Consider the following 243,793-nt stretch of genomic DNA (forward strand, 5'->3'; position numbering starts at 1 on the left):
TGCACCCAGCCAATTCTTGCATTCTTTATAGGTCTCTTTACTTTTTACTAGACAATCCTCATTACGTCAACCTTCTGTTATAGTTAATAGTTTTTCATACAAAACTTTCCGGGTTCGAATTACTGTGTGCTTTCTATCTCTTGTTTGGACCCTGGTTGATACAATAGTTTGGGTTTGTTTTCAAGTATTTAACACTAAACATTGGGCAAGTAAGGCTCTGATTTTTTTTTAAGAGATAGTGTCTTCCTCTGTCACACAGGCTGAATAGAAGTGGTATGATCACAGCTCACTACAGCCTTGAACTCCTGGGCTCAAGCGATCCTCCCACCTCAGCCTCCCAAGCAGCTGGGATTACAGGCATTTGTCACTATACCCAGCTAGATTTAAAGCACAGCCTGCAATTCCACATCCAAGCACACACCCAACAGAAATGCATGCATATGTTCACCAAGACTTGTACAAGGTTGTTCATTTCAGCACTGTTTTTAGTAGCCAAAAACTGGAAATTACAGTAACAGTAAAAAATGAATGAATAAACTGTTTAGTCGCATCACACAATATTACACAGCAATGATAATAAATGAACATGAGTTAATCTCACAAGCATAATGTTAAGCAAAAGAAGCCAGCACTAAAGAATATACCTTGTATTATTTTAAAACAGATTGTATGATTGTATAATTTGCTCAAGAACAGGCAAAACTAATCTATGGTGTTAAGAGTCAGATGTAGCCTTGGGGAGGTGGGAAATGACTGGAAGTGAGGTAGGAGACTTGTTTTCTAGTCACAACTGTGTTGACCAAAGTAGGATCTGGTCCACACAGGATAATGTGAAGAAACTGGCCAAAATCAGCAGATGGCAATGACAGTAATCCCCAGCTTCCCTCATTGCTCATTAGCATGGGACACTCCCACCAGCACCATGACAGTTTACAAATACCATGGCAACAACCTGGGAGTTACCACACCTTTCCATGGCAACAATCTGGAAGTTACTGCCCCTTTCCAAGAAAGTTTTACCCATACTTTCAATTTGCCTTAAACTACTCCTTAATTCGCATATAATTAAAAGTGGGTATAAATACAGTTGTCAAGAGCCCATACATTGCTGACTCTGGGTGCATTGCCTATGAGTTACCTCTATGCCACAAAGAGCAGTGCCATTCAACAAAAGATTCCTGCCTAACACCACTGGCTCACCTTTGAATATTTTCCTGGCCAAAGCCAAGAACCCTCCCAGGCTAAGCCCCAATTTGGAGGCTGCCTGTCCTGAATCAGAAGGGGGTAAAAGGAGGTTTCTGATTCTGAGAGGCTGGTAATGTTCTGTTTCATAATCTGGGTGCTGGCTTCATGGATATGTTCAGTTTGTGAAATTTGTTGAGCTGCTTATTAATATGTGCACTTCATATATATATATATATATATATACACATATGTATATACATATATCAATAAAAAGTTAAGGAAACATGTGGACAGATATGCATATATACTTTATAGCCCCAAAACTATTTCTCCAAGTTTTATTCTAGAGAAATGCTGACCAACATGTCCAGGGGTACCTCAGTGCAAGTCCTCTGAGAAGTAAGTGACAAGATAAAACTGGACATGCAAATGATTTATTGGGAGAAATGTCTATGAAGAATAAAGGGAAAAGGAGTGGAAGAAAGCAGGAAGACACTTCAGGCTATGATAAAGACCTGATATCTATGAGAGAGGGAAGGAAAGATTAAGTAGGAAGTGCTTCAGAGCAGAGAACAATTCTGAGAAAATTTAAGCCAGGTCGATGGGCAGTAGTCCAGCCAAAGTTGCCCTGGAATCACATATTGGGCCCAGTTACAGTACCACTGCCACGCTGTCACTGGCTGGGAGTAGCATGGCAGAAATGTGGCCTGGCTGTAATGGATCCAGAGGTGTGGCAGCTGGAACATCAATCAGCTCTGTTCCCACAGCAGGGTCTCTCCAAGAGCAATGGCCATCCTTGGAGGCATGCACTAAGAATTTTCTTTGCCAGTGAGAACACATGAACACAGGAAGGGAATATCACACACACCGTGGCCTGTCAGGGGGTTGGGGACAAGGGGAGGGAGAACATTAGGACAAATACCTAATGCATGCAGGGCTTGAAAATTGGAAGACGGGTTGATGGGTGCAACAAACCACCATGGCACATGTATACCTATGCAACGAACCTGCACGTTCTGCACATGTATCCCAGAACTTAGTAAACTGAAAAAAAAGAAAAAAAAAGTTCTTTGCAACATTGGTTGTACCAGCAAAGTAGTAAACAACCTCAATGGTCAGGTGGTAAAGAGGTAACAAAATAACTACATATCCACATTGTAGAATATTAAAAAGCAGTTAAAAGGAACCAGCTACATCTATATGTGCTAACCTGAACAGATATCCAAGCCTGGTTTAATTACAAAAAGCATTATTCCTTTTGATGACACATGAAAGAATTATATCTGATAAACCTTCTATTGTTTTATTTCTCCTCTTTTGTTGTGTTTTTAAATTGTTTACATTTTAAGCAAGTTTACACACACGACATTATTCTTTAGCTGTCTTTGGCAAACCCATGAATTGATGTGCTAATTGATTTGTCATCATTACCTTTCCATTTTTCTCTTCTCAGGCACTGTTTGACTGAGGCCTTTGAAAATATATTTCAATAGAAGTTTCTATCTTTCAGGGGAAAAGAATCAGCCATTGACGTCAATGGCCCCTCAGAGCTTTGTTCTTTTTTCTTTTTTTTTTTTTTTTTTTTGAGAGAGAATCTCGCTCTGTCACCCAGGCTGGAGCACAGTGGCACAATCTACCTCCCTGGTTCCAGCATCCTTAGTAGCTGGGATTCTAGGCACCTGCCACCATGTCAGCTAATTTTTATATTTTTAGTAGAAATGGGGTTTCACCACATTGACCAGGCTGGTCTTGAACTTGAACTCCTGACCTCAAGTGATTTGCCCACCTTTGCCTCCCAAAGTGCTGTGATTACAGGCATGAGCCTAGCCCACAGCTTTGTTCTTAGTCTATAGCCTGGCTTCCACCTCTGAAATCTTATGCTTTCCTTCTGTCCATTTTTTGGGGGAGACAAGATATTCATATTATTTGGGGGTCTTTGAACCCCAAACTAATGTACTTTGTCTACAAAAAAATTATGCTATGTCTTGGTGAGTTCACCCTGATTTTTTAGGTCAGTAGGTAGATTGGTTGGTTCTCCAGTAACTCGGAAGAAGCTGCTCTGGGTCGCTCCCTTCCTCCATCTGATGGTCTTTACTACATGCTCCCTCTCCCCTAACCATGGCCAGTTGTACACACATCCCAGGTGGCTTCCTGGTATAAGTGGCCAAGAACTAGAGTCATTTTAACTTAGAATGAATCATGGATAATAACACAAGTCCTGGCATCAGACCTCCCAGGCTTTACATCTCAGCTCCGTTGTTTACTAGCTGAATGACTTAAGCCAAGTTAGCTAAGCAGCCTTCACCTGAAAATGGGACCAGTAATAGCAATTATCTCCAAAGGGTATTTTGGGGGATTAAATGAGAAAAATCCATATAAACTGCTTAGAGCTCAGCTGATCAACTAGCCTCAGAACCAATCTTTAACAGTACAGGACATAAAACACTTATATTTTCAGAAGCAGCACCCTGGTGGGAGACAAGAACGTGCTTTGCATTTCTTTAAAGCAAAAAGTTTATGATCAGTCTCCTAACTCAGCAACAGGCACTGGGAACAGTTCCAGACACCTGCAAAGTGACCAAATTCTAGTTCTTAGATTTGTAGAGACCTGGACGAAGTTAAGAGAACCGTGACTCAGCAGAGTGGCTCTCACTCTGCCAAGTCAGAATGTCGCTATTACCAAATCCCAACAGGAAACAAAATCCAGGGTTCCTCAAGTTCAGTGAATTTCAAGTAATTAGAATTGAGAGCAAAAGATTGGGCTTTTAACACAACATGTTTATAACATTTGTCACTGAAGTAGGTCAGCTGCTTATGGGGACCACAAATAGTTCTGTCACTTCCCGATTTCCATATCTCACATTTTTTAAAGTTTCTTTTTTGAGATCAAAACAATAAAAACAGAGAGATCAGAAGATGATATATGACAAGATGTTAAGCAACTATGAATGACCTTTTAATACATGCGCTCGCTTAGTCATGGCTTTCAGATGGCCAGCCTTTCAAGTTGGAATTACAAATAATTCCCTCCATCAGCAAGTTGCAAACAACCCACTTATCAAAAATTGTCAAATAAATCTGTCACTCAATAAGGGTTACAAGGCATTTGTAAAAGTGGCAGAATTCCCAAAGCAACAAGCCCCCCAGCACCCTTGACTGTCTCTTCGGAGGGGAAAAAGCAAACGATTGAACAGTTGCCAGAGACTCAGGCAGCCAAGGGGTCGACAGAAGCCAAGAAGGCCAGCTGCAGGCTGCAGGCTGAGCACTTGGCCAGCGCACACAGACGCCGTTCATTCTCAGGGCCCACCTGTCAGCCAGGCTGTGCAGGTGTTAGCTGAACAGTGCTTTTGCCTCTCTGGCCCTTCCATGATTCCTAAAGAGAAAGGACTGTGAAAGAAGGACGAGAACACCCATCTGGAATCATAGACTTTCTGAACTTTTAACCCAGAAGAATCCTTAAAGATCCATCTACCTTACCTCCCCCACCTTCCTTCATTTCAGAATAAAATGGTGACCTGCAAAGATCACAAGATTTGCCTGGTATTACCAAAGGTAGAAGTCAGAATTTTTTCTGGACCTCTCAACCCCAGCCACTTACTGAGCACTGTAGGAGACAGTCAAGCAAGGGAGGAGATACAATCTGTCTTCAAAGATGTCCTCACATGGTTCAATGTGAAGGGCCTGGCATACAATGCATGCTCAAAAAATGATAGTGCCTACCCTTCCCTTGCGTAAGCAAATTGAATTCTAGCTGGTAAAGTATCACTTAACAACTGCAATGTCAAATAAATTTGAAATAGACTGTTAACCCACATTTTTACCCCCCAAAAAATTTCATTGAAATAAACTATCAAATCTTTAGATCCACTTACAGAACTTTTTCTTCAAAATTCCAGTGATTGCCAAAAGACAAAATTTTCTAACTCTGATTCCCCAAAATGAATATTAACACGAGCAGTCTGACCAAAAGTGTTTCAGAGTAGGTGCTTGCCACTTGAAATGGTCTTCCAGAAAGTTCTTGCCTGAAATATATTTTTAAGCCCTCCTTTTTCCTGGTCCTTCAGGTATATTTTGTCTTTCTCTTCCTGTTGAGTTCTCATATGATCACATGTTGTGTTCATTTTCTCTCCCACTCCCTCGCCTAGCAGGAGGATTTATTGGGTGTCCATTGAAAACATGGGCTTAAGAATCAAACTCCCAGATCTATATTTCCAGTTGGGGGACTTGAGTGAGTTGTTTAAGGTCTTAATTTCTTCATCTCTAAAATGGCAAGAGTGATAGAGCTATTCCTAGGCTCTGTTAACTTGTGTGATGATTAAATTAAAACAATGCCACTGAGGTATTCAGGAATTTACTATGTGTTGGGAAGTATACTAGACCCCAAAGATGCAGTAATGATGAGTGATCAAGGCCCCTGTTAGAGCCTAGCACAAGAGAATGGCAAGCCCTAAGCCCTAAACAAATAATCACATAAACAAATACAAAGGCAATTCATGTCCACAGGAGGCAAAAGGACTGAAAAGGAAGAAGATGCCAATGGGATTTTCAGAACATGTGCTTTAAAGCAGAGGGAGCAAAAGAACCACACCTCCTTCCCCGGAGGCTTTATCTGGGACAAGTCCTGAGCTGGTAAGACCCCAACTGAAGATGGACTGTATCAGCATCCCTAGGATCTGTTCTTATCCCAACTCTTCCCAGGAAACTGGGCAAGGGTTCCCTAAAAGTAGAAAAGGAGTCCACACTTATTCCCAAAACACATGAAGGAGCCATCCTATGTCCTCAACTCCTCACATGGACACAAAGGGAGTCTGCTGCTCACCTGAATGACATCAACAAGCTCATCCCACACCCCTTTTCCTACCTTGAGGAGAAGTAAGTGGGATAATGACACAGATCAGGAGAATGAAGAAGATGGGGGCGATTGGGTCACCTGGGGGTCTAAAAGGCCATTGCTCTTGGGAAGGTGGCCCAGAGTTATGAGAACCTGTGTAAGTGCTTCAAAGAGCAGCCTCACCAGGAAGGCCTGCAGGAAAAGCAAACACTGCAGCAAAGTTTTTTGTTGTTGTTATTGCTGCTGTTTTTATAAATCTCTGAACTATTCTACTTTGTTGTTAAAAATGACTAAATTAAGCTTTTAAAAGTAAAATACACCCAAATGAAAGAGAACTGTTATTCAACTCCTGGGGAAGAGAGGGGGTGCTTATTTTGAGCAGAGCATCTTTCCATGCCTATTTCTGCTTCTAATTTCTCTGCTTCAGGACCAGGAAATGTGTCCATCCCTTGGACAGCCCTGTTCAAGAGAATTCCCTGGCAACCCGCTCTCAGGAGCTGACTTTGGAAGTCACCCAATCCTCCGCAGCTGCTCTCCGAGGCCCACAGGCATGGAGTGAGGAAAGGTCAGGCAAAGTGGGACTGCTTGTGGCCTTGCCTTACTTTGGCATCACTCCGGGTCCAGGGAATGTCCACAGGAGCAAATTCCACGAGCCCAGATTCCAGAACAAGTGTGTTTTCACAATGATTCCTGTCAACTCCCTTTTAAACTGACAGAATGCATGTTTCTGATGGCCAGAGTCCAATGCTGAACAGAGTGAGTGAGTGAGTGAGTATAAGAAAGAGAGAGACAGCAAGAGGAAGAGAGAAAGAAAGAGAGAGAGAAAGACAGAAAGAGAGAGGCAGCCTGAAAGAATCCTGGTACCAGGTTACTGCTTTTTTAATAAATGTAGGGCTGACTACCTGACAAGGGAGCAAGTCAGAAAAGACAGGAAGGATAGCCAAGAAAGCAAATGCCACAGAAAGCTGAAGCCTTCTTTCTGCCACACCAGAGGCACTGGCTCCAGGGAAGTGAAGTGTGGCCGTCTTAACACTGACAGAAAGACCTTGTAACACTTCTCGTTGTCACATTTGTTCTTTCACGACACTCTGTGTTGGATTCAGCAACTCCCATCTAACAAATAAGGATGTCTCCTGAGTCAGTGACAGCTCCCTCAAGCCAGATCTAAATCTTCTAATGTCATGCCTGTGCAATCCACTAGACCACCCTCATTCTAGGACATAAACGTCTTACCTGATGTGCTTTCACAAACCGAAATGTGGCTCCAGTTTCAGCCCTGACATGTAAAGAGTTTAGAATACATCATTTCCTCCCTTATAAGTCAAAGCTGGACAAAGTAAAAATCAACGCTTTTCTTGGACACATCAGAATACAGGTCAGAGAAAACATCAAAATATGAAGAGAAGAGACTGATGTATCCAGAGAAATACAGATCTCTAGAAACTAAAATCTTAGAAACTAAGATCTATTTACCTGAAGCAGAAGTCACTGGAGGCAGAAACTAAGAGGAACATTTAAATGGTAATTTGGATGAACTGCTGAAGACAGTGTGGACTAGCACAAGGAGAGAGAAACTTCTGGGGCTGCATCCATGATAGGCCTCACACTTTCATGAACTTACCCTCCAGGAACCCTACCATGTTCTCCTTTTGAGAACCTGAGAAAGATCTTTTTGTGGCCCTGGTTAGGGGTGGGGGAAAGAGACCCTGAGTAATGGCTCTGAGTGATGGTGAAATATACTCAGAGGCTTCTGCATAACAAGCACCTACTCTCCAGGAACAAAGGACTTTGCCAGAGCCTCGTCCCATTAGGCCAGGTGCATTGGCGCATGCCTGTAATACTTTGGGAGGCTGAGCTGGGCAGATCACTTCAGGTCAGGAATTCGAGACCAGACTGGCCAACATGGTGAAACCCCAGCTCTACTAAAAATGCAAGAAACCCCAGCTCTACTAAAAATACAGGCATGCATTGGTGCCTGAATAAAATTCCTCCCACTCTGGCCCTCTAACTCCTGTATCACCTAAGGGGGGAAAAACATGGTCAAAGGGGCCAGGGCTCCAGGAACATAAACTGGTAATGCTGCAGCCATGGGGTAGGTAGGTGGAGGAACTATACCACGGGGGGAGAGATGGAAACACCCACAAAGGTCACAGCCCATAGACACAGACCCACTAAAAGAGACTTAATCACAACATTATAGAAAATTTTACTTCCCCACAACCTACCACCACAAGGTTCCAGTATAAAAAGAGTGGATGACAGAGAAAAGAGTTTAAGACACATACTCTCTCCGAATAAACAGAGAAGCTCCAAAGCCAAGAGGAGAGACAAAAACAGACACCAGAAGAACGTGAAGCCTCTTGTACCTCTAGTTAACAACAAACATTAAGCACAGTCCAGTTGCTACCCAGATTGACATCAAAATCTCACACCAGAGATGATTTACTTCAGTTCTTATTACCAAACACGACATATTCAGCTTTCAACAAAAAAAAATTACAATGTGTGCAAAGCAAGGAAAAACACAAAAGAAACACAAGGAAATACTCTTTGTCTAAAGAGACAAAGCCATCACGAGAACGACACTCAGATAAAACACAGATGTTGGGATGATCAGATAAAGAATTTTAAATAACTATGATTACTATGTTAAGGACTCTAGTGGAAAAAAGCAAACAACATGCAAGATGGATAATGTAAGCAAAAAGATGGAAACTCTTAAGAAAAAGTCAAAAGGAAGTGCTAAAAATCAAAAACACACTGATCAAAATGCCTTTGATAATAAAATCAGTAGACTCACAGAGCCAAAGAAAAAATTAGTGAACATGAAGACACGTCAATATAAATTTCTCAAGCTGAATTTAATGCAAAGAGAAAAAATAATATATTTCTTTTTGAGATGGAGTCTCACTTTGTCACCCAGGCTAGAGGGCAGTGACGTGATCTCAGCTCACTGCCACTCCCACCTCCAGGATTCAAGTAATTCTCCTGTCTCAGCCTCCCAAATAGCTGGGACTATAGGCATTTACCACCATGCCCATCTAATTTTTGCATTTTTAGTAGAGCTGGGGTTTCACCACGTTGGCCAGTCTGGTCTCGAACTCCTGACCTGAAGTGATCTGCCCAGCTCAGCCTCCCAAAGTGATGGTATTACAGCATGTGCCAATGCACCTGGCCTAAAAATTTATAGTGCTAATGCCTACATCAACAAGCCAGAAAGATTTCAAATTAACAACCTAACATCATATCTGGTGGAACTAGAAAAATAACAAATCATCCCCAAAATCAGCAGAAGATAAGAAATAACCAAAATCACAGGAGAACTAAGAGACCCAAAATCCATACAAAAGATCAATGAAACCAAAACTTGGCTCTTTGAAAGAATAAACAAGATGGATAGATAGATAGCTAGATTAAAAAAGAAAAAGAGAAGATCCAAACAAGCACAATCAGAAATGACAAAGGGGACATTACAACCAATTCCACAGAAATACAAAAGATCCTCAGAGACTATTAGGAACGCATTTATGCACACAAATTAGAAAATATGGAGTAAGTGGATAAATCCCTAGAAACACAACCTCCCAGGATTTCGATCAGGAGAAATCTTGATCTTTCAATCAGGAAGAAAACGAAAACCTGAAGAGCGCAATAATGAGTTCCAAAACTCAATTAGTAATAAAAAGTCTCCCAACCAAAAATAGCCCTGGACCAGATGGATTCACAGTCAAATTCTACCAGATGTACGAAGATAAACTGGTACCAATCCTACCGAAATTATTCCAAAAAAATCAAAAAGAAAGGACTCCTCTACAGCTCATTCTACAAAGTCAGCATAATCCTGATAGCAAAATCTGGCAGAGACACAATGAAAAAAGAAAACCTCAGGTGAATATCCCTGATGAACATAGACACAAAAATCCTCAACAAAATACTAGCAAACTGAATCCAGCAACACATCAGAAAGTTAATTCACCATCATCAAGTATGCTTTCTTCTTGGGATACAAGATGGGTTCAACATACACAAATCAATAAATGTGATTCACTACATAAACAGAATTAAAAACAAAAACTATATGATCATCTCAATAGATGCAGAAAAAGCTTTCAATAAAAGCCAACATCCCTTCACGACAAAAACCATCAACAAACTAGACATCATAGGAACATACCTCAAAACAGTAAGAGCCATCTATGAAAAACCCACAGTCAACATCATACTGAATGAGCAAAAGCTGAAACTATTTCGCTTGAGAACTGGAACAAGTCAAGGATGCCCACCCTCACCATACCTATTCAACATAGTACTAGAAGTCCTAGCCAGAGCGATCAAGCAGAAGAAAGAAATAAAAGGCATCTAAACAGGAAAAGAAGATGTTAAACTCTCTTTACTGACAATATGATTGTATACCTAGAAAACCCTAAAGACTCTGCCAAAAGGCCCCCAGAACTGATAAGTGACTTCAGTAAAGTTTCAGGATACAAAATACACGCATAAAAATCAGTAGCATTTCTATACACCAACAACATTCTAGGTGAGTGCCAAATCAAGAATACAATTCCATTCACAATAGCCACCAAAATATGAAACACCTAGGAATACAACCAAGGAGGTGAAACATCTCTATGAGGGGAACTACCAAACACTACTAAAAAAAAAAAAAAAATCACAGATGACACAAAAAAATGGAAAAATGTTCCATGCTCATGGATTGGAAGAATCAATATTGTTAAAATGACCATACTGCCTAAAGCAATTTACACTTTTAATGCTATTTGTAACTTTTAATGCTATTTGTATCAAACTACCAACATCATTTTTCACTGAATTAGAAAAAGCCATTCTAAAATGTATATGGAACCAAAAAACAACCCAAATAGCCAAAGCAATTCTAAGCAAAAAGAACAAAGCCAGAGGCATCACATTACCTGACTTCAAACTACACTATAAGGCTACTGATATGGTTTGGCTGTGTCACTACCAAAATCCCACATCAAATTGTAATCCCAGTTCCCATGTGTCCAGGGAGGGACCTGATGGGAGGTGATTGGATCATGGGGGTGGTTCCCCCAGGCTATTCTCATGATAGTGAGTGAGTTCTCATGAGATCTGATGGTTTTACAAGTGTTTGACAGTTCCTCCTTCACACACTCTCTCCTCTTTCCTGACACCTTGTGAAGAAGGTATTTGCCTCTCCTTCACCTTCTGCCATGATTATAAGTTTCCTGAGGCCTCTCCAGCCATGTAGAATGGTGAGTCAATTAAGCCTCCTTTGTTTATAAATTATCCAGTCTTGGGTAATTTAAAGCAGTGTGAAAATGGACTAATACAGCTACAGTAACCAAAACAACATGGTACTGGGAAACAGACACACAGACCAATCAAACAAAATAGAGAACCCAGAAATAGAGCTGCACAGTTACAACCACAAGATCTTCAATGAACTGGACAAAAATAAGCAATGGGGAACTGACTCCTTATTCAGTAAATTGTGCTGGGAAAACTGGCTAGCCATATGCAGAAGAATAAAACTGGACCTCTACCTATCACCACACAGAAAAATTAACTCAAGATAAATTAAAGATTTAAATGTAAGACCTAAAACTATAAAAAATCCTAGAAGAAAATCTAGGAAATACCCTTCTCAATATTGGCCTTGGGAAATAACGTATGGCTAAGTCCTCAAAAGCAATAGCAACAAAAACAAAAATTGGTAATTGGGACCTAATTAAACAAAAGAGCTTCCACACAGCAAGAGAAATTATCAAGGCATTAAACAGATAATCTACAAAATGGGAGAAAATATTCACAAATAATGCATCCAACAAAGGTCTAATATCAAGAATTTAAATCAATAAGCAAAAAACTCCATTAAAAAGTGGTCAAATGACATGAGCAGACACTTCTCAAAAGGAGACATACAAGCAGCCAATAAACATGAAAAAAATGCTCATCAGCACAAATTGTCAGAAAAATGCAAATCGAAACCACAGTGAGATACCAACTCATACCAGTCAGAATGGCTGTTGCTAAAAAGTCAAAAAATAACAGATGTTGGTGAGGCTGTGGAGAAAAGGGAACACTCATACACCATTGGTAGGAATATAAATTATTCCAGCCATTGTGGAAAGCAGTTTGGAGATTCCTCAAAGAACTTAAAACAGAACTACCATTTGACCCAGCAATACCATTACTGGATATATATTCAAAAGAAAACAAATCATTCTACCAAAAACACATGCACTTGCATGTTCATTGCAGCAGTATTCAGAATAGCAAAGACATGGAATCAACCCTGGGGCCCATCAACAGTGGACTAAAGAAAGAAAATGTGGCATATGTACACCATGGAGTACTATGCAGTCATAAAAAAAAGAACAAATGAATGTCCTTTGCAGCCACATGGATGCAGCTGGAGTCCATTATCCTAAGTGAACTATGCAGAAACAGAAAACAAAATACTACATAATCTCACTTACGTGGGCTTAACATAAGCGGGAGCTAAACATTGGGTATACATGAACATAAAGTTGGTAACAATAGACATTGAAAATTACAGAGTGGGGAGAAAGAAAGGGGGGCAAGGGTTGAAAACCACCTATTGGATACTATGCTCACTGGGTGATGGGTTCAGTCATATCCCAAATTTCAGCTTAACACAATATACCTTTGTAACAAACCTGCACATGTACCCCAATTCTAAATTAAAGGTTGAAACAGAAAAAAAAAATATATAACACCCTCTATGTCCCATCTCAGTTTGTCTTCATTATGAAAGTGGATTATACAAACTGGATCATCCTTGTCATACCCGACTAAATCAGAGTTGAGTGGCTAGGGGAAAAAAGCATTTGGGGGATATAGCACCTGCACCAAGAATTAAATTTTCTACAAGGCCAGCTGCTCAAACAGTCTGCTGCAACCCTAAGATCAGTTTTACCTAGTAGCTGCTAAAACAATCTGCCATGACTCTCAGACTGCTACTCACTGCTGTGGTTTAGATATTTGTCCCCTCCAAACCTCATGTTGAAACTTGATCCCCAATGCCAGAGGTGGAACCTAATGAGAAGTGTTCAGGCCAGGAGGGCAGATCCCTCATTAATAGATTAACGCCCTTCCTGGGCTTGAGAGGGTGAGTTCTCATACTATCAGACCCCTTGAGAGCTGGTTGCTAAAAAGAGCCTGGCCCCTCCCCCTCTCTCTTGCTTCCTCTCTCACCATTTGATCTCTACACACAGCAGCTCCCTTTTACCTTTTGCCATGAGTGGATGCAGCCTGAGGCCTCACCAAAAGTCAAGCAGATGCAAGTGTCATGCTTCTTGTACAGATTATAGAACGATGAGCCAAATAAGCCTCTTTTCTTCATAAATTACTCAGCCTTTGGTATTCCTTCATAGCAATACTAAATGAACTCAGACACTCACCAATCAGAGCTTGCCAGCTCCCAAAAGCTTCTGTAGTGCCAAAGAGTTTTCTTCCAAAACAATATGTAACATTTCCCTTTATAATAAAACTCCCAATGAGCTCTTGGTTCTTCAGACATACTGAAGGCCACCTAGTCTGTGTGTATGCCCCAAACTGGAATTCTTCATTTCCAAAATAAAATGTTAGCAATCTGTCTCTATTTTTTATTTTGACTTTCAAATCATAAATATCACGTATTGTCTCATTTGAATAAGTTATCTGTAATCCCTATTTAGATTTTTTTAAAGAATGAAAGGCAGAGTGGGCATAATTTCCAGAAAATGACATGGAACAATATTATGCCTGATTATTTAGTTTTCCAGGTTTTTCCTACAGCATATTACCTAAAGTTATTACAGACAGTTTAAAATACTAAAAGGGAAATATACATTTTATCCAAGTATTTTTCAAGGGAATGCTTAGTTGAAACCCTTCTTTGTAAGATCAATTTTCAGAAAGGAAATAAAAAGTTATACAATAAGATTAGAAACTACAACTTTGAATTGCATAGGAAAGATTGGGAATAACATAGGAGAGTTTATAAGCAGCAACTTTTTAAAAAGAATTTTGTTCTAATTTCACACTAGTCATTGATTTTTATGTATGTTATTCTAAAAGATCCATTACATAGAATAAAAAGGTAATATATGGTCTTTGTAGGTTTTATAGATGTGTTTTTTTCAAGAAATTTGTTTCCTACTTTGATAAGTTTATAAATAGGAAGTGATGGGTTACAGTGAGCTTCCTCATTGTAGGAGAAAGATGTAGAATTGATAAAGCATGATAGGAAAAGGCGTATTTTAATTAAAAAGAGGGAAGATTAAAATTAACACATCAAATGTTAAGCTGATCTAAGACACTTCTAAATACAAACAAAATGTCTCTTTACTCTGAGAAAAAATTCAAAAATAAGTAATCAAATAAGCTCTCTTGAAAGACTGCTCAAGAATACTCGGTAAAACTGTCTCTCTGCAGGGAGTGGGGGCTCATGTCTGTAATCCCAGCACCTTGGGAGGCCGAAGTGGGTGGATCACCTGAGGACAGGAGTTAGAGACCAGCCTGGCTGACATGGCAAAACCCCATTGCTACTAAAAATACAAAAAAAAATTAGCTGGGCATGGTGGCACACGCCTGTAATCCCAACTACTTGGGAGGCTGAGGCAGGAGAATCACTTGAACCCGGGAAGTGGAGGTTGCAGTGAGCTGAGATCATGCCACTGCACTCCAGCGTGGGCAACAAGAGTGAAACTCTGTCTCAGGAGGAAAAAAAAAAAAAACAACACCTGTGTCTCTCCACTTCTAATGCAGGATTGAGCATTAAGATGGCACTTGGTCTGATAAAAATATTTTTTTGTCTGTCTCTTCATGTGGTCTTAAGTTTATTTATGCTATTGTGAAAAAGTAGGTTCTTTCTATAATTTAATTTTCTTCCAAGGAAACAATGTAATCAAAGTCACACCTTTGTGTAATGAAGTACACTAAGCTTGAACATAAAGCCTCTGCATTTCATTTCTCCCTACTTCTAGGCTTTGGAAATGATTTAGAATCATCCCACTGTGGTCTCTGTTACACAGCAGCAACTGCAGTTCGCTTTATAGACCTTCATTATAGACTGGCAAAGTTCTCTCCCGGGGTTTCGCAAATTTAGGCCAGAATTTTAAAACCTAAAATCTACTTGTGTTTGATACTCTTCCCTGCCATATCATCAACCCATACAGGCTGTGTCAGGGTAGGCTAATGGCCATAACAGCTCCTAAATAGCAGCGCCTTAATGTAATACAAGTTTATCTCATTCATATAAAATCCCAAACAAGTATTCTTCTTCATTAGGCATCTCCTCCAAACAGTGGGGGCGGGGTGGGCAGAGGGGTCAGGCTCCTTCACTCTCCGCCACCTCCAACACCTGGGCCCTAAAGTCCTCTGTGATGGTTCATTACACCACAGCCTGCAAGCCCCGCTCAACCCAGCTCCTGGCCACTCACCACCTCTGTAGTGAATTCTTATAATTTTTGGTTGCCTCCGTATCCACTGTAAATATAAGTTGAACTTTCTCATACAAGGAGCAGGGTTGTCACTCTTGACACAGTCTCCAGTTCTCTTCCCACTTTCTCAGTGCAGTTGATCCAGATATCTGCCTTATGCATCCACCTCCTGGTGATCTCCTCCCTGGGGGACAGCGGGTTACCAGCCACTTGACTCTCCCGAAGACCCCACAGCACGTGCAGATGACCACAGTGACCGCCTCTCAGCTGCAGGGTGACCCCACCTAAATCACGCCTGCTTGCTCGAAACCCACCAATTAGAATTCCCCATGGGAAACCTGCCTGCGTAATGCCCTGCATCCCAACAAAGGCTTCAGCCCTCAGATTCCTCTCGCTCACCCGCTCCCCACCCTCTGGTTGAGGGTGTGGTTCCCGGCTGCCTCCCCTTCCCACTGGCCTGGAGAGGCCTGCTGCCCTCCTCTCTGGCATCTGTAAGTAGTAAAAACGTCTTCTGTTAGAGCATTATGTTGTGCTGTGCTGCCCGTGGCTCACACGACCGGCACACCCAAACAGAATTCTCCTCCCAGTTACAGCTCTCCGAGAGAGCGGCGTCCTGGTGGAAATAAACTGGACACATGTCCGACAACAGCCACAAGGTACTGCCAGGATAAGCAAGGTAGGAGGGACACCTGGTCATGACTGGGCACGGAGGTACCACGCCATCCACTACGATGAAGTATCCTGTGAAAGGCACACGTTAAACATCCACGACCACCTCCCCAGGATCCCTGTCAGGGCAGGGCTAGAGAGACCTCCTCCAAGTTAGAAAGAAATCACAACCACCACAGACCACTGAGCTGCCTGCCCCAAAGCTACCAGGCATCACCTCTGCCAGGCAGCTCCCTCTTCCCAGACATCTTCCCATTGCATGGGCCCCTTCTTCCACCCAACTCTCACCCATTCTTCTAGATGCAATTCATGCTACCTCTGCAGGAGACCTTCCTTATTCCTTATTCATTATCCCCAGGCCCAGACGGGGACTCTGCACTTTCCACATTGTATAGGAAGGATCTTGTTCTGGGCCAGAGTACCTCAGCAAACCCTGAGTTCCACATAGTAACAGCTATCCCCAACCGGCTAATGTGTCAAAGATTATCCAAGCTGCTTTACACTCATGAATTTGTTTAATCTTGACAACATTCCTGTCGTGTATCCTCAGTCCCATTTTACAGATGAGGAAACTGAGGTGAGGAAGGAGAAGTAACTTGATTAGGGACCTTCAGCTGGCAACAACAGGCAAGATTCAAATTCAAGTCTACCCAGAGTTTGTTGTCCTCTATGCCACAGCACGTCTTGGTTTTGTTTCTTTTTCAAAAAGCCCTGATTCTGTTAAGATATCAGAGATACCTGGAAAAAAACTCCACTCTAAAAATGCACTATTCTGACATTGGGTAAAAATTAAGGAAATCTGGCCAGATGTGGTCACTCACATCTGTAATCCTAACACTTTGGGAGGCAGAGCTGGGCAGATCACTTGAGGCTAGGAGTTAAATATGGTGAAACCCCATCTCTACTAAAAATACAAAAATTAGCTGGGCTTGCTGGCGCATGCCTGTAATTGCAGCTACTTGGGAGACTAAGACAGGAGAATCACTTGAACCCAGGAGGCAGAGGTTGCAGTGAGCTGAGATCATGCCACTGCACTCCAGCCTAGGTGACAGAGCAAGACTCTGTTTCGAGAAAAAAAAAATTAATGAAATCCAAATAAAGTATAAACTTTAGTCAATAGTAGTATATCAATACTGGTCCATTCATTGTCACAAATGTACCATAGTAATGTAAGACATTAACATAAGTGGAAACTAAGTGTGAAGTATACAAGATCTCTGTATACTATCTTGGCAACTTTTCTGTTAACCTGAAACTATTAAATATTCTGAAATTAAAAGCTTATTTTTAGAAAAACTGTTCCAGGCCAAGTTGGTAAAGACAGAATTTCCACAAAGAAGAATTTTATTTGCTTTAAGACTTCAATTACTATTAAATAATTTTAATTAAGACTTTCAGTAGATTAAATAAAAATGAAAATTTCTAGATCTAAGTCTTGTCAATCATTCGCATTCTGTATCCAAATGCTCTTGGTTTCTGCTCCTGGCATCAATTTGCTCACAGAAAGTTTTTTAAAGGAGCAAACAGACAGGGATATGGTGCAGTAGTTTTAAAATACGTCCATAGCTTCTTTGATACTACTTCCTTTAAGAGGTGGAGGAAGCCATGTTGTGAGGACACTCAAGCCACCCTGAGGTCTGTGTAATGAGGAACGAAGGCCTCCTGCCAAACACCAATATGGACTAGAAGCCTCCTGCCTACGCCATGTGAGTGCGCCAACTTGGAAGTAGATTCTTCAGCCCTGGTCCAGCCTTTCAACGATGGCACCCCCAGCTGACATCGTGACTGGAACATCATGAGAGACCCAGAACCAGAGCCAGCCAGCAAAGCCAGTCCATAATACCTGACCCACAGAAACTGTAAGATGATAAATGTTTACTGAGCTGCTATGTTGGAGCAGTTTGTCATGCAGCAATAGGAAACTCCTTAATTCACCTCTCCCCTACCTCCACCACACGTGGAACTCTTCTTCTCTGATCTTTAGTCTCAATACAGGGGACTTCTAACTGTTTTGTGCCACTGACTTCTTTGTCAATGCATGGGTTTCCTATGGCTGCTATAACAAATGATCACAAATTCAATGGCTTAGAATAACACAGATTTATTATCTTGTGGTTCTGGAGGCCAGAAGTCCAAACAAGTCTTGTAGGGCCAAAATCAAGGTATCAGCAGGTGTTTCCTTGCCTTTTCCAGCTTCCAGAGGCTGCCACACTCCCTGGCTTATGGCCGCCTTCTGTCTTCAAAGCCAGCAATCATGTTATTCCCATCTGTTTCCATCACCACATCTTCTTCTCTGACTCTGACCCCAACTCTCCTGCCTCCCTCTTTCACTTATAAAGACCCTTGTGGTGACATTGGTCACACTTTGATGCTCCAGGATTAATCTCTCCATCTTCAGGTCAGCTAATTAGCCACCTTAGTTCTATCTGCAACCCAAATTCCTCCTTGCCACATAACATTAACATTTCACAGTTTCTTGGGATTAGGACAGGGATCTTTGGGTAGCCATTATTCTGCCTACAGTCAGTTTGGTGAAGCCTGTGGACCCTTTTTCAGGATAACGCTTTCAAGTGCATAAAATCACAGACATATGACTACAAAGGAAACTAAGTCCACTGAATAGTTACTAAAATACTTTAATACAGTTATTAAAATACTTTAAAAACAAATGTGTGATACAGTAATACATGTGCATCTTTTTAAACATACTAAAAGATCTATAATTGAACTGGTAACTACCTTAATTTCAAAGTGGAGATGAATGTAAAGATTCAAGATTGTCTGCAATAAAAATGTTCAAGATTGTCTGCAATAAAAAGAACAAAGCTGGAGGCATCACGCTACCCAACTTCAAATTATACTACACGGCTACAGTAACCAAAGCACCATGATACTAGTACAAAAACAGACACGTAGACCAATGGAACAGAATAGAGGACCCAGAAATAAGGCTGCACACCTACAACTGTCTGACCTTTGACAACCCTGACAAAAACAAGCAATGGGGATAGGACTCCCTATTTAATAAATGGTGCCGCAACTGGCTAGCCATATGCAGAAAACTGAAACTGGACCCCTTCCTTATACCATATACAAAAATTAAGTCAAGATGCATTAATGACTTAGATGTAAAACCAAAAAGTATAAAAACCCTGGAAGATGACCAAGGCAATACCATTCAGGACATAGGAATGGGCAGAGATTTCATGATGAAGACACCAAAAGCTATTGCAACAAAGCAAAAATTGACAAATGGGATCTAATTAAACTAAAGAATTTCTGCACATCAAAGGAAACTATCAACAGAGTAAACAGATAGCCTACAGAATGGGACAAAATTTTTGCAAACAATGCATCTGATAAAGGTCTGATATCCAGCATCTATAAAGAGCTTAAACTTACAAAAAGAAAGAATGGCTATTACTAAAAAGTCAAAAAATAACAGATGCTGGTGAGGTTGTGGAGAAAAAGGAACTAAAAGTTAGTGGGAGTGTAAATTTGTTCAACCATTGTGGAAGACAGTGTGGGGATTTCTCCAAGACCTAAAAACAGAGATACCATCTGACCCAGCAATCCCATTACTGGGTATATATTCAAAGGAATATAAATCATTCTATTATAAAGACACATGCACACGTATGTTTACTGCAGCACAATTCACAATAGCAAAGACATGGAATCAACCTAAATGCCCATCAGTGACAAACTGGATAAAGAAAACGTGGTACATATATACCACGGAATACTATGCAGCCATAAAAGCAAATGAGATCATGTCCCTTGCAGGAACATGGGTGAAGGTAGAGGCCATTACCCTTCACAAACTAATGCAGGAACAGAAAACCAAATACCGTATGTTCTCACTTATAAATGGGAGTTAAATGATGAGAACACATGGACACATAGAGGGGAACAACACACACTGGGGCCTGTGGAGGGTGGAAGGAGAGAGAATCAGGAAAAATAACTACTGGATACTAGGCTTAATACCTGGGCGACAAAATAATCTGTACAACAAACCCCCATGGTACAAGTTTACCTATATAATGAACCTGCACATGTACCCCTGAACTTAAAATAAAATTTTTTTAGAAGATTGTTTACAATTATGCAATATAAAAATCTGAGATTTCTATTGGCAGCATAGTCCCAGGTACTACTGTTACTGTGTTTGTTGCCTGCATTTACAATCAAAGGAAATACTAATTTTCTGTTAGAGGCTAGTGATTTTTCCCCAGGTGAATTCACACTGAGTTTGGCTTAAGAACTTAAGTAAAACCCTGTAATCAAGGCACTTAATTTTTAAAACATAACAGCCAGGTGTGGTGGCTCACACCTGTAATCCCAGCATTTTGGGAGGCCAATGTGGATGGATCTCTTGAGCCCAGGAGTTCGAGACCAGCCTAGGCAACATAGGGAAACCCTGTCTCAAAAGAAAGAAAAGAAAAGAGCCAGGCGTGGTAGCATATGCCTGGAGCCCAGCTACTTGGGAGGCCAAGACAGGAGGATTGCTTGAGCCCAAGACGTTAAGGCTACAGTAAGTTGAGATGGCACCACTGCACTCCAGCCTGGGCCACAGAACGAGACTCTGTCTCCAATAAATAAATAACTTATACTCCAGCAAGTTAAAATGAAAGGGCACTATCCTTCTCAGATCCATAGAAACTCCCCTTTTTCAACTCAATTCAAACGTTACTAAGCACCTACTGTGTACAGACACCTTTGTATGCTCAAAAGGGGCAAGAAAAAAAACAAAAGTAATGGGAAGTCGGTGACAACATAAAGCAAGGATTCTAAGAATTTATATAGGAAAATTTGTCCTCCAACTTAAAAATGGACATATTTATGTTCTAAATCTAATGAAATTAAACCAAGGTGGAAGATGAGGGTTATAGATTTACAAACGTGACGACAGCGACATCTAGTGGGAACCATTGATAAAGCACCTCTAGTGTTTTACTGCAAAGAACCACGCACAGCCAGCCACGTTCATGAAATATTTACTACACCTATTGTAAATTAATATCGAGTCAGGCCCTGGCCGGCAGCCCATCCGTGTTCTTTTCTCCTCGGGCTGCATCCCACATCATGAGTGGCCTCATGCACACGCACCTCAGCCAAGCCCCAGATAGAAAGAAGGTAAAGGAAATGATTCTGGCTCTTTTCTTTAACGCAGACTAATTGGAGATTCCGTGCCAAGGTAAAAAGTCATGCAGGTATTAAATGACCAAACCTAGGCAAGGGATATTTTTCCATCAGAACAAAGAAAAACATGTGTACTGAAGTAGGCTATGATATTGGAGACCTAGGGTAGGCTCATTCAGTTCCACAAACTGCTTCCACGTTCTCTTTCTCTCGGATTATTCATTTTTCCTTCCTTCACCAGATCCAGAGTGCTTTACAGGTAATGTAAGAGCAGTGAGCGAAAGGGGGAGAGGGGAAAGGAGCAGGGATCGTGTTTGAAGGAAAGTGAGGCCCCCTCGGCCACCCATCAGACCCAAAAGTACACACATTTGTGTCCTACTCCTAAGGGCAGGTTGAAATCTGGGTGGTCAGAGTCAAATGACTGGAGAAGATCCCATGCAGTTCCTGGAAACATGCTCAGGGTCATTTGCACAGGGAATTCCTGAGTCCCAGGTATCCAAAGTGAGGTTTAGAAGAGCAGAGGTAGACTCCAGGTGAACACTGTCCTCTGCCTGATGGTCTCCCTAGTCAGTGGCACAGATGTGGCCAGAAGAAGGCCATGGAAAGGGGCCTCTACATTGTGGGTTCTTGCCAAAATCTAAGGGTAGCACTGCTCTTATCTATCCTGCCTTTTTGCACATTTCCTGGTTGGGACCATTTTTATGAGCAGCCAACTGTTTAAACATGTACGTAGTGTGTGTGGAATAATGAGAGAGACAGACAAACCACACGTCTTTCTAAAAGCCCTGTCAGCCAACGTGTCTTAGACTTCATTATGCACAGCAATCCCCTGGGACCTTCTTGGAATGCAGATTCTGGCTCACTGGGTCTGGGGATGGGGCACCAAAACCTTCATTTCTAACAGATCCCAGGTGATGCTGCTCAGGGACCAGTCGCAAGGCTTCAGTAGACATAATTTTTGTCTGCTCAGCATCCCTTTTTTTTTTCTTTCTTTTTTTGAGAACTCAGTCCTCTCCTATTCTACAGAAAGTCCACTCAGTCTATGTGGTTCATTTGAGGCTGGTTCCATCTCCGCAAGAGCGGGCAAGTGCTCAGGCCAGGCTGTGAGAAGCCTTCCCAGGACACTGCAGAACCAATCATTGTCTCCAGCTGTGCGGTTTTACTGGGCTGGAGCTGCTGTAGGTCATCCTTTCCACCAGGTGGGGCCAGCCTGAGAATGACGCCATCACAGAGGAGAAGAGAACCAAAGATGGCAAGAAAGAGGCAGGTCTGGGGTGAATCCCTGGATCCAGCCATGCCTCCAGACTTCCCAGCTGTGGCCAATAAACTCCCTTTCTTCCTGAGCTAGTTTGAAATGGGTCTCTTCACTTGCAATGAACATTCTTCCTGCTTTCACTCTTGATCTAATGAAAGATGAGGATGGCTTCTCCAAGTGGAGAAGCTCCCTGCCCCCATTCTAAGGTCCACCATTCCCAGGAGCCTCCCCAAGCCCTCGCATCAGCAGTGAGCCCTCTGCACTGAAGCTGGTCCCTCTTGCTTAGTCCCCTTGTTTGGAACTTTTCATTTACACCAATAACAAATCGTAACCCCACTTACATAGCATTTTCCAGTTTCAAAACCTTTTTCAAATATATAGTCCAGACAAAAGCTAAGCTGCCTGGGTTTAAATTTCATCTTTGCCCCTTCTAATTTTTTTAATGTTTGTGGCTACATAGGAGGTCCGTATATTTATGGGGTACATGAGATGCTTTAATAAAGGCATGCAATGTATAATAATTACATCATAGACAATGGAGTATCTGTCCCAAGCACTTATCTTCTCTATTACAAATAATCCAATTATACTCTTTTATTTTTAAACTTACAATTAAATTATTGGCTATAGCCAGCCTGACACTTCTTAGCTGTACAATGTTGAGCCAGTTATTTGGCTTCTGTGCCTGCACTGCCTCATCTGTAAAATGGGGATAACTGTGGCTCCTGACTCATGGGGCTGCCATAATGTTAGGTTAGTTAATATGTGTTACAATCTTAGAACAGTTACCAGCTCATGGTAAGATCTATACAAGTGCCACTGTTACTATACCTATCATTATGGTTATTATTTTATCCCCAAAACAAGCCCTCAATATCAGCATTATTATTATCCTCATTCCTATTTTGTAGATGAGCAGACTAAAAATGATTGTGTGACAAACTCATATAGTGAACAATATCACTGAGATAATTTCAAGTCATCTGAGTCTATATCCCTATCAACAATCTTCCCCAAGCTGTAATATGTAGACTCTTATTATGCTATCTTGTGTTATTTTATTGCTATACTAATTTAAATGTGTATGCCCTCTTGTTAGCTAACTTACAGTCTTAACACTAGGAACTCTGATAAACACGTCTTTAACTTGGAACCAACCCAAATGCCCATGAATGATAGACTGGATAAATATGGCACATATACACCATGGAATACTATGCAGCCATAAAAAAAGAGTTCCTGTCCTTTTCAGGGACATGGATGAAGCTGGAAGCCGTCATTCTCAACAAATTAACATAGGAACAGCAAACCAAACATCACATGTTCTCACTCGTAAGTGGGAGGTGAACAATGAGAACACATGAACACAGGGAGGGGAACATCACACACCGGGGCGTCGGAGGCTGGGGGCAAAGGGAGGGAGAGCATTAAGACAAATACCTAATGCATGTGGGGCTCAAAGCCTAGATGATGGATTGATGGGTGCAGCAAACCACCATGGCACATGTATACCTGTGTAACAAACCTGCACATTCTGTACATGTATCCCAGAACTTAAAGTAAAACTTTTTAAAAATCTGTAAAATTCCTTAGCAAGTACCATAACACTAGAGAGTAAGCAGATACCCAATGACTGATAATATTTAATAGGATAGAAATGTGTACATTAATCCTTTACATAGAGCAGTTTACAAAACAATATAAACATGACACTCCATTATTGTCAAAAATACTTTTCTATGTATGTTTGTCTACATGTAGACAGGAAAAAATAACTGAAAGAATTTATATCAAAATATTAGCAAGGTTATCATTTCTGATTAGGGAGAAATGGATAACTTGTTTCTGCATGTCAGGGACTTTAATTAAGAGGCTTCCAAAGACTCAACAACTGGAAAGTGTGGGGTGTGAGGTTGCTTTGACCTCCACCCTCCCCACTGCTACCTGAGGGCTGTCTGAGTCCCAGCAATCACATTACCTGGGAAGACTGAGGGAATCTTCTTGAAGCTACAGTCTGTATTTGTTCATATCCTCCACACATGCCCACCTGCCCCAGTGTCTCTCAGTTGGGTTCTAAACTGCTGGACTGAACGTCTCACCTTCCAGACATGTCATAAAACTGCCTTTCATTTCCCTCTGGTGTCTTCTCAATAAAGGATGGTTGGAAGGCCATAGAAACAACTTGGGGCTCTTTTGGGAGCTCTCCCAAAAAGTGGGTAGAAGAATCCGTGTGGTCCCCTGAGGAGAGGGGAATGGGTTTCCACGCAGGGCTCTCTCATTGGGTATTCTTCATCTTCCACCACCAACACACCAGTTTTTTTGTTTTGAGACGGGGTCTCACTCTGTCTCACAGGCTAGAAAGCAATGGTGCCATCACAGCTCACTGCTTGCCCTCCCCAGACCAAGCAATCCTCCTGCTTCAGCCTCCCAGATAGCTGGGACTATAGGTGTGCACCACTGTGTTAGGCTAATTTATTTTTTTGTAGAGGTGGAGGTCTCACTATATCACTTAGGCTGGTCTCGAACTCCTGGGCTCAAGTGATCCTCCCACCACAGCCTCCCAAAGTGCTGGGATTACAGGCATAAGCCACCACACCCAGCCAACATGCATCTTATAATACAAGAAATACATTTGTAAAGCAAATATTTATTTAATACTTGCTTTAAAACGTTGCCAGGCAAGTTGTAGGTGCTCATTTGTGGATAGTTAGAAAATATACTCCGAATTGTTTGTCTCCATCCTGCCAAGCTTGGAGGTGTTGAGAATATTCTTTTCCTAGTATTTGTTTCTTACATACTAGTATTTCTTATATCCTTTCCTGGTATTTGTACATATTTCTTTGGGAGTCCTTAAAATTCAATCAGTTCTAAATTACCAATTCTGGATCCTTCAGTCCACACATCCTCTGTTTCCTGGGATGATTTCCTACCTCTGCTATGGCTGGCATAGAAGAGCTGCAAGAATTTGTAAATATAGTGCTTTTGGTCTTCTTTTTTTTTTTTCTTTTCTTTTCATTTTTGAGACCAAGTCTCGCTCTGCCACCCAGGCTGAAGTACAGTTGCACAAACTCAGCTCACTGCAGCCTCCACCTCTGGCTTGAATTTTCTCAGGAGTGAGAAGTCTCCCGGGAGAATTGAAGCGATTCTCCTGCCTCAACCTCCTGAGTGGCTGCGACTACAGGCACTCTCCACTATGCCCACTAATTTTTGTATTTTTTTAGTAGAGTCGGGGTTTCACCATGTTGGCCAGGCTGGTCTCGAACTCCTGACTTCAAGTAATCCTCCTGCCTCGGCCTCCCAAAGTGCTGGGATTACAGGCATGAGCCACTGCACCTGGTCCTTAACTTCTTTTTAAAAATGATTTTCCGTAAACATTTCAATGAGTCAAAACTCAGAAAATGACAGAGTGATTTTGACCCCTCTTGATCATTTAGCAAACATTTGTTTTGTGCCTAGTGGGTAACAGGACTCTGGGGATAAAGTGATGAATTGAAACATATACTCTTCATGCCCTCCAGGATTTTAGAATCTAATGGACATAAATCCCACTCACCTCTGGAAGTGATGTTCTTTTTCTCCGATCCAGTTATCTTTATATGCTAAGTGCTTTGTACATTTTCCAAAATCAAAGCTTTCAAGTACACCAAATAGAGAGGGATTTCAGGAAAAAGCACATTAGGAGAGAGGGAGAAGAAGCCTCGCTTTTTATCTTCCTAATTATTGGTCTAATGTCTGCTTTCACACATGCACTGCAAAGTTCATGAGGGCAATTTGTCATTTTATCCCCACCCAGTTTTATCCATCACTTTTATCTCCAGCACCTAGAAAAGTGTTTGGCACTTAGAAGACACTCAGCAAATATTGATTCATTGAACAAATTAGTGAATGAGCCTAGGAATACTGCTAGGCAGGCCGTAGGTGTTCATTTGTGGATAGTTAGGTAGATGAACAGGTAATAGAACAGATAAGTGGATAAGCGCAGAGACGGGTGAATTGTGAATGGGAGAGTAGAAGGGTAAATAGGTCAATGGGTGGGTGAATGGGTAGGTGAGTAGATGGATGGTTGGGTTGATATGTGTGGAGGAGGTGATTTTAAAAGTGGAAAGACAGCATAGTGATCTGGATCCTTGTGATAATGTTCATTTTGTAAAGAAATGTTAATTTTCTCCAGTGAAAGAAATCAGAGACTCACGACCAGGGTTTGGACGTATTCATGGCATAGTCCCTGGCACACAGGAGGTATGGAATAAATGCTTTCTGAATGAATGGTGAATGAGAGCAAATGAATAAATGAATGAAGAATTAGCTGGATCATGAGACTTCTTTCTCTGTGTTTCTTCTTTAATCCATTTTCTTAACTATGAATAAGATTGAGGAGGAGAGAAGGCAATAATTAAGGTAGTTGTGTCCTCAATAGCAGATTAGCAGAGAAACCACCAACCAGCTGCACCCTCATGATTATTGCAGTGCTTTCCACAATAGCTAAAATGTGGAATCAACCTGGGTATCTAACAACTGATGAATGGGTTTTTTTTTTTTTTTTTTTTAGGCGGAGTCTTGCTGTCTCCCAGGCTGGAGTCCAGTGACCGGATCTCCGCTCACTGCAAGCTCCGCCTCCCGGGTTCCCGCCATTCTCCTGCCTCAGCCTCCCGAGTAGCTGGGACTACAGGCACCGCCACCACGCCCGGCTAGTTTTTTGTATTTTTTAGTAGAGACGGGGTTTCACCGTGTTAGCCAGGATGGTCTCGATCTCCTGACCTCGTGATCCGCCTGTCTCGGTCTCCCAAAGAATGGGTTTTTTAAAACGTGGTATGTATATACAATGGAGTACTATTCGGTCACAAAAAAAGAATGAAATCCTCTCATTCACAGCAACATGGATAGAACTGGAGGATATACTGTTAAGTGGAAATAAGCCAGGCACAGAACAGAGGATACTAGAGGCTGGGAAGGGGAAGGAAAGGATAGGGAGAGATTTGTTAGAGAATACAAAATTGCAGCTAGTTATTAGATGGATGCAAAAGTAATTGTGGGTTTTGTTATTAAAAGTAATGGCAAAATGAGCAATTACTTTTACACCACCTAACAGATGGAATAAGTGTTAGTGTTATATAGCACTGTAGAATGGTCTTCAGCGACATTTTTAAAAACAAAAAAAGTAACTATAACAAGAATATATTCTATAATTTCAAATAGCTATAAGACAGATATTGAATGTTCCCAATACAAAGATATGATGTGTTTGTGATTATGGATATGCTAATTACGCTGATCTGATCACTATATATTATACGTATCAAAACATCGCTATGTATCTTATAAATATGTACAATTATTGTATGTCAACTTAAAAATTAAAACTTTTTAAATAAAAAGAATCCACCAATTGCCAGATCACACACACACACCCCCCACTGTCATAAACCCCGACTGCAGCCTGCCCAGGCTCCCTTCACCAGGATGGACGCGCCCTTCCCTTCCACTTTATATGCTTCTGTGTCCTTTCTGAGCTGCGTCTTTTCAGAGCTGCATCCTTTCTCCAACAAGACCCCTTGACAGATGGACACCACCTCCCCCAAAAGGCTGTAACTTTCCTCTCTCCTGGAGGTGGCACACAACCACTGACTGACTGATGCAGGGGTCCAGAAGGCCAGCCCATTCATCTCAAGGAGAGATTGCTTCACAAGCCCAACCTAGACTTTACAGGAGTCACACCCTGGCTTGGTTCCTTCCCCTGCCTGTCCTGCTCTCCTTGCCCACTCTCCCTTGAGAGCCATCAATAAACCATGTGCTTTTGGATCCCTGTCTCAAGCCCTGCCTCTAGAGAGCCTGACCTAAGTTAGTCTCTAACCCCGTTATCATGACCTGCGTGATGTTTTCCAGACATAAAGTTCATGGCTTTGCTGCTTTCCTTATGCTCTAATCAGGGACCCCATTTCTCTCTCCTGTGACAGCAACATCATCAACTGTTCCAAGGCAGGATGTTTTCAGGAGGGGTGTAACAAAATGATATAGCAAAGGTTGCTGCCTGGGCGTTAAAAGTAGAAAACCACATCCAGATGGCCCAAGCCAGTAGCTGGGGATACAAACCTCACCATGTCTTTCCCACCTAGCAGAATAGACTCCCCGCTTTCCTACCACTTCCATTAAATGGACCATTCAGACATTTGCCTGTGAATTTCAAGTGAGCCACGTCCTGTTCCCTAATATATATTGTTCATTGCTGTGTGTGCTCACTCACTCTCTCTTTCTCTATCTCTTTCTGCCTGACTCTTTCTCTTCATTTCTGCCTCTCATGACCCGAGGATGGAGGGCCATCAGGGCCAATAAGTAATAAATCTTCGGATTTATTTCCTATCATGATGGTGTACTGAATTTGCATCTTCCATCTGAATCGGGCTACTCCAGGCCGGGTTTTTCCTGGGATGCCAGGGAGAATACGAGGGCAGGCTCCCAGGCCACAGCAATCGTCAATCAGGCAGAAACTGGACACAGGTGAGCAAGAGCTGCAAGGACACCTGCCAGTATAAACAACTTTCTCACGTGAAACACACCCTGGTCACAGTCAAGACAACTAAGCATTAGGTTATCAGCCATGGAAAAGAAGTATCCAGCGCACAGCACGTGTAGACACCCATGCTCAGCTCCCCTCCATTTCCTGGCAGGGCTGCTAGCTGCTCTGGTATTGGAACCCCAATTTAGCTGGGGGCTGTCAAAATAAAGGGTCCATGCTACCTCATATCCAGCACCACAGTTATGTTGGCCTATCTCTTGGAAAAGTCAGTGTGAGGGATGTGGAGGGGGCAGGGCGTTCTGAAGCCCTTACTGGGCACATTCATATAGGCGAGTACTTTCTCTGTGCTTTTCAGCAGTTGTGGCAAAGCACATCAGCACCACCTCAGGGTTACTGTGTGGTAGACCACCCAAACACAGACCCTGAGGCAAGAATTCAAAGCGTATTTGGGAGGTGACTCATCCCAGGGTGTATTAGTTCATTTTCATACTGCTGTAAAGAACTGCCCAAGGCTGGGTAATTTATAAAGGAAAGAGGCTTAATTGACTCATGGTTCAACATGGCCAGGGAAGCCTCAGCAAACTTACCATCACCGCAGAAGACGAAGGGGAAAGCAAGGCACCTTCTTCACGACACAGCAGGAAAGTTGCTGAGTGAAGGTAAAAAGGCTCCTTATAAAACCACCAGATCTCGTGAGAACTCACTCACTATCACGAGAACAGCAGCGAGGAAAACACCCCCATGATTCAATTACCTCCCACCTGGTCTCTCCCACACACGTGGGGATTGTGAGGATTACAATTCAAGAGGAGATTGGGCTAGGGACTCAAAGCCTAACCATATAACAGGGAGCACCTGAAGCAGGTGGGGAACTGAGATAGGGAAAGGAGTAAGCCAGTCACAGGTGTGTTCACGAGCAGATTATTGCAGTGGACCATTGGAGTCCAGTCTCTAGGAAACTCTGGGGAACTGTGAAGAATTAATCTCAAAGTTATTCCCCCTGTGGACAAGGATGCTAGGTATTGATTCACCAACTGCTGTAACTCATTGGCTAAGGGCTGCTCCTGGGAGTGTTAATTTCCCCAGTATTTTGGCCTGCTCTGCCTTTAAGCCAAGAAATTTCCTAGCTAGAGACCCCCTTCAGACAGAGAGCTGCAAATATTCACCATTGACAGCTGTGGGCATGAGGGAATGGGGGTGGCCATGCGAACGTGGTCTGCAGCACTGGCCCACGTATCCCTGCAGGTGCCACACCACACTATAGTCTTCATTCAGACACCTTAGTTGGTGACACAGGTGCAGGAAGAGAGGGATCCAGGAGTCAGGATGAGGAGTCGGGGAGGGAAAGCTCCTCGTTATAGAGCAGGCCTGAGTCAGGGCAGTTGAAAAGGAGGCAGAAAGGGCTTCAAAGGCACAGAACAACCACTCATCCACTGGCACTTCCAGTCCTATGGGACTTGGACCAAAGAGTACCCCATGGAGCAGAAAGAGCCTGTTATTTCCCAATCATCATTCCAGGTCGTGAGGCTCCAGCAGCACACGTGGATTGGTGGGTTGGTGCTGGGGCATCTCCTGTTCTTGCTGCCTTCACCTATGCTCCCTAATCCTGGCCACAGCCTCTCTTTACCCTATGGAGAACCACTCACTCCTGCAAATATGATCCCATGCGTGAGAACAAGCTGGGCCCCTCAGATGTCTGCTCCTTGGAATTTGAACCTGGAGCAGAGAGATACTCTTTGTCTCCAGAGATGCTGTAACAAAGACCACAGACTGGGTGGCTCCAAACGACAGAAACTTCGGGAGGCTGGAACTGCAAGATGGAGTTGTCAGCAGGGCCCTGCTCCCTCTGAAACCTGTAGGGGAAAATTCTTCTCTTAGCGACTGAATGTTTGCTATCATGTGTTGAAATATAATCCCTAATGGGATAGTATTTGGAAATGAGAGGTAATGTGGGCAGATCCTTTATGAATGGGATCAGTACCCTTATAAAAAGAATCCAGGCTGGGTGTGGTGGCTCACACCTGTAATCCCAGGTATTTGAGAGGCCAAGGCAGGTGGATCACCTGGGGTCAGGAGTTCAAGACCAGCCTAGCCAACATGGTGAAACCCCATCTCTACTAAAAATACAAAAATTAGCCAAGCATGGTAGTGCATGCCTGTGGTCTCAGTTACTCAGGAGGCTGAGGCAGGAGAATCACTTGAACCCGGGAGGCGGAGATTGCAGTAAGTTGAGATTGCGACCCTGCACTCCAGCCTGAGCAACAGAGGGAGACTCCATCTCAAAAAAAAAGAATCCAGAGACCTAACTCACTGCCTTTCCACCGTGTGAAAATGCAGCAAAAAGGCAGTGTCTGCAATCTGGAAGAGGGCCCTCACCAGAACCCAGCCCTGCTGGCACCCTGATCTTGGACTTCCCAGTCTCCAGAAATGTGAGAAATAAATTTCTGTTGTTTATAAGCCATCCAGTTTATGATACTTTTTACACCAGCCCAAGCTACCTAAAACACCTTCCTCCATCTTGTAGCTTCTGATGTTTGCAGCCAGTCCCTGGAGTTACTTGAGTTACAGAGGTATCACCCCAGTCTCTGCCTCTGTCACCACATGGCCAGCTTTGCCCTATGTGTCTCAATCTCTTCTCCTCTCATAAGGATGCCAGTCATATTGGATTGGGGTTCACCTTACTCCAGTATGACCTCATCTTAACCTAATTATATCTGCACAGACCCTATTTCCAAATAAGGTCTTATTCACAGGTACTGAGGGTTAAGATTTCAACATATCTTTTTGTGGGACAAAATTCAACCAATAACAGACATGAATCCTGAAACCATATGGGCCCCTTCATCCCAAAAGAGGTGCCTGGAGGGGACTCCCTTGATTTTCAGCTTGCCTTGGTTCCTGTGCTTTTCAAAGTCTACTTGGAAGGTTTTCCTTGATTATGTGAGCTATATCTCCGTATCCTTATCATAAGCTCCTTTTCATTTTGTTTTTTTACCCTCTTAAGACAGAGTTGGCCACATAAACCTACCAAAAAAAAAAAAACAAACTCCCCCAGGGCTTCATATGCACCTTATAGTTTGAAAAGCCTTGAACTATGGTACCTGAAAATGTTTTGTAAGCTGTAAAGCAATAAACACATACATTATCAATACTTTATTTTCAATTGTTTGCTATGTCTTCCTGCCCAATTTCACTTACATGTCAAAAACAGTATCCCAAGGGCCTGGTAGAGCACTTGGCACAGTCCAAATATTTAATACAAGGCAGTGTCTGCTAACAATATATACTGATCTTAGAGGAGGAGCTCTGACCCGTGGCTGGAGAGAATATTAATAGGTACAATCTTTTCAGCAAGAAATGTGGCAATTATACCAAAACTTCTTAAATACTCATAATCTTTAACCAAGTAATTCCACTCCTAAGAATTTGTTTTAGGGAAGTAATTAAGCACATGCACGAAGATTTAGCACAGCCTTATATTGGAGGAAAAAATGGAGATAATTCAAAAAAATAGGCTCAATGGAAGTAAGATAAATCATTTATATCCAAACAAGACAAAGCTCCACATTACATTAGGTATTATGGAAATATATTTATCACCAGTACACTGACCAAGGAACACTCCTGCAGTGTTATTAAAAAAAAAAAAAAAAAAAAAAAAAAAAAGCTATTTTGCTCACCCTTCTGCCTTTTGAGACAGGAGAAGAGGTATTTATTTTCCTCTCCTTGGATGAAAACCAGGGTAGCTTTCATGAGACATCTGGGCTCTCTTAGATCATGAAAAGTGCTCCAGACACTGCTGGTCATTAAAAAAAAGAAAGAAAAAAGAAAAAAATCTCAGTTTGGTAATGGTTAGTCCAGTTCAATGTAATCATTAAAATGTCAATCTTTACTCACAGTTAAAATTTCTTCTTCCTCCAGCTGTTGTTGCCATAGCCTCTCTGCAGTGCTAGTTCCTAAAGGATGGGTAGGAATTCTACAAGAGGAAAGGAAGGGGGAGGGCAGTCCAGATGGAAGGAACAGTCCAAACCAAGGGCACACCATCCTTGGTGATGCTGAGAAGAAGGGATGCCCTCACAACAGCAACACCGTTTCAGAAGCTGCCGGAAACTCAACCTATTAAAACTAAATAGGATTGGAAATATGCAAAAGAGACTGTGTGTGTGTAAACCATCTTGTGAGCCATTGAGGGCAATGGTTTGGAGGTTAAATGGGGGCAAATTCAAATCCTAACTTTGCCATTTAGTAACTGGGTGCCCTTGGGCAATTTCCTTAAACTCCCTAAGCTTCAGTTTCCTCATCTGTAAGATGAGGAAAGCCTCTTAGGTTATGAGGATTAAATGAGATAATGTATGCAAAGAACTAGGCACTATACCTGGGACATAGAGAGTACTTACAAGTGGTAATTGCTGAAGGCTGCCTGGGTGAGCCAGAAAACTCTAGGTTTGAGCTCATCCCCCTCTGCCCCCCACCCCCACCTCCACCCCTACACCCACCCCCTAAAGATCAGGAATTGGAAGTAACTGTGCCATCTGCAATTTCTACTACGCAGTTGAGGTGGCCCCATGCCAGGAACCATCCCCTTCCCAGAACCATGATGACAGGGAGGTGGCCTTGGGAGCCACAGGGCAAGACTCAGGCCCAAACTGGGCTCAGAAGGAAAAACAGACACTTCCTTCAAGTAAGCGCTTAGAAAAGATGAAGACTTTCAGAGACCAGTGGGAACTGGAGTCCACAGAGCCCTTCCAGGAAGCTCTGACTTTTCTAAAGTAAAATTGGGATCGTCCTGAGATGCTGGAGATTGGAAAAGCAAGACCCAATAATGACAAATTATGTTTCTCACCAGCCCACTGGGGGGAGGGGAGAAGGGCTGGGAGAGGGAGTGGATATCAAATATTTTTGAAAAATTATTCATTCTAAACAGTCCCACACCCCTCTCCTTCCCATCCAGCCTCCCATTCCCCGGAGGCAACTATTTCTAATTCTTTTCGCTCTTTCTTCTGGGTGTTAAATCTGTATCTCCATAAAGTCCGTCCTCGTTACTCAAAATTTCATATTTGTGAATTTACCTACTAGGTAAAATTTATTTGTCGCTCCAAAATCAGTACTCACTGTGCTTTTGTAGTTGGTAGCAAAAACACTGAGTCACCTCTAATGTTGTGCCCAGCGGAGGTGGAGCAAGGCAACATTCTGTCTTCTTGTTCCTGCTCTCATATAGAGATGTCCGGAGGATGGAGACTGTGGGCAGCATATTGCGAGAAGCTGCAGCACGGGAGCCACTAGGGCAGGGTTTGAATCTCAAATCTGGCATCTATTAGCGGGGTGGCCTCAAACCAGTCACTTAACATTTCTAAACTTGGAAAAAAATGTTTTAATAAAACCTAGCTGAGATCCCATTTTTGTTTATGTTGGGGGGGGGGCTGGTGAATATTTATTTTATTCTATGGGCTATAATCCATTACTACCATTAAATATTTTGCTGCTCCCATTGTCCCAGACTGGCCCTTAGGAGCTCCTTTCAGGTGCCTCCTGTGTCCTTCTGACATGCCCCTGTGGGTTTTCAAGGGCGTCTTCATTGACTGGCATCACAAGATGTTCCAGACTCATCTTGTGCTTTTCCATCCCACCTCCAGAATCAACCATCTCCTCAAGGCAGAGCAATCTTCCTGTGGTGAAAGGCTGAGTATCGAAGAGCAAACCAAAACCACAAGCAAATCCTTCAAGCCTCTGCTTGTATCACACCTGCTCATTGGCCAAAGCAAAAGACATGGCCAAGACCAAAATCAAGGTGCAGGGAAGTGCACTCCACTCCAATGGGAGGAACTACAGAGTCCCATGGGGAAAGGTATGAATGTGTAATTCCAGTTTAGACGGCATGTCAAAGTGGGGAACAACATTCCAATCTCTCACTTTCCCCTTACTTCTTGGCCTTTATTTAAAGCATACTGAACTATTTGCTGGGCTACGAAAAGTATAAACCTGAGTTGCCCTCAAAGCAACCATGCTAGCAGTTGTATCCATATTCTAAACCCAGTAGTCAGGTAGAAATATAGACAGCAGCAGACACCCATAATAATTATAGTAATGTATTAATATAAATCACAATAGCATTTTGAAGGCATCCTACACATACACAGGCTCTTTCATTTACTCTCATAATATTGCTATTATAGTAAGGGTTTTATTCATTTGCCTTCAATAGCTACTTGTGCCAGCTTTGGTTTGAATAAAGTGGTAGTTTGTTTTCTCAGCCCAAATTATGGGCTCTCCGTCAACTTGGACCTCCAGCTGCAGCAGACGGCCTCTCCTGGCAAAGCAGTTTCTCTCCTTACCTCTCTTGTCAGCTGGTGGACTCTGGTCTGGGTATAGCTGCTCTATCAAGACTGCTGAAAGAGCAAGAAGTCATCAACGTAAACCAACATTCTGAATGCTCCCCACTATTTCCCCTCTTATCACAGCCTCACCCAGCTTGCAGTGTGCATCTTCAAGTATTGTATATAGTAGTTGAAGCAAAATTTTGTAGTTGAAGCAAAATTTTGCCACTGCATAACAAGAGTCACCAGCTTTCCAGCCTGTAATGTCTGTCCCCTCCTTGCTCAAAGCCCTGTCTGCTGCACTTAGTCAATTCTACTTTTAGTGTTGTTCCTTGCAGCATCCCACTTCCGGTACCACATTCTTTGTCAGTAAGAGCTCTTAGGCACAAATAACAGAATCCACTATGGCTAGCTTAAACAGAAAAATAATTAGGCAAGTCATCACCATCATCACAGATGACAGGGTCTTGCTCCGTCATAGTGGGCATAACCTGACAGGCCAGCAGGAGAAAGGGGCTTGGAGCTAAGCACCAAGAACAGAGTCTGAAATGATGCCATAGGACTAACACAAGAAGGGAATCACCATTGAAGAATCTGAACTTGAATTTACTGCACCTGCTACTGCCACCCACTAGCACTGACATCACTTCTGCCTTGGGACTTTAATCTTGCAGCCTCCAGAAAACCATCGCCACTGCCACTACCACCACCACAGTCATTCCTGACACCACTCACATCAGAAAAGATGGAAGCTCCAAGTACATCCTGTCTCTGCACCTCACTCACTCCCAAATTAAAGTCATGCCTGAGTGTATCTGAATGACACAGCCTAGGTCATAGGCCTGAGCCCTCGCTGCAAGCAAGGTTGGGAATTTGAGTTCTGACTTCTAGACTGGGATTAAAACATAAAGATTTCCACAAATATTAAGGAGGCCATTCCAGGGATGATGGGCAGCCATGAGTATGACTAATATTTGCTACAATCATCAAGATACTTTCAAGTTAGAAAAGCAAAATGCAGAACAATATGTATAGACTACTATCACTTGCATAAGAAGCAGAAATTGTCTACATGCACAGACTATCTCTGGAAGGTTTCAGGGGAAACAGGTAACTATTATCTCCAGGGAAGGGAACTCAGTAATCAAGGATGGGAGGAAGATTTAATTATCACTGTATACTCCCTTGTACCCTTTGATTAAGAAGGATGCAATGTAAGGAAGAACAGGGGATGGAGGAGAAGAGGGAAGGAAGGAGAGAGACGCTGTGTTTCTTGCTTCTCTCATTCTCACAGGTGGGCTCCAGCATGGCCCCCAGCAAAGCCATTTTTACTCATCTTTGCTGTTTCTCATTCAGCCCTGTAAGTACATTGAGACACACCCTTTTCACCCTGGCAAGGAGAAAACTTTAGAACTTGCCTGGGCATAGAAAGTGCTCATTATCCATCCAGCTGGGGAGGAGGGTATAGCAATAATAGGCACATTCTGCTTCTTTGCACTGAGCAAAATGTGTTCTCTGCACATGTGAACACAGCTGCCATTTTGTATGTGCCAAGGACTCAATGCAAATAAAAATATATTTTAGGTGTCTGTTGCCATTTCTAAGTCATCAGACATCTAGCAGGTTTATAAGTTGAAAAATTAATAGAGAACTTTATATTGGGTAAATGTTTATCAAAACCATCAATCAGGAAAAAAATTCCACTTCTTTTCTCCTTGAAGCAGCTTTCTTATTCCACCTAAATTAACTCTACAGAATTTTTAGTGAAAAGGTGCTAGAGGAAAAAATCACTTGTGCTTAACAAGTTAAAGTAGCCGAGACTTTCAAAGTCCTCTACTCATTGATTTCCCTTTTGTGTTCAGTGAATATGGAATATGGCCACATCTCTCATTCAGTCTAATCTACCCATATCCCAGACATGATGTGACTTACATTTTTTTGTTTAAACTGAGACAGGGTCTTGCTCTGTTACCCAGGTTAGAGTGCAGTGGTGCAATCATGGCTTACTGCAGCCTTGATCTCCCAGGCTCAAGCGATCCTCCCACCTCAGCCTCCAAAGTAGCTAGGATCACAGGCATACACCACCACACCCAGCTAATTACTATTATTTTTTAAATTTTTTTTCTTCAACTTTTATTTTAAGTTCAGGGGTAGGTGTGCAGGATGTGCAGGTTTGTTACATAGTAAACATGTACCATGGTGTTTGCTGCACAGATCATTGCATTATTATTATTATTATTATTATTATTATTATTATTATTATTATTATTGGTGGTGGTGGTGGTGGAGATGTGCATCTCCTTATGCTGCCCGACCTGGTCTTTTTTTTTTTTTTTTTTCTGAAATAATTTTTTTGTTTTATTTATTTATTTATTTTTATTATACTTTAAGTTCTAGGGTACATGTGCATAACGTGCAGGTTTGTTACATATGTATACTTGTGCCATGTTGGTGTGCTGCACCCATCAACTCATCAGCACCCATCAATTCATCATTTATATCAGGTATAACTCCCAATGCAATCCCTTCCCTCTCCCCACTCCCCATGATACGCCCCGATGTGTGATGTTCCCATTCCCGAGTCCAAGTGATCTCACTGTTCAGTTCCCACCTATGAGTGAGAACATGCGGTGTTTGGTTTTCTGTTCTTGTGATAGTTTGCTAAGAATGATGGTTTCCAGCTGCATCCATGTCCCTACAAAGGACGCAAATTCATCCTTTTTTATGGCTGCATAATATTCCATGGTGTATATGTGCCACATTTTCTTAATCCAGTCTGTCACAGATGGACATTTGGGTTGATTCCAAGTCTTTGCTATTGTGAATAGTGCCGCAATAAACATACGTGTGCATGTGTCTTTATAGCAGCATGATTTATAATCCTTTGGGTATATACCCAGTAGTGGGATGGCTGGGTCATATGGTACATCTAGTTCTAGATCCTTGAGGAATTGCCATACTGCTTTCCATAATGGTTGAACTAGTTTACAATCCCACCAACAGTGTAAAAGTGTTCCTATTTCTCCACATCCTCTCTAGCACCTGTTGTTTCCTGACTTTTTAATGATTGCCATTCTAACTGGTGTGAGATGGTATCTCATTGTGGTTTTGATTTGCATTTCTCTGATGGCCACTGATGATGAGCATTTTTTCATGTGTCTGTTGGCTGTATGAATATCTTCTTTTGAGAAATGTCTGTTCATATCCTTTGCCCACTTTTTGATGGGGTTGTTTGTTTTTTTCTTGTAAATTTGTTTGAGTTCTTTGTAGATTCTGGATATTAGCCCTTTGTCAGATGAGTAGATTGCAAAAATGTTCTCCCATTCTGTAGGTTGCCTGTTCACTCTGATGGTAGTTTCTTTTGCTGTGCGGAAGCTCTTTAGTTTAATGAGATCCCATTTGTCAATTTTGGCTTTTGCTGCCGTTGCTTTTGGTGTTTTAGACATGAAGTCCTTGCCCATGCCTATGTCCTGAATGGTACTACCTAGGTTTTCTTCTAGGGTTTTTATGGTATTAGGTCTAACATTTAAGTCTCTAATCCATCTTGAATTAATTTTCATATAAGGAGTAAGGAAAGGATCCAGTTTCAGCTTTCTACTTATGACTAGCCAATTTTCCCAGCACCATTTATTAAATAGGGAATCCTTTCCCCAGTTCTTGTTCCTCTCAGGTTTGTCAAAGATCAGATGGCTGTAGATGTGTGGTATTATTTCTGAGGACTCTGTTCTGTTCCATTGGTCTATATCTCTGTTTTGGTACCAGTACCATGCTGTTTTGGTTACTGTAGCCTTGTAGTATAGTTTGAAGTAGGCAGCGTGAGGCCTCCAGCTTTGTTCTTTTGACTTAGGATTGTCTTGGCAATGTGGGCTCTTTTTTGGTTCCATATGAACTGTAAAGCAGTTTTTTCCAATTCTGTGAAGAAAGTCATTGGTAGCTTGATGGGGATGGCATTGAATCTATAAATAACCTTGGGCAGTATGGCCATTTTCACGATATTGATTTTTCCTATCCATGAGCATGGTATGTTCTTCCATTTGTTTGTGTCCTCTTTTATTTCACTGAGCAGTGGTTTGTAGTTCTCCTTGAAGGGTCCTTTACATCCCTTGTAAGTTGGATTCCTAGGTATTTTATTCTCTTTGAAGCAATTGTGAATGGAAGTTCATTCTTGATTTGGCTCTCTGTCTCTTACTGGTGTATAAGAATGCTTGTGATTTCTGCACATTAATTTTCTATCCTGAGACTTTGCTGAAGTTGCTTATCAGCTTAAGGAGATTTGGGGCTGAGACAATGGGGTTTTCTAAATATACAATCACGTCATCTGCAAACAGGGCCAATTTGACTTCTTCTTTTCCTAACTGGATACCCTTTATTTCTTTCTCTTGCCTGATTGTCCTAGCCAGAACTTCCAACACTATGTTGAATAGGAGTGGTGAGAGAGGGCATCCCTGTCTTGTGCCAGTTTTCAAAGGGAATTTTTCCAGTTTTTGCCCATTCAGTACAATATTGGCTGTGGGTTTGTCATAAATAGCTCTTATTATTTTGAGGTACGTTCCATCAATACCGAATTTATTGAGCGTTTTTAGCATGAAGGGCTGTTGAATTTTGTCCAAAGCCTTTTCTGCATCTATTGAGATAATCATGTGGTTCTTGTCTTTGGTTCTGTTTATATGCTGGATTACGTTTATTGATTTGCGTATGTTGAACCAGCCTTGCATCCCAGGGATGAAGCCCACTTGATCATGGTGGATAAGCTTTTTGATGTGCTGCTGAATCCAGTTCGCTGGTATTTTATTGAGGATTTTTGCATCGATGTTCATCAGGGATATTGGTCTAAAATTTTCTTTTTTTGTTGTGTCTCTGCCAGGCTTTGGTATCAGGATGATGTTGGCCTCATAAAATGAGTTAGGGAGGATTCCCTCTTTTTCTATTGATTGGAATAGTTTCAGAAGGAATGGTACCAGCTCCTCCTTGTACCTCTGGTAGAATTCAGCTGTGAATCCATCTGGTCCTGGACTTTTTTTGGTTGGTAGGCTATTAATTATTGCCTCAATTTCAGAGCCTGCTATTGGTCTATTCAGGGATTCAACTTCTTCCTGCTTTAGTCTTGGGAGAGTGTAAGTGTCCAGGAAATTATCCATTTCTTCTAGATTTTCTAGCTGATTTGCGTAGAGGTGTTTATAGCATTCTCTGATGGTAGTTTGTATTTCTGTGGGGTCGGTGGTGATATCCCCTTTATCATTTTTTATTGCATCTATTTGATTCTTCTCTCTTTTCTTCTTTATTAATCTTGCTAGCAGTCTGTCAATTTTGTTGATTTTTTCAAAAAACCAACTCCTGGATTCATTGATTTTTTGCAGGGTTTTTTGTGTCTCTATCTCCTTCAGTTCTGCCCTGATCTTAGTTATTTCTTGCCTTCTGCTAGCTTTTGAATGTGTTTGCTCTTGCTTCTCCAGTTCTTTTAATTGTGATGTTAGAGTGTCAATTTTAGATCTTTCCAGCTTTCTCTTGTGGGCATTTAGTGCTATAAATTTCCCTCTACACTCTGCTTTAAATGTGTCCCAGAGATTCTGGTATGTTGTATCTTTGTTCTCATTGGTTTCAAAGAACATCTTTATTTCTGCCTTCATTTCGTTATGTACCCAGTAGTCATTCAGGAGCAGGTTGTTCAGTTTCCATGTAGTTGAGCGGTTTTGATTGAGTTTCTTAGTCCTGAGTTCTAGTTTGATTGCACTGTGGTCTGAGAGACAGTTTGTTATAATTTCTGTTCTTTTACATTTGCTGAGGAGTGCTTTACTTCCAATTATGTGGTCAATTTTGGAATAAGTGCGATGTAGTGCTGAGAAGAATGTATATTCTGTTGATTTGGGGTGGAGAGTTCTATAGATGTCTATTAGGTCCACTTGGTGCAGAGATGAGTTCAATTCCTGGATATCCTTGTTAACTTTCTGTCTCGTTGATCTGTCTAATGTTGACAGTGAAGTCTCCCATTATTATTGTATGGGAGTCTAAGTCTCTTTGTAAGTCTCTAAGGACTTGCTTTATGAATTTGGGTGCTCCTGTATTGGGTGCATATATATTTAGGATAGTTAGCTCTTCCTGTTGAATTGATCCCTTTACCATTATGTAATGGCCTTCTTTGTCTCTTTTGATTTTTGATGGTTTAAAGTCTATTTTATCAGAGACTAGTATTGAAACCCCTGCTTTTTTTTTGTTCTCCATTTGCTTGGTAGATCTTCCTCCATCCCTTTATTTTGAGCCTATGTATGTCTCTGCATGTGAGATGGGTCTCCTGAATACAGCAGACTGATGGGTCTTGACTCTTTATCCAGTTTGCCAGTCTGTGTCTTTTAATTGGAGCATTTAGTCCATTTACATTTAAGGTTAATATTGTTATGTGTGAACTTGATCCTGCCATTATGATAATAACTGGTTATTTTGCTCGTTAGTTGATGCAGTTTCTTCCTAGCCTCAATGGTCTTTACATTTTGGCATGTTTTTGCAATGGCTGGTACCGGTTGTTCCTTTCCATGTTTAGGGCTTCCTTCAGGGTCTCTTGTAAGGCAGGCCTGGTGGTGACAAAATCTCTAAGCATTTGCTTATCTGTAAAGGATTTTATTTCTCCTTCATTTATGAAACTTAGTTTGGCTGGATATGAAATTCTGGGTTTAAAATTCTTTTCTTTAAGAATGTTGAATATTGGCCCCCACTGTCTTCTGGCGTGTAGAGTTTCTGCCGAGAGGTCTGCTGTTAGTCTGATGGGCTTCCCTTTGTGGGTAACCCGACCTTTCTCTCTGGCTGCCCTTAAGATTTTTTCCTTCATTTCAACTTTGGTGAATCTGGCAATTATGTGTCTTGGAGTTGCTCTTCTCGAGGAGTATCTTTGTGGTGTTCTCTGTATTTCCTGAATTTGAATGTTGGCCTGCCCTACTAGGTTGGGGAAGTTCTCCTGGATGATATCCTGAAGAGTGTTTTCCAACTTGGTTCCATTTTCCCCTCACTTTCAGGCACCCCAGTCAGACGTAGATTTGGTCTTTTTACATAATCCCATACTTCTTGCAGGCTTTGTTCATTTCTTTTTCTTCTTTTATCTTTTGGTTTCTCTTCTCGCTTCATTTCATTCATTTGATCCTCAATCGCTGATACTCTTTCCTCCAGTTGATCGAGTCGGTTACTGAAGCTTGTGGATTTGTCACGTATTTCTTGTGTCATGGTTTTCATCTCTGTCAGTTCGTTTATGACCTTCTCTGCATTAATTATTCTAGCTATCAATTCTTCCACTCTTTTTTCAAGATTTTTAGTTTCTTTGTGCTGGGTACGTAATTCCTCCTTTAGCTCTGAGAAGTTTGATGGACTGAAGCCTTCTCTCATCTCGTCAAAGTCATTCTCTGACCAGCTTTGATCCTTTGCTGGCGATGGGCTGCGCTCCTTTGCAGGGAGAGATGCGCTCTTATTTCTTGAATTTCCAGCTTTTCTGCCCTGCTTTTTCCCCACCTTTGTGGTTTTATCTGCTTCTGGTCTTTGATGATGGTGACGTACTGATGGGGTTTTGGTATAGGTGTTCTTCCTGTTTGATAGTTTTCCTTCTAATAGTCAGGACCCTCAGCTGTAGGTCTGTTGGAGATTGCTTGAGGTCCACTCCAGACCCTGTTTGCCTGGGTATCAGCAGCAGAGTTTACAGAAGATGGAATATTGCTGAACAGCGAGTGTACCTGTCTGATTCTTACTTTGGAAGCTTCCTCTCAGGGGTGTACTCCACCCTGTGAGGTGTGGGGTGTCAGACTGTCCCTAGTGGGGGATATCTCCCAGTTAGGCTACCCAGGGGTCAGGGACCCACTTGAGCAGGCAGTCTGTCCGTTCTCAGATCTCAACCTCCGTGTTGGGAGATCCACTGCTCTCTTCAAAGCTGTCAGACAGAGTCGTTTGCGTCTGCACAGGTATCTGCTGCTTTTTTGTTGTTGTTGTTTAGCTGTGCCCTGTCCCCAGAGGTGGATACTACAGAGACAGGCAGGTTTCCTTGAGCTGTTGTGAGCTCCACCCAGTTCGAGCTTCCCAGCGGCTTTGTTTACCTACTCCAGCCTCAGCAATGGCGGGCGCCCCTCCCCCAGCCTCGCTGCTGCCTTGTGGTTAGATTGCAGACTGCTGTGCTAGCAATGAGGGAGGCTCCGTGGGCATGGGACCCTCCTGGCCAGGTGTGGGTATAATCTCCTGGTGTGCCCGTTTGCTTAAAGCGCAGTATTGGAGTGGGAGTTACCCAATTTCCCAGGTGTTGTGTGTCTCAGTTCCCCTGGCTAGGAAAAGGGATTCCCTTCCCCCTTGCGCTTCCCAGGTGAGGCGATGCCTCGCCCTGCTTCAGCTCTCGCTGGTCGGGCTGCAGCAGCTGACCAGCACCGATTGTCCGGCACTCCCTAGTGAGATGACCCCAATACCTCGGTTGAAAATGCAGAAATCACCAGTCTTCTGTGTCGCTCGCGCTGGGAGTTGGAGACTGGAGCTGTTCCTATTCGGCCATCTTGACCTGGTCTTAAACTCCTGGGCTCAAGCAATCCTCCTGTCTTGGCCTCCTAGGTGTTGGGATTACGGGCCTGAACCACCACACCCAGTTGATTTACCTTTTTGAAGGTACTAGTTCAAAGGTGAGTTTATCAGTGTATGGGTAATTGATAACAGGTCTCTTTTTTTTCAATATTTGCACCTTGAATGTATAAGATTTCAAAGTCAAGAGATAGAGCTTCTCTTTGTCTTCCAACCTTTTGCTTCCTGAAGCACAACTATCTGCTAACTAAAAAATATATATATTAATGCCTTAAAACAGTTCTCTAGAAACTTCAGGTTATTATGAGCAACTATGAAGCTCTTATCCAGTGTTTCAAATTCCATCGCAAATATCATCTCCTTTCTGAAGCCCTTTTTCATATTTCCTACCACTCCAAACACCTGGCAGAAGTAGACACCTTCTTCACTATTCGTCAGCATCCCTACCATTCAAAGATAAAGTGTGTGCCCAGTTAATCTGAGTATTTTCAACATATATTATGGTGTCTAGTTCACAGTAATACAGTGACTAGTGAATAAATAATCCATTGGTGATTAATATGCATGAATGAATTAAACAACAGACTCAGTGAACGCTTGTTTTTTAAGGGGGCAAAGGGTGTGCATTTTTTTAATGTATATGTATAAAATTTTGAAGTTCGGAATACACTTTTTAACCCACTTCTAACCCAGGATCTTAGGGGATGGGTTGGACCTGTGTCGCACCAACGACAGTAACCGTGTAATAAGTAAAACATAAAATTAAATTAAAAGCCTAGGATAGCCGGGCGTGGTGGCTCACGCCTGCAATCCCAACATTTAAGAGGCTAAGATGGGAGAATGGCTTGAGCCCAAGAGTTCAAGAGCAGCCTGGGCAACAAAGTGAGACTCTGTCTCCCCAAAAGATAAATTTAAAAATTAGCCAGGCATGGTGGTGCACACCTATAGTCCCAGCTTGGGAGGCTGAGGCAAGAGAATCACTTGAGCCTGAGACATCAAAGCTGCAGTGTACCATGATAGTGCCACTGCACTCTGACCTGGGGGAGAGCAAGACCCTTTCTCAAAAAAAAAAAAGCCTAGGACACATAATACGGATGAAACTCACAAACATGATGTTGAACACAGGAAGCCAGACACGAAATAATGCACATGGTCTGATTCCATTTATATAAAGTACGAAGACCAGCAAAACCTCTCTAAGGAGTTAGAAGATAGGATAATGGTTATCCTGGGCCTGGGGTAGCGGGATGGGCTGGCAGTGGTGATCAAAACTGAAAGGAATAACTAAAAGGGGTCACTAAGGGGCTTCCGAGGACTGGCGATGTCCTGTTTCTTCAACTGGGCACTCTTTATACACTACTGTCTTTATATACTCTGTATACAGGTGTGTTCAGTTTACGAAAACTCATCAGCTATACATTCATGATTTGTGCTCTTATCTATATATAATGTGTATATGTATGGGTGTGTGTATATATAATACACATTTATATATACACAAGTCACTACATATAATTAAAAGTTTAAAAATTAACCTAGGCCAAGAAGAAAGCTTAAAACCATTTGAATTCTTTAGCACAATGCAGATATTTTCAACTGAAAAGAGAAAAGCCCATATTGGTACAAATAGATAGAGCCATAATTCAAGGTCACACATAAAATCTTGACCACAGGCTGGGCGAGCTGGCTCACACCTGTAATCTCAACACTTTAGGAGGCCGAGGCAGGTGGATCACGAGGTCAAGAGATCAAGACCATCCTGGCCAACATGATGAAACCTCGTCTCTACTAAAAATACAAAAATTGTAGTCCCAACTACTTGGGAGACTGAGGCAGGAGAATCACTTGAACCCAGGAGGCGGAGTTTGCAGCAGTGAGCTGAGATCACGCCACTGAGCTCCAGCCTGGGGACAGAGCAAGACTCCACCTCAAAACAACAATATATGTGTGTGTGTGTGTGTGTGTGTGTGTGTGTGTGTGTGTGTGTGTGTGTGTTGACCACAGTCTAAGTTCTAATGGGCCATGAGCAGGGTTTCCAGAGAGCAAACATTAAATGCTTTCTACCCAGGATGAGAGCAGATTTGCTCATGGTGTTAAGAGGTAGGGAAGTGGGACCAGATGACACTTCCCACCGTCGACAAACTCTACCAAATGAAGACTTTCTGTTTCAAGTTTTTAATGATTTTAATTATAATATCCTATATTTGCCAACAGTGTTCAACTAACCTTTTTAAATGTACTTTCAAACCATAATAATTCCTGAATATGGTAATGTTTAAGCAAAAACAGAGATTCAACTTTTACATTTTATAACTTCTTTATTAAAATTTAAGTCTTCACAAGTCTTTTAATGCAGATCGCTAAAGCTTGTATTATATTGCGTGAAATTCCTCCGTGGGATGGCAGGCATTCTATCTCTCTACCTATTTCACAGATGAGGAAACTGACATTTCCTTGTCTGTTTTATTCACCACAGGATTCTCGGAGCCCAGGCCCATCCGGAGGCCTGTAGAGCAGTAAGCACTCAACAAATGTGCATTAAATGAACAAAGGAAGCTTGGGGAGGTTGTGTAAACTGCCCAGGTCACCCACCCTTCCTGGGTGGCCCCAGCCCTCTTTGAAAGTAAATCCAACAACAGGAAGGCGACTGGCGGGACCGGTGGTGATCCTGAGGTGAGCCACACCAGGTGTGGCCCAGACTTCCGCATGCAGCCTGCCCTTGGGTCTCTCTTCCGCATGCAGTCTTCCCTGGTCAGGAGCCTCAGCCTTCTGGAGACTGACATCACCCTCTTACTCAGAGACGAATCTTTTTGTTGTTGCCACCACCTCGCAGACCACAGGTGCTCCGGGGCTCTTTCTAAGGGAGACAAGCTGTTCTAGCCGGGAGGCTGGAGTCTCCCGGGCCTGGACGCACCCTGGGGTGTGAGGGATGGGTATGCCTGAAAGGAGGGGAAGTGGCGCGGCTTTAATCATCTGGGCTAGTCCCCGGCGGGCCTGGGGGAACAGGGAAACTGGAGGCTGCCTTAAAGGGGCAGGATGAGACATCATAAGAGGAGCTGGAGATAGTGAGCGTGCGCCCCGGGTTCTCCCGCCTTCTAACCGCAGAGCAGCCCTTCGGCCACCCTTTGCCCTTAAAAATCTGCAGACTGCGCCTCCTCTCCGCGGGAGCTAGACCTAGCAGGCCCGGGCTGGGCGTGCCCTCGCCTGCCCCGCCGCGCGCTGCCCTCAGCCGGGCCGCTGGGGGCCGTGCAGTGCACCCGGCGCGCGACGCCAGGCTGGGGGCCCGCACCGAGCCTCCGCGGGAGGTCCCGAGGCAGCTTTGCCTGCGCGCCCTGGCTCCAGCCCTCACCTGCCTCAGCCTTAGCTGAGCAGCCGCCGCCACCGGGTGCCCCCCGCTCCCCACTTCACCAGCGCCCGCTCCTCGGCTCGACCCGGGGTAGTTTGTAGGGACGCAGCTCTCCACGTGCGCGACTGCAAGGCTGGACGCTGCAGGTTCCTGGAAAGGAGGTGGGTGCTCCGGGGCTAGGGCTGGGGAGCTGGAGGTTGGGAGGCTTTGATGGGCACCAGTGGCTCCTGAGCCCCCTTACCCCCTTTCTTTCTGCAGCCTCTTGTACTCAAATGGCTATTGATTGAAAATAATTTCGTCTGGATGTGACCACCTTCTCCGGCCCTATGCATCTGGCCGCAAAATAAACTTTCAGTTCAGCCGCAGGTGCTGCCTTAATGGGAGTAAGGGGCATGCTTATCCACCCAACATCCGCCCCAGGATCCTGCAGAGCTGGCAAAAGACAGGTTCAGTGGCCTTCGAACACCAAGCACCTTCAGATCTTCCAGGGGAAGGGTCGGGGACTGTTTCCCCCTTCATCTTTCCTCCTTCCTGCTCTCCATCCCTCCATCCCTCCTTCCCTGCTTTCCTTTCTTTGATTTTCGGTGAAGGGCTGTTGAGTTTCACTCTGCCGGTAGCTTTGCTTCTTGTTTTGGTCTCCTTAGATGCGTTTTCCCGGCTGAAGTTTGCTGCTATCCTTAACAAGTAACAGCTTGCTGCAGACTAGACATTCACTCAAAAATGAAGGCGCAGAAAGATAGGAAAGGAATGCAGGAAAACCTGCTTGGCTAATTTTAGCCTGCATTTTGTTGTAAGGGGAATCAGCATCTATTGCCTAAATGAGTAGTGTTTTGATCACCCAGGTTAGGAAAAGAAAAGACCTTATATGGGATTGCCCCGTAAGGAATCACCTTTAAAAGTTATTTTCTTTATATACAAAACATTTTAAATAACTAGACCTCATAATCATAGTATCTGAGAAATTGTAAGGATCTTAAAGTCGAACAGTTCAATGCCAAGTTATGAGTCTGACGATGAAAGGGTCTCTTTTTGTCTCCTCACTGCGCAAGATTTGTGTTGATAGAAATGCTTAGTAAAGGCTACTGAGAATTTAGTTCATGTAGTTTGAGGAGTTTTCTTTCATTTTGGCATGCAACATTATCAAAATGGTTTCCCAGTGTGGTGGATAAGAGTTTGAAATAGAAAGACCTGGATTTCTATCTGGGCTCCAGCATCTAACTTGCTTTGTGACCTCAGGCAGGTTGCTTCATCTCTCTGAAGCTGAGTTTCCTCATTTCTAAATGAGATTGCTCGGAGGATGAAAAAGGGATAACAGAAGACAGGAGTTAACACAGAGCACATCATACAGGTAATAAATGATACCTGAAGTTGATGGTGACAGAAGCAAGCAGTTAGGCCTAATGCAGTCACTGAATGGCACTCCTCATGCAGAGGGTTCTGTGTGTATCTCTGTACACGGGGAGGAGACTCATTGCATCGTTGCATGCTTCTGACTATAAAAACATAAGGAGCAGCCGGGCATGGTGGCTCGTGCCTGTAATCCCAGCACTTTGGGAGGCCAAGGCCGGTGGATCACAAGGTCAGCAGTTCAAGACCAGTCTGGCCAGCATGGCGAAACCCCGTCTCAACTAAAAATACAAAAATTAGCTGGGCATCGTGGCACACACCTGTAATCCCCACTACTTGGGAGGCTGAGACAGAGAATTGCTCGAACCCGGGAGGCAGAGGTTGCAGTGGGCCAAAATCGTGCCACCGTACTCCAGCCTAGGTGACAGAGCAAGACTCCATCTCGAAAACAAAAACAAAATAAAGCAAAACAAAAACATAAGGAGCTACTTCTGAACTCTTAAATTTGATCCTCACCCATAAAATCTGTCCTAATCTGTTCAGATTTGCAGTATTCGATTTATCTATGTAGCGTATTTTGAGATTATCTTATGCTTACAAATGAGTTGTTTCAAATGAACACGCAGAACAGATATGACATTGGTTGTTTATTATTAAAAGTAATGTTCCTCGGATATTACCATCATCCCTGGTTTAATATTGTTCTAAATAGGTTGAAGGGAGGAACTGAGTATAGCCACAGACCAGCAACATCTGGAGTCTGTTAAGAAATGTTGGCCGGGCGCGGTGGCTCAAGTCTGTAATCCCAGCACTTTGGGAGGCCGAGATGGGCGGATCACGGGGTCAGGAGATCGAGACCATCCTGGCTAATATGGTGAAACCCCGTCTCTACTAAAAAATACAAAAAACTAGCCGGGCGAGGTGGCGGGCGCCTGTAGTCCCAGCTACTCTGGAGGCTGAGGCGGGAGAATGGCGTAAACCCGGGAGGCGGAGCTTGCAGTGAGCTGAGATCTGGCCACTGCACTCCAGCTTGGGCGACAGAGCGAGACTCTGTCTCAAAAAAAAAAAAAAAAAAAAAGAAATGTGTGGCCCGTCCCTCGACCTGCTGAATAGAATCTGCATTTTAATAGGATCCCTGGGGGATCCTATTAAATGAGATAAACGGAGATACACCCTCAGAGGAGCCCTTTCTTAGGAGTTTGAGTACATTGATGTTTCTCAAAAATAGGCTTTATGAAAACATGAATTTCTCATAAGCTGGATTTACATAGTAAAGTGAAAAAGACTCATTATCATTTAAATAATTTTTACTTTAAATGTTTAAAACGGCCAGGAGCAGTAGCATTATTTCTGTTTAAAAATAAGAGAGAACTGACATCTCAAGTTTTATTTCAGTTCTGCCAATTTTGGATTCCAGTGTTCCTGTTACCCCCTGAAACATTTCAGTTGTAAACATTCTTTCCTGCTGGCTTCTCCAATGAGGGGAAAACTATGGGTTTGAAGTTCACACCTCCATCTGCACTTTGAAGAGAGAGCTTTTTATATCTGTTACTTCTGTTTTTAAATCTTTTGCCAAAGACGTATCCAAATACGGCCGGGCGCGGTGGCTCATGCCTGTAATCCCAGCACTTTGGGAGGCAAAAGGCGGACGGATCATGAGATCATCCTGGCTAACACAGTGAAACCCCGTCTCTGCTAAAAATACAAAAAAAATTAGCCTGGCTTGGTGGCGGGCGCCTGTAGCCCCAGCTACTCGGGAGGCTGAGGCAGGAGAATGACGTGAATCCGGGAGGCGAAGCTTGCAGTGAGCCAAGATCATGCCACTGCACTCCAGCCTAGGTGACAGAGCGAGACTCCATCTCAAAAAAAAAAAAGATGTATCCAAATACTCAATTGGTGCATTTAGATAATCAATTTTTACATGATATAGAACAATACATAAATCAAATACATGGCAATAATTATTAATGACCTGTGTCTATATGCATTTAAGGTAAAACTATATATTATAATAATGAATGAAATAGGAATTATTTTGCTTTTTTTATTTTTTGAGCTTTATTATGAGAAGATATAAATTTTTGTAGGAGGAATATAATAATATACATGTATTAAAGATATTAAAGATAAGAGGCTTTAATGACATCCTTTTTAAACATCAACTTTATTGAAGTATAATTTGCATACAACAAAACATGTTGAACTATAGTATATAAAATCTGCGCATTTTATTACATGCAAATTATACCTTAATAAAATTGATTTTTTAAAAGGTAACAGAAGATTGCCTATTGCCAGAATAGTTGAGAGAAGGTCAAAAGAAGTCAACAGAGAGAAAATGAAGATTGAAGCATTGAGTGGACAAAGAAAATACATAGCCAAGTAGTCTTGGAGGAGTGGGTGAGTGGAAAAATCAAGTATATAAATTTAGATGGTTTGAGACCATTTTTATAAAACTTTTTATCTTTAAAGTTGAGATGCTGAATTTAATATCTGGAGCACCAGGAACCTTGCAGAGTGTTTTGAAGAGGAGGTTACAATGAAAAAACAAAACAAAAAAGAAATTTGGCTCTGCGAGTCTACTGACACGTCCCGTTTCCTTCCCATATTCCAATCTATGTCTGTCTTTGTGTTCAACAGACACCAGCATTTGCCACAATGCTGTCATCCACTGACTTTACATCTGCTTCCTGGGAGCTTGTGGTCCGCGTTGACCATCCCAATGAAGAGCAGCAGAAAGACATCACACTGAGAGTATCTGGAGACCTTCATGTCGGGGGAGTGATGCTCAAGTTAGTAGAACAGATCAGTAAGTTACTCTTGCTTTATGATTTCTCTGTATTTGAAACCCTGTCTGTTGCATCACCACTAATGGCTGGTCTAGGTTTTTCTGATCATTTGTCTTATAACGGCCTGGAGAGCAATCCCCCACCCCTCATCCCAGAGGAGAGAAAGAAATAGCCCAGGCCGGGTGCCGTGGCTCACACCTATAATCCCAGCACTTTGGGAGGCCGAGGTGGGAGGATCACCTGAGGTCAGGAGTTCAAGAACAGGCTGGCCAACATGGCAAAACCCCATCTCTACTAAAAATACAAAAATTAGCCGGGCGTGGTGGTGGATGCATGTAATCCCAGCTACTTGGAAGCCTGAGGCAGGACAATCGCTTGAACCCAGGAGGCAGAGGTTGCAGTGGGCCAAGATCGCGCCACTGCACTCCAGCTTGGGTGACAGAGCAAGACTCAGTCTCGGGGGGAAAAAAAACCTGAGTCTTTGGTGGCAAGCTAAAGTTCCCGGTAGCTATAATGCTGGACTTCAACAGGGATGGGACCCAATCCACTGGTGACATCTAATGTGACTTTAGGTAGCTTGGCATTAGACTACTGTGTTAATTCTCTGTAAATACTTGATAGCTTAGTGATGAATTGGTGCTGAGGAGTCTTTTAACACTTATCCACCATTTACTATGCTCCCTGTTTAAACAAAGAAAGAAATCTTCAGGGTCACACTCTTCACATCAGGAGTCAATATTGTCAACCTAGAATTTAATAACATTCTATTTTCTTTGTGCTTCTTTTACCTTCTATTTAAGGCCTTAGATGCTGACTTTTCATTTGCTCTAGCGAGATAGTTTTTTGTTGTTTGTTTTTTTCAGTAAGTCCTTATTGACATATAATGTACATACAGAAAAATTCACTTATCATAAACAAGACTTCACTTATTATAAACAGTTAAATGGATTTTACAAAGTCTGGTAACCACTCAGATCAAGAAATAGAACATCACCTGTTCCCCACCCAAGCCCCATACCCTGACCCCTCCCAGTCACTACCACCAAGGATAACCACTCTCCTGACTTCTAACACCACAGGAATCATTGCTTGATTTTGAACTTCAGACAAATGAGATTATAAAGGATATACTCTTACACATCAACTTTCTTTTACTCAACATTATGTCTGTGAGATTTATCCATAGTGTTGCATATTGTTTTGGTTCATTTTCATTGCCATATAATAGTTCATGGTATGGATATGCCACAATTATTTATCCATTTACCTCTTAATGGACATTTGGGTTGTTTCCATTTTCATGCACTTACAGACAGAGCTGCTATAACACCTGTCTTTCAGTAATTATTTCTGTTGGGTGGTATAGCTCAGAGAAAAAAATGCTGATTAATAAGGCTTTCCAAAATAGTTGTGCCAATTTATGCTTCTACTAACAGCATTAAGAGGAGCGTTTTCTAGCTGGGAGCGGTGGTTCATGCCTGTAATCCCAGCACTTTGGGAGGCCAAGGTGGGTGGATCACCTGAGGTCAGGAGTTCAAGACCAGCCTGGTCAACATGGTAAAACCCCATCGCTACTAAAAATACAAAAATTTCCTGTAATCCCAGCACTTTGGGAGGCCAAGACGGGTGGATCACGAGGTCAGGAGTTCGAGACCAGCCTGACCAACATGGTGAAACCCCATCTCTACAAAAAATACAAAAATTAGCTGGGCGTGGTGGTGCATGCCTGTAATCCCAGCTACTCAGGAGGCTGAGGCAGGAGAATCGCTTGAACCCGGGAGGCAGAGGTTGCAGTGAGCTGAGATTATACCACTACAGTCCAGCCTGGGTGACAGAGTGAGACTCCATCTCAAAAAAAAATTAGCCTGACACAGTGGCACGTGCCTGTAATCCCAGCTACTTGGGAGGCTGAGGCAGGAGAATCACTTGAACCCAGGAGGCGGAGGTTGCTGTGGGCCGAGATCATGCCACTGCACTCCAGCCTGGGCAACAGAGGGAGACTCCATCTCAAAAAAGAAAAAAAAAAAAAAAAGAGAGTTTCTAATTTAAAAAGAGAAAGAAAAAAACATTTAAAGAAAAATAAGAAAACAAAGATACTGGTAGCTCTTCATTTTGCAAAATAAAAGACTAAAAATTGACTCCAATATTGATGAAGGGGAAAGATTCTATTTTAATGCCAACGTTAAAGGAGGGGAAAGATTGACATTAATGCTAACATTGAGCGGGAGAAAATATTTTAACTCTGACTTCAATTTAGACACTTTGGATATGGCGGTACTGAGAACCAGCTGGACATTACTGAGAAGAATGAAATGTCAGTTGTACAGTACTTCTGTGTGGACTCTGATTGGAGGCTATTGCTACTCCCTTGTGACACAGTGGTATAAGGATACATTTCTATAACAGAAATAATCTTGATTAAACAAAGTCAGATGTTTTCAGCCTTCTCAGAAAGGGCCATGGCACAGAGAGATTTTAGCGAAGAGAACTTTAGCATTCATTGTGAACACATGTTTATGTTTCTTTTCCTCCACAGTATCTAAATGTAAATGATGGTAAGGTTTAGTCCGTATTTTTCTTTTCTTTTTTTTTTTTTTTTTGAGACACAGTGACAGAGTTTTGCTCTTGTTACCCAGGCTATAGTGCAATGGTGTGACCTCAGCTCACTGCAACTTCTGCCTCCTGGGTTCAAGTGATTCTCCTGCCTCAGCCTCTGGAGTAGCTGGGATTACAGGCACCCACCACCACACCTGGCTAAGTTTTGTATTTTTAGTAGAGACAGGGTTTTGCCATGTTGGCCAGGCTGGTGTCAAACTCCTGACCTCAGGTGATTGCCTGCATCAGCCTCCCAAAGTGCTGAGATTACAGGTGTGAGCCACAGCACCCAGCCCTATCATTTTTTTTTCTTTTTTAATTATTTTATCTTTAAATTTTTTATTTGATTTGATTTTTTAAGTGTTTTTTATTTTACTTCAAGTTCTGGGATACATGTGCAGAACATACAGGTTTGTTACATAGGTATACGCATGTCATGATGGTTTGCTGTCCCATCAACCCTCTCATCTACATTAGGTATTTCTCTTAATGCTATCCCAGTCCCTATGTTGTCCCTAGAGACTTTGGAAAGAAGCCAAAAGTTGTTGAGCCTTGAATTGTAAAAGGCCATGGGGAACTGAAGATCAGTTATTGGTTTCCATTTTCGCACACAGTGAAATTGACTCTGCAACTCCAGAACCCTCCAAGCTGGGCTCTCTCTCATTTTACTATGTTTTCATTTTTGCAGACATATCCCAAGACTGGTCAGACTTTGCTCTTTGGTGGGAACAGAAGCATTGCTGGCTTCTGAAAACCCACTGGACCCTGGACAAATATGGGGTCCAGGCAGATGCAAAGCTTCTCTTCACCCCTCAGCATAAAATGCTGCGCCTTCGCCTGCCGAATTTGAAGATGGTGAGGTTGCGAGTCAGCTTCTCAGCTGTGGTTTTTAAAGCTGTCAGTGATATCTGCAAAACCCTGAGTAAGTACCCAGGAAGGGCCCCTGTGCTGGTATGGTAGATGAAATAGGGTGAGGGCAGAAACCATTTCCTGAGCATTTCTGCATTCCTCACTCCAGTCACAATGCCTGGCACACAACAACTGTTGAGTGAACAAATGAATGGAAACTTTCATTACAGAATGTAAGTTGCAATCTTTTCCCTGTAGACTCTTGCAAAGGAAGACAGGAAAATTATGTGTGCATTCTGCCTACTTTAAGCAATTGGCTAGACAACATTCACCTATTAGGAAGCACATGCTTAAGCCCTTCTGGGTATTGGAGCCATTTAAGTGGAATTAAGCCAAGTAGAACATTATTGACATAAATCAGGTGCATCTCCACAAAGCTTAAAACTATTCCAAAAGAGATTTGTAAATAGACAAGATAAACCATTAAGATTGCCCTCCCCATTTATTGATCCAAGCTATACTCAAACATTATTGTATAGTATTTAAGATTAAAAAGAATTGTATTAAATACTTAATCACCATAGAGTTATATGTCTTTATTGTTTCTGAGATAATGGTGTTCCAAAGTCTTTATTGCTTAAGACCTGGTTTAAGTAAATAACTCTGTCCACAAAAATCACTTACAAAGTGATTAAGCAGAAAAGTATACTTAATTGTGAACTTAAACCTAATTATTTACAGATTTGGTATCCTATAATTTAACAGTCATAAAGACAACACTACCCAAACCAATTTTTCTTTATAAAACTCCATAAAGGGAGGGAAACACACCATAAAGGTATTCTCATTTTATAATTTTTGAAAGTATTATAGGCGTATTCATTGGTTCCAAAATCAAAAATCAACATTTGAACCCAGAATAGATAATATATAGTGATATATAGTGAGTAATCTATTTTTCCCATTAAACTGTAAACTATTCACTCATTCAGCAAATATTTATTGAGCACCTACTGTGTCCCAGGCATTGTGGTGAGAGCTAGGGATATAGTAGCAATACAGAGCTAAAATCCCTGCCACCTGGAGCTTGCATTTTAGCAGGCAGAGACAGACACTAACCAATAAATGTACATGTAACAAATTTTAACATATAAATGTAACAAGTTAAAAAAGAATATAAGAGGTTAAAAGGGGATGGATAGTACCCCAGAAAAAGAGAAAAAGCATCAGCAGGATTGGGAATGCCACGGTTGGGCAGTGGGGGCTGGTATGGTAGATGAAATAGGGTGAGGGCAGAAACCATTTCCTGAGCATTTCTGCATTCCTCACTCCAGTCACAATGCCTGGCACACAACAACTGTTGAGTGAACAAATGAATGGAAACTTTCATTACAGAATGTAAGTTGCAATCTTTTCCCTGGTGTGCAAATGGCAAGCATGAGGACACCTTGTGTTTTTGGTAATATTCTAATGAGGATTTGAAAACAGGCCGGGCGCGGTGGCTCAAGCCTGTAATCCCAGCACTTTGGGAGGCCAAGATGGGCGGATCACGAGGTCAGGAGATCGAGACCATCCTGGCTAACACCGTGAAACCCCATCTCTACTAAAAAATACAAAAAACTAGCCAGGCGAGGTGGCGGGCGCCTGTAGTCCCAGCTACTCGGGAGGCTGAGGCAGGAGAATGGCGTAAACCCAGGAGGCGGAGCTTGCAGTGAGCTGAGATCCGGCCACTGCACTCCAGCCTGGGTGACAGAGCAAGACTCCGTCTCAAAAAAAAAAAAGAAAAAAGAAAAAGAAAACAAAGTAAATGATTAAATAAAATGGTATATTCCACACATCACAGTGGACTGGAAGCACACATCACAGCTGAAACCAAAAATGTAAAGTTTTCAAATAAACAGAAGCAATCAGATGTTCTCTTTTCCTGATTATCTCTTTGTAATAAAGGTTCAACTTGGCATTTCTAATCATTGCATTTTATATCTTATCAATTGAAGTGAAATCAAATGCAGCATTTTAGTGGTTTTTCCCTTGAAGAACAGAAAAGATACAAATCTTGACCTTGAAGATAAGGTGTTTCTGTTTCATTGTTTTGCTTTTAGTGCTCACAGTGAAATTTTTTATTCATGACCGGGTTTGTGTATAAATTATGCATTTGGAATGGTCACAGGTGTGTTGCAACCTGACAGTCCTTGGCTGCTGGGGAGAGTCAAGTTAAACTGCTAGGCTCAGTCTCAGCACTGAGCAGTATATGAATGAAACGATGACAGAACTTAATGGAATCAGTGCACTTACCTTCAACAAAGCTGCTCAGAGACTAAAAGTCCAAATTAATTGGCTTTTACTTGGAATGATAGCCACTAGTGCAGTTAAAGGTTATCAGCAATTCAGATCAGCAATTATAAATATATTTGATTAATGGGGGAAATGGAGATTATCATAGTTTCAGTTCCCAGAAGCAGACCCTGAGATAAGGATTCAAGTACAAATAGTTTATTTGGGAGGTGATGACAGGAAATACTGTTGGGGACAGGGAAGTAAGACTGAAAAGAGAAGAATGTCACCAATCAGGTTATACTGCAGCAGCTGGCGACCTCTGGGAGACAGTGTAGACACAGCCTCAGGGTAAGGATGTTTATGCAGCACCCTGGACAGTCACTGAAGGCCGCTCTTGGGGAGCATTAATTCCCTGAATGTGTAGGCTGTTGCAGTGCAGACCCTGGCAAGCCATCAGAGCAAAGCCTCTGGCAGAAAGACACATGGTCTAGATTCCACCAGAACCCAGGTGTGCTGAAATGGTGAGGACCAAGAAGAAATGGGCAGGGCATGAGGGCATCGCCACAGGGATGAAATGAGCTGATGGGCAGTGTGTAAAAGAAAGACTTTCAAGATCTGTGGTCTATAAATAAAAAAGGAAGCAGGACCCTTGTTGGTTGTTTAAAAAACTGGAAAAAGGAAAGGGAGAGGGAGCAACAAAGGCAAGTCTATTAGTTCGTTTTCATGCTGCTGATAAAGACATACCTGAGACTGGGCAATTTACAAAAGAAAGAGGTGTAATGGACTTACAGTTCCACATGGCTGGGGAGGCCTCACAATCATGGTGGAAGGCAAGGAGGAGTAAGTCACGTCTTACATGGACAACAGCAAGCAAAGAGAGCTTGTGCAGGGAAACTCCTTATAAAACCATCAGATCTCGTGAGACTTATTCACTATCACGAGAACAGCACAGGAAAGACCTGCCCCCATGATTCAATTACCTCCCACTGGGCCCCTCCCACAACACGTAGGAATTCAAGATGAGATTTGGGTGAAGACACATCCAAACCATATCAGGAAGAAAGGGGAGAGGGAGGTAAAGTTGGTGGTAAATAGGTAACAAGAATACCATAATGCTAACTAATAATGACTGAAGCTGGGGAGCACATGAAGGGGACATTATACCATTCCTTTTGTTTTAGATACATTTGAAATATTTTTATAATAATTTTTCTAACTAGAAATTTCACTAGACTGAATCTTCCTCCACTATTTTCTCCCCCCACCTACTTTGGAGGTCTCTTCTATTTCTTCAAAAGGGATGCAGTTTAGTCCCATTCACTTTTCAGAAATTTCCTTAGAAATGATTTCAAATGCACAAAATGACTCTGAGTCTTAGAAGGATTTTTCTTTTTACTTTTTCTTTTTCTTCATTTAAAAAAAATATTTCTAGATATTAGAAGATCAGAAGAGCTTTCCTTGTTAAAGCCTTCTGGTGACTATTTTAAGAAGAAGAAGAAAAAAGACAAAAATAATAAGGAACCCATAATTGAAGATGTTCTAAACCTGGAGAGTTCTCCAACAGCTTCAGGTTCATCAGGTAAGATTTGTGACAGGTGTTTTGTTGTTTGAACATACAGTAAAACTCAAAAGAGAAATACCCTTCTCCTCCCACGCCCACCAAACAAAGGAGAAATAAAATTGCAGAACTGATGTGATGAGGAAAGGCTATCTAGTCAAGTTTAGAATTGACAGAAATGTGTTTCAGACTTTTTTTCAAGCATGTTTACTCATTATTTGAATTGTATATCTGATATTGCCAATGAATGCAAAATTTTAGTACCACTGACCGTAAATTTGGGATAAAAGAGTGATATTTAGAAAAAAGGTAAGTGGCTGGTCACAGTGCCTCATGCCTGTAATCCCAGCACTTAGGGAGGCTGAGGTGGGTTGATCACTTGAGCTCGGAAGTTTGAGACGAGCCTGGGCAACATGGTGAGACCCCATCTCTATTAAAAATACAAAAAATAAATAAATAAATAACCTGGGCATGGTGGTACATGCTCATGGTCCTAGCTACTCAGAAGGCTGAGATGGGAGGATTGCTTGAGCCCTGAGGGTGGAAGTTGCAGTTAGTCAAGATTGTGCCACTGCACTCAGCCTGGGTGACAGAGCAAGACCCTGTCCCAAAAAAAGAAAATAAAAGAAAAAAGTTAAATCACTTAAATACACTTCTCTCTTCATGATTCTATCATTGTGTGACTCTTTCCTGAATTCAATTTTTTTATGGGGCATGCAAGAGGAGGGCAGGTGAAAATTCTGGAGAAGAAACATCCTTTTCTTTTTATATCAAAACAATGAAATCTCTAGCTTGCTTGCAAGATTGAGGGCTTTCTTTCTTCGTTTTTTTTAGAGTCTTGCTCTGTTACCCAAGCTGGAGTGCAGTGGCACAATCTCGGCTCACTGCGGCCTCTGCCTCCTGGGCTCAAGGGATTCCTGTGCCTCAGCCTCCTGAGTAGCTGGAATTACAGGTGTGCACCACCACACTTGAATAATTTTTGTGTTTCTAGTAGAGACGGGATTTTGCCATGTTGGCCAGGCTGGTCTCAAACTCCTGGCCTCAAGTGATCTGCCTGCCTCAGACTCCCAAAATGCTGGGATTACAGGCATGAGCCACCACACCCGGCCAAGACTGAGGGCTTTCTTGCATAGTATATTCCAATGAAAAGGACAAATTGTACAAATTAGAGCCAACTGATTTATAAATCATCAGCCTATTGGATTCTTAAAAGTGGCGAATCCTGCTGTTTGTTTACAGGGCCATCTGAAACATATTGGGTACGTGCATTCTATGAGGCCTCCAGTTCTCTAACAGTACCAAGACTCCTACTGAAATAGGAAATCTTTGAATTATTAGAAAAGAGGTGGTCTCCATTAGCCGGGTGTGGAGGCGGGTGCCTGTAATCCCAGCTACTCAGGAGGCTGAGACAGGAGAATCACTTGAACCCAGGAGGTAGAGGTTGCAGTGAGCCGGGATCACACCACAGCCCTCCAACCTGGGTGACAGAGTGAGACCCCATCTCAAAAAAGAAAAAAAGACAGACAAGAGGTGGTCCCCAACATTTGTCTGTGTTGATTTTTGGAAGTTTTTATATATTTGAGTTCCAAGGCTTTTGAGGAGCTGAATTTACAGATAAGACCATTACCTGTATATTACTAATCTCTCTACCATCATGATCCATATTATTTTGGGGGGTTTTTTTGGTTTGTTTTTTGAGATGAAGTCTTGCTATGTTGCCCTGTCTGATCTCAGACTCCTAGGCTCAAGCAGTCTTCTGACCTCAGCCTCCCAAGTAGCTAGGATTAGATGTGGGCCACAGTGCCCAGCTTGACTTATATTATTTTAAATGGTGCCAAATTTAAAGTCAAAACTCATTTTAGTGTAAGTAATGTTAATATTTTCCTGAAGATTTCTATCCCTGGATTCTCATATCATAGTCCATACTCCCCTTGCCTTGCAGTAAGTCCTGGTTTATACAGTAAAACCATGACTCCTATATATGACCCCATCAATGGAACACCAGCATCATCCACCATGACTTGGTTCAGTGACAGCCCTTTGACGGAACAAAACTGCAGCATCCTTGCATTCAGCCAACCCCCCCAGTCTCCGGAAGCACTTGCGGATATGTACCAGCCTCGGTCTCTGGTTGATAAAGCCAAGCTCAATGCAGGGTAAGGACACAGCTCCTTTTAGTTCTCCCTGAGCTAGTGCCAACACAGTAAGAGATGGGGTGTCATGTTTCATTTTCAAGTTGGTAGGCCTAGGGATTGTACTTTATTTGCAAAAGTTAGTGCTGATTTTAGCAACAAAGGGGAAAAATTCAGCCTTTGGTCATTTCAGTATACTTAAAGTGTGCCTGAATTTACATGTTTGGGTAACTCAATAGATTTACTATCTGTGAATACTAATTCTTTGCCACTACAGATATGCAAAGTATATTTTATGGGATGTAGGGTAGTTAATAAGTGTGTTGGTCCCCATGCCAGTGCGGAAGATCCAAGGTGATCCACCAGGCTTACATTGTCTTTTGTAGAATGTCACTCTTCTCTCTCTCTGTTTTTTTTTTTTTTTTTTTGAGATGGAGTTTTGCTCTTATTACCCAGGCTGGAGTGCAATGGCGCGATCTCAGCTCACCACAACCTCTGCCCCCCTAGGTTCAAGCAATTCTCCTGCCTCAGCTTTCCAGGTAGCTGGGACTACAGGCATGCACCACCGTGCCCGGCTAAATTTGTATTTTTTTAGTAGAGATGGGGTTTCTCTATGTTGGTCAGGCTGGTCTCGAACTCCCGACGTCAGGTAATCTGCCCACCTCAGCCTCCCAAAGTGCTGGGATTATGGGCATGAGCCACCGCGCCCGGCTGTCGCTCTTCTCTTTAGGCATTCTAATGAGCAAATCCTTGAGTTCTGTTCGAAATGGCCTCAGAAAATATACCCCAGCAATTTCTGAAACTACCATTTCTGTTGTTCCCCATTGCCCACCAGATAAAGTCAAACTTGTCAACAGCATTCAACTCCCTAGAAGATCTGGCCCCAGCAGGTGTCTCCGTGTCCTCCCGTGCTCTCGTGGCCCCGTGCCACCCAGGTGCACTCTCACTCTTTCTGTCACTGCCTCACCTCCAGGACCATTCCCCTTTACTGACTGGTCAGTCCCTACCTGCCCTTTAAGGCCCAATCACATGCCGTCTCCTGCTCAAGTATTACCTTCAAGATCAGCCCCCTCCTTGTAGCTCTGTCCTGACACTTTGCTCACTCCAACATCACATTGTCCCTTTGTTATGAGGCTTGGTCTCCCCCAATAGACTGTCAACTCCTTTAGGATGGTGATTTCATGTTGGTCATCCTCTTTCCCCAGTTTTTATTTCTCAACTCCAGAACTCTACTATGTATTGTACAGGAACCCCTAGCCACATGTGGATGTCTAAATGTGGACTGGATTTTAAATTAATTAAAATTAAAATGTGGCATTAACAGCCACATTCAGCTGGGACCGATGCATCAGACAGCACAGATATGAATATTTCCCACATTGCAGAAAGTTGTAGACAGTAATACAGAGCTGGCATTGGGGTGAATCATCTGGTAAAAGGAGAAGCGGTATGGGCAGTCAGGACATATGGATTCTCAAGCTGGCCCCATCATCAGGCCTGTGAACTTTTTTGTTTGTTTGTTTGTTTTTTGTTTTTTTGAGACAGAGTCTCACTCTGTCACCTAGGCTGGAGTGCAATGGCATGATCTCGGCTCACTGCAGCCCCCACCTCCCAAGTTCAAGCAATTCTCCTGCCTCAGCCTCCCAAGTAGCTGAGGCTACAGGCATGTGCCACAATGCCTGGCTAATTTTTGCATTTTTAGTAGAGACGGGATTTCACCATGTTGCCCAGGCTGGTCTCAAACTCTTCACCTCAGGTGATTCACCTGCCTTGGCCTCCCAAAGTGCTGGAATTACAGGTATGAGCCCCTGCACCCGGCTGAGGCTTGTGACCTTTAAGGATGATCTAATGTCACTCAGACTAAGTCTCTTTGTCTACAAAGATAAGATAGTAAGAACTGCCCCGGCCCCTTCATTGGATTACTTTAGAGTATCCATGAGAAAAAAAATCTGTGAAGCACTTTGGAAACTATAAGACAAAATGTATATATAAGCTATTATTATGTGCTTACTGATTTTTGGTTATACAGGTTACGTATCCCTTATCCAAAATGCTTAAGACTAGAAGTGTTTTGGATTTCAGAATTTGTTTTTTACACTTTTTCAGGTTTCGGGATATTTGCATTATACTCATCAGTTGAGCATCCCTAATCCAAAATTCTGAAATTCAAAATGCTTCAGCGAGGCCAGGCGCAGTGGCCCATGCCTATAATCCCAGCACTTTTGGGAGGCCGAGGCAGGCAGATCACCTGAGGTCAGGAGTTCGAGACTAGCCTGGCCAACATGGCGAAACCCCCCCTCTACTGAAAATACGAAACTTAGCTGGGCATGGTGGCATGCACCTGTAGTCCCAGCTACTCATGAGGCTGAGGCAAGAGAATCACTTGAACCCGGGAGGCAGAGGCTGCAGTGAGCCGAGATTGCACCACTGCAGTCTAGCCTAGGCGACAGAGCAAGACTCTGGCTCAAAAACAAAACAAAACAAAAATGCTTCAGTGAGCATTTCCTTTGACCATCAGGTCAGTGCTCAGAAACTATCAGATTTTGGAGCATTTCAGATTTTCAAATTAGGGATACTCAGTCTGTATTACATACCCTGATTTTGTTCAAGGATATATATATATACACACACACATATATATGTAGAATATAATATATGACATAATAATATAATGGATATGTATGTAAAATTGATTGGCTTCTAAAACTTACGCTGTCATTTTCTAGTTGGCTAGACTCCTCGCGCTCCCTTATGGAACAAGGCATCCAAGAGGATGAGCAGCTGCTGTTACGATTTAAATACTACTCTTTCTTTGACTTGAATCCTAAAGTAAGCAACTTTTGTCTTTTGTCTTTCTCTTTTTAATATGAATGCATGGAAGTATAAAATTGCAGCATTTGGTTATGAAAATGAGGATGAATTTATTTGTGTGATCGCCTGTTTAGCCCTGCAGGGTGAGACTGGTACATGGACCTGGTCTCTGAATTTTTATCCTTTGGTTTCTACTGGGCACAGTAAGCTGCTACGGAGTTAGCTGCAGTCTCTGGGGATCTTTGTGCCTAGTGTGGCATGCACTGCCCCCTCCATTCACAGGAATGGTCAAACAAGATAAGAGTAACTCACAGAGCTGGAGTTCTTTTTTTTTTTTTTTTTTTTTAATTGATACAGAGTCTTGCTCTGTCACCCAGGTTGGAGTGCAGTGGCATGATCTCAGCTCACTGCAACCTCCACCTCCCGGGTTCAAGCAATTATTTTGCCTCAGCCTCCCGAGTAGCTGGAACTACAGGCTCATGCAACCACGCCCAGCCAATTTTTGTATTTTTAGTAAAGATGGGGTTTCACTATATTGGCCAGGTTGGTCTCAAACTCCTGACCACATGATCCTCCTGCCTCAGCCTCCCAAAGTGCTGGGATTACAGGCATGAGCCACTGCATCCGGCCAGAGTTGGAGTTCTTAATGCTGAGGAAGGAAAGGAGTTGTCAGAGGTCAGGGTTAAAGGCAGGTTCCCACGAACAAGCTAGGACCACATGATGGTGCACACAGGACTGCACTCCAGTGCTTGCTTACTCTTTGGAATTGAGGAAAAGGGATCATCTATGTAATCCCTTTTTCTCACCTGGTCACCCAGCTGGTCACCAGTTCCATTTTCACTGCACATCTCCCCCTGGAGGCTATTAGAATAACTAATGAGGGTTGAGATAAGTTCTTTGAACTTCTGCCTCGTCCTTGCTCCTGATGAGCCCGCTTGCAGAACTGAGAGTCAGCGGTACAACGGACCAGTGTTGACAACATAAACTGGATGACTGGTCCTCTGAGTGTGCAGGGTCCCCATGTCGCAGCTCCCATCACTGTTTTGTGCTTGTTGCTCTTTTCCATTCACTGCCAGACACTTGGAGGAGCTTGCCTCGGTCAACCTTTCTGTACAGACCCTTTCTCATCTACAGCAGCGTTTCCACCTCTTGTAAGAGGCACTGTCTTCTCCTTCATCCTGACTTTAGGTCTGGTCTGTAAAGGCTCACCTCAGCTTCCACTGTTTCCCCAGCTGGCATCTTCAAAACAAACCTTATTCCTTGCCATTTCTAAGGAGAGGTTCCTGCTCAGTCCTTGATTTTTATCCTGTGGACCAAGCTTGTGTCTGTAATGCATAAGTGAATCATTACAGAAGCGCAAATTTTGGCTTTCCTTCGATAAAATCTTCAGGAGAAATTACTGTACTGCTTCTCCTACACAATTGGCTTAGCTTTTTTTTAAGTGTACTGTGAATTATGCAACTGTCCAGGTTTTTTGTTTTTGTTTTTGCATTGTCTGCTAAAACCAAGTCCATACTTTTATGTGATTTTATTTTTAAGCCTCATTCATGACTCAACTTTAGTGTTTTCCTTGTTTAACTCTTAATTTAAGCTATCCTGTTGTATGCCATCTGTTCTAATAAGCTGCCTTACATTTTTTTCTGAAAATAGGTGATACATAAATAAAATATGCCTATGCATTTTCCAGTTACTAAGTCAGTAATTTGGTCCTGTCTTATCTATTCAAATCTGTGCCCCATCTGATGTTTATGTATTTATTTATTGAGCAACTACTGTAGGCCAAGAACTAAGCTGGGTACTGAGAACTCAAAACTGTTGTACATTAAAATGATGTTTTCAAATTAATAAGATAAAATACATAGGACTACAAAATGAAACAGTTAATATTAAACTGTAGTGGCCAAACTCTTTTTGAAAATGTATATAGTAATATATTTTTAGTTAATTGAATAAAGAAGATCTGGTGGTAGTTCTTATAACTACCATAATTTCAAAGTAGTGATGTGGGTGAGCATTGCTTGAAGACAGAAGCAACAACTGGCACACAGAAGGAAAAAAATCTTGATTCTGGTGGTCAGAGTGACAAGTCCTCTGCAATGCTGTGGTTTATGGCTCACACTCATCCTGAGAGGAAATGCTACATTTCCGTTAGAAGTCCGTGCAATTGGAGAGGTTGCGTTTCCTCATACGAGCTTGTGGACCACCTGGTAATCAAACTTCCCAGTCCAAGAACCCCAGAATCAGAACCCCTGCTCTGAGACCACATTCAGGTTCCACTCTCTCCAGAAAGGAGCTTTTCTCTACTCTCGGTCACATGGGCCTTTGCCTTCTCTGAGCCACAGCTGAATACCGTACAATTTCAGTACTCATGCCATGTCTGTGGATTTTTTTCTACAAACAGACAACCAAGTCCTTGGAGACGGAGACCGCATCCGGTACTTTCTTTGCCCCTCACCCCACATGCTGTGAGTCAGGTTTTCCCAGTTCAGGCACCTGATTGATGATAGGATTACTCAGCCCAAGGACTCGTAGGGTCCTTGGGGACCCTTCCAGCAGTTTCTTTGCCAAGAGACTCCCCCATTCAATCCCCTGCCTCAGAACTAAGCTTGAGCTAAAAAGAATGCAGCTGAGTCATCTGCCCCCTGAAAAACTGTCAGGAACATGTAAGTGACTTCACGGTCAAATAAGCCAGATAATGGCAGACTATTGGCATAAATGTAGAGGAGCAGGGTTAAATATGTATTTGTCTAAAAACTGGAAGAAATCAAACGAATTCTACTTCAGAAGGGGACAAGGACACTGAAGCTGAGGGTCACAAGGGCTGTTGTCTCTGGCTGTTTGGCCTCTAGCCTCTGCTTGCTTAATTGGTGAGGAGCTCCCTCTTCATAGCCTAAAAAGTGAAACCTATTTGAATCTAACAGCCACACAGAAACTGTCAACCCAAAGGTGACAGGAAGACTCAGGATAGCAGGACATGGTTTTGGGGGACCCTGTGATCCTCAACCACTTTAGTACTTATGGCGATATTCCCTTCCCCGTCTCTTACAATTATGAGTACTATAGATAAAATCAAGTTTAAGACTCCTACTGTGTGCTACATAAATATAGGGGGATATAGAAATTTAAGATGTAATTCGGGTTCTCGTGGCAGCTATAATCAAATCTAAGAGGAGGAAAGAGCACCCATGAAGCTCCTGCAAATTTACAAGGCACCCTACGAGTAGGAACTAAAATCTACAGTGAGGACTAGGGAGCTTATCTGGCTTTCAGAGAGATTCGTGCTGGCCACAGGTCCTTAGTAACAGGTGCTGATTAAAATCTCAGATATATAAAATGCTAGAATTCAACATTTCAAAAATAATAGACTCACTGGGAGCAGGGGCTTATGCCTGTAATCACAGTACTTTGGGAGGCCGAGGTGGGTGCATTGCCTGGGGTTAGAAGTTCGAGACCAGCCTGGCCAACATGGTGAAACCCCATCTCTACTAAAAATACAAAAAATAGCCAGGCATGGTGGCATATGCCTGTAATCCCAGCTACTTGGGAGACCAAGGCAGGAGAATCACTTGAACCTGGGAGGCAGAGCTTGCAGTGAGCCGAGATCACACCATTGCACTACAGCCTGGGCAACGATAGCAAAACTGTGTCTCCCAAAATAAATAAATAAAATAATAATAATAATAATAATAATAATAGACTCAAAAAATGAAAAATCCAGAAAAGAAAAGATTGGTACATTTTAATAAAAAATGAAAATTTTACACCTGGCCAAAAAAAAAAAAAAAAAAAACTATAGCAAAGTAAAAGTCTTTACAACACATGCTTCAAACAAAAGACGAATTTCTCTAATATGTAAAGAGCTCCTAAAAATCAATAATAAGAAGACCAACAACCCAGTAGACTAATGAGCAAAGGATGTAAATATATAGTTCATAGAAAAGGAACTATAATGCTTTATAGTGGCAAAGATCAAAAAGTTTCACATACTTTCTTGGCAAGAGTGTCAGGAAATGTGCTCTCTCATAGAATGCTTGTAGGTCAAAGTAGAAATTAGTCTATGGAGTGCAATTTGGCAGTATCAGAATTACAATTCTACATAGCTTTGATTCAGCAAATCCACTCCTAGGTGTTTATAGCACAGTTATACTCACACATGCAAACTGATATGTGGGTATACAAGGGCGGTTATTATATTGTTTTAGGAAAAGATTGGAAACCACCTAAATGTCCATAGCTAGAGAATTGGTTAAATACATTATGATACATTCATACCATATTGTTTTTAAAAAGAATGAATCAGTTCCTTTTTGATGTGAAACAGACTCCAGGTGTATTATTAAAAGATGCAAAATAGCCCATAGAGAAGCTGCCATTTCTGGGGGACAAGGTAGAGACGGGGACTAACTTTTTATTGAACACTCCTTGTCCCTTTCAAATTCATTCGTAATGAATTCATTTATCATATACTCTTTTGCCCCTTTTTAAATGTGTTCAAAATTTGTGAATAAAAAAAAACACATTTTAGAACTCTGATAGTTTATAGTATTTTAGTGTTCAGTACAGGAAAAGCACATCTGTTTTAATAAGAGGCCTGGAGGATACTGAAAGCTGCTCCTGGGCCAATAGACAATCTTAAGTAATTAGATCTAAATAGTAACCCCTTCTTAAGAAAGAGCAGGAAAACTATGACAAGTAGGTTTTATTATTTGCTCTTATTGTTGGTTGTTGGAATGACGGACAGGGGTGGAGGGTTTACTGAACTGACTAGACCGGGAGAAACAGGGATTCAAGGAGTGGAGAGGTGGCAGAACCCATGTGGTTCCAGCTTGGGGTTTCTATTTTCTGTTTTTTTGTTTTGTTTTGTTTTGTTTTGTTTTGTTTTGTTTTGTTTTTTGAGACACACGTTTCACTCTGTCACCCAGGCTGGGGTGCAGTGGCACAATCTCGGCTCACTGCAACCTCTGCCTCCCAGGTTCAAGCGATTCTCCTGCCTCAGCCTCCTGAGTAGCTGGGACTACAGGCATGCACCACCACACCCAGCTAATTTTTGCATTTTTAGTAGAGATGGGGTTTCACCATGTTGGCCAGGCTGGTCTCAAATTCCTGACCTCAAGAGATCCTCCTGCCTTGGCCTCCCAAAGTGCTGGGATTACAGTCGTGAGCCACCATGCCCGCTCTATTTTCAATTAAGCAAAGAAAAGGGCCAAGGAGAGGGTATGAGTAGCCAACCCCACCAAGGAAAAAAAAATTGTTTCTAAGTCACTGGAGAACCCACTGAAAGAGTTCTCAGGGCGGGAGTATAGGGGGAAGTCCTATAGGATGCCTGTTAATGACCTGTGAAAGATCTGGAACCTTGTGATGCAGCATCGTCTGCATCACAGACAGAGAAATGGGAACAGGCCTCCAGAGAGCAAACTCCAGAGCTTTGCTGGATGCATCAGAGAAATCCTGTTGCTTGGCAAGAGACAGAGCTCATCCTGTAGCTGGTTAAGACATCCCAGACCCTGTTTTTCTATAAATGTAGATAACTTTTATTTAATTCATGTTCTTTCAAAGAATTGTTTTATTTGGCTTGTAGAGGGGTGTTAGGATGTTCAGGTATGGAAGATTTTATTAATTTTTAAATTTTTTTTTTTTTTTTTTTTTTTTTTTTTTTTTTTTTTGAGACGGAGTCTCACTCTGTCGCCCAGGCTGGAGTGCAGTGGCCGGATCTCAGCTCACTGCAAGCTCCGCCTCCCGGGTTCACACCATTCTCCTGCCTCAGCCTCCTGAGTAGCTGGGACTACAGGCGCCCGCCACCTCGCCCGGCTAGTTTTTTGTATTTTTTAGTAGAGACGGGGTTTCACCGTGTTAGCCTGGATGGTCTCGATCTCCTGACTTCGTGATCCGCCCGTCTCGGCCTCCCAAAGTGCTGGGATTGCAGGCTTGAGCTACTGCGCCCAGCCTAATTTTTTAAATCTTTTATTCACTGCATTGAGAGAAGCCTTATTGAGTAACTTAACTTCCCACTGAGACTCCTACAGCATTAGCATTGTAAACACTGGGACTGAGTGACTGACAGACAGACAGCTAGATATGACAGTATGTCAATTCCATTCAGATTTTAGTGGCTCCACCTGCTATTTAGATTCCATCTGTAAACTAAATTATAGCAGGGGTCTTTTGGGGAGAGATTGGCTGCATGGGTTTTTTGGTTTGTGGTTTTTTAGTTGTTATGTCTTGATTGCACTATAATTTACATGCCATAAAGTCACCCATTAGGTATACACTACAATGATTTTTGATCAGTTTATACAGGTGTGTAACCATCACCCCAATCCAATTTTAAAACCACTTCTGGCTGGGTATGGTGGCTCACGCCTGTAATCCCAGCACTTTGGGAAGCCAAGGCAGGCGGATCACCTGAGATCAGGAGTTCAAAACCAGCTTGGCCAACATGGCAAAACCCCGTCCCTACTAAAAGTACAAAAAATTAGCCAGGTGTGGTGGGCAGGCACCTATAGTCCCAGCTACTTGGGAGACTGAGGCAGGAGAATCACCTGAACCCAGGCAGTGGAGGTTGCAGTGAGGCAAGATCACACCACTGCACTCCAGCCTGGGTGACAGAGCAAGACTCCGTCTCAAATAAAAATAAATTAACTAATTAATTAATTAATTAAAATAAAATAAAACACCTCTTCCCCAGAACCATTTTTGGTCAGTCCCTGGCCTCAACCTCAGCCCCAGATGACTGCTGGTCTGCTTTGTGTCTTGAATTTTGCCTTTTCTAGAAACTTCATACAGATGGCCTCATACCACATGCAATCTTATGTCTGGATTCCTGCACGAGGCATCATGTCTTTGTGCTGTATATGTTGTTGTGTGCGTTCATAGTGCATTCCTTTTTATTGCTGAGTGGTAGCCCGTTGTATGAATGGTACCACATTTTGTTTATTTGTTCACTAGCTGAGGGACATTGGACTGTTTACAGCTTGGGGCTATTACGAATAAGGCTGCCATGAATATTCTCATGTATGTTTTGTTTTCATTCGTTTTTGGAAGATTCTGCACCAGCTCCTCAGGTGTTCTGTGACACCTGGCAAAGTTCGTAAAACGTGACAGACTTTAAGATTTTTACCATTTAAGTGCCCTAAATCCCACACATTTGGTTCAGCATTTGTCTTCCTTTCCCTGAAGCCTTAGAAGTGCTGAGAAGGGCTGGGCGTGGTGGTTCACGCCTGTAATCCCAGCACTTTGGGAGGCCGAGGCGGGCGGATCACCTGAGGTCAGGAGTTCAAGACCAGCCTGGCCAAATAGTGAAACCCTATTTCTACTAAAAATACAAAAAAATGAGCCGAATGTGGTGGGGCCCATCTGCAATCCCAGCTACTCGGGAGGCTGAAGCATACGAATCACTTGAACCCACGAGGCGGAGATTGCAGTAAGCCAAGATCGCACCACTGCACTCCAGTCTGGGTGACAGAGCAAGACTCTGTCTTTAAAAAAAAAAAAAAAAAAAAAAAAAAAAGTGCTGAGAAGGAGCATGCCTGTGCAACAGGTCATGTTTCCCCTTTATCTGATAGCAACACTGTTGGCTGGTTTTGGCTTACCTCGGATTTTTACATTGCTTATCACCCTTTTTCTTAGTATGCATAAGGTTAATATGAAAGGAAAAACAAACCAATGCTAATCAACTCATGATAAATCTGCTTAGGTACTCAGAGTATCTTTCTAGTCCTCTTCCATGTTTTCTTCAACATTAGTATTTTTTCCCAAAGGATAGGTTAGGCTGGTGCAAAATTAATTGCGTTTTTTGCCATTACTTTCAATGGCAAAAACTGCAATTATAATGGCAAAAAACGCAATTAATTTTGCACCAACCTCATATTAAAATGTATATTCACGGTAAAAAAAAAAAAAAAGGAGTTTTTTTTTAATGGGTATACAGTTTCAGTTGTGCAAATGAAAAGCCTTCTATAGATGGATGGTGATGATGGTTGCACAACAGTGTGAATATGCTTAATGCCACTAAACTGTACACTTAAAAATGGTTAAGATAAGGCCTGGCATGGTGGCTCACACCTATAATTCCAGCACTTTGGGAGGCCAACATGTAAGGATGGCTTGAAGCCAGGAGTTCAACATCAGCCTGGGCAACATAGTGAGACCCTGTCTCTACAAAAAAAAAAAAAGAAAAAATTTGCCAAGTGTGGTGGCTCACACCTGTAGTCCCAACTGCTGGGGAGGCTGAAGCAGGAGTATTGCTGGAGCCCAGTGAGGCTGCAGTGAGCTATGATTACACCACTGCGCTACACTCTGCATGACAGAGTGAGACCCTGCCTCTAAAAAACAGTGGGGGGATGGTTAAGATGGTAAATATTATGTTTCATATGTTTTACTACAATTAAATTATTTTTTAAAACTCAAACATAGGGTGGGCACAGTGGCTCATGCCTGTAATCCCAGCACTTTGGGAGGCTGAGGTGGGTGGATCACCTGAGGTTGGGAGTTTGAGACTAGCATTGCCAGCACGGTGAACTCCTGTCTCTACTAAAAATACACAAAAAAAATTAGCAGAACATGGTGGCGGGCACCTGTAATCCCCGCTACTCAGGAAGCTGAGGCAGGAGAATCACTTGAACCTGGGAGGCAGAGGTTGCAGTGAACTGAGATTGCGCCATTGCACTCCAGCCTGGGCAACAGAGCGAGACTCCATCTCAAAAATAAACAAACAAACATAATAAGAAAGAAATTGTTTAGAGTAAAAATGGACAACAGTTCTGTACCATGACCATTCTCCTAAGAGGCAGCCACAGTTAACAACTTCATCACCAACCATCCTTGCAGACTTTTTTAGACATGTTTACAAATATATTTTTGAATAGATTTTCAAGACTTTGTGTTCCCTAGATAAGTAGGATCACTTGTTTGCTCTGTAGCTTGTTTCTTATCTCTTCATAACATATCATGGCTATCTTTCATGTCAGTATAAATAAGTCAGACTCACTTTTTTTAACCAATGAAAAATAATCAAAGGAAAGGCTAAACTGTAGTTTATCAGGACTTAAATGTGCTGAACATGCTTGTAAAAGTATCTCACAAGTACTTGCATTTCTTTGGAACAGTAACACTGGATGTGCTTATCAAAGGGCAAAATGATACTAAAAGCTTTACATCACCAAATTACCTTTCTACTAACAGCATCTGTGAAAGGGCTGATATCCCCATATCCTCACCAACTTCAAACATTATCAGTATTTGTAATGTAGGTAGATGTGATAGGAAAATGGAAATTAGGTCACCTTGCTTTAGTTTGAATTCTCTAGTAATTAGTGAGACTGAGCATCTTTTCTAATGTTTTTGCGGCCATTTTGCTTTCTTCTGTGAATTGCCTGTTTATATATTTGCCACAAACTCTATTGAATTATTTATACTTTTCATATGATTTATAGGAGTACTTTGTATATGATGGACATCATTTTTTATATTTATTACAAATTTTTTTAATTATTCAAATATTTCAAATATTTTTTTCAATCTCTATCCTACATTTTATACATTTATAACCTTCTTTAGGATTTTTTTACCATTAAAAATGTTTAATTTTAGGTTGTCAAGGCAGGCTTATGCATCATAACTTTTAGGCCTCTTGTCTTGCTTGGAATAGACTTCCGCATTTAAAGATTACAGAAAGTATTCCCTCATGTGTCCATCTGATAATAGTCATGGTTTTTCTGTTTAGCTGTTTTATAATAGCTTTTTGAGATATAATTTACATGCCATACATTTAACTGTTTAACATGTACAATTCAGTGGTTTTTAGTATATTCACAGAGTTGTGCAACCATTAACCACCATCTGATTTCAGCACATTTTCGTCACCGCAGTAAGAAACTCCATACCCATTGGCGATCACTCCCCAGTTCCCTCCTACCCTCCCAGCCCTGGGCAATCATCAGTCTGTTGTCTGTCTCTGTGGATTTGCCTATTCTGGAAACCTCCTATAAGTGGAATTACACAAAATGTGGTACTTTATGAATAATTTTTTTCACTTAGCATAGTATTTTCAGAATTCATTCATTCATTCCTATTGTAGCATGTATTATATTTTATGTCTTTTTAATGCTAACTAACATTTCCTTGTTTATGTATGCTACATTCATTCATCAATCAATGAACATTTGGATTGTTTTCACTGTTTGACTCTTACGAATAATACTGCCATGAACATTCATGTATTCTTTTGGAATTTTATTGTAAAATATACATAATATTTACCATTTTAACCATTTTTAGATGCACAATTCAGTAGCATTAAGGATATTCACAGTGTTGTGAAACTATCACCACTATCCATTTTCTCTCTCTTTTTTTTTTTTCCTGAGATAGAGTCTCTCTCTGTCACCCAGGCTATGATCATAGCTCACTGCACCCTTAAACTCCTGGGCTCAAGCAATCCTCCAACCTCAGCCTCCTGAGTAGCTAGAACAGGTGCATGCCACCATGCCTGGATAATTTATTTTATTTTATTTTTGTAGAAACAGCAGAGACTCATCATGTTGCCTAGGGTGATCTTGAATTCCTGGTCTCAAGCAATCCTCCTGCCTCAACCTCCCAAGTTTCTGGGACTATAGGCACGAGCCACTTTTTTAAAAAATAGAGACAAGAGTCTTGCTATGTTGCCCAGGTTGGGCCACTGTCCATTTTCAAAACTTTCTTATCATCCCAAAAAGAAACTCTGTACCCACTAAACAATAATTCTTCATTGCCTTCTCTCCCTTGCCCCTGGTATCCTCTATTCTACTTTCTCTCTCTATGAATTTGCCTATTCTAGATAGTTTTATAAGTGAAGTCATCCAGTATTTGATTTTTTGTATTTAGCTTATTTCACTTAGCACAGTATCTTCAAGCTCATTCACATTGTATCATGTATCAGAATTTCATTCCTCTTTTTTTTTTTTCTTTTTTCTTTTTTTTTCCCCCAAGACAGTCTCACTCTCATTGCCCAGGCTGGAGTGCAGTGGTGCAATCTCAGCTCACTGCAACCTCTGCCTCCCAGGTTCAAGTAATCCTCCCACCTCAGCCTCCCAAGTAGGTGGGATGACACGCGCCTGCCACCATGCCCAGCTAATTTTTGTATTTTTAGTAGAGTCAGGGTTTCACCATGTTGGCCAGGTGGGTCTCAAACTTGTGACCTCAAGTGATCTGCCCACCTCTGCCTCTCAAAGTGCTGGGATTACAGGTGTGAGCCACCATGCCCAGCCAGAATTCCATTCCTTTTTAAGGCTGAATAGTGTTCTATTGTATGTGTACAGCATTTTATTTATCCATTCAGCTGTTGATGTACATCTGGGCTGTTTCTACCTTTTTGCTATTATGAATATTGTTGCTGTAAACATTACTGTACAACTATGTGTTTGGATGCCACTTTCAGTTTGTTTGGGTGTACATGTAGGGGTAGGACTGATGGATTATATTCTATGTTTAACTTTTTAAAGAACTGCCAAACTTTTCTACAGAGGCTGCATCATTTTACACCTAGCAGTGCATAAGGGTTCCAATTTCTCCACAGCCTCACCAACACTGGTTATTACCTGTCTTTTAGATAAGAGCCATTCTAGTAGGTGTGAAGTAGTATCTTATTGTGGTTTTATATGTTTAAATTATTTAATCCATCTGTAATTTATATTTTTGGATAGTGTAAAGTTATTTTTTTGTTTCCATTTGTGTTATAAATAGCTAGGCATTTTCAACACTGTTTATAGTGTTGAATTCTTCCTTCCCCTGCTGTTATAAAGTGTCATTTTTATATTTTAATATAAAATTAATATTTTATATTAAATTTATATACATACATAAGTCTGTTTCTAGATAAGGTTTTATTGACACTTTACCAATCGCTACACTAGTACCATACCATTTTAATTACTGCAACTTTATAATAGGTTTTAATGTCTGGGAGGACAAGTGCTTTACTCAACATTGTTCTTTTTCAGTTTCTTGGCAATATTTGAACATTGTGTCTTCCAACTTAACTTGAGAATCAGCTTGTATAAAGTTTCTTTTAAAAATTCCCATCAGATTCTGCTTGGGATTGCACTGGGCTTGCGGATCAGCATGGGGATCCCTTCTGTTACACTGTTTATCTATTACACTGTTTATCTTATGAACCATTTTTACTATCTATTACTACCAATATGTAGATAAAAGAGAGAGAAAATAATGGAATCAAAGTTAGGTTGTAAAGAAGCAGCAGCAGCAGCTCTGGAAAATGTATGAAGAAAGTCAGTTCTGAATTCAGAAGTAAAATGGGCTGGAGGGCCAGGCGCAGTGGCTCACACCGGTAATCCCAGCACTTTGTGGACTGAGATGGGTAGATTGTTTGAGCACAGGAGTTCGAGACCAGCCTGGGCACCATGGCGAAACCTTTTCTCTACAAAAAAATACAAACATTAGCCAGGTGTGGTGGCACACACCTGTAGTCCCAGCTACTTGGGAGGCTGAGGCACAAGAATTACATGAACCCAGGAGGCGGATGTTGCAGTGAGCCAAGATTGCACCACTGCATTCCAGCCTAGGCGACAGAGTAAGACCCTGTCTCAAAAAAAATAAAAAATTTAAAAAAAAAATTTTTTTTTAAAGGCTGAGTATTTGGCACAATAGAACTATTCCTTTCATTTACCTGAGCTGAAGTTTGCTACATCTGATTAACAGAGAATGGCCTCAGTTGTTTCAGAATTTTTGTATTGTGGGATGTAAATATACCTCATTACACACACACCTCTGTTTTTATCTCTAGTACGATGCTGTCCGAATAAACCAACTCTACGAACAAGCCAGATGGGCCATTCTCTTAGAAGAAATTGATTGCACAGAGGAAGAAATGTTGATCTTTGCAGCTCTACAGGTATGGGAACTTCAGTACCTTTTCTCTGGAAGGAGACAAACCAAGTTTGTTCTGCTTAAAGTTTCATATGCTTCATACCAGTTTTTTTTCTTTGAAGAAATATCTGAAAATAAGGAGAGCAATTTTTTTCTGTATTTTTTATTTTGCTTTCTTCTTCAGACCAGAACAAATTTTTAATTTAAAATGTTCCTCATAATCGACACACGCTCACATCCTATGTAAGACACTGGTCTTGCAATTATTATCTCTTCCCTACCGTAAGCACAGTCAGTGATGAGAAAGAACCAGTTGTAACATGACTAACCATGGACCTCAGAATGATTCAGGTTAAAATGTCATTTTCACCACATGGGAAGGAGATCTCCTCTTAGGAGATGTTCAGTATTCCAAGGGAATAGTCCTCAAAGAAAAAAAATGGCTGATGGATTATTTATATTTATAACATTTCTGTTTACAACATTTCTAAAACTTCTGTTTTCATTTTAGTACCACATTAGCAAACTGTCGTTGTCTGCTGAAACACAGGATTTTACAAGCGAGTCTGAGGTTGACGAAATAGAAGCAGCGCTTTCTAATTTGGAAGTAACCCTAGAAGGTGGAAAAGCAGACAGCCTTTTGGTATGAACTCTTTCCAATCACCAAGAACTGTGGCTTTCTTCTAACTGATTGACAAGTATAAATAAACTTTTCTTTATTAGAAGAGAATATTTCATCTGATTTTGAAAAAAAAAGAAAAAGATTCTCTTCGCCTAACAAGCTTCAACCTAGCAAGAACTAACTAACTTTTCACAGGTTAGCTCTGTAAGGACTATATATTCATTTCTACTAAAGACAATACTTTGGTGTTGTATTTCTTCCTAGGGATAAGTTGGCATGGTGTGAAGGAGCCACTGCCGAGGGCTCCACTTCACTAGCATGGAATGTGGAATTGGTCCCTAAACTTAAGTCCAGAAAATACCACCCTGTCTATTGCATGCAGCAGCTGTGAGAATAGAATAGAGAAAATTGTTTCTTTTTTTCTTTTTTCTGAGACAAGCTGAAGTACAGTAGTGCAATCAAGGCTCACTGCAGCCTCAGCCTCCTGGGCTCAAGCAGTCCTCCCATCTCAGCCTCCTGAGTAGCTGGGACTACAGGCACACACTACCAGGCCTGGCTAATTTTTGTATATTTTGTAGAGATAAGGTTTGCCATATTCCCCAGGCTGGTCTCTAACTCCAGGGCTCAAGTGACTCTCCCGCCTCAGCCTCCCAAAGTGTTGAGATTACAGGCATGAGCCACTGTGACTGGCCAAGAAAATTCTTTACAGATAAAAACCTTATTTCTATTTGCTTTGTCATCCATTTCAACTAGACAAGCTTGACAGAAGTTGTGGCCTTTTTCCGGAACATTGCAAAAAGTTTCTGAATGCTTTTGACTTCAGGAGATAAACAAAAACCCTCCAATAAAACAAAGATAACTGTTTTGTCATCTCTTTCTCCTTATCCATGAAAGGTGAATGTCAGCTTTATAACTGAAAATTCCCCTCCTGTTTAATTCACTTATGAGGTGCCACCCTTTTATTTAACTTCAGTCATGGGAATAATTATTAATCACATTGAATCAGAGAGGTGGGTCCACCATAATTGGATGTAAACAATCATGGATTAGATTGTGTTACTATATTCTGCATTGAATGTATGTTCTCTTATCATTAAATGTCCTAAAATAAGAAATTGGTCTCATTCAGGAGCAAATACTTAATACAAACTAAATGCCAAGATTCCCTAGAGATGCAGGGCCCTGTCTCACGCTTACAGAAGACACAGGCCCCATGAACTTGGAGTTCTCTGTTGTCTACCTTCTCCACTGAATAAATACAACAGGAAAGTAATTCTTTTTAGAATAAATAAAAAGTTAAGTCCTCCCTCCCTTAATAGTTTTACATGATGCTAACAATAGGCTTTTCAGTTTGAAAACAGGCACCAGCCTACATTACAGAATGAACTTTGAACCAGGTTCACTTTGAAAGTTTAATCAGTGATTAGGTGTAGCAGGAGTTACCCACTCTAATATAAAAATTAAAAAGTCTTTTGTTTGCATATAAAAGTAGTCATTTCTAATTTAGATTTTTAACTTGAATGACAGTTATAGAGACTACTTTATCCATTTTTTCATTTTTTTCATCTCTCGCTTTTCATTTTTGTAATCTATGACACAAACAGAAAAGTGAAAAATACACATATGTGCAGCTTAACAAATGAGTATTCAATTGTCACCCAAGTCACCACCGAAATCAAGAAATACAATTTTGCCAGCCACCTAGGGGACCTCAACAGGGCCCCCATTCTCCTCCCAGCCCTCCTCACTCCCACGCCCAGTTAACTATTGGAAATGTGGCAAGTGTAACTGAAGAACTGAGTTTTTCATTTTATTTAATTTGAATTAATTCAACTTTAAATAGCCACCTGTAGCTAGGGACTGCCATATTAGACAATGCAGGTTGAGTATCAGCATCACTTATGAAGTTCCTGCTTTTGAAACATTATTTGTTTTTTCTTAGGAGGACATTACTGATATCCCTAAACTTGCAGATAATCTCAAATTATTTAGGTAAGTAAGCTTTAATGGGGAAAAGGAGTTACTCATAACAAAGTCTTGAAGATAAAGAGTACAGGGGTTTAAATTGTATATCCCTGAGGCAGGTTCATGGTTCAAAGGTAAAATGTGGGCTTTGCCATCAGACAGACAATGGGTTGAGTCCTAGCTCTACCACACACACCAGCTAGGTGACCTTGGGCAATATATTATGTTTCTGAGCCTCCATTTTCCAGTCTATAAAATGGGAATATACCCCTCCTTGGGCTTGTTGGGAGGATTCGATGAAATAATGCATATGAAGCATTGAGCGTGGTACATGGTTCATAGTACATGCTCAGTGAATGGTGGCGTGAACCCTCAGTGAATGGCTGGGTTCACGTCAGCAATAACAAACACATCTGCCATACTAGAGCTTCTAGTAGGATCCACCTGGGAGGCTCAATACTCTGATACCATTTGAAGGCTCTCTTATAGTTTAAAAGTCATTTCTCTCTAGAACTTTGATCCTGGGCTTACAGAGAGTAGTCACCTTAGTTTATCTACCTGTTTAAGTACTTCTAATAAACTCCATCACCTCAGGTTGATGTGAAACTGCTAAAAAGGCAGAGAAGGAGTTTTGGTTTTTTTTTTTTTCATGGAAATAATAGCCTGCCACCTCTGTGATGATGCCAAGGTGTGTTAGTATGAAAGAAACAAGGCTCTTTGAAGTCCTATCGGTTCCTTATTTTCCCTTTATGGTTTGTTGACTTTTCTTAACTAACTGGCACTTCACTGGGGCAGTTGGCTTTAAAGGACACACAAGTTGCTTTTGATAGCACATGATGCAAAGAAAGACTTAGAAAGAATGAACAATGAAGCAGGTATAAATGAAAAACAAGTGTCCAAAGGTACCAATATTTGTCAGTGGGTTTCTGCAGGTTTGGTTTTTGGGGTTTTTTACTGTGATTATAGGATGTGGTTGCAAACAATAGGGTCATTCTTTTTTTTTTTTCTTTTCTTCCTTTTTTTGAGACAGAGTCTCACTCTGCCTCCCAAGCTGGAGTGCAATGGTGCAATCTCAGCTCACTACAAACTCCGCCTCCTGGGTTCAAATGATTCTCCCGCCTCAGCCTCCTGAGTAGCTGGGAGTACAGGCGCCCATCACCATGCCCAGCTAATTCTTGTATCTTTGTAGAGACGGGGTTTCACCATGTTGGCCAGGCTGGTTTTGAACTCCTGACCTCAGGTAATCCACCCGCCTCGGTCTCCCAAAGTTCTGGGATTACAGGCGTGAGCCACCACACCCAGCCAGGGTCATTCATTTAACTTCCCTGGCATAAATGGTTGTAACCACATTTCACTCATATTGTTATAGTCAGAGCTACAGGAAAAAATTAACAATTTGAATCCACAAATACATCTTAATAAAGTGTTCATAATTGTTCCACAAAAAAATGAGTTGCCATATTCTCTGTAGAGGGCAAATCAAGCCCTTCACAAACCAAATGGTGACTGTAGCCTTCCTATAGACGTTTCTGATGAAGAAGGTGATAATTCTGGAGTTGAACCCACGTCACTATGTTACCCTGAACTGTCACAGACTTTTGGTGTGACTTAAACTCTCAAAATTGCCATCATATTTGGCCAGTGGATACTATCTAAGTTCTCAAGATGTTGCATTGAATATATAATATAGTTCATGAAAGGAAGAAACAAAGGAAGGAAGTAGAGAGAGCTCGTAGGAGGGAAGAGGGGAGGGAGATTGGAGAGTGGAACTCTAGTCCTGGTAGGGTGGGGCCTCTAACAGGCCCTTCATTTCCCAGATCTCCTTGCCTCACCAGTATGAGAGCACTGGACTAATCCTTTTATTTTTAAGTTTTTTCTTTTACAGTGAAGCTCTTTAAAAAAAAAAAAATCTATTAACTGTATTATGTAAATAGTGGACTTCAGTGTCTACCAACAGAGTATCAGCTCTAATGCAAACTCTAATCTTGCTATGAATACATATGCATGCTAGATAAAATAAAAGAATTATAAATACAGAATTAATCATGAAGTGAAACAGAAACGTCAGCTTACAGGAAATGAGGCTGGAATCTAGTTCTACAAATGTAGCATCAGCCACACAGAGGGATTTAGGGCATAGAGACAGGTTGTCATGGTTTGAGGCTAGGATTGTAATTCCCATGTAGGGATAGAAGATGAACCTTTCAGTCCTGTGTAAAGCAGGAAGTGAGAACTGAAGTGCCCGCCTAAAGGTGGAAATGTGCAAAGGCTGCCCTTCTGTTGAATGAAAAACAGAAAAACTACCCATTAGCCAAAGAAAGCAGTAAGGAAATTCATCCTTGCATGGGCTTCTGTGTGGAAATGAAAAGTATCTCTTGAGAAATCAGAGCCAAGGCTGAGTCACACACAGATGTAGATCTAATTTTTTTTTTTTTTTTTTTTTTGAGACAAAGTCTCGCTCTGTCACCCAAGATGGAGTGCAGTGACGTGATCACAGCTCACTGCAGCCTCAACCTCACAGGCTCCAGCAATCCTCCCACCTCAGTCCTCTTAGTAGCTGGGACTACAGGCATGTGCCACCACGTCTGGTTAATTTTTGTATTTTTTGTAGAGACAGAGTTTCACCATGTTGCCCAAGTTGGTCTCAAACTCCTGGACTCAAGGTCAGCCCTTCTTGGCTTCCCAAAGTCCTGGGATCACAGGCATGAGCCACCATGCCCAGCCTAGATACAAATTTAAATGTCTTATGTGTTTATGTAATAAAGGAATCCTGAAAACATAAAATAGAAACGGATCCGGGATGACAAAACCTATGAAGCCCTGACATATGTAGTTGCAAAAATACCTAGAGGGGAATATCCACAACCAAGCAGGCATGGGCCTTCCATAGAAAACAGTAACCTCCTGGCCGGGTGCGGTGGCTCACGCCTGTAATGCAACACTTTGAGAGGCTGAGAGGGGAGGACCACAAAATCAGAAAATCAAGACCATCCTGGCTAACACGGTGAAACCCCGTCTCTACTAAAAATACAAAAAAATTAGTCGGGCGTGGTGGTGGGAGCCTGTATTCCCAGCTACTCGGGAGGCTGAGGCAGGAGAATGGTGTGAACCCGGGAGGCGGAGCTTGCAGTGAGCCAAGGTCGCACCACTGCACTCCAGCCTGGGCAACAGAGCGAGACTCCACCTCAAAAAAACGAAAAAATAAAAAAGGAAACCAATAACCTCCTAAAAAATAAACAAACCCCTAATAAAAATTACTAATCATGTGAGTTAATAAACCACCATGAAAGACACAGACCCAACAGGCAAGAGGATTAGCACTTTCAATAATTTCAGGTAATAGAAAAATCTGAAGAAACCATAAAATGAGTACGTTTAGCATCATTAAGTAAATTACAAAGTAGAAATTATAATAAAAGAGAACAGGCAGTATTGAAAAGGAACCAAAAGAAATTCCAGAAATAAAAAATATAATCATAGAAATTTAAAACTAATGAGGTTTATTAAACATCAAGTTAAAAAGCACAGTTGAAGAGACAACTCAGAAAGAAGTGATTTCAACAGAAGGAGAAGGTCCAACAAACATCTGCTAGGATTTCCAGAAGAAAAAATGAGAGAGAAGTAAGCATTCAGAAGAGGAGGCTAGATAATTTTCCATATTTGTTAAAAATAAAAATCTGTAAATTTAGGAATCACAGATCTCAAAATAAATTTACTATAAATATGCATCTTGGTAATGCCAACCATTAATAAGACAAAGGAAAAAAAGACAAAATTCTTACAGAGGAGCAACAATGATGTGAGCAGCAGACTTCTCATTGGCAATAAATGTAGGCTAGGAGATACGCAGAAAGTGCTAAGAGGAGAGAACTGTCAATCTAAAATTTTATGCTCAATCAATCTTTCAAGAGTCTGGTTTTTGCAAACCCCTAGGTATGAACCAGACAAGATACAACCCTACTAGTAAATTATATACTTAATATCAACAATCATTTATGCCAAAACTGTAAGGTAACCACTGTTGGAGAAACTACTTTGAAATGAATAAAATGACTTCGCCACAAGGTTATAGAGAGAGACCACACATAATGTCCATTCATTGAGTCATCTATAGGCAAGTTACTGTTCCAGTCAGACTTACACAGTGGGCTACAGGAGATATCAGAGTGATTCATTTTATGGAAACAAGAGTCTTAAAATATACTAGAATCTTTATAATAAATAAAAAGATGGTGAGGGATCATGAAAATCTTTGGCCTCACAGTAAGGATCACTGGTTTTCACATGGAAAAATCACCTGTAAGGAGGGTTATACATTTTTGTTTTTCCAAAAAAATAAGGCCAGGAGCAGTGGCTCATGCCTCTAATCCGCAGCACTTTGGGAGGCTGAGGCAGGGCTGGTCTGAACCCAGTTTCCCTACCCCTAGCCCCTAGTAATCACTATTCAACTCTCTACTTCTGTAAGTTTGTGTGGTGACCCGCGCCTATAGGCCCAGCTATTTGGGAGGCTGAAGTGGGAGAATCACTTGGGCCTAGGAGTTTGAGACTGCAGTGACCCTGATCACTCCACTGCACTGCACCCTGGGCAACAGCGCAAGACTCTGTCAGAAAGGAAAAGAAAGGGAAGGGGAGGGGGAGGGCAGGGGAGGGGAGGGGAGGGGAGGGGAAGGGGAGGGGAGGGAAAAGAAAAAGGAAGAAGGAAGGAAGGAAATAGAAAAGAAAAAAAGAAAATACATAAAAAATAAGTGTTTCAAACTGATGACCTTCCTGTGATGATATGTGGCCATCAGTAGTAAGACTCTTGATGTTTTCAAAATAATAAACACATTAATCTCTCCTTTAAGAAAAAGTTACTATAAAGTAAGTGAGAACATAACTGGTTTTTGAAAGATTAATTCTGTACACACACTAAGGCTGTGAAGAGAGCCTTTTGAAAAGTTATTTGGAAATGTTTCTGTGGTTACATCCCTTCTGGGGAAGGGATGCTTAAAGGGTAGAAAGTTTCAGTTATGCAAGATAAATGAACTCTGAGCTGTGCATACTGGCTTACGCCTGTAATCCCAGCTACTCAGGAGGCTAAGGCAAGAGGATCACTTGAGGCCAGGAGTTTAAGACCAGCCTGGGCAACACAGTGAGATCCCCGTCTCTAAAAAAATCATAATAATAATTTTTTTTTTTTTTTTGAGTCTCGCTCTGTTGCCCAGGCTGGAGTGCAGTGGCACAATCTCATCTCAGTGAAAGCTCCGCCTCCTGGGTTCACACCATTCTCCTGCCTCAGCCTCCCAAGTAGCTGGGCCTACAGGCGCCCGCCACTGCACCTGGCTAATTTTTTGTACTTTTAGTAGAGACAGGGTTTCACCATGTTAGCCAGGATGGTCTCAATCTCCTGACCTCGTGATCCACCTGCCTCAGCCTCCCAAAATGCTGGGATTACAGGCATGAGCCACCACGCCCGGCCTATAATAAAATTTTAAAAGATAAGTAAGTTCTAGATATCTACTGTACTGCATAGGCAGGTAGATCTTATGTTAAGTGTTCTTATCACAAAAAAGAAGAAGAAGAAAGGAAGTGGGAGGAAACTTAGAGCCATGTTGGCTGTCTATGGTCTTAATGGTGGTGATGGTTTTACAAGTGTATACTTATTCCCAAACTCATCAAGATACACACAGTAAGTATGTACAACTCTTTATATGACAATCACACCTCAATACAGTGTTGTTTTTTTTTTTAATCTGCACACTTTTAAAACTTGGAGACAGAACTTTTCTGTGTTAAATATTATCCAAATTAAAAGTTCTGGCTGAGCATGGTGGCTCATACCTGTAATCCCAGCACTTTGGGAGGCCGAGGAGGGTGGATCATTTGAGGTCAGGAGATCGAGACCAGCCTGGCCAACCAACATGTTGAAACCTGTCTCTACTCAAACTACAAAAATTAGCCACGTGGTAGTGATGTGCGCCTGTTATCCCAGCTACTGGGGAGGCTGAGGCAGGAGAATCACTTGAGCCTGGGAAGTGGAGGTTGCAGTGAGCCAAGATTGCACCACTGCACTCCATCTAGCCTGGGCAACAGAGTGAAGCCCTGTCTCAAAAAAAACAAAAAGAAAATTTCTAACGAGAGCCTGTCTCGCTCGTTCTTAAGTACATCATTCACCACCCAGCATCTCCTCCATTCCCCATTCCCCTACCCTGCCCAGGCTTTGATGCATAGAACAGCAGCAATGATTAGCTTTGTTAATGTGTCAGAAGCATCCTGAAAGATGAACCAAACTTCCAGGCAGGAGACAGGAGGAGGAACTTGAGATCGCTTGATACTCTTAAGGTCCAGGTAAAACGGAGAAGTAGGGCCTCATTCTTAAGCCTAAAGAGAAATATGTAGCTGCCCAAGATTAAACCAAGACCTTATTACCTATATCTTTTGGTTAAAGGTTGTGTCTTTATTATTCTGAAAATACTATTCATTTTGGAGAATCTGAGTATTAAACAACCTTCTAAATATATTCCTTAGAACTGCTTGGGCATGGAGGCTCACCCCTGTAATCCCAGCACTTTGGGAGGCCAAGGCAGGTGGATCACTTGAGCTCAGGAGTTCAAGACCAGTCTGGCCAACATGATGAAACCCCGGCTCTACTAAAAATACAAAAATTAGCCGGCCATGGTGGTATACGCCTGTAGTCCCAGCTACCCAGGAGACTGAGGCATGAGGATCACTTGAACCCAGGAGAAGGAGGCTGCAGTGAGCCGAGATCGTACCACTGCACTCCAGTCTGGGTGACAGAGCAAGACCCCATCTCAAAAAAAAAAAAAAAAAAAAGAACTGTCTTAACTACAGCCCACAACATGATAAATACTAGTTTTTTGTTGTCATTGTTGTTACTTGTTTTTTGGGTTTTTTTTGAGATGGAGTCTTGCTCTGTCACCCAGGCTGGAGTGCAGTGGCGCAATCTCGGCTCACTGCAGCCTCCGCCTCCTGGATTCAAGTGATCCTCATGCCTCAGCCTCCCAGGTAGCTGGGACTACAGGCTCACGCCCCCACAGCTGGCTAATTTTTGTATTTTTAGTAGAGCCAGGGTTTCATCACGTTGGCCAGACTGGTCTCAAACTCCTGAGCTCAAGTGATCCACCTGCCTCGGCCTCCCAAAGTGCTGGGATTACAGGCATGAGCCACCGCACCCAGCACATAAATGCTGTTTTAATACAGTGTTTTTCTTAATCCTGGAAATATTAACTTCATAAAATGTTTTTCGAAATTATTTTATAACTTGTATGTAATATTCTTTTGTAATACACTGAGGGGATTTTGTTGGGTTTTTAAATTTTATTTATTTATTTTTTAGAAACAAGTCCTCACTCTGTCACCCAGTGTGATCATAGCTCACTGCAGCCTCAACCTCCCAGGCTTAAGCAATCCTCCCATGAAGCTGGGACTATAGACACACCATCACGTCTGGCTACTTTTTCTTTTTTTGTACAGATGTGATCTTGCTGTGTTGCCCAGGCTGGTCCTGAACTCCTGACCTCAGGCAATTCTCTCACTTCCACTTCCCAAAGTGCTGAGGTGATGACACTGCACCCGGCATATACTTTTTTTTCTTTTTTTTTTTAATGTGCACCTTCTTTCATATCTTTGTGTTAAGGATAACATATGTTTAGCTAAGGAAAAACTAGTACTGACATGTTAAAAAAAATTGCCCCAAATTACGTATGAATGGTTCCTCTCTTCTCCAAGAGGAACACCAAGGTTCCTCTCTTCTCTCATTCTTGATGCAGAAACCCACCCCTCTGGCATGAGATACCCTGATCTGCCCCCAAGGCTGGATTTCTTCCACGGAACCGCACACTAATAATTTCTTTTCTCTGCCTATCTCCAACCCCTATCCTCCCCCTAATTCATTCTCACATTTCCTATTTTGAATGACCCAACCTTTAGGCCTGTCATTGGCACCACCAACCTTGTCTAGTCCACTGCATAAAGTTTTCTGGCCCCAACAGATACCAATACCACTGTTGGATACCTTCCCCCAAAACTTTTTAATAACAGTAGAGTCTATATTGACTAGCTGTAGATATCGCTGATTTCCGTGGCTCACTGAGAATTCTCTCATAGTTTCTCTTAAGAGTCAAGAGGAAACTACAGAAAATGCTGCTCGTGTTTGTATCTGACTTGTGTGTATGATAACTTGAAGCTTGGGCTGTCCATACGGACAGCTTTTTCAAATGCAAAAAGTATGCCGAGATTCCAAATGTCACCAGATTCATGTCAATTTCTCACATACACCATCACAGTTTAGCACTTCAGTTGCATCAGGCGCTGTGATAAGCTCTTCATGTAAATGACCTTATTCTGTCCTCACAAAAGCCCTGGGTTCCCAGACTACAGCTGTCCCCATCACACAGAGGCAGTGCATGCAGCCCAGGTAAGTGCAGGATCTTTCCCAGGGCACACGTGTAGACAGTAGCAGAGCCAGGTGTGGCCCCAGATGGAGCCTTGGTGTTAAAGCCTACATCTCATATCAGCATTTCATTTCTAGTAATTAGAAATTAGCAACTTGAAAATTATTTTTGAAAAAACAAAGTGTGTTTTATTTGACAGGACCTCCAGAGCATCTGATCTGCTTGAAATTTGCAATGTGGCCTACATTTCTGGATGGTGGTTTAAACATTTACTATCCTTTAATTTGCAGGCCCAAGAAGTTACTACTAAAAGCTTTCAAACAATATTGGTTTGTCTTTAAAGACACATCCATAGCCTACTTTAAAAATAAGGAACTTGAACAAGGAGAACCAGTAGAAAAACTAAATCTTAGAGGTAAGAGTACCCTATATCTTGCTGTGGCTCATCATAAGTCAGGGCAGACGCGGTGGCTCAAACCTGTAATCCCAGCACTTTGGAAGGCCGAGGCAGGTGGATCATCTGAGGTCAGGAGTTCAAGACCAGCCTCGCCAACATGGTGAAACCCCATCTCTACTAAAACTACAAAAATTAGACAGGCGTAGTGGCGCATGCCTGTAGTCCCAGCTACTTGGGAGGCTGAGGCAGGAGGATCACTTGAACCTGGGAGGCGAAGGTTGCAGTGAGCCGAGATCATGCCACTGCACTCCAGCCTGGGTGATAGAGTGAGACTCCGTCTCAAAAAAAAAAAAAAAAAAAAAAGGAGCAGATTAAAGGCAGGGTTCCTACACAATGAGGCACGGTTTACTTCTAGAGGAACCACCATAACCATGTCACTGTTTTCCAAATGACAGCCTGGCTGCAGCTGCTCTTCAGAGCATAGGCCTTGAATGCAGTCTAGTAAACATGGTTATTTGCATTTTGCTGTTCCATCTTTCTCAGTGTGTCCAGAGTTTATGACGTGGTGGTAATTCACGTCCAAGAGTATAGCACATGAGGTGTTGCAAGATCCTGAAAAGACTTCTGTATTCCAGAACAGTTATATTTAATTCAGTGTTACTTTAATGCCTATTCTAATTTCTGAAGGTCACTGTGAGCATCCTGATAACCATCTATTAATTGAAATATTTAATTAACCAGTACACTCAACTCTCATTATTGTGGCAATCAGAGAATTCCTTCTGCTTTGATTTAAAGTTCATATACATAATTTTTTCTATGAGTTTGGAGAGCCAACATTAACCTGAAAATGAACTAAATTGACTTTTTGATTTCAGAAAACCATAAAAGAAAAGCATTTTTCTTTATCTATGCTAATTGTTCATAAGATTTATCTAGTTATCTATTAATTAAAGTTATCAGCTTGCTCCTCCATTTTCAAAACAGAACCAAATCTGAGGGGCTTATATTCAAAGTCTTTATTTCAGATACACACCTGATGTTTATCTAACAGATGCCTCAGAACTCAGTTTTTTCCCTAATCTTTGTCCTTCAGGCTGCGAAGTTGTGCCCGATGTAAATGTAGCAGGGAGAAAATTTGGAATCAAGTTACTAATCCCTGTTGCCGATGGTATGAATGAAATGTATTTGAGATGTGACCATGTGAGTAAAACCCCAAGAATGTTAAGTCACTTCACCTCTACTAAGCCTAGGAGCAAAACCTAAAAATGTTTTCACAAATTTAGAGCACTATTGTGTCAGTCAGCTATTGCTTTGTAACAAATAATCACAATGTAACAAAATCACAATGACGTTCAACAGTAGACATTCGCCATGCAGTGGCTCACGCCTGTAATCTCAGCACTTTGAGAGGCCAAGGCGGGCAGATCACCTGTGGTCAGGAGTTCCAGACCAGCCTGGCCAGCATGGTGAAACCCCATCTCTACTAAAAATACAAAAATTAGCCAGGCATGGTGGTGGATGCCTGTAATCCCAGCTACTTGGGAGGCTGAGGCAGGAGAATTGCTTGAACCTGGGAGGCAGAGGTTGCAGTGGTAGCCGGGTATGGCAGCACGCATCTGTAGTCCCAGCTGCTTGGGAGGCTGAGGCAGGAGAATCACTTGAACCCAGGATGCAGAGTTTGCAGTGAGCCAAGATGGCACCACTACACTCCAGCCTGGGTGACAGAGCGAGACTCTGTCCCCCCCAAAAAAATACAAACAATAAACATTGTTTTCTGAAAGATGTGCTGAAAGGTAGGCTGGGGATTGGATGATCCAGGGTGGTGTCAGCTCGTCATATGGGTTTGGAGACACAGATTTGGCAGGACTGTGCCTCTGGTTGAGCTGATTTTATTTATTATGGGTCCCAGGCTGCCTGGGGAAGATCTCCTCTTGATGAGGGCAGAAGTGTGAGAGGGCACATGGCAACACATGCACCTCCTAAAGCTTAGGTGTGAAGTTGGCACACTGTCACTTCCACCCACATTCCATTGGCCAAAGCAGATGACATGACTGGCCGGCAGTCAAGGGATGGGAATTGCACTGTCCCTGGTGGGAGGAACTGTAAAATTATATAGCGAAGGTTGTGGATGGCAGTGCAGGTGTGTATTAGTCCATTCTCACATTGCTATTAAGAACTAACTGAGACTGGGAGAGAAAAGAGGTTTAATTGAGTCCTAGTTCCACAGGCTATACAGGAGGCATGGCTGGGGATGCCTCAGGAAACTTACAATCTTAGCGGAAGGTGAAGGGGAAGCAAGCACATCTTCACATTGTGACAGGAGAGGGAGAGAGTGAAGGGGGAAGTGCCACACACTTTTAAACCATCAGATCTCATGAGAACTCACTCAATATCACTGAGAACAGCAAGAGGTAAATCCGCCCCCATGATCCAATCACTTCCCACCAGGTCCCTCCCGCAAAACTGAGAATTACAATTCAACATGAGATTTGGGTGGGAACACAAAACCAAGCCATATCAGTGGCAGTAAAGATTGAGGCCAGTAATTCGATGTTCCTCACCCACTGTCGCACTGAAGAATGCCCGTCTTTAACTGCATCCCCTGCACTTCTGAGGACCACTCCTGTTTACTCCCTGAAGTCAGAAATAAAACACAGACATTAAACAACAATAGAAGCCACCACTGACTTGTTAAGATCCCATAATGGCCATGATTCTAACCTTAGACTCTAACCTTAGAGTCTTTACCAAGGACAGACAAGGGTACAAATAATATAGGAAATCAGCTAATTTTTTTCATCATTTTCTTTTGTCATAGAGATCAGATGTGATATGAAAATGGAAATACATATCAAGGAAAGCTCTCTGATAGTTTACAGTTTCACCACCTATCTGTGCCCCATGGCACTTCTTTGTGTCCTTGGATCTTTTTTTTTTCTTTCTTTCTTTTTTTTTTTGAGGTGGAGTCTTGCTCTGAAACCAGGCTGGAGTGCAGTGGTGCAATCTCGGCTCACTGCAACCTCCGCCTCCTGGGTTCAAGCGATTCTCCTGCCTCAGCCTCTCAAGCAGCTGGGACTACAAGTGCCCACCACCACGCCTGGCTAATTTTTTGTATTTTTTAGCAGTGACGGAGTTTCACCATGTTAGCCACGATGGTCTTGATCTCCTGACGTCATGATCCACCTGCCTTGGAATCCCAAAGTGCTGGAATTACAAGTGTAAGCCACCACACCCAGCATTTTTTTTTTTTTTTTTTAAGACAAACTATTGTTCTGTCACCCAGGCTTGAGTGCATTGGTGCAATCTCTGCTAACTGCAACCTCCATCCCCTGAGTTCAAGGGATTCTCCTGCTTCAGCCTCCTGAGTAGCTGGGATTACAGGCATCTGCCACTATGCACAGCTAATTTTTGTATTTTTAGTAGACACAGGGTTTCACCATGTTGGCCAGGCTGGTCTCAAACTCCTGACCTCAAGTGATTCACCCACCTCAGCTTCCCAAAGTGCTGGGATTACAGGCATGAACCACTGCACCCGGCCCTTGGATCATCTTTTAATGCAAAATTCCCTGCATGCAATTTATCAAAGTTGACATTCCTATCCTCTAGCCTCCCAGCATCTAGAAACTCAATGCAGGACTCAAAAGCTACTGTCAGGTGTTACATTAGGTGATAAGCAGTCACTCAAAACGTGTGCCACTTCACATCTTGCTTGGAAGGTGATGATTTTGCAATGTAACGGGGAAGAAAGCCCAAGTCCCCCTCCGTGTGCAGCAGGGGGCTTTGCACTTGAGCTTGCTTCTCAACCTTCTGCTGTTTGCTGCAGGAGAATCAATATGCCCAATGGATGGCTGCCTGCATGTTGGCATCGAAGGGCAAAACCATGGCAGACAGCTCCTACCAGCCAGAGGTCCTCAACATCCTTTCCTTCCTGAGGATGAAAAACAGGAACTCTGCATCTCATGTGGCTTCCAGTCTCGAAAACATGGATATGAACCCAGAATGTTTTGTGTCACCACGGTGTGCAAAAAAACACAAATCTAAGCAGGTACTGTTAATCGTGTTAGGGCAATTGTTTGCAGTAAATTCTTTATGCAAACAAAAATAAAAGGAGGATTTCCGGCTGGGCATGGTGGCTCACGCCTGGAATCTCAGCACTTGGCAGGCCAAGGTGGGTGGATCACTTGAAGTCAGGAGTTCAAGACCAGCCTGGCCAACATGGTAAAATCTCTTCTATACTGAACATACAAAATTAGTCAGATGTGGTGGTGCACACCTGTAATCCCAGCTACTTGGGAGGCTAAGGCAGGAGAATTGCTCTAGCCCAGGAGGTGGAGGCTACAGTGAGCTGAGATTGCACCACTGCACTCTAGCCAGGGTGACAAAGCAAGACTCTGTCTCCAAAAAAAAAAAAAAAAAGGAGTAATTCCATCTGATTAAGAGTATCATCATGAAAAAATCAGTTGATGGTGAAATTTGACTATGTCCTTGAATATTAGATGATGTTATGAAATTATTATTAATTTTGTTAGAGGTGACTGTACTGCTGACTAAACATGCAGGTATTCCCAGATTGAACTTAATGCTTTAGTTCTCATGAATTAATAACTAAAATTATGCTTCTATAGGAGTGGGTTAAAAGTTGCACAGATGAGCTGATTCATGTAGAACCATTGTCTGTGGCCACTCCGCGGACCTCAGGAAGAGGGACCCTAGAGCTCTCCAACTGCACCAACTTTACAAGTTTATGTGTCGGGTGATCCTTTTCCTGCTTCTCCCAATGATTGTTGTATCTTGTAGAAAAAGAGAGAGAACGAATGGATGAAAACGGATTGTCTTTGTAGAGCCGCAGTCAGGTCTTGAGTGTATTGTTCTTACGGGGGATCCGGAGCTAACAGGGTGATTACAGAGCAGCCGGTGCCTGTGAGGAGAGGTTGATGTCTGTTTCTGTTCAGCTGGCTGCCCGGATCCTGGAGGCACACCAGAACGTGGCCCAGATGCCCCTGGTCGAAGCCAAGTTGCGGTTCATCCAGGCATGGCAGTCACTGCCTGAGTTCGGCCTCACCTACTACCTTGTCAGGTGATTACAATGTTCACTTGTTTCTCATGCTTTCCATTCAATTTTAAGTGGCTTTTGGGGAGCCCCAGTTTTCTCATTTAGTGTAGAATATAGAACGCTTTTTATTTGAGAATATTGCCCTTTTACAAATAGCCCTGATACTTTGGGCTGCTCATAAACATTTTCCATACCTTCTAAGTGCCAACACCCCTGAAACTCAGCTAGATGTGGGAAAGGAAATTTTAAAAGGAGGTTCTTTTAGGATAACTACATTTCCAAAACCAGACGGTAAACATCACATATTGATTTTATGAAATCTGTAACTTCTTTTCTTTTTTTTTTTTTTTTCAAGAGATCGGGGTTGGGGGCGTCTCGCTTTGCACCCAGGCTGGTCTCGAACTCCTGATCTCCAGCAGTCCTCCCACCTCAGCCTCCCAAAGCGCTGAGTTTACAGGCATGAGCCACCACACCTGGCTATGACTTTCTTTCATGTCAGCTTTCTCATTTTTATGTCTCATACTGTGTCTTGTGGTGTGGCTTTGCAGAATTTTTAGGTTTTTAGAGAGGCCCCAGCAAGCTCTGTCTTATTTCTACCCAGCTTTATCAGGTAGCAACCCTGTTCCCCCTGGTCTCTGAAGATTTCTGGATCTGAAGGATGCATACGAGGTCCATCTATTGCCCCCAGAAAGATAGCTTAAGTGACTTGTCCAAGTTCACCCCCTAGTCCAGGGCACACCTTGGCATAATGAGTCCTCATTTGTTATCCCTGCCCAGCACTATGGCTCTGCCCCACTGTATACAATGGATGGTTTCCCAAAACATATCCACGAGCATGCTTGTAAATCAGATTACATTTTTCAGTTCGGTAAAGAAGACTGATGCTTAAGCAAAATCTACACCCAATCCTGCAGTACAGCAAATACTGTCACTTTCTCGTCTTATAATCTGGGGGTGGGAAAATTGGTTTGTATTTTTAAGTGTTCACAGTTTTTGTTTTCTTGGCCCTTTCCAAAGACTCCATTTCTCCATTACTACTAACAGGGGAGTCTATTCAGAATTTCCAGCCAGGCATGGCGGCTCACACCTGTAATTCTAGCACTTTAGGAGGCCAAAGTGAGCGGATTGCCTGAGCTCAAGAGTTCAAGACTACCCTGGGCAACATGGCAAAACCCCATCTCTACTAAAAACACAAACAACTTAGCTGGGCGTAGTGGTGTGCAGCTGTAGTCCCAGCTACTCAGGAGGCTGAGGCACTAGAATTACTTGAACCTGGGAGGTGGAGGTTGCAGTAAGCTGAGGTCGTGCCACTGTACTCCAGCCTAGATGACACAGTGAGACTGTCTCTAAAACAAAAATAAAACAACAAAAGAAAATGGACTTTCCTATTCACTGAAATCTCTCATTTAACATCAGTCCCCAACGTTTGTCCCAAACAAGCAACTCCTTCTGCTTTACTTACTCCAACAAAGGAGTGAGGAAGGGCAGAGTTGTACTGGATCCCCACTATGTGTGTGCATACATGTCCATGTGCAGCCACACACAGACACACACACACACACACACCCCTACCTGTAACCCTGAAGTCAAGCCCACATAGTGAAAACCACAAAAATACTTGAACTGACCAGGCCCAGCTTTCAGTCGCACCTCTGCCTCTGCTAGTTCTGTGGCCTGGGTATTTTTGTTGCCCTCCCCAAGCCACAGCTTCTCCATGTGTTCGATGGGCATTCCAAACCTACTGTGTTGAGAGAATCCAGTGCAGCCTGCAAGCAAAGTGCCTGATAGGTGGTGAAGCGTGAGGTGGGCCTGAACAAGTTTCTGGTGACAACTCCTCCTTTACCAGCTATTTCCCCTCTGCGCCCCACTCTATCTCTAACACCTGTTTATGGAGGTGAGGCTTTGAGGCAGCGGCCCCAGGTATGGCAAAGATCTGCTTTTTCCAAGGCCAGAGTCAAAGGCTAGAGCAGCCCTGCTATGTATAAGATGGCTGGCAGAATCAGGATCTGCTGATATCCGAGAAACCTAGGTCTTTGCTTCACCGCTCCCTGGATAATGGAGAGCAGCCCAGGGAATTCCCATAGGTTAGACAGAAGCAGGTGGAGTAAGAAGCGGGTTAACTTCTGATATTAAGCATTAAGGTGGTGAAATGGAGGAAAAAAGTGGAGTAAATTTTAATCAAGGGTGACATGCAGAAGATAAGAATGATGTGAAAAGTGACATATTCAGCTAGGATTTTTTTTTTAATTATGCTTTTCTGTCTCCTGCAACATCAATTTTCACATCAGTATCCCCTTCTTGCATCCCCCTCCAGCTGCCGTCCCTAAAACTTCTTGAATGTATTGTACTTACCCACTACCTCCAATTCCTTTCTTCCATTCTCTCAATCACGGCTCACTATAACCTCAAACTCCTGGGCTCACGTGATCCTCTCACCTCAGCCTCCCAAGTAGCTGTGACTTGTGAGCCACCACACCTAGCTAACTTTCTTTTAGGAGATGGGATCTCACTGTGTTACCCAGGCTGCTCTCAATCTCTCGGCCTCAAGTAATCCTCTTGCCTCAGCCTCCCAGAGTGCTGGGATTTCAGGTGTGAACCACCGCACCCAGCCAGGCCTCAGTCCTTAAAGCATTCCTGGTCTTCCTGCCTCGACCCTGGTCCCCCTAAGTTTTCAACTTAGCAGCCACAGGGATCCTTTTAAAATCTTAAATCAGATTTTGTGAAGTCTCTGCTCAAAACCACCTGGGACAGGTGTGGCGGTTCATGCCTGTAATCCCAGCACTTTGGGAGGCAAAGGCAGGAGGACTGCCTGAGTTCGGGAGTTCAAGACTACCCTGGGCAACATAACAAGACCCTGTCTCTAAAACACACACACACACGAAATCTGAAGGATTTCTTATCTCACTCTGAGGAAAAGCCAGATCCTTACAGTGGCCTACAAGACCTTTGCTCTTGAACTCACATTTCTCTCCCCTCCTTCACTGTGTCAGCCACATGGGCCTCCTGGCTGGTCCTTAAGCACATTAAAAAAAAAAAAATTTTTTTTTAAGTGTCTGTGCCCTCTGCCTGGAATACTCTTTCCCCAGATATCCACGTGTCTCACATTCTCATGCATATCCATTTTTTAATCAAATGTCACCTTTTCACTGACCTTGCTGTTTTAAACTGTAGCTACCTCATTGCCAGTATTCCCTGTAGCCCTTCCAACTTTATTTTCCGTCATCTTATCTGGCATATGTACCTCCTACTTATGATCTTCTCCCTCCCACAGTCAGAAATTTTCCATCCATTTAGTTCACTACGATATCTCCCATGCCTAGAAGAGTGCCCTACACAGAGTCCATAGTCATTTTGAATGAATTTATTTGATTCCGTCTTATTTTATTTTTCTGTGATGTCAGTGTTACTTAAAGACCATCTGCAGGATAGCCTTCATTCCTTTTTCATGTTCTCTATATCCCAATAAAAATGCTCCCCTGCAGAAAGTTAATTCTTCATTTTCCATTCCTCTGAAATGATTTAGAAATACTGGTAGTATTTTTAAGAAGTTATATGTGAATGAACATTGTATTATAGGAAGCAGTTGCTTCTCTTAACTAATATTATGATTCTTTTCAGATTTAAAGGAAGCAAAAAAGATGACATTCTGGGAGTTTCATATAACAGGTTGATTAAAATTGATGCAGCCACCGGGATTCCAGTGACAACATGGAGATTCACAAATATCAAACAGTGGAATGTAAACTGGGAAACCCGTCAGGTAAAGTGAAAGTTTTTGCTTTTCAGTGTTGAGCCTATAAACGTGTGTTCCCTCAGAATTGCAGATTATTCTGATTTTTGAAAGGTGTTCTTCTGTTTGAGCTAAGAAATCACAAGCATGTGGTAATTGTCTGCTAAAATAATCATATGCAATTCTGGGCAGCTTCCTAACAAGCACAGGCCAAATGCTCTTGCATTAGCACTGCAAGTTGGCGTAGTCTCCACGCAGACTGTCAATACAGACAGGTTCTAAAATTACTGAGCAGTTTTATTAATTTTCATTGACTCAGCATAGGATTATATAGGATTTAGGTTGATAATTACTTACCAGAAACTACTGGAGATGTAACTGCTACGCAAAATAAATCCAAAAAAGCCCTCATCTGACTGGCTGCCAAGAAACCCGATTGAGGACTTGAAGATTCAATTGCTCACCTGGAGAGCATTCCAGGCTCAAAAGGGAAAAACTGCTGAAGAAGCAAGTGAGGTCCATAGTGATGACTGAGAAAAGCTTCACCTCTTAAAACCAGGAGCCCTCAAACCCTTAGCCTGTGTTACAGCCTCCCATCATCTCCCATCGTGGGAGCTAAGTTCAGGCCAAGCCTGTATCATGGAAAATTCTAGATGAAGTTAGAGGCACCTTAGCATCCTGCCGCTAATTTAAAACATTCTGCCCAGTGCTTTGGGAGGCCAAGGTGGGAGGATCACTTGAGGCCGGGAGTTCGAGACCAGCCTGGGCAACATATTGAGACCCTGTCTCTACAGAAAATTAAAAAATAAAAAATAAAAAAGGCGAACTAGCCAGGTGTGATGGCGTGCACCTGTAGTTTCAGCTACTCAGCCAGGGAGGATCACTTGAGGTTCGAGGTTACAGTGACCTATGATTGTGCCACTGCACTCCAGCCTGGGTAACAAAGCAAGACCCTGTTTCATTCATTTTTGAATTAATTAAAACATTCCGATGGTGCTGATATAGTCTCAATCTTCCCTCATTCCTTTGGCATTCTCATTTTCCAATAGAAAGTAGAGGGATGGTAAGAGACTCACACATTTGTTAAGAACCCTGACTTCCTCTCAGCAGTATTGATACCCATCTGGGTGCTTATTTGTAAAATCAGGTTCAGAGATTAGATGACCTCTAAGGCAGTAGCTCTAAAGCCTTGATGCATATAAGGATCACCTGGGGAGCTTTCAAATACCACTGCCCAGAACACATCCAAGGCCAGTTAAATCTGAATCTCTGGGAGGAGGAGCGAGGTATTAATAATTTTTAAAGGTCCACAAGTGATTTCAATGGGCAGCCAAGGTTGAGAACCAGCAAAGTCTCTAAGTCTTTCTTCTAGTGCTTAGAGTTTATGACTTTCAGCTAGGAAAGGGTTCGGGGCAGTGGCTATAAGAAAATTCAGGCAGACTTTTATTATTCATTAAAGAGCCTGCAGGCCGGTGCAGTGGCTCACACCTGTAATCCCAACACTCTGGGAGTCCGAGGCGTGGATCACTTGAGGTCAGGAGTTCAAGACCAGCCTGGCCAACATGGTGAAACCGCGTCTCTACTGAAAATACAAAAATTAGCCGGGTATGGTGGCGCACACCTGTAATTCCAACTACTTGGGAGGCTGAGGCATGAGAATCGCCTGAACCTAGGAGGCAGAGGTTGCAGTGGCCTGAGATTGTGCCACTATACTCCAGCCTATGTGACAGAGAGAGACTCCATCTCAAAAAAAATAAATAAAAATAAAGTGCCTGCAAAGCACCCTGCTCCCCAACATAGGGAATGCTTGGGCAAAATCCTTATATCTAATCTATACACAGAGAATGTGTTGGGAGTTTTTTAAACCAGATGTGCAGCAAAGTCGACACCACCAGAGGGCGCAAAGAGAGCAAAGATGTTTTCTGGAAGTGTTTAATGGAAGTGATGGTTTTCCGTGCGTTTCAGGGGGATATCCATCTGTCATCCACCTCAGCAGCCCTCAGCTCCAGGGGCCAGTCCAACACAGCGCCACTTTCTCATCATTCCTTGTCAGAGTTTAAGCTTCTCTGTGCCTTCCTCTTCCAGGTGGTCATCGAGTTTGACCAAAACGTCTTTACTGCATTCACCTGCCTGAGTGCAGATTGCAAGATTGTGCATGAGTACATTGGCGGCTACATTTTCTTATCTACCCGCTCCAAGGACCAGAACGAAACACTCGACGAGGACTTGTTCCACAAATTGACCGGCGGTCAGGATTGAAGCAAGCATGCGTGCTTGGCTCACACCAACAGGGCAAGCCAAAGGCGCCCCTCCCCGGAGGGATGGGATCCATAACTTCCCCAGCATGTAGATACTGAACTAACAGACAACATACATTCGCCGCTGGTCACCCAGGTCCTCACCTCATCCAAACCCACTGCTGGCACATCCCTTTCCTTACTTTGCCCTGTGCTACCAGCCATGGAAGGAGCCTCTCTTGTTTTTTCTAGAAGATGGGTGAGCAGGAGAAAAGGAGGTGCCCTAAGATTGCTCTAAGGCCTAGTATATGGTTACAGTTCTGTGACTTGCAGAACCTGCCAGGTGGATGGCTATAAGTATCCTTGTCCTGATCTGTCTCATTACTAAGTCAGTGGAGAAGACAGAAAGGTAAAAATCACATGAAGAAAGAACAACTCTTATTTCACAAACTCAGGTATGAAACTAAATGCCTGTCCTTCATGGAACTGCTTTTAGCTCCTGTCTTTTCAAAATGGCAGAGGGAGTTCCTACACACACTTTTTCCCTGGAGGCGAAGGTCTGGGGTAGAAAGGGGAGGGGTGGGGCTACCAGGTAGCAGCTGACGACCCAAGGTCAGAGCAGTGGCCCTCAGTGTCATCTGTCCACAGTGATACCTGCCAAGATGACCACTGACCCATATCTGATCTTAGTCATTGATCTCCTCAGGTTTCTTGGGCCACCTGCAATCCCCATTCCATTCCTACAGATCTCTCAGCCACCTGTAAGTCCTTTGTGAAGACGTGGGTAACACAGGGGGACAGGAAAACCCATTTCTCAACCCAGATCCATGTCTCAACTGCTTCTACTCTGGGTTGGGATTCAGGAAGACAGGCACAGTCCTCTCTGTCCATAGAAACACCTGTCAGCGTCAAGGATTCCAGTCAAGTCTCTATCCCAACTGGTCAGGGAGAGAAGGGCAGACCTATTCTCAAAGACCACCATGTCCAAGGTCTGATGGGAAGCGTCCCTCTTACTGCTGGTCTGTGTTCTCCTGGATTTGGGATCTGTGTTGGTATGACTCCTGGCCTTTTCTCTAAAGGCCTTTGGCTTTTGTAAATCATGAGCCAGTAATAGACTTTTTTCTCCCCCTCTGTTTTTTGCTGTGTCATTTCTGCCTTGAGACAGTGCTTGCCTTGAGAGAGTGAGCCAATTAACAGCTGCCTGAATTGTCATTTTCCATTTTGGTTTGTTAGAGGTGGGAGGAGTGGGTTTTGAGGTTAAAAGCAATACCAGAAGTACAGGGAAATATCAGGCAATATTTGATTAGTTTTTCATAGATGTTCTGCCACACAAAGAACTTGGGTTGCAAGGATAAGGCAAAAGCTCCAATCCCATTTCTCAGTTCTCCTAGGATGTACCCCTCAGGGGGCCTGGCCAGAGTTCCGAGGCCCGCAAGTGTCAGCTGTTGCTTTATTTCCCAACAAAGCCTTCTGAGAAGTGAGACCTCAGCAATTCTGGGAGCCACATAGAGACAGACTTGGCAAGGGACTCCCTGGTTCTGAGCCAGTAGCTGCCATCTGGAAATTCCTTTTTTAGCCTCTCCTTAGAGGCGAATGTGAATGAAGCCTCCCAGGAACCCGCTGAATTTCTGAGGCCTTGCTTAAAGCTCAGAAGTGGTTTAGGCATTTGGAAAATCTGGTTCACATCATAAAGAACTTGATTTGAAATGTTTTCTATAGAAACAAGTGCTGAGTGTACTGTGTTATACTTGGTGTTGAGCAACTTAACGGTTTTTTTAATATTGAGTGTAAAAGATCACCCAGCTTCCTATGATGAAATTTTAAATTAATGGGCACCTTTCAACATCATTTGCTTCCTTATCTATACTTGATTCAGAAATCTGCATTTTTTTATTCTTTTATATGACTTTTAAGTAAAAGATTTGTATGGACTTGAGTACAGTCCTGTTGTGTCCTCTCCAACCTACTGTCTCCAAAAAGGTGACTGTTTCCTCTATTATGAAAAGGGATTGCAACTCTGAGGTCTAACATGTGTCTCTCCTAACAGCGGCAAAATTCCAGGTCATTCCCTCCCATGGTGTGGGGAGTGGCAGATTCCGGGAGTCCTCAGAGAGCCACTTAGAAACCTCATTTACCCGCTGGTTTCAACTCCTTTCTCACTGACTTGGTCACAGATTTCCTGGCATATCCTGCCTTATCGTGAGCTCTTTTGTCTCCTTCCAGATCCATGTTAAAACACATACACACACACACACCAGCAAGCAAAGAAATATCCCCAGCAGCAATAGAACAGCAGAAGCCTCTGATTCTGATGGCTGAATGTTGAGGGCACTTTGCTTTAGTGACATGCAGTTTATAGATATCCCTTTGTGCAATTCTCATGTCAGCCCATAGAGGGTAGAAATGGCTTGCTTCACAAAGGAGAAAGGCTCAGAAGGTGAACTTGCCCAGGGTCACACCGCCTCATAATGAGCAGTGTTTGTCTTAACTCCAGAAGCCACTAAGCTTAACCTGGCAAACTCCACCCTTCCTTCCCCAGCCTTACCCAGCCTTGAAATCCCCCTTACCCCAGCTCCAGAGCAGGCGTTCCCAAGCTCAGGCTCACACCAGGAAGAGAGAACCAGGGGCATTAACAGCAGTTGGCTGTGGGAGGAGAGGCTAGACCAAAAACGTCTGGGAGCCAGGGAAATGAGGTGCTTAGAGCGTTGGGGTTTTTTTCTTTGTTTTGTTTTTTTGTTTTCATTTTTTGAGATGGAGTTTCGCTCTTGTTGCCCAGGCTGGAGAGCAATGGCATGATCTTGGCTCATCGCAACTTCCGCCTCTCGGGTTCAAGCGATTCTCCTGCCTCAACCTCCCGAGTAGCTGGGACTGTAGGCATGCACCACCACACCTGGCTAATTTTGTATATTTTTTAGTAGAGGCGGGATTTCTCCATGTTGCTCAGGCTAGTCTCAAACTCCTGACCTCAGGTGATCCCCCCACCTCAGCCTCCCAAAGTGCTGAGATTACAGGTGTGAGCCACCACACTTAATTCTGGGAAAGTTTCATTTTTAGTCCCAAGATCAGAAAAGTAAGCAAATGAGGAAGCTTTAATTTGAAAACTCATTTAATACAGGAAGTCAAGATATTTTGTAGTATCTGTCTTTTAAAATCACTTAAAAAAATTTTTTTTAACTCACAAGATTTCTTTTTTTGGGGCTGGACATAGTGGCTCACCTTGTAATGCCAGCACTTTGGGAGGCCAAGGCAGAGGCTCACCTGAGCCCAGGAGTTCAAGAACAGCTTGGGCAACATGGCAAGACCACATCTCTACAAAGACTAAAATTAGCTGGGCGTGATGGCACATGCCTGTAGCCCCAGCTACTTGGAAGGCTGAGATGAGAGGATCCCTTGAGCCCCAGGAGTTCAAGGTGGTAGTGAGCTATGATCATGCCATCACACTCCAGCCTCAGTGACCCTGTTTCATAAAAAAAAAAAAAAAGGCTTCTACATTTAGTATCTCTATATTCATTTTTATTATTTTCTCACATAGCGTGACTTTCCTGCCTCCTCCCCTTCCACCCGTCACCCCAGAATCTCTCAGTGGTAGGAGAAAGAAGGGGAGCGTTCCTCTTTGTTATTTCACCCATCTTTCCTTCTCATGCACCCTACATCCAAGGACTCTTGAAGTCTGGGGAATCATAACTGGGAAATCTGAAAAGGTGAAGCCGTTGGCCCTCACTTGCATTAAAGTTTTCCAATTCCTTGAACCTCACTGGAGTTGTATGGAAATATTGAGTGCTATCAGAAAGAAGGGAGGCTGGGCACAGTGGTTCATGACTGTAATCCCAGCACTTTAGGAGGCCGAGGCGAGTGGATCACTTGAGGTCGGGAGTTCAAGACCAACCTGACCAACATGGAGAAACCCCGTCTCTACTAAAAATACAAAATTAGCCAGGCATGCCCGTAATCCCAGCTACTCAGGAGGCTGAGGCAGGAGAATCACTTGAACCCGGGAGGCAGAGGTTGTGGTGAGCTGAGATCACACCATTGTACTCCAGCCTGGGTGACAGAGCAAGACTCCATCTCAAAAAATAAAATAAAAATAAATAAATACATATAGAAAAGAAAAAGCTACCCTGACATTTGCCCACATATTTCATGTTGCATCAAGACTCAGCGATTGGCCGGGTGTGGTGGCTCACATCTGTAATCCCAGCATTTGGGGAAGCCAAGGCGGGAGGATTGCTTGAGCCTAGGAGTTCAAGACTAGCCTGGGCAAAACCAAGACCCTGTCTCTATTGAAAATAATCATGATAATTTTTGTAAAGGCTCAGTTATCTCAGAGGAGTCCCAGTTTTTTAAAAACCTGAATGAGAATGCTCCTGACACCTGTGGGGAAGATACTTTCCACTATAACGATTTACCCCCTTTCTCCAACTCACTGTGTGAGTTCCAAAAACACCCATAATTCCCCATGTGCCTCAGTATCTTCAGTCATTACAGAGGAAAAAATCCTATAACTGCTTCTCCCCAGCCACTGCAAATGACATACGCTGCGTGGGATCTTAACAGGAGAGTGTCTCTCTTCTTCACCCCTGGAAGTTGGGCAGGGAGGCCTCTGGCTGCTCTCTGATATACCTCGGATGGAAAAGTGGACCGTGGAGAGAAGGCAGAGACCTGTGTAAGAGAAGCAGAGGACCTGGGGGAGGGAGGGCCGAATGCCCCAAGCCTGTGCCCTCTGACTCAAGAGATGTGTTGATGGACATAAATGGGGCCAGTAACAGGGAAGGCAAATGAGGTTCAAAAATATAGACACCTATGACACCTATATAGACACCACTGGACTCCAGCCTGGTCAACAAAGCACAACTCTGTCTCTAAAAATAAAATTTTGAAATAAGTATATAAATATATACTTATAAAGATATATATGTATACATATCTTTATATATGTGTCTTTAAGGAATATATACTTATAAAGATATATATATATATATGTCTTTAAGGAAAGAGTAAGGCTTGCAACAAGGGCTGGGGTCAGGAGTTCGAGGCCAGCCTGATCGACATGGTGAAACCCCATCTCTACTAAAAATACAAAAATTAGCCAGGCGTGGTGTTGGGTGCCTGTAATCCCAGCTACTGGGAGGCTGAGGCAGGTGAATCGCTTGACCCTGGGAGGCAGAGGTTGCAGTGAGCCAAGACCATGCCATTGCACTCCAGCCTGCCGCCGTCTTGATTTTGGACTTCCAGGCTCCAGAACTGTAAGAGAATAAATTTCTGTTTCAAGCCACAAGGCTTATGGGAATTTGTTACACCAATTCTAGGAAAATAATGCAACCAGAATCTTCACATCTTTAAAAATGGGGATGCTGCCTTTCCACTCTGTCACTGGAAGGAATATGTGAGAGAATGATGCAAAAATCCTTTAAAAACCATAATATGCAATACAAATGTAAAGTGTTATTTTTAACAAGAACATATTTTTAATTAGAAAAGTACGTTATCAGCTTATTTTCAAATAAGTGTGATGGTTTGTGTGACGGTTTGGATCATTGTTGAGCAAATATTTGCTCCCCTCTCCTCTTTTACCGTGGGTAGCATGTACTACCTGCCCAGCTTGCTGTTGGGCTTGGCCGTTTGACTTCCTTTGGCCAATGGGATGTTAGTGGACGTGATGTGAGCAGGGGCCTCCACTGTGCTTTTGCAATCCTTTTGTACTCCTGCCTCCACTGTGAGAACAGCATTCCCCAGGTCATTGCCTGAGCCACTGAATGGAATCCATGCAGCAGATCTAAATGGAGTCCACAGCCTGGAGCCAAGCCAAGCTAGATCAGTTGGCCCACAATTTGTGTGGGAACAAATTCTCGTTATTGTAAGCCACTGAGTTCTGGAGTAGTGTGTTAAGGAGCATCACTATGGAATAGCTGACTAATGCAGGATGAGATATCCCCAAAAAGGAGAATAAGAAATCGATCCCATTCTAGCATAGCAGTATCCTAAGACACAGCTGATGGCATTTCAGAGTGTGTCTTTCTCATCTTTATACCATCCTGTCTCCTGGTTTTTGTGTTTGTATTTGAATAAGCTATCTATTAAGCCATTTGAAATTCATGGAAATTGGCCAGACACTGGCTCACACCTGTAATACCAGCACTTTGGGAGGCCAAGGCAGGTGGATCACCTGAGGTCAGGAGTTCGAGACCAGCCTGACCAACATGGAGAAACCCCATCTCTACTAAAAATACAAAAATTAGCCGGGTGAGGTAGAGCGCGCCTGTGATCCCAGCTACTTGGGAGGCTGAGACAGGGGAATCACTTGAACTCGGGAGGCAGAGGTTGCAGTGAGCTGAGATCACGCCAATGTACTTCTCCATCGATTACAGTCCATCTGCACCACAATCAGGTCAAGATATATCCCCCACTCAGGTGTAATAATCTGGGACCTTTGTACCATGCATGTGTTTTCTTCAGAGACTCCGGTGTCTCTCTGCCAACACAACCCCATTATTCCGTCCAGGCCATCAAGTTAAGTAATTTGCCGAATTTCAGGGTGGGTTGACAGATTGCCATAGCAGTCAAATAGGCCCCAGGAGCAACAGGGATACCAAAAGGGTAAGCAGCTTTGCAAACCAATGATAGAGCAAGTGAAATTAGCTCCCACCTCTCCAAAAAGCAGTCTCAACAATAATATAGCAAACATTTACATGGCTAAAAGAATTAGAAAGCGCGTGTGTATTAAGGGCTATCACTTTTGTCTCCTATGAGTTCTCTCAATTCATCCCCTAGGTGAGGTAAGTATTATCAGCCCACTGTACAAAGTAGGAAACATGCAGTGGTACAACAGTAAATGTTTACAACTCTGTGGGCTGGGGGAACACTGATTTGCCAATTCCCATGGTGTAAAGATTCCCACCACAGCCAACATGATGTCAGTGGACACAGAGTTGGGAAGAGATGCAAACATCCGTCTCTCCAGTGGGGATAAACCAGCTCCAGCACACATTGGAACTGTGCACAGAGAGGTCAAACAACTTGTCAAAGTCACTCAGCTAGTATGTGGGAATCAAGGATTTGTATGAAAATCTTCTGACTTGAGCGTGCTCCTCAGCACTACTCTTGATTTCCCATGAGAATGGCAAGGCCTCCCGAGCCAAGGACCCTAGATAGTCTTTACTCGTGACAATGTCCTTGAGTTGGTTTTTCTCAGAACATGTTTGAGAAAGACCTACAGAACTCCATAGACACTTTTTTCTTCCAATTACTTTACACTAGGTTTCAAATGCCAAAATAGTGAAAATTTCTGCTAAAAAGTTATCCGATTCCCACTGGGTTGGTCCAATCTGACATTTGCTTGCAAATCTGGGTGAAAGGTGGAGTTAAGAAGGGGAGGAAAGAGTTCTGCCTTTTTCCTGACAGAGACAACACCAAACCAGAGACCTTTTCACCCCTACAACTGGTTGGCCCAACTCTTACTAGTGCATAGCAATCATTGGTGCCAAGGCCCACCAGAGAGAGGTGACTTTTCCTTAGGGACTGAGTTCTGTTTCTAGAGGCTGCATGAAATGCTTTTACCCTGACCTTTTCCTCCTCTTATAAGGTTCTTTTAATCAGGTAGACATCAGGAGAGCAAACAGGCAGCCAACACTTGGCAAGAAGCTGCTGAATCCATTGCATGTAACTCAAGTAAAGTTCACCCTTTTAAGATAAGGGGCTGCACACGTTACTGTGTGTGGGGGTAAGAAACATATGTGGGCACAGTTGGTCAGATATGAGACCACAGGGATTTGTGAGGCGTGCCCTTAGTATTTGCAATTTTGGTTTTTGTTTTGTTTTGTTTACTTTGAGATGGGGTCTCACTCTGTCACCCAGGCTGGAGTGGAGTAGTGCCATCTCAGCTCACTGCAACCTCCACCTTCTAGGCTCAAGCGATCCTCCCACCTCAGCCTCCCAAGTAACTGAGACCATAGGCACTCACCACCACACCCAGTTAATTTTTTGTATTTTTGGTAGAGACAGGGTTTCACCATGTTACCCAGGCTGGTCTTGAACTCCTGAGCTCAGGCGATCTACTGGCCTCAGCCTCCCAAGGTGCTAGGATTACAGGCATGAGCCATCACACCTGGCCATTTATATATGGCATGAGCCAATATGCCATACCTAAAATCAGCTGCCTCAGAACTAAAATCAGCAGATTGCAATTGTGGCCAACACCATTTTTACCTGAAACCATCTTCCCATCTTCCTTGTTAACAGAACTTGATTTGGACTGAATCAATGTGTCCAGATCAGTGATCTGTACTGGTCTATGCCCATTATCACAATCGTGTTCCCTAACTTATCAGCTTCCTTTGCAGGCTGGTGGGGCCGGGGAGGGGCCGTGGGATCCAATTCTGACCAATGAGGCCTAAGGGGAAGTACACTGTGGAGATTTCTTGGAAAGCTTTTTCTATTCTAACAGAAGGGAAAGTCAGCTGGCTTCACCCTTCACCTTCCTATTCTTCCTGCCTTGAATGTGGATGTGACTTTTTGTCATGTAAGAAAAATAAATGAATGTATTTAAGCCATTGTTAGGTGGGGTTTCTGTACCTTATAGCTGAACTCACTTCTAACTGGTCGTCGTGAACAATGAAACAAATGAATTTTAGAGTAATGGAGCAGAGGGTCAACTTGACCCTACAATCTTTAGTTTGACTAATTGAATGAATGGAAACCCAATTGGTAGATAAATATAAAGAGTGTCAGAAGGAGGAGAGGTCAGAGAACACAGATAAGTTTTATTTGGGTGACTCTAAGACCTCAGTCATGCCTGACGTAATAGGATTCTGTGACATATGTGTGGACCTTTGCAATGGAGCTGCTCAGAACATCCTTGGAATCCCCCTTTGGAAATTCTCAGCAAAGCCTGATTCACTACCTCTATAATTTCTTCACTGTTGATGATTTTTCAGTACTTTCATAAGGGTTTGATTTTTTGAAATATCTGAGACTAAGTAAGGTGAATTATGAGATTAGGATAAATAAAATATTTGGGTGAGTGATTTAATAAGTAAACATAATCCTGATAATTGTGGCATGTGTGTGTGCGTGCGTGTATCAGAAACTCCTCCTGAAAGCAATTCCAGAACATGAATCACAAACATGTTTTTAACACTGGAGGCATCATGTGCAAGAAGATTTCACCTACTAAGTAATTTTGCTGAAGACTAACTTTTGCCAGATAATCTTTTTTATCTCCCTTAAGAGTTGGCAATCCAAACATTCTCTCAAGTAAAACAAGCAAGTATTCTCCATGTTCTCAATACTCCTCCCTCAAAAATGGTCTCAGAGTTCTAATCTTGTCCTTTATCAGATTTGCTTTATGAAATTGAATACAATTTCTGCAGCAATAAAATGGAAATAATAGCTTTTGCCTCCCTCCTAAAAGAAGTGTGGTGAACAAGAGTTGGTCAGCAACACCTAGAATGTGGAGTATGTCTCACGGGTTCCATAAATACTTGACATAATTAATAATTGCTAGTAAAGAGATTGTGTTAATATATTATTAAGGATTAATAATCATGTATTATAATCTTTTCAGAAATGACAAAATGTCATCACTATTAAAATCTGCTTCAAAAAAATACCTAATGTTCCAATTCTCCGAGATTACTGTCCTACCCTCTTTTCTTCTCAACCCTTCACATCCACCCATCAGCTGTTGAGCTCACCTGTACATTATCGAGCAGCGTGAAGTCATCCTATGGGAACAGCCTGATCTTTTCACTGTGCACCTGTCCTCACCATGTCTTATTTCCTCCTGTCCCAATGAGGAGTGCCTTCAGAGTATTGTCCCCTTGTGGCCTCTGAAGGACTTTATTCCTGCAGTTTCCTCTTCTCTCTTCTGCATCATTCACCTCTCCCCGCTCCCTGGTGCCTTCTTCTCTAATCTGTAAACATGTTCTGTATCTGTGGGGGGTTTAAGCACGGCTGCAAATTCCTTGACAGTCTTCCCATCAAGAGGGAAGATCTGGCCGGGCACGGTGGCTCACTCTTGTAAAGCCAGTACTTTGGGAAGCCGAGGTGGGTGGATGACTTGAGTTCAGGAGTTCGAGACCAGCCTGGCCAACATGGCAAAACCCTGTCTCTACTAAAAATACAAAAAATTAGTTGGGCATGGTGGTGTGCACCTGTAGTCCCAGCTACTAGGAAAGTTTGGGTGGGAGAATCGTTTGAACCCAGGAGGCATTTGCAGTGAGCTGAGGTTGCATCCCCATCAAGGTGCCAGGCATGTGAGTGAAGCCACCTTGAGCCCTCAAAACCAGCCCTTTCAACAGCTGAATACCACCAATGACCCCAGTCCATGCTGCATGGAGCAAAACAATCATCTAGGGGGTCGCTAACCAAATTCCTAACCCACAAAATCATGGAATCGAATATAGCAGGTCCTCAAATCATATTGTTTTATTCAATATCATTTTCTTATAACGTTGATGAGAAAACAAAATTGGTCCACTGTCTCTGTGAAGTTTGCAGGTTGTTCCCAGGTCTACCTGGATTTTCTCCAGACATTCTGGTTTCCTTCCACATCTCAAAGCTGTGCATATCAAGTTCATTGGTGTGTCTACATGGTTCAAGGTTGAGTGAGTATTTATGTGTGTGTGAGCGCACCCTGCAATGGGATGGCATCCTGCCCAGGGCTGGTTCCAGCCTTGCACCCTGAGTTGCTAGGATAGGCTCCGGCCACCTGCTACCCTGAACTGGAATAAGCAGGTAAATAATTATCTTACTTGTTTTTATTAATCTTTCTTAAATATAAAATATATGTATAACTCACATTTATTTTATTTTATTTATTATTTTGAGATGGAGTCTCGCCCTGTCACCCGGGCTGGAGTGCAATGGCACAATCTTGGCTCACTGCAACCTCCGCCTCCCAGGTTCAAGTGATTCTCCTGCCTCAGCCTCCCAAGTAGCCAGGATTACAGGCGCATGCCACCACGCTCAGGTAATTTCTTGTATTTTTAGTAGAGACGGAGTTTCAGTATGTTGACCGGGCTGGTCTCAAACTCCTGACCTCGTGATCTGCCCACCTCGGCCTCCCAAAGTGCTGGAATTACAGGTGTGAGCCACCACACCAGGCCATTTATTTTAATATTTAACATTAGGGCTGGGCACGGTGGCTCAAGCCTGTAATCCCAGCACTTTGGGAGGCCGAGACGGGCGGATCACGAGGTCAGGAGATCGAGACCATCCTGGCTAACACGGTGAAACCCCGTCTCTACTAAAAATACAAAAACTAGCCGGGCGAGGTGGCGGGCGCCTGTAGTCCCAGCTACTCGGGAGGCTGAGGCAGGAGAATGGCGTAAACCCGGGAGGCGGAGCTTGCAGTGAGCTGAGATCTGGCCACTGCACTCCAGTCTGGGCGACAGAGCGAGACTCCGCCTCAAAAAAAAAAAAAAAAATATTTAACATTAGAAGTGTTTTAGTCTTTATTTATACATTTGGTGACCACAGGAACTTAACTCTTGTTTATATCAATTCACCTATAGTAAAATTGGTTTCATTACACATAGCTTCATTTAAAGTCACAGTTTCCAAGAACCTATCAACAACGTTAAGTGACGACGTACTGAATAATGACTTGTTTTAAGCCACTAAGTTTTGGGATACTTGTTAGCAAGAAATAACCACAACAATGTCCCCTACCTTAAGCAGTTTTTAAACTCTACCATGTCCTATTTTTCTGCTCCATCTCACTGCAGAACTTCTCCAGAGAGTTAAGAAGGCTAACACACTTTCCCGTGTTCTAACTCACTCCCCTCCTGCTTCAGTCTCAACCCCTCAGTAGACCCTGCCCTTGTCCAGGTCATAAATTTCTCCTCTTATTTAGTCTCTAAAAACCTGATCAGCCATGCTCTCTTCAGTGAAACACAGGCCTCTCCCCTTTCACGACACCAAACTTTCCTGAGTTTTCTTCCACCTCCCTGACTGCTCCTTCTCATCCCCCTCAGCTCATTCCTCCCCCTCTGCCCACCTTCAAAGGATAGAATGATAGCTTAATCTCCTTCTCTTCTGTCTCTATTCACATTCCCTAGATGACCTCAATCCCGTCTATTGGCTCTAAGCACCACCTCACGCTGGTGCCTCCCAAATGTAGTCCCAGCTCTCCCCTGAATTCCAGAACTGGAAGGCCGATTGTTTCCTCAACATTTCCTTTGGAGACCTAACAGACATCTCAAAACTTCACATGGCCAAAACGAGCCTGTGGTTTCGCTACCCCTCATAGGTTGCTCTCTCGGATTCCTCTATCCCAGGAAATGGCATCTCAATCCAGCCAGTTCTTAGCCAAAAGTCTAGGGATCCTCCTTCATGCCTTCTTTCCTCTCATCCCTCATGTATTAGTTTATTGAGGCTGCTTTAACAAATTATCACAAATTTGGTGGCTGAAACCAACCCACAATATTTGATATGGTTTGGATTTGTGTCCCCATCCGAAACCCATGTTAAGTTGTAATCCTCAATATTGGAGGTGGGACCTGGTGGGAGGTGATTGGATCATGGGGGCGGATTTCCCCCTTTGGTGCTGTTCTCACGATCGAGTTCTCACCAGATCTGGTTGTTTGGACGTGTGCGTCACCTCCACACTCTCTCGCGTCCTCCTTCTCCAGCGTTGTGAAGATGCTTGCTCCGCCTTTGCCTTCCGCCTTGAGTAAAAGCTCTCTGAGGCCTCTTCAGTCATGCTTCCTGTACAGCCTGTGGAACCATAAGCCAACTAAACCTCTTTTCTTTGTAAATTACCCAGTCTCAGGTATGTCTTTATAGCAGTGTGAGAATGAACCAACACAATACTGTTCAGCCGTAAAAAGGAATAACATCTTGATACATGCTGCAACATGGATCAACCCTGAAAATTATGCTTAGTCAAGCCAGAGACCAAAGGACAAATATTGTATGATACTACTTATAGGAGGTACTTAGTATAGGCAAATATAGAGACAGAAAGTAGAACAGAGGTTACCAAGGGTTGGGGGAAAGAGGGAGTTATTGTTTCACTAGTACAGAGTTTTTGTTGGGGATGATGAAAATGTTTCAGATATAGATAGTGGTGATGGTTACCTAATATCTTTGTGAATATATTTAATGCCACTGGAGTGCACACCTGACAAATGGTTTAAATGATAAATATTATGTCATTACAGTTTACCACAATAAAAGTAACAACAACAACATACACATTCATCGTGTCAAAGTTCTGGAAGGGAGAATCCTGAAATCAGTTTCACTGGGCCAAAGTCAAGGTGTCACCAGAGCCACACATCCTCCAGAGGACCCTATCCACTTCCTTGCTTTTTCCAGTTTGAGAACGGCATTCCTTGCATTCCATGGTCCCTTTCTCTATCTTCAAAGTCATCCATGTAGCATCTTCCTTTGGTTTTTGTTGTTGTTGTTGCTGTTTTATTTTTCTGAGAAAGGGTCTCGCACCATCACCCAGGCTGGGAGTGCAGTGCAATCACAGCTTGCTGCAGCTTCAACCTCCCACTTCAGCCTCCTAAGTAGCTGGAACCACAGGCATTTACCACCATGCCTGGCTAATTTTTAAGCTTTTTGTACAGACAGGGTCTCTCTCTGTTACCCAGGCTGTTTCTGTTACCCAGGTTACTCCTGGGCTCAAGCAATCCTCCCACCTTAGCCTCCCAAAATATTGGGATTGCAGGCATAAGCCACCATGCCCGGCCTTCCTTCTGTCTTCACATTGCCTTCTCTGTAGTAAGATCTCCCTCTTCCTTCCTCTTACAAGAATAGTAGTGATTACAGGACAGACGGGGTGCCTCACACCTATAATCCCAGCACTTTGGAGGGCTGATATGGGCAGATCACCTGAGGTCTCGAGACCAGCCTGACCAACATGGAGAAAGCCTGTCTCTATTAAAAATACAAAATTCCTGGCGTGGTGGCACATGCCTGTAATCCCAGCTACTCGGGAGGCTGAGGCAGGAGAATCGCTTGAACCTGGAAGGTGGAGGTTATGGTGAGCCGAGATTGCGCCATTGCACTCCAGCCTGGGCAACAAGAGCAAAATACTCTCTCAAAAAAAAAAAAAAAAAAAAAAAAAAAAAAAAAAAAAGAACAGTAGCGATTATATTCAGGGCCCACAGGGATAATCCAGGATAATCACCTCATTCAGGGTCTTTAATCATATATGCAAAGTTCCTTTTGCTATATAACATTTACATGTTCCAGGGACTAACACATGGATATCTTTGGGGACTATTTATTCAGCCTAACACACCTCACTTCCAATCCACCAACAGATCCTATTGGTTCTACTTTCAAACCATATTTCAAATCTGTGTACTTGTCTTCGCCGTTACTGTTATTACTCTCAGGGCAACATCACCACCTCCCCCATGGGCATTTTCAGCAACCTAAAACCACAAACGTTTATTTCTCATACTATATATGCATTGTGGTCAGCCCTGGGGGAGCTCGGATCTTCCTAGGGATCCAGGCTGATGGAGCAGCCACCATCAAATAGTGGCAACTGGCATGCCAGTGAGGCAGAAAGAGCTCTGGAGGGCCTCATACTAACAACTGGATGGCATTGTCTGGAAGTGACACACATTGCTTCCTGTTGCAAATCATTGGCTAGAACAAAACATGGAAACATGGCCCCACCCAACCTCAAAGGGCCAGGCAGTACAATCCTACCAGTAGCCAAAACAGGGAAAACCTGAACTATATGCTCAATGGCCTTAATGACTACCACAGAGCCTTTCACAAAATGGTCCCAAATAACCTTTCCAATCTCTCCTCCCTACACTCCTCCTCCATGGCCCCTACCATCCTTCCGCCCTGCCACCATATTGAACTACCTGTTTGCTCAACACACCATGCCTTGTCAAGCCTCCATTTCTTTCACTTACTGGGCCCTCTGCCTGGGATGCTGTTAAGAGGTAACCATTATTCTGACCATTGATTTGTTTTGCCTGTTCTTGAATTTCATAAAAATAAATCTATATAGTATGTACTCTTTTGTGTTTGGCTATGAGATTCATCTGTGTTGTTAAGCATGGCAGAGTTCATTCCTTTTTGTGGCTGTATAGTAACCCATTGTATGGTTATACCATGATTTATGTATCAGTTTTTCTATTGATAGCCTTTTGGGTTGTTTCTGTTTTGGAGCATTTACAAAGTTGCTATAAACATTCTTTTGGTGGCTATACACGCTCATTTCTCTTGAGTATAAACCCGGGAGTGTAATTGCTGAGTAATTGGGTAGACATATGCTTAGCATTCATGGATACTGCCAAGCAGTTTTCCAAAGTAGCTATACCATTTGACATTCCCACCAGCAGTGTATGAGTTCTAGCCAGGCATCATTTGAGCCTAGGAGTTTGAGCTTAGCCTGGACAACATAGTGAGCCCCCACCTCAAAAAAAAGTTACATTTGCTCCACACCCTTGGCAACACTTGATATTGTCAATCTTTTGAATTTTGGCCATTCTGGTGGGTGTACTATAGTATCTCATTGTGGTTTAAATTTGCATTTCCATGATAAATAATGATGTTGAGCACATGCTCCTATACTTATTGAACAGCATGTATTTTTTCATTCAACAAATGTTACTGAACATCCATGCTGCATCTGCACGTTTCTATAGCAATGGGGAATAAATAACACTTGAGCTCCACAAGATTCCAAATCATTGCTTTGTTTGTCAAGCACTTTCATTTTTGAAAGAATTTTTGTTAACATATTAGAAATCTAAATAAATGCACAGAGAAACCCTGACTGCTCTTCTGAGGAAAATTCCAAATAAGGGAATGTAACTGATCAGAAACAGGAGAAGGACAGGGCACAGTCACACTCATTCATTCAGTAAATCTCTCTCTCTCTCTCTCTCTCTTTTTATTCCTATATGAGATGGAGTTTCGCTCCTGTTGCCCAGGCTGGAGTGCAACAGTGCAATCTCAGCTCACTGCAACCTCTGCCTCCTGGATTCAAGCAATTCTCCTTCCTCAGCCTCCTGAGTAGCTGGGATTACAGGCACATGCCACCACACCCAGCTAATTGTTTATATTTTAGTAGAGACGAGATTTCACCATATTGGCCAGGCTGGTCTCCTACTCCTGGCCTCAGGTGATCTGCCTGCCTCGGCCTCCCAAAGTGCTAGGATTGCAGGTGTAAGTCACCGTGCCCAGCCCAGTAAATCTCTCTTAAGCATCTACTGTGTGCAGGTGCTGCCAGATACTCAGATACAGCAGTGAACAAGCTGGACACACTTCCAGGACGAACAGAGCTCACAATTCAGCTTTTTGTGATGTGATAATGTGCTCACACTATGCATGATTTATTTCTCTCTTCCACCCCTTCTAGGCTGGGAACTGCTTGAGGGCAGGGTCCAAGCCTTTTTCATCTCTGAGCCCCCGTGTTATATAGTGAGCACCTGGGTCACTTATTAGCATGGTCTCAAGATACATGTGCTGAACTGCTAAGCCAATTCATTTACTTTACAAATGAAAAATATGAGATAGACAGAAGCTTAAGAACATAGACACTGTACGCAGAAAGATGGTAGTGGTGTTGGAATGAGAATCCAGCATCTTGTGTCCCAGTTAAGGTCCTTTTCACTTAGTATGCTGCCTCTGGCTGTGGTAAATTCCAGAATATAATTTCTAAATGTTCCTATCCACTGTCCCATCCCACTTCCTACAGTGACATGCAAAGTAAAGTGGCAGGTTAGAGTCTGACCTCACATTTCTGTCTGAATCTTTTCCACTATGGATTTTAAAAGGATCTCAAAAGGTATTTTCTAAAATTCTAAGCATTCTATCCATCCTCATGCTGAAACCTGACTTGGTGAGTGACACTTCAGAAAGAAAATAAACATGAGTCTCAACCCATTACTACTTTATTTCCTCCACATCATTTCCTCACAGGCGGGTCAGCCACGTCAGTGAGCCCACTCAGATGTCTTGGTTTCTACCCCTTGGAAGCTTCTTCTCTACATTCCATATCGGGAGAGCTGGCTCTTCCCGGAGACTTGACAACCTGGTACCGTCTCCTCCCACAATCACCCTCCCATTCTTCTGGCTTATCTCTGGTGTCAGAGAAGAATGTAATCTTTAGGCTTGTACATTCTGACTCCCGTATTTTGGGGAAAACCTCTCAGCGTAGCTGACTGGCATCTGGAGGGCAGAGCAGGGCAGGGGCAGCTGGCTGAGCAGTCACCTGTCACCTGGGTCAGCCTCATCACCCCATTGCAGGCTGCAAGAGTTGCAAAGAGAGCCGGACAGGACCCACTTAGAAGATACCAATTCTGGGTCTCTGGGGCAGTCTGTGCTGGGAGTATTTCTTCCTGGAGTTCTGGGGGTAAGATGGGAACAGCTGGAGTCAGAGCCCTTGAAACTGCTCAGTGGCTTGATGCTTACCAGGTGTGTTTACTTAGCCATACCTTCAGGGAAAGACTCCCATTGCTAATATCAGGGCAGGTGAGACCTGGTCAGCTGTGCAAATAAGCCCAGAGCCAGAGTGGAACAGTGAGAATTAGATCACCCTTCCTTTTCACCGGGTAATTAGGAACCCAACACTGTGTGACCTCAGACAAGCCAATTTCCCCCTCTGGGGCTCATTTTCTCCTAAAGTGGACAAGGAGGGATGGGACCAGACAAGTTCTAAAGTTCCTTCTAAGGCCAAAGATCCATGACTCTGATTTTTATCTAAATCCATAAAAGGGTGGCCAAGTATATTATTACTGGCTCTTTCCCGCCCTCCCCCCAACCAGCTGCTGTAGGTTTACTGTCAGTCTAACCTTGTAATCTTCTTCCAAGAGATTTTTTTTCTCTCAAAGATCCTAACAGTGTAGGGAATCTGAATTGGAGGGTTTTCTGGGACTCAATTTTCTTCCTCCACTTCTGCTCACTCCTGCGTCTCAACTCTCACCTTAGCCCTTCTCAATGCTGGGATGCTGGAGGACTTGAGCTGCGAATTTCAGGAACTTGAATTTGATTTTTACTGTTTTGAGTCCTGCCCCATCCACTGCTGGGCGCTGTAGAGAACACCATGATCCTCCATGTACACTGTCGTGCCTTTTCCCATTCACTGGTCAGAACATTTCTCTTGTGTGCCACACGCCACCCCAGGCACCGGGGCTAGGAAATAAATCATGTGACCCAGTTATCAGGAAGTTTAGTCCTAAATTACAGGAGAGCCACTTCACTCTGCTTGATGGCAGGTAGCCAGTGTTCCCTAGGAAAAACACCAAGGCAGGCACTTAATTTGCTTGGGGGCATCCGCTTGGGTGAAATCTTGAAGGGTGCTATAGCAGGTACTGTCAGTGCCCTGCCTATCCCCTTAGCCCTCCGTGGAGTTGCTTGATCTGTGTGCCAGGAAGTTAAAGCCACAGGAAGAACCCTCAAACCAACAAAAAGCAGAAGCTGGCGGAAAGATACCCCTCTTCCTTGCCACTTGATGGAACCATCCTGAGGTATGCTCTATACAGTCTCGCAGAGGCCACCAGCAAGATGGAGCCCCAGTAGTCCACAGCAGTCTCTGCACATCAACACATCATCAGCACCTTTCTTTCCCTGTCTCACGTCCTTATTCCATCTCCGTACTCCTTGAGATGGCCTCCCAAATAAATTACCTGCATGGCACCCGGGTCTGTATCTTAGGGTCTGCTTTCAAGGGGACCCACACTAGTAATCAAATAAATTAGCTGAAATGGAGACTAAGGCAATCTAGGGGGGCATCCAGGCAGAGGAACAGCTACAGTAAAGCCATGGAGGGCAAGCATGGCACAGCACTTGGTGCAGCAATTGAAGGATGCATATTTGTTGGTTCCAGGATTGTGATACAAGACCTTAGCATTCTTCTCTGGAGGGGACAAACACTTTAGTCCTCTTGTCCTGACCTCCAAGAAGTGCTAGAAGAGGAGAAAAGGCTGGAAAAGAGGGCTGAGCTTCCCTGAGAGGTGCCTGGTGGGCCCTACCCAATCATCCTCCTCAGTCTTGGGCCCACAGTCACCCAAGAAGTCAGCTCTGTGTATTTTGAGAATGAGCTGCTCAACTATGGAAGGAAATTTCCCAGTGTCTTGGCTTCTCACACAATTTGGGTCTAAGTATTTGGAAAAGATTCTCTTGTGCTTAAGGGCATATTATAGTATCAGATGCTGAGGTCTATGGACAGCAATATAAGACAGTGGTTTGGCTGGGCACGGTGGTTCGTGCCTGTAATCCCAGCACTTTGGGAGGCCAAGGTGGGTGAATCACTTGAGGCCAGGAGTTCAAGACCAGCCTGGTCAGCATGGCGAACTCCTGTCTCTACTAAAAATACCCCCCAAAATTAGGCAGGCATGATGACGCATCCCTGCAATCCCAGCTACTTGGGAGGCTGAGGCATGAGAATCAGTTGAACCTGGGAGGTGGAGGTTGCAGTGAGCCACGACTGTGCCACTGCACTCCAGCCTGGGTGACAGAGGGAGACTATCTCAAAAAAAAAAAAAAAAAAGAAGACAGTGGTTAAATCACATAGCTCACTCCATATGTTCTCCAGAATCTAGAGCACAAAAACCTCGGCGAGCCTCAGTTTCTTCACCTGTAATATAAGTATAATAGTAAGTACCTGGGGAGGATTAGATGAGACCATGCATATGGCATTAGGCTCTGACTATAGTAAGTGCTCAATTTTTAAAAAGGGGATGATGATGCACACAGAGGGTACTACCCACTGAGGCAAGGTCAACCCTCTGTCACAGAAAGACCGATAAGCAAACCCTGCCATGCAGGCTCTGCCATCAGCCTCCCCAGCTCAGAAGCTGAACGGGGCAGCCTGCCAAGGATGTTTGTGCTAGGGCTGGGTACAACCAGGGCAACAGGGCAGTCCAGAGGGCCAACCTCAGGTCAGCCTGGCCAGGCCAGGCCCTTGCCACCACTGGCAAACTGGCCAGCAAGCAGCAGTGGCAAGAAGTTGGCTCAGAGGGCCTGGGCCACACAGGATGGGCCACTCCAGGCAACCACAGGATGATGCCTTCAGGGGGATTCCTCAGCCAGGGCCACTCCAGAACCCTCGCCTACTGGTACACAGAGGAGTAGCACCCCAACATGGCTCCCCAAGGTCCTGTTTCATAGGCCTCCGTGGTGAACCAGCTTCCTTCCTCCTCAGGGTCTCTGTTCAATCCAGGCATGTTTCCATGGATTAGGCTCCCTCTCATCTGGGAAAGCCCTGCCTGGACTCCCCAAACCCCTGCTGGCCTCAGCATGGTCAATCACCTTACATGGGTGGACCTGGCTGGTTTAACTCTGAGGGAAACATGATGTTCTAATTCTTTTTGTTTGTTTGTTTGTTTGTTTGATAGAGACAAGGTCTTGCTATGTTGCCCTGACCTGTCTTGAACTCCTGCCCTCCTGCCTCAGTCTCCCAACATGCTGGGATTACAGGCATAAGCCGCCATACCTGGCTTAATGTTTTAATTCTTGGGCATGGAGCTCTCCATGCAAAGGCAAAGAGGAAGCAGGCTGCCCACTGGTCTGCATGCTGACTCCGCCTCTAAATTGAACCCACTTCTTCCTGACTTCTTCCCACCTGGCCTCCTGTGTCTCCATGGCATGTATTTCTACCTCTGGGGCCTGGGCCCAGGCTCCCTGGGAGGTGACTGCATGAGCCTCAGGCTGGGTCGCACAGAGCGGCCTCTCCCTGCCCTGCTCAGGCAGAGGAGCAATGCTTCTGAGCAGCAGGGTCCTAGCTGGCACTGAGACTGAAGGATCTTCTTCAGGCTGTGGGTGGAGCAGGCCTCAATGGAGATCCTCAGGAACTTCCAATTAACCAATCAACCCTAATAGGCAAGGTTCTGAGGTATCCTGGAGTTCCTCAGGGCTGTCCAGATAAGGACTGACAGGAGGAAAAATACGTAAAGTTCTGGTCTCAGTGTCTGTCACACAAAGCTGCGGCCCATTAACCCTGATGAACTCTCAGACCGGGCTAGGTGGGATTGGGGGAGGATGCAGATCGAAGGCCCTCAGAGGAAATAACCAGGCTCTGCCTTGGGACTTTGGGGGAGAGAAGTGCTGTCTGCTCCAAACAAAAGCGCTCTACACAAAGCTCACTCAAGCATCACATCTTCGGGAGACCTGGGGCTGGTAATCAGGACCCAACCTCCCAGGCATGGAGCGGGAATGTTCTTTCTGCATTTCCGCCCTGTTTATTCTCACTCCTTATGAGAGACAAACGTCCACACTGTCACTGAGCGGGGTCCCAGAGCCACCAAGCAGACTGTCCGCGGGGCCTCTTGGGTCTGATTTGAGCCTGCTTCTGCCCCAGAGCCTTCTGAGGATCCTCTCTCCTGCCACTTTTTCCTGGAAATCCCTGCAAGCTTCCTCTAGACTTGGATGCCTTCCCTCTGGGAGAAGCGGCTTGCTCCTCTGGCTGGCTCACCATTAGGCTCCAGCCATCCCAGGAAATGGGAGCCACCAGCAGGAAGGATCAAATTCCTGAGAGGTGACAGCGCTGCTCTGCCTCACTGCACTCCACTAGCCCTCATCGCTGACTCCTTTCATTTCTCCAGCCTGGGAAAGGTGGTGTTCGGGGAGGTGAAGATGGGGAGGGCTAGGGGGAGGTGCCAGGCCTGGAAAGGGGCAGGCGCAGGCCCTAGTGGGAGAGAAGGGAGCTGAGCAATGAGGGTGTTGGCTAAAAACAACAGTGTCTTGATGGGAAAGGAGGAGCGATGGGAAAGACTGGAGTATCTCAGGCCCTCTCAGTGGATGGGTGTTGTGGGAGAGAGGAGGCTGGGAGAGAGGAGGCTGGGAGACAGGTCTCCCTCTGGAGTTCAGAGCTGAGTTGCTATCCAAATCAGTGGTCCCTGGAATCTATAAAACAAAACTGAGGACTTCAGATGTGCATCCAGAGGAGCCACACTCCAAAAAGACCACTTCCAGGTAAGCATGACACACTGCTGGATGCACACGCTCCTGGCTTCAGGTTCCAGGATCTTTCTCACTGCCTTCATCCCCAGCTAGCAATAGGGAGACCCTTCCCCTGGCCCCTGCGTGGTGGCTGGGAGATCTACTGGTCAGCACAGAGAGCTGGGAAAGGAATACACATCTGCAGTCATGAGGGATATCGAGCAGTGACCTCATGGCCAGGGCCTGGTTAACAGCATCTTTGCCACTCCCAAGCTAGCCCATGGCTGCTGGATCTTCCTCCACTTGATCTCCTAGCTGACCTGTGCAACCCTAAGTACTCCAGAAATTCCACAACTAGCAGCTCTCAGCCATCCCTCTTGGGCAGGGCTAATAAAGGGGGCTCTGGTTTTGTTGGAACCCACATGGGACCAGGAAATGTTTGACTCCAGGGTTCACAGGGCTTTGTTCTTCTGCTGAAGGCAACCCTGGGCATGCTCCCAAGAAACGGACTCCAGGACTTATTTTAGGCAAACTAGGATTCCCCTGTGGCTGGGCAGGTCTAACGGGGAAAAGCAGGGTAACTGAGAGGCGTGGAACTGACAAAATCTTCCTAGAGTACATGTTTCTATCCAGCAGAGATTCTTCCCAACTGAGGGCATTCACGTTTATGGAGCAGTGACTGTTTACCTGGGAAGAGTTTGCAGCAATAAAGGGGACATCCCTTTCCTGTAGAAGCTCACAGGATGGGGGTACATAAACGGAGGGAGTTATTGAGAGATTCAGGCCCAGACTGGAGAGACGAGGAAGGCGTCCCTCTCACAAGAAGGGGGAAAAACATCCCTGAGGAGAGGAAGAACAAGGGGTACCATGGTGCTCCTGGGGGAGACGATAGGGCAAAAGCAGACAGGGGCGAGGTGACTGCACACCAGGCGACTCTGGGAACGTCTCCCTGCCCTTCAGGGAACATCCAGGGCCTGTGCGTCTACTCAGAGCTCTGGAGGTGGGGTTGGGACGCGCATCTGCCCCTTTCTTCGGAAGTTCCTGTGGATTTGATGGGCGTCCTGCTGTTCTCTCTCCAGACGCCATGCGGCAAACCCTGCTGCTGCTGCTGCTGCTGACGGTGCTGCGCCCCAGCTGGGCAGATCTTCTCCAGAAGGTCCCGCTCTTCCGGGTCACTCAGCAGGGTCCCTGGGGGAGCAGTGGCAGCAACGCCACCGACTCGCCCTGCGAGGGGCTGCCCGCCGCGGGTGCGACGGCCTTGACCCTGGCGAACCGCAACCTGGAGCGCCTGCCCGGCTGCCTACCGCGCACACTGCGCAGCCTCAACGCCAGCCACAACCTACTGCGCGCACTGACCGCATCCGAACTCGGCCACCTGGAGCAGCTGCAGGTGCTGACCCTGAGCCACAACCGCATCGCCGAGCTGCGCTGGGGCCCGGGCGGGCCGGCGGGGCTGCACACCCTGGACCTCAACTACAACCAGCTGGCCGCTGTGCCGCCGTGTGCCGGTTCCGCACTGAGCAGCCTCCGCGCCCTGGCGCTCGCCGGGAATCCGCTGCAGGCGCTACAGCCCCGGGCCTTCGCCTGCTTCCCCGCGCTGCAGCTCCTCAACCTCTCCTGCACCGCGCTAGGTCGCGACGCACAGGGGGGCATCGCCGAGGCGGCGTTCGTTGGAGAGGATGGCGCGCCCCTGGCCACGCTCGAAGTCCTAGATCTCAGCGGCACGTTCCTCGAGCGGGGTGAGTCCGAGCGCCCCGCGTTTTCAGCAGACCTGAGCGCAGAGCCAGGCTGCGCGTGCGCTCCTGAGGGCCGGGCTGCATTCTTCCTCGAGGGGTGACCCAGGTGCCCAGCTCGCAGCTGGGTTCAAAAAAACACCAGCTACATTTTTCGAGCAAGCGGGCCCAGTTTGAAGCGCCACACAGGAGTCACTTTCTTGAATCCTAAGAGATGGAAACTGTTACCATCTCCGTTTTACATATGAGGGAACCAAAGCACAGAAAGGTGAAACTTGGTCACACATTAAGCAAATCTGAACTCAGGCATTCTGGGTCCAGAGCCCAAAACTTTAACCACTCTGTTCTACTGCTTCCCAGCATGACTGGATAAGTGTTTGTGGAATGGGGAAGTGAGTGCATGCTTTGGGGCCGATGAATGGAAAAACTGAGCCGCAAACATGCAGTTAGCTGAAGTGACTGAGGCTTCCAGGATGAATTCACTGATTTCTCTACCTGGTTGGGCAAAATTGTTTCTGTGAATGTTGAATCACTCAAACAAGCCACAGGAGACTGGTGAAGATAACCGGTCTCCTGTTCCTGCTGTTCTTTGATTCACAAGGTTGGTTTTACTATTTTTTAAAAAACACTTCACGTGTCTACAACCACCTGTTTCATCAAAGACAAAGAGAAAAAACAGCTAGAATGGGGAATACCGAGGGGAAGGGGCACGTTCTCCATGTATTGGGAGAGCCACAAAATTAGGTTTCTGGGGCCGCCTCACCTCCTTAATTACATTCCACAGAAGTTCCCCACTCCTGACAGACATCAGAGCAAAGTCTGGTTATTTTTTGTATGGACTTTAATGAGAAGGTGAGGCAGCAACAGACTTGGAGACAGTGTCCTGGGTTCAAGCCTTGTCTCTGCCCCTTTCCAGCTATGTGGCCTTAGGCCAATCAACACCCTCTCTGGCCTTGGCCGACTCAGATTGGAAGAAAGGAAGGACTGGTTATCCCTGAGCACCCTTCCAGCTGAAATGACCACAATTCTGAGATTCCCAGAGCTGCTAACTGTGCCCATGCTCAGCAATGGACCTTCACCATTCACCTTACCACTCTCGTTCTTTCCTTCATGCCGGGCTGGCCTCCTGGGGTTGTGCGTTCTGGAGTGGTGGGCAGTTTCCCTTCTGTGTTTCAGTTGAGTCAGGGTGGATCAGAGACCTGCCCAAGCTCACATCCCTCTACCTGAGGAAGATGCCTTGGCTGACGACCCTGGAGGGGGACATTTTCAAGATGACTCCCAACCTGCAGCAGCTGGACTGTCAGGACTCCCCAGCACTTGCTTCTGTCGCCACGCACATCTTTCAAGACACTCCACATCTACAGGTCCTTCTGTTCCAGAAGTAAGTGCTTCTGAGGCGCATCTTAATCACATGACTGATTTTTGCCCATTACGCTATGTTGAATTTTATAGAACAAACCAGACCATAATTTTTCTTCCACTGCTCTTCCGAGTCCTCTCTGGGGCTTTGTTTTCCCCCACCCGTTGGGTGATATCTTGGGTAGGTCCCAGATAGTCCACCCAGCCATCTAACCTTGCAACTCAGTCCGGTTCATAGTAGTATTAGAATGCCAAACTCCTGTGCCTTTAAAGTTTATTTTAAGCCCGCACTTAGAAATGTACAGTGGGAAGAGGTGAGGAGGACCTCAGGTCTACTCTCTGTCTGGATCTGCTTTCTTCCCCACATGTCATGCAAGTTCAGTCCCTTCCAGAATCTGAGTGGGTCTGGGGATGAAAGTATTGATATTGTTAGAAAATCCCTTGGAAGTCTAGGGGCAGGCCCTGTTAGTCCTGTTTTACTCAATGCAGTCACTAAAGATGGAATTATTCTTCTAAAAGGATGAACTACTTTTCAAAGCAAAGGCAGAACCATTCACTCATTCTTTCCTTTATTCAATAAATAGCTATTGAGCACACAATGTTGTGAGGGGAAACGCTTTGTATCTCTGGCTCAGACTCCTTTGAGCTCGATAAAAACCCAAGAACTGTGTAAAGTGCCAGGATACAAATATCAAGTAGTTTCTTTATCTGTAAAATAGAGCTATGATGATAAAACCTTGCTTTGGGATTTTTCATGAGAAAAAAGCATATGGTTTATGTAGACCACTTAGCTCAGTGCCTGGCTTATGGTATTTGTCCTCTAAAATTAGTGAAGATGATGGTGGTGGCGATAATGGAGATGCTGATGGTGATGACAGTGATGGTGATGGTGTTGATGCTGATTGATGTCAGTGATGGGGATGACATTGGTAGTGATGGTGATGGTGATGGTGATGATGATGGGTGATGGTGCTAATTATAATGGTGAGGATAGTGATGATTGTATAATAAAATAGTGGTAGTGGGGCCAGGAACGATGGCTCATGCCTATAACCCCAGTACGTTGGGAGGCCGAGGTGGGTGGATCACCTGAGGTCAGGAGTTCGAGACCAGCCTGGCCAACATGGTGAAACCCCATCTCTACTAAAAGAAATACAGAATTAGCCGGGCGTGGTGGCACATGCCTGTAGTCCCAGCTACTTGGGAGGCTGAGGCAGGATAATCGCTTGAACCTGGGAAGTGGAGGTTGCAGTGAGCTGAGATTGCACCATTGCACTCCAGCCTGGGCAACAAGAGTGAAACTCTGTCTCAAAAACAAAACAAAAAAATAGTGGTGGTGAGAACACTGACAGTGACAATGGTGATGTGATAGTGGTGGCGATATTAATAAAGATATTGATATTGATGGTCATGATGACTTTGGTGATGATGACATTGACAACATGGCCACTGCTTTCAGGGAGCTCACAGTTCAGTACAGGCAGCAGATATCTGCCATTTATCATAACACTTCGTGATCCATAGCAGAGACACACACCATGTGCTGTGTTATAAGGCAGGTGGGGGTAATGATCCATCAGACTGGATCAGAGAGGCTTCTACAGGAACAGCATAATCGGTCCATATCTCAAAAGGCGAGTCCAAGCTCACCAGGTGAATGTCAGAAGAGAAAAGCCATCCAGGCCCAAGAAGAGCAAGTATCCCAGGTTCAGAAGCGATGACCACTTCCTCTCATCCCTCTACTTGTCAATTCACCGCAATCTGACCACCCACATCAGCTGCCAAGTCAGTGGACACATCTGTCTGTGGAGCCTATTGTTTCTTTCCTCCCACTTGATGTTCTCTATCTCTTTGGCCGCAGGATGTTGCCCTGGTGCTTCTCCAGCCTTCCTGGCTAGGTCTTCTTAATGTCCTTACCTATTTCCATTTATAACTTTCTTGCACTGTCACCCTATGCACTACTCCAGCACCATCCCCTTCCCTCAAGCCTAATGCATCCTCCTCCATCTCTGTGCTGAGGATGCTTAGTTGAGTATCTCCAGCCAAGGGCATCTGATGAGCCCCAGAATTGTGTATCTAATTGCCTGCTGGATAGTAAAGATCTATGAGACATCCAGGGGAAATGTTCCGTAATAATAACACGAACCTCTTGTACTGTGCCAGGCATAGTTCTGAGCATATATTGAAGTATTTATTCTTGCAGCAATCCAGATAGGATTCAGTCATTATTCCCATTTCACAGATGAAAAAACTGAGACACAGAGATGTTAAATAACTTTCCCCAGTTCACAGAGTTAGTAAATAGAAGAATCAGAATTTGAGCCCAGGCTGTTTGGCTCCACATCTGATACCCTAAACACAATGCTGCATCAGACCCAAGCATGAAGGAGGAGTGTCTGAGCCAGAGGTATAAATTTGGGAGTATAAAGATGATATCTGAAGCCAAAGGAATTCACGAGATCACCAGAGAGACAGTATAGAGAGATGAGGGCCCAGAACTGAGCCTTGAAGAACCCCAACTTTTAACATCGGGATGAAGAAGAACCAGGAAAGGAGACCAAGAAGGTATGACCAGTGAAGTAGCAGAAAAACCAGAAGAATGTGATGTCCTGGAGGTCAAGAGAAGAGAGTGCTTAAGGAGGGAGGGAGTGGTTGGCAAAACCATCAGGAGCCCTAGTGAGCTGAGAATGGTGTGACTACGGGATTTGGCAAAATGTGGGACATCGGCATTCCCTTAGGACATTCATTCCTAAGGGAGCCAGGTGAAAGGGGTGGAAGAGTCATTGCAGGAGTCAAGTCCCCAGGACTCGTTTCATTTCCATCCCCAGCAGCTCCTGTGACAGCCTCCTTCTCTTTGACCCTTTAGGGCAACTCTAGATCAAGTCCTCTTCATCTCCCATCTTCCTTACTGCCTTCCGATAGATGTTTTCATCTTCAGAGGCCCCATTTTAGAGCAGGGAGGTTTTATTTTCATTTATATTATGGACCCTTTTGACAGTCTGGTGAAGCCTGTGGGTCCACTCTTTTTATTATTTATTCATTTATTTATTTATTTATTTATTTATTTATTTATTTATTTATTTTTGAGATGGAGTCTTGCTTTGTTGCCAGGCTGGAGTGCAGTACCGCGATCTCGGCTCACTGCAACCTCCGCCTCCTGGGTTCAAGTGATTCTCCTGCCTCAGCCTCCCAAGTAGTTGGGATTATAGGTACGCACCACCACACCCAGCTATTTTTTTGTTTGTTTTGTATTTTTAGTAGAGACGGGGTTTCACCATGTTGGTCAGGATGGTCTCGATCTCCTGACCTCGTGATCCATCTGCCTCAGCCTCCCAAAGTATTGGGATTACAGGCGTGAGCCACTGCTCCCATCTGTGGTCCACTCTTATCAGAAGAGTGCTGTGTGTGTGTGTGTGTGTGTGTGTCTTCTTCTTTAACGCCTTAAGTGACAAAATCTACCAGTAAGTCTAATAACTTTCATAATTTTAATGATTGTAAATGACAAGGAACTACTGGAAAGTGACATGGAAATATCTGCAATTTCTATTAGCAATTCTCCAATAGAAATGATTTAGGAGAGCAAATGGAGACTTCTTCCGCACTAGGGCCCTGTCAGAAGCAAAGAATACCCAAATGTGACATGGATCAGGAACGAGCCAGGCTCTCCTTCCTCAGCATGTAGGTGGCATTGGGTGGCAGAAAGAACCACCAAAGCAAATTGTACCTTTTCCCCTAAGAATAATTTTCTTAACATGTAGAACATGTAACATGCTGTCTACCTCACTAAGTTGTCATAATGATGTTAATGAGACAATGTAGGTAAAGGACTCAGAGGTGTTACTCAAAAAATAATGTAATCCTCTTCCTTTCCCACTTCAGGGAAAAAGAAAAGCATTTCCTTTCTACAAAAAAAAAAAAAAAAAAAACAAACAAACAAAAAAAAAAACTGATTGAACTCTGATTCTAAGATTTCCATTCTAGCTGTGTAAAATCTGCAAAAAATAAGCATACACGCATATATACATATATATACTTGTATATGCAGGTATGGCTTAAGTTTTAATGTAAATGGCACATACATAAATCTGGTGTTCCAGAGGTGACTGTCACTTTCCCACTGGCCAAAAGTGATAGAGCAGATCTGGGTGACATGTCCTTCCTTTCCCAGAACAACAGCATCTTCCCCAGAGTAGTAGAAGGCAGGTTCCCAGACAGATTGAGGAAAGCCAGCCTTTGGTCACAAGAGACTTGAAGGCAAAATGCAGCTCCCATTGCCCATGATGAATTATTACTGAGTACATGTAAAGGAGTCAAAATCTGGGAGGTCCAGGAGACTCAGGGAGTTGACAAAGTCAAGGCCAAACACTCTGTGAGACTCTGGGTAAGAAAGAGAAGGGAGGCAGGAGCAGATCTGCCATTGCTAGGTGTGGTAGACTCTATGCAAAAATGGCCTCAGTAATTCCCCCATCCCTGTAGGCACAACTCTTTGCAACATGATTGCAGCTCCTCCTATATATATATATTTTTTTAATTTAAATTGTTTAGAGTCAAGGCCTAGTTCTGCTCCCCAGGTTGGAGTACAGTGGCACAATCATGGTTCACTGTAACATCCAATTCATGGGCTCAAACGATCCTCCCATCTCAGCCTCCCAAGTGGCTGGGACCACAGGTGTACTCCACCATGCCTGGCTAATTGTTAGTTTTTTTTTTTGTGGAGTCAGGGTCTTGCTATATTGTCCAGGCTAATCTGAAACTCCTGGCCTCGAGTGATCCTCCCACCTTGGCATCCCAAAGGGCTAGGATTACAGTCATGAGCCATCGCACCAGGCCCCATATTTCAAGGAGTCTATTGCTCCATCTCTTGAACCTGGGCTTGGCCTTGTGATTTGCTTGGGCCAGTGGGACATTAGCAAATGTGATGTAAGAAGCTAGAAAGCAATTGAGCACTGAGACCCGCCCTCTCCTGCTGTTGGGGATCCCGCCACTATCGTGTGGATAAGCCCAGGCCAGCCTCCTGGGTGATGACAGACACATGGAGAGCAGTCCCAGGACACCCGGTTGAGCCTTACACATGAGGCCATCCCAGATCATCTGGCCCCAGCTGAGCTAATCCAGACCACAAGAACCACTGAGCTAACCCACAGAATCATGCCAAATAATAAATATTTATTGTTTTAAGTTACTAAGTTTGGGGGTTATTCTCTACGTGTCAAGAGTTCACTGATGCACTTAAATGAGGCATCTTCCAAAGGACTGGCGTTGAGTGTCACCAGCCATAGTGCAGTAACACTGGTCCATAATAATAATATCTGCTTGTATGTAGAGATTTGCATTTACAAACACTTTTATCATCATGCACTCTTTTTTGTTTCTGTTTGTTTGTTTTGTTTTATTTTTTGAGAGGGTCTCACTCTCCTGCCTATCCTAGAGGGTAGTGGTATGATCTTGGCTCACCACAACCTCTGCCTCCCAGGCTCAAGTGATTTTCCTGCCTCAGCCTCCCGAGTAGCTGGGATTACAGGTCCACCACTACTGCCCGACTAATTTTTGTATGTGTAGTACAGAGTTTCACCATGTTGGCCAGGCTGCTCTCAAACTCCTAACCTCAAATAATCCACCTGCCTCGGCCTCCCAAAGTGCTGGGATTACAGGTGTGAGCCACCATGCCCAGCCAACACACACTCTTTTTGATACAACCATCGTCATGGGAATATTGTCCCCAGTTGATATGAAGTATAGTATTTCCTGTTAGGTTGGTATCTCTGTTTTACAACAGAGGACAAAAAATGAAGTTCGAGGTCATTAAGAGTTTTGCCCAAAGCAGTATTCTCCAACCCCTATCGGAATGCTTCTGATACCATGGGCATTGTTCTGACACCATGCCTTTTTGGGAATATCTTTGATCCAATTGTAAAAACCTGACTTAATTAATTTTTTGGTGTGTATTTCAGCTGCAACTTGAGTTCCTTCCCTCCTTGGACCCTGGATTCCTCCCAGGTCCTATCGATCAACCTCTTTGGCAACCCCCTCACTTGTAGCTGTGACTTGTCTTGGCTCCTCATGGATGCAAAGAGAACTGTCCTAAGCAGGTAACACATTTACAAAGCAGATGGCTGAGGGGTGAGGCTCAGCCTTCAGGAGCTGAAGTTCTCCAGCTTACATCTTGCTCACATGACTGTGCTTGGCACTTTGGCCATGTTGGGCTGGGCAGCCTTCCCCATGTAGTCACACTCAGGGATCCAGGTGATGGAAGCTACCTCCATTCCAGCCAGCCAGAAGGGGCAAAGAACATGGAGGAGCAGATATGGGAGGTTTTTAGTGAGCCAGGCTGGGAGGTGATACTCCTCACTTCCACTCACATTCATTGGCCAGGAGCCACACCTACCTGCAAGGGAGGCTGGGAAATGTGGTCTGGTTTAACCACTGGGTTCTACTGAATCCGCAAGATGGAACCTGGCCTCCTGCTCCTGGGTTATCCAGTCCTAGGCCCATGGGCTTACAGAGCTCTCCTGGGAAATTCCTATGAAGGCTCTTGGCTAGAAGAGCTGTTTTTGCAGTGGGGAGCCACATTTAGGCTGGCCACCAGGAGACAGTGGGAGCTGGGGGGCTGGGAACACCCCCAGTCCTGAGCACTTTCAAAACCAGTTCCACCAGATAAACACTACACCTTGGGAGGCAACCCTCCATCACCACCATTCTGCAGGATTCTTTCTGTTTATTTGGAGACAGGGTCTTGCTCTTTTGTCCAGGATGGAGTGCAGTGGTGTGATCATGTCTCACTCATTACAGCCTCAACCTCCTGGGCTCAGCGACCATCCTACCTCAGCTTCTAGAGTAGCTGGGACCCCAGGTGCAAGCCACCACACCAGGCGAATTTTTTAAAATCTTTTTGTAGAGATGGAGTCTCATCATGTTACCCAGGCTGGTCTCAAACTCCCGGACTCAAGGGATCCTCCCATCTGGGCCTTCCAAAGAGTTGGGATTACAGGCATGAACCACCACGCCCAGCCAATATTCTTTTCTCATCTCCCACCTAAGCTCAGCTGTGAAGTGGGGCTCAGTCTGCCCCCCAACCCCACATTCCCTCCAAAGAAAAGCACCTAGGCCCTTTGCAGTCGAGGATCTCATCACGGTATTAATGATGAAGCTGAGAGTACAGGCTCTGAAGCCAGAGAGTCCAGCTTCATCCTACTTACTACTATTTTATTATTTTTTTTTAGAGACAAGGTCTTGCACTGTAACCCAAGCTGGAGTGCAGTGGCATGATCACGGCTCATTGCAGCCTCAGACTCCTGGGCTCAAGCAATCCTCCTGCCTCATCCTCCCAAGTAGCTGGGACCACAGCCATGCACCACCATACCTGGCTAAGTTTTTGTTTGTTTGTTTTGTTTTGTTTGTTTTGGTAGAGATGAGGTCTCACTATGTTGACCAGGCTGGTCTCCAACTCCTGGCCTCAAGTGATCCTCCTACCTGGGCCTCCCAAAGTGCTGGGACTCTAGGCATGAGCCACTGTACCTGGCCTACTTACTACTGTTGATTTGAGCTGAATTATTTCATCTCTCTGAGTTACTTCGGCCTCTACCTTCTCATCTGTAAAATGGGGTAATAGAGTCTACTGCATAAGTAGTGCAGACTAAATTAGTTGACACAGTAGAGTGTGAAGAATAACCCCTAGCACGTGGGAAGCACTCAGAAATGGTAGCTAGTATGAGTACTTTTTTCTTTTTTTTGAGACAGTCTCCCTCTGTTGCCCAGGCTGGAGTACAGTGGCACAATCTCTGCTCACTGCAATCTCCACCTCCCAGGTTCAAGCAATTCTCCTGCCTCAGCCTCCGGAGTAGCTGGGACTACAGACACCTGCCACCATGCCCGGCTAATTTTTGTAGTTTTAGTAGAGATGGGGTTTCACCTTGTTAGCCAGGATGGTCTCGATCTCCTGACCTTGTGATCCGCCCGCCTCAGCCTCTCAAAGTGCTGAGATTAGAAGCTTGAGCCACCACGCTGGCCCGAATATGTTTTTTTTTTTTTTTTTTTTTTTTTTTTTTTTTTGTTGTTGTTGTTGTTGTTTTAGACGGAGTCTCACTCTGTCACCCAGGCTGGAGTGCAGTGGTGTGATCTTGGCTCACTGCAAGCTCTGCCTCCCGGGTTCACGCCATTCTCCTGCCTCAGCCTCCAGAGTAGCTGGGACTACAGGTGCCCACCACCACCCTTGGCTAATTTTTTGTATTTTTAGTAGAGATGGGGTTTCACCGTGTTAGTCAGGATAGTCTCGGTCTCCTGACCTCGTGATCCGCCTGCCTCGGCCTCCCAAAGTGCTGGGATTACAGGTGTGAGGCACTGCGCCCGGCCGACTATGGTTTTTATTACTAGTGCTCTCTTGCCAGGAAGCAGACGGGTGAGAACAAAATGGCAAACGACACTCAGAGAATCTGGACTCCTTCTCACAGTGCTTGCCCCGGGGTAAGCTCTGCCATTGCTAGCTATGGTGTCTTGGCCAATTAGTTCCTCCTTCTAAACTTCTGTTTGCTTCTCTGCCCAATGGAAGTGAGGACAGGAGCTTCCTCCAAAGGTTTCCCCACAATCAATTAGGTGATGTGTGTGGCGTGTGTGCCCTGGGGTGCCTGGCAGAGATGCCTTGATGGGCTTGGCAGGGGGTGACATTGGCAGTGAGGATTCAAAGCTCTGCCCAGAAGCGTCCCTGAAGCCAGACTTCTTCTAACTGGTTGGCCTCCCCTCCAGGGCAGCAGACACTGTGTGCGCACCAGCTGCGGGATCCAGCGGCCCCTTCTCAGCCTCCCTGTCACTCTCCCAGCTGCCTGGAGTGTGCCAGTCCCACCAAAGCACTACTCTCCGAGCTTCACACCCACCCGGCTTCAACCACTCCACCTACGCCCAGGGTCCCACCGTGGCGCCCAGTGCAACCCCTGCCACCCAGCCTGAGGGAGACCAGCAGAGTGTCTCCAAGGCCCCTACCGTGGGCTCCCGCACGATAGCTGCATGGCCGCACAGCGATGCACAGGAGGGGACTGCCTCTTCCACGACCAACTCTGTAGCAGGTCACAGCAACTCCAGCGTTTTCCCCAGGGCTGCCAGCACCACCGCGTCCCAGCACAGAGAAGAACATGCCCCCGGGCTTGTCGTTGAGCCTAGTATCTCAGCTGCCTCCACCCCACTGGTGAGCAAGCTCCTGGGCCCCTTCCCTACCTCGTGGAACCGCATAAGCTCGCCTCAGCCCAGCCAGAGGACATACACCACACCCCAAGCCCCCAACCCGAGTCCTTCTGAGGGCGGGATTCCAGTCTTGCTGCTGGACGACTACAGTGACGAGGAGGAGGGGAGGAAAGAGGAGGTGGGAATGCCTCACCAGGACGTCCCCTGTGATTACCATCCCTGCAAGCACCTACAGACCCCGTGCGCTGAGCTGCAGAGGCGGTCGCGGTGCCGTTGCCCCGGCCTCAGCGGGGAAGACACCATCCCAGACCCGCCCAGGCTGCAGGGGGTGACGGAGACCACGGACACGTCGGCGCTGGTCCACTGGTGTGCCCCCAACTCGGTAGTGCACGGGTACCAGATCCGCTACTCTGCTGAGGGCTGGGCGGGGAACCAGTCGGTGGTGGGCGTCATCTACAGCACGGCCCGGCAGCACCCTCTGTACGGGCTGTCGCCGGGCACCACCTACCGCGTGTGCGTGCTGGCGGCCAACAGGGCAGGTCTGAGCCAGCCGCGGTCCTCGGGCTGGAGGAGCCCGTGCGCCGCCTTCACCACCAAGCCCAGCTTCGCGCTCCTGCTCTCCGGGCTGTGCGCAGCCAGCGGCCTGCTGTTCGCCAGCACCTTGGTGCTGTCTGCGTGTCTCTGCAGGCGGGGCCAGACACTACGCCTGCAGCGCTGCGACACGCACCTTGTGGCCTGCAAAAACCCGGCCTTTGATTACCCGCTGGAGCTCCAGACCGTCAGTTAGCCCAGCGTCTGGGCAAACACCTCTAACCGAACTGGATCTGAGCGCAGGTCAAAAATGACCCCATCTGCTCCTAGGGTTTCTAATTCCCGTGAAGCCAGAATGCCTTGGGCACACATGGAACTTGCCACACTGAGTGTCTCAGTCCAAGGCACAACTGCCCTCCCTTCCTTCTACTTTACTCTCTGTTCCCAGAAACCTGATGGTCAATGCCAGATCGCTCCCCACTGCCACCAGGCCTTCTTGTGTGGTGTTTCCTTTGGGGTTTTCAGCAGCCAGTGCCCTTCTATCCAGTAGAATAGTGTATGGAAGTAGGAAGGGATGAAACAGGGAAATTGCATAACCCAGCCTCTTTGATCGTTAGAAATCACATCCTCAGGTCTTTCCAGTGGAAGCTCCTTCATGGTCAAGCTCTAAGGCATGATGAGCTCTGTTATTCAAGAAATCAGTTCCAGTGGATTTCCAGTTCCAATTCCTGAGAACCGGGGTTAGGGGGAGAGCTAATTAATGGTTGCTTCGTAAGGGCTTCTGGGTTTATTAGTTCCATCTCAGGACATGACAAGAAAATATACTTCCAACTTTACAGTTAAAACCAGTTTTCTGGGAACATTTGTCAAACGTAGGGAAAAGCTGTCCTTTTAAGTTCGTCTTTACTGTATTTCACCTAAGACTAAGTGGACAAATGAATTATCAATTCATTTTTTAGGAAGCATAATAAACTTTAAAAATCTTTTTTCTTAATTAGAGGGAAGAAATGAGCTAAAGAGAACCCAAGACTCTAGCTAGAAGCCCAAGTGTTTCTCTGCCCTAATTGCATCAAACAATGCCTTAAAATCTGTGTCTTCATGTGGGAGGCATCTACTCTGTCCTCTACTTTTTCACTTTTATACAAACTCAGGGGAAACTCGGGGGAAAAAATGATTCTATGAAATTATAATTAGAGCCATATTTCTAGATTTTAATTTTCAACATTAGCATTTATTAATTTCCTGCAGGTGCTGTAACAAGTTAGTAAAACTGGCTTAAAAGAACATAAATTTATTTTCCTACAGTTCAGGTCAGAAATCCCAAATCAAAGCATCAGTGGGGTTGGTTCTTCTTGCAGGCTCCAAGGGAGTTGTTCCATCTCCTCTCCCAGCTTTGGATGGTTGGCAGCAATCCTTAGTATTCCTTAGCTTGCAGACATCATTCCAATCTATCCCTCCATCATCTCACGGCATTCTCTGTCTCTCTGTTCACATTTCCTTTTTTTTTTTTTTTACAAAAAAAACCTGGTTATTGCGTTAAGGCCCACTGTAATCCAGTATGACCTAATTCTAACTTGATTGCATCTAAAAAGACCCTATTTCCAAATAAGGTCACATGTACAGTACTGGGGGTTTGAACGTGAACATATCTTCCTTGGAAGATGCAATTCAACCCACAAGAGCATTTACTTCTACTGTAAGAAGAAAACAAATCAAGTTTAAATCCCATGTATCTTTTGTTTCCAAACCATGCTGCAGAAACTAAAACTGAATTGCACTATATATTTCTAGGTGTTTGAAGTTTTGAAAGAGCTTCCCAAAATTTTAAGGTAGATCCCTAGTTTCATCATAAATGTAACTAAGAGAATTGGACTAAATGATTTCAAAGATCTCCACCAGCTCCTGGTTAAAAACTGCAAAGCTATGATGTGTGTGCTTGTAAAAACACACACACACACACACACACAAAACTGCAAAGCACGGTTGGTGTGCACCTATAATCCCAGCTACTTGGGAAGCTGAGGTGAAAGGGTCACTTGGGCTCAGGAATGAGGCCCCAACTAAAATGCATTGCAAAAGCATTTAGTATAAAATCTAATTAGTATAAAATCCCCAGACATGTACTTAAATGACACTAATGCTTTATTTTTAAGCTTACTGTCAAGGTTAAGCCTATTCTGTGAAGACACTGAAATGAATTTTCATCATGTTTTGAGTCTATAAACAAGTATGTACTCAGACATGTCTAAATACAATTCCAATATTTTATAAACTGGCAGAATTGATGTGTTTTATAACAATTCAGTATCCAAAAGCCTGAGGAGACCTGGATCATTCTTCTAAGGGTTGAAGTGGAAAAAGTTTATTAACGAGAGCCAGCTTGAGACCTTAATAATAAAAAGATTATGGGTCCAAGCCCTAAGTCATTCCAAATGGCATCAACATTAAACCATAAATAAGCATAACAAGGTGCAAAGTTCTAAATTTTCCCATAGCTACTTCAAGTCCTCCCTTTTTTAAACATTATTCTTATGTGGCTCACCCATTACTAATGCAGAGACTCACTCAGTGTGCCTCTTGGGTGGTTCAGCAGTGGGAAGTCCACCTTCAGCCTTATTACTCCTAACAATGAAGCTGTTCTCCAGAGAGCAAGAATAGCCAGCCACATGCCCCCTTCTCTGCCTTTTCAACCCCCTCCATCTGATTCAATGGTGTTGTCCCTGGCTGCAGGCTTCAGTATGCTCCAAGCCAAGCGCAGCTCAGCCACCGGTCTGAGAACAAAGAAGCCAGGACCAGCAAGCCACAGAGGGACACGCTGGTGCAGAATGCCTGGCCAAGAGGCATGAGTTTTACTTACAGCCTCCCATTCTAATTTAATGCAGCTCAATAGGCTGAGAATGGATAATCTCACTGCAGTATTCCGTAATAGGCTTGCATTAAAACCAGGGACAATGGGCAGCAATAGGCCTCTACTGTTAAGCAGCAACAACCAGTTACCCCTGGACTGTCTTCTCCCATTCCCCATATCCCACATTCTCCTAAATATGATGTATTTGTAGCAAGACTCTTTTAAAATCAGATGGTCAGACTAATTATTTTTACAATTTAAGTGTAAGTGATGTACATGAATGGACTTTGTGAATTGGAAAACTTACGTAACAGCGGAGAATAAGTATGTTATGTGGAACAACCTGAGTTGAAGGTACAATTTTTTTTCCAGCTCTTTTATTCCTTTAACTTCTTAACAAAAGAAGAGTCTCCAAAGTTTAAAAAACCTTTGAAAAATATACAGCTTGATATTATTTACATAATATATGAATCCAGGTTCCAATATCAAACAAACATTGCTATGTCAGAAACAGTGGAAGGCAGGAATGTAACTCACTGCCTTTTAGACGCAAAGACTAATAGACACGTTCTCGTATCTCGACTATCTTTGTTACCTGTTATCCTCATACATAAATTATTAGGCACCTGAGAGGTTGGAAGACTACCGAAAATGAACTTCATACCTTCTTTTCTGTTTATTATCTTAAAAACTTACTGCATTTTAAATCTCTTTTATAACTTTACTTCATCTACAACTAACTTCACTTTCATTATCCCAAATGATCAGGTATTAACTACATGAACTGTTAATGTATACACAGACCTAAAAATCAAACAAAAATGTATTGCCCAGTTGTGTAGGATATATATTTGAACCCCACGACATTTCCTAGTGCTTTGTGAGCAATCCAAATTTCACTTAAAAGAGAGGTGTCAACACTGCCCATGCTCTGGACTATGTTTGTAGAAAACATACAAAAAAGACTGACAATAATTGATCTCTTATAAATTAATCAAGAAACCTAAGATTAAAAATTCTAAATTACAGTTTTATTTGTATTTTAAAATACATTGGAAATTCTGCATATTCCCATGATCAACCTTATTTTCAATGCACATTACTTAAATTTTGATGACATGGTTGGTTCTGACAAGTCCTTTTTCAAGCTGAACACCAAAATAGGGAAACTCCTGTAGATTTCCACGGGCCCTGCTCCCACTGATGTATACTGCTTCCTTACTAATGGTGATAGATGGCTTTCATCAGTCTTTTATCACCTGAACAGTCTTCCGACCATAATGATAGTAACTGTAAGCTGATGCAGCTGTGGTGAAAGCTGTAAAACACCTTTTATGGAAGAAAAGAAATAAAATTTAGTTGTCAAGTCTAAAAAACAGTAGCAATAGGAATCATAATAAATACAGGCAAAAGATCTATTTAAAAAGCAAAAAGGCTGGGTGTAGTGGTTCACGCCTGTAATCCCAGGACTTTGCGAGGCCAAGGCGAGCGGATCACGAGGTCAGGAGATAGAGACCATCCTGGCTAACATGGTGAAACCCTATCTCTACTAAAAAAATACAAAAAATTAGCCGGGCATGGTGGCGGGCGCCTTTAGTCTCAGCTACATGGGAGGCTGAGGCAGGAGAATGGCGTGAACCGGGAGGCGGAGCCTGCAGTCAGCCAAGATGTGCCACTGCACTCCAGCCTGGGTGACAGAGCGAGACGCCATCTAAAAAAAAAAAAAGTAAAAAGGGCTCTGTGGTGTAAAAGAGTCTAAATACACTGCTTTTCTTTAAGACTTCATTTTAATTAGTAACGTCAAACAAAATTATTCTAGGTAATGAGCCCTACAAATAAACACTACTAGCAATTGTCATTTTTTACTCAGGCATCCTCCAGGTGTCTTACATTCTCATTTTATTCTTACAACAAACTCATCCTCCAGAAGGGGGAAATGGAAGACCCGGGGAACCTGCTCAGGGCTTATCAAAGAACTATGTTTGAGCCTGACTTGGTTTCAACTCTAAAGCCCACATGCTCTTTCTACTGCTCCATGCTGCTCAGGGTACCAGACTCTATTTCCTGTAGCTTTTGAGAATTCTAAAGTTATCTGAGTAAATTTAAATAAATTTCAGCTTTCTTTACCAAATTACCCTTAACCGAATTCTCCTTGAAATGACATCAACTGACACCCGTGGCATGCTGAATGCCCACAGCTAGGAGATTACTTTTTAGTGTACTCACACACTTCTGCTTTTATTAGGTGAGGCAGAATCAAGATTCCCTTTTGTTGGATCTTGAATCTGTTCATGCCACTTTGATATACTAAATTCATAAACCAATGAAATATATGTGTTAGAAAAATTGCTATTTCTAGCTGGACGCAGAGGCTCATGACTATAATCCTATCACTTTGGGAGGCTGAGGCAGGAGGATTGCTCAAAGCTAAGAGTTTGAGACCAGCTTGGGCAACATAGTGAGACCTTGTTTCTACAAAAAATAATAATATAAAAAATTAATGGCTGGGCGCAGTGGCTCACACCTGTAATCCTAGCACTTTGAGGCCGAGGCAGGTGGATCAATTGAGGCCAGGAGTCCGAGACTGGCCTGACCAACATGGTGAAATCCCACCTCTACTATATAAAAATTGGCCAGGTATGGTGGTGGGTGCCTGTAATCCCAGCTACTCAGGAAGTTGAGGCAGGAGAATGACTTGAACCCGTGAGGTAGAGGTTGCAGTGAGCTGAGATCAGGCCATTGCACTCCAGCCTGGGCAACAGAGCGAGAACCCGTCTCAAAAAAAAAGAAAAAAAAAAAATTAATTAAATTAAAAAAAAACAAAATAGCCAGGTGTGGTGGCACATGCCTGTAATCCCAGTTACTCAGGAGGCTGAAGTGGGAGGATCGCTTGAGGCCAGGAATTCAAGGTTACGGTGAGCTATGATCATGCCACTGCACTACAGCCTGGGTGACAGAGCAAGACCCTGTCTCCAAAAAAAAAAAAAAAATTTTTTTTTAAAATTGCTATTTCTGAAAACTACATTGGATGCTTTACAAAAGACTCAATAAAGGTGACTTGATTTAAAAAAAAAATACTGTCTCTGTTTTCATGGGTTCCTAGGGAAAAAAAGTACTGTCAAAATAAATAGGCAAGATGATTGTGAAAAGACTAGGGAAAAAATCTAAACAGTTCTTAGACTGCTTTGTAAATGTTTTAAGTTCTTGCGTCACCTTAAAGAAGTAAAAAATGAAAATCAGAGAGGTTGTATTATGGATGTAGTTTATCCAAGAAAGAAAAAACTCCCACTGATGGACCTATACTCAAAAAGTCTTCATCCTATATCAGAAGGTATAAGATGAATTGGAATAAATGTACACTTAAATATTTTAAAATACAAAATTTAGAGTAGTTGTCATTTTTTAAAAGCTTGCCTGGCTTAACTGACTGTGATTAGCCACCACTTTCTGGTCCGGACTGTACCAAGCAAGATAATTTTAATTCTAGTTAAAATTGTGCCAAAATATAATACTCCAGTATCAATGTGACATATTTTGAACTCTGAAAGCATGAATTTGACACACTTTTAAGATGATAAATAAGCAATTAGTATAATAAAATTCAAACTCCTTTCTCCAGTTTTCCCTCCTACAATAACCCTTTCAACAGGCTGGACTCAGCTTCCCTACCCTCTCTCCAACACTCTGTCTCTTGGCTTAGGCCCTGTCTTTGGACTCCTCTCAGTCTCTTCCTACATGCAATCCACCTATACTTCATGCATCAAACACCACCTCCTCCCTGAAACTGCCCCTCTTATTCCTATGAAGTTATCTCTTCCTCCCAAACCCTAACACATTATCACTGCCTTTTACCCTTTTAATTTGTATGAAAGCTAACTTCTACATCTCATACTTGGCAGGAAGTGTCTTAACAATGGTATCAATCACAAAATATAGCCACAGCTTTATCCAGTCAGTGCTCAATAAATGCTGTAAGAACAAGGTCATTCGAGGGCTATCACAATAAGTCATTCTGTTGACATTCTAAGACAGTGATTCTAAATTTAGCTTACCACAGTATCTGAAGATAAATGCTGTCAGCATAGTTGAAAACTGGAGCTGCCAAAGAAGCTGCCACCAAGATTAACTGGACTGCTGTATTTACCTAAATAAAAAAAGAAAAAGTTCTAAGTGAATAGTGCTAACTGGATCCTATTTCAAGCGTTCAAGACAAAAGCACAGCCCATCACACTATAACATGACATACCCTCAGCATGCTTGCAGTTCATCTACACTACCCCTGCCCAAGAAGCTTGCATTTACAGGTGAGCACACACAAAAGGGTCAACCTCACTAACTGACCCATCTGTCTGCACAGCTGCCCTTAAGAGTGAGAGTAATGACAACTGTCAGAAAATACCACTACCTTGAATTCCCACAGCAACTCAAAAATGTTACAAAATTACTTTGCCTTTTTTCCAACTGCCCATTAAAACAGAATATGAAAATAACTAGGCTACCTCCTCATGGGTAAAAGAGTAAGGAGTTAGGTGACTTGCCTGCAGTCACAGCAGGCCAAAGCTGGAACCTAGATTTCCTAGGGCCTTATCTGATGTTCCTTTCTTGCCTACCTGTCAAACCTTGTGAGGTTAGAAAATTAAAATGCACTCATCTCAGGACAGATGCAGTGGTTCATGCCTGCAATCCCAACACTTTTGGAGGCTGAGGCAGAAGGACTACTTGAGCCCAGGAGTTCAAGACCAGCTAGTTAAAAACCAGTCAAGCATGGTGGCGTGCACCTGTACTCTCAGCTACTTGGGAGGCTGATGTGGGAGGATATTTTGAGCCTGGGAAGTCAAGGCTGCAGTGAGCTATGCTTGCACCACTGTGCTCAAGGCTGGGCGGACAGAGCAAGACCCTATTTCAAAGAAAAAACACTCATCTCCATAAAAGAACCTCTCTAAAGGAGGAAATGAGTAGGCTTCCTTACACTAAAAGACAGCACTGGGGAGAAAAGAAAATAGAACAAGAAACACACTGGACACTCCCTCTATCATCATGAGAAGCATTCCATGGAAGAGTCTGTAAAGTATGAAAAAGGGAGTGAAGCAGAAAAGCACCTCTGTTCTATCACCCGTTCTCCAGCCAAATGACACTTCATTTTAAAAAATAAATAATAGCTGGGCACAGTGGCTCACGCCTGTAATCCCAGCACTTTGGGAGGCCAAGGTGGGTGGATCACCTGAGGTTAGGAGTTTGAGACCAGCCTGACCAACATGGTGAAACCCCATCTCTACTAAAGAATACAAAAAAATTAGCTGGGCGTGGTGGTGCATGCCTGTAATCACAGCTACTTGGGAGACTGAGGCAGGAGAATTGCTTGAACCCGGGAGGTGGAGACTGCAGTGAGCCGAGATCGCATCACTGCACTCCAGCCTGCGCAACAAGAGCAAAAACTCCATCTTAAAAATAAAATAAAATAAAATAAAAAATAAATTTTATCTGAAGGACTTCGTATAAGGGTTTAAGGCACTTGTCCCTGTACCTCTTTAAGCCACTTTCCATGTAGTGCTACACTCAAATTGCCATACAATATAAATACAAGTCACTTGAAGCCAAACAAACAAAAAACAACAACAACAAAACCCAAACCCTATGCATGTAGGTGAAAGTCCACCCCAGGGAGTTCTGTATAAAAGCTACCACCCTTCTCTCTCAAAAAGGATGGGCATTCTTCACCTGTTAAATCCTTGACATTAAAGATGGGACAAAAGAATGAACTGAGAAAACTTATCAAAACTACTAGAAAAACAAATATGGTTTGAGAGGCATTAACAGTATCCTCTTTGTGTGCAGACTGGCATATACTTACTGCCCTGAATGCTCAGGAAAACAGAATGGACAACTAAGAGTAGCAGTTGTTTATCAGTGAACAAAACTTTTTCTTACTTTCCTATGCCTTTCCACTTAACTGTCAATCCTGAAAATGAAAGGCCATTTGGTGTTTTCACCACAGGGAGGAGGGGAGTGAAACCACAAGGGACTCTTCATAATCTGTGAAACTCAATCAAGAAGCAATTACAGCCAAGCTTGGTGGCTCACTCCTGTAATCCCAATAATTTGGGAGCCCAAGGCAGGAGGACTGCTTGAAGCCAGGAGTTCCATACCAGCCTGGGCAACAAAGTAAGACCTTGTTTCAAAAAAAAAAAAAAAAAAAAAAAAAGGAACAATTACATTTCAATTCCCTTTCCCTGAACAGTGGCCCAATTACCTCATTCAGAGCTTAAACTCTCAGACCACCAACTCAAGGCACAACATGTAAAGGATGATCCAAAAAACATGGAGGACAAAAGAATTGGGTTAAAGCTGCCTGCCTGACGCCACTCTCTAGCCTCTATGCTCTATGCATTTAAATTTGTCTCATTTTCAGCTGTTCTTGACTGAGGTTTATATCCCATATAATAAAAATTTACAAAGGGATAACTTAAAAGAACATTGCATTCTCTTACCTTGCTGATGAATGTTGGTTTTAACCTAGCTGTGGCATAGCAAGGATTGAAATACTTGGCAAGTGTTCGCTGGCAGAGGACCAAAAAAGATAAAGTAATTAATTTATTGTTTAAAATAGACATTTTTATTTAAAATAGACATTTTGTTATTATAGTCAGGTAATAACATAATTTTATAAATCATACATTCAATATATACTGAAAACTTGAGTTTTAAAAAATTTATAGATTTCTCAATTGCTGTAAAATTCAAACACAATACCTATAAAGTTGCTTTATAAAATTTTATTAAACTCAAAATTCCCTTATTCACTATTTTCTTTTTTGAATTAAAAAATAAAATGAACAAAATACTGCTCTATTTTCAGTAGACTGGGAGCCAAAAGAGGTTAATTGCCACGCGTCTGTGCTCAAATATTTATAGAGCTCATGAATAAATATGCAAACAAATCGTTCCATGTTCATACAACTGTGATTTTTAAAACCAATTCTAGACTATCCATGGTAGAGGTTAGACAGTATGTCTCAGACCTATGTGAAACACCTTTAAAGAATCTGCTTCTAGGGATATGGGCTGGCTGGTCTGGGTTTCACGTGCCATCAATTGAAAAGAGGTTAACTTTAAAAAATATCTTTTTGTTTTTTCCTTAAATCATATACAATGCTAAAAGAATACTTTTTGGAAACAAACTCACTGGTGTTGGAAGAGTTCGGTATCTGACATAAAAAACAGCAGCAATCAACATTACATCTCTTGAAATGATCATATAAGTAAGTGGAACTGAAAATCAAACATAAAATAATTTTAACTGGGATTCTGAAAATTACTAACATATATTATGAATATAATAACGTGTCATTCAGCCTTACCACAAACTGCTGTTTTCACAAATAGTTTTATAATGAACACCTATTGATGGTTTAGGGTTCCCTATAGCAAACTACTGATTTTTATATTCTTCTTTAACCCGCCCTCAAAACAAAGTGAAGTACAGACTATAGCTTTGAAGTCTGTATCTGCGTTTCAGTATGCCGATCTTCTCATCTGATTATGCTTTTTTCTTGCATGTTTTTAAGCTATTGGTCTGAAGTTGTCAGCATCAGCTCTACTCAGCACTCTCTCCTCCTCTGCTACTTCTTAGCTCTGTACATTTGAAAAAAAGATCACCATACTCAGAATTACATGGAAAGAGATGATAAAGGGGTGGCGAAGGATGTGGGAGGCCTCAAACTCTTCTGGAATCTCAGGAGCTTTGATTGCTTGTTCTGCATTTTAGACTATTCTCTGAAGAGTAAAATTTGCTGTTATGTGCAACTAGTAGAGAAACAGAATTTTTTTTGTTTTTGTTTTTGTTTTGTTTCTTTTTGACAGGGCCTTGCTTTGCTGCCTAGGCTGGAGTGCAGTGGCACGGTAACGACTCACTGCAGCCTTGACCTCCTGGGCTCAAGGCAATCCTCTCACCTCACCCTCCCAAGTAGCTGGGAGCACAGGTACATGCCACCATGCCTAATTTTTTTTTTTTTTTTTTGGTAGAGAAGGGATTTCACCATGTTATCCCAGCTGGTCTAAAACTCCTGAGTTCAAGCGATCTGCCCGCCTCAGCCTCCCAAAATGCAAGGATTACATGCATGAGCCACCGTGCCCAGCCTGAAATATTTTATACTTATCCAGCCAGTTTCTTCCCAGGGATTGCTGTTTTTCTCCTTGCCCATTCAATGAATTCAACTTGTCAATAGTTCTGTCATCATTCCTCAGATTTTACACTGTGGTCCCAGAGCCATAGCCAATAGAAGGATATTTTCAAATAAATACCTAAGGAACCCCTATTTCCTTATTGAATGGGAATGAGATGGCAAAGAACTTGCTTCACTTTATATCCTTCTGCACCACAGAAAGTTTTTAACTGTGAATATATCTTTTATAAGAAAAAAATTATTATTTTTAAAAAGGGGGGAAAAAACCCTGAGTTCACTCGGTTCAAACACTATTCAAGCTATTTCAAATAAATAAAGATAAAAATAAAAAGGATCATGAATATCCCTTCCGTAATACTTTCAAACAAATCTTTTATGAATTACTGGAGGCTGTACTTATGGTCCTCTCCAGTTTTGACATTCAACTGGCTCTGCAATTTGAAGAAAATCTCTAATTAATTACAGATTTAAAATTTAAATCTCTGCTGGTTATAGCTATGATGTAAGTGTTGATCCTTGGCCGAGTCCTTGACGGATAACACTATTCCAAAGAAAAAGTGCTTATCCACTCAAGTCATAGCATTTGGAGCAAACAAGATATGGCTATATGAGCCAAGCATGAAAACAGTAACTCATAATTTTTAGGAACATTTTTGTACTTGTAAAACAAACTTTTCTGTAGCAATCATTAGCTGGCAAAATCTAACAACACTCATACTTTTAAAATGCAGCAATCCTGTGCAGTGGCTCACGCCTGTAATCCCAGCACTTTGGGAGGCCGAGGCAGGCAGATCACCTGAGGTCAGGAGCTCGAGACCAACCTGGCCAACATGGAGAAACCCCATCTCTACTAAAAATACAAAATTAGCCAGGCGTGGTGGCGCATGCCTGTAATCCCAGCTACTCAGGAGTCTGAGGCAGGAGAATCACTTGAACCCAGGAGGTGGAGGTTGCAGTGAGCCAAGATCGTCCCACTGCACTCCAGCCCGGGCAACAAGAGCGAAACTCCGTCTCAAAAAACAAAACAAAACAAAACAAAAAGCAGCAAATCCATGCAAATTAAAATCTATGTATGCGTGGAAGAACATGCAAGATTGCATTCAACCAGGAATGTAGGCCTATGGAATTCAGACTATGCTTGGTGCAGCGCATTAGGTTCCAACCCAACAGTGTGACCTAACAATTAGCATCTCTGGACTCAGTTTACCATCTGTAACCATCTGGTAGGGGAAAGAGCTATTAAAAAAAAAACAAACAAACAAGAGTTCCCCAAACTGACTGCCCATCCAAAAGTCACCTTGAGAGAGTTCAGTAAAAGCCCAGATGAAAGCTCTCTTCCAGGTGAAAGCTCTCCTCTGGGTGACTCTTATGCACAGCAAGGCTAGAACATTTCTGCACCAGATGGTCTCGAAGGCCTCAGCCAACTGAAAGACATGGGCTCCTACTGTAGTTAAAAAATTTTATCCTATTTCCTGGCTTTCCCTCTTGGCCTCCTCTTCTCTTCTACAGTTAAAACAGCTTTCATTTTGCCTACTAGAGTAAGAAAGTGATGGGTAGGACAGTGTAAAATGTGTCAAGGACTTCTCCAGGTTTTTTCTCCCTACTTGCTAACTCTGAAACATGGGTAATATTTGCAACGATATTTCCAGTGTCTGTAACTAAAATGTTATTAGAACACATTCTATACTCACTAATTCAAATATTTTCTGTGGCTGCTTTCACACTACAACAGCAGAGCTGAGCAGCTATGACAGAGACCACACAGCCCACAAAGCCAGACATCATGGTCAAGTTTTATTAGCATTAAAGGGAAAGATTTCATAAAATCGTTTACATATTAAAAATGGTTAACATCTACACCATAGGTTTTTACACTGAAAACTGTAAATTTAACAGAATATTCTAGAAAATTAAGCCAGAAATAACAATTTAACATATGGTAAACCAGAAACAATATAATAATACAAAAATGTGGCAGAACAAATACACACAGACCTAAGTTCAGTGGACATAAATCTAAGTAGAAATTAACTTGGATTTGCCTTCCACTCTCTAATCAACATATAAGCCAAAGAATTTGTTTTCATCCTTCTCCCCCTCCCAAAAAAGACCAAAAAGAATAGCAGAATGATTTATTATTCTTGCAAAAAAGGAAAGCAAAAAGTTTCTTGACCTCCAATCCTGCAGAAGATATGTCTTACTCTTAGAGAAACAAAGGTATTAAAATGAAGGTAGACGTGACTTTTAAAAAATGCAGCATAAAAGTAGGAACATGCAAGACTGCATATATGCATCATTCTACTTTCCAAAACTCTCCTAAAATGACAGTAAAGAAATGAAAGATATAAAAACACAAAGAGAATGAGTAGAGGAGAGAGATTTCAAAGTTTTAACCAAGCTTATTAGTAATAAGGTGGGAAGAGCTGAAACCTAAGTTCTTCAGAAAGGAATTCTCACAAGAAGCAACTCCACAAGAGAAACTCAAGAAGTCCATATAAAGAGCAGTCAGATCCCTGCCCCAAGCCTTCCCTAACACCTTACTGCTAGGGCTGTGGGCTCCCTGTGGCTAAGAGTGATTTTTACATTTTTTAATGGTTGGGGGAAAAAAAGTCAGAAGACCAGTATTTCAAGACACATGAAAATGCTATGAAATTCAATTTCCAGGCTGGGCGGGGTGGCTCATGCCTATAATCCTAGCACTCTGGGAGGCTGAGACAGGCGGATCACTTGAGGCCAAGAGTTTAAGACCAGCCTGGCCAACGTGGCAAAATCCCATCTCTACTAAAAACACAAAAATTAGCTGGGCCTCGTGGTGCATGCCTGTAATCCCAGCTACTCAGGAGGTTGAAGCATGAGAATCACTTCTTGAAAGTGACTGGGAGGCAGAGGTTGTAGTGAGCCAAGACTTGTGCCACTGCATCCCAGCCTAAGTGACGGAGTGAGACCCTGTCTAAAAAACAAACAAAAAACAAAAACAAAAAAACAGGCATGGTGGCCCATGCCTGTAATCCCAGCACTTTGGGAGGCCGAGGCAGGTGAATCACCTGAGGTCAGGAGTTCGAGACCAGCCTGGTCAACATGGTGAAACCCCGCCTCTACTAAAAATACAAACAATTAGCCGGGCATAGTGGTGGTGGCTGTAATCCCAGGTACTCACGAGAATGAAGCAGGAGAATCACTTGAACCTGGGAGGTGGGGGTTGCAGCGAGCCGAGATAGTGCCACTACACACCAGCCTAGGCGACAGAGCGAGGCTCCGTCTCAAAAATAAATAAATAAAATTAAAAAAATAAAATCAATTTCCAGTGTCCATAAGTGAAACTTTATTGGAATACATTCACATTCACTCATCTATATATTTTCTATGGCTGCTTTCACGCTACAATAGCAAAGCTGAGTGGTTGTGACAAAGATCACATTACCCACAAAGCAGGAAATATTTATTATCTGGTCCTTTGCAGGAAAAGTTACCAACCCCCACTCCACGTTACTCTCTGAACCAAGGGGCACTGGAGTGCAGTAGGGTCTACATACTGAATAATGAGACCCCAGCCTCCTCCCACAGCTTAGCTCCCAAAACCCTGGTGGGAAGGCCTTTATAATTCCCAAGCAGCAGATGGAGAGCTAGGATCTACAGAATAAGCTTAAAGATACTGAGAATTCAGGCCCTGCACCCCAGTGCCTGCTGAGCTCCCAATGAACTTTTCATGCCTCATTCAAATATAAGTTAGCAGCCAAAGATCACCACACATTTCAATAAAGTCTCCACCATACAAGAGAGGCCAAAACAAACAAAAAATAGAATCTGAAGGAAAGAGACCCAATACAGAGGTTTTTTAAAAATAAATAAATAAATAAATAAATACAAGTATACCTCCGAGATATTGAAGGCTCTGTTCCAGACCACCGCAACAAAGCCAGTACTACAGTAAAGTGAGTCGCACGAATTTTTCAGTTTCCCAGTGCACATGAAAGTTATGTCTACACTACAATCCATTTTGTGTATGGTAGTAGCACTGTCTAAATACACACACACACACACACACAAGCACACACACCTTAATTTAAAAATACTTTACTGCTAAATCATGCTAATGATCATCTGAGCCTTTAACGAGTCATAATCTTTTTGCTAGTAGAGGGTCTTATCTCAACGTTGACAGCGGCTGACTGATCAGAGTGGTGGTTGCTGAAGGCTGGGCTGGCTGTGGCAATTTCTTAAAATAAGACAACAATCAAGTTTGCCACATAAATTGACTCTGCCTTTCACAAAAGATTTCTCTGTACCATGCAATGCTATTTGATAGCATTTTACCCACAGAACCTCCTTCAAAATTGAAGTTAAGGCCGGGCGCAGTGGCTCACGCCTATAATCCCAGCACTTTGGGAGGCCAAGGAGGGTAGATCATGAGGTCAGGAGATCAAGACCATCCTGGCTAACATGGTGAAATCCCGTCTCTACTAAAAATACAAAAAAATTAGCTGGACATGGTGGTGGGCGCCTGTAGTCCCAGGTACTCGGGAGGCTGAGGCAGGAGAATGGCATGAACCTGGGAGGCGGAGCTTGCAGTGAGCCGAGATCATGCCACTGCACTCCAGCCTGGGCGACACAGTAACACTCTGTCTCAAAAAAAAAAAAGTTGAAGTTAATTCTCCCAAGTCCTGCAGCGGCCTTATCCACTAAGTCTGTGTAATATTTTAAATCCTTTGTTGTCATGTCAACAGTGTTCACAACATCTTCACCAGGAGTATATTTCATCTCTAAAAACCTCTTTGTTTAAGAAGCAACTCAGGAAATTTTTATCATGAGATTGCAGCAATTCACTCATCCTCAGGCTCCACTTCTAATTCTAGCTATCTTGCTATTTCTACCACATCTGCAGTGACTTCCTCCACTAGTCTTGAACCCCTCAAATCATCCATATGGGTTGGAATCAACTTCTTCCAAAAATCCAGTTAATGGTGATATTTTGACTTCCTCCCATGAATCATCAATATTCTTAATGGCATCTAGAATGGTGAATCCTTTCTAGAAGGTTTTCAATTTACTTTGCCCAGATCCATCAGAGGAATCACTATCTATGGCACCTATAGCCTTGGGGAATGTATTTCTTAAATAATAAGACTTGAAAGTCAAAATAACAAAGGACTGAAGAATGGATGTGTCAGTAGGTATGAAAACAACGTTAATTTTCTTGTTTATCTCCATCAGAGCTCTTGGGTGATCAGGTGTGTTGTCAATGAGTAGTAACATTTTAAACTGAATCTTTTTTTTCTGAGCAGTAGGTCTCAACTGTAGGCTTAAAATATTCAGTACATCATGTTGTAAACAGACGTGCTGTCATTCATGCTTTGCTATTCCATTTCTAGAGCACAGGCAGAGTAGATTTAGCATAATGCTTAAGGGCCCTACCATATTCAGAATGATAATGAGCACTGGCTTCAACTTAAACTCACTGGCTTCATGGCCTCTAGCAAAAGAATCAGCCTGTTCTTTGAAGCCCATGCACTGACCTCTCTCTAGCTATGAAAGCTTTAGATGGCATCTTCTTCCAAAAGAAGGGTGTTTTGTCTCCACTGACAATCTGTTGTTTATTGTATCCACCCTCATCATTAGCCAGATTTTCTGGATAACTTGCTGCAGCTTCCCCACTAGTGCTTGCTGCTTCACCTTGCACTTCCATGTTATGGAGATGGCTTTTTTCCTTAAACTGCACAAACCAAGGTCAGCTAGCTTCCAACTTTTCTGCTGCAACTTCTTCACCTCTCTGTGCCTTCACAGAATTGAACAGAGTTAGGGCCTTAATCTATTATAGATTAGGCTTTGGCTTAAGGGCATGTTTTGGCTGACTTGATCTTCTATTCAGACCATTCAGACTTTCTTTCCATAAGCAATAAGGCTGTTTTGCTTACTTAACATTTATGTGTTCACTGGAGTAACAATTTTAATTTCCTTCAAGAACTTTTCCTATGCATTCACAACTTGGCTAGCTATTTGGCACAAGAGGCCTAGCTTTCAGCCTCTCTCAGTTTTTGAAATGCCCTCCTCACTAAGCTTAATAATTTCTAGCTTTTGATTTAAAGTGAGAGACATATAACTTCTTCCTTTCACATTGTAGGGTTATTAATTGATCTAATCTCAATATTATTGTGTCTCAGAGAATAGGGAGGCCTGAGGAGAGGGAGAGAGATAGGGGACCCACAGATTGGTGGAACAGTCAGAACATACACAACATTAATTGATTAATTTCACTCTTGATTAACAGGATTTTGGAATAAGTTGATTCCAACCCTCATGGATGACTCTCATGGGTTCACTGCATCCCAAAGCAATTAGACAGTAACATCAGGGATCACTGATCACAGATCACCATAATAGATTTAATAATGACAAAGTCTGGAATATTGGCAGAATTATTATAATGTGACAGAGACCAGGTGCTGTGGGTCATGCCTGTAATCCCAGCATTTTGAAAGGCTGAGGTGGGAGGATCACTTAAGCCCAGGAGTTCGAGAGCAGCTTGGGCAACATAGGGAAACCCGATCTCTATAAAAAATTTAAAAATTAGCTGGGTGTGTGGTGGCGCACATCTGTAGTCTCAGCTACTCAAGAAACTGAGACAAGAGGATCCCTTGAGCCCAAGAGGTCAAGGCTGCAGTGAGGCATAATTATACCACTGCATTCCAGCCTGGGTGACAGAGCAAGACCCTGTCTCAGGAAAAAAAAAAAAAAAAAAAAAAGTGACAGAGAGGCAAAATGGGCACATATGTTAGAAAAATGGTGCTGATAGATTTGTGGACATACGGTTGCCAAACTCTGAATTTGTAAAAAATGTCACTTTGCAAAGTGCAATAAAGTGAAATGCAATAAAAATGAGGTATGCGCATGTATGTATAGACATCCTGAATGACATTCATCCACGATATAAGAACTTTTTTTTTTTAAACGAAGACAGAGAACATGAACTCTTGAAAATTCAAAATGAGAGCCAAAAAAAGTCAACAGAAGGGGGGAATGGTAATGTTGGGGGAATCTTTCAGAAGAAAAAAAAAAGACAAAGATTTTTAAAAGAAAATCTGAAAGAAAAGAATCAATCCATGAAGCTCAGTTATGATGGGGTGACAGTAGCCAAAGCTCAGAGCCCTCGAGGCTGGGCTCTGATAAACCATCTCCTAGCTTGCAGCTAGGATCTGAATGACTATTCCTACAGGGTTGGGAGAAAAGATGGCCCAAAGTAAAACAGGACTCCCAGGATTGTCTCATCACCTGGTGGTCTATGTGGTCCCAGACTGTTAGCATTCCTAGGCACCTGGTAGAACAAAAAAATCTTCTCTGGTGAGTAATGCCATGTTCATAAGAATCAAATATTCCTCCAAATTATTTTTCAAAGAATATATCTAAACAGGAAAAAAAATAACAAATAATTAAAATACCATGAGTAAGAATCAACAGAAACAGTGGACAAATGAAAGAGACTACCAAAAGATGTAAGATTTTTGAATCACCAGAGTCTATAAAAACAACTAAGCTTATTAGCATGTACAAGGGGATAAAAGTCAATATTGAAAACTTCAGCATGGAACTGAAAACCATAAAAGATGACTTAGCAAGTCCAAAAAAGAATAAAACAGGAGTTCTATAGTTAGAGAATACAATAGAAGTTAAGATTAAATAGATTTGGTACAGCTAAAGAGAGGCAATTAAATGAAAAATAGTAAACCTATTAGCACAGCCAGAATGGAGCTCAAAAAGATAAAATGAGCGAACACAGAAAAAACCCACTGAGATGTAATGGATACAGAGAGAACGTCTATCAGAGGTATATTGTAGTCCCAAAAGAAAAGAAAGAATACACAACAACATTTAAAGAGATTGTGGCTGAGAATTTTCTAGCACTAACTTCAATATATAATCCACAGACTTAGAAGTCCAATAAATCCCAAGCAGAATAAAAAAGAAACTTATAACAAGAAATATTATTATGAAACTGAGAAAAACAAAAGACAATCTTAAAAACAGCCACAAGAAAACAAAATTGCCTTCAAAAAAAGCAATACGGCCAGGTGCAGTGGCTCTTGCCTGTAATCAGAGCTCTTTGGAAGGCCAAGGTGGGTAGATTGCTTGAGCTCAAAAGTTCAAGACCAGCCTGGGCAACAGGCGAACTCCATCTCTAAAAACCATACAAAAATGAGATGGGCATGGTGGCACACACATGTAGTCCCAGCTACTCAGGAGGCTGAGGTAGGAGGACTGCTTGAGCCCAGGAGGCAGATAATGCAGTGAGCTAAGATCATACTACTGCACTCCAGCCTGGGTGACAGAGTGAGACCTTGCCTTGAAAAAAAAAAAAAAAAGGATTAACAGCTGATTTCTTATTATCAACAATGGAAGAGAATGACTGAGCAATATCTTAAACATGCTAAGAAAAACTAACACCAACCTGGAATTCTATACACAACAAAAATATTCTTCAAGAATAAAGACAAAATGAAAACATTTTCAGAGAAAAAGAATTTACCAGTACACCTACATTAAAAAGAATTCCAAAAGAACATACTTCAGACAAAAGGAAAATGATCTCAGATGGGAAGTCTGAAATACATCAAACAACACAGACCAACAAAGAGTAATAAATATGAAGATAAATTTAAATGAACATTATATAAACATATCTGTGAGTTTAAGAAATATATAAAAGTATGACAACAGTAACCTAAGCTAAGAGAATAATTGGAGTTCAAGTATTCTAAGGTGCCTTCCATGCCCAGAATGAGTACAGAATTATTAAGATCATATTTTTATAAAGATAAATGTTTTAATTTGGAGGAAAACTGAATGGAAACCGTGTAAAACTTTCAAACTAGTAGAGTGAAAGAAAATATAATTTAAAAATACTAAAAAGGACAAAACATACGTGTCATATACAATACTTCAAGTAAAATAAAAGACTGAATGAAACATCTCTCAATCACAATAAATATTAATGGATTAAATGCTTCTGTTAAAAGACTATTTGGGTTAAGAGAAAATGGGTTTTATTTAAAATATGTTATTTACATATATATTTACATAAATATATGTTATTTATAAGTGATATCTAAAAAGATGCAGAAATGTAGAAGGTAAAATATTTATCATGCAAACACTACCAAAAGCAAGCCAGCTGAGCTTAAGTAATAGCCCACAAAATATATTTTAAGGTAAAAATCATTACTAGAGCTATAGAGGGTCACTTCACAATAAAACATTCAATTCACCAAGAAGACATAACAATTTCTAATTCATACTCACTTTAACAACATAACTTCAAGACATACAAAGCAGGCCAGGTGTGGAGGCTCACACCCATAATTGCAGCACTTTGGGAGGCCAAGGTGGGCAGATCACTTGAGGTCTGGGGTTCAAGACCAGCATGGCCAACATGGTGAAACCCCGTTACTACTAAAAATACAAAAATTAGCAGGGCATGGTGGCATGCACCTGTAATTCCAGCTAGTCAGGAGGCTGAGGTAGGAGAATCACTTGGACCCAGGTGGCGGAGGCTGCAGTGAGCCGAGATGGTGCCATTGCACACTAGCCTGGGAGACAGAGCAAGACTCTGTCTCAAAAAAAAAAAAAAAAAAAAGATACAAAACAAAATCACAACTACAGAGACAAATACTGGAAAACTAGACACACAGTAGGAAACTCTAACTGCTGAACAAACCAAAAGCAAAAGAACATTCAGTGAAGAAACAGAAGACTTCAAGAGCAGGATTAAAACTTGATCTAATAGACCTATGAAGAACATCATACCCAATAACTGTAGAATATACATTCAAGTATTCAAGGAATATTTATAAAATCTGACTGTACTGGGCTGAAAGGCTGAAATCACAGAGCATGTTCTCTGAACACAAGGTTATTACGATTGAAATTGTAACAAAAAGATAACTAAAAAATCCCCCCCAAAATGGCAACAAATTAAGATATATTTATTTTTAACCTAACAGGTCAATGAAAGAATAATACTGGAAATAGGAAAATATTGTATACTGGACAATGACACACTAAAACTAACATAGGAGATGCAATGAAAGTGGTAATTAGAGGAAAATATACAGTATTATACGCAATCTTTAGAAAAGCTGAAAAACAAGTAGCCACCTATAGCTGCACGGTTCAAAATACACATTAGACTTTGAAGGTGTGATAGGAAAAAATTCTCATAAATTTATTGATTACAAGTTAAAATGATAATATTTTTGATATAGTGGATTACATAAAATATATCAATTTTCATGTTTCCTTTTTTAAAAAAAGCTACTAAAAATTTTTAATTACATAAGAATCTCCATTTTATGGCCGGGCGCGGTGGCTCAAGCCTGTAATCCCAGCACTTTGGGAGGCCGAGACGGGCGGATCACGAGGTCAGGAGATCGAGACCATCCTGGCTAACATGGTGAAACCCCGTCTCTACTAAAAATACAAAAAACTAGCCGGGCGAGGTGGCGGGCGCCTGTAGTCCCAGCTACTCGGGAGGCTGAGGCAGGAGAATGGCGTGAACCCGGGAGGCAGAGCTTGCAGTGAGCCGAGATTGCGCCACTGCACTCCAGTCTGGGCGACAGAGCGAGACTCCGCCTAAAAAAAAAAAAAAAAAAAAAAAAGAATCTCCATTTTATTTCTAGACAGAATCGATTAAAAGAATTTAGAGCCAGGCATGGTGGCTCACACCTGTAATCCCAGCACTTTGAGAGGCAGAGGCACCTGAGGTCAGGATCACTTCAGGATCACCTGAGGTCAGGAGTTCAAGGCCAGCCTGGCCAACATGGTGAAACCCCGTCTCTACTAAAAATACAAAAAAACTAGCCGAGTATGGTGGCACAGGCCTGTAATCATAGCTACTCAGGAGGCTGAGGCAAGAGAATCGCATGAACCCAGAAGGCAGAGGTTGTAGTGAGCTGAGATCAGGCCACTGCACTCAAAAAAAAAAAAAAAAATTAGAAAAGGAACAGCAAAGAAAACCTGAAGAAGAAAAAATAAAACAGCAAGATTTAATGAAGTACTAAACAACATATCAGAGAGGCTTGACAAAACCCAAACCTGGTTCTTTGAAAAGATTCATAAAACTGACAAACCTCTGGCAAAAAAAGATTAAAAAAAAAAAGAAAAAAAGGGACAAAAAATAAGAGGAAAAGAAGGACATTACTACATATCCTATAGACATCAAAAGGTTAATGAGAGTTATTCTGGGCACACTGCCTATGGGGTAGCCCTGCTCCACAAGGAGTAGTAAGTCAATAAATAAAGTTAATGAGGATACCATAAATCCCATATGATAAATTTTTTATAATGTAGATCAAATGGACAAATTCCGAGAAAAACATCACAACTTAAAAACTGGTCAAAAGGTACAATATTGAGTGAGTTGGTTGAAGGTTAAAAAAAAAAAAAAAGATATACTTTAAACCTGAATCATCCTGTTAACAAAGAAAATGAATTATCTATTTTAAAACTCTTCCGTAAAGAAAACTCTAGGCCTCAATGGCTTTAACAAATTCTACCAAACTTTTAAGTAGAAATATTCATAATGAAACATCTTCCAAGAACGGAAGAAAAAAAAAAGTTCCCAGTTCATTTTATGAGGCTAATTATAATCTGATATGAAAACTTAACAAGAATATATGAAGAATTCCAAGCCGATCTCATGAATTAAAATTTGAAATCTTCCACAAAATATTAGCAAGACAAATCCAGCAATTTTTTCATAATATATCATGGCAATGTTGGATTTATACCAGGAATTGCAAGTTGTTTTAACATTAGAACTAATATTGCATTAACATGTGTAATTCACCACACATGAACAGCTAAAGGGAAAAACAATACGACCATAGTAATACACAAAAGGAGTTTGACAAAATTTATATCCAGCCCAGGGGTGGTGGCTTATGCCTGTAATCCCAGAACTCTGGGAGGCCAAGAGTTCAAGATCAGCATGAGCAACATAGCAAAACCGCATCTCTGCAAAAAACACAAAAAAATTCAGTACTCAATTGTAAGAAAAACTCTTAAACTCTCAACAGAAGTGAACTTCTTAACTTGAAAAAGGATACTTACAAAAACCAACAGCAAACATCATCTTTAATAGTGAAACACTTAAGGCTTTTCTATGAGATTGGGAACAAGACATTGACACCACTCCTTGCCAACACTGTACTACTCAGTGCAGTAAGGCAAGTAAAAGAAACAAAAAGTAAAAGGATTGGAAAAGAAGAAATACATTGTCATTAATTACATATAAGACATAATTAAGCATGTAAAAAATCCAAGCGAATTTATATGTATATTGTTAGAATACAAGTTAGCAAGTTTCACTAGACACAATAATCAACATTAGAAACAGTACTGACTTTTTCATATCAACATGGAGTTATTAGAAAATAAATTTTTTTTTTTTTTTGAGGACAGAGTCTCACTTTGTCACTCAGGCTGGAGTGCAGTCATATAATCTCGGCTCATTGCAACCTCTGCCTCCCAGGTTCAAGACATTCTCGTGCCTCACCCTCCTGAGTAGCTGGGATTACAGGCACATGCCACTACACACGGCTAATTTTTGTATTTTTAGTAGACAGGGTTTCGCCATGCTGGCCAGGCTACTCTTGAAGTCTTGATTTCAAGTTATCCACCCACCTCAGCCCCACAAAGTGCTGGCTTACAAGGGGGGTAAGCCATTGTGCCTGGCCAGAAAATGAAATTTAAAAGCTACCATTTATAAAAGCACCAAGAACTATCATGCACTTAGGAGTGAGTCTAACAAAAATGTTTATTATCTTTCTGGAGAGAACTATAAAACTTTGACAGATACTAAAGAAGACCTAAATAGAGTAGATACAGCATGTCCGTGGACTGGAAGACTTAAAATTGTAAAGATGCAAATTCCTCCAAACAGATCATAAGTTCATTGCAATCCCAATCAAAATCCAAACAGATTTTTCTCTGGAAAATTGCTGATTCTTGGAAAAGTTGATTCTAAAATTTATAACAAATGGAAAGGGCTAAGAATGTCCAAAGTGGAAAGGACTTGCTCTACCAGACAGCAAGACTTTTAGCAAAGCAATAAGAAGGGTGCCACTGATGCAAAGACAGACGAATCAACGGAGAAAAAAACAACTTAGAAATGACCTTGCTCTGAGTCTGAAAATACCTATTTTTCTATAAAATGTGCTGGGATAAATGGGTAGCCATATAAGCATTAGAAAATGAATTAAGAGAGATAACTTTTTAAAGAAAACATCAATTAGGAATCACATTTTCTTAAAATCCTAAAAGCTTTCCAATACAAAACACGATCACATGTAAAGGAAAACGTATCAGAATGATAAGAGACTGCTCCATAGCAAGTTGGAATCTCCAAGTCTATGGAAGAGGGTCTTCACAATTCCAAATTAAAATCATCTGCAATTTAAAAATTACACCTCTAGCCTAGGCAACATGGCAAAACCCTATCTCTACAAAAAATAGAAAAATTAGTCAGGCGTGGTGGTGCATGTGGTGGTAAGTTCTTGGGAGGCTGAGGTGGGAGGACTGCTTGAGCTGGGAGGTCAAGGCTGCAATGAGCTGAGACTGTGCCACTGCACTCCAGCCTGGGTCACAGAGTGAGACCCTGTCTCAAAAAGAAAGAAAAGAAAAAGAAAAAAGATTAAAAAAAGTAATGCCTACTTCAACTGTCAATCATGTATGGAAGACAAAATACAGACATTGAGATGTCTAAGACCTCTAAAAATCTGGCTGCCACACTCCATCCTTCTACAGAAAACAACTGGAGAAAAGGAATAACTTAATGCAAAGGAAGACAAGGGAGCCTGGAAAAACAGACTCAACATAGAGGAAAGAAAATGGAAACTCTAAGATTGCCAGTGAAGGGAAGTCTCAGCTTAGAAAGCAACCTACACCAATTATATAAGTAAAACTCACAGCAATGTTACTCGTAATTCCAAAAAACCTGGAAACAATTTCTATGTTCAACAGCAAAATGACTGGGCAACCTTTGTAAAACAATACATCAAAATACAATGTAACTATGAAAAAATGGGAGGGGCCAAGCAAGGTGATTCAAGCCTGTAATCCACAGTCACTTTGGGAGGCCGAGGTGGGAGGATCGCTTGAGCCCAGCAGTTTGAGACCAGCCGAGGCAAGAAATCTTACACACACACATACACACACCCCAATCACATACACACTTCAATTCTAACTTTCAAAGAAGCACATAAAAGTAAACATTAGTCCAATTTATTTTTTATTTTGGTACAAGAACTTAGAAAACTAAAAGCAAGAAAGAAAAATAATTTCTAGTTGGAGGAGACTACGTTAGGCTGAAACGCCACTATACTTCTTTCTACCAAGTGTCAATAATAACATGATACCGAGGGACCATGTGGCAGCTTCTTTGTTCTAAGATATCATTTCTTTCTTTCTTCCTTTTTTTTTCTTTTCCTAAACCTCAAAAATGCAAACTCTTAGACTGATGGTGAAGGGAAGTCCCAGTGTGATTAGATATGATTCCTAGCTCTTAGAAAAAAAAACAGTTTAACTTCATCTGAGGGAGAACAACTGAGAAATACAACTGAAGTAGAAAATGAACAATCAGAAAAGCACATGGAAAATACAAAGCAAAAAATCATAAAATCTTATTAGAAAAAGTATTCATATAATGTACAAACTATTGTATAATTTAAAAATTGCCTAATAGGGTCTACATAATGTGAAATTTTATAGACATCTTCAGGATTTCAGAGTTCTCACTTATTATGATTAAACGATATTAATAAAGATAATAAACATAAGAAAACTAAATTGCTTTCAAAAAGCTAGGCACTAAAAATATATAATATAGCACCAAAAAATTTCAGAGTAATATGAATTGGCACTGTGAAATATTTGTTCGATTTTAATTTTAAACAACCTTACTAGGAAAGCAACTGATTTTACTAGTAAAACAAGGACACAAATTCTAAAATCCGCAATTAGTTTGACAAATAAAACAGTTCAACTGTTTAAAATTAGGGAAACAGTTTAAAGTTGAAAACTATATTTTTGGAACAAAAATTATTTGTCTCTCAAGAGAAATCCTAAGCTGACTAATGTCATTCTTCCCTGTACTATTCAAAAGTACGCATGACGTGTTCTTACCTGGAATAAGATCTGCATAGGTCAAGCTAACATATAAGATACTGATAAGTATTTTATCAGCAAGTGGATCAAGAGCACTTCCCAAAGCTGATTTTTGATTGGCCCAGTTTCGAGCAATAAATCCATCCAACTGAAAATAGAAGTTTTTTTTTTTATATATAAATGTCATAACAGGAACAGAGTAGATATTCTGAAGCTTAAGATATACCAGAATAACGATTATACTCTCATAAAATGTAAACAAAATCTCTTCTGTTTCTTACCCCCAAACATTCTCATTCTTTCACTGGTATACATTTTGCTTTTAAATTAGCAACTGGTCTTAAAATAAATGCACATTTATTTTCTTTCCCCTCAAGGCCTTCTGGTTATTTCTCAGTATTTTCACAAGGCCCCTTTGGTGGATGAACCCAAACACACATTTAAAGATATGGTTAGTGATGTATTTAAAGCTATAAAGAACCCAAAGAAAACTCAAAGAAAGCATGCATGGCTGAGCCTGGTCTAGGATAATATAATTCAACTCCGTTAAAACTTACCATTTTTCTGTTTTTCAATTTATTTTGCTCAATACCACTGTTTATTCCTTATTCTGACTGTATCAGCATTACCCACATTTGAGTAGAAAACTCAGTCCTCTCTACCTGACCTAGTTAAAATTCTGATACTTATTTATTTTTATATTATTGTGATAAAAATAAACTATATTTAAAGCATAAGTCACATCTAGTTGCTAGTGGGCCAAATGGGGCCTGCAAGCTGGTTCTGTTTGATCTATCAGAGCTTTTAAAAACTGTAATTAGTTATCTACATTTAAGTATTCAGTTCTTCCCATAAAAACCCAGATCTCCATTCTAACTTGAGAAGGGAGTGGTCTGGCCACTCTGGGGCCACAAAATGGACTGAAAAGTATTGTCTCTCCACATTAAACAAGGCAAGTATTTTCTGGTTTATCCAAGTCCCTTCCTGGCTTTTACTCATTTAACTTCAAGTTTCAACAAATGTTTGAGTTCCCTAAGACTATTTCTAAGGGGAAAAAAAGATTAATTTAGACATAATTAATCATGGTTCATTTTAAAGAACAAATAAGTTGTCATATCTCAAGTACTCCAATGAGTTACAGGAGACAGCAGGAGTCCAGGACCGTGGTAAAAAAAATGTGGTCTTTGTAGCAGAACAAAAGCTGTTCAAGTCCTGGCTCTGCCACTTACTAGCTGTGTGATCTTGGATAAATTATTTGACCTGACTAAGCCTTAGTTTCCTCATCTGTAAAACAGAGATAAATTACCTACCTCAAAAGGGTGGTTGTCTTCAGCACATTAAGTGATTAATACTTGTTCAGCACTCAACGCTTAGTAAATCCTCAAAAAAAAGCAGTTACTAGCTATTACTATCGCAACTGAAAAAAATCTATTTTCTTCTTAAGCATATGAACAGAAAAGTACCTAGCCTGGGGAGCTGGGACCTTGGAAGATGAGGTTTAGTTCAGTTTCTGACCTCAGGGAACTTAACGTTTCACTTTTTCACCATCATCACCCTCTCATCTTCACTATTCCTCTAACCCACACTAGATTACAAGGACATCAACATCATTCCTTTACAAACATCTGTAACTCCCCTTCACTCCACTCTCCTTCAACCCTGCTTAAAAACAACTCTTCATGTACTCTGGGCCTGCACCTAAGAGCTGAACAGTGCTTAAGGAAAACACACAAATGGGAAGACTGGTCTCACTTCAAACTGGGGACCACAAATCTCCCATGGGCACCCAATACTGCCTAGCAATCCCACACTTGCTACTATATTTACCCTCTCTTTTCACGCTCTCTTTCACACTGTTTCTGCTCTCACCTCAGACCTAACTTCATCTCTTTTGCACAAGGTCATGTCTATATTTTCCTTAAGAAAAAAGAAAAATTGGCCGGGCGCGGTGGCTCAAGCCTGTAATCCCAGCACTTTGGGAGGCCGAGACGGGCGGATCACGAGGTCAGGAGATCGAGACCATCCTGGCTAACACGGTGAAACCCCATCTCTACCAAAAATACAAAAACTAGCCGGGCGAGGTGGCGGGCGCCTGTAGTCCCAGCTACTCGGGAGGCTGAGGCAGGAGAATGGCGTAAACCCAGGAGGCGGAGCTTGTAGTGAGCTGAGATCTGGCCACTGCACTCCAGTCCGGGCGACAGAGCGAGACTCCGCCTCAAAAAAAAAAAAAAAAAAAAAAAAAAAAAAAAAAAAGAAAAAAGAAAAATGTAGTCAGCTCGTCCTCATATTCCCATCATCAAATCCTCCACCTACCTGCATCCATTCACTCTCTCTGCTTTCCTTCATCCGTTACCATGCCCTGTCACCTTCTGTGACCTGCCTCTCTTCTTCCCCATCTCGCCTTGCATCATCAATCTCTCCCTTTCATTTAATCTCTCTACCTGATCATTTAATTAATCACTTAACTAACAACAAAAATTCACTGGGCACAGTGGCACACCTATAGTCCCAGCTACTTGGAAGGCTAAGGTGGGAGGATTGTTTGAAGCCAGGAGTTCAAGGCCAACCTGGGCAACACAACGAGATTTATCTCAAAAAAAAAAAAAGACCAAAGAAAAATTCCCCAGTATATACATATACTCCAGCATATATATTTTTACATAGAAGATTAGATAGGTAGATAGATAGACAGAATTCCCCAATACATATCTTTTTAAAAGACCCTTCTGTGATCCCATTTCTGTATTCCCCTACAAAGCAAAACTGCTTCAAAGGAATGTCCCGTGTCATTACCATCTCACATCTGTTTTCAACCCTCTCCAATAGTCCCCACCCCTCCAAAGGTGAGGCTCATAAAGGTCACCAACGAATTCCGCATTTTTAGAGTACCTGACCTCGACACAACTGAAGCACTTTCTCTACTTCCTGGGAAATCTCACTGCCTAATTTTATTCCTTCCTCGCCAGCTATTCCTTCCCAGGGTTCCTGACTGGCTTCTTTTCTGGTGCTCTACTTGTTGCTCATTTCTCTGACTCTTCCTTTCTGTTACCTCAGTCTGGATGATTTTACCCAGATCCAACCATCTATATCTGACAGCTCCCAAATTTCTCTCTGTAATGAAGACTTCCTCCAACTCCAAACTACTAAACTGCTCAATTGATACTTCTATGTGGATAAGCAACAGAATTCTTAGTATTTTCCCTTAAACTCTGCCCTATTCCAGTGTTGCTCATCACAGAAAATGTCATTTCCATGAACCTGGTTTTAGAAGAGAATTTTTTTTTAAAGTAACACCCTAGTATTCATATTTGACTCTTCCTACTCTCACTCCATATCTAATCCATCAACATATTACCTCTGTCTTTAAAATATATCTCAAACCCACATACTTCTCTCCAACTCCAAATTCCAACCACAGTCTAAGTTCCTACCACTGCTGCCATGGATCACGGTCAGTCCCTAACCAGTTACTCTGCTTCCACTCTTGCTAGATCACAGTGAGCCCCTAACCAGTTACTCTGCTTCCACTCTTGCTAGACCACAGTGAGCCCCTAACCAGTTACTCTGCTTCTACTCTGACCTGTCTATAATCCATTTTCCACGCACAAGGCAATCAGACTTTGTCATTCCCCGGCTTAAAATGATGAGTATGGCCACCTCCCAGTGGCCAATCGAAAGGCACTAAAATCTCCACGGAACCAATGTGAAATGTGGCACCAGTTAACTCAGGTTTCCATAAACATCATGTTATGTATTTAGAAAAATGTTAATGGGGCCTCTCTAACATTCAATTAATACTGTAATCTCATGTGGCGGCTTAAAAGAAAAAAGAAAAAAAAAGTAGCAGACAAAAAAGGAGACTACAGTAACTGAAAAAGATCTTGTCTGTTAAAAAAAAAAAAAAAAACTGTTACCAGTATAATGGCCTTTGACAGACTTGGAGATAACACTGACAATGAATGGAGGCTTTGAGAGAAAAGAAGGGACAGGCCGGGTGCGGTGGCTCATGCCTGTAATCCCAGCACTTTGGGAGGCCGAGGCAGGCGGATCACCTGGGGCAGGAGCTTGAGACCAGCCTGGCCAACATGGTGAAACTCCATCTCTACTAAAAATACAAAAATTAGCCGGGTGTGGTGGTGCGTGCCTGTAATCCCAGCTATCCGGGAGGCTGAGGCAGAATTGCTGGAACCTGAGAGGCAGAGGCTGCACTCCAGCCTGGGCGACAGAGTGAGACTCCCGTCTCCAAAAAAAAAAAAAAAAAAGCAGAGACAAAATAAAAGGAGAAAAATTGTGAGAATGGGAAGAGGCGGTGACAAATATTAGTAGAAGCTAAACTCTGGAAAAAGAGAGGTAAAGCCAATTTGAGAGACTACATTTGAAGCAGGTTTGGAAATGCCATGTAACAGTGCAAATGCTCTCCTGTCTGCACTCCAAAATCTTCAGTTAATTCTATGTTGCCTACCAATGCTTCTGCTACTAGGCACGTGGAATTACATTTCTATGAACCTCAAAGACAACAGCTGATGTTACAAAGAAAGATGCCATGCAACTTTTATTAATATAAAACTAGTTTTTCTCAATTCTCAATAAATATTGAGCAAAATTGATCAAAGCTTTTCAAACATAAATTAGTTTGAAGAGGCACCAAAGCACCGCCTGTCTGGATGCTCATGTAGCTCTCAGACCAACCTTGTACATGAATATAACGTATCTATTTCTCCTGCTAACTTCGCCCTGGTTTAAAATTATTCCTTCATCTTTTCCACACTTCCCTCAACTATATTTTTATACAGCATGAAGTTTTTCCTTTTTTTTTTGTTTTTTAAGAGACAAGGTCTTGCTCTGTTACCCAGACTATAGCACAGTGGTGAGATTATAGCTCACTGCAGCCTTGAACTCCTGAGCTCAAGCAATCCTCCTGCCTCAGCCTCCTGAGTACCTAGTGCTGCAGGCATGTGCAACCATGCCAATTTTTAAATTTTTTGTAGAGATAGGCTCTTGCTATGTTGTGCAGGTTGGTCTCAAACTCCTGACCTCTCAAAGCACTGGAATTACAAGTATAAGCCACTGTGTCCAGCCAGTTTTATAAGGCATTTCAAAACTTTCATGAAATAAAGTTGGTAATACAAATAATGTCATACATGATGATGGCTAGCCAGTCCACAAAAGCCTATTTAACGTAGCCTTTTGTTATAAAATTATTTTCCAGTTCTAATGTGAGATAATTTGAATAAATTCTCCTCTCCTCTATCAAAACTAACATTGTGGTATCAAGGAGAGTTCCTCTTCTTTGTCCATCTGCTGAGGGAGAAGAAGGAAGGATGTTCAATTGTAAGCCCAGAGCATTCTGCAGGGCAGCCAGAGGAGTGTAGAGCAGAGATCAGAAAATAAATCTGTGGGGGTACCTACAGCCTCCTGCTAGCATGAAACCTGAGCAAAGCTATGAGTTCTACATGCTCCCTGGTTACATCCTAGTTCCCTGGGTCCTAACAACTGGCCCAGTTTCCCTCTCTGCTAGGAAAACCAATTGCAGATCAGAGTACTCCTCTTTATCACAATACATAGAAAAGTCATCTCAGATCTCCTCTCCCTTATTTCTATCCCTAAAGCAAGCACTTGGCTCTTTGGAAATTTCTAAGGGTGTTTCTTTCAGTCTTAAAAACCAAGAGTGCAAAGTATCCCCTCCTTTACTTCCCTACAACCTTCGCTTCCTCCCTGAAATCATATGCCAAAAAAAAAAAAAAAAAAAAAATCCCATATAGATGCTAAAGACAGAGTCCTCACAAAAAGTACTACGTCAAATTCATCTTGAGAATTTCCTCCCAAGGAAAAGCAAGCTAAGGCTATGCTATTTCAACTTAGTAGTACAGACGAGCATTTGGAAGGAGAGCAAACTGGGAGTGCATTTACAACTTACCAAATCTGTTAGCCCAGCTAAAGCAAAAACTCCTAGTGCAATATTAAAATCTTCTTCAATAATCAAATAGCCCAGAACTGGGGCCAAGCCAATTCTCGTCATTGACAACATGTTTGGGATTGTCCATGGGTTTTCATACTGAAACACAAAGACAACAAAATTTAAATACAATACTATGAATTCATACTTTGAATAACTATATACATTAGAAAAATATACTTCATCAGCTTCGGTCAGAAGCTGCATAAACTTTAAATTTAGTACATTAAATTGAATTTTAAAATCCATTCAGTTCTTTTTACAGATATCTCCCTAAAATCTTCTTTCAAGAATACAGAAGATGGCTGGGCATGGTGGCTGACACCTGTAATCACAGCACTTCAGGAGGCCAAAGCAGGAGGATCCCTTGAGCCCAGGAATTACAGACCAGCCTGGGAAACATGGAGAGAACCCCATCTCAATTTTTTTTTATTAAAAAAAGAAAAAAAAAAAGAATACAAAAATGAAGATGTATCATGTACTCAAACACAGAGTAAGGCATCTTACATATTACAGGTTTCCTTTTCTCTTTTCTTTTTTTTTTTGAGACGGAGTCTAGTTCTATCGCCCAGGCTGTAGTGCAGGGGCACGATCTCAGCTCACTGCAACCTCCACCTCCCGGGTTCAAGGGATTCTCCTGCCTCAGCCTCCTGAGTAGCTGGGATTACAGGCGCCCGCCACCACGCCCAGCTAATTTTTGTATTTTTAGTAGAGACGGAGTTTCACTGTGTTGGCCAGGCTGGTCTCGAACTCCTGACCTTGTGATCCGCCAGCCTCGGCCGCCCAAAGGGCTAGGATTACAGGCGTGAGCCACCACGCCTGGCCTATTACAGGTTTTCTTAAGAGAGGGAAGATAGAACACATGCATTATCTGCCATATAAGCTAAGCTTTTCACATATAACTTCATTGTAAGAACTCGGAACTTGGCCGGGCGCGGTGGCTCAAGCCTGTAATCCCAGCACTTTGGGAGGCCGAGACGGGCGGATCACGAGGTCAGGAGATCGAGACCATCCTGGCTAACACGGTGAAACCCCGTCTCTACTAAAAATACAAAAACTAGCCGGGCGAGGTGGCGGGCGCCTGTAGTCCCAGCTACTCGGGAGGCTGAGGCAGGAGAATGGCGTAAACCCGGGAGGCGGAGCTTGCAGGTGAGCTGAGATCGGGCCACTGCACTCCAGCCCGGGCGACAGAGCGAGACTCCGCCTCAAAAAAAAAAAAAAAAAAAAAAAGAACTCGGAACTTTTAATACTCTGCTTTTTTTCTTTCAGTCTTAAAAACCAAGAGTGCAAAGTATCCCCTCCTTTACTTCCCTACAACCTTCGCTTCCTCCCTGAAATCATATGCCAAATACCGAAGGTCATTCGGAAGATCTTCTAAGTAGACAAATAGTGTCTACTTACAAGTAAAAGTGTCAGAAAAAAAAGCCAAATTATCAACTCCAGGCATTCAGCTTGAAATATTTACTGCAAAGAATCTCCCTCACTCCCTTACACATATCTAAAGAACGCTAATACAGTGTATGGAGGTATGAACGAAGAGAATAAAAAAAGATTGAATTCTATAACCTCATCACTAAGTCAGAGAACCGCTAGAAGAAAATGGAGATAGGAATAGAGATTGTGGTATTTGGAAATGGAGAAATTTTGTAAATTTGTTCAAAACAGTCATGGAAATGTTAAGATCCTCAAGTAAAAACCAAGAGCTTTCATAGTTCCCATCTGGGGGCTTTGCAATTCCCTGACACTTCATTTGGAGCCAAGCTGGCTGAAGTTGGCACTAACAGAAGAGCTCTTCGGCAGCTGTATGAAGAACATCCCCTTCTTGCCAAACAGAATCTGACTCATGAGAGGGTATTTCAGCTTTGAAAAGCCTCGGCCCAGTGGAGCTAAGACAACCTGCACAACAGGGTACAGAAATAAAGACAAGAAAACGCCTTTCCCTAAAGCCTAGATTTTTTTTCTCCACTGAGTCAAGACTGCCAATTCTACCCCATGGGACTTTCTCTTCACTAGAACCCCATTTAACCTCTTTCTTAATCAGTACTAGCCAACTTGCCTGAATCTTAATTTTGATTGTAAAAAAGGTGGCAAAGTCCATTTCTAAAGATATCTTTTAAAATTCTATGAACTATCCTGTTAAAAAAAAAAAAAAGGGGCCAGGCGCGGTGGCTCAAGCCTGTAATTCCAGCACTTTGGGAGGCCGAGATGGGCGGATCACGAGGTCAGGAGATCGAGGCCATCCTGGCTAACATGGTGAAACCCCGTCTCTACTAAAAAATACAAAAAACTAGCCGGGCGAGGTGGCGGGTGCCTGTAGTCCCAGCTACTCGGGAGGCTGAGGCAGGAGAATGGGGTGAACCCGGGAGGCGGAGCTTACAATGAGCTGAGATCTGGCCACTGCACTCCAGACCTGGGGACAGAGCGAGACGCGGTCTCAAAAAAAAAAAAGGTATTCTCTAAAGACACTACATCTGTGTTTATAAAAGAAACTCAGCAAGAAAGCATCTCAGCTGGGAGGGATAATTAAATAGTTATTGCTGGGGTCAGGTGGCAGAATACTGTCATTGAAAGCTATAGAAAAACTTCAAATTATCAGAAGAGCAATCACAAAACAAGAAGCAATACAAACCTCTATTCTGAGATCTTTTACTGAAAGTAATCCACCTTATATAATGAAAACATTCTTGGAACACATCCCAAATTCAAGTTCAAATATCAGAGTGTTTCAGAGTCCAGAGAAAAAAGATAAGTCTGTTGGCCATACTATGGTAGAGAATAAGTCAAATACTGATCAAAGGTTACAGCAACTCAAAGGGAAGAGTGGGAGGGGAGAAGGCTGCACATGGTTGCGAAAAAGCACTAAGCAAAAGATCAGAAAAAAGGGCCCCAAATTAACTTCAGAAATTATCCACAGGGCAAAATTAAAGACAAAGTTGTAAACAGAAACATCATTTCATTTGGCGAATTGACAAACAGAACTGAATGTTGCTGGAACAGTGGAGTTCTTTTTAGCTCCACATAGAATATTTCAGTTAAAGTATCTCATTAATTTGTAATCATTAAATTTGTAAAAGTTTCAAAGTTAATATTAGGAGAGCTAATCTCAGATTACTCAACCAGATAACCTGTGGCATACTCGACCAACTACTGCCGTTCTGGGAAGGTCTTCAGTCAGGATACGGCAACTTCAAAGTATCCAGCATTCAAACCCCAACATGCTTTAGCTATTAGTGGAGTTGAGACCACTGCCAGGATCTGGCCACCTCAACCCATGCTGTACAACTGATGAAAGCAGTACAGGGGCCACTGAAGACATAACAATTGAAGATGTAATAATTGCATGAGTCTTGCTAACATGACATCAGAAGCTCTCCCACACTCATGCTCGGATGTCTTCTGTCTAGGCAGCATATCAACAGGTAAGTGGACAAATACTTCCCTCCGTTACCTCCAGAATAGTTTAAATCTTTTTCTATAATTAAAGGTTAAAAGATCTTTTAATTACAACCTAAATTGTTTAATTAGCCTTCATCCTATAATGTGTAAGGTTACCAAAGGTCAAATGATGGTGAACGAAACTTGCACAAGCAAACAGAAGGGCCTGTATACCTTTCTAAAGATTCCCAAAGACTTGCTTAAACACTGAGGATTCACTTCAAAAGAATTAAAAATAGGCTTTTAATATGACAAGCGAAGGCTACCTTTACCAATGCAATATGCAGAGGCGGCCCTTCCAGCAACGGGTGCAGATAGAAGGGGGAAGAGAGATGATTTCTAACTTGGCCACAGAGACCGGAGGTGGACCCCGCTGGTGACCCTGAAATTCATCCCGACCGAATGACCTGCCAGTAACTTCTTTTCAGGGAACAGTCTAAAAGTTAGGAAACGGAAGCGTCCGAGCTGCACCACCCAGAGTATGTTACTCGAGTTCAGGGGCGGCGACCCCAGCCCAGGGCCGGCCCGCCGCCGCCTCATCGGTACGTACCAGGCTGGGGGTGCTCGCCGGGCCCCACTGGCCGCCCGGGGCTTCGGCGGCGGCGCCCGCTCCGGCCGCTGGCCTGGGGGCCGCCTTCCCCGCGCCCGAGCAGTGGTTCCGCTGGCCGATCCCGGGCAGCTGCAAGCCAAGCGCGGCCGGACGCAACCTCCAGCGTTCGGCCAGGCAGCCCAAGCAGCACGGCACGGGCGGCAGCAGGGCCCAGCAGGCGCGCCCCTTACTCGGCCGCGTCCCCGGAGCCCAAGCGGCGCCGCGCAGGGCCCCCCACGAGCCGCGCGCCACGCGCAAAGCTAGCATGGCCCTGCGGCCGCGCCGCGGGGACTCGGGCGGCGAGAGCTCAGCAGCCTGGGACACTGGCGAGCCGCTTCTCCATGGAGACCTAGAAACCACACAGACACCGGGCCACCGCTGCCTCCATACTACTTTTCACACCCCAGCACACTCCGCTTATACAGGTGGCAGGGAGCCGCCAAGGGTGGACGCCTTCGCGACGCTTTTACGACACCGCCGCCGTCCGGCTTCCCGGCGCCGCTGGCAAGCCAAGGCTAGCGGGGAGGGAAGGAGAGAACAAACAAGGTGGGATGACTGCGCAGCCGACGAAGCCGCGAGGGGGCATGAGCCACATTAGGCCCTGGCCTGAAACCCTCCGAAGCGGGTGGCCGGCAGAAGGGCCCCCTCCAAGGAGCGTGCGGCGCCCTACAGTTCTTGTGGGTGAATTACAGTATCTGGTACAGAAGAAATGATTACTAAATATTGGTTCCATAATCCTCTCCTTTTTGAGCATTGAAGATACATATGCCAAAAATAGAAGCATTAGAAAATGTTAATAGCAATGGCTAATTGTTTTGCTGAAAACAGTAATATATTATCCAGAATCAATGTTTACCTATGAGAATTGTTTTTAAATAGTTTTAAAATTATTTTAAATGTTTACATTGCTAGTACAAAAGTTTCAATTATACTATATAACCAGGCTATAGTGCATCATCAGGTTTAATCCTCCCAACGACTGCAAGGTGAGGGTTCCATTATTACTTTACAGATAAGGAAACTTAGGTGTAGAGAGGTTAAGAAACTTACCTATAATACCCGAGATAGTTATGAATCAGTTCACCATTAATTAGCTGATTAATATATTCAGATTAGTATATTAAATATATTGATATATCAATATAAATTTGCAATGTTACAGAATTTTTTCTTGTTCAGTGTTGAACTGAATTTGAATGGTTCTTGCCGCCTCTCCACTATCCCCCCACTAACCCCATCTATGATGGCTGAACTACCTTACAGTTGAGTTTAAAGTCTTAAATCGGGTAGTTAGGAAAGGGAAAGGCCGACTGAAAGTGAGCAACATGGTAGATGAAGCAGCGGGTATTTATCCAAAAATCATTTTATCCAAAAAAAAATATATATTTCTTACATTGAAATCCTGACATTGAGAGAAAAATTGAAACTTTTGTACCAGCAATGTAAAAATTTTTTTAAATTTAAAAACTAAAAACACAATTCTCATAGGTAAACATTGATTCTGGATAACCCTGGAAAGAGGGAGTGGGCAGGATTACAGTTTCTCCCTTCCTTTCATGAGATTGCCTTTATTCACTCTCCGCTTCCTGATTTAAGACACTCATTGTCTCTTGGGACTTCTTTCTATTCCCTATATTCAGTCTGTACTTCATCTGCCTCTAATCCTTGGCACTGAGGACACAAACTTGCTTTTGTGTGTTTTTTCCATTTGTTGCTCTGATAGGTTTTATTTCTATTACTTATGGTATATGTCCAACCTTTTGTTAATTTTTTCTAAATTAATTCTAGTTACTGTGTTGATTTCTTCAACTTCTATACTATTTATGGTAATCTAGTTTTATCCAGGCTTTGTGTCCTCAAGAATAACACCATTACCTGAGCTCTTCACTTATTTGCCTTATTGTTTGGAGCTAGCACTCATAGGTTTCTGTTTTAGATCCCATTTTAGTTGTATATATTTTTGTATATTTCAAAATATGGAATTATACTGTTATCAATGTTTAAAATAGAACATCTCCAAAATTATCTATGTAGCAAATTTTATGTTCTTCCTATTTTTCACTTCAATATAAAATTAGAGAAAAACACTCCAAGATACAATAGAGCCTGCCAATTAAAATATAATTAACTGTTTTGTATTAAGAAAGCCAGCTCTACTACAGACTGCTGATGGCTAATTAAGTCTTTAAAAAGTAGGAAAATAAAGTGGCTGGCATTTTGGCCTGAAGGACAATGACTGCTCAATACTTAGGACTAAAGAGTAACATGCTTTTAACAAACTGTTTCCCTAACATTTTAAGATAGGAGAACATCCAGCTATCAGTCTTTGATCTCATTTTCTAGAACTTGACAGAAGTCAATAAATGAACAGGTTAATCTGGGGAAAAGGATGGAGAAAATGCAGAAACCCCGGGAAGTAGGGTTTAGAGCAGGGCAGGAGGCAGAGGAAGCCAAAATATTCTACAGTTAGTAACTGGTTTATAATGTTCACTTCCTGTTTTATGAATTCTGTAATAATTTCTATCCAAGCAGATAAACTAAACACACAGGTACCTCATATGTGTGAAGGGACTGGGAATATCTGTCATTGAACTTTTTTCCCAAAATGGGGAAAAAATTAGAATAGTAAGTCTGTAATAAAAATAGAAATAAAAATCCATATATAAATTCTAAGTTTTGTGAAGTTCATTTCAAATTTTTCTCTCTCCACCCTTGTATCAGAATTATTTTCATAAGTAACCAAAATGTACTGGTCAGGTGTCTTATCCCAACTTCTGTGGTCAATCATGTAAGTGCTTACACCAAGAGAATGTGAACAGAGAAAGGATTGTTCAATCTTGAATAATTAGCCTGCTATTAACTGTTTAGTTCATCCTTTCATTCATCCTTTGCTGAGAAGTTGTGAAAATAAAAATTCTGCCCCTAGAGGGTAGTATTGTCTTGCCACGTTTAATGTTTTCCTTGGTAAATTGCAAAGTGCTGTGTATGACTGTGCTGTATATTGGAACAAATTGCCTCTTTGCTACAACTTCTTGGAATCTGTTTTTAGGCTTTCTGTTTTGTTTTTTTGTTTTGTTTTGAGATGAAGTCTCGCCCTGTTCTCGCCCAGGCTGGAGTGCAATGGTGCTATCTCAGCTCATTGCAACTTCCGCCTCCCAGGTTCAAGCCATTCTCCTGCCTCAGCCTCCCAAGTAGCTGGGATTACAGGCAGATGCCACCACGCCCGGCTAGTTATTGTGTTTTTAGTAGAGACAGGGTTTCACCATGTTGGTCAGGCTGGTCTTGAACTCCCAACCTCAAGTGATCTGCCCACCTCGGCCCCCCAAAGTGCTGGGATTACAGGTGTGAGCCACCATGCCCGGGCTCTTTTTAGGCTTTTGAAAATTCTGCAGCCTAATCATTCTTTCTCATTTATCACTTCTATTTGAAGTTTAAGCTTTTTGAGAAGGAAATTTTATTCCAAATCTGTTATGAATATTTTCTGCCTAGGGATAAATGAACAAAGTCTAGAAATATGTGTACTGCGTTTTTATATCAGATATGCAGTGTAATGTAGTATTAGTTACTTGTGTTATTTAGTCTAGGACACAATAAACTTGAGCTACTTTTTGTTTCCTAAAACCAAAAGAAGATAATGTAAAGAAGGTAGTTTTGCAAATGGGTCTTATGTAAATATTAATGATTGGAAGTTAAATCAAATTAAAACAGGTGGATGTGGTGGCACATACCTGTAATTCCAGCACTTTGGGAGGCTGAGGTGGGTGGACTGCTTGAGCTCAGGAGTTCAAGACCAGCCTGGGCACTGTGAGGACACTCCCCCCACTGCCCCCCGTACCCCACCTGCTCCCCCATCCGCCCCCAAGCCCCCCACCATCTCTACCAAAAATACAAAAAAATAGCTGGACATGATGGTGGGTGCCTGTGGTACCAGCTACTCAGGAGGCTGAGGTGGGAGGATTGCTTGAGCCCAGCGGGGCAGAAGTTGCAGTGAGCCAAGATTGTGCCTCTGCACTCCATCCAGCCTGGGTGACAGACCGAGACCGTATCAAAAACAATTCTCTAGGAATCAATGAGAGTTAAGTCTTACAGGAGTACGCTGTAATTACCGGGCACTAAACCCAAAAGTGTGTTTTGAATAACTAGTAGTTCAAATAAGGCACAGGTTTCAATCATTGTAATAAACACACCGTCCCACAGCCTAAATAGGAAAAAACTAAATGATGGGATTTAGATTTGAAACACATGTAAGCAAGAGTGCATTCCTGGTAGGGCCAAGCACGTTGGGTATAGCTCCTCAGGACTTGCAGAGATTAACCACCTAAACTTTATAATTTAGATTACTGTTTAAATTATCAAGAGATCTAAACTAATTCTCTTTTTCATTTTTATTATTTTATTTTTTATGTAAGAGACAGGGTCTTACTATGTTGCCCAGGCTAGAGTACTGTGGCTCTTCACAGGGGCGATCCCACTTACTGACCGGGACGGGAATTTTGACCTGCTCCATTTCTGGCCTGAGCAGGTCCACCACTCCCAGATCAACATGTTGATACCGAACTTAGTGTGGACACCCAATCAGCAGAGCACACTATAATAGCCCAGAATTCCTGGCTTCAAGCAATCCTCCTGCCTCAACCTCCTGTGTAGCTGGGACTACAGGCATGTGCCACTGCACCTGGCTAAACTAATTCTTATGTCAACTTCTAGTGCCAACCTTTCCACATTACTTCCTGAAAAAGTATTGATGTCACTAGAATATGTGAACAATTAAGTCATTACTAAGTTTTTATATGGTTCTTTTGGAATCTTTAAAAGAAATAACATTCTCATAAGGCAGGCATTATCTATAACTAAGAAAGTAAAATGGTTGGTTTTAATATTTTTTTCCTCTGCTTGCAATATTTTAAAGGTGACAAAGGAATTTTTAATATAATTTAGTATACAACTTGCTTTATTTTCCATTCCATTCCTCCTTCCTGTAAAGATTTAAGAATCTTGTTTTCCTTTTGTTACAGGGGTCCCCAAACCCTGGGCTGTGGACCAGTACCAATCCATGGCCTGTTAGGAACCAGGCCACACAGCAGGAGGTGAGCGGCAGGCAAGCGAGCATCACCACCTGAGCTCTGCTTCCTGCCAGGTCAGCAGCACATTAGATTCTCATAGGTGTGTGAACCCTATTGTGAACTGCACATGTGAGGAATCTAGGTTGTGTGTTCCTTATGAGAATCTTAACTAATGATGACTTGAGGTGGAAGTTTCATCCCGAAACATCTCCCCACCCAAGTCCGTGGAAAACTGTCTCCCTTGAAACCAGTCTCTGATGCCAAAAAGGGTGGGGATTACTGCTTCAGAAAGCCTTGTTTTAATGTTACATTCAACTGTCCTTTCTATTCAGAACATGTCACTGAATTTTGAAAGATGGTAGACCACCCATTTCCCTCTGTCCCTACCAGAAAAAAATTAAACCAGTACTGTGGTCTCTTTAAATGGTTTATTTCTGAGAGGAACCTTCAAATGTGAGCACGAGATAATTTGTTCCCCCTCCAAATCCTAGGCATTTTAGTTAATTTAAAATGGATTTGCCGGGCACGGTGGCTCAAGCCTGTAATCCCAGCACTTTGGGAGGCCGAGACGGGCGGATCACGAGGTCAGGAGATCGAGACCATCCTGGCTAATATGGTGAAACCCCGTCTCTACTAAAAAATACAAAAAACTAGCCGGGCGAGGTGGCGGGCACCTGTAGTCCCAGCTACTCGGGAGGCTGAGGCAGGAGAATGGCGTAAACCTGGGAGGTGGAGCTTGCAGTGAGCTGAGATCCGGCCACTGCACTCCAGCCTGGGCGACAGAGCCAGACTCAGTCTCAAAAAAAAAAAAAAAAAAAAAAAATGGATTTATGTAATACCTGCAAATGGAACGCAAACATACCATTTTTTTCTTCTCTCAGCCACATGAAGAATTTTGTTTTTGAACATGGTAAAATATTCTTCAGCTATTAATTTCCTATACATACCTCATAGTCCTTACTGTTTATATTTTGGGTTTTTTGTTTTGTTTTAGAGACACTGCACTCCAGATAGACCCGCTGTTACCCAGTCTGGAATGCAGTGGTGTGATCACAGCTCAGTGCAGCCTCAAACTCCTGGACTCAAGTAATTCTACTGCCTCAGCCTCCTGAGTAGCTGGAACTACAGGCACATGCTGCCATGCCCAGGTATATTTTTTTAGAGATAGGGTCTCCCTGTATATTCCCTGGGCTGGTTGGTCTCCAATTGCAGACCTTAAACGGTTCTCTTGCCTCGGCTTCCCAAAGTGCTGAGATTACAGATGTGAGCCACCATGCCCAGCCCTGTTTACATTTTTACAAACATGTCACCACACAACCCCGCATTTTGTATTCAGTTAAATCAGACTGTTTAATAACCTTAACTGTGAGGCCGGGCACAGTGGCTCACATCTGTAATCCTAGCACTTTGGGAGGCCGAGGTGGGCAGATCACCTGAGGTCAGCAGTTCGAGACCAGCCTGATCAATATGGTGAAACCTTGTCTCTAGTAAAGATACAAAAATTAGCCGGGGGTGCTGGCGCACACCTGTAGTCTCAGCTACTCAGGCTGAGACGGGAGAATTGCTTGAACCCTGGTGGTGGAAGTTGCAGTGAGTCGAGATCTCACCATTGCACTCTAGCCTGGATGACAGAGCGCAACTCCATCTCAAAAATAAAAAAACAAAAACAAAAACCTTAACTGTGGTGTACATACTGAGATGTAAAAAAAGATTCTAGAGCCACCCACAGTCCTTGGCTGAAGGCCTCCTTCCCTCATCTGCAAAGCCAGTAATGCTGCATCTGTGCCTTCTTCTGTAGTCACATCTTCTTCTGGCTCTCTTTGGCCTCCCTCTTCCACTTTAAAGGTTCTAATTATATTAGACCCATGCAGATAATACAAGATAATCTCCCTATTTTAAGGTCATCTGATTAGCAATCTTAATTTCCCTTTGCTATGTAACCTAAGACATTCACAGGTTCTGGGGATTAGGATGTGATGTCTTACAGAATGGGTACTATTCTGCCTAGCAAATATGTGAATGCAGTGTTCTGAGGTGCTTCTCAGGACCTCAGGTGTGTTCTGAGGTGCTTCTCAGGACCTTTAGTATTAAAATGACTCAGGTCATTTTAATACTAAAGATAATACATTCTCTAAGGAAGAGGAGTTTGCAGACTATCCAGTGTTTTCAATATATTTAGATGTTTCAACCTGAGGAAGCTGATTACTATATACACTATATAGTGTATATATATAGTGTATATATATAGTATATATACACTATATATAGTGTATATATACTATATATATACACTATATATAGTGTATATATACTATATAGTATATATACTATATATATACACACTATATATATATACACACTATATATAGTGTATATATACTATATATATACACTATATATAGTGTGTATATATATATATAGTGTGTATATATAGTATATATACTATATACCTAGAATATATAGTATACTAGTGTATATAGTAGAGTGTACTGTATAGTATATATACTCTCTATACTATAGAGTATATATAGTGTATATAGTTATACTCTATATAGAGTATATATACTATAAAGTATATATAGAGTATATATAATGTATATATAACTATACACTATATATATCAGTGGAACCCAATTCACATCTGGAAATCTACCTGCAAAGGGATTCTGGGAAATGTGGTTATTTTCTCACCTTCCAGCCCCTGCATTATAGGAAGGCACACTGGAGAGCAGAATGAACCCTGAATACCAAATCACCATATCATTGTATCTACATTTATCCACCTCTTTAGCTAGTCAGTATCCATACAATTGTTTATGAATTCAATGCATTCATAAATAATATACGAATATCATTTAATATTCTTCTGTATAACAACAGCAACTATAACATGTTAATGTAAGTACAATATTTCCCTTCTTTATCAAAGGGGAGCTATAAAGATCCATCAGTCACAGGGTGGTGTTTATTCCTCTTCTGGTTCAGTTATACTCTCACCTTGATATCCTCTATCATAAAAATGAAATGATCAAGTTGATTACCACCAGTACAATTTACTTAACACAATATTGGAAAAGAGAGGAGGCTGGGCGTGGTGGCTCACACCTGTAGTCTCAGCTACCCTGGAAGGCCTGGAGTTTGAGACCAGCTTGGGCAACAAAGGAAGACCTCATCTCTACTAAAAATCAAAATTAGCTGAGCATGGTGTTGCATTCCTGTAGTTCTAGCTACTCAGGAGGCTGACGTGGGAGGATTGCTTGAGCCCAGGAGATCAAGGCTTGATCGTGTCACTGCACTCCAGCCTGGGCGACAGAACAAGACCCCCATCTCTTAAAATTTCATCTCGCAGCCAGGCGTAGTGGTGCATGCCTGTAGTCTTGGCTATTCAAGAGGCTGAGGTGGGAGGGCTGCTTGGGTTGAGGAGTTCAAGTCCATCCTGGACAACATGGCAAGACCACCATCTCTTAAAAAGGAAACTTTCAGCCCAGCACAATGGCTCATGCCTGTAATCCTAGCACTTTTTGGGAGGCCGAGGCAGGCAGATCACCTGAGGTCGGGAGTTCAAGACCAGCCTGACCAACATGGAGAAACCCCGTCTCTACTAAAAATACAAAATTAGCCGGGCATGGTGGCACATGCCTGTAAGCCCAGCTACTTGGGAGGCTGAGGCAGGAGAAACGCTTGAACCCAGGAGGCAGAGGTTGCAGTGAGCCGAGATCGCGCTACTATACTTCAGCCTGAGCAAAAAGAGTGAAACTCCGTCTCAAAAAAAAAAGAAAAAGAAACTTTCATGATGTCATGTTTTCTTGCTTTGCATGTTTCTGTTCTGACATTTGTACTTGGGATTTGTTTTAATCAGCAATGGTGACACAGAAACAATGGCCTATAGAAGATTACTTTCTCTCCCAAGAGGGCATGCCAGGCCACATGAGGAAACACCACAGTCAGTCAGGCAGTACAGAAGCAAGTGAAAAGCCTAGGCCAGAGCTTTGTTGCTACAGTGGTTGAAAGGTGTGGGGACACCCCCTATCAGGCAGGAAGTGAAATACTATATATTGGGGTTTATGGTTGGAGAGACTGTAATGTGATGTTTGCATACCCACAAGAGCTGGATGGTAAGGGAAAGCTAAACAGCGTTTATTAGTTTGGCCCTGTGATTAATGGATGCTAAATACAGAATCTAAGGAAACATGGAACAATTTCTTCTGAAAATGTACATTTATGTCTTTTAAAAAATAAATGTATATAATACCCTTAACCTTTGAGATTTATTTTCCTCTTTGAACAATAAATTGGTACATATCCTCTTCTGTCTACACTTTATTTTGGTTGATATTATTTATGCGTTGACTTTTGTGAAATGTTTTAAATTCTATTAATAGATTTTTTTTTAGCTTTAAATATCTCCTATTTAGTTTGGAGAAAGAGTCTTACTCTGTTGCCCAGGCTGGAGTGCAGTGGTGCGATCTTGGCTTACTGCAACCTCTGCCTCCTGGGTTCAAGCGATTCTCCTGCCTCAGCCTCAGCTGGTAGCTGGGACTACAGGCGTGTGCCATCATGTCTGAGTTATTTGCTTTAAATATCTTTTAACCCCTAGCTTTTAAAGACTTCACTATATTTATGCTACTATCTACTTTCTCCTTTTTTTTTTTTTTTTTTTCCTATAAGAGACAAAGTCTTGCTCACTGTAACCTCAAACTCTTGGGCTCAAGTGATTCTCCTACTTCAGCCTGCACAGTAGCTAGGATAATAGGCATGCACCACCATGCCCAGCTAATCTATTTTTTGTAAAGATAGGGTCTCAATGTGTTGCACAGGCTGGTCTCAAAACTAGCTTCAAGTGATCCTCCGGCCTCAATCTCCCAAAGCTGTGGGATTACAGATGTGAGCCACTGCACCTAGCCCCTTTTTATTCCTGATTTTTTCTTCCTCACTTAAAAAAAAAAAAATTTAAATTGTGGTCTGTAGCAATAGTCTCCACATCTTAGTTTTGGTCCTACAGTTAAACATCTGATAAACACTGCCAGTTCTTTTTATTTACATTTTCCATTCATCTTCTGGTTTGTTGGAAGCTGTATTTTAGTAGATTCTCCAACAATGGTTATTTCCTGAATTCTTGTATGTTACAAAGTGTTGGTTGGATTTATACATGATTGATAGTTTGGCTGGCAACCCTGTAACATTTGAATCCTCTAACAACATATGAGAAATTCTGGTCTTGTTGATCCCACCACCCAAAAGTAGAACCAGGAAAACTCCCTAGCAGCCTATGAAAGGGGCATATAACATAACCTTTTTCAATCAGATGTCTTTGGATAAGACTTTTTTTTTGAATTCAGCAATTTAGGGAGGCGCCTCTTGTTGCTGTTCTGGTGTGAGTGGGGGCATTCTTCTACCTATTCTTGCTGCAGAAGTGGCAAAGTTAGGGCATGGTGGCAGTGTAGCACTTTCTTCCAGTGCCCTGTGTGGCAGCAGTGTCAGCAGCTTCTTCCTTAGTCTAATTCTAAGGCATGGTTTTACAAATTGCTGCTGTAAGCTTACCCTCCTGGTTCACCTGCCTTCTAATAATTCCGTGAGCTAACCAAAATTCTTTCAAAAAGCTTCTCCTGCTTAATCAGTCTGTTTCTATTGTTTGCAAGTAAGACTCTATAAACTAGAGCCTGTGGAATAAATGAGGCCTATTATTAAATGGCTAAAATCAAAAATCGAGGATTTTGTATTCTTGACATGGGAAAACTATGAAATTCAAATTTTAGTGTCCATAAATATTTATTGGAACACAGAATATGTAAATGTTCATTGGTTTATGTATTTGTCTGAATGCCTACATCTGATATGCAAAACTATGAAATATACATATAAAAGGCAGGTCAAAAATATAACTAAAAAATTTATAAGTAATTTACTTTTAGTCTTTTGGAGAATTTATTTAACAATTAACACATGGCTACCACTACAATTTTTTTTTTATTTTTTTGAGTTAAGAGTTACTCTATTGCCCAGGCTGGAGTGCAGTAAATGGTGTGTTCGTGGCTCACTGTAACCTCAAACTCCTGGGCTCAAATCAAATAATCCTCCTGCCTCAGCCTCACAAGTAGCTGAGACCACAGGCATGTGCCACCACACCCAGCTAAGTTTAAATTTTTTTTTTTTTAAAGAAATGGGGTCTTGCTATATTGCCCAAGGTTGGTCTCGAACCCTGGTCTCAATCCTCTCACCTCAGCCTCCTGAATTGCCGTGATTACAGTGTGAGCTACTGCATCTGGAGACTTTATCAGTTCTTAAATTAGTTTGTTATATTTAATGCTTTTTTCTTATAATACTTTTGGGACATCATTTTTCAGAGAACAGTATTTGAGTGTGTGTGTGTGTGTGTCTGTGCGTGCACACATATTTTCACTGAGATGGCTTTAATCTGCTAATAAACCCGGGAGGCCCTAACTTGGTGAAGTCCTTTTACATAGTTTGAAGCTGGTAAACTTTTGGGCCTTTTTTCAAGAGGTAACCCTGGTCATTTAGTGATCCAATAAAGTTTTCAAAATCAGCAACCTGGAAGAAAACATCAAAAGGTTTAGCCCATTAAGTAACATGTCAAAATATTACTTTTAAAATAAATCTCTCAAACAATAATATGTAACTGTAAAGTTTCGTGGCCAAATAAAATTATGTTTACTTCTTACAGAGCAAACTGCCTATATTTGAGCTCTGGATTCTATAAAGCCTAGATAAAAAAAAATAAAAATTCCAATAGGCAGAGAATATTTTACATTTGTTTCAGGTTAGCTGAAAAACAAAAATCAAACTAACCTTTGAAATTAAGAAGTTAATTTTCCATAATGTGTAATAGCACGTTTGAAGTGCTATTATGTTGATTTTCACAAGAACTTCGAAGTAGGAATAGCAGGTATAAATTCATGTCCATTTAACAGATGAGGGAACTGAGGTTAAAAAATACTAAATGATTTATCCATAAGAGACTGTCAAAAAAACATACAGACTGTGTCTTACTACAATGTTTCCCTCTGACTATCAAGATGCTGAAAAGCCTTTGAGAAGAAGCAGGTATGAATTTTAAATAAGTAAAAACTGTTTCTGTTCTACTATATATTAATAAGGACCTCCTGAAATTATTACAAAAGAGATTAACTAGTTTAACATACCTGAATGTTTAGTTCTTTGGCAATCTGCCGAAGTTGATGAAATTGAAATATATTATTATAAGTTCTTTCAGCAATGTTGTTGAGAGCAGAAATAAATCTTTTTGCTGTTGACCTGTTGCTCATTCCAGAACCATGCTGGGATCGCTCAAAATCTAGGTTCCCAAATTCATCAGAGTAAGTTCCTAGCATGCTTAAAAAGAAAGGAAGAAAAAATTACCCAATGTGGCACTGCCATAGAAATTGTTGTCCTGGGCTTTGAGGTTACAGAAGAAAAATTTGCAAGTAGCCATTAGGCTCACTTAGTAAACATTTCAACATGTGTTTATTGAGTGGCCACTTTGAAATTCACTATGATAAGGGGTGATAAGGAATAAAAATATTTTGGACACAATTACTGCTTTTAAGAAACTTCTAAATTTGAAGAGAGAAATGCATAAAAACACAAAATTGATAAACTACAATATTAATACCTGGGACATTCTTTTGATTCATGTAGAAAAGAAATTCTAAATATAATAAATTTAGACTTTACTGAATAAAAATGTGTCCTATCTCCTGGAGCAGCATCTGGCAGCACCAGTATTTTAAATAAAAGGTATTTAAAATACTATAGGAATGAACTAGAAAGGTTATGGTGAGTTGCAGTGATAATGGTTAGATATTAAAGGATGCACCTATTACTGCCAGATTTCCTCTGCTTCCTCTGATTTTCCCAATATCACCAGGGAAAGAAATACATACTTGATAGTGAATTTTAGCTAGAAGTCTGAAAACACCAGTTAGAAACACAATTAACCATCCTGTTTAATCCAACTCTATTGCTGATTACCTGCTTGAACAATGGGATAGCTGTATTTCACAGCCAGAATAACTGACAAAACTGTTATTTAACCAGGAATTAATTAATTAGTCAAATACATACTGCTGGGCAATAGGCTTACAGTGGTGAACAAAACAGGTATAATCCTTCCCCTTAAGGAGCATGCAGGAATGATTTTAATGGGTTATAAACAATAAAGCTTCCTTTTGTTCCTTGAGTAGTTAAAAGCTTACATTATACCCATAGGAATGAGTCATTCAAATAAGACTATTAAAAATGATAAAACAGTAAAATGGTGTTTTCTTCTGAAATACAGCATAATCTCTTTTATGATGAACCTCCCATATGCTTGTTTCTCATAAGAAAGTTGTTAAAAATGCTTTCAGTTAATAATAATAAGTAACATTTATCTTAATTATATTTATTTACCATAGGCTATCCCACTTAATCCTCCCAGCAATCCTGTGATTTAGGAACTATTTTTATTCCCATTTTATGGATGAAAAAACATTAGGTTGGTGCACGAGTAATAGTGGTTTTTGAAATTTTTTTTTCTTACGACAAAAACTGCAACTACTTTTGCACCAATCTACACTAAGATTAAAGTGACTCGCCAGAAGTTACACAACTAGTAAGTGGCATATCTCAGATTTGAATCTGCTATACTGCTTCAGATTTTGAAAAGCTATGTAAAATATTTGAGCTAGTTTCCTGAAACAGAAAAAAACTCAGTGATCTCTCACCTTTGAAGGTGGCTCTGTTCTCTTCTGCTACCTCGTGTATTTTCAATTTTAGGAGAAAGCTTACGTGAACTGTTTACTAAATGTAAGCATTTTGTTTTTAAAATAAAGCTAAGTGCTCTGGTAACTCAGACAAGCTATGTCACGGTTTAAGAATTTTCTTATTCAACTGTCGGCCTCCCAGTTAAAATGTAATCTTAAAAGGTTTAAAACTACATTAAGGGCAAAAATTGAACAAAGCTGAAGAGATGAAAACTCTGAAATGGAAGATTTAATGAATGAATGAGTGATTACTAAGGTCAACTTTACCATCAATGCAGGACATTTACTGAAGGCCTACTTTATGGCAGGCTTGATTCTGGGCCCTGGGAATATACTGGTAAATGAGTCAGATAAAGTCCCTGCTCTCATGAACTAAGGACAGAATGCATGTTAAGCATAACAAACAGGTAATTCATAATCTAATTTCATTGTGTTTCACTGGATCTTGATCTCTACCATGGAAGTAGTGTCAGGTAATTCCAATCAAACTATTTTCTTTTTCCTGAAAATTTTTATGAATGCCAGTAAACATACTGAGACAATTCAGGGAAACAATCTGGTAATGTCATGTGGGTATTGTTGACACTTAATAATAAGATCTCTTTTTTTCAGGGGCCCAGATGTAAACTGATCTGAAACTTGTTCAAATTTACCACCAAAGCAACTCTGGGAAGCAGTACGAATACAGAGTTCCATGAGACAACACTTAAGAGTTCCTCTTCGACAGGAAAGCACATGCAAACACTGTCCAATATGAGTATTCAGACATGCAGAGAAATCTTATACCAAGTATAAGCCAACCACAAATAGGCAACATAGCATTTTTATTGAAAAGGTAATTATAGCCTAATTTACTCTGCTTAAGCATGATGCTCAGGAGAACTAATCTACCATGTCCACAGACCAGTGAATTTATTGTGGAGAGACACTAGACAGTTGAGGTGATGTCTGTGGTCTAAGGCCTGCAGAAACTGAGCAATGGTAAAGCCTCAAAAGGAGAATGTTAAAAGTTAAGAGAGAAAAGGAGCAGGGTAGTGTACCCCTTAATTTGCTCAACAGATGTAGAACTTTGCTCAACAAAGTAGAAACATGATATTCAGGAGAGCGAGGCACCAGAAGACCCAGAGGTCATTAAAAGGAAAAGGAAATCCCAAAGGTGGAGTGTTCAAGTGCAGGAAGCAGAGAAAGCAAGATGCACACATCCTAGACTGTAATCAACTTCTCATCATTAAATAAGAAGTACCTATTTTTGGTCTTTTTGTTATAGGAAAAAAAGTTAAAATAAAAAAAATTCTGAAATTTTGTTTGGGTTGTGACTTACTTTCCTAATGGGAAAAAGTAACTCTGCTAGGTCAGTCTCTAGTCTGGTCTCTCAGAAAGCCATACCCATAAGAAGTCAGGCAGACAACTAGATTTTGTGGCCATTCTTTTACTTCATATGCTAGCAAGCCATGCCCCTAGCAGCAAGTTGTATGAGAAAGTCTAGTAAATTTCTAGACTATCTGGTTGCTTATAAATGGCAACTGGAGGGTCTCCAACATATATTGAGATCAACTGGAGAGGGACTAAAGCCAGCTTGGTAAAATTTCCAGTTACAAGATCCCTCAAACCCTAGTACTGAATCACATAAAGAGAGAAAATTGATGGATCAAGCACTGTGTGATGCCAGGCGCAGTGGCTGTAATCCCAGCATTTTGGGAGGCCAAGGTGGGCAGATCACCTGAGGTCAGGAGTTCAAGACTAGCCTGGCCAACTTAGCAAAACCCCGTCTCTACTAAAAATACAAAAAAATTAGCTGGGCATGGTGGCAGATGCCTATAATCCCAGTTACTCAGGAGGCTGAGGCAGAAGAATCGATTGAACCTGGAGGCAGAGGTTGCAGTAAGCTGAGATCCTACCACTGTACTCTCTAGCCTGGATGACAGAGCAAGACTCTGTCTTAAATTAAAAAAAAAAAAAAAAAAAAAAAAGCACTGTGTGATGCCATACCAATAGGATACTTAGACACAGAAGGTGAGTTGTTAGAAATTAGCTGAAAGGGGTCGGGAGTCAATAATTATTAATTTTTCTTATTATGAGGCAGTTACTTTGGTGCCACCAATAAAAAATTAAGAGCTATCAATTCTAGAATCTTTAAAGCTTTCAAAGACAGCCAGTAGAACCTCACTGCTGCTTACAAACTCTGAGACTGAATTAAGAAGAAAGGTTCCTCTCCTTCCATGGACTCCCTATAAGGGCAGGAAACAAGCTGCAGATTATTGCACCTTCAGGAGGTGACATGGGTGCCCTTCTACCCATATGCATACTTCCAGAGGCAGCAGAGAGAACACAGCAGCTTCCAGGGATGGGCCAGTACCAGGCTGGGGTCAAAAAGACAACTAGGTAAAGTGTCTCCCTATGAGGAAAAGACAGGAAGAAAAGGATCTTCAGCTAAGACATACTGCACAATTTAGATGGAGGGCATTGAGGAATAGAACATAAAAATTCTTTGAAAAGGGTAATTTTGGAAACTTCTTATCTAGAATGAGATCTGCCAGTTTTTGAGGCCTTCAGTTTATGGTATAACTCAGAGAAAAGGGGATCTGCTCAGCCTCATCTGAATATCAACAAAACTTGCACTATCAGGCCAGGCGTGGTGGCTCACACCTGTAATCCCAGCACTTTGGGAGGCCGAGGCAGGCAGATCACTTAAGGCCAGGAGTTTGAGACCATCCTGGCCAACATGGTGAAACCCCATCTCTACTAAAAATACAAAAATCAGCCAGGTGTGTTGGCATGCACCTGTAGTCCCAGCTACTTGGGAGGCTCAGGCAGGAGAATCGCTTGAACCCAGGAGGCGCAGGTTGCAGTGAGCCAACATGCACTCCAGCCTGGGCCACAGAGCCAGACTCTGTCTCAAAAAAAAAAAAAAAAAAAAAAAGACTTGCGCTATTGATAGTAAACAGTGTTTATTGAGTGTCCTCTAATGTATCAGAACCCTATTTATCACTTTATAGAGCATCACTGCATGACACCTCAGAGCACAATCCTTTGTGGTGTGTTTTACAGCAGAGGAAACTGAGAAGCAATGTGTAACTTGCCATGACAGCTCCGGGTTGGACTCCAGAGCCCTTGCTCTTCCAGCTATGCTGCACTTTTGTTCACAGCCAAAGGGGAATAGCTGGGCAAAACCACCTGGTTCTGACACGACACAAGCCCCAGAATCAGCAGCTACTAGGACAAAAGAATTCATCTACCTTAGAAGAATCAGAAATTACTAAACAAAGTAAGATAAATAATTTCATCTTCAATATATTTTTTGGTCTTGGAAAGTAGATTCCTAACAGATACGTATTTTCATTGCTATGAGAGGATATTAAAAATGCATTTTAAATGAGAAAAACAAGGTATAGTATGTATATGGTATGTTGTTATAGTTACCATTTGTCTACAAAGGGGAAAAAAGAATATATAGATACATAGTCACACAAAAAACTGCTAATAATTGCCACTGGCTAGCAGGAAGAACGGGGTAGCTATTAAATAAGCAGAGTAGGAGGAAACTTTTTCCACTATATACTTTTTTTTTTTTGTTCTGTCACCCAGGCTGGAGTACAGTGGCACAATCTCAGCTCACTGCAACCTCCACCTCCCAGGTTCAAGCAATTCTCCTGCCTCAGCCTCCCAAGTAATTGGGATTACAGGCACTCACCACCAAGCCTGGCTAATTTTTTGTATTTTTAGTAGAGACAGGGTTTCACCACGTTGCCCAGGCTGTTCTCGAACTCCTGACCTCAGGTGATCCACCTGCCTCAGCCTCCCAAAGTGTTGGGATTACAGGTGTGAGCCACTGCGCCCGACCTATACTTTTTGAACTTTGGAATTTTGAAGCTTATGAAAGTATGGACCTATTAAAAATTTTTTTTAGCTGGAATAAAAAAACCTACCTAAAATAATATTTCTGGTTTTTAAAAACCTATTTCTAAGGTAAATATATATGCTCAATTAGTTTTTCTTTTCCACCTTCTAGGAATCATTATCTACTAAATGATGTAAAATGCAAAGGATACAATTTAGCAATATTTATCAAAAACCTATAGTATTTACTGTTGAACCCAGAAATATCACTTCTGAGAATTTATCATGTAGGTGTACAACTTACCCACATATGTAGTATCTTACATAGAACATTACTCATTGTAGCATTATTTAAAAGCACAAGAATGGAAAATATCTATGTGTCAATAGGGAACTGATCAAATATACTATATAGTATATCTACACTATAGAATACTCTGTAGCTATAAAAAAGGAATCTCTAATAAGAAAAGATCTCTGGATATATTGTTAAAATTCAAAACTGATACAGAAGAGTGTAATCAGTAGACTATTTATGGAAAAGCAATGGGTGTCTGGGTGAAGGGCGAGTAGGTGGTAAATAGCACAGGAGCTAGCTCTTCTCCAATAGGTTTTGGAACTGATTATAGCACTATGTAAATGTATTACTCATTTAAAAACATTTTTAAAGATTATTTACACAGTGAGAAATATTTTAAACTAAGAAACGATACTCTGTTCAGGAGGAAAATAAGTGACCCAATGGGCTAAATAAAAGCAGCCTTGGCCTATTGCCTAATTTGAGATGGGAAGATAACTGGTATTTCATTTAAAACTATTTGAAATTTTTATCTTACCTATATTTCATAATTTCCACTATATCCTCAGCATCTTCTTTGGTTGCTTCCTCTCTCAATTCCAACCTTGCTCGTGCCTTTAAAAGAAAACACCATTTTCAGATGACAAAAGATGAATATATTTACCATAATATGTCTAAGCTTTACTTCATTTACTAATTTTACACAAAAACTGACCTTTAGGTGAGGAAGGTCATAACATCAGAAGTCAAAATACGAAAATAATTCTCTGGGCTGGCGGTGGTGGCTCACGTCTATAATCCCAGCACTTTGGGAGGCCAAGGTGGGAAGACCACTTGAGCCCAGGAGCTCGAGACCAGCCTGGGCAACAAAGTGAGGACCTGTCTCTACAAAAAAATTTTAAAATTAGCTGGGTGCGGTGGTGTATGCCTGTAGTCCCAGCTACTTGGGAGGCTGAGGTGGGAGAATCGCTTGAGTCTGGGAGGAGAGGCTGCAATAAACCTTGATCATGCCACTGCACTCCAGCCTAGGTGACAGAGGAAGACCCTGACTCAGGGCAAAAAAAATAAAACAAAATCTGAAACCTTGACTATGAAAATTACAACTCACTTAAAATAAGGATAAAACTCGTTTTTACTTATTAATGTATCTTTCTCAGTATTCATTTCAGGAGATTCGATGATAAAATATACTTGGTTTTCCCTTGCCTTTTACTTTTAGGAAATCATGCCTAACCAATATGCTAAAACAACAAAGAGGAGTTAATCAGATTTTAGGAGCTAAAAGTCCAAACTCTAAGCTAGCTAATCTTAACTGCTGGAGTTCTCTTAGTATTTCACAACTGTGAATAGATATTACTGCTGTTAAAAACACAGGCACTACCCTTGTGAACCTGTCATGTAATAAAATAAATACTCAAGATACCCGACACCTTCCATGTTCCCATATACTCAACTTGGGATCTCAGAATCCTAGTTAACCTAACCACTTTTCAGACATTCCAGGAGTCTCCTAAGAGTTAGTCAAAGAAAAACAAAAGTTGCATGCTAAGTAATTGATTGTATGACTAGAAAGAAGTAGCTATACTTTGATATGTTACAGACATGACAAAATCTTTTTAAAAACTTTCATCCATCCATTTCTAACGTCTCTCAATAGAAAGAAAACAGAGTCAGTTATGCAGACAATATTTCAAAAGAGAAGTCAAGGCACACCCTTCCCCTTTAAGCCAAAAAAGCATGACCATAAAAAGAAACAAACCTCTGTCAGACGAATCAAAGATTCCAGCTGCCTGGTAGTGATTGGTGAGCTATTTAACCTCTGGCTCTGTTTCCGGAGCTCAAGGTAAAAATCTTGAAGAACTTGAGCAGCTTCTTTGGATAGCCTTGGGTACACATACTGTCGGGCATAGCCAATGTACTTTCTCAATAGCTGGTGGGGAATGGGATCTATTGTTTCTCCAGGAACCACCTGAAGCATGATTAAAAGGCCCAAGATAACAAAGATAAGTGGCAAATAAAATCTTTCTGCTAAAATAACTTGCTTAGGCGAGGTGCAGTGGCTCACGCCTGTAGTCCCTGCACTTTGGGAGGCCAAGGAAGACACATCACCTGAGGTCAGGAGTTCAAGACCAGCCTGGCCAACATAGCAAAACCCCATCTCTACTAAAAATACAAAAATTAGCCGGGCGTAGTGGCACGCGCCTGTAGTCCCAGCTACTTGGGAGACTGAGGCAGGAGAATCTCTTGAACCCGGGAGATGGAGGTTGCAGTGAGCCGAGATCACACCACTGGACTCCAGCCTGGGCGACAGAGTGAGACTACTTGTTTAGATAAATACACAATTCTAAAAGACTCTCCAAATCAACCAAACACTTTATCTGTAGCTTTCATCTTAGCTGACTTAGATTCCTTTTTTTTTTTTTTTTTTTTGAGACGGAGTCTCTCTCTGTCACTGAGGCTGGAGTGCAGTGGTGTGATCTTAGCTCACCGCAACCTCTGCCTACTAGGTTCAAGCAATTCTCCTGCCTCAGCCTCCTGAGTAGCTGGGATTACAGGCACACGCCACTACGCCCAGCTGATTTTTGTATTTTTAGTAGAGACAGGGTTTCATCATCTTTAGTAGAGACGGGGTTGGCCAGGATGGTCTTGATCTCTTGACCTCGTGATCTGCCTGCGTCGGCCTCCCACAGTGCTGGGATTACAGGCATGAGTCACCGTGCCAGGCCAACTTAGATTATTTCAAATGAAGTTTACATAAACTCTAGTATTGAAATATTAAAAAGTTCTGATAAAAAAAAGTTTATATCCTGCTCTACAATAAGCCACACACTGAACTTTGACTTTCAAACAGAACAAAACTGAATAAGAAGAAACATTTATACCTTTAGTCTTTCTGATAATGGTTTCTCAGAAACTACTTCAAGTACTGAAGTATTTGAATCTTGACTATTCATACGAGCTACTGTGACACTGCTAATGGTTCTCTGCTTTCCAGCTCTTATTGCAATCACATGTTCAGAGAGTAAGTGATCATGATGCTCATTTGGAGTATCTAACAGGATAAAGACCAAATCAAATCTGGATAGTAGTGCACTCCCCATTCTACGAAGCATGAAAGAAAGAAGAAACAATGATTGGAATCAAAAGGAAAAACTAGAAAATTGTTTACTCACTTGTTTACTACTCAAGTTCCATGCAGAACTTGAAAAACCAAGATTTAGGTTAAAGAAATAAGCAAATAGCTTCCTGGATTTGATATATCCACCCACTGCAACATGGGCACAAGAATTACATGTATCTACTCTGGGTAGGTTAAGGACATGGCCCTTTCTCACACCACCAAACCCACTGAATTCTTCTTTATGTCCTATTTATCACTAATTAGCAATACTGCTACATGACATATCAGAGGTTAGCTAGTTCAGTATTTTGTTCATACTATTAAAAAACAGAATCCAAGTCCCCTGGATTTTTGTTCAATAGATCTTTCTGATTTTTCTAATACAGCACTTTGTCATTTTACTAAAGAAAAACTACTTTTTGGTGGTGGTGGTAAATACCCTAAATCTCCAAGTACAAATTGTATATTTCACTATGTATCAAAGACTGTTTCTATATTGATACATTATTAAACAATAGGAAATTAACTCCACCCCCACTAGGCTTAAGGTTCTAATTTTTTAGGAGGCACTCTTTTGTCTTTTTCTCACTTTTGTATCACTTATTTTTCCTTTTCCACACATTTTGTCCAAGGTGTACAGAATGAATTAGAAGAGAAAACATACAGATATAAACATTGTTTTTGAAAAAAGCGGGATCACACCACATATTTAAGTATGTTAACGTGCTCTTCTCAATAGTACAGCACAGACATGTTCCCCCATTAGTACATACAAAGCCACTTTTGTTCTCATAATCACTAGTCTTACTATAGTTTTAAGGCGTTTCCAATTTTTGGCAGCAATAATGCTGCAATACCATGCTATAAACCTATCATTGTGCACTTGTATGACTATTTCTGTGAACAGTAGTCCTAAAAGTAGAGTGGCTCTAACTAACAGAATGTGCATTTAGAATTGTGATTAACATACCAAGGGGTCCTTCAAAATAATAAATTGTGTATGTGAGAAACAATTTCTTTTTTTTCTTTGACATGGAGTCTCACTCTTGTCACCCAGGCTGGAGTGTGGTGGCACAATCTCGGCTCACTGCAACCTCCACCTCCCGGGTTCAAGCAATTCTGTCTCAGCCTCCCAAGTAGCTGAGATTACAGGTGGCTGCCATCACGACTGGCTAATTTTTGTATTTTTACTAGAGACGGGGTTTTGCCATGTTGGCCAGGCTGGTCTCAAACTCCTGACTTCAGGTGATCCAACAGCCTCAGCCTCCCAAAGTGCTGGAATTACAGGCGTGAGCCACCCGCCCAGCCAGTGAGAAACCATTTCCACACTACTTTGCCAATAATGATTAATATTTAAAATGTTTGCCAATCTGGTGGATCTCATTGGTACTTCATTGTTTTCCAGCCTCCCAAAGTGTTGGGATTACAGGCGTGAGCCACTCGCCCAGCCATTGAAAAACCATTTCCACACTACTTTGCCAATAATGTTAATATTTAAAATGTTTGCCAATCTGGTGGATCTCACTGGTACTTCATTGTTTTACTTTGCAGTGTTTAAGCACATTTTTGTGCGTTTATTAGACATCTGTAACTACTGTGAACTATCCATGTATTTCCCATGTAGTTCTGTGAACTATTTCTTTTTCTTATTGAATTAGAGTGATTCAATATATTAAAGGTATAAATATTTGAAGAGACTTACTTTAAATTCTCAGAAACTGTTTTGGCTTTATTGTAATGTCCTCCAACTGGATTTGCAGCAGCAATAATGGAAGTTCTTGCAGGAAGGCTACAAACCACACCAGCCTTAGCCAGACTAATACTTTGCTGCTCCATGGCTTCCAACAAGGCTTGATGTTGATTCCCCATCTTATCAAATTCATCGATTCCACAAATACCTACAATCAAAGTAGAATAATGCAGACAAAAACATTTTTTCTTTGGTCGAGTTCCAAATTTTATAGGATAGAAATTGTTTGACAATAATTATTGCCATTTGTTTCAGCAGTTAAAATTATAAAATGTCATACAATGGAGAATTACTGTTTGTTTCACCACAAGTAATACATTTGTCTTATTTAACTAAGTTTTCTGTAATAGTTATTCCTTTAGCATTTTTCATACGCAAGGCACTGTGTTGTGAGGATTACAAAAATGAAGAGGAGGTAAGTAAGACTAACCCTCAAAACGTTTAAGTACTTAAATTCAAACGGGTGAGATTTTACACACACACACGCACACTTTAATAAGTATACTTCAAAACACATATAATAAGTTTATTATGTTTAATAAGTATATTTCAAAACCTATACCAGGTATTGACTATACACTTCTATGCACTTACAGGGAAATCACTTAACCTCTTTAAACATAATACAATGCACCACCACTAACTAAAGGCACTGTATGTACCAGGAATGTCATGTCTATTGCATTAAGTTATTGGAGATTCTCTAACATTACCTTGTAATATTTGTCTTCCTTTCTCCCCATACCAGTTAGGTTAGTATCTGGGGGTCACATCTGAAGGGCTTTGCTGTGGTTAAACCCCTCCGTATCTACTCTACACCCAAGTAAGCCTTGCTAGCACAGAGGAGTATATAGAAAATAACTGCTGATTAGTCTTTTTGACCCCCAGCTGCTAACCTAACTGGTATGGGAAACAGGGAAGACAAATAATACAAGGTAATGTTAGAGAGTCCCCAATAACTTGTGCAATAGACATGACACTCCTGGTACATTCAGTGCCTTTAGTTTATTTCAACAGATTTTATTCTACCCTTGAATCCATTTCTGGTTTCATGTTTGGGTTTTCTACTTCACGGAACCAATTATGTTGAATTTCCTTTGTTCTCTCTGTTACTTCCCCTCTAATTGCATTAAGCTTTGTTCTTTTGCATTCGCTGTGATTATCTCAAGCGTCTCCTCTTTATAATTTCTCATTCAGCAGTGTCAATTTTACATATTAGTTTAATAACACTGTTAGTCATCAATTTGTCTCTCGTATCCTTATCTTTTTGTTTTGAGCTATTTCATTAAATTTATGTTCTTATCAAACATGAAACACTCAAGGGAAATTTTCATTTGTTCCTTAGATTATAATTTTGTCTAGACTGAGGTCTTTTATTGGGCATATTAAATGTCTCTCTTTCTTCCTACGTTATTTCTTCATAGCTGCTATGCTGTCTCTTTATCTTGCTCATATATAATAATGGCTGCTCTGTCCAAACCTATTTTTTCCGACTCAGTATACAAGAATTCTTGTCAATACTCTTTTCCCAATGTAATTTCGTCCCATTTTTTCCTTTCCAGCTACAGTTTGCACTTTTCGGTAACCTAAATGATTTAGGAGGGGGAAGCAAGGGGGGGCTTTGTTGAACTTTGTGCCACTTTTCTTGCTGATCTCTCTTCTGAGGGTTTACCCCCCTCTGTTGGGAATGTGTCCCATATTCATGGCAGGGGATCCCAGTGCATTAGCCTGTTCCTGCTGTTCAATGTGGAGCTCTGGGACATGGTGAGCCTTCCCTGCCTGTGCTAAGATCCTAGCAGTGGTATACTCATAGGCTTTATCGCCACCTTTCCCTGGGCTGTCTATTGCTCTGCCTGCCTACACCTCTCTGGATTCACGGTATTACTGGAAATTATCAAGACTGCTAATACAGTTCCTCAGAGATGGGGATGGGGTAGGAACAAAGTCAAGCTACTTCCTACTCTGGCTGTCACTGTTCAAAGTGGAAAGCAGGAGCTGGCAAGCCTTTTCTGCAAAGATGCAGAAGTACATATTTTAACTTTCACAGGTCATGCACAATCTTACATATTCTTGGGCTTTTCTATTTGTTTGTTTGTACTTTACAATCTTTTAAAAATATAAAAGCCAGTTTTAGCTTGTGAACGGTACTAAAACAGGCTGCTGGCTGGTTTGACCTATAGACCAAAGTTTACTGACCCCTTGTTTTAAAGCATAAAACATAAACTTTGAACTTTTTTTTTTTTTTTTGAGAGACAGAGTTTCGTTCTGTTACCCAGGCTGGAGTACAGTGGCACCATCATGTCTCACTGCAACCTCCATCTCCTTTGTTCAAGTGATTCTTGTGCCTCAGCCACCTGAGCAGCAGGGATTACAGGCATGTGCTACCTCACCCAGCTAATTTTTGTATTTTTAGTAGAGATGGGGTTTTGCCATGTTGGCCAGGCTGGTCTCAAACTCCTGGTCTCAAGTGCTCTGCCCGCCTTGGCCTCCCAAAGTACTGGCATTAAAATTTTTTTTAAAAACCTCCAAATCACCTTCTACTTCTAGTTAATGAAAAGTTTCATGGTTTCATTAGTATCATCTTTTTATTACTATATTTTACCTGGTACTTAGCAAAGATAGTCTCACTTCTGATGAGCTATATAATAACCAGATACATGTTTTTGGTATTTATTTATTCAGCAAATATTTACTGGATATAAATGCAATAAATGTATAAATTTAATAAACTGAATGCCTTCTATATAAAAGTACTATGTTCTGGGCATGCCGGGTATGGCAGTGAAAAGACAAAATTCCCTGCTCTTGTGAAGCTTACGTTCTACTCAGCCAATACGGGGGGTAGGCAATAAAAAAGTAAACAATATAGAAGGTAAAAAGTGCTATGGAAGGAAAAAGTAGATTAGGGTAAGGAAAATAAGGTCTGCTAAGGTGGCAGCCAGGGCAGGAGAGGTTATAAGTTAAAATACAGTATTTAGGAAAGGCCTCACTGGGATCAGAACAGTTGAGCAAAACATGAAGGGGGAAAGAAAACAAGCCTTTGCAGCTCTATCTGGGGTAAGAACATTACAGGCAAATAGAACAGCAAGTACAAAGGCCCTTATGAGGAAATGTGACCTGCCTAGTGTGCTGGTGGTGTCCAAGGTAGAGCCGCCAGTGGAGCTAGAGAAGAGGAAACATGGGAAGCAGCAGATAAGGGGGCAAAAGAGGTGAAACCTCAGAACACGAATGGCCCTGGGCCACTCTCAAGACTTGACTTTCACTCTGAGCGAGATGGGCAGTTACTCGAGGGTTGTGAGCAAAAGAGTAACATAATCTAATTTTTAATGAGATTACTGTATTAAAAATAACAGGAAGGGGCAAGGGTGGTTACAGGTATGCCAATTAGGAGATTACAGTAATAATCCACGTGAGACATGACGGTGCCATGGACCAGGGTAATGAAGAAGTGGTTAGATAGTGGATATATTTTGACGGTAGAGTCAACAAGATTTGCTGACAGATTAATATGGGGTATAAGAAAAAGTCAAGGATGGCTCCATGTTCTCTGATTTGAGCAATTAGAATGAGAGAGCTGTCATTTACTGAGATGAGGAAGACTGTGAAAATAGATTTGAAAGGCGAAATCAGGATTTTAATTTTAGACATGTTAAGTTTGAGAAATTTGTGGAGATACTGTGTAGACAATAAGAAGTATGTGCCTGATATTTAAGGGAAAAGAGATTATAAATTTAGAATTTTTCACAGATAGGTAGGTAAAGCCAGTGAAACAATACAAGATCACCAAGAAGGTAAATACAGATCTAGAAGACAAAAGGTCCAAGAACTACACCTAAGTTAACAACAGGTAAGAGGGTGTGGAGATGAAACCAGTAAACACTGCAAAAGAAGTAAAGAATGAAGTAAAGTGACCTGGAAACCAACGAGAGTTAAGGGTCTCAAGTAGGAGGGAGTGATTAACTGTGTCAAATGTGGCTACTAGGTCCTGGGTTCAGAAAAGTGGAAGTCACTGGAAAACCAGAAGGAGTGAACAACCTTAACTAGACTGGAATCTGGGCACTGCCTGACAGGAACATGTTTTTCCAGTAAGGTGAAGGCATCACAAAGAGAAACTTAGGTGGCAAAGCCCAGTGTAGAGGTTTCTTCTTGCTGGGCCCTATGCCTGGATTTCTTATCACCTATCACTCAAATCCTCAAAAAAAAAAAAAAACAATGAGTTGGTTTACAATACGGCAAAATTATTCATTCTGAAGTAGGCCAGGTGCAGTGGCTCATGCCTATAGCTGTAATCTCAGCACTTTGGGTGGTGAGGTGGGCGGATCACTTGAGGCCAGGAATTCAAGACCAGCCTGGCCAACATGGTGAAACCCCATCTCTATTAAAAATACAAAAATTAGCTGGATGTGGTCATGCACACCTGTAATCCCAGCTACTCAGGAGTCTGAGGCACCAGAATGGCTTGAACCTGGAAGGCAGAGGTTGCAGAAAGCTGAGATTGCACCACTGCACTCCAGCCTGGGTGACAGAGCGAGACTCTGTCTCATAAAAAGAACAAAACGCTCTTCCCTTTTGCAGCCATCACCGAAGCGGGAGTGACCAAAATGAAGTTTAATCCCTTTGTGACTTCCAACCGAAGCAAGAATCGCAAAAGGTATTTCAATGCACCTTCCCACATTCGCAGGAAGATTATGTCTTCCCCTCTTTCCAAAGAGCCGAGACAGAAGTACAACGTGCGATCCATGCCCATCCGAAAGGATGATGAAGTTCAGGTTGTACGAGGACCCTATAAAGGTCAGCAAATTGGCAAAGTAGTCCAGGTTTACAGGAAGAAATATGTTATCTACACTGAACAGGTGCAGCGGGAAAAGGCTAATGACACAACTGTCCATGTAGGCATTCACCCCAGCAAGGTTGTTATCACTAGGCTAAAACTGGACACAGACCACAAAAAGATCCTTGAATGGAAAGCCAAATCTCGCCAAGTAGGAAAGGAAACGGGCAAATACCAGGAAGAAACAATTGAGAAGATGCAGGAATAAAGTAATCTTATATAAAAGCTTTGATTAAAACTTGAAACAAAGAAAAAAAAAAGAACAAAACATCTAAAGTAACAGCTCTAATCTTTTTTTTTTTTTTTTTGAGATGAGTCTTGCTCTGTCTCCCAGGCTGGAGTGCAGCGGCCCGATCTCGGCTCACTGCAAGCTCCGCCTCCTGGGTTCATGCCATTCTCCTGCCTCAATCTCCCGAGTAGCTGGGACTACAGGTGCCCGCCACCACGCCCGGCTAATTTTTTTGTATTTTTAGTAGAGATGGGGTTTCACCATGTTAGCCAGGACGGTCTCGATCTCCTGACCTCGTGATCCGCCCGCCTCGGCCTCCCAAAGTGCTGGGATTACAGGCGTGAGTCACCATGCCCGGCCGCCAACAGCTCTAAATCTCTTATTGCAAGTCCTCTGTGAGCCAAGGATGACATCCACCTTTTTGTCAGTGCCAAGATTTTTAAACTATTTACAGCTAAATAATAGTAATGCATTCAACAAGTATTTACTATGCCCCTATGTACTAGGCAATGGGAACATGGCAGTCAACAAGACATCCAAATCCCATCCTACAGGGAGCTTACTATAAAGCTTCAAAACAGGCTTTAGAAAAAAAGATCACAAACGTGACAAGTGTTATGAAATGGGACGTGTAGGGAACTACACATATTTATTTGATTTTTACATATACTTGTATCTGCTATAAGATTCTGAAAATGAATGACATTAAGTACAGTTTCAATTCTGTAGTATAAAAATGATGATACTGCATTTCCACTGATTATTTCTGACAGTGTCAACAACGGTTAGGACTGTGCTATCTAAATTGTCTCTTAAACAGAATCTAAAGAAATTAACTGAAAAGGAAAAGGCTTTTTAAAAAGTCCCAGAATCACTAGTTATTCCCTTTGGTTTCTCACCTTGATCACCAAGTACCAGGGCACCAGCTTCCAAAGCAAAATCTCCAGAGGAACTATCTTTTGAAAGAGTTACCGTCAGACCAGAGGTGGTGGTGGTGTTACCACAAACATACACGCCACGTGGAGCAACATTGCATGCTGCCTAAGGAAACAAAAAGTTTAAGAGAATCACCCAAAGTAAAAGGGAAGTAATAGCTAACAGCAGTTGCTCACAAACGTTAGGTACATGCTAGGTATCCTTTTAAGAGCTTTACTGTACAAGGTGCACCATCACCATCAGAGGAAGGTATTATTATATCCTGATTTGCTGATGTCAAAACCAAGGCCAACGAAGAGTGAATGAGGAACTACACAGCTATGAAGGTGGAAAGTCAGGATTCAATCAAACCCAGGCAGGCAGATTCTGAAGTCTGTGCTCATATAAATACTCAACACAATTCTAATTTATCCTTCATTTCCAAGTTCGAAAAGCAAAATCATGAGTACCAATTTTAATTTTGAAGGTTCCAATGCTTCTTTAAACATCAGGTAATAAAATGGCTTAATACACGCTCACCTTCTGAGCAAACATGCTATAACACGCCAGAAAAGTAAACAGCACAAGAGTTAAAAGCATAGCTCTCTGGAGTCAGGCAGACGTGTTTAAATCATGGCTCCACCATGCACCAGCTGTGTGGCTCTCAGACCTCTCTGAGCCTCAGCTTCCTTATGTTTTATCACAGCATTGCCCTGAACAATAAATGAAATCATGTATGCAAGGCACTTAATTTGGTACCTGGCACATAAGCCTTGAATGGCTTGAACCTGGAAGGCAGAGGTTGCAGAAAGCTGAGATAGTATCCGCATCTCAAACACCTACTGTTATCTTAATAAATAGTAATTACCATTATTTTTGTTACTTATATAGTCTTTCTGAGAAACCTTGTAACACACAGAGTATGATGATTTACTAGCTGGTCAGAAGAAAACACAATTAAAAATACAAAGTAAATGGTTCACAACGGTTGGTGTTAGCCTTATTTTTATTTTGTTTTGATTTATTTATTTATTTATTTATTTTTGAGACAGGGTCTCACTCTGTCGTCCAGGCTGGAGTGCAGTGGCACAATCCTAGCTCACAGCAACCTTGAACTCCGGGGCTCAAGTGATCGTCCTGCCTCAACTTCCCTAGTAGCTGGGACTACAGGAGCATGCCACCGTGACTGGCTAATTAATTTTTTGTAGAAACAAGGTCTCACTATGTTGCCCAGGCTGGTCTAAAACTTCTAGGCTCAAGTGATTCTCCCACTTCAGCCTCCTGAGTAGCTGGGACTATAGGCAAATGCCACCACACCTAATTTTTAAAAAATTGTTTTTAGAGACGGGATCTCACTATATTGTCCAGCTTGGTCCTCCTGCCTCAGCCTCCCAAAGTGTTAGGATTACAGGCATGAGCCACTGCACCCAGCCTGTTAGTCTCGTTTTTAAAAACCCTGGCTTAGTGTGGCTTACATGTCATACTCTGTGCTATTCAGAATGTTTAATTTCCACTAATATTACAGATTCTATTTTTAAATTGAGCCAAAGGCATTATTCCAGGTCTGAAAAACAAGAAAAACTGCCAGTGTAACTTCTTGGTATTAACACTTTCAATACCACTAGATATATTTTAGAACAACTATCTGCCAAGAAACATTGAAAAAAAAAAAGAGCAAAAAAAGGAAGTTTTATATACTGCAAGCAATATGTATAAATTATGAGATGTGTACAGATAAGACACTACGGGGTTAAAGCAGGCTCCCACCTATAATTCACTAATTTCAAAGTTACACATACGCACATGTACACCACCACAAAAGACAGAAAAGAAAGCTGTTAACAATTCAGATCCCCACCTGCATCTTTTCCAAACATATTCTAAACATACTGTTTTCTTTTCTTTTCTTTTTTTTTTTTTTTTTGTTGAGACGGAATCTTGCTCTGTCTCCCAGGCTGGAATACAGTGGCACAGTCTGCGCTCTCTGCAACCTCCACCTCCCGGGTTCAAGTGATTCTCCTGCCTCAGCCTCTTGAATAGCTGGGATTACAGGTGCCCGCCACCACGCCCAGCTAGTTTTTGTGTTTTTAGTAGAGACGGGATTTCACCATGTTGGTCAGGCTGGCCTTGAACTCCTGATCTTGTGATCCACCCTTTTTTTTTTTTTTTAAGACAGGGTCTTGCTCTATTGCCCAGGCTGGGTTGCAGTTGCACAACCATGGCTCCCTGCATTCTCCAACTCCTAGGTTCAAGCAGTCCTCCTGCTGCAGCCTCCGGAGTAGCAGGGACTACAGGTGTGCGCCACCATGCCCAGCTAATTATTTTATTTTTTGTAGAGATGGGGTCTTACTTTGTTGCCTAGGCTGGTCTTGAACTCCAGGCCTCAAGTAATCCTTCTGACTTGGCCTCCCAAAGTGTTAGGATTACAGGCGTAAGCCACTACACCCAGATTCTTGTTCATTATGAGCTTTGTTTCACCTATAAGGGGTACCCTGAGCCTCTGTTGTCAGGCTACATTGTAGCGAGGTCTCAGAGCAGAATTTATATTTTAAAAAGTAGCCCCAGCTGGCCAAAAGGAACCAAACATAGATGAAATGTCATAGTAGGAATTAAAATGACTGGTTTAACACTCAACCACAGGCAATAAAGGATAACTCAGATATGAAGGACAGTGGGTTTATAGTGTAATGACAAGATCAAAGCAGTTCACAAGCCTGGCTGCATATTAGAATCATCTGTGGACTGTTGTACACACATAGACACTAGGACTCTAACATGGAAACTCTGAACTCAATTGGCTTGCAGTGGGCTATGGTATTTTCAAAGAGCTCCAAAGGTAATTAAGATGTACAGCCAGGTCCCAATCCTTGGACAAAGATTTAGGAGCCACACTACTACAACTTACAAAAGGGCCAGAGAAGCCCTGGTCAATTTTCCACATCGAGTGAAGAAGGGGGTCACATGCATTTTTAGAAAGTACACTGGCTGAGTGCAGTGGCTCACACCTGTAATCCCAGCACTTTGGAAGGATGAGGCAGGCGGATCTGCTTGAGCCCAGGAGTTCAAGACCAGCCTGGGCAACATGGCAAAACCCCATCTCTACAAAAAAAGCATTAGCCAGGCACGGTGGCGCATGCCTGTAGTCCCAGCTACTTGAGAGGCTGAGTTGGAAGGATTGCCTAAGCCCAAGGTGGAGGCTGCGGTAAGCAAAACTACGCCACTGCACTTCGTCTGGGCAAAAAAGAGGGAGCCCTTGTCTCAAAAAAATAAAAGTACAAAGCACATTACGGCTGGCTTACCGGGCGCCACTTTAAGGAAACTACAAGCATACCAATAAGCAGCACCTTCTAGAGCCATCATAAACCCCAGGAAAGGAAAACCACTAGGTTCTGACTGGCAGAGGCAGAATCTTCTTGGGGATCTATAAATGACTGGTCACAGCAGTTGCCTTGCTTTTCAATTTATTTAAGGTTATTAACTATCCCTTCCTACTTCATGTCGACCAGAAGTATATATGGGCGTGGTGGCTCACACCTATAATCCCAGCACTTTGGGAGGTTGAGGTGGGTGGATCACTTGAGGCCAGGAATTCAAGACCAGCCTGGCCAACAGAGCAAAACCCCGTCTCTTCTGAAAATACAAAAATTAGCTGGATGTGGTGGTGCACACCTATAATCCCAGCTACGCAGGAGGCTGTGGCACAGGGATTGCTTGAAAGTGGGAGGTGGAGGTTGCAGTGAGCCCAGATCACACCACTGCACTCCAGCCTGGGCAACAGAGTGTGACTCTGTCTCCAAAAAAAAAAAAAAAAAAAAACAAAGATGCCTTAGCAGACTGTTTTTAAAGCCCAATACAGTGTTTATGTACTTGTACGAGGGAGAATAGGTGACCCTGTTTTAACTCCCTTGAACTATTCTGTTCATAGGTGAGGTCACATAACAACGACAAAGACTAGCAAAACAATGGTTAGAGAAATGGTTAATATTTCCTAATAGTTGATGTCTCAATAGACCAGGATGTTTGTACAGCCTATATAACAGAAGACTGGCTCAATTCAAAAATATGGTCAGATATAAGTTACATATTACTCACACAAACTCCAATTCACTTATGCCACCTAACCATGTCCTCCGGAACACACACAGTACACGCTTTGAGAAAATTCACTTGTGAATTATTAATGCATTTTACAAGCAAAAGAACAAACACTAAATGACTGATTTTCTACCTGTAGCATCTGACTTTTTCCTAGGCCTGGATCTCCAACAACAAGGATGTGTGGGTCTCCTCGAATTGGAATTCTGTTTTTGTCATCTGCATATTTCTGGCTTCCTCCAAAGAGTGCTAATGCCAAACCTGCTTTAACAAGCTCAAGTGGGAAAAAAGAACAAAAAACAAAAGTAAGGAAAACATAAAGATGACTACTAAAGGGGGTATTCCTCCTTCTATAACATTGATTTGTTGAGGGATTGCTTTAAAAGCCTGATTGAATGTTAATTTTTTTCTAAGAAAAGGAAGTCTAAAAACAAACTTCTATCATGTAAATGATTAAAAAGTAAAAACTTGAAAGCATACAAAATCAGAGAGGTATCTTAGAAATTACTAAGACCTACCTTGCAAGGCATAAATCCATTCCACAAAAATGAGAAATATTTTTTTTTCTGCTTTAATACTGGCAGTGTCTAGTCACTTTAAAAGCCCATTTCTTATCAAAAGTAGCTGGGTGTGGTGGCACGCGCCTGTAGTCCCAGCTACTCAGCAGTTCTCTGAGGTGGGAGAACTGTTTGAACTTGGGAGATGGAGGTTGCAGTGAGCCAAGATCGCACCACTGCACTCCAGCCTGGGCGACAGAGCAAGACTCTGTCTCAAAATAAATAAATAAATAAATAAAATAAAAGTCCATTTATATTTACTCTAGTTGGTAAAAGTTTTTTCTTAAAAGGAGCTATACAGCTGACACCTATAATCCTAGCACTTTGGAGGCTACATTGGGTGGATCACTTGAGGCCAGGACTTAAGAGACCATCCTGGGCAACATGGCAAAACCCCATCTCTACAAAAAATACAAAAAAAGTAGCTGCACATGGTGGAGGATGCCTGTAGTCCCAGCTACTAAGGAGGCTGAGGTCAGGAGGATGACCTGAGCCCCAAAGCTCGAGGCTGCAGTGAGCCACGACTGTGCCATCACACTCTAGCCTGGGTCACAAAGCGAAACCCTGTCTCAAAAAATAAAAATAAATAAAAATAAAGGAGCTATAGTTTACTTGCCTCCCATATCATTAATTTACAAATAAAGATTCATATTAAAATATAAATAACTGGCCAATAGAAATTTGCTACTTTCTGGAAAGTCTTTATGTTATTTTTGCTAACTTTATATACTTTTTGAGTAAAGATGAAGTAAAATACTTACTTCATGACCAAAAATGACAGGGCAAAGTGAGCTGAAAAACAGAACACAACTTATAAATTCTAATTTATACTTCATTGATCCATTAGATCGTCTTTACAATTTGTTTAACTTGCTTAATATCAACAAAGACAAATGTAAAAAATTTACATCCCCTCAACTCAAATTTTATTCTTACAGTAAATTTCTCAAAATTCTTGGTTAATCTATAAAGGTTAGAATGTTTTAAAAAACTGCCTGTATAAGGCAAAGAGGATACTTGCAAAGCATCTTAAAGCAACCAAATATAATGTTGCGCTTCTTGTACAACTGGCCTTAAAATGCATCACAATCATGGTCTTCCATTTTAGGATACAGGATTATATTGTATTTTATGTGAATAGACATCTTGAGACTGTGAAGCCAAGACATTGACAGGAGACTAAGAAGTGAACTCAGTATACAACAGTGTAAGATGCGATAAAATTTCCTTTTTTACAGTTCAAGTCAAAAGGTCAAATTAAATAAGAAAATGAGGCCGGGTGCAGTGATTTGTAGAACCAGAAAGTCCAGAAAGGTGGGATAACTCAAAGCATGGGCCTCTAGGCTACAGGTAAATCTAAACATTTTCTGGTTGACAATTGGTTGAGTTTGTCTAAAGACCTGGGATCAACAGAAAGGAATGTTTAAGTTGCAAGAGGTTGTAGAGACCAAAGTTTTATCACGCAGATGAAGCTTTTAGCTAGCAGGTTTGAGAGAGAACAGGCTGTAAAATGTTTCTTATCAGACTTAAAATTTGTGTTGATGTTAATGCCAGAGAGGTATAAGGCATGTCTGACCCCCACTTCCCTTTGTGGTCTGAATCAGTCTTTCAGGTTATATCTTAAGAGCCCTGGCTGAGGAGGAAGTCTGCTGAAATGGGTGGGGGGCCTTAGAATTTTATTTTTGGTTTACAGGTTCATGCCTGTAATCCCAGCATGCACTCTGAGAGGCCAAGGTGGGAGGATTGCTTCAGCCCAAAAGTGCAAAACTAGCCTGTGCAACAAAGTGAGACCCCAATATCTACAAAAAAAATTTAAAAATGAGCCAGGTGTGGTGGCACACACCTTTAGTCCCAGCTACTTGTGAGGCTGAAGTGGGAGAATAACTTGAGGCCAGGAGTTTGAAGCTACAGTGAGCTATGATTGTGCCACTGCAATCCAGCCTAGGCAACACAGCAAGACCCTGTCTCTAAAAAAAAATTTAAAAAAGAAAAAGAGTATAAAGCAGTACATTTATATTTGTCAATTTAATAAACAAGGAACAAACAAAAATAGGGTGGGAGAGAAAATCAGGAGTAAAATGTGAGTCTTTATTCCCTTTTAATATATGTAAACACAGAAGGAGGTGGTGGTGTGCTCGTATCCCCTTGGCACTCACTGTTCAGTATGTTCCGACTTCCTGCTGGCACCTGCACCCGTCTGCCAAAGACCTTTCTATGGCCACACAAGCATCATCAGCAGGCAGGATGGACAGGCCAGAAGTGCTGAGGTGTTTAATACTCCTGGGGGCAGTCCCAAATGTAGGCCCTTAAATGGAAAAATACTGAAGCTGGCTTTCCACAGTGGAGTGTTCCACTGGCCCAGGAGGATTATGTCCCACATGCTAGTGGGTCACCTGTTCGTTAAGGCACCTACACTGGCTGCAATCACTTCCCCATTTCCCTACCAGTAACTCCAGAATCACCTCCCAAGTAAACTATGTTGACCCAAATCATTGCTTCTGAAGGAATGTAAACTAAAACATAAACTTCCACTGTCACCTAGGCTGGGTTGACAAACTTTTTCTTAAAGGGCCAGGAAGTAAGTATTTTCAGCTTCGCAGGCTATACTGTCTCAGTCACAACTACTCAACTTGTAACATGCAAGCAACTATGAACAGTAACGTAAGTAAATAGGGTGGGGCTGTATTTTAATAAAACTTGACTTACAAAAACAGGCAGCCTGCCTAGTTTGCCAATCTCTGCTAGACTGATAATGGAGGACCATGAAAAATTCTAGTTTTGATGTTGAAATCACAAACATGGTGGGGGGAAGCAAACTGTGGGAAGAAAACTAAAGTTTTCCATACCTTTCTATAAATATGGGAGAAGAAGGACCACTAAAAATGTTCAGTTTTAATTTAATTTATAACCGTTAAGAGGAACCAAAGATGTTTGGATTCTCAACCAGGTTGCTTCCTTGGCCACCTGCTCAAAGGACTCACTCCCAGACTACCCCAGCAACCCTAGATTAGAGCAGCCTCTCTTCCAGGGTGGGTCTGGATGGTTATTTATTCAGAGGGAAGTAGGATTTAGGGACAAAAAACCCCTGTGGAGCACTATTCTTTACTCAGTCAGCTAATTAACATATTAAAGCCAGAAAGAAAAAGCATCAACTCCTCTTACAGACCTGAGCCTACTGAACAGCAAAGCATGACAAAATCACTATTTTTAAATTTAATTTAATTTAATTTAATTTAATTTTATGAGACAGAGTCTTGCTCTGTCACTAGGCTGGAGTGCAGCGGCACGATCTCAGATCACTGCAACCTCCACCTCTCAGGTTCAAGAGATTCTCCTGTCTCAGCCTCCCAAGAAGCTAGGATTACAGGTGCCCACCATCATGCCCAGCTAATTTTTCCATTTTCAGTAGAGACAGGGTTTCACCATATTGGTCCGGTTGGTCTCAAACTTCTGACCTCACGTGATCCACCTGCCTCAGCCTACCAAAGTGCTGGGATTACAGGCGTGAGCCACCATGCCTGGCTAAGATCACTTTTTATAATACAATGCATTTCAAAACGTTCTCAGTTCTTCACCTCTCTTAGATATATCTATTATTCAGTCTCTCTCATTTTCTCCTATTTCTTCAAAATTACCCCACAATTGTCAAAAAATTATCAAAAGTAACAGTATGTTGCAATAATTAAGTACATTATAAAATCCCACTTAACCTTTAGAACAACCTTCTGAGGTAAGTCTTACTATTTCCATTTTAAGGTGATACAAATAAAGGGGAAATTAAATAATGTGTCCCAGATCACACTGGAAGTAAATGCCCAAAGCAGGAGTCTAACTTAGGTTTGTCTCCAAAGAAAAGCTCTTAACCACTAACGCAAAAAATGCCTATACTTTGCTTCTTCTCCACAGCATGGCAATAGCATGGAAATAAAATTATCAAATATTTATTGAATATATATTACTTCTATTTGAATCTTTATGAACAACACCCTACATAGAACTAATTGAAATGGCTTTGGAATTCACTGTCCCCTCACTCTTCTGATGAGCAACAAACTTTTTGTGTAAGATAGTAAATACTCCGTATTGTTTAAACTAGAGATCAGCAAATTTTTTCTATAAAAGGACAAAGCAAAAATTTGTGAGCCATGTATATGTTCTCTGTCACAACTATTCAACTCTGCCACTGTAGCACAAAAGCAGCACACTATGTAAATGAATAAGTGTGGTTGTGTTCCAATAAAACTTTATTTATGGACACTGAAATCTGATTTTCCTTTTTTTTAAAGACAGAGTTTCACTCGTGTTGCCCAGGCTGAAGTGCAATGGTGCGATCTTGGCTCACTGCAGTCTCCATCTCCCAGGTTCAAGTGATTCTCCTGCTTCAGTCTCTCAAGTAGCTGGGATTACAGGCGCCTGCCACCAAGCCTGGCCAATTTTTGTATTTTTAGTAAAGACAGGGTTTCACCATGTTGGCCAGGCTGGTCTCAAACTCCTGGCCTCAAGTGATCCGCCCGCCTCGGCCTCCCAAAGTGCTGGGATTACAGGCATGAGCCACCACATCCGGATGAAATCTGAATTTCATATAAGTTCATGTGTTGTGAAATATTCTTTTAAATTTTTTCAACCATTAAAAAATATAAAAACCATTCTTAGTTCATAGGCCACACTCAAGTGGATGGTGCACTGAATTTGGTACATAGACTGTAGTTTGCCAACCGTTTTGACTAGTTTTTTGTTACCTGTAGCCAAGAGAACTCCCAACATGCATCTATGTAGTAAAATTTCAAATGACAGCATACATACTTGACAATGAGTTTGAACAGGTTTTCTTCAGCTTGAATCTCTTGGATGGCATAAAGGTCTTTAAGTGAGAACTCCATCAACATTCCATGCTTACACCCATCCTCAGAACTTTTTGTTTTCTGTCCTTTGCTATTACTAATAGAATTTGCTTCAATGTACAAAAGGAACATACACTTGTCATTCTTATTTCGAGAACCTGTAAATTAAAAGTTTTAAATACAATAGTTGGTATTTTCATTTTCCCTACAATGACTCAACTAGAATATAAAACAAAGTCATAGTGAGCTACAAATGAATGATTTTTTTTAAAGGGAATGTTTCATCTTATGTAAGCAACAAGAAATTCCTCAAATTATTTGAGATTCAGGAGCATCTTAGAAAAGATGAATGTTGACAAATCATTATTAAGAGACAAATAATGAAAAGAGTTGTACCATACCTTCTTCCGCATTTGAGACTTTGACAATTCCAGTAACAGTCACTGTGTCTCCGGGGACACAGCTATCCACAAGATCGTGAACAAGCTCACATTCTATTGTTCGTGGAATCCGACCTGCTTCTCTCTGATCATCAGACATCAACTCCTGAATTCTAAAAAGTTTAAATAGTTTTCAGTTAGAATACTTAATTTGGATGGTTTCTGCAAGATATTAACTATTCAGGATTCACATGATGCTGAGCAAGATAAAGGCAGATTTGTTTATTAACAGTTTAATGGTGTATCTAAAATTACTTCAGCAGTTTCCAATTCAAGATAGCAGAATGAGCGTATTTATTTGCCTAGCCTCCCTCCAAAATGTCCATCAAAATGAGTCACTAAAAATTTGGGGGTATGTAGAGGTATCATCAGCAAATGAGATATTAATGAAATTTTTGAAAACAGCAAATGGTAAAGTATTGACGGATAAAACAAAATGAAGTCCGGAATACACATACGCAAAAGCTACAAGTATACAAGAAAAGTGGGACCCAGAGGAGCTTCCAAGTTGGATGTGGCAGGAATGGAGAGCAGGAGTGGATGGCTGGAAGAAAACAGGGTTATCAACTGAAAGACAAGTCATGGAATAGTTGTTGAGAATTTTTGGAGAAGGTGAGTGGACAGTGGGTAGGGGAATAACAAGTACTTTATCATCTGGCAAAAACCAGAGCACTGTTCTAAGGAAACAAACCCATCTCCTCTGTGAAGGGAGCTAAAGTGTGCAGTGAGAATATCAGAGCTTCAGAACAAAGACTCTTCATTCTACCATTTGAGAAACCCAATTCCAATTCAAAAACACATTCATAAAGCAAAATCTGACAGCCCAAACCCCTATCTTTGTATTCAGAGGTGAAGTCTTGTGAGAAAAAACTACTACCTCAAAAATTGCAAAGGAAACCTATCCTACCTACTTCAAATACTTTCTCATTCCTCATCAGACATTTGAAAACTAAATGGCAATAATTTAGGAGCATTAAAAACAAAAAACTGCCTAAGAGTTTTGAGAAAATATTGCCATCATAAAACAGGAATAAGCCGCTATAAAAAGGGAACTATGGGAATACAAGTATGAAATCAAGAAAATTTAAAGTATGTATATAAAAATCAAACATTTGTAGAGAAGATATAAGAAAAAGCCAAAGAAATCTAGAAAACAGCACAAAGAAAATGAAAGAATGAGGAAAAAGTTAAAACAAATGAATAATCCAAGGACTGCCTCTGATAGGAAGCTGAGAAAACAGTCAGATATTCTAGAGTTGAAGACAAAAGACCTTGCCAATCAAGCAGGATAGAGACAACTAGATACACTTTCACTGTTTCAGAGCATGACAGATAAAATGGTTACAAAGAAGAGGAAAAGTCCAGTCCTCTAAGGAATGAGAATCAGACCAGCACCAGACCTCTCATAAACAGCAGAGAAAATTAAAACCAAATAGACTTCAATAGCTGGCAAACTCTTAGCCAGACGAAGATCCAAATAAAGACATTTCCAGACATGCAAGGGCTTAGAACTTTTTATCTGTCATGTATACTTTCTGAAAATTTACTTGAGAATACTCCTTAGAAAAACAAAATGTACAATGAAGCAACATCCCAGGATGAAGCAGGAATGCAGGTCTGGAGAACTACTCTGATCCAGACTCAAGCAGAAGGAAGGTGTGTTTTTTTGTTTTTGTTTTTTAAGAATAAAAGGTGGATTCCATGTATTCCATAGTATATTTAAGAGAGAATGGTAAATTATGGTGAAATGGTACAGGCATACTCTAAGAAGTAAAACCAGCACTTAGAAACCTTAGGAAAAATAAAGTACTAAACAACAAAGTTACAGTCCAAATATGATGCACACTAAAATGTGGGATAATTCCAAATAACTAGCAGAGTATAAGAAAAGACAATTTGATGCTTGGGTTATTTTCATTTAAGGGGTAAAAACCAACAAAACAAAACTACAAAACCCAGTGACATAAATTACATCTCCTTTGCTTGGCATTTGATCACTTCACTTGGTTTTTTGTTGAGCTATATTTACATTTTTATGTTAATAAAATGGCAAGGGAAAGGAGTAGAAGGACCGCCGTAATGAGGACTTATCAGATGAAAAGGGGTGTTCAGTATTGGGACAAAGCTGGAGGTTTTATGTTAATTATTGTGGTAATAAAGTTATTGGCCCCTAAAATGGAAGAGACACGTGCCAAGTGGAGCGTGAAGATGGTCAGATCCACAAAGGCTTCTGCATGTGCTAGGTTTCTTGCTAAAGGGTTAACTGTACAGCTAGTTCCAGCACCGGCTTCGACTACTGAGGACGCAAGTAGGAGTAGAAAAGATGGTGGGAGAAGTCAGAAGCTCATATTATTTATCTGGGGGAATGCCATATCGGGCATTTTTATTAACATAAAAATGCAAATGCTTGTCGGGCGCGGTGGCTCAAGCCTGTAATCCCAGCACTTTGGGAGGCCGAGACGGGCGGATCACGAGGTCAGGAGATCGAGATCCTGGCTAACACGGTGAAACCTCATCTCTACTAAAAGAATACAAAAAACTAGCCAGGCGAGGTGGCGAGCGCCCGTAGTCCCAGCTACTCGGGAGGCTGAGGCAGGAGAATGGTGTGAACCCGGGAAGCAGAGCTTGCAGTGAGCTGAGATCCGGCCACTGCACTCCAGCCTGGGCAACAGAGCGAGACTCCACCTCAAAAAAAAAAAAAAAAAAAAAAAAAAAAGCAAATGCCTGTTTATTGTTGTTAGACATGATCTATAAATAAAGTCTGGAAGACAATTATAATTAGAAGACAAAAGGTAAACCTTGACAATTTAAAGTAATGTCGAAACTGACAAAGTCTAGAAGTGGAAGATAAAAGAACAAGTATATTTCTAAAGTCCTCAGCTCACATAGAATGAATGCAGTAAAGCGAAGGATGAAAGACATGCAAGAATGGTATCTAAAGTTATGTATAATGTAACAGCAAGTTGTGGGGACTGTGCCTTTCCACACTGATTGAATTTTTAAAAACATGTACATGTTATTACATTAAAGCATTTTTTACTTAATAATTAATGTAAGTACAATCATTGAACATTAAAATAATAACTTTGGAATACATTCATCATACATCTAGATTACCTCTCAATGTTTTTCAGGTCATGGGCCAGGTGCTGGCATCCACCTATAACCTGCACAACTTCAAACCCTGCTCCAAGTTCACTCTCCACTTCACCATCAATTCACCCCCACAGACCCACTTTTTAAAGATAAGTCACGTGCAGTAGTGAGAAGGAAGGAAAGAGTAGAACAAGGAGTTTGATCTGTAAGTGACTGTGAATAATCAATGGAAATAACTCACTACCTCCAGACTAACCCTTTGTCCCTCTTAGTGGTAAAAGTCCCACAGACTGGGTTGGAAATCAGGCTCTACTATACTCATAGGCTACACGATCATACTCAAGATGTCTTAAACATTTTCTCTTACAAAACGAGGTGTTTGTAAAGATCTCACTATAGTACAATTATTACACAAGTTGGTCTTAATTTTTCAGGGAAGAAGGGGGTGAAGCAGTTAGTAGCAGACCATCTTATCTTTTCCCTAGGTTCTTAGTTTTTAGGACCATCTCATTTCAGCCAGGTTTCCTAGAGAGCACTGACTTCAAAACCATTCATTATTTTATATTTAGGGATGAGCTACAGGTCTACAGCTAGAAAAAACGGAATCAATTACGGGATGAAAAATACATACACAAAACTGTGACTTGCAAAAATAAAAAAAGCTATTAAAAAAAACCCTATAGTAAAATGCCCCATTGCAACATTCAGAACATAAAATGAAACATGTCATTTCAAAGGAAGTCTTTATCTGAAAACTTCAAAACAATATTATTTCTATCACAGCTTATTATGGAATGAATCATACAACTTTGCTTATGGCCTATATCCAGTTCAATTAATCACACAATTGAGATATAAAATCAACTATTTCTCAGTAGGACATAATATTTGCATAATGAATCCTTTCTGAAATCTGACAGACAATAAATTTCAAATAAAGACAATTATTTCAGCCAGGACTGGTGGCTCATGCCTGTAATCCCAGCACTTTGGGAGGCTGAGGCGGACGGATCACAAGGTCAGGAGATCAAGACCATCCTGGCTAACATGGTGAAACCTCTAAACTAAATCTCTACTAAAAATACAAAAAATTAGCCAGGTGTGGTGGCAGGCACCTGTAGTCCCAGCTACTGGGGAAGCTGAGGCAGGAGAACGGTGTGAACCCAGGAGGTGGAGCTTGCAGTGAGCCAAGATCGTGCCACTGCACTGCAGCCTGGGGGACAGAGCAAGACTCCTTCTTAAAAAAACAAAAAAGACAATTATTTTAACATACAAACTCTTCATCAAATAAACTGTCTACTATACACTATTATACACTGTCATTGTTTAGATAAAACATACAATAGGCCGGGCGCGGTGGCTCAAGCCTGTAATCCCAGCACTTTGGGAGGCCGAGACGGGCGGATCACGAGGTCAGGAGATCGAGACCATCCTGGCTAACATGGTGAAACCCCGTCTCTACTAAAAATACAAAAACTAGCTGGGCGAGGTGGCGGGCGCCTGTAGTCCCAGCTACTCGGGAGGCTGAGGCAGGAGAATGGCGTAAACCCGGGAGGTGGAGCTTGCAGTGAGCTGAGATCTGGCCACTGCACTCCAGTCCGGGCGACAGAGCGAGACTCCGCCTCAAAAAAAAAAAAAAAACAAAAAAAAACAAAAAAAAAAACCGTACAATATAATATAGCGAAATTAAGGATTTACTCAACAATGTGACATCTAAAGCCTGCCTTTTATATAACAGTCTGATTGCTTACTTGATTGACTGCCAGTCCATTGTAACTGTGAGAGGAGAGCTGCGGAGAGCAGTAAATGACCTGCCTCGACATGCAGGCACAGGACACTGAATGAAACAAAAGTAATTCACATTAGATTTTGATAAACTATAATCACACCTCAGGAAAATTCAGTTAAAACATTTCATTTAATATTGTTTTAAAAGATGGTCTCAGGATGCTAGTAAAGCAAAATCCAAGGACTATTTTCTCCTGCAACAATTTAATATCAAGAGCTTTTGAGGCACTTTCCAACTGATCCTTCTCACTTACTGTTCTTATCCTGCTATGGGTATGCAAGGTGCTTTCCTTGCCTCCCCCATGAAGCACTTACTGCTTCCTCTGTGCTCATGCCACCTCTCGCTCCTTGAACGGCCCCTCTCATTCTGTCCCACATGCCCAGTGCCAATCCTCTCCTTTTCAAAAGGCTTTCCAGAGTTTTCTTTAATCCCCAGCTTTCTCATCTAGGCTCCTTTTGCACTTTCTGTATAGTGTAATACTTATTATACCACACAGGCACTTGTTTGGTGTTTGGATCTCAAGAAGCATTTATAAATTCAGACTGTGGCAGACTGTATTTGCCAAATATGATTGCGACAATATTTCTCTTCAACCTTTTTAGAACCTTGCTACTCCTCCATTAAGAAACGGAGGCTAATTCCTTCTCCTGGAATTTGAGGTTTGTGACTCACTTTGTAACCAACAGAATGTGACAGAGTGACGTTGCACAACTTCTGAGATTAGCTCACAAAAGGCAAGGCCATTTCTGCCTACCAACTGGACTTCTTGCCTAGAAGCTGTCAGCAGCCACATAAGCAGACTGAGCACCCTAAGCTGCTATACTATGTGCAAGAAGCCCAAACTAGCCTACACAGCCACATGGAGAAGAGGATGCCTGGCCAGTCCCCAGCCACCTTGCTGTACTCCAACCACGATCTGACTACAACTCCATGAGAGGCCTGGAGCTAGAACTAGCCAGTTGAGTAGTTATTCCAAACTCCTGACCCACAGAAATCATAAGAATAAAATGATTGGCTTTATTTTCAGCCACTGAGTTTTGGGGTGATGTGTTATGCAGCAATAGTGGCTGGAATAGAGATCAACTGAAACAGCCATCTTTCTGTCACTTCAAATCCCTACAGTTCAGACAAATGAAGGACCTCATCATGACATCACTCATGAGTCAATGCTACTACCTACTTTATTAGAGGGCATGAAAATACCCTGTACAAATACTGTCTAGAAAATATCTAATTTAAGGAGGTCGAGGCTGCAGTGGGCTGTATTCATGTCACTGTACTCCAGCCTGGGTGACAGAGTGAGAGCCTGTCTTCAAAATAAAAGGAAGAAAATACCTGGTTTAAACCAGGATTTAAATTCTGGCCTCTGAGCTCAAGGCTGTACCTTGAACCTTAAGCCAAGACAAACACCAGATGAAACCCATCTGTCAACATCACTGATTATTCAGAACAAATAGCTGAATCTCACATACCCTCTTCTTCCAGTAAGAGAAAGAAGCCTTAGGAATTTCAAACATCTTACGTTTCCCTTTTTAATTCTTCAAGGGATTATTTACCTCACTAAGGATTCAACCCTTTACATGAGCAAAAATGTAGCAAATGTTAAATTTATGAAAGCCCAGTGGTGATAAAGATGACTCTGGGTACCACCGAGAAAACATTATACATTCATGGTAATGAGGGCTTAATTAATAAATGGTGTCAGGATAAATAGCTTTTCACCTAAAAATTAGATCACTAGTTTGTTTTTTTAAGAGATGGGGGTTTCACTATGCTGCACAGGCTAGTCTCAAACTCCAGGCCTTAAGCGATCCTCCTGCCTCAGACTACTGAGTAGTTGGGACTAGAGGCACATGCCACCATGACCAGCTTAAATTCCTAGTTTTATGCCATTCACCAACGCCTTAAATTCCAGATGGACAAAAGATCTAAAGATAAAAAGCAAAACTTAGGATTATTAGAAGCAAATGTAGGAAATATGTTTATAATGCTTGAGTGAAAAGGGCTTATTTATTTATTTATTTATTTATTTTTTGAGGCGGAGTTTCGCTCTTGTTGCCCAGGCTGGAGTGCAATGGCGCGATCTCGGCTCACTGCAACCTCCACCTCCCGGGTTCAAGCATGTCTCCTGCCTCAGCCTCCCAAGTAGCTGGGATTACAGACACGCGCCACCACGCCTGGCTAATTTTATATTTTTAGTAGAGATAGGGCTTCTCCATGTTGGTCAGGCTGGTCTCAAACTCCCGACCTCAGGTGATCTGCCCACCTCGGCCTCCCAAAGTGCTGGGATTACAGGCGTGAGCCACCATGCCCAGCTGAAGAATGGCTTCTTAAGCAGGGCATAAAATGTACAAGTTACAGAGGAAAAGATAACAATTTGATCATGTCAAAATGTAAAACTGTACAACAAAAAAACCTACAAAGTTAAAAACCAAACCAAAGACAGGCAGAAAATATCTACTGTACATAATCAACAATAATTAGTATCTAGAATGTATAAAGAACTCCTATCAATAAACTAATAGAACCAGGCACAGGGGCTGGCACCTGTAGTCTCAACTACTTGGGAAGCTGAGATGGGAGGATCACTTGAGCCCAGGAGTTCAAGGTTGCAATGAGCTATGATCATGTCACTACACTCCAGCCTGGGCAACAGAATGAGACCCCATCTCTAAAAAACAAAATTAAAGAATACACCAATAAACAGGAAAATGAACATTAGATATAAATAGAAAATTCAACAAAGAAAGAAACTGAATGGCCAGTAAAGATATGAAAAGATGCTCAACCACAACAGAAATCAAAAAAATTCACATTATAAATGCAGTATTATTTACACCTACCAAACTGTCAAAAATGTACAAGTCTAACAATACCAAGTGTTACTGAAAATATGGAGAAATGGTAACTGCTTAACACTACCAGCAGGGATTTAAGCTGGGAACAATACTCTGGAAAGTAATTTGGTAATACCTAATACAGTTAAAAATAAGTACAGCCAGCCAATCCCAGCACTTTGGGAGGCTGAGGCAGGCGGATCACGAGGTCAGGAGTTTGAGACCAGCCTGGCCAACATAGTGAAACCCCGTTTCTACTAAAAGTACAAAAATTAGCCAGGCATGGTGGTGTGTGCCTGTAGTCCCAGCTACGCAGGAGGCTGAGGTAAAACTGCTTGAACCCAGGAGGTGGAGGTTGTGGTGAGCCAAGATCGCACCACTGCACTCCAGCCCGGGCAACAGAGCAAGACTCCGTCTCAAAAAAAAAAAAAGTGCAGCCTACAACTTAGTGTTCCTCTGCTAAGGAGACATGTACAAGAATGTTCTCTGTAGTATCATTTGTAATTACAAAAAACTGGAAAGAGCACAATTGTCTACCTCCAGGAAAATGGATGAATAGTGGCTACTTAAAGCAACACTCCACAACAGTAAAAATGAAAGAATTCGATATGTATTAAAATAGGTAGAACTTCAAAATAACCAAGTAAAAAAACAGCTGCATGTTACATTCAGTATACCATTTACGTAAACACAATACAAAAAAAAAAAACGAACTCTACATAAATAGTCAAGAATAAAAATGTAAACTTGAAGAACACATGCCAATTTCAGAATAGTGGTTGTATCTGGGGAGTAAATAAAGGGAATAAAACTGAGGAGAACAGAGAGACTTCAACTTTAACTATATAACCATATTTTTGTTACAAATTAAACTAAAATAACAAAATATTAATATTTGCCAAATCATAGAGTAGATAAATGTTAATTACATTATTCTCTGCACTTTTCCATAGTTTTAAAATCTAGTTTAATAAAGGCTAATAAAGATTTTAAAAAACCCATCACTTCTAAATAGTAGAAGAAATGAAGGGGAAAAAAAAACTTGGTGTGTATATCTAGAAGTCAACAGAAATATGAATGGAAGGGATGCATATTATAACTTCAGGATAATGATCATCCCTGGGAATGGTACAGGTAAAGGGTAAAAAACAGACACTAATTGTGCCAGTAATGCTTTATATCATTAAAAAATGTATGTGGAGCTGAAAAACGTAAATTCGGGGTGATGACTAGTGGAATGTTTTATTTATTTCTATATTTTTCTTACCCTGAAGTATTTCATAATATAAAAGCAGAAAATCAAAAATAAAAAATAAAAATAAGCTCTGTGTTCAGGAACATTGGGAAATGTTTTCTGTATTCTGATTTGCCTTCTTTACCAAGATAAATAAAGAAGCAGTTCAAGAACATATTACCTTTGTGGGAAGACTGTATTTTCCATCTGGAAGAGGAAAACTCTGAACTTCTCCACATGCAGCACAAAGAAAAGCCATCTTGGTGCAAAGAGGCTTTATATTACTGACACGAACCACCGTCCCTCTTAAAGCAATGTATTTTCCATAGTAATTTGCTCGGACATTCTTGAGCTGTGTCAAAGGCTCATAGTTGTACACCCTAAAGACAAAACAGGAAGTGATGAACAGAAACTTGATGTTTTTTATATTTTCACAAGTTCCTTTTAGGAGCAACTATGGAATTCTCAAAACAAATCATCCCCTTGATATATCAGAAATCTCACAAGAATTAAACCATTCTTGTTTTGTTTTCTCGAGACAGAGTCTCGCTCTGTCACCAGGGTGAAGTGCAGTGGTGCAACCTCAGCTCACTGCAACCTCTGCCTCCCGGGTTCAAGCGATTCTCCTGCCTCAGTCTCCCGAGTAGCTGTGACTACAGTTGCGTGCCACCACACCCAGCTAATTTTTGTATTTTTAGTAGAGATGGGGTTTCACTATGTTAGCCAAGATAGTCTCAATCTCTTGACCTAGTGATCCACCTGCCTCGGACTCCCAGTGCTGGGATTACAGGCGTGAGCCACTGTGCCCAGCCAAACCGTTCTTAGAAAGAAACAACACTAAATCTTCCTTTTTCTTCTTATCTCACAGGCTGTTCTCAAGGAAAAAAGAAAAAAAAAATTTAAGGGAAAACAATAATGCCAAAAGGAAAATCTACAGATTCAAAAACCTTTGGGTTTCTAAGTTCTTTTTAAAGAACTGCTAGGAGATTGCCTTCTATAAATTCTGGAAAAGAAAAACAAAACTCCGATGATTACCTTATAAGGAATTCTTCTAATGAATTTAAAATCTTAAGGATGAATTCAAGAAAAACAAAATAATTTCATTTATTCCCTTGTATCTAACAGAAACCTAATAATTGAACAAAATACACACCACTTTGTATATTACAGACTGAGTATATCCCTTATCCAAAATGCGTGGGACCAGAAGTATTTTGGATTTTTTGGACTTTCAAATATTTGCAATATTACTAGTTGAGTATCCCCAATTCAAAAATCTGAAATGCTCCAATTGAACATTTCCTTTCAGTGTCGTGTCAGGGCTCAAAGTTTTGAATTTTGGAGCATTTCAGATTTCAGATTTTCGGATTAGGAATACTCAACCCATACATGGATTATTAAACTTACACAGCAGGGTCTTGATAAGTTCACATCCAAAATCAATGTTTACAAAAATTTGCAGGTTAGAAAATCAACATTTTCTTCCTTATTTAGGAAGTATCTGTCATGATGTCTTTGAATAATTTTCAATGAGTTTACTTCAGTGTGATGATCAGTGAGATGGCAAGGAACTCATGTCCTTTTTACCAATTTCCCTGTTCTTATAAAATGAGGATTCTCATTCTTAAACGGCCTTCAATGTCCCATTCTAAGTAATACTTTAATACATCAAATTCCTCACCTTGCATGAATATGTGGCACATTTACCATTGTTTCTCCATCACTAGACAATCCTTCCTGGGCTTGTAACTCAGCTGCATGCCTTTCAAGGTCCTTAGTTAATACCTAAACAGGACAGACATTTACTCTGAAGTTGGAAAACAAAATATCGTCTTTATACAGAACTCTATTTTTATAGAGAATATAAAGTTTATGGACAGAAACAGAATAAAAACAGAAAACTTTAACAGCCCTTTAAAAATCTAATATTTAATTATGGCTACTTACTTTATAGTGGATGTTTTACTTTGGATTTTGCTGTCCCTGGACTGAAAAACTCCAGCATCCCAGTCTGCTACTTTCTGTCCCAACTAAACCTAACATTAAAAGCCCTTATAGCAGTCCCCAAAACCATCACCTCTTGCTTCTAATTTAAAAAAAAAAATGCATTCCTATTTCTCTATATTCACTGATCAGTCAAGACAGAGAAAATAAAAATGACCTTTAAAATACCTAATACTCACTCCCTTGGCATTTAACATTAAATAATATAAACAGGCTGGGCACAGTGGCTCACATCTGTTATCCCAGCACTTTGGGAGGCCGAAGTGGGTGGATCACCTGAGGTCAGGAGTTTGAGACCAGCCCGACCAACATGGTGAAACCCCATCTCTACTAAAAATGCAAAAATCAGCTGAGCGTGGTGGTGTATGCCTATAATCCCAGCTACTTGGGAGGCTGAGGCAGGAGATTCGCTTAAATCCAGGAGGCAGAAGTTGCAGTGAGCCAAGATGACACCATTGCACTCCAGCCTGGGCAACAGGAGCAAAACTCCATTTCAGAATAAACAAACAAATAAACAAACATTTAATACCACTTGTGTACAGCAGTTTGCTGACAACCTAAGAGGCAAAATAAGATGCATATATACAGCTGTTAATTGTTATAAGGACCATAAAGATGTACAGACAAAATACCATGCAAGTTTTGAAAAGTGGTCACGAGAAAGGTTTTACAGAGACAACTGAGCTAGGCCCAAATAATCTGTCTATGTGAGGGGAAAGGGATTCTACACTGAATGAATAGCACATGCAAGAGGTAGGAAAATGCCCCTCTGAATGCCCCAGCACTTTGTGTATGCCTGTCCTGAGATTTACTACACACTACCTTGAAGCATTTATCTGCTTGCTAGCCTAAAATATGTTTTTGGCCAGGCACGGTGGCTCATGCCTGTTATCCTAGCACTTTGGGAGGCCAAGGTGGGTGGATCACAAGGTCAAGAGATCGAGACCATCCCTGGCCAACATGGTGAAACCCCATCTCTACTAAAAATCCAAAACTTAGCTGGGCATGGTGGTGCACACCTGTAGTCCCAGCTACTTGGGAGGCTGAGGCAACAGAATCACTTGAACCCGGGAGGCAGAGGTTGCAATGAGCCGAGATCGTGCCACTGCACTCCAGCCTGGCAACAGAGTGAGACTCCATCTCAAAAAAATAAATAAAAAATAAATTTAAAAAATTTAAAATGTTTTCATATATGTTGTATTACCTGACCCTGAAAAAAAACTCAGGTAGGCACAGCACAAATTGTTATTCACATTTGACATACAGGGACCCTCAGTGGTTTGCCTCATGCCACAGAACCTAAATCTAAGGTTGCTCTTTTTTGCTCTAAGTTCGTAACTGTAACACCATGATTCCTTGTCTTATCTTCCCTATGAGACTGTATAACTTCTTGAAAGGAAGGTTTAATTTCTGCACAATCTTTAGCAAGATGAAGCAAATCCAAATGAGTCAGAAGTAAATCTTTCATTTAGATAAGCTGTTGTATATAGAATGAATGGTATCTTTCAGAATGGAATTGCAACCTCTCAGTTCTAGCCAACATCTTTTCGTAAAAGCTAAGTATCTCTTATAGAAGGTACAGTCACTGTAAAATCTTCCTTTAAACTTAGACAAGGTGTGCATGTGTGTGCAAACGTTAAAAAAGTTTAGACAAAAGTATGCATAAGACAAATAGTTACCTGATGTATTGCCAAACCCATGCAAGCCAAGGTTTTCTCAGGTGCATCTCTTAGTTCATTTGCTGTATCTGGTATCAAGTTAGTTACTTCATCATCTTCTATCAGTTCTTTAAAATCCACCAAAATACTTCCCTTTCTTTCTATTTCATCCTATAAAATAGAAAGTATGAAAACAATAATTGCTTTTCTGTAGTCAATTACCACTAACTGAGCATTCTGTTATACACTTTGAGAAAGCATACAATGTTTATATGTGATAGTGGTAAGTACTACATAAGTATAAGCTTTGTGCCAAGCATGGTTCTGATATTTCAAATATATTAATGTATTGATGCCTCTTCACAATCCTTTGAGGTAGGTATTTATACCTCTATCTCTAAATGAAAGAAAACCGAGGCACAGAGAAGTAATTGATTTAATCAAAGTCCATACTGCCAGTAAGTGGCAGAACTGAGGTCTGAACCAACGCCGTCTGACTCCAGTGCCTGTGACCATAATCACAAGTACCTCAAATACATTGATAAGATGGCACATGACTGGCAGCTTTGCTGTAGAGGAATCTTACCTTATCATACAAATAAATATGCCTTGTGAAAAATTTTTCAAATGCTTGAATCTTCTCAATCAAAGGAGAGCTATCGCTGTAAACTAATCCAACAAATATGGCATTAGCACTATAATCACACATGTACATGCATATTTTTCATGAGACAAAAGCAGCACTATATACATGGTAGATGATTTTTTTCTAATTGCTTTGTATTTTGATTGCTTTCATATAAAAACTAGTACAGAAGGTAAACTTAAGATTCTAAAACAAATTTAGGTTTGCATAATGTGAAATGCAGACAGAAACTCTTCTCTCTCTAAAAGCCCTACTATCTGGGAAACTTTGTTTTGCATCTTTGACACCTAACAGGACATGTGAGTTCAAATAATTTAGACAATAAGCTTAAACCAAAAGTTACAATAAAGTCAAAGCCAGACACATAAACTAAGCTCTTATTCTGAAACAGAACTGAAGACAATCACAGTCTTTCCTGAGATCAGGAGAGAGACCAACAACGCTTGACCGTGGTGGCAAAAGTGAAAAGCATTTTTTGTTTTTTACACTCTAAGGTTCTACATTTTCAAATATGTCTCTCAGAGAAGAACAGTACAATAAAATAGTTTGGAAGTACAGATGGTGAAGGCTAAGGCACCGCTTGAACTCCATCTTTAGGACTGTCCAAAAATCACTTATAGTGTTCTGAGCTACCTGCCAGGGGAACAATATGAGTGCCGGTGACTAACACATCCTAAGGAACAAAAGATCATTCATGAAACAGATTCTATTGAAGGAAAAAAACGAACAGGTTTCCAATAAAGAAAACACTTGTAAAGTATTCTATTTATTCACAAAATGACTACTGAGTGCCTGGTATGGGGCCGGGGGGGTCCTGGACCTCAACAATCTAGTGATTAAAAAAAAAGTATACAACCCCCCCCCCCACTTATGAGACCTAAGAAACAAATGGGTATTTTAAGAGCACAGAAAAGACAGTGTCCTGCACCTATACAGACCGATGTAGGTTAACTGGTATTCTTAATTATCAAAGGGAGATTCCTTACCTGTGTTTCTACACAAAGCTCTATTTGTTATTGTTCCTTGATTTCAAGCCCAGTTCTTTCTGCTCTGTGATGCTATAATTCAGATCTGTACCCTACATGTCTCAGATTCTCTTTAAATTCTGCCAGTTGAAAGCACTTTAGAGTGTAGAAGGTGGCAAGAAGAGAGAAAGGAATTTATTATTGTTTGCAATTCTTTTCAGCATCTCTGCAGCTGCGTAAGGTAACGATAGTGCTAGCCTCCAGTTCCAAGCACCACTGAGTCATGCCCCCTCAGTTACCAGTGGCAAGCAGCTTCATTTGCCTTAGTGGTCTGAATACAGCTCTGTAAGGTAGCCTTCAGAAGTCTAAGCATAGGTTTGTAGGGTGCCCCTCAAAAGTCAAAATAACAGCTATGCTGTGACCTCTCCAACCTTTGAATTCCCACATTCTGGTAACCTCAGAACTTCTTTTATTCTCTTAGTTATAAGGATGGTTGCTGCTTCCTCAAGTTACTACTTTCTGGGGGGTTACCTCAATATTTCCTTTCTACTCTTTCAGTCTTCCATTTTTGTATCCAATTTCTTGTATTAAGTCCCCTTTTTGAAATATCCGTATGGTTTCTGCTTTCCTGACTGATACAGAGTCTAAAATGCTTTTGAAACATAAACATCATTTAATTGTTTGGGTGAACAAAGATTAAAGCAGGTATATGTTAGTAAGTGATTTACAGTAATACAAGATATAGCATCCAAAGACAAATTAAGAAAATATGATTTATGGTGCTTTTTAGCACTTTTTAAACCCTACCTTCAGAGAAATAAAGCTTCCAGCCTTTATATGGTATGAGCCGATCCAATGTTGACTGCATTGACTGTGGGGTCTTTGTTGAAAGCAAAGACTGCGGGGTTTGTTCTGAAAAAAATAAAATACTAGGTTAGTAGAAACAGAGTGAACATTTTTCCAATGTGCTTCTCTTTCCAAATGAGACTCTCATTAATAGAATATCCCAATTAGAGGTTTTAGTAAGAATCTGGGACGTCGATGTTCAAATACTTACTAAGGAGTAGCATGAAATAAAAGACAAACCGAAGTATGAGATAAGCCGCCTTGTATGATAGACACGAATAGCTTCCTTCATTAAGTGAAAAAAATTGATCAATCATTGACCTCACCTACCAGAAGTATGTTTTCCTGTGGTTTTACTCAGATCAGGTCTGTGTCCTCTTCCTCTCCATTTTCCTGAGAAGTTCCCGCCACCTCTTCCTCTTTTCCAGCTTTGAAATCTTCCTCGTCCAAATCCTCTGCCTCTATACTCTCCATTCATCTCTCCTAAAAGACAGATATTAAAAAGGTCTTCACCAAAACTATAAGGAAAAGTGCTCCTAAAAATGTATTAATGTAATAAAAAAGGAAAAATTAATGTATTCTAGGTTCAAGACTAGCAAACAGGCTTGCAAAGTTGTGCACCTATGATACAAGACCAAATATTCTGCAGTTAAGTTTCTAATCTCTATCGCTTTTTAAGGTATACCATAATAGTTTAATAACTATTAAATATGGCTTAGGTATACTAGACGCTCATAGGTTAAAAATAAGGACAGGTACTGTCCTTGTACCTGTTTACAAGAAGTACCTATCACAGAAGTGAAAATAGGACAGGTAATTAACTCTATGAAAACTTATCTGCAGTATTTGAGACTTATTATTACAGGGCAGGACAGGATGAACCTAATTCTGGCCTGTGAGACACTAGGGATACATCATCATAGCTTCTTACAGTCAATCCTGCAGTGTCACATCCACTTTTTGTGCAATTTTTCTGTAAATCCAAAACCGTTCTTTTAAAATACAAGTCTACTTAAAAATGATTCATATCCTAAGTACACAATAAAGATATACCTGTACACTGCAGTGCAATTCATTATAAAATAACCTATCCAAATCCTTACTTAAAAGGGGTTTAGTTAATAAAACAAGTTAGTAACTATGAAGTTCACGATTTAACGGCATGACAGGGCTCCGATAATTAACTAGGCATTACGCATTATGAAACTGATGCTCAAAGAAATTAAGCAAACTGATCAAGATCAAAGTTGTCTGTTGACAGTACAGGGATAAAACTTTCAGACTCCCAAGCTGAGGCGCTCCTTCAACAACGCTGCGTGCCATACCCTACTCAAACGAGACAATACGCTGAGAATTGTAACAAATTCAAAACACGTAAGAGGTAGGGCGGAGAACGAGTGAAAAATAACAGTTGGGTAGTTGTGCTTCTTTACTACTTTATTTACGTCTCCTAAGGCTAAGTTCTTACTTGCCTGGGACAGAGGTCCCAAACCTCTCCTAGTTCGCAACTGGGCCGGCTCCAGGATACACGCAGATCTGTCCCGCCGGATTCTCCCTCCCCTTGTCCCGCAGAGAAGCACCACCGGACTAAGAGTCTCCGAGATCTGAGCTCCTCAGGCGGCTCCTGCCAAGTCTGCGGTTCTCTTCAGCCGCAGCTTTCCAGTGGTCCCCGCGCGGTGCTGAATCCCATCTTTCTCAACGGCTCGGGAAACTCAGTTCCCCCACCGCAGCTTCCAGAAGGTGTCTGAAGCGTACAGCGCCGCAATCGTGCCTCAAGCGAAAATCAAGTGTTCCACTAAATTCTTTTTTGGCGCTTCAATGATCCAACTTCCGCTCAAAGAAGCGGCAAGACGGGAGGGGCGGGGCGGAGTGCAGCCAATCAAGGAGTTTGGCCAGACGGAAGCCGAGAGGCTCCCGGAAGCGGTCTTGAGGTCTGGACCGGAAAGCGGAAGCGGCGTGTAACACGTGGGGGCGGTGCTGGTCGGCGGGCTCCTAGTGCGCCAGGTTGTGGGAAGTGAGGGTGGCGGTGGCTACAACCGAGGAGGAGGGGCGAGACGCCGTGGAGAACGGCGACCGGCTGAGCGTCATGGAAGGCTCAGGGGAGCAGCCGAGCCCACAGGCACAGCATCCCGGAGACCATCGCATCCGCGACGGTGACTTCGTGGTGCTGAAACGTGAAGATGTGTTTAAAGCAGTGCAAGTCCAGCGGAGAAAGTAAGTCAGATCGCTGACTTTAGGGGTCTCCCGCCCCCACCTTGTAAATACCCCTTCCCTCCAGGTCTCTCCACAGACCTCTTCCGCCAGGGTGCAGTTCTTGGCTCTCTCGGTCCCCATTCCCCGCCCTCGTCTCCTCAGATCTTTCTGTCACAGAAGGCTTTTCCACCACGATCCCGTCCTCGAACCTCATGATCTCCCCTAACCTTCCTGTTTTCCCAGAGCCCCCACCATGGTTTCATACCTGGCTGTCCACCTTCAGCATCCTTTTCAGTCTTTCCACAGGGTTCCTTCCCCAGAATTCCATTCTTGGCCCTAGGGTGCCAAGGTCTCCCTCTCCACACCCCTAATCACCTGTCCTGAAGTTCTTTCCCTAGGACCTTGGGATCTTCACTGTCTTTCCACAGACACTCCCTCCTTTCTTCACTCTGGGACCTCATCCTTGTCTCCCAGAGTCTCCTTCAGGTTCCCCCTTTTTTCCCACCATAGATCCTCCTTCCTCCCTAATCCTTCAGTCAGGGTCTATCCCACAAAAAAATGAAACCTCTTCTACCTAGTCTGGCTTTCCATCCTCTTCTCTATCCAAAGAGGATACACAGAATAGATGAAAGAGACAATTCACCATAGAGTGTGGAATTGCTTTGAGTTTCCCTCGTTTTACTCACCAAAGGATTCAAAGCTGGGAAAATTGCTAAAAAGCAATTTGCTCAAGGCCTCAGAACTCGAAATTAGGTTTGGTTTGTGCACCTGCTGACTAGTATCACTGTTTTATAATAGTAGAGAAGTGGGATTTTGAAAACTTTCTGGAAGGGCTGGTGAGGTTGCTAAGTCCTAAGAGCTTATTAATGGTGAAAATTTATTGGGATATTTGGATTAATTTATCTGAGAAATATAACTACAGTTTTTTTTTGTTTTTGAGACGGAGTCTCACTCTGTCACCCGGACTGGAGTGCAGTAGTGCAGTCTCGGCTCATTGCAGCCTCTGCTTCCCGGGTTCAAGCAATTCTCCTGCCTCAGCCTCCCTAGTGGCTGGGACTCAGGCACCATCACGCCCGGCTAATTTTTGTATTTTTAGCAGAGACAGAGTTTCACCATGTTAGCCATGCTGGTCTCGAACTCTTGACCTGAAGTGATCCGCTCACCCTCCCAAAGTGCTGGGATTATAGGCAGGAGCCACAGCACCTGGCTAACCAGTTTCTTCTTCTGTTTTCTTTTCTTTTCTTTTTTTTTTTTTTTTTTGGAGAAGGAGTTTCGCTGTTGTCACCCAGGCTGGAGTGCAATGGTGTGATCTCGGTTCACTGCAACCTCTGCCTCCTGGGTTCAAGTGATTCTCCTGCCTCAGCCTCCCAGGTAGCTGGGATTACAGGCCCCCGCCACCGTGCCCGGCTAAGGTTTTTTTTTTGTTTTTTTGTATTTTTAGTAGAGACGGAGTTTCACCATGTTGGCCAGGCTGATTTCAAACTCCTGACCTCAGGTGATCCACCTGCCTCGGCCTCCCAAAGTGCTGGGATTACAGATGTGAGCCACAATGCCCGGCCACAGTTTCTTTTGAGCTAGGTTATTGTATTCCTTTTGACAGAGATAAGTTGAATGCAATGTCAGGAGAACAGCTTTCTGCAGACTAGGAAGTATGAGATTTGGAATTTCTGATAAGTACTTACTTCAGATGAACTCATTTACTCCTGGTTTAAGCAAACTGTTAATTGGTATCTAAGGTGAAACAGGCATCATAAAATAGTGAAGAAACACATCTCCAGAGCACTAAGCTGGTGATAACCAAGCTTTTTGCACAGGCACTAATTTAGTAAAGAAAAAAAGTTTCTTTTATGAGGGGTGTGTTTTTTTTTTTTTTAGTCCGGAAATGTTCATTCCTGCACCAACCTTTAACTATTTTTAAATTCTTCTTCTTTTTTTTCTTTTTTAAACTAATTAATTAATTTTGTTTGTAGAGATAGAGTTTCACTATGTTATCTAGGCTAGTCTCCAATTCCTGGGCTCAAGTAATTCTGGCCACCTCGGCCTCCCAGAGTGCTGGGATTACAGGCATGAACCAGTGCGTCTGACCTTCCCCTTTTGTGGTGCCAAAAGGGTTGGGGACCACTGCCCTGAACATTTGTTTGGAAATACTTTTCATCAGGCCCTCTTCTTCGCAGAAGTCATAGTGGCAGTTTCCATTTTATTTAGAAAATGACTCTCTAAGCTCAACTGCATCCCAGGTCAGACTCCCTCATCACCCTTGGGGCTACACTCATCTGATTGGGCAAAAAACAGTCCAGGCTCTCAGAAAAGTAGACTCTGCAAATCTTACTCCTTCCCAGTGAAGACGTGGCCTCCTCATCCCTCTTACTGAGCCGCACATTCCTGACAAGGGGCCGTGACCTGACCTGTCAAACCAGCCAGTTTTAAGTGACACTCATCATCCCCTCTGTATATCACATAGGCTTGCAGAGAGGTAAACCCACCTATCTCAGACCCAGTGTTTTTGTTTGGTTTGTTTGTTTGTTTGTTTGTTTGTTTGTTTTTTAAGACGAGATCTCACTCGGTCACCCAGGCTAGAGTGTAGTGGTGTGATCTTGGCTCACTGCAACCGCTGCCTCTTGGGCTCAAGCAATCCTTCCACCTCAAGCAATCCTTCCACCTCAACCTCCTCAGCAACTAATTTGTGTACTTTTTGTAGAGAAACTCCTGAACCCAAGTGACACTCCTGCCTCAACCTCCTGAGTAGCTGGGATTACAAGTGTATGCTGCTACACCCAGCTGATTTTTGCATTTTTTGTAGAGACGGAGTTTTTCCCGTCAGCCAGGTTGGTCTCAAACTCCTGGACTCAAGTGACCCACCCGTCTCGGCCTCCCACAGTTCTGGGATTACAAGTGTGACCCACCACACCTGGCCAGATCCGGTGTTTCAGTAGCACCTAGGTGACTGAAGGATGAGGGTAGGGGTGCACATCTGGGCTGAGCTGAATTGCAACATCTGAGGAGGTTTACGTTAGCAAATATTTTGAGTGTCTGTTACATTCTGTCGTATGTAAGTATCTAGAGACCCAGCAAATAACAAGAATTGGCCATATCTGAATCACTTATGATCTTACAGGATTTCTCTCAGATGGTTTGAGTAAGCTTTAATGAAGATGTGATGCAAAAGTGTGGCAGGCAGGATTTAGGGAACCAATAAAGGTGATACAGCCAGAGACCAGCAATGATAAGCCTCTGACACGGAAGCGTGGGTGATGTGGCAGTATATTCTGTCATAGTCAGCTTCCTGGTGGCACAGAGAGAGGAAGAGAAGGAGTGGGATGGGGCACAAACAGAATTAACCACTACATGATTCCCAGAATTCAGTGTTCTGTGCACATGGGCCATGTCCTGAAGCTAGGTGGGCTTTCTAAGGTCCTTAGGTCTTTGCTGGAGTAGACCATGTGGTATAGTGGAAAGAATGAGGCTTGGGTTTAGACACAGATTTGGATTTGAATCCCAGCTCCAACAACACCTTGCAACTGTGAATCTTGGACAAGATACTTCTCCCTGGGCCTCGGATTGCTCTTCTGGAAAGAGCTATGTCCCAGAATTACCATGAGAATTAAATCAAAAAGTGTGAATCACACCTAGCACACACTGCCTAGCCCCTGATTGACACTCAGTAAATGTTAGTTTTCTTCTTTTGAGAAGAAAAGATTGTGTTCCTGTGGGATTTCCCTTTTAAATTGCAATAAGATAAAAAATCTGTGTCATAGGAAAACCTCAAGTTGCCTGGTCCTCAGTAGAGCATTGTCAGTGTTAGGCTCCATTTCCAAGTGTGTAGATTGTCAGTGTTAATTTGCAAGTATAATTTGCTTTTATTAGATAATTTTCAAATAAAGTGGCCAATCAGACCAAGCCCAGGAAATTTGTTAAATCCTTGTTACTTCAATGATTGTTCAGTTTTGAGATTTTCTGGGGTAAGTTGCAAGAGTTGTCACAGTGTATGTCCAGGCCTGGCAATCTTGGGGATCCTGTCTACCATTCAGGCTATCTGCAGAGCCTGCGAGTTTGGACATTCTGGTAGACGTGCAAACTGGGGTCAGCCCAGTGCAGCAGAAGAGGAATGTCTTCTGTCTTTGCTTCCGCTTTCCAAAATTCAGTGTTTTTGTGGCTTATTCATTAATTTTATATCTCTATCCCAACCAGGTTCTCCCTAGTTCCTTTGTTGCTTTATGTTCAGAGAGAATGCTGCTGAGCCTCCATTGTGGAGACCACTTTTGAAATAAACTGTAGTGAACACATCTTTTCTGTACTGAAAACAAAAGATATTCAGTTAATTGATTGCTTTTTTTCCCTAGAAAAGTAACTTTCGAAAAACAGTGGTTCTACCTGGATAACGTCATTGGCCATAGTTATGGAACCACATTTGAAGTGACCAGTGGAGGAAGTCTACAGCCCAAGAAGAAGAGGGAAGAGCCTACTGCAGGTGCACATTTTGGATGCGTGAAATAGATGCTGTCCAACTGACTAGTCAGAAACATCTCAACCTCCACCTAATTCCCAAGTGCTAGACCATGCTACCCCAAAAGAAATCTTAACTCATAATCTAAGAACTGCAGCTTAGTGGAGTGAAGCAGGTACTACCTTTGGTCCTGAGATAACCTGGATTCTGTCTCCAGCCCACCATTAAGTGGTTCTCTGCTCTTGGGCCAGGCATTTAATCCTATGAGTCGTTGCTGCATCATTGCAAGAACATATGTGGAGTTCTCTGACCTTGGACCAGGCATTTAATCCTATGGGTCGTTCCTGTGTCATTGCAAGAACATAGATGTGTAAAGTTCTTTCAGTGCCCAGAAGTTATGTAACAGCTGTAAGGTGGTTAGTGTATGGTGCAGAGGTTAAGAGGTCTGGTTTTGGATCCAACTAAGTTCAATTTCTACCTTCATCACTCGCCTTGTACCATTGGGCAACTTACTTGAGTTCTGTGAGTCTTACATCCTTATATATGTAAAACTGGGTCATAAACATATTTAATGCGTAGGTTATTTCTTAACCTCTTGTCCAAAAGCTGTTATTAATTAAAATTAAATATTTATTAAAATGAACATTGAGAATATCTTATTAATTAAAACACAAGTAATTATTTGAAGTTAAATAAATACTATTAAGGTTTTTCGAGTCAAACCAGTTATTTAGATACATTTAAATTAATATCCATATTTTTACTAAGCACCAAATATATGCCAGGTATAATTTGGCACTGCAGTTATAGCAGTTCATAAGATAGACTGTTATATAAAATGTACTTACCAGTTCAACACCAAAAATAATCAAGTAGACAAGCAAACAGCATGATTTCTTATGGTGAAGTGACACATGCTATGAAGATAATAAAGCAGGGGCATGTGCTAATTTGGTAAAGCAAGAGAATGAGCTCAGCCTCAAGTGATAGAAAGGATCCAGCCACTCAGACATCTGTCATAGAACCTTCCAGGCAGAGGAAGCAGCAGGTGCCAAAAGCCTGCTGTGGTACCTTGCTGGATGTGTTCAAGGAACAGAAAGAAGGCCATTGTGACTGAAGCTAAGGTGTCAAGAGATCAGGCCAGGAACAATAGGCAGGGGCCAGATCATTGATGGCCTTGCAGGTCATCTTTGGAATGTATTCTCATTGCTATGGGAAGCCACTGTATGATTTTAAACATGGGATAGGTAAGTCAAATTGCATTTAAACAGAGAGCACTCTGGCATCCAGGTGGATAGTAGGGGGGCAAGACTGGGAGTGGGAAGATGACTTAGAGGCTTGGAGTAGTTTTGGCAGGAAAGGATGGTGTGATGGGAGCAGTGCAGCTGGGAGGCCAGACTTCAGTGGCTGATGGACTGGATGTGGATATGAACTCAAAAAAGAAAGTGTCAAATAATTTCAGACCATAAATGTCAATAGAGCAATTTCTTTCCTTAGAGACTAAAGAAGCGGGCACTGATAATCGAAATATAGTTGATGATGGGAAATCTCAGAAACTTACTCAAGATGACATAAAAGCTTTGAAGGACAAGGGCATTAAAGGAGAGGTAATATTCAAAGGATTTTTAGTTTTGTTTTTGTCTGTTTGGCATTTAGGAAACTGGTTTTTAAAGCAGACTGTACCTAAGTTTAAAAAAAAAAAAGTTATAGCTTTGATAGAAATAGGTTGAAATGTACGTGTAACTCAACATTTCAAAGATTTTATGTCTTACATACAGGAATATAAGTTATTACATTCTCTACCACTAATTACTAATATTAGTGGTAGAGAATGTAATAACAGTGCATATCAGGATTTAACTTTGTTCATTTTCAGTAATGTTTTCAGCCAGTGTCTTCAGAAATTAGTTTCCTTTACCTCTCTTCTTCCTTTATTGGATATCTCTGTTCTTTTTGGTTTAAATGGAGTTATAAAGTACTTGTATTTTATTATAAATTCCAAATAGAGTATAGAAATACAAAGTTCATCTATTTGGACTTCTGTGGAAAAGGGATTGGAGAATCAGACCATTGGATCCATTCTTGGGTAAGAAGCCTTTGGAAGTTACTTGTTTTGTGAAAGTAAAGTTTCAGAAAATCTACTTGCTCCTTTTCTTATAGGAAATAGTTCAGCAGTTAATTGAAAATAGTACAACATTCCGAGACAAGACAGAATTTGCTCAAGATAAATATATTAAAAAGAAGAAAAAAAAGTAAGTAGTTTCTATTTTCAAAATCTGATAATATTAAACTTTTTTATATGTTTATAAAACATTTATTTTATTACAAATAAAATATTTTAAGTCATTTTTTCAAGTCAGTGTTCTGTTTTTTCTTCCCCCAGATATGAAGCCATCATTACTGTTGTGAAGCCATCCACCCGTATTCTTTCAATTATGTATTATGCAAGAGAACCTGGAAAAATTAAGTACGCTTTGTTTCCTTTCAAAAGTATAATTGGGGGAAATATGTCTTTAAGAAAGTCATGATTTTAAGTAAAATGAAAAAACTTGCTCACCTGCATAAAGTATCCTCCTACCTCATAAATTGTAAGTCCTTTTACTGTCGCCTCCAAAGCAATCAATAATCTTATCAACATAATTTTCATAAAGCAAACAAAACTTGAAAAATGATGATTAAAATAGTAGGCTTCACTTAGCTAAAAATGAATGAATTATTGTCTTTACTTTAGCCACATGAGATACGATACACTAGCCCAGATGTTGACGTTGGGAAATATCCGTGCTGGCAACAAAATGATTGTGATGGAAACGTGTGCAGGCTTGGTGCTGGGTGCAATGATGGAACGAATGGGAGGTAAGACTTAATATTTCCATTTTTAACAAAACTCCACCCTGTTGTGAGTAAAGGCGGTCCAAAAATGTAAACTCATGGAAAGCCAGATTGAATTACTTCGGGGTTAACGAAGTGACTTGGGTGAACCTGCACAGCTCCTAGCCTGGGGACCTTCTTAGGCAGTCTCCATCACCCAGCACCCCACCCATGGCTACCCCTGACCCATGGCGATTGTCCTTTCTAGCTTCACTGTCAGTGGGCATGCTGCTGGAACCTGTGGCTTGCTAGGGCTTTCAGGACAATGATTTTAGTAAACTGGGTAGATAGTGCTCATTTCATTGGGCCTAAATTGAAGGGAGTGAGTGGGAAGATTACTACACATGTATTCTCTCTGGAAGAATACAGCACAGCCTGATTTGTCTGTTTCTTTTCTGACCACATAGAAGATAAGAACCTGTAACTGCTCCATATGAGGATTGGAGTGAGGGGAAGCAGAGTCAATCACCAATCATGTAACAACCAAATTTGCAGACACAGGGTTTTACAGTAGTATCAAGTGGGGATAAGCTTCTTTGAGACTTCCTGCTATCTGCTTTAGAATTATGTTACCTCCACTGGTAATACTCATAGACTCCAAACAGACACCCTGAGGAGCTGTACCATTCTTCAGCCTGTGAATAAAGTATTAATAGAAAGACCTTCAGTCTCATTACTGTGGAGGACTCACTGAGGGTTTGCATAGTCTAGCGTCACTCCACGGGCAGATGTTTGTTTCTTTTATCTGTTCAGGTTTTGGCTCCATTATTCAGCTATACCCTGGAGGTGGACCTGTTCGGGCAGCAACAGCATGTTTTGGATTTCCCAAATCTTTTCTCAATGGTCTTTATGAATTCCCCCTCAACAAAGTGGACAGTCTTCTACATGGAACATTTTCTGCCGAGATGTTATCTTCAGAGCCAAAAGACAGTGCTTTGGTTGAAGAAAGTAATGGCACGCTGGAGGAAAAACAGGCTTCTGAACAAGAGAATGAAGATAGCATGGCAGAGGCCCCAGAGAGCAACCACCCAGAAGACCAGGAAACAATGGAAACCATTTCTCAAGATCCAGAACATAAGGGGCCTAAAGAGAGAGGAAGCAAAAAAGATTATGTAAGGATGCCAAGAGTCCCCACCACCCCCGTAATCTCAGGCCCTCAGTTAACTTCAGTTAAGTCATGAGATTTGGTTTGCCTTTAGTGTATTAGCTCCCAAGATGATAACTATCAAAACAGAGAACGAGTGTGTGTACATGTACACAAGCGTGTGATTTCAGTCTTTGGGGTGGAGCTTTAGGATACAGAAGCATTGCATGGATAGCTTAATAATGGTTTTTGTAGTATATAGGCTTTCTTGTGTTTTTTCAGCTTCCTTATAAACAACCTCCTTCTATTGGTTTAGTCCAGGTTGATAAATATTGTTGAAATGTTTTGACAGACCAGAGCATTTCCATAAATTTGACTGACCCCAGTACATTGGTTTCTTCTTTTTCTTTTTGAAGATTCAGGAAAAACAGAGGAGACAAGAAGAGCAGAGGAAAAGACATTTAGAGGCTGCCGCTCTGCTGAGTGAAAGAAACGCGGATGGGTGCGTTGATGGAAGCAGCGGGAGACTCCTCCGCACATGTGGGCTCTGCTTCAGACAGATTGGCATTCCCTTCTTGTCTGCTTTCATTCTAGTGGGACCTGAGATGAGGATTTTGTCTTGGGGTTTTTTTTTAAAGAAAGGAGGCTGAGGCTAGCAGGGGTGGGGAATTGATGATGCTGGTTTCAGGATTTCAGAAGAAATTGAACCTTTTCCATCACAGTGCATCAAAACAGGCTTTGTGGTCTTACTAGGCACAGGGGATGGAGCACTCAAATGCTGCAATACAGGCTATAACAAATGTCCACAAAGCAGCATATGCAGTGTTGGATTTGTTTCCAGGTGATTTTTTTTTTAAAAAATCAAGAATGTCATTAAATGCCACTTAGAGTTGCCAAGCACTGCAAGAGCTTCTAACCCAGTTTGTGTTTCCTAGAAAGAAGTAGCTCATGATTGTATTCTGTTTTGGATTTCTAGAATGTTATATTTAAATCTTTTCTTTGTGTGAGTCATGCACATTAAATACTTGATCATTTTAAATGCATTTTAAAACCTGTGCTCCACTTTGGGAGAGAAATAATTTGTCTGACATTTTCTTTACAGTTTAATTGTAGCTAGTCGTTTCCACCCCACTCCTCTGCTGCTGTCTTTGCTGGACTTCGTGGCCCCTTCAAGGCCATTTGTGGTCTACTGTCAGTACAAAGAGGTAATACTGGAATGGAATGGGCAGGAATTCTTATGTCTGAATGTTGATTCCTAAACTGCATCCCAGGAAGTAGCTCTTAACGGAATTCTGTTTTTGCCTGCAGCCTCTGTTGGAATGCTACACAAAGCTGCGGGAGAGGGGAGGGGTCATCAACCTCAGGCTGTCTGAGACCTGGCTCAGAAATTACCAGGTACGTGTTCTTACAGCCAGTCAAGAGCTGCGCTCCCGAGACTTGACTGTCCTTGCAGTAGTACTAGAAGTCATTAAATAGAGTTATCTCAGTCAGGCACAGCGACTTATGCCTGTAATCCCAGCACTTTGGGAGGCCAAGGCAGGCAGATCGCTTGAGTCCAGGAGTTTAATACCAGCCTGGGCAACATGGTGAAACCCTATCTCTATGAAAAATATATATATATAAATTGTCTGGGCATGACTGTATCTACAAAAAATATAAAAATTAGTCGAGCATGGTGGCAGGTGCCTGTAGTTCCAGCTGCTCAGGAGCTGAGGTGGAAAGATTGCTTGAACCCGGGAGGTCGAGGCTGCAGTAAGCCAAGATCCCACCACTGCACTCCAGCCTGGGTGACAGAGTAAGACCCTGTCTCAAAAACAAAATAAAAGTAGAGATATCTCGGTTTCTGTCTACAGAGATGAAGATGTCTCGTGGCTGTTACTCTGAGAATGTGCCCCTTACTTTTTCTGACCCTTTTTTTCTCTTGTTATGTCAGAATATATTACTCTGTAACTCTGCCCTGAAGGCATTTAAAATGCAAACCCCTATGGTTCTTATTTCCCCAAGGCCTCAATATCACTGTGGATGATATAATTGATAGTAGCAAAATTCCCAGGTGGATGAGAAACTGTCCCTTTCCTCTCTGCCAGGATGTTTTTGCGGCAAGTTTTCAGGATTTGCTGGTGGCCTCTGTGTCAGTTCAGGTCTTCTGGAAGACATATGCTAAGATGGAAGTCCAAGTGTAAGAGATGTATTGAAGGAAATGCCTTAGAGAGATAAGGGGAGAGGGAGCAAGATCAGTAGTGCAGGTTGATGCCTGGGCACGGAGCTGGTAGAGAAAGGAGGACGGGAGGAAGAGCCTGCAGTGCTGCTCTGAGAAAGTTTCCATGAGGCTGATGGCGAGCTCAGGTGCAAAGATCGCCATTCAAGGAGCCCTGTGTTAAGCAGAAAGGCTCCAGCCCTGGTACCCATGCTCAGTTACTGACTGGGAGCAACCCATGGCCTCCCTCAGCATGAATGCTGTAGTGGATCCCAAAGGAGCGGCAGCTGGAGACGTTCTACTGCCTGAATGCCTCGCAGCCAGTTCCTTTATGAAGGGAGATCTGAGGGGAGCACCTCCATGCTGCCATAGGCCCTGTCTCATTGCTTGGTGTCTTATCCTAATGTAGTGGGGATGCTATTGAGCCTGGGTAACCCTACCCTTTGTAGAGGTTGTCTTACTTAGCTAAGGTTACAGGAGAAAGAGGAGAGAAGTTGCCTTGGCAAAGTTAACAGGGTAGCGAGGGAGGGAGGTTTGGAGTGTAGTACATTCAGTAGCAACTTCTCCATAGACCTAGGCTCTATTATTGGCCATGAAGCTTCCTGAAGCCAAGAGAAAGAAAGCTGTATGCACAGTTCTAGAGTACTGCCCAGACCATTACCCATTCTCCACCAGAAACATGCTTAAGTTTCTAGAGAAACCTAGGCTGAACTGAAAACTGCTTCAGTTTTGTTTTTTTTTTTTTTGAAACAGAGTCTCACTCTGTCGCCCAGGCTGGAGTACAGTGGCACTATCTTGGCTCACTGCAACCTCTGCCTTCCGGGTTCAAGCAATTCTCCTGCCTCAGCCTCCTGAGTAGCTGGCATTACAGGCGTGTGCCACCACGCCTGGCTAATTTTTGTATTTTTAGAAGAGACAGGGTTTCATCATGTTGACCAGGCTGATCTCAAACTCCTGACCTTGTGATCTGCCTGCCTCAGCCTCCCAAAGTGCTGGGATTACAGGCATGAGCCACCACGCCTGGCCAGTTTTACTTTTCAAAAGAAAATCAATTAAACCAATTTCTGCACTTTTCTCTGCCTTGTAATGTGAAGAAATGAGTTCCTTAGAAGTTCGTCCATTTAAAGCCTGGTGCCGTGGCTCATGTCTGTAATCCCAGCACTTTGGAAAGCCAAGGAGGGAGGTTCACTTGAGGCCAGGAGTTCGAGGTTACAGTGAGCCAAAATCTCACTACTGCACTCCAGCCTGAGGAACAGAGGGAGACCCTGGCTCTTAAAAAGAAAGAAAGAAAGAAAGAAACTGGTCCATTTAAATCATCAAGAGAACCTGTGTTGTTTAAATTCTGATTTTTGGTGTATTGTATTGTTCGGATGGACTTTATTGTCTTGGGAAAGCTTGGATGTCTTTTCTGTCTTGATTAGGTTTTGCCAGATCGAAGTCATCCTAAACTGCTGATGAGTGGAGGTGGGGGTTACCTTCTCTCCGGCTTCACCGTTGCCATGGACAACCTTAAAGCAGACACCAGACTCAAATCCAATGCAAGCACTTTAGAATCACAGGAGACTGAGGAGCCTGCAGCGAAAAAACGGAAATGCCCAGAGTCTGACTCTTAACCCTTTGAGAATTGCTCTGAATTTTGTTCTCAGGCATTATACAGTTAGTAATTAAACTTTAAATGCCATTACTACTTGTTTTTTCATATCCCAAGAATAAGAACATGTCTATATACCCGTTTCTGGGAAGGAGGAGTAAGTCTTTTGTCTGTTTCTGACACAGATGCGCTTGGTCTGTCAAAACTGCGACTGTGGTATATGCAGTATGACCAACTGCATTTAACAGAACTCCTCTAAGTACTTCTAAATATTCTGTGCAAATATCTTGAGAACTTCAACATCCTAAAAATGTGTTTCTACAAGACTTTATATTTTAAGCTAAGTGGAATAATACAACGTAACTAAAACATGGCGGGTACCGAAAGGAGGGTAATTCGTGGAAGAAATTTCCTCTGTTCATTCCGTTCTCTTCAACCTAAGCAATATGGATGTGTGAGTGTGTGATTTATTATGGTACCAAAAATGTCCACCCTCTTTCCTGCAGTGGAATAAGCTTTTTTGAAATGCTAAGGTTTTATTTTAATAGTTGACAACCTGGGAAAGTTCTGAGTATTTATTTTACTGCTCTTTTTTGTGCATAGAAAGGTTTAGTAGGGTACTTTTTTGCATTAGTTTGCCAATACTCTTATTCTTTGTTCTAAATAAAGTGACTAGAATTTTTGTGTACTATTCAATTAAAGGAAACAAATGTCTTTTCCCCCCTCTGTGGTCTTATGGATACACATTTACGCACACACACATATATGTATATAGATATTGGTATACATACCCACATATATTTGTATATACATAGATATATACATATACATGTGGAGACATAGATTGTACCACCTGTATGAATGTATATGTACACGTGGAGACAGAGCATGCAATCTATTTGAACTATATCAGAATTTTGTGCAGAACGTAGACCAGTTCTCATCGTATTAGTGTCATTCCTTGTCAAATGTCCCTAAAGTGCCTTTCTTGATGATTATCAATGCTGAAGAACTCTGGCGTGATTAGATGGTTACCCTTTCTATGCTCTGAAAAACTCTAATCATCTGATCATATGCTGTAGGAAAGAAAATGTTTAGAATCAGCCAAGGCTCTTGGTCATTTGAGAGATTGAGTCTTGCTCACTGGAACATGGTCATCGTTTGTGTTGCTCCTGTCATCATAGAATTGGTGTATATCATACAGCAAGCAACATCTCAGAAAAAAAGAATTTTTTTTCCAAATAGCATGTGCTATTTTGATAATGGCCAATGTGATTACCAAGTACAATTTTGAGTCCTTTATCCTAATTGCTATTCAATAAAAATGTTGGCCAGGCACAGTAGCTAATACCTGTAATCCTAACACTTTGGGAGGCCCAGGCAGGTGGATCACCCAAGGTCAGGAGTTCAAGGCCAGCCAGACAAACATGTTGAAACCCCATCTCTACTAAAAATTCAAAAATTAGCCATGCATGGTGGCTAACGCCTGTCATCCCAGCTACTCGGGAGGCTGAGGCAGGAGAACCACTTGAACCCAGGAGACGGAGGTTGCAGTGAGCCGAGATCACGCCATTGCACTCCAGACTGGGCGACAAAAGCAAAACTCTGTCTCAAAAAATAAATAAGAATAAAAATGTTTCCTACTGTGAGTCATCTGACAGTGATGCAGTCAGTGATGTCATGTTGGCTTTCGGCCGATTGTGACATATGGTCTGTCTATTGTAGAGGACATTCCTGGATTGGCACCTCATGGAACATGTTGCAAGCTGTTGTCACACACATATAGTCAAGTTTGAACAAGGAGAACAGAAAACTGTGTGCATAGATTAGAATCAGTAGTGGCCAGTCTCCTGGTTACTGGTTTGCAAGTTGCATTCCACTCCGTAAATCTTTTCTCTGAGTTCCCGGAGTAAGGGGTCTGGGGTCTGAGCTACCAAGGCCCTGCATTCTCATGTTACTTTGTGAACTGATTTTACCAATGCCAACAGCATAAGTTAATCTGTATTTTTTTTCGTTCATATAGTTTACTTCATCTGAGTAGAGATGATTTAATTCTGTGGTTTGCAAACTTAGCATTGGAAAACTTAGAATCCCCTGGAGGGCTTTGGGAAGCAGAGGCCGTTGAACCCTCCAGCCCACAGGATAAGATTTCAGTACTTGTGGAGTGGGCAGAGTATTTGCATTTCAAGTAGTTTCCAGGTGATGTTGGTGCTGTCGGTCCAGTAACGGCCCATTGGGAACCACTACTGTGTGCACGCACATCATGGGTACAGCTAAATCCAGAATGTTTTTGTCTTGTGTTTAAAATGGACATTCACCTTTGGAGCAGATGAATGGATCATTTCATGATTTTTGGACATCCAGCCACCCAGCAGAGTTATGTAGAATAGCACTTGAATGGCAATCAAAAAGTCAAAGACAAAAGTCATTTTGTAACATCCATCCTGTGCCTCCATTGGACTAGGGTACTTGGCAATATAGCATGGCACCCATCACAGGGCTGTGTTTAGCTTAAAGGCACACTAAAATTGTATGAAGCAAATACCGAGCAATCATTCATGCACTGGTTGTATATTGAAAACCCCAAAATACAGGCTTTTCTCAATACATAGTGAAGCTTCGAAAAAAAAATGGAATGTTTGCATGTTGTTTTAAAGTGTTGGTTGTAAATATTGCAAGAACTATACTAAATACTAAAACGCATGTCCTAAAAATCCATGATCAAGATTCGCTTTATCTGGGTTTTGTAATGCATTTAGGTGCAGTGCTGGAAAGGAACAGAGTATATCTAATAACTTTACTTGAAATATAACGTTGCCTCTAGGCTAGTATTAATTTTTGTAAAAAGGATTATAGATTTTCTTTGAACTTAACTGTCGCACAGGTCAGATGGCGAGAGGTAAGTCCCTGAATAGATACTTAAAAAGCAACTAGTAACCTTTTAACTACCTTATTAACATTTACTAGGCACCCACAGCTATTTGAGTGTTTATGAGGAACGGCAAAATCTTTGAAGCATAGGAAATGAATATCATACTCTACCCATTACTTTTGGGAGACCTTTTTTCTTTTTTTCCCCCCATTTTTCTTAGTTTATTTTCTTCATGTTTATCAGAGTACATGGACCCAGAACATTCACTCTATTATGAATAATTCAGCATCTTACAAGTCACCCTCCAAGCCGGACAGATTAAGGCAGACTGGTGTGGACATAATCGCATCTATGGCTATAAGGAATACACAATAGAAAATCAGATTCCAACCAAGCAAAAGGCTGCTTAGGTTTTTTTTTTTTTTTTTTTTTTTTTTTTTTTTTTTTTTTTCAAACAGTCTCACTCTGTCACCAAGGCTGGAGTGCGGTACGTGATTTCAGCTCACTGCAACCTCCGCCTCCCAGGTTCAAGCTACTCACCTGCCTCAGCCTCCCAAGCAGCTGGGACCACAGGTGCGCACCACACCTGGCTAATTCTTTGTTTTGTTTTTTTTTTTTTTTTTTTTTCTTTTTTTTTTTGAGACAGAGTCTCACTCTGTCACCCAGGCTGGAGTGCAGTGGCCGGATCTCGGCTCACTGCAAGCTCCGCCTCCTGGGTTTAGGCCATCCTCCTGCCTCAGCCTCCCAAGTAGCTGGGACTACAGGCATCCGCCACCTTCGCCCGGCTAGTTTTTTATATTTTTTAGTAGAGACGGGGTTTCACCGTGTTAGCCAGGATGGTCTCGATCTCCTGACCTCGTGATCTGCCTGCCTCGGCCTCCCAAATTGCTGGGATTACAGGCGTGAGCCACCGCACCTGGCCTGCTTGGTTAACTTTATTCTTCCAACTTTACCAGCTGCACTCTCAGTCATTTAAAGTATATAGGAATGGAGGCCAAAACAGACCATTTGGGGGTTAGGGATGCCATGTTTTCTATTGGGGCAATTTCATGGGGCACTGTGCCTTGTGAATGACAGTGAGTGGAAGACAAAGGATTCTCCGTATTATTCCAGGATGGGAGTCCATTCGACTGGAACACTGTGCACTTTGAAAGACCTGAAACTATTCCCTAATGCTGAGACTCAGCCGGCAACCCAAGGGAGCACTGTTCATCTGCCACCCAGGCTTGGTGTTAGGACAGGAGAAAGCAGGCCTGTGGGCTGGAGGCAGTCACAGGTCTGTCAATGCAGACAAAGTAATGATCTCTCGAGTCTTCGCTGAGCCACATATGGGGACCACACATCACAGTCTTCACTCCTGCAAGGTCCACAGTCCTGTCTTTCTGGAGTACCTCCTTATCCCTCCTGTTCTAAAAGCCTCTGGCATGTTTCCATCACAATCTCCTCCATTATTTCTGGCTTTAAGATGTCTTTGATCTGATGTGGAAGGGATGCTTCATAGCAGTACAGGATGCTGGTATCATACAGCATCATCCTCTGAGTTACCAGCGAGATGATGCAGTTCCGAAGCCGGGATATCACTTCTCCATCAGCAAGAGAGACAGGCTCCAGGTTTGCAATGAAGCCCCGTGCTTCCTCTTCTTTGTGCTCAGGTGTTGGGTAGATCCAGATGAAGCCATTGTTAACAAGAACCACTGAGGCACCACATGGCAAATCATGAAAGTGGGTCTTCTGCTGTTTCACCAGGGAGGGGGACACCTGGACCAAAACCCCCTGACCTAGTTTTCCATATTTCAGGCTCCTCGTGTGCAGAGAGACAGCTCCATCAGAGAACACTGCCTGGACCTCAGCACTGATAAGGTCCCCTTCCTGTAAGAAACCTGTCATTGCAAGCTCATCTTCTGCAGATCTTCTCTTCAGCTCTCCTCCAGGAAGGTTCATGGACGAGAACAGCAGGACCGAATCCAGCCTGGAGTTGGTCTCCACCTTCCACCTCTTCTGTTGAACCTCTGTGATTCTTCCTACTACAATGTCTCCTGCTTCACCAATGTATCTGGTTTTCAAAGCTTTCACCAGATCAACTTATCTCTGCAGAGCCGGCAACAGATACGATGAGCTTCTCTTCTCCCATATACATTCCATGGCCCCGCATGAATCCCGTGTCTGTAGTGACTGTGTCCCCCGGCACCACTAGATGTTTCTTAGTGTCTCCACCCAGTCTCTCGCTAAGAGGCTTGCAAGCCACTGGAAGCCTCATTTCCATCGCCCTCTTGGTGCCAATCTTGGGAGGCCTTTTTACAGGTCTATTACTAACCTGGGTTTTTTGGCCGGGTGCAATGGCTCAAGCCTGTAGTCCCAGCACTTTGGGAGGCCGAGACGGGTGGATCACGAGGTCAGAAGATTGAGACCATCCTGGCTAACACGGTGAAACCCCGTCTTTACTAAAAAATACGAAAAACTAGCTGGGCGAGGTGGCGGGCGCTTGTAGTCCCAGCTACTCGGGAGGCTGAGGCAGGAGAATGGCGTGAACCCGGGAGGCAGAGCTTGCAGTGAGCTGAGATCCAGCCACTGCACTCCAGCCTGGGCGACACAGCGAGACTCCATCTCACAAAAAATAAAATAAATAACCTGGGTTTTTTGTTTTTACTTTTAGCTGAGATGTCATTAAAACACGACTGGAAAGATTTTGATATTTCATTTTTGCTTTGACAGGTAACAAGGTGCTATGGATATTTTGTTTTGAAAGAGGGGTAGGTCAATCTGTTGAATGTTTGGTCTACATAGTGTCATAATTCTAAGCCAACAAACTTCAAAAAGTAGAGAAATTAATCCAGAAGAAATGATAGCAGGCGTTCTTTTGCCTTTTGGGAATACTTTTCCTCAATCAAATGCTCAAGTGGGTAAAGTGACCTATCTTAGTTCTCTCCTGTCACCTGTGAGTGACACAAAATAGGAGCTATAAATTAGATTAAATTAAATAATTAAATTATATAAACCAGACTTGGTGGCTCATGCCTGTAATCCCAGCCCTTTGGGTGGCCAAGGGGGG

At 42.1% G+C, this 243,793-nt stretch overlaps 6 protein-coding genes and 1 pseudogene across 11 annotated transcripts; 4 read left to right on the top strand and 3 right to left on the bottom strand.

Annotated features, from left to right (window-relative positions):
* The first annotated feature begins 47,241 nt into the window (after positions 1-47,241).
* Positions 47,242-99,986, top strand: FERMT1 (fermitin family member 1). The gene is made up of 15 exons (XM_030913908.1): positions 47,242-47,401; positions 51,228-51,396; positions 54,660-54,893; positions 58,530-58,676; positions 60,598-60,811; positions 63,514-63,616; positions 76,377-76,484; positions 76,971-77,102; positions 79,024-79,073; positions 87,730-87,854; positions 88,933-89,039; positions 91,663-91,884; positions 92,792-92,916; positions 96,511-96,652; positions 98,708-99,986. Exons 2-15 carry the CDS (start codon positions 51,246-51,248, stop codon positions 98,879-98,881), a joined length of 2,034 nt encoding a protein of 677 aa, XP_030769768.1. The 5' UTR covers positions 47,242-47,401; positions 51,228-51,245; the 3' UTR covers positions 98,882-99,986.
* Positions 99,987-120,507: 20,521 nt separating this feature from the next.
* Positions 120,508-136,701, top strand: LRRN4 (leucine rich repeat neuronal 4). The gene is made up of 5 exons (XM_010378912.2): positions 120,508-120,753; positions 121,800-122,459; positions 123,630-123,834; positions 129,764-129,901; positions 132,552-136,701. The coding sequence occupies exons 1-5, from the start codon at positions 120,711-120,713 to the stop codon at positions 133,768-133,770; spliced, it is 2,265 nt and encodes a 754-aa protein (XP_010377214.1). The 5' UTR covers positions 120,508-120,710; the 3' UTR covers positions 133,771-136,701.
* Positions 136,702-137,371: 670 nt separating this feature from the next.
* On the bottom strand, positions 137,372-170,106 carry CRLS1 (cardiolipin synthase 1). Of its 4 annotated transcripts, none has more exons than XM_030915068.1 (7): positions 169,356-169,837; positions 165,616-165,753; positions 159,717-159,846; positions 143,546-143,631; positions 142,851-142,919; positions 140,415-140,506; positions 137,372-137,691 (listed from the first exon to the last, which is right to left on the bottom strand). In XM_030915068.1, exons 2-7 carry the CDS (start codon positions 165,724-165,726, stop codon positions 137,607-137,609), a joined length of 573 nt encoding a protein of 190 aa, XP_030770928.1. In that variant the 5' UTR covers positions 165,727-165,753; positions 169,356-169,837; the 3' UTR covers positions 137,372-137,606. The 4 variants fall into 4 exon arrangements, with proteins under 4 accessions (XP_030770928.1, XP_030770929.1, XP_030770927.1 ...); XM_030915069.1 differs by having other exon boundaries at positions 169,362-169,611; XM_030915067.1 differs by lacking the exon at positions 169,356-169,837 and adding an exon at positions 168,284-168,417.
* Positions 170,107-180,896: 10,790 nt separating this feature from the next.
* MCM8 (minichromosome maintenance 8 homologous recombination repair factor) lies at positions 180,897-225,363 on the bottom strand. 2 transcript variants are annotated; one of them, XM_010378913.2, is made up of 19 exons: positions 224,961-225,363; positions 223,823-223,975; positions 223,454-223,558; positions 221,622-221,704; positions 221,057-221,206; positions 219,055-219,158; positions 217,555-217,753; positions 213,265-213,350; positions 208,379-208,530; positions 207,940-208,135; positions 203,898-203,928; positions 202,713-202,853; positions 198,469-198,610; positions 192,462-192,657; positions 190,521-190,740; positions 189,398-189,607; positions 188,177-188,253; positions 181,902-182,091; positions 180,897-181,290 (listed from the first exon to the last, which is right to left on the bottom strand). In XM_010378913.2, the coding sequence occupies exons 2-19, from the start codon at positions 223,968-223,970 to the stop codon at positions 181,198-181,200; spliced, it is 2,523 nt and encodes an 840-aa protein (XP_010377215.1). In that variant the 5' UTR covers positions 223,971-223,975; positions 224,961-225,363; the 3' UTR covers positions 180,897-181,197. The 2 variants fall into 2 exon arrangements, with proteins under 2 accessions (XP_010377215.1, XP_030770924.1); XM_030915064.1 differs by having other exon boundaries at positions 224,965-225,314.
* Positions 197,111-197,600, top strand: LOC115892793 (60S ribosomal protein L26-like). The gene has a single exon (XM_030915070.1). The coding sequence runs from the start codon at positions 197,111-197,113 to the stop codon at positions 197,546-197,548; it is 438 nt and encodes a 145-aa protein (XP_030770930.1). The 3' UTR covers positions 197,549-197,600.
* A 62-nt stretch (positions 225,364-225,425) lies between the features above and the next one.
* Positions 225,426-238,589, top strand: TRMT6 (tRNA methyltransferase 6). The gene is made up of 11 exons (XM_010378919.2): positions 225,426-225,706; positions 230,026-230,153; positions 231,627-231,736; positions 232,290-232,381; positions 232,513-232,596; positions 232,861-232,985; positions 233,754-234,112; positions 234,501-234,586; positions 235,187-235,289; positions 235,393-235,479; positions 237,703-238,589. The coding sequence occupies exons 1-11, from the start codon at positions 225,579-225,581 to the stop codon at positions 237,892-237,894; spliced, it is 1,494 nt and encodes a 497-aa protein (XP_010377221.1). The 5' UTR covers positions 225,426-225,578; the 3' UTR covers positions 237,895-238,589.
* Positions 238,590-242,048: 3,459 nt separating this feature from the next.
* On the bottom strand, positions 242,049-243,007 carry LOC104674570 (annotated as a pseudogene). Its single transcript, XR_004052722.1, has one exon. The product of XR_004052722.1 is annotated as an exosome complex component RRP4 pseudogene (transcript).
* Between the last annotated feature and the right edge of the window lie 786 nt (positions 243,008-243,793).

The sequence above is a fragment of the Rhinopithecus roxellana genome, chromosome 13 (genome assembly GCF_007565055.1).
Source record: "Rhinopithecus roxellana isolate Shanxi Qingling chromosome 13, ASM756505v1, whole genome shotgun sequence".
Classification (NCBI taxonomy): domain Eukaryota; kingdom Metazoa; phylum Chordata; class Mammalia; order Primates; family Cercopithecidae; genus Rhinopithecus; species Rhinopithecus roxellana.

Bases quoted from the DNA above. Each gene is read 5' to 3' on its own strand.
- MCM8 (XM_010378913.2), bottom strand. From the start codon at position 223,970: ATGAATGGAGAGTATAGAGGCAGAGGATTTGGACGAGGAAGATTTCAA. The intron at 217,754-219,054 runs GTGAGGAATTTG...TTTTGTCTTTAG, and splicing joins GTGCCACATATTCATGCAAG to GGTGTACAACTATGAGCCTT. The intron at 198,611-202,712 runs GTAGAAAATCAG...TTGTTTCCTTAG, and splicing joins GAAAAAGTCAGATGCTACAG to GCAGCATGCAATGTTGCTCC.
- LOC115892793 (XM_030915070.1), top strand. From the start codon at position 197,111: ATGAAGTTTAATCCCTTTGTGACTTCCAACCGAAGCAAGAATCGCAAA.
- CRLS1 (XM_030915066.1), bottom strand. From the start codon at position 169,945: ATGCTAGCTTTGCGCGTGGCGCGCGGCTCGTGGGGGGCCCTGCGCGGC. The intron at 143,632-159,716 runs GTAAGAACACGT...TTTGATTTTCAG, and splicing joins CTATGCAGATCTTATTCCAG to TTCCACTTACTTATATGATC. The intron at 142,920-143,545 runs GTGAGTTTGTTT...GTCCTCTGCCAG, and splicing joins ACCGAACTCTTCCAACACCA to CGAACACTTGCCAAGTATTT.
- LRRN4 (XM_010378912.2), top strand. From the start codon at position 120,711: ATGTGCATCCAGAGGAGCCACACTCCAAAAAGACCACTTCCAG. The intron at 122,460-123,629 runs GTGAGTCCGAGC...TCTGTGTTTCAG, and splicing joins CGGCACGTTCCTCGAGCGGG to TTGAGTCAGGGTGGATCAGA. The intron at 129,902-132,551 runs GTAACACATTTA...CCTCCCCTCCAG, and splicing joins AAGAGAACTGTCCTAAGCAG to GGCAGCAGACACTGTGTGCG.
- TRMT6 (XM_010378919.2), top strand. From the start codon at position 225,579: ATGGAAGGCTCAGGGGAGCAGCCGAGCCCACAGGCACAGCATCCCGGA. The intron at 232,382-232,512 runs GTAAGTAGTTTC...TTCTTCCCCCAG, and splicing joins ATTAAAAAGAAGAAAAAAAA to ATATGAAGCCATCATTACTG. The intron at 235,290-235,392 runs GTAATACTGGAA...TTTTGCCTGCAG, and splicing joins TCTACTGTCAGTACAAAGAG to CCTCTGTTGGAATGCTACAC.
- FERMT1 (XM_030913908.1), top strand. From the start codon at position 51,246: ATGCTGTCATCCACTGACTTTACATCTGCTTCCTGGGAGCTTGTGGTC. The intron at 60,812-63,513 runs GTAAGGACACAG...GTCATTTTCTAG, and splicing joins AAAGCCAAGCTCAATGCAGG to TTGGCTAGACTCCTCGCGCT. The intron at 79,074-87,729 runs GTAAGTAAGCTT...TTTAATTTGCAG, and splicing joins GATAATCTCAAATTATTTAG to GCCCAAGAAGTTACTACTAA.